At 39.6% G+C, this 288,358-nt stretch overlaps 2 protein-coding genes and 1 long non-coding RNA gene across 5 annotated transcripts; 1 reads left to right on the top strand and 2 right to left on the bottom strand.

Annotated features, from left to right (window-relative positions):
• Positions 1-110,241: 110,241 nt before the first annotated feature.
• DHRSX (dehydrogenase/reductase X-linked) lies at positions 110,242-275,327 on the bottom strand. 2 transcript variants are annotated; one of them, XM_063392440.1, is made up of 8 exons: positions 275,194-275,305; positions 274,523-274,576; positions 237,407-237,514; positions 224,659-224,727; positions 171,025-171,126; positions 157,389-157,596; positions 140,711-140,918; positions 110,242-111,026 (listed from the first exon to the last, which is right to left on the bottom strand). In XM_063392440.1, the coding sequence occupies exons 1-8, from the start codon at positions 275,303-275,305 to the stop codon at positions 110,829-110,831; spliced, it is 1,059 nt and encodes a 352-aa protein (XP_063248510.1). In that variant the 3' UTR covers positions 110,242-110,828. The 2 variants fall into 2 exon arrangements, with proteins under 2 accessions (XP_063248510.1, XP_063248509.1); XM_063392439.1 differs by lacking the exon at positions 274,523-274,576 and having other exon boundaries at positions 275,194-275,327.
• LOC134548652 (uncharacterized) lies at positions 175,998-177,313 on the top strand. Its single transcript, XR_010079850.1, has 2 exons — positions 175,998-176,250; positions 176,422-177,313. It is a non-coding gene; the product is annotated as an uncharacterized LOC134548652 (long non-coding RNA).
• ZBED1 (zinc finger BED-type containing 1) lies at positions 266,060-275,331 on the bottom strand. 2 transcript variants are annotated; one of them, XM_063392437.1, is made up of 2 exons: positions 275,194-275,331; positions 266,060-268,325 (listed from the first exon to the last, which is right to left on the bottom strand). In XM_063392437.1, the coding sequence occupies exon 2, from the start codon at positions 268,272-268,274 to the stop codon at positions 266,187-266,189; it is 2,088 nt and encodes a 695-aa protein (XP_063248507.1). In that variant the 5' UTR covers positions 268,275-268,325; positions 275,194-275,331; the 3' UTR covers positions 266,060-266,186. The 2 variants fall into 2 exon arrangements, with proteins under 2 accessions (XP_063248507.1, XP_063248508.1); XM_063392438.1 differs by lacking the exon at positions 275,194-275,331 and adding an exon at positions 274,523-275,187.
• Between the last annotated feature and the right edge of the window lie 13,027 nt (positions 275,332-288,358).

Below are 288,358 nucleotides of genomic sequence, written 5' to 3'. Positions count from 1 at the left end.
CTGAAAAAAATGAGGGTGAAAAATGAGGGTGCTTACTGCGTTCACATGCTCTGTGCATTCCCAAGAAGATCCTCCTTCCCCAGAAATCCACGTACACACGTGCTATGTGCATGATTACTTAAAGTTGTCAGGGTTTAGGCCTACTATAACAGAAAGACAACCAGCTTAAAAACTTCTTAAAAATAGCAAACATTGGTACATCCCAAAATATAAAGTATAAATGGAGAGAGTGAACAACATAACCTCTCAAAGATCCTTTCCTACTGGTAAGTGCAAAGACTTTTACTGGACAGCTCCAAGAATTTCAAAAAAATTCCTCATTAATAAAGCTGTCCCTGCAGAGGAGTGCCATGATTTACCAGCTGAACATCATGAGGCAGAAGAAATTTTGTGAGGATGGTGACGTTTTCTGTGAGTTCTGCACTTTTTCCCATGTGAATCTCTCTTACATCCTTGGTCTATCACCATCACTTCATGACCTTAGAGAAATGAGCTGCCCTTAAGCTCTGTGGGAGGAGGAGTGGAAACCAAATGACCCAAAGCTTGCTGGAAAAGATCCCTCCTTGCTTCTCTCCTGAGCATTTGCTGTGGGACACAGCCAGAACACCCACAGCTCATGGGCTGCCTTGAGGCTGGGGCAGCCCAGGCTGGTGGTACCCTCAGCTCAGCAGCTGCCCCCAAAGCAGCCTCCAGAGCTTTTCCATGGGGTCTGGTGAGTGCTGGCAGTGCTTGCTGCTGCTGATTGGCACACAGGCAGACACATCTTTAAAGTTAGGCAGTGGGAAGAAGAAGAAGAAAAGAAGTTTTGGAAGCATTGCCCAGCAATATGGAAAATAATATGTAAGCCAAATAACAGTTTTGAGTGTAAGAGTGCTAAAAAAGAACTATCCTTCAATTTTATGGCCTTAACACATAAATCAGAATGTGGGAGATAAACATTCTTACCACACACCAAGCGGCAGACACAGCATTTTTAAAGAGAAAATTGAAAGCTTGGGTAAAATATAAAATGTTACTCAAATTAAAATATCTATTAATTACCCTATTTCAATGGCAAGATATTTCAAACAGTTCCTTCTAGAAACTCTCAAAAGTAACAGGGGATTGTTTCAGGTACTTGACTGTTTATAAAACAGATTTATAGGGATATCTTTTATATTATTTCTCTTATGCGTGTGGTGAATAGCTTTTTCTCCTTTGATTTTATAGCCTTATATTAATATCTTCTTGCTTTTTATTGATTTCATTCTCAGAGTTTAATTTGCCTGAGAGGATTTATAGTGTGATTCTCATACAGGTATTGTATCTTATCTATCATAGCTAGTACTGGGTTTAATGCTGTGAATTATAATTTTCACTTGATACATAAAGATGTACTTGATATATTTTAAAATATTGTTTCCTTATTGCTACAATTGCATAACTTCTTGGAGAGAACTGTTGCTTTACATCATTAAATTTCCTTCTGCTTATTGCTCATCTCTACTAAATGAAATTCATTCACAAACAAAGCAATGTTTAGTTGTTGTTTCACTCTTATTAATTTGTTAATGACCCCTAGGGATGCCTGTTTCATCTATGCAAAAGGAATTCAACTATGTGGTGTTTTCCTAAAGGCCATAATTATTTAATTAAAGCTTAGAAGATAAACCTAAAAGTTACAAAATCTACGCATAAGTTGGTTTCTCATTGCAGAAAAAATATGACCTTTAAAGAACACTTTTCTGAAAAACAAAAACTTTGAGCAGAATAAAAAGGAAATGACATGTTAATTTTGGTGTATTAGGAAAATGCAGATTGGAGCTAACAAGAAAGGCTCCCACGTGGACATATGTAAGAGTGTGAGAAGCTACGTTTTTGGGCCACCAGTTCTGAAGAAAACAGCTGACTACATTTTGGACCACGATTCAGGTCTAACACCTTCTAAAATAGGAGGATTTTCTCCCAGAATTGAAGATAAAATATTCTGTCCTGAAAACCTTAATTTTCTTCCAGAATAACTTTTCAGTTTGATTCTCTTTTGTTTGGCTCTTCATCGTATTTGGATTACTTTTCATTCAATTTCCCTATGACTACAACATCCTCTGCAGGTTTCCTCACTTGTGGTTTTCAAAAGGTGAAAGAAATTAAACTGAAATTCATATCCTACTGAAGAATTTTCACTTGAAGTCAGAATAAACATATATCCTTCTAATGTATATATAAATCCAAGAACAAGAAAGTGTTGGGTTCCAGAGTGCATATAATGCTAAAATGCTATTTGACAGAGTCCATTTTCAGAGTAGAAACACACTTAATCTTAAAAGATATCATGACACATTAATGATTTGCTTACAGATTCCTGGTAGTTTTAATAGTCTTCATGGAACCTCTTGAGCAGACATTAATTTTCAACGGTCCCTGTATGATTTTGACAGCGTTTTAACTATTGAGATTGAGAAACAGTTTTATCCATGGATACTTTCTGTCTGAGAAGACATTTCTTCTGAAAGGCTCCACACACTAATTATGTCATTAAAATATTAAGGAATAAGAGCTCACAGCTGAGTTTGACTTGAAGTCCTCAGGAGTATTACAGCCCTTACAAATTCTAAACAGTTATGTTACACCTAATTTTATAATGATCGTTTAGAGAAAATTTAACAAATCTGCATGGTTTTATATATGTTTCTTGTTCTCTATTTTGCTAAAAAAATAATACTGATGTTTTCTGAATATGATTACTGGCTGGAGTATCAGTATTTCCCTAGTTCTCTATGCACAGTATTGGAGATTTCACGTTTTCCAAGCAGAAGGGTAGTGCTGTACCATTTCTGCTGTAAAGGAGCAAAAAGGAAATAATTTAATTATGTGCCTCACACTGTCTTGAGACAAATTTCCCTTAGAGTTTGGCCATAAGACAAATGAATTAAATGGTTTCTTGTGGGGGATTTTTGAATTTTTTTCTTTTCTTTAATTTTTTTTCCTGATTTACCGTCGCTTTATCCCAATATATTGCCTTTGAGACCTGATAAAAGAGAATCTCTCATTTTTCTGGTATGAACTATCCATATACAAGCACTGATTTCAGTGGACATTCATTTTATGCTATTATTGAGGAACAGCATTTCAGTCTTTCTGTTCTTCACAAACCTTTTGTCTGATCTGTATAACAAATGTTTTCACATGATCAGGATTTAAATGCTCCCACAATTTCAGTGTTAGCTCTTCTACAAGCTGTTTTCTTAATTGGATTCATTTTCCCACATAATTCACTCGAAACTGCAATTTATTTAAATCATGGACTGACTGGACAGCTAGGGGTAGTAATTCAGACAGTTTGAGGTTTTTCTGTCTAATATTCATTTCAGTATTTGCCAAATTCCTTTTTTCTAAGTATATATTTAAAACCCTTTCATTTACTGATTTACTTTTGGCTTCCTATAAGGATTCATACTGCTCTAGCTGCCTTAATCAATAATTCATTATGCCCTGGAGTAGAATCTTTTTTTTTTCCCTTTGGCTTCAGTATGTTGCAATTACAAAACCAAAATGAAATAAGTAAAAGGCAAATTTATAGACCCAGATGTATTAATTGATATTAAATTGTATTTTATTGAAACTGTTCCCATCTGATGTTGAATATTCCTGCAGAAGTTAAAATGGCCATACTTTTTAAATACATACTTCTGTCATCCCTTTTGAGGCAGATTTGGCACACAGCAGAACTGCAATTTGGCTACTGTAGTTGGAGGAGTTCATGTGCAGTTTAGGGATTCTTTTTGATATGAGGGATCCTTTGTGATGTCCATGTGACTGAAAATTTTCTTTGGAATAAAATATAGGTTTGTTTACTTCACCCATTTGATGGCCCTACTGCAGCAAAAGACTGCAGAACATTGCAGTTTCCTATGAACTATCAAACTGCAGGAAAGGTGAGTGATTCTCTGCCCATATGGCATCATGCTTAAGTAAGGACCTCTCAAGCCTGATTTTTAGGGCTTGGGCAGGCACACAGCAGATTACTCAGTAAGTCTAGCCATGTGTCTCACCTGACAAAGGTTATGTATGTCAGAGCACCTGAGGGCAGCAAGAAGAAACAGAACAAAAGGAAAACAGCTGTGTGGAAAACAAAGAGTCCTTTATTTGGAGAAGAAAAACCATGAGAAAGAGGATTAACAGACTCTATGCAACTATAGGGTTCAGAGAGCAAACAATACTTAAAAGCAGTGATAATGTAAGTTTTCCTGTGTAGCCTGACATAGGCATGCAAATACACATTGCCAAAGAGCAGTGTGCCATGGAGATCTAGGGAGCCTTGTGGGTAGGGAAGGGACAGAGATGAAAGCTGGAAGCCTTGCTGAAGGACTTCAACCACCTGCTAACACACTTTCCATTGTGCAATAGGACAGGGATTGTGTCCCACTCATCCCACACTATCACTGCTGCAGGAGCATGCCGGATCAGACCGGATTTCTTCTACTGATTTTGTAAGAGAGAATCATGCTTTAAAGTTCCTCCTTGGCAGGCACAACATCAATCATCCAGCAGGTTGTTTGTCTACTCTTCACTGCTGAGACATTGAGAGGGATTCATCAAGTATTAATAAGGCCTCTAGGTTGCTTGCCGTGAGCTATAAAACTGCAGCCAGTAATTCCATGCTTTGAAAAGAATATAGCTCTCTGTTTCAATATATGTTAAAGGTGCTCTTTGAAATAATCAAAAGCAGAAATATGGGATATGGTCAAATCCTTACAAACAGTAGCTCTTTATGCTATCCCTCAATTACTTTGTTGAAACATTTTCATGTCTACCCATGATTACACCTCTACACAGATGTGCCAGACAGAACAGGCTTGCCAGTGAAATCACATCCAAGAGAACTGTGAATTGGTGAGAAGCAGCTTTTGAAAACCACTGCCCAGTGGAAAAAAAAATACTTTATCCATGCATAATAGATGTGGTTTATCATACTTCATACAGTGACACTCTGAAAATAGAGGCTCTTTGAGCTTATTAAGTCATTCAATAGACCATCAAAAGACATTAAAAATCCTAGTGACTTCTGATAAATAGACTTGCGAAACAAGCTCTAATTCAAAGCCCTGTGTGTGAGCATAATGTGTGCATGTTCATGTGTCTGTTCACATATCACAGCATGGACGAAGAGAGCATGACTGAACAAAAAGCACAGATGCACGAATGTTTCAAATGCTGGGGAGTAAAAGAAGGGCAGAGGTAGTTCCTGTTTATATTGAGTACAATGTGTAGGTTAGAAATCTGATTCTGGGATCAGAGCCATGTGGTGCTCTGGGGAAAAATATATGTATTAGTATTCTCTTTCTCTAACATTGTTCAGAGCTTCCAGTCTCATTCCATTTGCACAAAATAAAAATGAAGGCATATTAAGCAAAACATTCTTAGGTTTGCTCTATTAATTTTCTTACTCACAGTAAACCTTCTTATCTCAGTGAAATTGTTGTTCAGGCAAACTGCCCTTGAGGAGTGTATCAGCCTTCAGAGGGATGCACAGAAGGTAGATGAAGTTCTATTTTCCTATGGCTAAGTGATGCAATAGCTGCTCCTGCATATTGCCAAAAAACTAGTGTAGCCAACATAGAAGGTTTTAAGCCAGCATCAGAGAGAAGGATAGACTCAGTAGCAATATTTAGCGTGCTTTATATTTAACCGTGATTAGTTTAATGTTCATATAATTTGATTAAATCTCAGACTGCTTATGTCTTCTTTAAGTACTCTAGTAGCATTAATTTTGAAACAGTCACCAGAAGGAGAGTTATCGAAGAACATGGGCAAATACTTCTCTCCCTAGAATCCAATCACTGTTATGAATATACTATCATTGTAAAAGCGGTATGAGAGGAACTGTGATAAAAAGAGAACACTTTGAGGCTGATCAGTAAAATGAAAACAGCTTACCTATTGAAAAGAATGTAATGATTCAACCCAAATTGCATATCTGGACTTTATTTTCTGTTACTGACTTGCTATTGGGGAGAAAAATGAAGAAGGGTTTTATCTTCCTATTTGTATGGTTCACAGACAATAAGCTACAGTCAAGAAATCACTAAATAATGTAATAAAATGTTATTTTATTCTGAAATTCTCTATGAATTGCATTAATGCTGATTTATTACAATAAACCAGCATTAATGCAATTCATAGAGAATTTCAGAGTTCTATTATACAAGCATGACTATGGGTAAGATATTAGTTATTCATCACGTTTTATGGCCCTTTATGCGATTAAATGACAAGAGTATTCTAAAGGTCAAATGTGAGATGTAAGAGGCAAAAAAAAGCCAAGCATTTTCTCGTTGTTGAACATTTTGTTTGTGCTGTGCTTAAGTTGCCCTAAGGATTTCTTTCTGTCCTTAGAAAGTCAACAAGCAAACAATTTGAAAATGATTAATATTGATTTTACAGAATACGCCACAGTTCTGCTGGAATTCTTCTGTCTGCAGCAGGAAGTTATGTTTGTTGTTTGGAAGAGAGGACAATTAATACAGTGGAAGGAACAATGTGCAGAAAGTACTGTATGTCCCTGAGGCTTATGCTGATGCCTCTCACTGCACCTTGTGCAGGGCCAGTTTGGCTGCAGCAGTACAGATACCTGACTTTGTGTTTCACAAATGCAGAATGCCCTGGATACCCTCCCAACGGATCTCTTGTAAGGAGAGGGTGTTAGCTGAGGGTTGGTCTCTTCCATATCTAGGGCAGGAAGTGCGAAACTGAATCAATGGATGTCCTCTTTCCGTAACTCCCTTCTGGGGAAGCCCTAGCTCAGACTTGTACTGGCTCAGCTGCCACTGCCAACAAGTGCCAGTTCCCTACATGCAAAGCCAGGACCCACGGGAGAACTGAGTAGCAATAAGAGAGAACCAGGGCTGCAAATAGCTTGCTGCTCTTGTAGTAGCCCAAGGGATGCCAGCAATCAGGATTTATTGTATGGATACAAAGTCTCTGCATGCTCATGGGTTCTGGCGTATTTTACAACAGGCTTCACCTGCCCCAGTCCTTGTAGCTTAGAAGCATTGAAGGAAACCAGAAAATCCTGATGGAGCTTCCCACAAGTTTGTTTTATTTTTTGCTTAGAAATACTAATTGGCCAGTCAACAGCCTAAAGTTTAGTTGTCTTATTTGTTTTTCCATGAAAAAGGCTGTCTTTCAAAGATAGACCATTTTTTATAGCTTAATTTAAGGAAGATTTAGTTCCAGTTGTAAGGTTTCATAGGAGCTCCTTCATATCCCTTGGGGAGCAGGTTTTTGCTAGCATACCAACATCCATCAGTTATATATGTCAGGAGGAAGGAAAGGATGTCAAACCAGTGATCAGTCAAAGCAAATAGAATAATCCACCAGCTCAACACAAAAGCCTTTTCTACGGAAATCTATTTTATCTGTGGGTTTTCCCAATGAAACTGTAAATTTACACAACCTTTGCATTGGAAAACAGCTCAAGAAGTAACATTTTAGACAAGGTCATTGCAATTTTATACTGACTATACAAAAATCCTTTTTCTAAAGAAACTATCCATTTTTCTTGGCTGCTTTCTGTCCATTTTTGGTCTGTTTCCTTCAAATAAGGTATATAAAAGATAATAGCAATTATAACATATTTAAATATAGTAATTCAAAGAATTGATGTTTTCACAGGTGTACTTTCACCAGCAAACACCTTTTGAACTGTGTTTAAAATACTGCAAGTGGAGGTCAGCATTCGCTGGTTAAAAACAAAGCTGCTTCCATCCAGTGACAATTTCCTGTTTCATACATACTTTATTTTGGGAAAGGCAAAGCAAAAAATTTGCCACTTGATTCTTCCTCTCATACTCTGATCGGAAGGGTAACACAACCAGTGAGTTAATTGCTAATTTGAACAGGAATAGAGAGTCAGGCTATGTCATGTTTTGCCTCCTTTCTGTCACATTCATACAAACCTTTCCTTTCTAATTAATTAACTTGCATTATTATTTAGCACCATTAATTTCTACAAGACATTACCAGTGTTTTAAAGTATGTCATATTAAAATATTCAAGATAATTAAGGAAGTCTGTTATTCCAAATACTTATCGACTGCTTTCAAAGAGAAGACACAAGCTCTTCTAAAATGTTAATTCATGAAGACGCTAAATTTGGTATCAACAAGGTATTTGATTTCTGCCCAAAGAACTATTTCTTTGTCAAACCAACAGTACTATCAGCTTGAATCTGGCAATATCTAAAATATCAGAGCACTTCAGGAGTATTTCTGAGGACTGATGTACTGTATTTTTATTTGTGATAAATTAGGGGTTAAACCCCCTTGAGTAATATCACAATTTTAATATTTTTTGCCTGTGTTGTTAAAATCAGATGATAGTATTACCCACTTGTGTCCAAGTTATCTTTAAGACCAAATCTTGAATCTTAGGAGGCCAGGATTGAAGTTGCTATCCGTTTTTGGTTTTATGGGTGACAGTACAGGAAGTATGGGACCATAGTTATGAAAAAGATGTATGAGCAGCAGTTCACTCTGATGACACTTCATTCTTCAGCCAGGGACTTGAGTGGAAATGGGACCACCAAACACACTGCAAAAGGATTTACAAGCAGCATTTGTCCATCTCTGAGCAGGGTTGCTGGACAGAATGACCTACTGTGGTCCCTTCCAGCACTACCCATTCTGTGATTCTGGGATTCTGTTACTCTGTGATCTCTGTTCATGGAACATGTACATTTCTAACAGGAAATTTATAAATAGAATATGTCAACACTCCAATACACAATTTCTCCTCCACTACACATTGCTTTTTGCTTCACTAGGCTGACTGTCAGCTGCAGACATTCTCCATGCTGAGAGCACAAGGCAAATGCCCTCAGTGTATCTAAGATCTTCTTTAAGCAGAATTGTGTACAACGTAATGTCACAAACAGCTGTTTCTTCCAATGTGTCCATCAGCTGAGAACAGTCAGGATGGGCAGACCTCAGCTGTGCCAGGCACCCATGGAAACTGAGGAAAAATGACACCCAGCTGTCATTCACATAAACAGAGCTTTCTATTCCCTTCACTGGTTCTTTCACCAGTACAACTTCTTCCTTGGGACTTTGCGTCACTTCCTCAGGTCTTCTAGGCTTTCATGATGTGCTGAATCAAGCGCCTAACAAGAGACTGACAAAAGGAATGGGATATGTCTCATTAAACTCAGTTATTTCCTCAGAAAACCTCTATAATGTGCAACTTAGTCAAAGACAAAACATCTGGTCTAAATCCACACAAAATTATCCATTTTTGCCCCAAGATGTGCTGCTGACTGAGGCATAGACACAAAAGCAAAGTCACTGACTGTAGCTGACCAAAGATTTAGGCTTCTGCAGATGCTGTGCAAGTCCTGTGCCTCATTTTTAAGCAGAAACTTTCTTGAGTTTTTGTGGAAGACGGAGTACCCACTGAATATAAGAACATTGGGAATACCCCACAAATCTTACCTGTTACCAGCAGTGATCTTGTCAGGTCTGATACCTTTCCAAATTTTGGGGAGGAAGGCAGAGGTGCAGGTTGTGATCTCACATTCTTTCTGGCTGGAGGAAGCTTCCTTCTCACATAGCAAGCACGATAGTATGAATAAGTAGCTTCAAAGTGATTTTTCCATTTATCCAGCAGATTATTCAGCCTTCCACTCTGCCTAACAAAAGGGTCATTCAGCTTGATAAAAGCTACAGAAATTATGTTTGGCTTTCAGATGGCATTTCAAGTTGAACACAATCTTTGCTGAGAAATGAATTGACAGTATTATAAACTTTAAGCCAGATGACCTTTCTTTTCTTTCTTAATAAGCATCTCCGATGACACTAACTCTGTGGGAGATTCTTATTTGCAATGGCAGCTGCAAAAATCATCTCATGTATGATTTTTGATAGGTCTACTGAGCACTTGTTAGTACAGGTGATCTGAAATAGCATTGTTTAGAAATTAAAAGAAACTGAAAATTCAGACTTGGTGAATGTCAGAAGGCAGGCAACTACCTGACATTTTGACTCTAACATGATCGCTCTAATAAAAACCTACCAAAATATTGAGATTGGGCAAACATTTCTAACAGCAGACAATTATTGTACCAGTTTTTCCGTCTATTCATTAATTAAAGTCAGTCGATCACCAATCTCTTGTGTTGACCAATAGCAGTTCAAATACAACTGTTCAGTTTGGTGCCAATTCTATTGATCAGACTTGAGGTAATGGAAGAATAATTATTGTATCACTGGGAATTAGGGTTGCAAACAACTGCTGTCTCTATCTACTGTTTTTCTTGTCAGATTTCGCCAGTGTAACTGGCTAGATGCCCAATTCACTTTCTACATGCATATTAGAATAATCCAAATTAATGATGACTGATCTTTCAAGGTATCGTTAATACTAACTGCCAGTGGATGGCAAAATAGATCACAGTCTGTATTGCTTGCCTGAATTTAATAAAAATAGAAAGACATACCATAGGAATGTGAACTGACCCTGGCTGGTCTGAAATAAAATGTTGATGAATACTGTACACTGCAAGTAAATAGGCCAACTACATATTCAGCAAGGCTGAAATATCATTTTGGCATAGAGAGAGAGTAGAGCAGCCAAGCTGTACTGAAGCAGACTGCTGAAGTGGTTCTCTTCATAACCAGTAGATTTATTTTGTTATCAGATGAGTTAGTTTGAATAGGTGTTGATAAAAACTGACTCTTAAAGTGGCAAAAACAAATCTCTCTTGAAAGACCCTAAGTGACAGACTAAGATGATTAATATACCTACAGCATGTTAAAAGTAAAGTTCAAATATAAGGCAATTTAGGCACTGAGAAAAGTAGCATCCAGTTGGAAACTGTGAACATCAAGTTTGGGTGCATTTTCACATCATGCATTTATTTTGTGCTCACACATAAGCTAGTCAGTCGATATTGTCTTCCACCTCTTTATAAACTTTTAAAAGGAGTCTGTAAATCTAGAATTCATAACTTTATTGTATTCATCTTATATAAAAACTTAAGTATTTTCTCAGGCAGATCATCATTTCTATGCCAGGATATGTCTGTTCTAGCTTTATTTTTAAAGAAAGGTAGACACCAGCGTGTGTTCTGATGAAAGGCAGCACAAATCCCAGTTTTATATTTTGAAACCAATATGCTTTTGCCAGAATGTTATGTTCTCAAGGTCATCTTGACCATCATGACCCCAGAAACAGATCAAAACTTCTGGCCATTTTGGCTACAGGAATAACATTTGGGTGGTAGTGGTGTTTAACTGACACATCACCACAATATGACCACATCAGTCATATCCTGAGGGCTGGAATCATCACATTAATTTTTTTTTTTTCAGATTGAAATAGTTACTGTCTTCAAAGTGATTTATTTTACCTGTAGCACTATTTTGTTCACATACCAACATAAGCAGTCAGAGATGAACGAGACATTATGATCTTGAAATCATACATCCAGTAGAAAACTAGGGGTTGCAGAACTGGAGATACTGTGAACATAACAACTTTTACTTGCAACTAAATATTAGTCCTGGAACACAGAGTATTAACCACCTTGCTGTGAATGACTCTTTTCAGGAATTCAACACCATTTTAGAACAATATCAAAGTAGGAGCTGTGATAACGAGAGACCAAGGCAAAGAGAAAATATTCCTCTTCCTCACTGCAAAGACTCAGCATTGTGCAAAATATAGCTATTTTGGCAATAGTACTTATTAAGTGCTTGGTATTTTATTTTTATGGGACTTTTATATGCAACTGATATTTAATTCATTAAAATAAAATCCAACTGAAAAGAAATAACTTTTTACTCTTGATCCAGCTCTACAAAGTAACATAATTGTTCTAGCTATAAAGATGCTCTATAAAATGCCAGCTACACAATCCGAAATTAAATGATTAATTGGAACTGAATAGATGGAAAAGGGCCCTTTCTAGACTCTCAGTTTTCAAGAATTTAAATTTTTCAACTGAGTGAAATGTTCAGTGCTTGTGTCCATTTCTTTCTAGTTAAAGTCCTTTGGGAAAAGTATAGTGTGGAACACTGTAAAATAGTTTCCTTGCATTTGGAAAAATATTAATTCCTGGTTTAGTACTTCTCTAATATGTTTTTTATTTTGATTTAAAATTCCATTAGTCCATCAAATACAATACTGGTCAACTGCTTTTGTTTAACTTGAAACTATCCTTTTCCTGAGAAGACATTAATATACCTTATCTTGTATCTGTATGTTTTCACCCTGTTTCAGGGTTTCTTTATTTATCTTTAATATTTTGTAGCTACAAATGATAATCTGCCTTTTGTTATTTCTAGCAATGTAATAATTCACGATGTTTGTGTTGTTTTTTTTTCTAAATTTCTAGGCTATGTCTCAACAAAATGAATGCAGTTAATAAAATGATCTCCTGCTTTTTTGTTTGGGAACGGCACATATTTTTTAATGTTCATCATACTTCTTGTTTCTTAAAGAAAAGTTATCCTTTTGACACTTTTGGATTCCAGATCATATTCTCCTTCCCTAAACTTCTCTGCATTCATATGCACAGCTAGTTAAGAAAGTCCTCCAGATCTGATCATGTGAAGCAAATGAGGTAAGTGTAAATTTAATATCTGTAATAATTTTCTGTCAATAGAGGTCTAAATGGAGAGTGTCAAAAAGCCTTCTTTCTCCACCAGATCATTTAGCCCATCCCTCCACCTTCCATCTCTTTAGGCCCCAGGGTCTGTGCTTGGACTGTGACTTCTTTGAACACCCGTAAAGTTCTATGCAGCCAGAATTGGGGCTCTCTTCGGTTTCACTCCAGCCTATCTTTCTGTACCAGATCTACCTCATGTCTTTGCTTCATGATCCAAAGAGAGCCTTTGCCTATTTTCTGAACTTTGGCTCAGACCTCTGCTCCACTTCTGCCAGCGCTTAACATCTTGTAAAACCATTGCCTTTTTCTGAGTGCTCAATTTAAAAGCCTTCTTGTACAAAAGTAATGTAGTTTAGTGGAATCATAACCATGAATCTATGAGGTTTTCTTGCTTGTCTATCTACATTGATTTCTAGAAATGTATTATAAACATGCCTGGCTCACCTTTGTTAGGTTTATTTTGCACGTTGTACCTCCAAGAAAAGAAATAGATTTAATTTATTTATTCATATATGTGTAATTTAAATATGCTTACATAGGATGGCTCCACTGAGCCACTACAGATCTCATTGGCAGTGCTATCACCATCCTTCTGAGATATGAATATTTTATATCTTTTAATCACAAATTGCCTTGAGAATTTTTTTTTTCATAACTGTAGTTCTTGCCAAACCTAGTGAAAAGCCAGCAAATAGAAATGCAGTATGTATCTGTGATATCTAATCTGCAGCAAAATTGCTCAAAGAAACATTCCAAAGCAATGGAAATTTATTGTTTTAAACCTATTCCTATTATTTTAAATCTAACATCTGGACAAGTACCTAATAAAATAACACAAAATAACTTATTTTTCCCAATTTTTTAAATTATAATCTGTATAGTGCTGAACCACTTCAGCCTCTCTGATGAGAATCTAAATGAGTCCACCTAAGAAGGAGGATGATACTTTTTGCATTACCAATATGCACAAACAATTTAACACTTTTATTTAAAAATCTATAAGTTATTGCCCCAGGCTATTTCATCTTTACCTAGCACAGTAAATGAAGAGGTAATTCATGTTTTCAGGTGGTACTGTGGTATTAAGGAGAAATTAACTTTATGCAGATTTGAAAGAAGATATACAACAATATTTTGGGAAAAGAAAATTTAGTGTTTGTGAAATATTCAGCTATGTCCATAACCAGTGATTTGGCAGTGTTCCTGTGGCAGTTCTCCTTCCCTGATAATAGCGAGTATTCCCTACAGCTGGGAAATCACACGGAAGAATGAAGGGACATCTTGGCCCTTAAGCCTTCTTGGTGAGCCCACCCTTAAGATGCCTGATGTTGTAGTGTTCCAGTAATACGGGTATCATCTGCCTGCTCACTGGGGTTTGGAGAGAGCCCACTAACTTCTCTTTACAAGCTTCTGAACACCTCCTCACAGCAACACTCTTCAGTCCAGCCTTTTTGAGCCAGACAGGGCTTGGAGATGTGTGCAAGCAGGGGGCAGGTCAAATCCACGGGAACCACCAGGTTGGTTGTTAACACATCCTCAATGGTGCTGTGCAAAGCTCACTGAAGACCTGCCTCTATTCCTCACAGGCTGAGAGTTCAAAAAATTTAACATATTAACTGATACAAAATTCTCTTTCTTTGCCAGTTCACCCCAGAAAAGCATCCACTCTTTTGATGCCAGTATTTTCACCAATGACTTCACTTATCCAGTATTAATTTTGGGAGGAAGATGGTTAAGACTCTCATACTATCTGGAAAACAATTTTAGGCATATGGTTTATTTTAATGCTGAGAAGCGGCAGAAATTATATTGTTGCTATTAATTTAACTCTTCTGATGAAAATGAATACTTTTTATCTCACATTTAGTTGTCTCTGCCTCTCCTCCCTCCCTGAGGTGTCACTGTTAGAATCACAGGAGCATTGGCACCAGCTGGCTGCTGCTACCTTTGGCTACCTCCTTCTCACGGCTGGTTTGTGTGAGATGCTCCCAGTAACATTCCCTAGGATCTGATTTGCCAGATCTCATACAGCACATAAACCTTGCTATAGCACCCAGTAGGGTGTTACTAGCAGCACTGTAGCTCACAGTGTTTTGCAGAGTGCATAAGATGATTAAAATTGTAAATTTATCCAATTGTAAAATTGGATAAATGCTCTCTTTTTGTAGTTATTCCCAGAGAAGGCTGAATGAAGAAGTTAGAGCTTTCATTTGGGAAGATCTTGGCAAGTAATTTTTTCCACATTCCTGTTCATAGGAATTCTTCACATTCCTGTCATATTTTAACTTGCTTTAAAATTCTTTAAATACATTTAGAAATAAATGCCTTCATAAGCAAAAAATTAAATAAACACATCTAATAGATTTCAAACTGAGATAAAGACTACTCCTGCTCTTACTGAAGTCCCTGAGGACAGTGTGAGACAGGTATTTCACAGTCTAAAAGGCACAGTAAGACTTGACAATGATCTTGTGGTAATACAGAACACTAATCTGAGACACAAGAGTCTGTGAAGTGTATCTGCAGTAAATTGTGAATGAAAAGGTAAGGCATGGACAAGTATATCCATTAAGATTTAACAGAATTATTATTAGCATTAGGAGCTGTTAGCTTAGTGAAATTGTTATTAGTTTTACCACCCAAATACAGTATCTCTGCAGGAATTACGCAAAGCAATGCTACTGGAATCTCTGAGCAGCAATGGATTAATTACCAAAGTAATTCTTCTTCCTCCCGCCCAATAATCAGACTTCCTTGTCAGTGTCATTAGAGACAGTATTAGTCTTGTAACTTCATCATCCCTAATTGACAGAAAAGGGCAAGCAGAGTAAGATGGTGCTGTGACATCAGGTATTCCATCACAATCCACAGGGACACGTAGTACATCCTTGCTTGTGGTTCAAAAGGAGAATAAAGCATTTGAGCTTCTAGCCTGGCCACTGTTCACTCTGACTTTTCTTTTTCCTGGGGTTCTGCCATTGGCACAGACAGCCACCAGTATGTTGGCTCAATGAGTCACCCCAGCAGTTAAAAGACCTCATTTTGACACCACTTTGCTGGCCACCCTAAGGGTGGAACAAAGCTGCCCTTGCCCCTGCTGACAGCCTTGCTTGCTGTTCTTGCTCTCCCATCCACCCCAAGGCAAGCTGCCCCATCTGGGTCACCTGCCCCTCCAGATGTCCTGTCCATCCCCACGGACAGCAACGCCAGTCCTAGACCACAGCCTGACCTCTGGGGAGGTGTTCCTGGACCTTTAGAACAGTCCTTTCTCAAATGTTGACTTTAAAGAAAATTTAGCTATTTAAGTGTTGAATTAAAGACATTTTCTTACAGATTAGATTTAACTAAATTTGTCATTTACACTCAATGAGAGTTCAGTATTTAGATCAAGCCTTCACTTAGCGAAAAAAAAAAATTGGAATATCCAAGTCCGATATGTCATCTCCTTCTGATTAAAGAAAATGCAGAAAAGTTAAACCATACTTAAACTGTTTATAATTCCTATGGAATAATTTGACTTTTATTACTACTTCTCCATTAATTATTAGTTTTTTATTAGCTAATGACCTAGACATCAGGTTTAATTATGTTTGTCATCCATACCTGTCATACTTACAATGTATTAGTGCATAATGTATCTAACAGGCATGCATGCTTGAAGGAACAGTGAAAAATCTGTTTCAATTATTCTCCATATTTGTGTTTGAATATCACTCCATACAGGATCTGGCAGGCATGCAGTAAATTTCCCTCAGAATGGTCTAGTATGTGGTGTATTTTGGATTTGTGAATGAAACAGTATTGATAACACAGGGATGACTTTTTTTCCCTATGTTTTTTCCTTTTATTTTCTTTTTTGCTTTTTGCTTTTTTTCTTTTTTTTTCCTTTTTTTTTTTTTTTTTTTTCCTGGTGAGGCAGTCCTGTGTGATACAAAGCTTTAAAAAAGAAGAATGAAATTTGTCTGGGGTAATGAAGTCCTTGGAAATGTTTTGGTTTAGAGGTCTGTGTTTGAAGAGGAGAATGAGGACCCTCATCCCAGACTCTCAACATCTGACTTTCAAGATGAATATTCAAATCTATATATTGATATCTAACTCCTAGTCAGAGTTCCCCAATAGCATCCCATAATAAACAGCCAATAAGTGTTACAAACGTTTCTTAAGGACAAACATCTATGCCTGTTTAAAGACTAAAGTCAAATAATGCAGAGTGTTCCTGAATGATCACCCATGTCCTCATAATCCTTCCACATGGAAATTTTCTGTAAGGTCAGACCTGTTTACAACTGTGGTGGTCACAATGGTCCCATTCAGTATTTACCTATCACGCCTCCTGATAATTGGACCTTGGCTGAAATATGCTTAATCCTAACAATAGTAAGAATTTAAATAAAATCATTTAATTATAAAGTATTTTCTTCAAGAATACCTTAGGGCTCAAGACTTTTCCCCCCACAGAAGTTGAAATCACTTGGGTGTTAAAATTGTGTTGTTAAAATCACTTCACTCCAATTTCATTATGGAGAAGAAATGGCTGAAACAGATGGTCACTCTCTAAGAGGATTAATCTTCATTTATAAGTGAGTCAGCAATCTAAATGCCTAGTAAAATAAATCTGTATATATTAAACATTTTTTTAGGGAAAAGACAAACAGTATTTTGCACATAATGAAAAATACAAACTTGTTGAATCGGTGTTCTGAGTACAACACATAGAACCCAAAGAATCAGAAAGGGCAATACCATATGCACTTCTGATATCAACAACATATAAAATAAAAACTCTGCCCAGAAACATCTTTGTTCATTTTCTAGTATTTCACGTTTTATACTCGATAAATCTACTTCTGGAGTTAAAATGAGTTTTGCATAATTATTTTTGGCATTCTTTTTATTCTTATGAGGTCTAGTACTCAAAAACTAAGATTTATTATATTATTGAATATTTTTGTGGGTGTTAAGCTTTATGGCTATGCAAATAATCTTTTGCTATTTTTTAATGCAAATGACATACAACCAGTTTTAGTTGCAGGCAAGTTTGTTATGTTTAATTAGCCATCAGACTTAGAATGGATTATTAAGAGTTATAAATGGTTAATGCTCAGGTTCATTACATTGATTTTAGAAATAAATTATGTTTCTAGACCTGGAGGCCTAACCAGAGAGACTTGGCTTCATCACTGATTTCCCAATTTTGATTGATCTTTTGATGTAAAACCAGAGGGTACTGCCTGTCTAGATCACTTGAAGGATGTTAGTGGCCCATGTGCAGAAGAGACTTTCTCAATGTAGATGATAGGGAAGGAGAGCTCCCCTGATACATCCTTTTTCACCACGACAGCATCAGGTACATATCTATGAGGGATTAAGTAGAAACTGAAAGGTCTGTAACCTCACCTGACAACCTCATCCCCTGACAAGTGAATGCAGGAGATCCTCCCCCAGCAATGGCATCCAACAGTGGTACTCTTTCCTGTTCACTGACATAGGATGGACTTCTACAATCTAAAAACGTCCTATAGACAGAGCTTGCCTGCCTTGCTGTGCAGCAGTGAACCATGATTTGGGGTGGTGCAAGGTGAAAGCTTTGTTTTAAATAAGTTTTAAATAATGAGCAGAGAGACAGAAGTGCTGCAGTAAAATGTTACTTCTCCTGTGAGAAACTTGGACATTTCTCAATTGATCCTGGGTTATAAGGCAATCTAAATATTTCACAAGTCTCCTTAGATCCTCTGGAAAATGCATGCAATTAGCTTTTAAGTACCTGAAACAATAATACATAATCATAATACATGATTAATAGTTGGTAATTATTGTCTTCTTCCATAAGATATATTTTCAACATCCCTTAATCCTAATTAATTTTTAGTTGGAATACAGATGCTTAATAGATGCCAAGTACTGGATCTGTTCCACATTTTTCACAGTGTAGAATATATTGCACATGGCAAAAATACAGTTTCTTTAAATCCCTGGGCCAAGAAACTACAGGAAATGGGAAAACCCAAGGCTTTTAGAAGGCAGCTTAAATTACTCTGGACACCAGGGAAAAGCAAGCACTGTAGAAAGACTGTTGTCATAGGAAAACACAAGTTAGGACATAGTGGCTAGTCACTGGTGACAGGATTTGATGTGATTTCTTAATTCTAGCTGAATAATTATCATGCTGACAACTCTTTGAAGGGAGAAGATTGGGGCTAAGAGGCACATTGGTAAAATGGCCCTGGAAAATGGAGAGACTGATAGCTGAAGCACTGTCAAAGAAGCTATGTAAAATAGGAAGGGGCCATTTTACCTATTTTACCCTTATTGAAAAGTTAGAAGTGGCAAGGGAACAAGCTATTAGGGGACACAGGTGCTTAACATTCATCTGGAGCAGAGATTGCTGTTACATGAATCATAGGAGACTATGCTTTTTCTCCTAGAAAGCAACCAGGAGACTATCACACTGTGACTGTCAGTAGGAAAATTCCCACCTTTTATTCTCTCTTCCCCTTCCCTGTCCCTGGGATATCATCCTTATCCATCCCAAGAAATAGAAGGGTGGCAGTAAAAGACAGTATTCATTGGCACTTATTTGTTGAGGGGCTTAAGATCTTTTCCATAGCATATTGCACCTGAGTATAAATTTCATGCATTTCAGGGGTGTCTGAAACTTGGATGCTCAGAGTGATGTTTACATAAAGAGATTTTCTTGTCAGACTAATGATTTATTTCTAGGTAAACTCAGGTTTCAGGAGTTGTTTCTCTAGGGTGGATGTTGGGAGCACTCCCAGCACCTGCAAGCACAGACTAGATGCCAAGGCTATGACAGGGCAAGATCAAGCTAGCCTCATCCCTTCTCAGCCCACTCCTTTCTTAAAATGAGGAAGAAAACCTGGGCACTATACACCTCCCATCAGATCAAGGCACCAGAACTGGTGTTGTTTGGGTAATACAAGGCATTGGAAACTTCGCAGTTTACTAACGCCTCTCCTGCATGCCAGCAAATGAATATGATGCTTACCAGGTGTAAAGGTGACCACACCATGGAAAGCACCCCGCAGTGACAGCCTCTTCTGAGGAGCACATAGATAGCTAGAAACTGTAGCACTGCAAGCAAGGGACCACCATGCATCCCCTCTTCCCCACCAGGCAAATGGGATTTATGCTATGTATGCTCTGCAGATTGGAAAAGCTATCTTACATTTCTGGGGACATTGGATGGGGTTGGCAAAATGAAAGCAACTAGAAAGATGAAGGAGCTAAAGTTTTTAATTGTTCTCTGTCTCTCACGTTCTCTTCCTTTAAGATGAGGTCAGCATTGGCTGTTGTGTGACATGAGTGCAATCCAGACACAGTTCTTGAGCTCAAATATGGCCTGAAAAAATCATTTGTGTGGTGAACACCTGGTTCAATAAGTGCTGGATTCAAAGCCAAGGACCATCACGGCTGGCAACAGTTTCAGTGTCAGTCATATTTTCTAAGACCCAAAGACACAAAGTCCTGGACTAAAAAGAACATAATAAAAAATACTTCTAGGTGTTGTGGTTGATGTGCAAGGCTTGAAGATGTGAAATAAGAGATTCCTAAAGACTCTAAAGCTAGAATGTGGAGTAAAAGTATGTTGCTAATATTTTTTGAAAAGGATGAGAAAGGGAATTAGTTGAGAATTGAAAAAAAAAACGGGATAGGCAACCTGGTCACACTATAAGATATTTCATTGTCACTTACAGTGTTTCTGGGAAGTGAGAAAAGCCATTAAATGCCATGACAGGACTTTGTTGGGCATATGAGTAATTTTATTTTCCTGTAAGAGGAAACATTCAACATGCAAAGATTGAAACTTGAAATTTTAATTTTCATCCTGAAAGTAATTAGGCAGCAAGCAATAAAACTCTATCTCACTTAAACTTTCCTCTTCTTCTGTTTTTCAGTCCTCTCTTCTCTTCTGAGAAAATTTTAGCTCTGAAAGCCACCCAGCTACCTCCTGTCTTTCTTGGATTTCATTGCTCAACAATCAGTGTTGCTGCACTGCAGCAGAGGTCAGCGCTGAAAGGAGAAGGATTATTTGAAATGTCCTGTTATCTATGACAGTTTATTAATCATTGTGTGTGATTGATCGCATGGGCTTTGCATTTACACAATCTTTGAAACTATGATTCACAACAATTCTAAGTATACTTCTACAGAGCTCTAACTCAGCCCTTTGTTCCCTTCCCTATTTTTGTGCAGTTAATTGTTCTTACCCAAGTTCATGGCCTGATATTTGCCCATAATAAACAACATCTTTTCCTTTTTTTACATCATTTCCTTGTGCATTAGGATTCCATTAACTCTATTCCCAATTCACAATTATGCTATCAGCTTATTGTTGTCTTCAAATATAATCGAAACATTTTCTATTTGATCATCTGGGTCATTGAAAATAACATCTGATAATACCACTCCCTTGGGGCTTACTTTTGTAGAACATTACTCAGTCCTTTTCAGGATGTACCTGAACTACAGATTATGAATTCACAAATAGAATTTTCCCATGACTTCAGATTTTTTTTTCCCTCATCCGACTATTCCTTATCTTGGCTACTGGACCTCTATAAAACATAGTGTTAAAGTCTTATATAAGCCAAGGTATATGGCATGTATTGCTTCTTCTCTCTGCTACCTTGAGTATTGGGAAACTGATTTGATTTGATATGGTGTATTTTTATAAACTTCATTCTATTACTACTCTCTATTCTTCCTTCTAGCTACTTAAAAGTAGTCTGTTTGTCATATTGGTTTTGGTAGGAACTACCAGGAGCTGTAGGCTTCTGTATAATTATTTCTGGTGCCTGGTACCTGGCAGCAGGCATGTGAGCATATCTAGCAGTGATGGCAGTGGAGCCCAAGTTTCCCAAGCTTAGATGTGCACAGTTAAAGCAATATTGTTACCATTAAAGCAAGCTGTACTGGTTAGCAGTGTGCATTCAACCACATTCTGGACATAAAGTCTTAGAAACATTAAGGTCGGAAAAGACCTGTAGGATGATTGAGTCCAACCTTTGATCCAACACCACATCAATGAAACCATAGCACTAAGTGCCATGTCCAGTTGTTTCTTGAACACTTCCAGGGATGATGACTCCACATCCTCTCTAGGCAGTTCATTCCAATGCCTAACCAATTTTTTGGTGAAAAAATTCCTCCTGATATCCAAACTTAACCTCCTCTGGTGCAGCTTGGGGCCACTTCTTCTGGTCCAGTCCCTAGTTTTGTGGAGAGAAAACTGACACTCATCATACTACGATCATGTGGTTGTACAGAGCACTAAGGTTTCCACTGAGTATCTTTTATTCCAGGCTAAAGAATCCCAGATCCTTCATAGGACTTATGACTTGTGCTCCAGATCCTTCACCAGCGCTGCTGCCCTTCTCTGGACTCACTCCAGCACCTCAGTGTCTTTCTTGTAGTGAGGGCTCAGAGGTGACCACAGGACCTGACATGCAGTTTCACCAGTGCTGAGTACACGGTGACGATCCCTGCCCTGGTCCTGCTGGCTGCACCATTGCTGGTACAGGCCAGGATGCCATTGGCCTTCTTGGCCACCTGAGAACACCCTGGCTCATGTTCAGCTGCTGTCAACCATCACTCCTAGGTCTTTTTCCACCAGGCAGCTTTCCAGCCACGTTGCCTCCAGCCTGTAGTGCCACATGGGGTTGTTGCGACCCAAGTGCAAGACCTCTTACTTTGCTTTAGTAAACCTCATACCATTATCCCCAGCCCATTGATCCAGCCTGTCCAATCCCTCTACACAGCCTGCCTAACCTCCAGCAGACCTGCACTCCTGCCCAACTTAGTTTCATCTGCAAATTGATTGAGGGTGCATTCAATCCCCTTGTGTTTGCATCAACAAAGGTTTTACTGTAGGGAGAAATACAGCAATATAAAAAAGAACAAGCAACTCACACCTAATATCTCATTCTGTTGTGTTCAAATGAAAACTTCAGTCTTTGAGAATGAACCTGTGCTGGTTCTCTGCCCTCATCTGTGCTCTGCATTTGTTCTAGGCAGCCTGCCCCTCCAGTGACTGATGGTTATTGCCATTCCACTACAAATTCAAGCTCTTTAAAAATTAAATGGCAACACCTTCTAAGCCTGTCACTAACAATTGTTTCTGTTACAAACTATTCTCTCACCTCATATGGTGTATATGGATTGAATAGCCTTAAGATTTAGCCCTGCTGTTCATTTTCCTTTCTAAATTTCTACATGTAGTAAAGTGTGTTGCAATATTTTTCAAACTAAGTACTAGCATGCTTATTCAGAAGTACAAAACTTATACAATTCTGTTTCAGCAAATCTTGTAAGATGAAGGCTGTAGTAAAACTAAAAGAAACTATTGATCCAGAAGTATTCTCTATTCACTGCAAAGTAGGAACAACAAATTTGATAATGAGATTGTAAAAAAAAGTGCATCTTTGTTTCAGCAGTCTGGAATAAGATTTTAAAAGGATTGAATTCTTTCTTTCTTAATACTGAGTTTATCTCTGATGCCAAGGGCAGTCGTTATCATGTGCACAGAAAATATCATTCTTAAAAATGGGATTTCCTCTCTTCTGACTGCTTAGTGACCAAGACTACTGTTCTTTAAAAAGAGATATTACTTTTGTTATTTTTAATGCTAGCTTTTCTGTGTAATTTATTATTTGAAGCAGTAATATTTCTCAAAACAGAGATTTCTTCCCATGTTCATGGTTCTGTTGAGTTTTTAACTATACCTTGCTTGGTGTAATTTTTATATTTTCTCCTATAGATACAGAACATTTTTATTTATGCATAGGACTACAGGTTATAGAAATATTTTCTGACTAAAGTTAAAAATTACAAGCTATGTTATTCTCTATCTCTGCATCAACTGTAAGGAGGAAATAAAGTCATTTTCAATCTTTAATAATGTTTGAAAAGTGCACTCTACTGTGTCAATTTATGCCATGGGAGCTGACAGTCTACATCCCAACTCAGCCTTTATGTCTTATGATATCCACAAGCAACTGCGTCAAGGCTTACTGCATGTATGACTTAATTAATTAATTAATATATTTTTCAAGTAGTTTCAGATGCAGAAAAGATATTTCTGTATTTTTGATGCTACCAAATATAGGTTTTAAAATATTGATTATTCTGAATGTTGCAAAATAGGAAGCTAGGATTTTGGTACTGAGAAATTAGTTTGTTGGTTTAATACAAATATATTTTCTAAAGCATTAGGAACATTGAGAAAATAATTTCCAAGGAATTTCATATTGTATACAATAGAATTACATATATGGCTTGTCCAGAAATTCAGTGTACAGATTCAAGCTATTTTTCATACAAAATGTGAGAACAATATAGCTGTATTTACATGGTGATATAGGAATGAATACTTATAGCTATCACTACTTAGTTACTGGGTTTGTTTTTTTGTATATGACTCAAAATAGAAAATGATGTGACATTGTACTGTCTTGATAAGGCTTGTCACAGTTTTAGAATACATTAGTTGCTCTTTAATAATTTCAAAAAGATGTTAGGAAGTTGCCTGGGAGACAAGAGATAAGATGTACACATCTAAGGAAAACTGTCTTCTCAGCAGCCTTCATTATGGCTATGTCTTGGCCAGCCAAAACATTGTTTAGTTCTACTGTTTTTGCTGCTCCTGCAGCTTTTCTTGTTGCTATAAGATGACATGACAAGCTTATTCTTCCTAAGACCTTCAGGAATAAATTATCTACAGAAGTAGAGAATATTCCACTGCAAAAAGGAGAGGAAGCCATTTCTGTTTATCTTCCTCAGTCAGGCCAGTTCTGCAACATATAAGCATCCACTTGTCATTAATATTAGAGCCTCTTTATAGCAAATTGGTTATTCCAATTGCAGCTGTTGCCACTGGCCCATACATGGCTTTGGTGGTTCAAAGACTTGCAAGGGAATTTCCAGTTTCTTGTTCGCCCCCAGATGTTGTGAAGGACCAACAAAACAAAACAGAACAACAAAAACCACTATAGCACTGAGGTAAGAAATCATCTGTCTGAGCTGATAGTGAAGATTAGTTCTTACCTTGGCATAGTACAAAAATCACTGGAAAGAACAACAGGCAGGAGAGGAGCCCAGGAGATACCCTCCTGCCATGTGCAGAGCACACACCTGGACATAGACAGTTGTAATGTTGCTCTCAGCATGAAAGCCATCACGGATCAGGCCCAAAAAACCTCATCAGCTGCCACCGGTGTGTCTACATGGAGGACCGAAACAGCTTTCCCTCTACTGTGGCCCAAGCTGATAAAAAAGGGCACCTCCAGTCAAGCCATAAGAGAATGGTGCTGTGCTTAGGCTTCTCACTGGCATTTGGCCAGGCAGAGCTAAACTTGTTCTGTGTAAATGCACCCTTCCTACTCAGCTGGCACTGCCTCTAAATGCTGCTCAGTGCAGCATGGAACCCAGTCGAGCTCTGAGTGTTCAGTATCCTAGTGAGGGCTTCAAAATACATTCAGTATCAGGCTTGGAAGATAAGCAATAATTACCACTGTTGGGACAGGGAGACAGTCTTTCTAACTGCTAATGAAGTATTTACATATTTACAATTTTGTTTTGGCAGCTTCCCTGGATTGCTGACAATGCTCTCCATTTTCCATTGTACCTCTGTTGTAGTCAAGGTAGTTTTTCTTGTTATAGGTGGCTAAAATGACATACCTGCGTCCACTGTGGGGAGAAAGATTTTTTTTCTCAGGGACAATTGTACAAAAACTATCTTCCTGTTTAAAAATGAGCCTGGTCCCTTGCACAGTCCATGAACAGAATACCGCACTCTTGTAACTGAGTGCAGATGCATGGGCACAAGACAAATCTTGTTCTGCTGCATTTACTGTGCAGGTGAGTTCATTGCTATGTCCTTCAATACTCTTTAATGCAATATTACAACTACATTTGACTATAGAAAATAGTGCCCAAAGTACAGTAAAGCAAACCAAGGGAACATGCAGGAAGATGAAGATGTTGAAAAAAAAGTTGTCTCTGCAACCTCAGAGCAAGAGCTCTCAGAGGTGTCCACGTAGCTGCCCTGCAGGCAGCCTTTTGCCTGGGTCAGAGCAGCATGTGGAGCAATGCCATGACACAGGCACTCAATGGCAATGAACTCTGCCATTTCCTTAATCTGACTGTCAGGTCAGAGATATGCACAGGATATGAATTATTTATAAGCACCCTTGTTGCAGTCCTTTAGGTTCAAACAGCTGGGTAGAAAAAGGGTCCATTATATGACAGCACAGAGGTTCCCCACAGACACTTTCTCAAGTTTGAGATGGATTAGAGTGATCCAGATGTGATTGAAAATCTTACTCAGATGTGTTTTCATAAACATTTAGAGACTTCTGCCTGGTACTGTGTCCATTTGGTTCAGTTGTGTGCACTACTCCATTAAGACAGTCCCAAAAAGGAGTACAGCAAAACCTTAGGGCTTCCTGCTGTTTTCAGTTTGGCTGCCAGTGGTTTCAGCACTCTGTCTGCATGTAAAAATCTCATTCTGGACCCAGGAAACAATGGCATCATGTTTTTCCCTGCTTTCTCATTTTTCCTCTCTAGGCAGCAGTGCCAGCAAGTGTTCCTAGGACAAAACCCAGGCATAGCTGGTTCTCTGCCTGAGGGTCTGTCACCCCAAGCGGGGTCTCTCTCCCAGTGCCACTGTGAGAGGCTCCCCTGGTAGTCCCACAAGCAGTCATATGTTGGCACCAGGGCAGCCACTGGGATGCTCAGAGGGTCAGGATGCCTTGCCAGCTTAGAGAAAAGTCATGCTAAGTCTTTGGAACTTGTGCGAAGTTTTCTTCAGTACGATAAGTTATTGTCCATTTCTGGAGAGAAGCTCACTCCATGGATCTACACAGTTATAAAGTGGAAATCTGCTCTACTTAGGGGAGAAGCAATGTATATCTGCATTTATTCTGTAAACAGACAGTTCCATTTCCTTACTAAATCCAAAAGAATAGATGGATAATTCTTTGTTTCTTTCATGTTGCTATAATAGGCTTCAGCACGGACTGATTTTCATAAAAACCAAAATGTTATACTACTCATATTCATTGCTGAAAGTATATTTGCATAATTTCAGTGAGCATTATTATTGTCAAGGCCTAGAGTTTGTGCTCTTTATCTGCTTAGTACTAATTTGTGTGTGTGCAAGAAATATAACATTGTCTCCCATATTTCATCTTCAAATCTACACAGGAACATGCATTCCTGCAAGTAAATGAACATCAAGTGGCTAAATATTCAGTTACAGACTTTCAAGGTCTGAAAGACAAATCAGAAGATAGTTGTAGGTTGCAAGAACAAAAAAATGTGATTCTCAGTAATGTAGTTATTAAATAGAAAAATGGACTGATTTGCAGAATATCATTAGGAGGGTTCTAAGAAACCTCTTCACTAGGTTTCTTTCTTTACAAAATGTTCTGGACTATGCTATTTAGAACAAAATAGGTACTGTAGAGGTGAGTGTTGTACCTGTCATTCAGAAAATAGACAAAACGTGAATGTATTGGATTTTGTGCAAGGGAACAATGAATAATTACAGTTAATGTAAATCATTTACATTAACTGAAACAGAAGTTCAGTTTTGTTTGCTGTCATAATCACAAAGGTTTCAATGGATTTATGATAATTTTGACCTGAAAAGGTTCTGCTTCATTATTCTAACTGCAGAGAGTGATCATCTGAGTTTTCTTTTAATATCTTATACTTGAGGTTAAAATCTGAAGAAGAAGGCCTGGTTTGCCTCTTTGGCCTACTTCTCCCTTACAGTTTCTGCTTTTGCATTTTTAAAGCCTCTTTTATAGAAGGAAAAGGAAGGAAAAGGTATGGTGGTGATAGCCAGAGACGAGTGAGGTTGCAGAGAGTGCCACAGCCTTTTGAGGCATCCTGGGATTTACATGGCTCTATGGGTTGAAGACTACAACTGAAAGAAAGCATGAATCTGCAGACAATCTAAGATTTTTTTTTTCCATGTCTCGTCATCTTGTGGGGGGACACAATCTGGTCAACTGAAAGAATTTTTGTTTTACTATCACCTACTCAATTAATGTTTAAATAACATTTCCCCACCAAAATGTAACCCATGAAATTTAAGGAATGATAACTTATCTGGGTCATATTCTTTACAGCTGAGACCAGTAATGCATATACCTAGTAAAAACCACAGGTTTTACATAAGATGTCACTTCATACAATTCAATACACAGAATGGGAACTAGATAAACAAAAAAGCAAAACAACTGAAGAAGAAGTAACAACAGCAGAGGTTATAATTTAATGTTAGTGTTTTGATTGATTTCTGTCCTTATATTTGAGTTGTATATAACCAGACTTCAGACTGCCTCTGCCTTGGGCTGTCCTTTCTGCTTGAACTTTGCATTTCCCATTAGCCTTGTCCCTTGGTGGATTCCTTTCTCCCCTTCAGAGGGACAAGCCAAAGCAAAGCTCCACTGGTTCCTTCTGACTTTTTCCCTGCAAATGCAGGGTATACCCACAATGAGCCAGGCAGGATTAGCCTTGGTAAAGCATGAGCTGCTCCTACAGTCATCAAGGCAGAGGCTCTGCTGGTCACTCCAGGCTGGAGATGGCATCCACACAGACACCTGCATACACACTCAGGGGATGTGAGTTCTTTACACACATGTGAGATTCACAAATGGCATTCGACATTCAAACCACTGGATTTTTAAGATTTATAATTGACACTGAAACGAGGCCTTCTACTTCCTCATTAAGTTGTTTTGATGAGCCTGTAGTGTCAGAAATACTTTGTGGCATTAAACTTAATGAAAGCTCAGTTTAAAAAAGAGGAATGGAAGAGAACTTTCCTGACATTTGTGCTGAAAATAGATAATGTTGCTATCTCACACTAAAGCAACCTAATTGTTTGTGTGGGGACCTTCATTTAGAGGACTAATTTGCAAGTCACATGGGACTGTTTGATCTCTTCATGTGCAGAATGGTAGAGCTCTGTTAATTTGAAGCAGAGACAATCACATAATGAATTTACCCATCAGGAAAACAGAGGTCATTGAGCAAGTGTGCCCAGAGCTGTTAGTGCCAGGGAATGACCTCTCATATCTGATTTTACACTTTAATAACTGATGGCACAGCTCTCTGAAATTACATCTTTTTCCAGCAAACTTAAAGAGAAAGCACTCTAAAAGTGATCATTTTGACAGAAGCATAGAGTAAGAATAGAGCTGCTTCTTGCCAATGCAGCTTCCATTAGTCTCTCAAAACTTTGACATAACCAAAGGACACTGCTTGTCCTGATCTTTGTCATCTAGTCTCTATTTCCAGAACCATTTACAAAAATCAGACTGGACCTATATGCAGCTAGGCTCTAGCTGTGATAACTGACCACCTTGGATTTCCACCTTGGTTTCTCTTTTCACTTAATCTATTTTAAATCTGATGATACAGTCTGCTGACCGGGTGCTACAATTTTAATGTCATACAGGTTAGTTTTTAGAAAAGAGTAATTTTGCAAGTTCAGAGTAGTGCCAGTCCCTTCTCAGAGGTGGGAAAGTATGTTCCTCCTCAGAGAAATAATGTTTTCACGCAATGCTATGAACTATTATGCAATAAAATAAGCAGGTGAAATATCAACGCGACAGAGAGTATACACAGAGAAAGCATGAATTAGCAGTTTAAATAGTGCAGGGGATGTTTCCAGACACTGAAAGGAGTCCTTCCCCTGCTCCAGCAGTGGGTCCTTCCATGGGCTTCTGTAACCTGAGTCCACCCCACAGGCAGCAGTCCTTCATGAACTTTTTCAGGGGGTGCTGTCCTTCAGGAACAGCCTGCTCCAGAGTGGGTACCTCACAGGGTCATGGGTCATACCAGGACACCTGCTCCAGCATGGGCTCCTCTCTCCATGAGTCCACAGATCACTGCCAGGAGTCTTCTCCAGCACAAGTTTCCCATGGATTCACACCCCTCTTTCAGAAATCCACCTGTCCTGGTGTGGGTCTCCTCCACGACCTGCAGGTGACCTCTGCATCCCTGTGCTCCTCCATGAGCTGCAGAGGCACAGCTGCTCCACCATGGCTGCACCAGAGGCTGAAGGGGAATCTCACCTCTGCTGCCTGGAGCACCCCCAGCCCTTCCTTCTCCACTGAACTTTGTGTCTGCAGAGTGGTTCCCCTCACACATTCTCACTCCTCTTTTCTCTGAGAGCAATTACATCTTATCAATAACTTTTTTTCCTTCTTAAATGTGTTATCACAGAGGCATTACTATGATTCCTGATGGGGTAGGCCTTGACCAGCAGCAGGTCCATCATGGAGCCAGATGGCATTGGCTCTGCTGGATGTGGGGCAAGCTCTGGGAGCTTCTCACAGCGGCCACCTCTGTAGTCCCCCCGCCCCCACCTCCACTACCAAAACCAGGCCATGAAAACCCAAAACAGGATGTCTGCCCATTGATTTGCCAGAGAGAGAAATAGATTTAGGGAGGATTTCTTCTGGGCCTTGTTTTGACAAACAGAGACACTGGACCCTTTCAACCCTCTTCCTATGAGCATGTCTACTGTCTCCTGCTGCTTGGCCACCGCAGGCCTGGCCCATGCTGCAGAGACACTCTGGCTCTGTTCTGTGAGGTGAAATGTGGGTCCAAGTATCAGAAAACTGCCTGAGCTTTTAAGTTTGTACTTGTAACCCTAACTAGTAGCCGTAGATCACCATTCCCTACGCACTCATGTGCACATTCCTGAGGAAATGTGCATTCCTCTTTTCAAGAGAAAAGCTATGAAAGACAAAGGTAAATCTATGAAAATCTATGAAAGAGGAAGATTTATGTCTTTATACACAGGACAAGGGCTGAATTTTTTTTTTTTTTAATGTGGGTCTAAGAAGGTAGGGTTTGGTAAAAGATGACAGGAACTCAGGCCTCTACTCTCCTCAGTATTTTCTGTCATGTCATTAAGATTTTCTTCTTTGAGAGAGCTCTACACAGATAGTGACAACAATAGAAATGGAAAAAGAGCAAAATTATATCCTTTTAACTTCCTTTTAGTAAAAAGTGCAGTAAAGGTCCATCAATGGCCTTAGCCTACTCTTTGTGATCTCAGTTTTGAGATGTCTTGAAAATGCTCCTTTCACATGTTTTACAGAGTGTGTCAGAGGTCTGGTAAGATGAGGCTTCTGTGAGATATACCATTCACATAAAAATGACAGATTTCAGTCACAAGATGCTATCAGCAGCTTGGGAGATAGTGAAATGAAACTCTTCAGAAAGCAGACTGCACAGAGCAGTTCTGCTGAAGGATAACAGCGCCACAGGACGACCTCACACATCTGATTCCCTGCCAGTGAAGGCAGATGGGGCTGTGTGGTGTGCTGTAGGCACTAGGTTACTTCCCTTGAGTGATCAAATACAAGGGCTGAAACAATCACTGAGGCAGAGAATTGTACAATGCTGCCCCTCCTATCCACACAGCTTCTATTGAGCATCTATGAAGAAGTGATCGAGGGGAAACAGAAATATAGCAATGGAGGTAGTGGTGCAGACTTCTTTTGCAAAGTCTTTTCAGACCAGCAGATTAAAGTCAAATGTGAACCCTGTTATTATTAACAATACTATTTGGCAAACAAATGTATTACAACATTTCAAACAACGAAATTTAGAGTATTTGCAACTTTTAAATAGAAAAACCCCACCCAAGAGACAGGTACAGAGCTGTCCCTTTCTTGCAGCTGTCCCTTTCATGTAACACTGGGAAATGCTTCAGATGTTTGCTTAAAGCATGATTAACTCTGTTGTTTTTTGCATTTTCACTTCACATTTTAAAATCATCTTTGAAAGTAAATGATGTCATGGCTGTACCAGCTGGAGAATGGCACAAACAAAGTGTACTGGAACAGGACTGACAGACTGTAGGGCAGCTCTAATTAATAAATGGCTTGCCTTGCCAGGCACAAAGCAGTTGGGTATTGACCCAATGAAGAAATGGAGCTTTTGCATGAGTAATATAATACTAAATAAAGCAGTGTATGCATGTTTTGAGAAAGTACCTAGCAGGGGGTTGTATGCAGAAGAGAACAGTGTTGGGGTTTTGTTTCTTTGTTTACTGCTTCTTCCTTTTGTGCTTTGCTGTGCTCTTTTCAGTCTGGAAGGGTGGTCAACAGGAAGCTATTCTTCTGCATCAGCAAAGGACTCTACCACAGCCCTCATTCCTCTAGTGCCTTCGCTCTCTGTAGAGACCATTTGGGAGCACTGAGAAAGTAAAAAAATCTTGCAGCAGGTTACAGTCATTTCCTGGAGTAATAGACATTCTTCAGAGTATGATTTCTCATTAGATATATCTATTTTTGATGACTCTGTGCAGGTCTCTGTTAAAGTGAATTGTCAACTGTCAGCATATATTTTATTCCATTCTCTGTGTGTTTGTTCTTTTCTATACCTGTAGAAACCTGCAGGAAGTCATTATATAAGGTGATATTTATGAAGTGCGTTTTCTGTCTCTTCCACCCACATTTCTTTATTTGTTGTTGAAATCTCTCTGGGCATCACAAAGCTGAACAAACTCCTGTTGTAGCCCTGTGGGCCTTTTAAGCTCCATATGGATCTTTAAGCTCCGTACAGATGGTGCATACATCAAAACTTTAACTTTGGCCTGCTGTGCTTGCAAAGTCTTCTGGTAAGGCTGTGTTTGTCTTGGGCTTCCCCCAAAGTTGTATACCCACACCTCTCAAATAGACCAGTGGCTTGGCAATACTCCTTTCTGTCTCTCAGTCTAGGCTGGTTTGGATGTTGCTTGTTCTAGGAGACACAACAGTGGATATAAATTGATGTAAACATTAGAGAGAGATTTTTAATACTAAATGTGCTGTTCAAACAGAGAACAGACAAAATCATCATAATAATCGTCATGGTCATCGTCATCATCTGTAAATTGAACTTGGTCTCTTCTTATTCATAACTAAATATTCTTTGGAGTTTTATCACTCATTTTCCTGATGCTCTTGTGCTGAGCTTTCTCAGCATTCTCACTTCTTGGCTTAGAAGTGTTTTTTCCTCCTATAGCCAGCATTCTTTGTCAGATGCAGCAATTCATTAATCAGTTCCATTGCATGTGGAAAAGGACTGCTTTTCTTTCAAATACATCTTATTGTTCGAGAGAGAGAAGTATTTGCTTCCTTTGTTTCTCATTTTCTTCCAGTATTAGAAGATCTGGTAAAGCTGGTTTCTGTCAGGACACAAACCAGTATCAAAACCAGACCAAAAGTCATTTACAGTGAACAGCGTGTTTTCCTATTCTGGAGCTTCTTCATGCGTCACTTTTTTCTTTTTTTTCTCCAGGCCTAGTAGTGATTTATTTCAAATTGAACTTCTGAGTTACATATGAAACTTATAATCATGAATTGATAAAAGATCCTTTTAAAAAATTAATAACAAACAAAAAAAACTAAACAAACCTGAAGAAACAATATTTCTTCTAAATAAACTTAACATAGGCCTACAAAACACTCTTCTCTAACACTATGTTGAGGTCAAAATTTAATAGTCAACTCTACTACCTCTTCTCACATAAGCAGAATTGCTTGGGCAATAAAATTCAAGTCAGGATCATGGTTTTAGAGATGGCACTTGTCTCATTATCTGCTGTTGTTTGCAGCCTATGCACACACACATGTGAGCTATATGGTCACCCCTAAGTACTTCTTAGAGCAATTTACGTATCCATTGCACATACCTACCTAGATATCATCTTCTGTAGGTGCCTCCATTCCTACCTTGAATGCAGTGACTCTAGGGAGTGTCTCAGGAACCTCACCTCACATCTCTATTGCTGTGCCTTGTAATTTCAAGGTCATGTAGACAAAAATATCTGGGTTTATGCATCTTGGCGATTACACTGGAATCATTATCAAGGACACTTTTGCTTCCACAATTGCAGCAATGGAATTACATTTCTGCAGAAAAATTTGGCTCTGCTAAATGAGATAGTGGCTTTCCACCTTCAAGGTGTTATCAATATCCATATCTTATTTTCTTTGTGCACAAATAAAAAAAGGATTTTATCAGTTCTCCCCTCAAACTCATCTCAGATTTCAACAGCTCTGCTGTGTTTTTTCCAGTTCATGCACCAGCACTTCTGGAAGTTCTTAGACAGCAAATGGGATTGCAAATGGAATCCTTAAAGACAATGGCAAGATAACAGTTACATAGGTATAAGATCTGTTTTAATTTACAGAGTATGCATTAAATCACAAGAATATTAGTCAGAATTGGGCACATCAGTTCAGAAGAACAAGAAAATAAAAATAGAAAAGAAATACAATAAGAAACAAAAAATAAATAAGAATATAAAAATAAAACCTAGACACAGAAAAAAAATATAATGTCCAAGACTTACAGTTTTGCTTTACTATTCTACTTTTAAACACAAATATTTAGAAGTTATTTCCATATATATTTAACATTGAATATGTGTTTATTTTTTCCTGTAAGAAATATAGAAATAGGATTTTTTTTCTCAGATTTCTTACAAAAGCACTATACTGACTTGATCTGACTTGATCAAGGACATACCTATTACTGAGCCTCTCAGGCATGTGTTGAATGCTCTATTAGTACCAGGAAATGGCGCAAATCTTACAATTAGGATGCCAAAGATATTAACTTAATACCTAAATTTAGCACAAAAAAAAGCCATTTGCAAAAGCTTTTATCCACTAGGAAAAAAGTGCCAAACATTGAGAAAAAAGAAACAGTGTAACACTTTTGCAAATTTCTCATAATAAGTTTGTCATTCCAAAGAACCATTGTTGTCATGGAGTCTGTTTTTGTGCCCTGTTTCCCAAGGATCCTGGTTTTAGGTTTGTTATGAAGAGAACACTGCTGAGGAGAATCACTATTAACAAACTGGTATGACAATTTCTATTACTGTAACACTTTAAGCAGCACAGTTGCCTGTCTCAAACATTCTCAAGGCCACGGAAGGACTTTGCCATGAGATAAGCACAGAATGGAGCAACAGGATGGTGCTAACCCAAGGCCTGGTGGAGGCAAGATCTGGTTAGCTCATCCTGGTTAACACATCCTGACAAAAATTCCCACAGTGGCAAACGGTGCAAAGAAGAAACTACTTATGTGCATGTCACTGGTCAAACAAAGATCACCTCAAGTTATGGGACAGATGGCATCTGTGACCACCAATGACCACCAAAGCCTCCCTGAATACGTCTCTGTGGACTGTAAGAGAAGCCACCACTTCTTGTGGGAACTTGAGATAAGAATAGGTGGTACTATTTTCCAGGTGTTATCTCAGACTGTGGGGGAGGTTAACAAAGCTTGGGGAGAAGAATCTATCACTGATAATGGATGCAGAATGCAGAATTTATGGACTACAAGGAAAGCCAACTCTCTGCTGAAATCATGTCAAATTACCAAAAGGTAATTCTGGCAGGAGATCATGATGACGGACTCACAGCCCATGAACCCAAGAAACCCACAGACTCAAAAGAAGAGAAAGACTGAACATCTAGACTAATGAGCATTAGAAGTGAGGGAATTATTTAACCAACAGTATAACAGAACTATATATCCAATGAGCTTTATATGTATAAGTAGTGAAAAATTTTGAACTACAGTGCAACTTCCCATGACTGAGAAGCCCAGCGTAAAAAAGGAGCAAGGGGGTGCCTCTGGATCCATATGTGGTGACCATCTTGTTTTGTCTCTCTGTCTCTCCACTCTTGGCTATTTCTTGTCAATCTTTTTCTCTTGTCTATTTCTTTCTATGTCTCTGCCTCACATTCACTGTTAAATAAAATCTGTATTATTGACTTTGGCATATAATCTTGCTTGAACCTTAATTCTGACATAGGCATCTTTCACAAATCAGATCTTAACAATTACACAAATTATTTGTTGCCTATTTCCATCACAAACCTTGTGGTAGATTTCTAATGTGAGTAGGTGTTATCTCCTGCCAGGCTAGATCTGCTAGGAGAGCCTTGCATCTAGCAGAAGGTACTGTGGTAGAATAGGAACTGTTGCTGCGGGAGACCTGATGTCCAAACTATATGCATTTCAAGAGCTGTTTTCTTTGGATTAACTCTAACAAGGACCAGTTTGGCCCTGGTATCTTGAATACCAACTGAAGAGTGCTTTGGAGTCCTGTTTGGTTTTAGTTTCACCTGAGAATCAGAGCCTAAGTACTATGAATAGTTTCTGGACAAGAACCAAGGTGCAATAGACAGAGAAGTTACAAAATGGGCTTCCAAACCTCAATTCCAGCCTGAATGGAAACAATAATGCGGGTTCACCAAGCAAGCATTATACATTAACACTAACAGCAGGTCTCCTCAAACTCCTTCTATAGTAAATTGAGTAAGCTGGAAGTTAGAAGTGCTCTTGAGCATTAATTCTGGCTGTACCAGTAGAGGTGTCTCCTCTATAGGAGCTATGACTGCAGGGAGAGTACTGAACTGGAATTGACACCTATGGGAGTAACCACAGAGTTAAAAATAAATCAGCATTTGGCTGTTTTGCTGGATCAATTTTGGTTACACTATCATAGTTGCTAAAAAAGGATTTTTCAAAGCCATGTGCTTCATGAAAGAACACTGCAACCCCAGTTTCTCTTGGGCTCACAGGAGGCACCGCTGCATTGTGTCCCAGAGGTTTCCAGGCTGGGCTGGTGTCTAGGCTGGACCAGTTCCCAGCATAATCAAGCCCACCTTTGTCCAGTCTGTATGGATTCAGATATTATGCTCAAATTTGGAGCAGGTGAAGGAGATGAAGATGTCTTACTTTCTTTTCTTATGCACTCAGAAGATCCCTTGTGACTGATTCAGGACTTAGAACTGTTGTAACTCCACTGATGAGAAAAAACAGCTGCTCATTGAAACCCAAATCTTCCAGGATCAATATCCTGGTTTACAGTGTTTCCTTGATAAATCTGAAAATAAGAATTTCATTAAGCTTAGCTAATATTATCTAGATGATCATAATGCATAGTAATGTACACTAGAAGGCATTTACATGCAGTCTTTTGATCTATATAATGATGTTTATCCTGTTGAAAGAAGAGAATTTCTGTTTTCTGAACCGAGATCCTATTGAATTTCTGTTGGTCCATGAAAAAATTAGAATTTCAACTTCTGTTTAAATTTAGAAAGGAAACACAGTTCTGAACAGATTTCCCATGAGAACAAAATTCACTTCTCAATCCATTTCTAGGCCATAATTCTTTGCTTTTCACTTCCTTGCCAATCATGCTCTATTGTGGCTAGCTCTGGTGAGTGCTTACAGAGTGTGCTGAATCCTTCCTCTGTTTTTTATCTATATCTCACCTCTATTTCTTTATCTGTACTCTGTATGAATGTAGGTTCATCCTGCAGCCTTTGAAGGTAACAGTAAGAGATCAGGAGGAGCAAAGCTAAGGTCTAAGGCTTACAGCACTTCAAACAGTAGCTCGTGAGCTGATTGATTCATCCTCAGACTACCCCTTGTCTTCAAGGACACTCAATTTAGGGGCAGCTTTCCTCCTGTGTACTATCAGTGGCAGGATCGTGGCCGTAGGCATTCTACCACTGCTTTGAGCAGAGAAATGTCTCCCTGCATTTGTCTGAAAAGTGACAGTAAAACCCAAGGATGTTATGGCAATGAAATAATAAATATTCAATTTTAACCAGAATGCACATTTTGCATACTTTCTCCTCCAAATTCAGTACACATTTTCAAATGCATTATATGCAGCCAAGTTCAAAATTTTAGAACATGCCCTTGAGAAATGTCTGCTAATGGTGTACTATATCTCAGTAAAATTTACTCACAGAAACATACATCATAAAGCTGCTGTGTTCCTTAATAAGGAATGTACATGTAGAACAAGTTTTAATGCATTGCTTTTACACCATTGATTTATTTTGTTCTAATATTTTGCAATATTGATCCAACTGGTTTGAGAATGCTGAAAACTTCTGCATTATGCCATGCTTATTTATATCTCCATCTTATATAAATTCACAGTTTATTTTAAAATTATCAATAAAAATAAGTGATCAGCATCTAATTCTTTTTTTTTTTTTTAATAATGATTAGGTGTGTAATTTATTTGTACCAGGATCATATGCACCTACCAACACTGCTTTTTTGCTCTCTTTATGGATTATTTATAGCCAACCAATTTAGTAGGGATTAAATTATTAGAACAGGAAAAAAAAATGAAGGTTTTCATTCCTGGACTGAAGCCACACTAATTTTCAGATCAGGAGTACGAGAAGAAAGAGGATTTGGGGTGTTCAATCAGGCATGCAGATGCAAGGATGCATCATGTCCTTTCATTTGTCTTACCCTGCAAAACAACTGTTTCTTAATCTCCTCGTGGTAAAATCTTCATCTAACAGCCCGTCTGCAAACTAGAAAGCATGTTCTTTGAAGGAAATCCTTCCTTCAGTAATGAAGAAGTCTGACAGAACAGACACATAAATGTTCCTGTAATTATCCCATGTAAAAAAATATTGTCCTCTATAAATATATTGTTATTTGAACAGGTGAAAATGACTAGTAGATTTTCAGCATATTGGAAGACTAAGTTGTTGGTGGCATTTTTCTCATGACAAACAGGTATAAAATATGCTATCTGCATTAGCAGTCTAATGTTCCAACATCTAAGCCTAAATCAAAAATTTAAATCATGGAAATATCTCCCTCCGATTAGATTTATAAATGCCAGAATCCAAACAATGTCCGCTGATCTGCTGGAGATTGGAAAGCTCCAGCAGAAACATGAAGTTGAAAATGCTCACTGTGTTACTCAGAGAGCTGGAAATGAGAAAGTGATTTAGAGTGATGAAAGATGTGAATGTTTGCATTCAACTCTGTGGCTGTTAACCACTGTGACGCTGCATACTCTGGTGACCTTACTCCTTGGAGGAAGCCCCACTCAGTTTAGCAGCAGTACAGCAGTAACAAGTGCTGAAACTTTCTTTTTTTTCTCATGAAGACAGGTATTCTAGGTGATTTTGTTAGTACAAATTCTCTGCTTACTGAGAATCTAGATTTTCTTGTTCTGAATTGCCCTCTGGATGAAGCTGTTTCTCTCCATCAGCTGTGCTGGCCAGGGAGACAAGGTTTGCAAATTTGAAATAGTTTTTTAATTGAGTTCATAAGAAGCTTCACTTTCTAATTATTTTTCCCTGGTTTCGTTTAGCAGATGATATCTTGTGGGATACATTCTTAGTTTCTACTTCAGCCTTATAAGCAGTGGACTCCAAATAGGATCTACACTGCTAGAAATACCTCATGCAGCTGTTCCCTCATAATATCTATGCACTTAATTGTCTCTAGGCAGTATTATCTAAGAGGAAGTGTGACTAGAGATGAGAAAATAATATTTTAGGGATGATCCAGTAAATTCTGCTCTTAATTTTCAAATTAATTAACTTTGACCATCTGACTCTACTTTCATGTTTTGTATATGAATATTCTAAAACCCAGGAAAGCTGATTGAAAATAAGAAAGAAATTCAGAAATTTTTCAAAATATAGAAGAAATTTACTATCATATTTTAACTAAGTATATTCACTCTAGAAATTGAAGTCTATAAGGTGTATTTAATCATTAACATAAAGGTGTGACATAATCGATGGAGCCAAGCAGCATATTTCAAACCAAATGGTCTTTGGGGCAAAGTTCATCTCACTTGTCTATGACCATGGAAAATTCAGACATGAAAGTCAGATCAAAAGGACTCTCTTTAGTTGCACTAGTCAATATGGAGGAGTAACAGCTCCAGAGGACAGTAACAACTCCTCCTCACTGCTGTAGACAGACATCTGTATGAGAAGAAGATGAGTTTCTAGACAGAGGTTGCAGTAACTAGTTCACTTTCAGAAGTTTTAAAAACCTAAGTGAAGGTGTGACCAGTGGATAACTTCCAGCAGTGCACACCCATGAGTCCTGAAAGCTGTAATCTGCTGATGATGAGAGCCAGCAAGCAACAGCTCCAAGAGGGGATCTTATCTCATCCACAGATAATGGAAAATGCAATACAAGAGACAGAGAAGATTATGATAAAATTATAAAGTAAGGCACTCAAGATTCAGAACAATGGGAATATCATTACAAATTATTTAAATAATACCCTTTATTCACATGAACCTCAGGGAGGATGAAAGTACTCACCCTACAAAGAAGGTATATTCTTATCTTAAAGTGTAGAAACACAGGTAGGGTGTAGCTGATGAAGATAAGGCTGCAAAACTGATCTTTATCACTAAAAATCTCATTTTCCACTGTGTGTTTCAGATAATAACCTTGGTGGGAACTATCAACTGTTCTTAGATTGTAAGTAGAATGGTCTGGGGCAACGTGACGGCAAAATGCTTTGTAAGATGTTTCTTTGGGAACATTTACTATTTAGATGAACAGAAACTTAACATTTACTTGATTAGGTGCTCTTTTCTAGGAATATTTGATCTGTAAACAATGTAGTACATGGCAATGCTCCCATAAACCATTCCCAGTGATATCCTTGGCCACGCATTAATTGATTAAATGAATCTTCAACAGAATTTCATCTACTTTTCCACCTAAATTTTCATGGTTTGTGGCTAACTACCCATTCATATATGGAATTTTCTAACCTGTCATTAATCCTGTCAAAATAAATTTTATGAAAATGCTATCAAAACTAAAAGTTTTGTGAAGAGTAGAATAGAATGGAATAGAGTTCGAGAACAAGTATTACGAGAAGGGCTTCATGGAGCTGGAGCTGGTTAGCATGAAGAAGGTTCAGGAAAAACCTTATTCTCTACAAATACGTGAAAGAGGGTTGAAACGAGGTGGGGGAGGGTTTTTCTCCCAGGCAATGAGTGACAAGGTGAGAAGAAATGTCTTTAACTTGTGCCAGGGGAGATTTAGATTGGATATTAGGGAAAATTTCTTCACTGAAGTGGTGGTCAGGCACTGGAAACAGTTTCCTAGGGGAGTCATGGAGCCACCATCCTTGGAAGTGTACAAAAATCAGGTGGATGTGGCATTTGGGGGCACACATTTAGTTTAGTGGAGAACACAGTAGTACTGGGTTAAGGGTCAAAAGCAATGATTTTAGAGGTCTTTTCCAATCTTAACTTTTCTATGATTCTATCATTGTTCTAATTTTATTTATAAATACCATGTTGTCTTCCTCCTCCCCTACCAAAAAAAAAAAAAAAAAAGAAGAAGGAAAAAAAGTTTTAAAAAAGTTTAATAGTTTTCTTGTGCAGAATGGAAACTTTTGCAGAGGCATAGATTTAATCACAAAGTAGCAAATGGTCCCTGAGCTGTCCTTAGTGTGAAACCAGTGTGGTAGGATGGGACACTTGCAGATCTGGATCCTTATATAAAAAGTGGGTGCCCTAAGGTCCTGTGTTTTCAGGAATGCTGAGCAGGTTACAGCCTACTTTTTAATGCTCTTCCAGTCACCCTTTCCTGCTTTACTTTCAGTGCTGGAGATGCTTCAAATAAAACACTGATTTGTTATTTTAACTTTTGGTAATTGCTCACATTTGTGTATTTCACATGCCTTCCTTAAGCAATACTTATTGTGATTCTTTTCCACACTAGAGAGGATTACTCTAGATTGTATTCAGAACCTGGAAATAACACACAGGCAGAGTTGATAATGTATTGCTGGTTGGGACTTGTGTTGTCCTTAATATTAGCAGACAATGGGCAGAAAGCCTAAAAACTCCTCCCAGCTTTGCTGCCTGTTACTTTACTGAATAAAAATAACCAGTCATTTGTCAAAAGTAAAGTGATTGTTTTTCTGACATTATCTCATGCAATGCAGTTGTTTTTCTTTTATCAGAAAGTATGAAACCAGGTGTAACCCTTCAGGATCTAACCCCACAGCTTTTGCATCTGCTGCCATCAGGTGTGACAGTGATCAGTAACAGATGTTTCATGTATAAAGTCCACAAAATGGATGCTTTATTAGGTCACAAGGAAAATGCTTTCAACAATTCCTACTGACTGGTATTTGTTAATGCCTGAAGCATAATTATAACATCATTCTTTAGGGTTTTGGTTTGGTTTTCAATGTTCTTGAGCATTCAGCTTTTTTCCCTGTCAGATACACACAGTGTCTCAGTCTATGTATCATTCTCTATTGCTTGTGTGAGTTTTTTCATTATTATGAAAGATGAAAAGCTTACTTATAAAAGTTTATGGCAATACTTTAGCTACCAGAATCTTATTCTAAAGGTAGGATGTATACCACTGGCACAACCTTTTGTGTCTGGAAGCTGGGAGCCATAAAACATGACAATCTGCTGCAGGGATATACTAAGTATAATACCTAAAATGTGCTTCAGGCTAGTTGTTCACAGGACACTTCTCTCTGGATATGTAGATCCTGCCTTTTTTCTTCTATTTTTCTCCCTTTCTGGATAGTATGCACCCAAGGAAATGCCTGGAGAAATCCCTGGGCCTGTATGGAGGGTCAGGCTTGCAGCCACCCTTGTTGTTTGGGCAGAAGTTCTGAAAGGAATGGTAATCCTTTCCTATACACAGACAATGGCCAGTGTCACCCTCTTTGGACAATCATATAATTTCACTAGATGTTAATTCTGGCCAGTTCAGTCAGAATTATGTGACCTCACCAAGTTCAAGCCCCAGACAAATCTCTGTGTTAATTCTTGCCCACTTTCACCCTGTTGTGGCCATCCTGGGGTGCCATCTCTGACAGCCTTACTGACATGGAGAATCTCCTCACTGCCCAGTCCTCTCTCCTGGCAGCAAAGCAATTTGGATACATAATAAATACCACAATGAATCATCTAGTTAAATCTGTCTGTAGGGTGTTACAAATGGATGTGGGGGTTTACGCAAGTCCTTGCCTTTTGCTCAGGCCTCTGGCAGCAGGTAGTTGCTTTATTGTGACAGCCAGCACCCCAAAACACACTCTCATTCACAAGTTCTTTAATAATGGTTGATTCAGTCTATTGTAGAATTAATTATTTATTCAATAGACATAAAACTAACAGACATAAGACAAAACTAATACTACACAGGAATAAGGACAAAAAGAGACTACTAGCAGATAGTATGCAGCGAGAGGTCAAAGATACCTATTAATGTTACAGCTAGTGAAGAAATGATATAACTTAGGACACAATTGTTGGTGGAGCACACATTGAGATCCTTTCCCTCAGTTCCCTGGGAAGTAACCATGGAACTTGCATCCTGGCTCGGGGCAGAGGTCTCTCACACCTTCAGGGTGTGTGTAGGTTTCTGCTTCTGTGATAACTCATGTGTCTTTTATAGTTGGTAAAACAGTATCTCTCAGTCAAGAATATGTCCTTTGTCTCTTCCCACATCTTGTTCCCAGAGCAAGATGCTGATTTTTAGCTGAGGTCTGAGCCCTTTTGGTGCCAGAGATGACCTCTTTCTGGACCTTTCAGCCTGGGTTATCTCTTTAAGAACCAACTATCTCGTGGTAGGGGGGACAGCAGGGGAGACATCCTGCCACATAGGGACAGGCTGAAAACAAACTGGTCTATTAGTTTTAATCTTTTCAGAAAAATGAGTATAACAATCATGAGTGATATAGCATATACAGTGGTAACACATACTGCAATGTTTACTGCTAAACTCTGAGATTTCAAAAGAACTCTTTTTCCATTGAAAACTTAGGGTCTTCATTGCAAGCAATGAAAATTGCACGCCAATTGTACAAATATTTCCTGTCATCACTGCAAGAGAGTTTTTACATAGTTTTCATTGAAGGAACAGAGCAGAAATATCATTTGAAATTTCATAGCCATTAATCTCCATTATTTTGTTAATATGCTGTGCCATTGCCACATCTCCAATCAACCAAAAAATAATACTGAATAGTTATAAGAGGATCAGCACATTCCAAAATAATTGTTTGACCAGCTCTGAAGTGTCTCTTTCATATAGAGTCTTTACATTAATGACTGGGCTTAATTAGGCTGGTTAAAAGTCAGAAAGAAGAAATTCGTTCTCAGCATAATAAACTGCTAATTACTAACTGCAAGGAAAAGGTTATGGATAAAGAGGACTTTGCTATTAAGGCACATAGCAGAACAACTTCCATTCCTTTCACATTTCCTGCATCTGCTAAAAACAATTGCAAAACTCTTTTCAAGGCTTATTGGTCTTTCTTTCCCTACACTACTCTGAGATGAAGAAGCAGCTTTAATGCAAACAATGCCATTTCCATTTTATAGAGGGTGTAGAGGTATTTTAAGGAACATTGTCAAGACATTGAAGACAGACTCTTAGAATTTCTTTCTTTTTTTTTTTTTTTTTTTTTTTTTTTTTTTTTTTTTTTTTTTTATTCAGAAACCAAGCAGCAGACTCTTCAAAAACTCCTGTAGGAATGATATTTGCAAGCACTATTTGGGAAGCAGTTTTCCATTCAAAATACTGAAGTTTGGGTCTAGAGAATGTCAAAGTAATCACAATAGTGAGTGACATTGTAATACAGTTTTTAAACAAAGGTAACAGCTACCTAAGGAATCTTTGATTATTAGTTTTTTTCTTCTTAAGTCGAATTAGTTTCTATTCACACCACCGTACAGAGCTGTGCTCCATGACAGTCATCCCTGTCCTTGTGCACATGAGCATTACCCATGTTTGTTTGTGTGCCAGCAAGGCACTGACATGGCCTTCCTCTCCCTGTGTGGTAACTCAGGCTGGAAGAGGCCTCAGGAGGTGTCTAGTGTGGTTGGATCCTAACATTCTGCTTTACTACATTTAACTGGAGCAGTGGTTTACAGGTCAGTATCTCAGTTCACCACCTGATTCTTATCTGAAATTGTCAGAGGGACAGAGATGGAAAATCCTTCAGTTCCGGAAATTGACATGATTTAAATACCTCTTCTCCAGAAGCTAATTCCACCTTTTTGCCTTTATTAAATGCACTATTTTATTTGAGATATAGTTGTTCTTCCAGCTGTCGTATTTGTTTCGCTATTACAGTAAAAAAAGCAGAGGAAAAAAAGTAAAAGAATTGCAACTATTTGTGTTCTCACTGAGCCACAACATAAAGGAAAATCAGGATATAAACTCCATTAGCAGATTGCAGACTTTATCGGTTTATCTGCAACACACAGTGTTAAAAATATACTCTGTTACAAAATGTCTGTGGTTTTGCTGCTGAAAGCAATAACTGGCAATGCCTATGATGAAATGTGTCTAAAATGAATGGGAACTGATATGCTATTACTTTCCAGGTATTTCTGTTGACCATAGCATCCTAGTACTGCTTTCCCTAAGATAGCGCATTCTTGCTGGCAGTGAAGCATGTCAGGAAGACAGCCTTGCTGCCCACTTACTTTCACTTTCTTGGTCTTCAATCTTAATGTTGAAAACCCTACCTTATGGGAATGACAAAGGCTTTAGAAGTATGATAAACAGGTAGAGAAATGCATAATTAAAAAGCATTTTGAGTTTTGTGCAGAATCCACTTGGCAAGTAGGCAAATGTTTGATAGCTAGTTAGAGGCCTATGCAGGATATCAGCATCAAAGAAGGCAGAAAACAATCTGTTATGTCTAAATTCCAACAGCCACCTACTCACTTTACACACTTCAAACCCAAACAAATAGCATGTCTGTAAAGTCACACTGCAGTGGGTTGTAACTCGAATCATCCATCAAAACTTCATTTAATGGTAAAACAACTTCATATATTGTATACCTGCAGTATTCCTCAGGAATCCATGTCTTTACCACTGAGATGGCCAGATGATGAGGATGAGCTCCTTTACAGCAGGAGTTCAGCCCTCAGTCTGCAGGTGTCTGTACTATGATAATCAAGACTTCCTCGTTACATCCCTGCCATAGCTACTGCACAGAACTTTTTTACTAAGAATCAGAACCACTTTCAGCCACCAGGGGAAAGGTGGCAACACGAAGAGCTGATAATTCCTGGTCCCATCAGAGCCACAAAGGTTCATCAGGCACCTCTCAACTTCCAGCAAAGTGGAAGCTGCTGTCAACTTGCCTTGGCTGATACTAGGACAATGTACTTAAGTTAAACTTTCTGCTTGAAAAGAACTACAAATAAATTGTTTTGGATATAGAGACACACACATGTATATATATATATGTGCATATGAACATGTGAATATTCACAAGTAAAGATTGTACAGGTTCATTTTGCACATAAGTAAAAGCCATCTTTCTTTCTCCCTCTAGATAAATATGCATTTAAGAGGGAATTTACTTTAATGTTTATTTCTTCATAGCTCTGTTTAATTTAATGTAATATTCTTTAAAGAATGAATCCCATGAAGAGTTACCTTTTAATACAGAGTTTACTTATAAAATCTAACATTAAGGTTAAAATTCAGGTTATGTTTTTCTCACAAGGTATTGAAAATTTGGGGATCTCTTACAGGGTGATTCACTTTAGACCCAAGGCCTTTCCTGGGACACCTGCCAGGTGTAATGCATCTGAAGCTGTGGTGAAAAACATTGAGACAGCATCTCCTGAAAGCTGTTAGAAAGGCAGCTTCTTCTAGTCAAACTTCAAGCAGGAAACATGGACTTCCCTTGGAAAAAGCTAACATTTTGATGGGTTCAAAATACCTTTAGAATATATATGGTGTTTTTGAAGCACTGAAATAGCTCTTCCCTCACTCTGAGACTCACTCCATAGGGTCATGAATTTGAAGCGTTTTGTATTCAGAGCCCAGGCAGTGGTTCTTTCTGGGGTGTTAGAGCATGGTCTTGGTGTGAAAATCCTCTGCTGACCACCACTGCAGTATGAATATTGTAATTCTCCCACAGAAGTGAGATACTCCCAAGGATTCTGTTTGAAGAAGCAAACAGCTGCTGTGGGGTCCAGGGCAGACATCTCAACTTTTCAGAGGAGCACCAGGGAGAAAACATCACATTTTGATGACAGTTTAGAAGATGATGAAAGACCCTTATTTCTTTCTTAGCAATGGAAGATGCTGGATCATACAGACTTGCCAGATAGCCTCTGTCTCTGCTGTCTGGTGACTGATGAATTGCTGGATGTTATTCCTTGTCCACTCACTGCCCAGGTCCGCATCCAGCTCTGTGTCACTCACCGTCTCAGCTCCAAAGGTTGTCTGCTGCTGTGTGCCTTGACTGGTTTATGAGAGTTACACAGTCACACCAGCCAGTCTGCTCTCCACACGGCCGCCTTCTTCCTTGTGGCTCTGTCCATCTCTTCCTGCAAATGTTTTACCTCATTAAAATGTGAGACATTATAGGTTGTCAAGTACAGGTCACGCCATGTACCGAAGGATCATGAGCAGGAAAATGGGAACAGACATCAGGAGGATATAAATAAAAACAGACAAATAGGTACATGTCAGAAAAATTACCAGGTATGCCAAACATCCCCATCTTCAAGAAGTACAATATCAAATTCACAAAGGTTATGTTTGCAGTCCAGATCCCACTGAGATTAACAATGAATTCCAATTCACCGAAGCAAAAATTGATTTAATTTTTGAAGACGGATATTTTGTTTCTGCTTCAGCAGAAGTTCAGGCAATCTTTGTTCTAGATAGTTGTTCTCAAGTATGTTTTTTCAGCGTGAAAAATTATTTTTTTGAAAGTGCATAAAATGTTTCTTAAGTCAACAGCTCAAGTACCTCTAATCTGAAAAATTACTGTAAAAGTAATATAATATCCCTTCCTCCTCTCCTTTACTTTATTTCTGATATCAGTACAGTTAATGATTAAAAGAAAAGAATACTTTAGAAATGAGGGAGTTTACTACAGCCAGTGAAAATGTGTCCTCATGAAGTATGATCAACAAAAGCAAAATCCACTTTGCAGTTCAAGGAGTAATTGTAAGTTCTATTTATTTTTTCAAACTAGTGTTTTCTTTAACCTGTGTACAAGTAAATTTCCTATTGCTTCTTCTCCAGAAGGTTTTACTTATAAACGTAGTAAAAAAACCCAAACAAAATCACCAACAAAGATACAGAACTAATCTCTGAAAAAAAAACAACCAACTATGCAATTTATTGTTATCAGTTGCTTTCTGTTTATCTCTTGCCTTCTGTAGAAATGAGCATAATCTTGAAAGGAAAGAACCATCCTAAAATTTTCATCAATGGATGAAATTGTTTTAGCTCCCTTTTCTATATTAGACTTCATTTTTCGTAAATGGAAGAAAGTCATTTCACATCACATCAAGGGCACAGTGTTAGCTGCATATCATTCCTCCACAATGTTTTCACATAAAAATGGAGACTCAGATGTTCCTCAGTGAGAGTGGAACAACAGCAGCCAGAAATTCTATTTAATGTACTGCTCAGTGATAATTACACACAAGTATACTCTGCTCCCTTCTTCCAGATTCAACAGACAGATGCTGTCGTAAAAGTTATTGACTGTGTAAAGATCACATTGTGGCCAGGTATAGATTACTTCAGTTCAGAAATGCAGTAACTTGAACTGTTTCAGGTGCCATTAACCTTCCTATTCCCATTATGGAAAGCAAGAAAATTTATGAAAACAACCCCAAGCTTATGCAACTATAGGCAATGTAGTTATATAATTTGAAGTGTAACACAGAGTACATTCTGGTGCTTTGAAAGGCTCAGAGGCCTGAATCAATGCCATAAATCAGAGCAATAAATTCTGGTACAGAAAAAAGATTTCTGCTTAAGTTCTAGTAAAACTTGGAATTTAATTGTCAATATAGGTCTAATGTGTGGGCTGCAAACCCTACTGCCTCTATAACACAATGATATCCTGACAACAGTGGGCACTTTTACTTAACATGACATATTATTTTTCTGTAACCAGAGAGACCAAAATCATCTGATGAAATAGTATTATTCATGGTGACTTTATAGTACAAATATTTCATGGTATGTACCCCCGTGCATTCCATGCATTATAGATGGTTTTGCTGTTAATCAACAAATTCTCTGTTTGTCAGAGAAGTCAGAATTGACATATGATAGAAAATCATGGGAGCTCTTTTATTAGACACAGCTTAGTGTGTCAGAAATTGTTTCTGTTCCCAAAGAGACCAGTGAATTGTCAAAAGCAATCGTGGATGTTCCAGAGAGCCTATCATCCAGGGAAAATTATGTACAGCACTTACTGGCTGCAAAAGAGTTGTATATTTTTGCTGCCCCCAAGACGATTGAAACCATGGAAAATCAGTTTCACAAGAGCCATGGTGGGCTGCACGTTAAACAACAACAACAAAAATCTGCCCTTGTATCTTCCAAATATTATAAACTGTTTCCCTTTTACATTTTCCAGTTCCATTTCTAACGTACTCAAAATAAAATATGAAAAAGGGTTAGGCCAAGAAAATGACATCCAGCCCTTATCCTTCAGCTTGCCTGGAAGAGCTAGAAACATATTAGCAGCATAAAAAATATCAATAATAATTATCTAACAATGTTGACATGCTCAGAAATACTTCCTCATAATGCTCTTCCAGTCTCTACAATCTGTGGCTCAGAGACCTCCTGGGCAGGGATAAAGTCTTTGCCTTTGGGAGTCATTAATGCAGTTTCTGCACCCTTGATTTGTCCAGCTGTCTCTTGACGTCATGCAAACTTTTAACTCCACCACGTCCAGTTGAAAAATTCATTGTGCAAGATGTGAAAAATAGTCTATTTTTTTATTGATGTTTTAAATGTGAATTTTATTGCTTTCATTACATCCCCCTTGTACTGACAAAAACAGGGAAAATCCATTCCCTGTTAACAGTGATGTCTGCCAGCATGTTACCTGTTCCTCTCCATTTCCCACCTGGTGAGCTCTTACATTTAGTCATTCTTCATTTATAACATCATTTACCTCTTTTGGCCCTTGTCATTGCCTTCAGTGGATCTTTCCTGCTTCTACTTTACTTTACTCTCCATGTAAGTGTTCAAGATGCAAGCACCCTGTAAAGTGTGTTTATACTGAGCCATGAGACTGCTGCTGTTCTGCTGCTTCTCCTTTCATCATGCTTCCCAGCACTTGTTGTACCTTCTGAAAACTGCTCCCTGCTGACCTGGTTGTTGTGAGACTCTCGCAGCAGCCCCAGACCTCTGGCCTGGGGGACAGCTGCTTCCCTAGAGGAGCCAGAGGCTAGAGCTGTGTTGGTACTCAGGCAAGGATCTGGGGACTTGCATCAAGAAAAACTCAGGATTTAGAACTTGGTTGAAGACTCATGTTCAGTGGTGGGACCAACTTTTCCATCATATGATTTACTCTGGAGGAAGACATGAACTATATTTTTTGAAGATCTTGGTCATGTCAGTAAATTGCTCCCATCTTTACTAGCACATTAAGACTGACAGCAATCTAACCTACATGGCAATGCTGTCCCAGACTCGCTGCTGTAGTTTTAAATTTAAGTGTTTTGCATTGGAGACATGTTTTGTGTTCTATACCTTAGTTATACTAGTTGAAGTGCTGTTGAGCACAGTGTGATGCTTATCATTTTAATCATATTAAACCCCATTAAGGAACTAAACTGTGTGCAGTTATTGTGGGCTTTTTATCTCTTAGGTTTGGTTTCCCCACCCCCTTTAGGAGGATGAAAGGTTTTAATGAAGCATCCTGTGCAGAGAGCACTGGAATCTAGCAGCACGCTGCTGCTCCTTTTCAGAGCAAGAGCTATGAGGTAATCTCGTTGTTTGGGCTTTTTTCTCTTTCAGTTGAGGAAATACATTCATAGAGTTTATTATCTGCTTGCAGGACTCCTGGTCATGCACAAGAACTGTCATGTAGTGTGAGGATCTAATCAAATTCCCTTTAGAAAGCATTTAAAGTTCTGAAGAACAGACATGCAGGACCGGTTGTGAGCTGAAATTAAGAAAGAAGGTGCACAAATGAAACATACTGGAGCCATGTTTCATTTAATCATGGCATTATAGTTTATTATGCATTTCGACATCATAATTTCTATTTGATAGATTATCATTGCTGTGTTCTCTAACAAAAATTAAAAAAAAGGAATGGCAGATTTTGGTCCATTTTTCTTTTGCCATTGGGCTTTGACTTGATCAAGAGTGATATGAAAGCACAGGTTTGGCAGAAGGGGACTGAGTTTTGCTTTATTACCTTGATATTATTTGAGATATGGAGATCATACAAATTTGAAAGAACTGACTTCAGGGATTGAATGAGGAATCCACAAAAGTAACAATTATTCTCATGGACTGTTGGGGAAAGTCTTAAACATGTACAAAAGAAAAAAAACAGCAAAGAGAGAAATTTGCTTTGCTGTTGCCTATAGTTTCAAGAATACTTGAATTTTTTGAATGCCACATGTTAGGCTCTTTGCTTGGCTCAGATGCTTTGCTTCAGAGCTCTGATGGAGACATCTAAACAGAAACATGGCGGTGTTCTAAAAAGGTATGTAAATCCATCCGTGACCAAATAGAACTTGTTGCTGTTTCCAAAACAGACAGGCTTTGTCAGGCTTTCATATTTCTAGCTTTTTTTTTTTTTGCTTCTTCACATGCCTTTGGCTTTAATTTTTTATATATTTGACCATGGGCAGGAAGGTATTGAAATTCCACCCCTGGGGGTGGGACTATCAGCAGTCAGACCCAGAATTAGCTATGGAAAATGGGTTTGACACTATCAATCACTTGGTACCATTCACTCACCTGCTGGATGAAAACAGCAAAGATCAAGCAAGATTTTGGCTCAGTGTGTAAGCATGATATAAATTAACTACTAATTTGAAAAAAAAAAATAGCAAAAGTGTTGCCATTGCAAATCAAAAAATGCATCAGATCAGTGTTCTGGTTTCAGTTTCTACAGCAGTTTTAGGGAAAAATTCAGGTGGAATAAAACCTGATAGCTTTCTTGACAGCTGTAACTATCTATTTTGACAGTGAATAAAATTACTGTTCATTTAAATCTGAATTTTGGTTGAAATGTATATGAATATGAGCAACCTGGCACAGCAGGAAAACATAACAGTAAATGATCAGGGAGAGTTTGATGCACTTTCCACAGGAAATCAAAATTACTATTTTACTTTGCTGTCACCTTAAAATGCCTCTCTTTCCTGTGGCAATTCTTTTTCTCTTTCAGAAAGGCTTAATAATTATCCATCCAAGGTAGTAGAAGATTTTTCAATAGTTTTAAAAACTAGAGCACCTTAATTTCTCCATGACTGTCATTATGAAAATGGGGCACTTATGAAACTGGGGCACCTGGTTACCTTACCAAAGATATATACTGAAAATAATAATGTTAAAAGCAGATAGACAATCTAAATGAATCACATTTTTATAAAACTAAAACTATTCCTGTGTAAGTAGGAATGGAATTTGGAGAGTTAGTATGTATATGTTTGCATTCATCCTGTCTGGGGACACACAGCTTGGGTGCTTCCACAAGGCCATGGGCAGAAAGCAGACAGGCATTTGCAGATGGCACAGTGTCCACTTCTGAGTGAGAAGATCTGATGCTGTGCCACCTGGGACAGCATGGCAGCCTCTTCACCATTGGAACCACAATCTCGTGACACACCTCAGCAGCAGGGCTGGATCAAGGAGCTCTTCCCCTGACCCCTCTCATCCCCACTTCTCAGTCCTTCTCTGGACAGCCCTGTGAACCATACTCAAGTCACATCTCAGTGAGGGGTTTCTGGGGACCATCTCGGTGATGTCTGGGCTGACTAGAAACATTTCTGTGCGCAGACCAGGTCACCAAGGAAGGTTCTCATCCTGGCTGCACCAGGAGCTGCACAAGAGGAGCCGTGGGGCAGCCCCATCAGACAGGCTCATGCAGCAGGCTGAAGGACTCCAGCTTGAGGGAACACACTGGCTGCTTGATGGGGCTCGCCCTGAGCAAGGACATCCTGCTCTACCAGGCACTGAGACTAAAACCCATCTGAGCTATGCCAGGGCCTCTGTGGAAATAGCAGCCCAGGGATGCAAGGGAGAGTAAAAAATAGCTACTTCTGAAGAACAGACACAAAATAGTCTGTACTGGCTTTTTCTCCAGTGTGTCAAAGAGACAGAGTGAAGGCAAAGGGATCTGAAGGAATCTGCATAAGTAAAGTGTATGCACACCTAATTTATTAGAAACCTGAACTGTTATGGGAGTCCTCAATAAATATGCAGTTTGAAATCTGTCTGCAGTGCTGTGCTGTTCATCAGCCAGGCAGGGGATATCACTATTTATTCAACTGCCTGAGTGGAGAGGGCCACTTTGGGGATAAAAAGCTTTTTCACCTTAGAAATATAAAGGAAAAGAGCGTGGAAAATTATTCAGTAGCAGAGGAAAGTTCCCAAAGCACACCGAGTAGTTTTGAGGAAGGGGAGATTAATATATTATCTGTATATCTGTAGATGCCTTTATACATTTCTGTTGTAGCTATAAAGAGCTTACTACATTTACAGCATTATAGATAGATTGTCTGTGCTGTGTTACGCCTGCATGTTCCCCTGATAAAGCTATGTTGTAAATGGCACTGACACAAGTCACTTTCCCAGAAAATAATGTGCTTGGTTATAAAAGCAACTTGGGGTTCCCAGGTTATGCCAGAAAACTGAAAAGGCTGGCTAGGATTGGATTTGAGGACTCTTGTGGCCTCATTTCTTGTTTCCTTCAGTAGGTTTTTGTACTGACTCCAGAGCAGGACAAATGGTGTAGATGCATGAGGAAGAGAAGGAGCAGAACAAACCTGCCTCTCTGGATATGTGAGGCAGCTGTAGAGCACAACATTCATTTTCTTACACTTTTAGGACATGCCTGCATAGTAGTATGAAAGCTGAGCACAGCTGCTGGTGGTCTTGAGTAAAATTCAAGCTCCTCTGAACTATGCATCATAGTTTTCACACAGGCACTTCAAGTGTCAGTTTGAAATCCACAATCCCAAGTGCTCCAGATTTTTTTAATGGTACTGAATCACTTTGCAGTCTGTCTTTATTTATGAATACAATGCATTTTCTTTAAGAACTTCATTGTGATCCACAAATTATTACTGAGATAGTTACTCCTATCTTATGAGACATTTAAAAAAAATTAGTCTTTACTTTCTACCATATTTGAAGAACTTTTTATTTCAGCATTTATATCTTCTACAAGGTAAAAACAAAACTTAAATGGGAGAGGGGAAAAAAAGCAATTACTGCTTTCTTGTATATGTCACAGTTTGGGGTTCTTACCAGGGAACTGAAGTACTCTTGGTGTATGAGCTCTACTCTTGCCTTTGCTCTGGTAGAACATTTGGCATCACCAATGAAACTGGTATCTAGTGTACACACTGTTAAGAAAAGTTGCCATCTCAAAGCTGAATTCAGAAATATTCCTTACAGCCTGATTATGGAGGGGTTTTGTTGTTTGTTTAATTTAAGGTCAAAGTACAGAACGAACCAGAGTGGCTTTAACCTATATGTTTCAATATCACTGTAGCATGACATTTTTACATAAACCAGTGTCTGTGGTGGGACATTGCAACAGAGAATCAATCATGCACATGTTTGTGAAAACAAAGCTCTGTTTCACAACTACTTATTTACTTTTATTCAGTATGTAGTGCTAAGAATAAGTGTGTTGCAAGAGTAGTTGTTCTCTGATAGTTACAAAAAACCACAACCTTTAGTGCTGTAACTTATTAACTTTGATTTTCAGACTGTCTGTAAGGGTTAATAAGGTCCATTTTCTGTCACTGTTTATCAGTGTTTGCTGGCAGAGCTTGGCACTTGAAATTAGGAGCAGTGAATATTAATTCAGGAGCTACTTACAGCTGTTTGTACCTTGACTTTGACAGTGCCCATTTTAGAGGGCAGAAACAGTCTTTTTCTCCCTCCTTATTTTTGCAGTTGGCTACCACATTTGCAAGATCCACATTAATTTAGATCTCCAAAACAGAATCAATTTTGCATGCTTTGACATGAGAAAATTTATCTCATTGCCTTTTGTCTGACCCTGCTTTTATTTTAGTTCTTATTTAAATTCACACAGAGTCTTTATCACAAAGGTTATCCTAACATTAATCTTTTGTATTTGTCACTGGAACAACTTGTTCTTGTCTATTGTATGAATATAGCCCTCAGATCTCCTTGAAGATCTCCTTCTACAACATAGTCCTTAACAAGAGAAAATAACTATTTCAGTAGTGTTCCTTTTAAAAAAGTAATTACACACCCCCCGCAAAAAAAAACAAAACAAAAAACAAAAAAACAAAACAAAACAAAAAAAACCCACAACAAAACAAAACAAAACAAAAAAAACCAAAAAAAAAAACCAGAAGAAATCATTATCATTCAACAAAGATGAGATCACAGCCATGAATAGCTTAAGAAAGAGACAGAACAAGCCTTGCTAAATCTGCAGAGAGTTATGATGAATAAAACTTGTAGGATCCTGGTATATTTTCCAAATATGGTGGCTAGTGCAGTGTAGAAAATAACACCATAAAGGCTGTAGGCTGTCCCATGTTAATGGCAGCTAATAAAAAGAAATCTCCAAAGAACAGATCTCCTGTTGAGGTTGTGGATGAGAAGGAACTTCACTTAACAACAATCAATGCAGTAATTCAAAAACTATATATCAGTTTTTATTAAACCTTAGAATCAATGTAAAAGAAGAAATATTACCTATTGCACATTGCTGAAACTGGTCAATGAGGATAGACGGTATCTTCAAAGATACTGAAAAATACTGAAGAATCTTTTTTCTATTCAGTGAATATATATAATAGTTAAGTGCTGAATGAAAAGGTAGAAGCCGAGATGGCCATTTCCATGCTACAGCCTTTACTGTTAAAGTGCTCAGGTTTTCAGACAATTCATTCTGTGCCAAGTCACCTTGAAGCCTGGAAAAAACATGTCCAGAGGAAATAGGGGAACCTGCCTTCCAGAGGTAATGTTTTCTCTCCGTCGACTGTAGAGGGAGCCTAGAAACTAACGTTGACTTGGTGACTGACCGGCATAGAAAGGTGCAGGTTGAGGTGCAATCCCTGTGACTGTGTTTGCAGCCATGCACCACTGCAAACAGTCAGAGCTGGATCCATGCTCAAATGGAAGAGAGCACCTATGACTTCGTGCATCTTTTCTTCCTTCCTGTGTCTTTAATAGTGTTATTCAGCAAACATCCATCTTCACGTTTGTTTTTACTGTCATTGTATGAACATTATCTTCCAGGCAACTCCTAAATGATTCTGCTTAGCTAGGATTTTCTTAACAAGAAAAAATGAAAAGATACATAGGCTCTTAGAGGCCTGGTATTAAGAGTAGGTAAAGAAATTTGTAATATAAACACAAGATTTCTTGTCCCTTTTCACTTTTGAAAACAAACAAGGAAAATAAGTACTTTTTTGTTTTAATGTGTACCTACCTTTCCTCTATTATTGTGTATTTTGAATTATGATTTTTTGTTCAAAAATATTCCTGTGTCCTGCCTGCAAAATATCATGCAAGTATAAAAATATAATAGCAGACATTAGTCTTGCAGATGTGTTCATCAAAACACACAGAAAATGAGATTTATCCTTCATGCTGTGCACTTGATAGCTGCTTTAAAAAAAAGGCATTCATCTGTATCAGAACATGCTAGCAGACTACACACTTTGATGTATTTTACTGCTTAAAATTGCTTCTTAACCTTCTGACATTCCACTGTTTGGATCTAACATGGCACAAGAAAGGAACCAGGCAACAGTGATTAACAGATCCTATCAAGGCTGTTATTATGAGCCACTCTTTCAGAATGTGAAAGATGGTCACCCAAGGTGCCTATCACCAAGGTGCCATCACCAAACTTTTGCTTAAGAAGGATGGGGTGGAACTGATTCATTCCCATTGTTTCAAAATTTCTTCCACTCCAGAATGGAAAAAAAAAAAAAAAAGCTTCTGGAAATTCCCTGTAAATTCTACAATTATTTCTGAGCTAGTAAGCAACATGTCATTTTGTGAGGTGAAAAAAAATGTTTCAGTTTCTCACCAGGTCCAGAGGGAAAAATCACCTCTGGCGTTTTTTCAGGGTGTGTCTCTTTATTGCTCATATTGCTCCACCCTGACTTCTCCCCTAAATGAAACTCCTGCTGCAGGCTTCTGTAGGTCTCAGAGCAGCTACTTCAGGCAGTACAGCCTGATGTCTTGTGCAACCAGGACACTAGTCTAGCCTACAACAGCCTTCAAAAATAAAGCATTAGTGATTAAGAGTATTTTCAGCTTTAAATGCAGGAAACAAAATATGTACACACATCCAAGCTGGCAGAGTTTCTCCCTTCTCTGTCTCACCACCCCTAGGACTCATTCTCTCCCTGCACCAGCTATCACCCTCCTAGTAAAGCACCCAGAGGTCTTTGGTTTGAAGGTTTGGTCACAGTGTTTGCCTGCACCCTGTTCCCCTTGGCTGGCAGTGGCTCAGGAGTCAGTGCCCAGCTGTGGACTGTCAGTGTTTTCTCCCAGACCCATGTCCTGTCTGTTTCCAGGCAGGTGTATCTACACAGGTACGAGAACACTCAGGTCAGCACGGAACTTCCACTCTCCTGGCCTGGAGAAGGCAGGAACCACATCTAATGCCAAGCAGACCTTAACATAAGGAAAACACTGCCTGCACTGCTCTATTCTTCACAGCTGGCATGTGTTTTAACAATAGTGTTATTTTAATAATAATAAAAAAAAATGCTTTCAAAGGATGATTCTTCAATATGTAATCTTTTACCAGAGTTGGCTTTTCATCAAAGCACATCAGATTTTCATAATTTAATCTTAAAAAACAAGAACAAAACTTAAACCAATGGCCACGACAGAACCAAAGACCCACTAAAGAACCAAAATAAACCACACTCTCTGAAAATTTCAGAATAGACCTTCCCTTGTAATGTCATGCTGGAAGATGGGAAGGGCCACATTCTGCTTCTGAACCCTTTATCAGGGCAAACTGTGGGATATTTCATGGCCTATGCCCATGGCATATCTGGATGCATAATGGGTAATGGGGAAGCAGGGAAGGACCGTGTGCTTTCACAGCACTGGGAAAGCATTCTGAAATCACAGATCCTCTAAAAACTGCTGGGCATTTACCCACTGACCATTCCAACAAATGCAGTGATACTGAACTAGAAATATAACTCTATTTTTTGGTATTATGAGAAAGGAAAATCCAAGGTCTTTTTTACTTCGAACATCTAGACTTGGCCTTTTCCAGGAAATTACCTGCAAAAAAATTGATTGAAGAAACTTTAATATGAACAGACATCCAGTTGTATGCATCTACTACCCCCCAGTGAGACTGCCAAGCAGTTCAGAGGATCATGCCCATAGGATCCCATTGAGAACCTACCTTGACCTTGTCTTTCTCCATCCTATTCTCACCCCTAGAAAAAAGTTGCTTATCCATCCCAACCTTCATAATTCCAAGTAAGAGAAATGCACTTGGTTTCAGCCATAGTTGCAGCAACTCTTTGAAGGATACTTGCTCTGGGCTCTAGCCTCTGATACTATTTTTTACCCCAAGAGTTTGCACATTCTGGTTTGCAGTGCATTCAGGCAGGATAATATAGTACAGATCAAGGTAAAGGAAGTCAGACAACCTTTATTATACAGAGACACATACTGGAAAAAGAAAAACAGTGGTTCAGAGGTAAGAAAATCTGTGCAGTGCCTAGAAATCAGTCATGCCATGATTAAATCATAGTTCTAATATTATGTATATTTATTTTCAAATAAATTCATATTGGAACCTTGGTCCTTTTGCATGTACTATTGGAAAGACCTTGAAAGAATTTTGTTTTTCAGTCCTCATCACTCTTAATTGCTGTCTTTTCAGGGCAGTACACAAAGTCACCAGTCACCTTTCAAAGGTTTGATAGGTATATCTTATCACATCAGTTAAATCAATGCAAGAAAACTCTTGGTTAGGAAACCTGCAACCAAGTCCAGTAGCAGGACAGCAGTTAATTCTTCCCTGCCTCTGGCCTTATGTTCACCTTTAACAATCAGCCCAGTAATAAACCAATTGAGCATAAAATATTTATAAAGGCAAAAACAAGAACAGAGGAAGAAGTGAAAACCAACCATCAGAAAATTGTGCTGGCATTTTACTCTTCACAGCGATTTTCATCTAGAAGATTGCTCAGTCACCCTTACAGCACAGGCACTGCAGCATTGCATAATGCAAAGCTGGCTGTAGGGTGACTTCTAGTGCTCCCTGTCTGTGCTCTGCTCCACTCTTTCTGTGCACCACAGGAAACAGGACTGTATTTGCTTTATAACGAATGCTGTTCAGCTGTTTAAAGGAGAAGTGGCAATCTCAGCCTTTATTGCTTCCCCTGTTAAGTAAGGCATATCTTTGACTCTGCTGCAGTTTGTACCATGGCTCAGCTTAGGCAGCCCTTTTAGAGTCAGGGAGAGGATGCAGAGGGTGTTTTGGCAGCAGGCTTGAGCATCTCCTGCTCAAGTGGATGCTACACTATGAAGTCCTGCAGCTGGAGAAGAATAACCAGGACAGTGTGGTCCTGACAGCTGTGCAGAGACTGGTCACAAGGAAGAGAACACCAGCTACTGTCCACTTGCAGCAGCTTTTGTGATATACATTAACACATAACACATATTTTGTGATGTCTAGGACATCCAGTGCCAAGGCAAGTGTTCATGAACAACGCCAGGTATGTGCAACATAGCAGCTGGTTAGGGGTGGATAGGCCATTTGGATCGCAGGGTGGAGAGCTTAACTAACTTGCAGGAAATTTATCTACACTTTAGATGTAAAGTTGTGTCAAAACAGTCCTCTTCACTGGAATCTTTTAAACCACCTAATAAGATGCTCTGAATTTTGGCCAGAACTTGTTCTGAAACAGGCCTGAGGGCCAGGGAATGGGAAAGGAGGCTTGCATCCAGAAATCAGGAGCTTGAAAACAGAATTAGTTATTTTTAATCATCATGATCATTATAGCTTTTCTTTTTGAGACATCCGTGAGAGAGATAATTTATACTGGATAACTTTCTAGTTGTTTCTGGAAATGGAGGCATCATATGTCAGAGCTGGTTTTCTGATAAATTTCTGCTTTGGCTGACTTTTTCAAAGTTTCTGCTTCGCATTTGTTGGGGTTTTTTTGTGTGATGAACTGAAACTTAGTTACACTACATTCAGGAACTGAGCACTATATTGGTATTTACTGAAGATCAGTCTTGGCCACAAATATTACTTTTCTTAGATATAAAATATAAAAGAGAACTGCACAGATATATCTGCTTTCAGGGATGCAAGCTGTCTCTCAATATGAAAAAAACCTACATGACCATTCTCCACTCCCCCAGATGATTCTGCAATTTGTACTTTAGGTTGTGAACAGCTGCACTGTTATTGCCTCCCTTTCCCCACTTTTCCTACTACTGATGATACAAGAGGTTTTACTTAACAGAAAATTAAGTGTTTGCAATTAAGTTCCTCAGAAGTACTAATGACACCAGTAGTCCTTGAGCATGTGCTTAAGTACCTGGCTGATTGTTTAAAAATTGGTAAAATAGGTACTACAAGCCGAATTTTCTCCATTTCTTAGTTTTACGAGGCAATCTGGTCTATTCCTCATTCTGTCAAACAAAATGTGGTGCAATACCAGAGATGGAATCTGCCTGCAAGCAAAAATAGCAATGAAAGCTACAGTGCTCCCCCAGAGCACCAAGGGAAAGGTTCAGTCCAAAGCATCTGGGCTTAGTATTGCAAAAATTAAAAGAACAACAAGACAAGATCTTTTTAAATGTAAGTTTAGATTGTGCTTTAGAACACTGTATCAGTACCTGTGGTATTATGTAATGCTACAGCATCTTCCCTAACTTAATTCAGCACAAATCCTCATGTGATGTATCCCATTTTAATCAAAAGGTTAGAACAACATTTTAGCTCCCATTTTCCAAGATGAACTGGGAAAAAAATGAGTAGGCACAATATTCTGGCTAATCCCAGAGAGGTTTGTGGTTTTTTGGGGGTTTTTTGGGTTTTTTTTTCCAATTTGTTAATGTTTTCAGATACAGGTTTCTCATCTCTGTAAGGGTGAAATAAAAGGAATTTGAGGAGGAGTTAAGAGATAAAAGATCCAGGGACTAAACATATTATGTGGTACTAATGGCTGGCAGCTAGCTGTGCCAGCTCAGATCTGGTATAATTTGAAGGATATGGCAAGGATAGGCCTTTTCAGTCTTTTCACAGTGTTGATGCTTTTTTCTTAAATTTTGGGACAATTTCTTGCTCTCTGTGCTGAGAAAGTAGGTTCCATTTTCAACATCAAGTATTAAAGTATTACCTTTTCATTATTTTCTATCCATAAAGAAAAATCATCTTCAGATTTTTCAGAGCACAATAACTATAATTCTCTGATCTAGCAGATGAGTTAGACCTTCCTGAAACCTGGGAAATTTCACTTTAGACAGATGAGGTGCTGAATTTCCTTTCTCTGCTGAGAATCTTTTGACAGCACTAATCCCCAGCTGCAACAGTAAATACATTGAGCTTTAAAGATGACTAAATTAGATACAAATCCACAGGGGATTTCCTATTACCTTCATAAATGTAAGTATTTCCTGCTGATTAAATGCCCTGTAAACATTCTTAGACAGTTGCTCATGCAGGTTGATTGTACAGTAGGACTAAATAAAAACACCTACTTAGCTCAATAAGATATTCTGGAAGCATTTTTAAAGTAGTAAGAGGCTAGAAGAGGAGGCTAAAAGTAAAGGCTGGAAGAACTACCACAATTTTAGCACTGAGAGGAAAAGAACAGCTGGGTATTGTTGAAGAGCTGTGCATCTGTCTTGTTCATGCTTCCACCATCCAACAGTGCTGTAGCTCAAGTTATCTCTATCTTATCCACACTCCAACCAGATATTTGTACCTAGATAATGGGGTAGAATAGGACTATCATTCAATTTCTGCACAAGTTAAATGAATGGGAGAAATGTAGTAAATCATTCCATCCAAGGTACATAGAAATAGATTAATTTGAACAGATATGTGTAAAAATGAACATATATTTTTATGTGGAATCACTGTCACATTTTATTTTACCATCAAATTTTCCTACAAAATTTAAAATGGAATTACTTGTCACTTAAATCCTTACAGATGTAATGGGAGTATTTCTGTTTCTCTTCAGTTTTAAGTGTCTGTTATGAGGCATCTAGGTGGGCTTTTTAGTTATGCAAAAATAACCAAACATGACAATGTTTTTGAAAATGAAGTCTATAGCAAATATTTTACATACAGCACATATCATTTATGCTCATATTGGTTTTGGAGTTTGCTTTTGATGGCGTTTTTTGTTTGGTTGATTTTTTTGGTTTTGTTTGATTTGGAGTTTTTTGGTTGGTTGGTTTGTTTCGTTTTTTTGGGTTTTTTTCTGGTTGGCTGGTTTTGGCTTTTTGAGGAATATCAGTGATGACACAGCAATACTAATACTAAAACAAATTTAGGAGTTTAACATATAATTTTTGCTAGAAAAGACATATTTGGGAGATGAGTAGATCAAACAGTAATGAGTCATCTCCCACATGAGTGGAGCACAAAGTTCCGCTTGACAGTATTCCCAAGTTTCCTTCTCTGACGTGTTCCCATTGAAACACAAAGAGTACCCAAGGGACAGATGGATAAATATTCCCTGAGCTCAGAACCATTCTGCATCTTCTGCTGAGCCCACGGAATCCAAAAGTCAGTCTCACTAAGCAGAAAGAGATCATTCTCCCCTGCCTCCTCCTAGCAGAAATCTTTGATATTGATCTCAAATGCGGATAATTTTTCAGGAGAATCATACGATTTTGAAATCCTCTTCAAGTTCCTAGCCTGAGATAATAAGCAGTGGGATGATGCAGCTCAAATTGCCTTTTTCTGGTCTTTCTTCTTCAGCATCTATATTCTTCTTGTCCTCAAAGTACCCTCAGGGTGCTATCCTTTGAGACTTTAGCTAAATATTTGTATAGACGAGGGCACTTTGTTCTTTTATGATTCATGAAAGTGTACTGGCCCATTAGCATCAGCAGGAATAGAATCCACTTTTCCTTCCATTTAAATAAATCTCTTGCATCTGTATGACTCCATCAGTCTGACAGTCTTAACGCTGATGTACCTCCCTTTAAGTACATACCAAATCAAAGCCAAAGGACAAAACGTCCAGTAAACAGGGAACTCTGTAATTCTTTTAACTGAAGAAAAGAAAATGAAACAGTGTGAGATTACATAAGGTGTTGACATATTTAGACTTCTGTAAGGCACCTAATATTTAGACTTCTGTAAGCCACCTAAAATGTTAGAGTGCACTAAATCATTTAGGAGAATGAATTATATAAAAGAAGTATGTTTTTCATTCAAAGGATGATTGGTATGTCTCTATCTGTAATCATAAGGAGTAAATCACTTTAAAGGGACATTTTAAAAAATTAGATCCTTCTAGTCTTCAGAATACAACTTTAAAATAAGTTTCTTGTATTATTATACAACTTTCTGATATTCAAAGACTGAGAAAATTGGAACTGTAAGGAGAACATGGTTAGGGGGTATACTAACTTGCTCAGCAAACTGAAAATTTCAGCACCATCTGAAGTGTACTACTAAAGCCAAGAAAAGGAATGAGACTGTAGGACAGGACTGTAGGACAGACTGTAGGACTGTAGGACAGAACAACAGCTGCTAGCCTGGGGAAAAAAAATTACTCTGAAAAAAACCCAGAGGTAAATATTTACATGAATATAATTTTTCATGGAATTTTGTGATCAAGAGATCAACATGATAAAGTGAGTGTATGCATCAACTGTTGAACTGTGTTGGGACACTGTAAGCAGAATTCAGCTGCCTAAACAGGTGTTTAGTGTCATATGAAGGCTGTTCATTTCCCAAATCACAAGACCAGTGCAAAATTATGGCAAAGGACCTACCAGAGATGAATACCCATCTGGATTAGCAAACAGAAGTTAAGCAAGAGGCTATCTAAATTTTCACTAGACACGTATGATTGGGCAAACAAACCCTACCTCTGTTACCACAGGATTTTAATACCTGTTAACTACTGACTACCAGCAGTTAACAGATACTAAAATACTACTAAAGTAGTACCAGGATATGGTACTGTGCTCTACTTTCAGCATCTTATTGTGATGGCTGCAGGAAACTCATCAAATATTTTGAGACTTAAAGAAAAATACAACAGACCATAGGCTAGAGTTTCCATATGGGAAATGGTTCCCTATATAAAACATGAAATTTTGCTAACTACCACTAGCAAAAAATGAAATAGGATTTTTCACACAGATGTCAAGGGTTATAGCCTGGGGGAGGACAAAAGGTTTTGTTAGTTTTCACTTACTACTGGAAGGTGACAATTACATTTGAAGGCTTCTCTAAAAGAGCAGCTCTAGTTCAAACAAAATATTAAGTTTTGGTCCTCATGATGGATGTGGATTGGGTTTTTAATCTGAGTTCATGAACTGGCTTCACTATACATTACAAGAAAAGCAAATTATAGACCTGGGTTCAAGTTGGTAGTGACCTTGAGAAGGGGAAGAAATGGGTCAACCAGAATCTCATGCTGTTGAACAAAGGGAAAAGCAAAGCCCTTCAAATTCAGATGAATAGCCTCATGTACCAGTGCGGGCTGGGGACCCAGCAGCAGAAAAGAGGCTTTGCAGAAAAGGTGCTGAGGATTCTGGTGGACAGCAAGTCAACCTGTGCCAGTGATGTGCCCTCAGGACAAACAAGGCCAAGGCCAACAGCTTTCTGGTCTGAGGTAGGAGCAGTGTTGCCAACAGGTCTCATGACTGGAGAGACACACCTGGAAGGTCCAGTTCTGGGCAGCCCAATGCAGCAGTAGTGGGGAGATATGGACATACTGGAGTAAGTGGAATGGAGAGCCACAATGGTATTAAAGGAATTAGCACATGTATAGAAGCCCAGAGACCTGCCACACACAGAAGAAATGCATGGCTTGGTTTCAGTTGCTTGACTGAACTTTAGGTCGATTTAAATTAACCCTAAAGTTAGACTTTGAAAACACAGAAATGAGATTAGAGACTAGCCAAATGCTTAAGCATGTTCCTACAATTCCTTTTACATTTTTTTGAGAATTGTTTGAAAAAGATATATGAATGGAGGGGTGAGGGGGGTCACAAGCTTTTCTCAGTTGGTCTGCTAGTAACAATTTTGACCTTTCTTTCATAACAGAAATTTCAGAAGATAAAAGGAAAGAACCAGTTGTTGGAAAACTCCAACAAATGTGAAGCATTTCAGAGAGTAGAAGCTATTTTTGGATAGTCCTTTTTATAGACTGATTGAATTATTCTTAGCACAGAGCTAGATTTTCTGGTTTACATAAACAATGATTCATTGTTTTGTGATTTGCTGTTCTGGTTGGCTGAATTGAATACTGTTTAGTGGCCAGTCATTTTGAAACTACTTTATACTATACACAGGTGAATTAAAGGTGAACTTAATTCACACATGACAAGAGGAAATGTTGATGACATACTTGATCAACTGACTTCTTGAGCAATTTACAGAACATGACTACATGAATAAATACAACAGGCTAGCAGGAAGAAAAATGGGTAAGGAACCAGCCTGCCCATCACCATCAGGTATCTAACTTGCACCTAGCATTTTCCAGTCTGGTGTTGCAGTCTCTTCCAGTCTTTATCTGCTTGTGAAGAGGTGACTGGAGGCTTCCAGAGGGATAAATGGACTGATGTAGATGCCTCTACTGAGGAGCTGAGACATTCAGAGATGCTTATTTCCCACTTCTGCCAAAGGAACTCAAGCATTTCAGGGGATTCCTTCCATCTGAGCTCAAAATTTTTGCTCCTGCTATGTGCCTAAGCAACATAATGTTTTGTTGACGCTTTATCACCATGGAGTGGATGAGATATTCAAAGTCCTGTTCTGTCCTATGAAATAGCCTTTAAACTTAATTTTTTGAAAATTTTTTGGCAATTACTCATCCAGTAAAGTAGCAACTCTGGCCTTCCAAAAACCTTTTTGTCCAGTGTGAAAGTACAGTACTCAACTAGTCCATACTTCCCAAGATGTCTCTGCTGTAACCTCCAGCAGATTCTCAGCTCGCTTACACAGCCTCCACTATTGCCATCCTTGCACACTGAGAACTGGATTCAAGCTGCAAAACCTTTTCAAAGAATCACAGAATCATTAGGTTGGATGAGACCTCCAGGATCATCAAGTCTAACCCAACCCTAACCTCAACTAAACTATGGCACCAAGTGCCACACCTAGTCTTTTCTTAAACACATCCAGAGATGGTGAATCCATCACCTCCCCAGATAGACCATGCCAATACCTTATTACCTTTCTGTAAAAAATTTTTCCTAATATCCAGCCTATTTTTGCATCATCAATGATAGGATCAGTCTCGTACTACTCACTTAAGACAAATATTAATTAACTGTTTGGAGGTGAAACTCCCAAACTTTGGTAATTCTAGTTGCAAGTCATTGGTTATGCAGGAGAGATATATGCTCATTGTGCCTGGACACAGTTGTTTAATTTAAAATTAACAATCTGCTCAGTCAGGGGAAAGATATTTTCATTGGTACTTTTTGAGAAAGGGAGGGAGAACATAAAATCACTGAGATGTTTCACATGTCAGGAGGAGAAGAGAGCTGCATTATGAATGAAGCAATGCAATCAACCCAGCTGTCCTTTCCCCATCAGCTTCAGCCTCTGTCATATAAATTAGGGATGACCAACTGTTTGGATAAAATAAAAATATCCGAAAAAATGTCATTATATTTTAGATTACATAATTCAGAAATTTGAGGATATAGAGTCTTTGATTTAGATTGATTGTTTTAGTTCTGTGAGTTTTCTTCAGGTTCTATGATCTGTGAGAAGTGTATTTTTAGACCTTCAAGCTATAGGGTGTCCTCACCTAGATAAGAATGCATCAACAATATATATGTACTTACCAGATTATTCTGTGGTTTATCCTTTGTATTGTGAAAATTGTGGGAAGAGAAGAGACTAAAGTTAAGGGAGGGAAACCTGAAAAAGGAAGAATTTTGAAGACATATTCATGTATTTTATGGGTTTTTTCCACTCCCTTGAAAATTGTGCCCATCCCTGAAATAATGGGAAGAGATGTACTGTGAAATAGGGTTTGCTGCTATCCTTGGTCTCTGCCTTTGACAGAAAGTCTTGGTTTCATTGACATGGGATTGTCAACTTTCTGCATTTTAAGGGAAGGATTCTCTATATAAAGCTTTCAAATTTGAAAAATGCCAAGGAAGTAGAAAGTGTCAAAGGTGTTAAATTGAGTTCACGGGGTTCATTATTTCAGTAATATATTATATTGAATATAAACTGAAGCTGTGAATAAATTTTATGCACACACATGGTCTTCACATACCTTATCCTCTCATAAAATGACCTTTTTTACAGAAGATAATACTGGTTGCCACTATAGTTTATACAGTTCCACCATTTTTGTTTAGGAGAAGGCTGAAAACCCTTTATTTTTTAATATATTTTGCTTTTACACTCAGCAATTAAGGTGAAATATTTCCACAACCACTATGGGAAAAGATTAGATGTATAATTAGGCTGTTATCTCCTATTTCATAGTTCTCTGAAAAAAAAGAACTGATAGGCATAGAGGGTTAATGTTAACCCTGGCCAACAAATAAACACCAACTAACAACTCACTCACTCTCCTTTACAGGCGTTGGGGACGCAACTAGAAATGCCAAAGCAAAAGTCCCTTGAAGTCTGAGGTAAAGACAGTTGAAGTGAAGCAAATGGGAGAAAAAAAAAAACCCCATAAGGTGCAAAGACCGTCACTCATTGCCTCCTAATGCCAGAGCAATGCTCAGTCAAGCTACCTTGGAAAATCTAGTCCCCCTGCCCAGATTTTACTGTTTCTACAGTTTAACCCAGTTGTTACACATCCCACGTGGTATGGAATATCCCTTTAGCCAGTTTGGATCAGGTGTCCTGGCTGTACCCCACTTCAGATTCTTGCCAGACTGCTTGCTGGCAGGATAGAGTGAGAAAAAGAGAACCTAGACACTGAATAAGCATTGATCAGAAACAGTTAAAACATCCATGTGTCATCAACACTCTTTTGGTCCCAAATTCAGAGGAGCACTACATGAGCTACTAAGGAGAAAGTTAGCTCCATTCCAGCCACTTGTCTAAATTGATACCTGAGTCACACCCATATTTCTTTACATGTTAAAGCATTCAAAACAAGTATATGTTTCCCTTTCACATGTTAAATCATTCAAAACAAGTACAAAATCAGATTGCAGTGTAGAGTGAAAATGGGTTTAGTGTGTTTGATCACCTCCACTTGCATCAACCAGTTAAGCTCCAATGCTACCTGTTATTTACCCAGACTTGACTTTCTTTTTCATGGTGTTGTACATGTTTTTCTAATAACAGAAGATTACTTTTCATGTTCTCTCTGCCATTCCAGTTGTCAGGCATATCATACGGGTCACAACTGCAGCAGCTAGAAACAGAGCCTCTTCCATAAAGAGGCACAGACAGCCCTCTTATTTTCAAGGTTATGTCTATGACAGAACTTAGAAGATAAATTGCAGCTTGCAGAGACTCTTAAACTTGCCAACCTGGGTCTTGACAACAGTGAAGCCAAGATACCAAGAAGCCAAGGACAGACCATAGGACATATCAAGATCCCAAAACAAATATTTATGCAATCTGTATCAAACTAACTCAAATATCTGTACAACTCAAAATGTTTAAGTGTAGTAGTTTTTTTGTACAGTAGAGAATAAGAAAGCCATTCTAGCTGATGCCCTGTCATAGCTCTTCTACATGGGATGCTGAAATCGTGGATAGATGTAAAAGAAATTAGTTCTGTATGAATGGAAAAATTCTTAACTGAGGTATATAGATAATCAAGGTGTTTGGAGTTTCAGCTAGGAAAAATCCAGGAGCATAAAGGATCTAAGAAGACAATTTCAAGATGTTGTACTCAATGGATATCTCCAAAACCTTGAAATCGAGAACAGGAATGGTAGGATATGTAATGGTGTGGATTAAGATATAAAAGAGTGTGCTTACAATAGATCCTGTTCTGAAATCCAATATCAAAGGTCCAGAGAACCCAATTACCTTTCCAGTATTTTCAGTAATTATTTCTGAGAATTTTCCCAAACAAAACAGGCACTGCATTAGCCTGTTACAATGAGAATAATTTCATTTTATAGAGTTCACTAAAAGGCTTTTAATCCAGAGCATACATACTGGAACAGCCATCAGTAGCACAGGAAACCGATGTGGTCATTGCATATTTTGATCTAAGGGATGCCCATGAAACTCCACTGCTAATACAAATTTTAATTTCCACTAGCCTATGTTGCTGAAACAGTTGGAAATCTCTGGAAGAGTTGATCAGGCTCCTTCTGTGATCAGTGGACATGGCAGGCATGCCCAGAGCTGGTGCATACCTCCAGATACGTCCAGTAGAATTAGCAGGGACTCCACAGGTTCATTTGGACTACATGCGATAGGCTAGATGTCTTCACTGTGTGCCAAGTTCCTATTAACCTTAGTCTGCAACATAACCAATCACATCAAAGACACTGATTTTCCCAGGACACAGGACATCAGTGACATAAAAAAACCAAAAAATTACTCTCCCTGACCTGAGCCTTGGCTGGTAGGGATCTCAGGCCAGGCAGTACACAGAATATTAGACATTTCTGAGGGACAGCTGGACTTCAGATACCTGAAACAAAAAAAATGAAATTTCAGTGTTACATGTAAAATAATATAACAGTAAATGAAGAACTTCTTGTTCTATTTTATTTCTTTTTTTTTTTTCTGCAGTTCAGGGAGAGGTTTTTTGCGTTTCTTGCCTTGTTACAAAAGGTATTGTAGTGAAGGTGTTTTTCAAATCTGTTTTGTTTCTTGTCAGCTCCTTTTGGAACTAACAACAATGTCTTTGATTCTAGCATGACTCACATCTAAATTTTAAAACATATTTTGATTTATAGACAATGAATGAAATAATTCTATATACTGCAAGTTTCACAGAACTTTTCTTAAGACAGAAGATTTTCTTGGAAAAAAAAAAAACAACCCAGCTCTAATTCACTGAGCATTCAAAGGATATTGTTGGCACAAACTATGACAAAAACCCAACTCCATTACAGTCCTGCTCAACAAATCAGGCTGGTTTTCTCCATGCTCTACAGAAAAGAATCTGAGCAGTCACCTAAATGTTGACACAAAATTTCTTTGGAAATCTCAGACACGCAAGTAGCAATTGGTATATATACTATACTAAATGTTTCCTGTCTGTAGATAACTTAATGAGGTTTGTTCAAGATTTGTAAAGCCGAAAGGCCAATCAAAGCATACATTAGTGAGAAGTTTCTACAGCTTTCTGTGTCAGTTATGCTGAAATTGTTGTGAAACTCAAGGGAGTAAATTGGCTCAGGCATGAACCTGCAGCTTACCCTGAAATTCTTCGTCTTTCTTCTCCCCCATGGCCATCCAAGACAGCACAGGGATAGAAGCAGGTGCCAAAGCCTGTTATTTGCTGATTGTACAGGGACAAGGAAATGTGTGTGTGTGCCTGTGGTCGGTGACTTTTCTGAGCTGCCTGTTTTGTCATTCAACAGTGAACAGTCTAAGGGTAAGGACACAAAAAGCATGGGTTGCCAGGCTTCTTTGGCAGAACTCCCATTTGGAGCAGCAGCAGAGAAGGACTCTGAAGACAAGGTTTTGAAGCTCACATCCTAGGAAAGTGGATGTAGATTACTGACTCCTCTCCCGAATTTCTCTGTAGTCTTGGTAGTATTCAACACCAACTATATGAAAATGTACCTCTTAGATACAGTCCCTGAGACTTTGCATGTAGAATCACTAGAATCTGGACTGATTTGATGTCGTACACAATGTCAACAACTTACACATCATACTGCAAACATCCAGTGTTAGATTAGGTTTTCCTCTCTAGACTGTGTGAAAAAGAGGCTTCTTCAAAACCTTCCCTCAGCCAGTATAATTGGATGGCCTGAATCTTCCTACAACTGCTCTCTGTATCTAAGAAAGGAGGGTTGTTTAGATGCCTAAAATAGGGAGTTTAAGTATGATTTCTACCTACAAAAAATATCAAGCAGAAACACTTACTTGGCTTCCATCCTCGTTCAGTGAAGATCCATTCAGTTCTTTCCAGCCATTTTCCATCTGTGACCCTTGCTCTTAACATTCAAGGATTTTTCTCTAAGTGCTTAGCACTAAAGCACAATTGCAAAGAAAACTCATATATCACATTTAAGTCACGTGGAACACAAGACATATTTTCCTGATGCTCTACAGCTTATGTGCAATTGAAAAACATCCTGCTCTTTTTTATTGGTAATATTATGTAGAGCAGAGAAAATGAGGACATACTATAATAAGTCCAGAAATAAAGCATCTGTCTTAAAGCTTATCTATTTCTTCAATATATGATTTAAATACACTATTCTCTAGTCTTTGCTTAAATAATTTCATGTGAATGACTTCAAGCCTCTCTTTAATTCTAGTTGTCTTCAGCTGATTGCTGTATGGCTGTGTGCATAGTTCTGGTGAAATCCTTTTCACACATACAACAAAAGGGAATTTGCCCTGGTTCTTTTGACTTTTTACCAAAACAATTCTAATTTCATTTTTTGTCATTCAAAATAAGGAAACATTCTCCGTCTGTGAAACCAGACACATTTTGCTTTTAGGAATTTGCAAAAGGCTACATCTGAACAATTTTAGTGGGGACTATTAGCAAAGCATCACAAAGGATGTGTTGAAACAGCGGTTTAACCTTTTTGAGAATGGGATGCTGTTGCTAAGGCTCCCAGCACAATAGAACCTTTCTCGTTGTGTTCCCTTGCTGTTATCAACATTTAAATCTCAAAGAAAAACTGTTAATTCTGCAGTATGTTGTTGTGGGATTCCAAATAACCCAGAAGGATTTTAAACCAACATGCATGAGACTACTGTAGAGGTAACAATAGTAATTGTACTAAAAAATGTTGATGTTTTCAGTATGATAAACACTTTTGAATACAGTTACCCTTAGTCATAAAAAAAAAATAGAAAAGCATGTGTGGTTTTAAGAGACAGTATAATAAAATTGTAATGTCCTTATTTTTCAGTTTTATATTTCACTGTCATTCCCTCCTCTTTGTATTCATATTCCTGGTTCCATTTTTCATGCCCAGTTATGAGCCTAGTTATATGTACATATGTGTTTAAGCATCTAGTTATTTCTATACATTCCTAAATCACCCTGTTTGCTGGAACAAAATGAGCCCGGTGCAGAACAGCAGACATTCGTGTAAATGGCTGGCATCTTCAGCCTAGGTGTGAAATCCTCTGTGGAGTATGACCTTCTTTGTAGGAATCTGAAGCCTCCAAGTGCCAATGTAGGGGGTGCCAAATGAGTTACAAAATGTTTCCAGTAATATCGTTAAGGAGTGATCAGCTAAACCTTTGAACATGATTGTCATAAAATGTTTCACCAATCAATATTTGCAAGTTCAGGTGCTAAACTGCAATTAGAGGCTAAAGACCAGGACTCAAGTGGCACCTGGTGACTGTGACGTGCCCTGTGCCCAGCCGTGGCTATCAGCTGCCAGTCTGTGCTTCTTCAAAAAGCTGGGGGATCTGGGGGCAGAAAAGGAAAAGGTTGTTGAGTGACCAAAACATCACAAAGTGTTTGGCTGGTGTAGTGTAGGATTGAATTGCCAGTAATGCTTGGCAGCTTTATGGTCACAGGAGAAATGTGAGTGAACGCACAATAAAAGGAAAACAAGTGCCTCTGAGGTATTTTGTTTAGGTATTTCTGGAATGCTTTCTATTTGTATTCTACAATTAAGAAGAACTGGAGTTGAAATGTGAACTAATACCACAAAATGAACATCCTCGGGTTCTGCAGTATAAATATGAGCACACACCTGGACACTACTACTGCTGGCTAAAACCCTTTTTTTTCAGCTCAGGATTCTAAAAATAGGGGAAATTTCAAAATTATTTAAGTATTTCTTTCCTAAAAGGAGCCCTAAACGATTCTAACCACAAAAGAGCTACAGGCAAGTGTGAAGTTGTTGGTAGGATAAAAGGAGCAATTTTCTCTGAGCAGTAAAAGCTTCTTCCTCTTTTTAGCTGTCTCTGTCACTTAACCCATTCTCCCTGGAACACTGCCCCTGCCACTTGCCCTGCCTGCCAGGTTAGTGGTCATAAGATAATGAGCACTAATGAGTTTCTGCACTGAATGCTATGACTTGGCCGAGGTTAAATATTACAAGCAGCCACTTGAATAATGAATGATAAAGAGCATGAAGGCAACCTGTTGTTAGCACTTAGGCCTTTGAATGTCTGAAGTTGCTTGTTATTAGTTCTGACATTTAGCACAGGTATAGCACAGCCAGCAGAAATCAGCAGTGAAAGTGGAGAAAGTTGTTTCAATATGCAAGCCATTACATGCTTTGAAAACTTCTGTTTGCAGATTTTTTTTTCCTGATAATGTTATTTAGCTAAATTGTCTGTTTTGACTATTTAAGCATATAGACTTGTGGGAGGAGCACTTCAAAATGAACTTGTCAGGGCTATTTTTGTTCTACTCCCCTTCAGGAACAGCTGTGATATTTTTGGATGCAGTATGGAAAATAACATAACTAACAAAAGTGAGTTGTCATGAGCAGAACACAGTGATTTTATAGTTTGATACAAAAATTCTGTTTAGGTTGATTCAAAGTTATTTTAAAATTCTAGTCAGACTCTCAAAATAGTTTTGAAGAAACAAAATTATATATAAAACTAAGAAAGAAATCATCTTGATATGTTCTGAAAAAAAGTATCTCAAAAAAAATTTCAATGCTATTACAATAAACCTGAAGGAAAAATGGAAGAAGAAATAGTAGATATTTATTTGTCAAAGAAGAAACTGAAAAGTCATTTAAAATGTTAGAATCCTTGCATGAGAAGTGAGAGGTTTTCATTTCAGTTCATGCTTCCTTTGCTATTAAATGTTTAATGAGAAATTTTAAACCTGCAGCAGAAGAGAATAAAACACAGATTCTGTAACACAAAATCTCATACAGTCCAAAAATGAAGGTGTTCAAGAATGAATGTAGTATAAAACTAAGTTTTTGGGGTTTTAGAAGTGTTCTTAGTTAAATATTTTGCCTATCCACACTGTTTTGATTTGATAACCTTATTGACAAAATTGTTTGAAGCCAATTTGGGAAAAAATATTTAGAAATTCTTTTTGAGTATCAACCAAAAGCCAACCATGATCACAGCCATAGCTTGTGAGTGTCAAATATTCTTAACAGGGAAGGAATTCTTTTTAATTCCACCAAGGAAGAAGCAGAACTAACTCTTAGAAGAAACAGGATATTTTTAAATCCAAGTGTCTGCCATGTAAATATATCGCTGTTTACCAGAACCAATGAAAATTTGATTTCTTTGGTTTTCTGAAAGTCCTTGAGCATGGGAAAAAAACCCCAGGGGATATATTATACATTATTATACATAAATGAAATGTTTCCTGCTGGCATGCACAGCACTAGAATAGATTCACCCCTTTATTATACCACTTCTGAGTGTTGGCTTGGGGATGGGTGGAGGGTGGGAGTGGATGTGATTGGTTGGTTTTATTAACAGTGGGCTTTGTCATATTATCTTGGAGTTTTTTCCTCATAACCATTCAAATGATTAATTCATCAGAATTAATCTTTATCATCAGAATCATATGAATTTGTAATCATTTCAATTAGACAATTTTGGACAAAAAAAATATTTTCAATGAACTTTGCTTTATTTGCATGGTGTGTTTTTGGGTAGGGGTGGTTAATTGATTGCCATTTCTCCAGGTGAAAATATTGGTTCTATTAGCTTGGAAGTTTGGTAGAGGGTCTTCAGTTTACTTTTGTGTCAATCCATGTTTGTCATCAAAGTCTGACTGATGTCCAAGCCTACCTGCTGTGTTTAATCTCTGCCTTCTCAATGTTTGTCTGTGGTATTTTGGACCTTTTTAATTCTCTGTATCTCATTTGCATTGAAGAAAGTGTTTCTGTATGTCTTGGTCTCTCTCTTCTGTTTTACTAAAAAAACCATCGTTTCTTATTATCCATAAATTAAATATTTCACATCCATAGCCCGAATATAAGGTGGTATTTATATACTATCACCACTTCTGAGTTATGAATATATTAATTGGCTTCACATCTTACTTTTGTTGTCACTTTGTACACTAGAGGGAAAGAGTTAGCTTGAAGTGTTTCCATAATATAGCTATTTAAGTTTCCCAAACTATTATCTAATACATCTATTACCATAATTATATAGTGTTAATGACAGCCATATTTCTTTCTGGACAGAGGATTATTGTTATTACTGCAACATTTTCTAGTATGATCTTGGCTTGTAGTGGAAAGAAGTAATGACAGTGCAGAAAAGGGCCAAAGTTGGTTGGCCCTTGGTTCTTTGAATGTATGCCAAGGAAAATAAATTCATTACCTTTCTTTAGCAGGTAATCTTACTGGTGCTGAGTGGGACATAGAATGAATTGTTCCTCTACCATGCACTAACATCTCAGGTGAAAGAAACTTAAATGGAGTAACCTCAAATATAGACTTATCTCAAGAACCAGAATCCAGAGATTTAGCTCTTTTGCTTATTTTCAGTGTGAGAGATATAGATGAAATAGATGTTCACCTGCCTTACACAACCTCTGCCATTCAAATGCTGATTTGGACATTTGTTTGAGAACTTGATTTGTTGCATGTCTGCCCAGGCTGCTTCTGATTGGGAGATAACACTGCTCTTAAAAGAGGTTTAGCTCAACACTAAAAGTCGTATTGTTAACTGACTTTGTCATCAATTTATTCTTTTTATGGCTAACTGATATTTCTGAGTGAAAACATCAGAGAAATCTGGTATCATACATGATTCCCTGGACAAGACCAGTAAAGACACTTAACAGTTTCCTTGTTCTCTTTAACCACTCTGGTAGGTTGAAACAAATGACACTGATTCCCATCATCTTCCTTGATTTGTATGGGTGACAAACTCATTTACTTTTGTGAATATATTTCAGATGTGTAATTCAGCTGACTTCCAGCAGTTCTCACCTTCCTCAGTCTCAGGTGATAAACATCTGGTAATTAAATCTGTCATTGAGGGCATAACTTTCTGTATTTAGACATATCTACAGTCATAATAAAGAGATCCTTGATCCACGTATATATTTAACACTCAGGGGTTTTCAGTGGTTCATCAAATTGTCTCAGAAGAAGTATTTTAACATCCTTTCCTACATTCTCTCCGACTTCTAATCTGCTACTGAACTTTCATTCATCTGAGCCCTCTTCAGCCAGGTTTTAATACTACAGTGATTCAGAAGTGTCACTTCACTTTTCTTCTCTTCAATTTCTCATTTTTAAGTCATCCACGTCACAGCCCAGTATCCCTGACACCTGCATGGTGTCAATCCTTCAAGATAAACTCTTTACCCGATTGCATACCTGTTACTGGAAGTCAGATCTTTTTCATCATAACCAACTCATGTTGTTTGTTTTTAGTTCTTGTTGCTATGCACTTAGATTCCTCTCTTAGGAATGAATGAATTCCAGGAATATAACTTCAATCTTCTTTTTGCACATTTTAACCTAGTGTAGAAAATCTTGACCCACTCCAGTGTGAGTTCCTGTCCTGATAGCAAGAACACTCAGTAGAGTCCTCCCTGATATTTTAAAGAACCCTAACTCAATCCTACTTTTCAGTTCTTGTTTTCTTTACATCAGCTCCTGTGATATGATTTTAATATTACTTTTCATAATTAGGGCTTTTTCCTGGTTTTCTCTACACCTGCTACCAAGTTCTGATTTTCTCCACACCGGCTACCAAGGACTGCTTGGCTCTCCATTCCCCTTTCTTTTGTGCAGTAAATGTGTTGTCTTCTCATTGTCCAACTTATCTTCTGTTCCCACCTCTTCTTTTTCTTCTTCTGTGAAGCAGACCTCTTCTCCAGCTCTGAGTTCTCTCTTTTCCTGTGTTTCCAGGTTCTCTTTCCTGTTCTGGAGTTTGCCCTATATTTCTGCTATGCAGCAGGTTTGCTGAACATAAACATGCCCAAGATCTACAGCTCAAGCATATTGTCACATATTACATCTTCCCACTCTTGGACATCCTCAGATCCTGAAGTCTGTCACCACCTATGCCACTTATTCCTCTTCATTTTACTGAGTTCCAGATCATAATTCTATAGCCAAAATCAATACGTGTATTTGTATACTGATGGCAGAAAAAGGGGAGGAAATTATATCACCAAAGCTATCAATAAAGTAATTCTGCAGACTTGGTCTTTACTGAGAGACTTCTTTTCATGACAAAGTCTTTGTCAAGCTCATGAATTCACATTAAGTTCTGGAGTCTTGAAACAGTTTGAATAATTATAGCACAAATGCATAAGTTTTAGCTTTAATTTCTAGTGTAGGGTAATTTATATTTCTTTAAGGGAGAGGGGTTAAAAGAGAACTCTGTTATATATTTTTTTCTCCTGTTTCATTTTTTCTTTTTTTTTTCATGATGTAGAAAAGCTAGTATCAGGTTAAGATCTGTGCAGCTATAAACCTTTGCCACTGGCAGGAATCTAGCAGTCACAAATGATTAGTTCTTTCTGTGAGTGGTTCAAGGTTAATTTTAGCCTCCTAAACTGTCTCCTGCCAGATCTGATAAGTTTTCTGCTTTAGCTCCAGCTGTCTGGTCCCTGATGGGATTTGGCTACAAGGAGGATGGCATTATCAGCCCATTAACTATCACTAGCAGGAAAACTGTGATGCTGATGAATATTGATCACCTGTTCCACGGGGTTATCAGATGATGCTGAGTGAACTTGACGCTTGGTTGTTTCTGTGGGCAGCTTTTATTTTTTTACTGGCTGATGGCACTTCTCTCCCTGGTTCTGCCTGTGGAGGAGAGAGCAGCACAGAGGGCATCACTGTTTTTGCCATCAACAGGTTTTGTTTGACTGCAGGAAGGGATTGGAGGGAGCACTTTGTCCCCTCTCTGTCTCCTTTTTCACACAGACTTGAAAACATTTTTGTTAGTAAAGCAGGCAAAGACCCAGGTGGTTAGAAAGGATTCTGAATGGGCTTGCAATCACTGGAGGGATCTGTGTGGTGCTCTCTAAACTGAGGATGGTTTCCACCACTGTGGTGACTCAGCTGTGTCTAGGGTGAGTAGCTGCATTTCTAATGAAGCTGTGCCAGGGGAGGTTTAGGTTATTAGAAAAATGTTCCTCACCCAGGGGGTGGTTGGGCACTGGAACAGGCTCCCCAGGGCAGTGGTCACAGCACCAGCCTGGCAGAGCTCAAGAAGCATCTGGACAATGCTCTTGGGCACAGGGTGTGATTCTTGGGGCTGTCCTGTGCAGGGCCAGGAGCTGAATTTGATGATCTTTATGGATCCCTTCCAACTCAGGATATTCTATGATTCTAAAAAGATATGGCAGGACTACCCAATAGGAGAGCAGATTCCTGTGGACACTTAAAATCAGAGGGTGTGCTTGGTTGTTTTTCAGAGCAGACAATTATGAAAAAAAAAAGAGTCTGGATACTGCCAATATTTTCTTCCTAACCAGAGTAATATTTCTTAGAGTTCTGGAGGCCAAACATCACTTGGGAGTTTTTTTCTAAATCAGTTTGGAAAAACTAAATGTTTTATTACTTTTCAAGGCACAGCAGCACAAATCCTGGGATTAGAATCAAGAACAATGCATTATTTATTAATACATAAAATATCCTGTCAACTATTAAATTCATTATTTGATAAAAATTCCTTACTTTGGATATTACTTCCCCTTTTATTTTATTGCTCTAGCAGTCACAATTCATTCAATAGATGGGGGGTGATGGGAACAAATCATGGTTAAAATATTAAGAAAAAAGTAATGAAAAAATATTTCCTAGGAATAAGCAGTGCCTTGGAATAAAGATTAAAAAAGTGACTTAACATTATCTGATCAAAAAGAGTGAAGAAAAAAACTAAAAGAGATGGTCTAAAATTTTCTCAGTCTTTTGGGTTTTTTTTTGTTAAATCTTGCTCCAGTGCCTGGTAGGAGAGGAGTAGACTTTCTGTTCAAGATAACGGCATCTCCTTTTAATTCTAAATTAAATGTTCAACAGATTTTTAAAAATCTTTAAAATAACTGTTGCAATTTAGTTCGATAGTTTTAGGGAACATTAGAATAAAGTTGCATTGTTTTCTTTTTCCTGATGCTTCTTTATACAAGCATCTAAGAGATATTGTCTTCATGTACAAGCATGATTTCTGAACATATAAAATTCTAGTAGCAATCAGCATTGCCTTAACTTTTTTTTCAGCTTAATCAGTAAAATGGGTATCAGTTTTAGCATGGGAACATCCATATATGAATAGTGGAGGAAAAGGAGTTTATAGTGTCTGAAATGGAGATGGTTTAAGTGTTGCACTCTTATTTTGGAAAAAAAAATCTGAAAAAAACCTTTCCTAATTTAGAAAGGGGAAAAAAATGTCATGGCCTTCAGCAGATGGAAGCTTAGGAAAGATTACAAGCTCCAGCTGCTGCCAACTGGCTGTGACCTGTAGGCAAGGCTTCCCCAGTATCATAGCAAAATCTTGGCCTCCCCAAAGCTCTGCATTTTGAGAAAGAAGCCTGCCCATTGAATTGTGCCTCTGCTCTGCTCCAAACACATCACAACCAACACATTTCTACCACTACATTTGTTTCAACACATCAGCCCATTTTATAAATATTTGGGTTTCTGTGAGAAAATGTTTTGTCAAGAGACTCAGGTACTTCAGTATTTAAACTCAGCAGCATCAGAATGCAGGATGGTAGATGAGAAATTGGATGGGAAGAGAAAAAAAAGGACAGAAAACAGAGTGACATAAGGGTCTGTTGTGGTTTGTGTTTTGTTGTTGGTTTTTTTTTAAGTTAGAGATCAATAACACTGAGATGGTCTTGATTACTCAGTGGAAACAGTTTGAGGAAAACACAGAAATGTGTATTTAAATGCTCAGCCACCAGTTACAAATGTGTTCCTCTTGATGGCAGATTATTTTCACACCTATAAATTTGCTAACACTATTTAGTTGGATCTCCCAGATGTTTGGCCTTTATTGGCAAAAAACAACCAAACAACATAACCCTGCAACAAACCAAATGGAAACCACCATGGAATCAACTAGCACAAAAATACTTGAAGGATAAAATAATTCAAAACCAATTTTTTTGTGATTTCCATCCAAACTCCTGTTCTATGCTATCTGCAATGTTTTGTTGGTGTTGGTGATGGTTCCCCACGCCTCCACCCCACCTCAGCTGGGATATCTGCAAGATGTAGTTGTGACCCCTAAACCTTGAAAATCACAAAAAAATATATTTTTTGATCAAGTATCACCTGTCATAAGACGAAGAAATTAGGAAAATATCAAGGAATTATATTTTTAGCAGTAATGTAATAGAAGAAATCAAATCTTCCTTGCATTTCTTCATTTTTGACAGTTAATTTCTGATTGTATACTGCAGTAACTCCACCAGGATCCTGTCAAGCTCCATAGTGCCTTTGTAGAGCTTACATATCTGTGTTCCTGTGTGAGCTTCAAAAAAGTCAGTCTTTCCAGGACTGCTAAATGATAGCAAAGCTTAATTCAGGTAATACTTCCCTTTTTATGCTAGGAATTGCATCAGAAATTGCATCAGAAACCAATCCACCATGAACATGGGGTTTTACCTTCACAAAGCATATTTGGAGTCCCAGAGGAAAAACAAACAAATAAATTAGGGATCCTTGCTGAGTGGTTAAGGCTGGACACAGGATGTGCTTGCAGACCCCACACATTTGAAGGTATATATATTTGACCATAAAGGATTGACTGCTAGCAGTTCTCAGGAGGAGGAGCTGAGCACCCAATACGCCATTGTCACAGCAGTGAGGTTCTGTATCACCTCAGGAGATGTGCTGTGACACCCATGGATTGTTCAAGAAAAACTCCACAAGCAAAGAAGGAAAGAAACAAGAAAAACCAACACAGACACACACAAACGTGCTCTCACTCTTATTCTTGCTTCACATTATTTTCCCCTCTGTCTCAGACCATGGCAGAACAAATGCTGGCACATGGATGCAGTCAATATTTTCTGCAGGTTCTTAGAAACTCTCTGAGGACATCGCTCAAGTCCAATAGACCAGAACAACCTCTGGAGGTGACTGAGTTCTCTATGCAGCAGGGGAACACTAAACGACAGAGACTTGAGCTGTCTCTAGAGAAATGCAAAGGTGTCTTCCACACCTCATTAACTGTGTGACTGTGACAGATAAGGGACCTCAGTTAGGGACCTAAACAATGGGGCAGAAGCCTCTCCCATCCACTGATTTTTCATTGCTCATCTTAAAGAGAAAATAAGAGCTGTCACTGTTCTGTTGGTTTCTCTAATAGAACAGAATACAATTTCTCTTTGCCTGACAGTACACATTCAAGTGTATTTCTGTGCAAAAAAAAAGGGAATTGTGGCTCCCATGAAAGTATTCATATCTTCCAGAGTGACTTACACTAATCTGGCCTTGGTGCAGCTTCCAGCTGAGGAGAAACTCAGCCATTCTGGAACAGCATCCACCTATGGCATAATTCAGTTGCAATAACTGCTTTGAATTCATAATTTGTTTAAATATGATTTAGCTTTTAAGTGCAAAGAAGCAGTAATGTACATGCAGTCAAGGATAAAAAAACCACAAACAAATTCCAGAGAAATATGACAGTATAAAAACCTCACAATAACCACACTTGTGGATGTCACCCTGCTTTGGAAAACTCAGGAAAAGTGCTTGATCACAAGTTTGGTTTTGAGCAAAAGCTTCTCGAGCCTTTTGAATTCTGTGTTTGGAAGCTTTGAAGTTGTTTCATCCTCTCATGGTGAGCCTTGTAGGGAATGGATGTGCATACTGTCTTTCTGGCCTTTGAATCTTCTTAAATCTTATATATGTTTAATGTTTTTTAAAAGCCACCAGAAGCCTATTAAACACAATAGCTCAAGGTATAGCTATAGAATATATACTTCAATGGGGCATTACACATCAAAAGACTGACAGAGCAGGACTATGAAAACACTGATAATGGGACAAGTAAAATACAGTTATAATTAAGACTGTGTTACTGTGTGATCACAAAAGTCCTTGTTCAGCAGGCAAAAAGAGTATGTGGTGATGTAAATGTGATGATTGTAAGTAAAAGGCTCAGACATCCAGCAGCATCAATCCATTCATAACCTCTTGTAATGTTTTCTAGAACTTGCAGAATTAGCCCCCTTTCCTGGTTCTGATTAATCATCTGTTCTGGCTCTGCTAGGGGAGGACATCTTTGAAATAAGACACCACCTCTCAAACATGCATACTGATGTTACAGTGCAGAAAAAGGCAGCTGCACACTTCTTGAGGCTGTTGTTGTGTTATCTGTTGTGCTCAGCTTGCCTTTGGTGGTGGCTTAGCTCAGCACAAACAGGTTTGCCCGTACATCGGGGATCAAAGAGACAAGCGAAATGGGCAAGGGGTCATGGGCATGTCACTCATTAATTTCTTTTATTGATCTTGATATAGTAAAGAGATGCTGATTTTGGAGTTGGATATTCTGCCTATTTAATGGCAGACAGTGTTTCCTATCCCTCTCTGTCCTCTGCCTGTTATTAGCTCCTTTCCCTTTACTGTGAATATTTGCAGCATTTGTTTTAATTTGGATGTGGTGGCTGGCACTCCAGTGGGGAAGAAGCTGCTTAGGAGCTAGTTATTGCACATAATTCTCTGCCTCTTGGTTTGGTGGGGATTATTCAGCATAGGACTGATTATGCAGAGAAGAACATTTCTGAGCTGCTGAAATAAAAGCTACTCTTCACAATGTATTAGAGAGGTGGAAGCTTAAAGGGGAATGCTTAAAACTGTCTCTTCTGAGAAATTAGGAAAGATCAAAGACAAAATAACTCTTAATAGTATAAAAAACTTTGGCAAACTGGCACAGAAAGATAGACCTCTAGAAACCAGTTCATACTTTAGAAAGGTATTGATAGAAATCACTGACAAATTACTGTGCCCTTAAAAGTTCTGAGAGTCTAGGAAAGAGAGCAATTCCGCTGCTCCACATATGGTGCCATCAGCACCTTGCACCCACCAGTTTCCTTACCTCAAGTAAGTGCCCTAACCATTTGTCACAGTTACCAGACGTCCATTCTGCCCTGAGGAATCCTTCTGAAAACATTTAATTGCAACCATATGTTCCCATCAGAAGCTTGAACAAGCCAGCATTTCCTTTCCTTGTCATCAAAGCTTTATCACCCATCTCTAATTGCCAAATCTATCATAAGGGGCTGTAGAGACAACTAAAGGAGTGTATTGATCATCTGCAATTAATCCTTTGCCTCAAAACTGATTGCAGGTACTGATACTCTGGCCACAGCTGCTGTGAGTCCTTCCTACTCAATGCAAGGCTGATGGGCAAGCTCTGGTGTGGTCAGGGATTGGGAAGAGGTGGGGGAGGACACCTGTAAAAGCAAAGTTACACAAGGCACTTGCCCAGGGACTGGCTAGACTTTTTTTGTCCAAGGGTATGTCACCCACATTTGTTGTTTCTTTAGAAAAGTTGAACTAAGGCAAAAAGGTACCAAAAAAAAAAATTCTGACAAATTACTGAAATAGCATAGTTTAGCTGGCAGCTCGAGCATAGCTGCCTGATGAGCTGTTGTGAGCACAGAGCTGGAAAACATCACAGAGCCAGCCTTAGAGAAGGCTGAGGACAGTGACAGCTGAAGGTTTGGGAACAAGATGCACAGGAATGCTTATTTGCTATGAAGGAATTTCTGCTTCTGCTCAGAAAACTAACTTCAAATGGTGAGGTTATTTTGTTCATCAGGTCCTATTGCAATTATTTCTTCACCCAAATTTGTTTAATTTCTACAGAAAGCAGATGAATATGTTTTGTCTTGTTCATTAGATTTGTCCTGAATGATCTAATATTATGCTTACAATAATTGAAATAAAAATTATCAATTGATTTTATAACCTCATTTCTGACCATTAGTGGCACCTGCTTTTCACAGCTGTGTGTATTTGTGATAGCTACCCTTATTAAGGCCCCTGGCTATAGCTGTGCTTTCAGGCTGTACTTCCATCTGCTTAATTCATTTCTCAGACTTTCAAACTGTCACATCTTAATAATCTACTAAACCCCATAAAACCTGTGCATTGCTTACATCTGTAACCACACACTTTTCCCTCTGCATTAACCATGATCTGCTTGCAACACCAATAAGGGAAACCTTTGTCAAATGGTAATTCACTGATGAAACGTCTGATGCTCACAAAAGGAATAAACACAGATTCACAGAATATGCCAAGTTGAAGGAGACCCACAAAGATCATCAAGTCCAACTGCTGGCTGGCCCTGCACGGCACCATCCTCAAGGGTCACACCATGTGTCTGAGAGCACTGTCCACATGTTTCCTGAACTCTGTCAGCTTTGGTGCTGTGATCACTTCCCTGAGAAGCCTGTTCCAGTGCCCAGCCACCCTCTGGGTCAAGAATCTTTCCCTAAAATGTAGCCTAAACTTCCCTTGGCACAACTTCAGGTCATTCCCTGGATCCTGTCAGTGGTCACCACAGAGAAGTGATCAGTGCCTGCCCCTCGTCCTCCCCTCATGAGGAAATTATAGACTATTAAAAGAAAACTACAGTATCTGCAACAATTAAAATGTTAGAAAACTTTAGTTGTGTATAACATCTTTCAGAGGGTGGTGTTAGATTTACTAATACCAGTATTTTAGAGATTGAACAATGCTTTGATAGGAGTTGAATGTCACCTGCTTCAACAGGGGTAAATAACTTCATAAAGGAAACAATGTACCTGTTTTAAGGGCTCCAAGATCTTCTCTTATCCTGTTGCAGTTTGCTTTGGAGTCAGATATTTTTACCAGGATAAGATACTGCTGGGCTAATCCTCAGCTGGGCTGCATCGAAAGCATTGTGGCCAGCACAGCAAGGGAGGGGGTAACCCTTTTCTCTCATGAAAGGTGACTCATGGAGTCATGCTGCCTGGAGTGCTGCATCCGGCTCTTATGTTGGGGCCCCCAGCATCAGAAGGACACAGAGCTGCTGGAGTGAGTCCAGAGAAAGGTCACAAAGATGATCAGAGGGCTGGAGCACCTCTCATATGAAGTCAGGTTGAGAGCACTGGTATTGTACAGACTGGGTGAGAGAAGGCTTTGAGGAGAATTTAGAGCAACCTTTGGTAGGTTTAGGTGAGATATTAGGAGGAAATTCTTTACTATCAGGGCAGTGAGGCCACAGCAATATGTTGCCCAAAGGAAATGCAGATGCCACATCCCTGGAAGTGCCCAAAACCAGGCTGGATGTGGCTTTGAGCATCCTGGGCTGGTGAAAGGTGTCCCCACCCATGGAAGAGGGCTTGGAACTAGATGAACTTTAAGGACCCTTCCAACCCACACCAATTTATGATTCTGTTATAAGATTCAGTCTGGTAGGTAATGAAAAACCACAGTTACAACCTGCCAGCTGTCTGACCGTCAGAGCTTTAGCATTTCAGTTGAGGGAAGTTTTGAGAGGAAACTTGCATATGGACACTGAAGTCACTTTGCAGAGTCTTCTGCCATGCAAAGGGAAAAAATAAACATCCCTGTGACACATTTACTAAGATGTAATTTTGAGTAGTATGGCCTCAGCTTTGGAAAAATATTTGATACAATAGATAACGAAGATTTCACACCCCCATGGTCTGGGCTCCAAATGTTGCTGTGATAAATGGGAAGGATGAGAATTTTCAGGAGGTTTAACTAAGGAAGAATGCCCTAAAATGAATATGATTAATATGGGAAAGTAAACCCGGGTCATGGAAATTATTTATTGGCAAGGCTGTGAAGATTCAGACAGATACCTTCAGGGCATATATGAAATGACAAATCACAAGTATCATGGAAGACCTACACTTGTTCTTTTTAAACTTGAATTTTGGCACTGCAGAAATGAGAGAGCAAGCATCAGTATTTCTGCTGATTTCATAGAATTTAACTTAAATAACTATAACATGTTTTCCTTATCTTCATAGCTCCCTTCTCCAAGTGAATAACTATAAAATGATGAAATTTTTATTTGGCCGCTAATAAGAAAATAGAAATTCTAACTGAGAAAATGGAAAAGAAGATTAATTAATCCTTGTCCACTTATAGGGGAAACAGAATACATAAAATTACCTGTCATCTGATATGTAAGTATAGAATAATGCTAAGACTTAATGTATGTCTTATCTCACCATGAACTTGTCACTTGTCACAGAAGGTCTCTAGGGGAATCAAAAGGATGGGACAAAAGCTGAAAGGGAGCTGCTTTGCACCAGGGACTTAAAAATTGCCTTCATTAAACATGCATTTTTTAGCACTATGCACATGAGAGCAGAAGCACCAAACCAACTAGCAATAAACTCTCTAAAGCTTTCTCACTTGCTCCTATCTGTAGGTTTTTCATTGCCCAGGTATACAAGGGCATGTCTGCTGACCCAAACTAGTCAAAGGGATATTCCACACCATAGACTGTCATACTCACAATACAAACTAGGGGGAGTTGGTTAGGAGCTGCCAATCACTGCTCAAGGACAGGCTGGCATTGGTCAGCAGGTAGAGAGGACTTGTTTTTCTCAGGTTTCATTCCTCTCTCTTTTTGTTGTCTGTTTTGTTACAATTATATTACTACTAGTACAAGTTAGAAGAAATAACATTTTCATTTTATCTCAATGATTAAACTTTTTTTATCTCAACCTATGGGTTTACTTTTTCCCCCAATTCTTCTTTCCATCCCACCATGGAGGCATGGCAGAACATGTGTGTGAGAGAGGAGCTGCATAGTGTTTAGTTGCCACCAGGCTTAAAGCATTCCATCAATGACACTTCCAATGATTTGATATGAGTGAAGACAATGTTCCATGCTATTTGATTGCAAAATAAAAAAAAAAATTAAATATCAAATGCATTTTAAAATTCCTGGTTTTAATTTTTTTGGCACTAGTGTAGTAATGCAGTTAAAACTAAAGGAGAATAACACATCAGATTTGAGGTCTGAGAAGTACTTTTTGTGAGCTCTCCATTATGCCCTCTAGGATTCTTGCTTTGCAGAGCAACAGCAGTGAGAACAGAGGATATGACTTGTTAGATGCAAAATTTCCATTTAAAATTAAAGTAATGTCAGTACTGACTAAGTTGTTCCTGGAATTTATATACATTTCCCAACCCAACTGACAATAACTTCAGCCCTGTTATGCTTCTATGATCTTTCCTTCATTAAAATGTGTAAATAAATGATGTGGTAAATTATCTCATGTCTAACTCTTGTCTTGTTAGTAATCTAGAGGGAGATGAAGTTCTTAGAACAGGGCAGGAAAGACAGAAAAGACAAGATGATTAACTTATCTTCAATTTCACTAACAACATCATTTTTTAAAATAGATGTTTACTCTTTAAAACATGTTTTTCTAATTGCAGAGGAGTGATCCTTTTATGAAAATAATCTTTTACCTTGAAGTGGTAAAGAAAAACACCCCCTAATAGAGGTTCCCATAATTTGAAATTAACCCTGAAGGAGTTCTCCGGAGCCATTACAGAAGGCAAAGGATGGTTTTTTTCACCTGATTATTTGTATTCTGAATAAAAATAAAAATCCTCCATTGCAACTCTTTTAATAAAAAATATAATTATTATTTATCCATTCCTAATGCAGATGATTGTTGTTGCCAATAGGCAGATAAAATGAAGCACTTTGTCCCAAAGAGTTTATAATTCATGTTTGCATACAATGGATGGGAGAGGGATAAGTAAAATGGAAGAATAATGGCTACAGAAAAAGGTCCCTGCAGGCCTTTTGGTTTATTTTGCATATGTCAAGGTAATATGACAAATAAACACACATCTGTGTTTGCATGTTTTATGAAGCACTCATAGCATGAAATTCTAGTTATGGTCCAACTAAAGCTGTGAGAAGCTGCACCCTGCGTTTGTGGGCAAAGGACCCACAGTCAGAGGGGAGAAGCCATGAAAGAGTGGCAAGAAAAAGCCAGTGGTAAAAAAGCATAAAGTTGATGGGGAGGAGGAAGGGGAGGAGGTGGGAACAGGAATGCATCCCAGGAGCTGATATCACAGGACAGGGAAGCCTCATTCCTGCCATGTGAATTCCCCAATGGCAGTCCCCTTCCTGCTGTTGTAGGGAATGGTCTCACATTCCTCAGGCTTCCCAAGAGCCCAGAGCTGTCTAATGTTGACAGTGCAACAAACTGGTGATGCTGAGCTCAGATGTGCCAAGGTGCTTTACAGAAAAGGATCTCTTGGAGCAATTGTTAAAGGTTCTTTCAGAAAAAAAGGAATAAATACGTTCTATATCTATCAATAAAATGCCAATTAAATAATATAATAATGGTCAAGTCACACACAGAGCACTCAATACAATTCAGTCATCTTCTTTGATGACTGAAAAATGGAAAAAAATATTCCTTCTGGCAAACCAAATGAAAAAGTGAATATTAAATACCAGCATCTTTCCTCTATAACTGCACAGGCTTGTTTCTTTAATGAGGAATCCCTCTGCTCTCTTGTGAAAGAGAGTTCATGAGAGCCAGGAAGACAGACTTCATTTCAGAAAAATACTCTTGTATCAGTGGAAAGGATGATTATGCATACAAATCCTGGGAAAAATTTAAAAAAAAGAAAAAAAAAAAAAAAAAAAAAGACAAGAACAACAAAAAACCTTCCTGGCCATGTTGCCTACAAGAGCAGACATCTGCCTTTGCATTTGAAAATGACCAAGTAGTGCCAGTTGGCATTATAGGTTGGCAAAATGTGCACAAGTAGGGCACAGGCTCAGAGTGGCTATTAGTCCATTGAAAATGTAATAAAAAATCTGTGCATATGGGTGGTTTAAAGATATTTAAACATGATGATTAAATGTAAAATGACTGTAGTTTAAGAGTCTGTCTCAGTGGACATATTTAGTCTTGTAAAAATTCCAGGGCAACCAGGCTGCTTCCTTAACTGTAGTTGTAGCTGGTTGTGCAGACAGCTGGGGGAGGTTTGGACAGGCAACGTGGGATTGCACATGCAACCCAGGATTGCACAGGCAGCTGAGCATCAGACCAGGGGAATGGTGCAAAGGGAAAAGGTGATTTAGACTTTCTGTGCCCAGCAGGGAAACAAGAAATAAATGCCTCTTCTCCTGGGCAAGGAAGGAGGTCTAGAAGCCCTTGCCTGCCTATGACAATATCATAGCTTCCAACAGGGTCTGAGCAAGCAGATTCGTGATTGCTCACCAGGAGCAGAGGGAAGGGATACATGTCTCTCCTGGACATTGGTGCTTCCTTGCCATGCTGATGTGGACATCTTTGAGGAACTGTGTGTTTGTGACCTCTACTGCTCATCAGTCTGTTTGAATACAGGTCTGGGAGAAGGGTCTTGAGAGAAGAAAGGGCCCTGGGTGGCATCTAGCTGACCCTGTGAAAGTCTGGATAAGGACAATGACAAACATGGTTGCTTCTCACTCAGGAGTCTAGCAATGACACCATCTGACCAGGACACACAGCTCTCCAGCTTCCCACATCCCCAAAGTGGATGGTATCCCAGAGGGTCAAGGCAGCTTCTTTTCCATATTTTTGGGCAGCCATGGGATTGTACTTAAGAGATGGCAGAAAGCTGCAGAAGTGAAATATTCCATTGCCTTCAGTTTCCATCACCCCTGTTACATGCTTTCCCTCCTGTGTTCCTGTTAGACATCTCAGCTTGTTTTCATGGTTCACAGGGAATGCAGCTGCTGTGCTGTGCTTTGCTGGGAGCACTAAACCAGCCCCCAAAGGGATGTCCAGCAGCACATCCTCAAGAGATGACCTTCTTTGCACACCTGAACAGAGGCACCTTCTTTTCCTGACTGTGTGATGCAATACAGAGCAGAAACACATCCTTGCCCCACAGAATAGGTCCTAGAAGGCAAAGGGCTCTCTGCAGTTTGCAACCACCCAGAACACTGCAGTCTCTCACTGGGCAGCAGAGGCTTCTGCATCACGTGAAATACAGTAGCACCATCTCTATGAGGGGTATGGGAGCAATTTACTCCATTATCTAGCTTATTCTCTTAATGCTAAATTAATTTATTTTACTGATTTTGGTGGCAAAAAATGCAGAAAACAGTACAACAGTACTTTATAGTTAGACTGTAATCTTGTGCTTTTCTCCAAGTGCTGCAGCCTGTTTCTGAGATGCTGAATAATTTCTGCTTTCAGAGGCCTGGAATTATTTTTCAAGACATAAATCAAAATGTTTTTCTCTTTTAGCCTTTCTTCTGTCTAATATTTTTCAATTTTACACAAGTTCTTGTAAAATAATTTATAAAGCTTCTTAATCTGAACCAGCCCTGCAAAACCATTTTGGATGTTGGATATATTAAAGCACATTAAAACATAAAACACTGTTAGAAGTGCCCATCAAGGAGCTGATAGAGATGTTTAGCTGTTGTGCATAGTATTGATTCCACTGAAAACTGTAAAGCTGCTGATTTATATAAAATTAGTAGAGCAACTAAAATGGAAAACTGAATTTACATGGGGATGTCATAGTTATGGAATAAGTGACTGCTGTAAACACCTGAAGAGTGAAAGAACATTCCCAGATCATGTCAGGTATAGCAAATGTTAATTCAGAGGCATTGTCAAAGGATATTTCACTCCTGTAAGTGCATTTGAAACACAGGTTATTTTAAAAAGATACCTTTTTAAAAATAATATATAATTTATTTTTGTTGCTGTTTTTAAAAAACTCAAATTTTAAACACATATTTGTCTTCAAGTATTTTCCTTTATTCTTTGTTAATTCTTTAGTCTCTTTGAAGAGAATAGGATTTGGACTTCGATGATGCCTGTGGATCCTTCCAGCTAAGGATATGCTATGATTCTTCAAAAATGCAAAATTCAAAGTCTGAAACACGTAAAAGCAGGAAAAATCACAAAAGGGTAATTTGAAAAAACTATTAAAAAAAAAAAAAAAGGACATACAAAATCTCTACCTTCTTTCACTGAACTAAAAGTGGAGAAAACCCCCCACTTTTTGGATGGAAAAAAATAAAGTGTTTTAAAAAAGAATTAAGGGAATTAAAATGTTCATTTCAGAGATTTCATTTTTTTTCAATTTTTAGGAAGACCATTTTTTGCTTTTCTTTATTTTTCCTATTCAAATAGTGTAAGATGCAGATTTTTTTAAAACTAGTTTCACTACTTTGTGCTGTAATGGTAAGCCCTGGCACAGGCAGATAATCAGAGCCCTATTCAGTCAGGCGCTGCATTCATTGGGACAAAGTTGCTTAATTTGTAAATCTGACAGTAAAATAAGTTGGGTTTTTTCAGATTGGATAGAAAGGATACAAGAAGGACAAAACATGAGTCTTTTGACAGACTCCTGGTGCACAGTTCAAGGGAAATCCTTTCACTGGCAAATCAAATCATTTAACATCAATCCAATTTAGATTCTGTTGAATATTAAGAGTAAATAGTCACTTGGAGGCAAAGAAATTCCTTCATATGAAACATTTACACTTAAAAAACAAAAAGTAAATTATTGTCCATCCTGTCTGTTTCTAGAAATTAATTCATATAATGTTGCACCAGTTTGCTTGAAATGGGAGGTTCTGGTTTTAAGTGACATTGTGATACTTGCAAATGGGTGGTGGCTCTGTCACCATTACTGACCTTATCCAAAAAAGTCCAAAAAACCCTCAAACTTCTCTGTAATAAGTTTTTATCTTATTTTATAAATGTTTAAGGAATCTAATGGCCATAAAGAACGTGTGGTTCTTAGCCAAGTCTGTCTGTCTGAATAGACTGTTGGCATTAGCATTTTCTGGACATTCTGTCTACTGGCTGGCATTGAATTGAATTTTAGTTCTAATCATTATTCAGTTAATGAAAGAGGGAGGTTGTTGTTTGGGTCTTTTTCCTCTTCTAAGGCCCCTGTAGAAATTAAATCTGCTGTTGTGCATAGATCATCATAAGGTATATTCCTAACTTTGTATTGACCTCTACCCCTCTCCTACTCTCTTCTGAGGATTAGCATAAAGTTTCATTGATGCATTGGCTTTCTTCTGACCTTTTCCATAGGGACAACCTTCCTGAATAAAACCTTTGAAAATACAAGCAGAATTGGTTTCATTTCAGGGATTAATGACAATTCTAAAAAGACCAATAATAAATTCTTCTAGGTTGCTTAACTGCACTAGAGCGTATCTGAACCACTGACTCACTCCACACTACCACTTTCTGCTGAATAATTTTATATGAAAGTCATTTTAAATGTGATCTACAATATCCCAAAGTACCCCAGGCTCATCTGCTTTTATATTATAAACATCCTGTTTCTTGAAGACAACATAGTTATGCAACTTCTGAACAAGGATGGAAAAAAGGTTAAGGCAAACAAACTGCAAATACAGCTCTTGTGTCACTGGAGGAAACCTTACACAGAACAGGTAGACCTGATCATGCCAAATGCAAGGCACTTATTTACATGCATAAGGACTAAAATTTGGCAGTGGTAGAAATTGGAAGTGCCATCATCTCTTTCAAAATCTGCCTTTAATATGCAGTATTCTCTAAATAGAAGATATTAACATGTTTCTAGCCTCAAGAAAATTATAAAGAGGAATTTGGGTATTCACTGCAAATTATTTCCTGACACTGCAAAGGTCTAGGATTTTTTTGGCACCAAAGTACTGCTGTGCTACCCTGTGATTTGCCTTTCCCCCTTGGTAATTCATAGTGACAGACTTTTAAACAGAATTACATCCCCCTAAGCAGTTTCCCGTTCTCTGGTAATGGGCAGGACAGCACAAACAATAAGGAAACATGACTGGAATACAGACATGGCTGTCCTTGTTTGGCATCCATACAGAGATAGGTGTTCAGCTTTTTTTCCAACAATGAAAGAGCCCCTGTGCCCTCCACGCATTTTATTTCTGAGGCAGAATCAGTGTGTTTGGGAACATAGATGAAGAGGGAAAAAGTTTAGAAAAGAAGCCCTGAAGAGACCACTGTTTCTCAAAGGCTGAAGGCTGTTATTGTCATGAGTTCAGACCTTTAAGGCAGCTCAACTCTTTCATTTCTATTGTTGCTATGCCAGAATGCTCTCACTGGGGACATGAATTTTATCCAGTCTCCTCATCCCTTACGTGTGTGCTATGAGTTCATAACTGAGAGGCAATATAGCAATACACCTTTTTAAAGAGCTTCAGAATAGAATATATTACTGCCACACAAGGTTATAAGAGAACAAAAAGCCTTTTTGAGCATTAATCTTTCTGTGGGGAAAGAGGGAACCATTGTCTTTTAAGCAAAGAATAGTTAACATAGCCTGGAATGTGCCATAGTTATCTTCCTCCAAAATCAGTATGTCTATAGGGAAGATAACTGCATATTTTAATGTCATTTACACATACAAACACTTTTCATGGCTTTAAGAAGGAAAAAAGAAGGATAAGCATACAGATATCTAGAACTCCCTGTGGGGCAATCACAGACATTTACTGTTCAAGAACCATATGTGTTTTGTGCTATTTTGTATGTATTTTCCCCATCTTTTACATACCATAAAAACATAACATCACAGTAATTGATTATGAACTGATATGGCATCATCCACTTCCATCTACTTCCGTGATAGGATTTACTGTTATAAATTGATAAGACAGGTCTGACTCTAGCCTTAAACCTTTTTTCTACTTCCTCATCTAGAATGAAACAGTTTTTCTGTGATGCCAGCCAACTATCTGAGACAGCAGTGAACACTGCAAGAGGGAATTCATAATTAGCCTCTGTGGCTCTATTGCCAGCAACCTTTTAATCATCAGAGATACTTTCTGAAGAAATTGGGTTTTGCCCTTGTTGCAGAAGAGGAAGGATCTGATTCTGCTCATAAAATTTATAAGATTCTATGTCATTAATTTACTTTACTTTTTCTTACAATTTTTCCATCCTGCAGCACAAGATTCAAATGTGGGCTTGCTTATGTTCACACACACACACCCCCCCTATGAATTGCATTGCAATGGTATGGAAAGGTCATATATGGAAGAAAGGAGTAGGATGAGATCAGCTGGCACTGAAGCACTTTCCATGAGGAAAAAATTAACAGAAATCTCTCAGGTGGAGCTTTGGTTTTGGTTGGAAAACTGGAAGCCAGACTCCCAGGCCCCAGTCTGATCAAACACCCTGATGCCTCTTGGTCAGTTTTGAGGCCCTTGGTCCTCCAAAGCTGAACCTAGGCCTCTGAATAAGTTTCTGTTATGGTTAAAATTTGGTCCCTTACAAAGGGAACTAAAAGGGAAGGTTTGTTTGAGTCAGGAGCTGTCTAATTGTTTGCATTAATGAAACTTTGAGCCTCATTTTTCAGGTACCTTATTCAGCTCTACATTGAGATGTCTCTATTACAGATGTGCAGCCCTGAAGACAGTCATAAATGTTAGCTCTGTTATACTTTATGTAAAAAGGGTGAAAAAGGCACACTGCTACATTTCTGTGGTGATTGAAGAGCAAGGCTAAATTTTTTTTTTTTAAATCCTGGAGTCCTTAGATCCTGGACACCACTGTCTCACCTAGACTACAGGTTAGGTAGGACAGATCTCCTGTCATATGAGTAACACAAAGTTTAAGAGCCATGGACTGTATTTTGACTGGTTTTAGCATAATTTTCCCCTCCTTGCTCCAGACTTAATGGCGAGTTGAAGATCAGTGGATCCCACGACGTGTTTTACCTGGCTCACAGAACCCCTCTCCTCCCCTCGAAAAGGACAAAGTTTGCCATCAGGGTATTCTGCAGAGACATTTGGACTTCAAAGTCTTGGTGAGCCCTTCCAGGTGGAAAGGATCTCTACAAGACACCTGGTCCAATGCTCTGCTCAAAGCAGAGTGAATTCTGGCTCAAGAAAACCTAGTTTGGCTTTGTCAATCCCAGGCTAAGGTATCTCCAAGCCTCTCTGAGCACTCTGGTATCTCTCTGAAAACCACCCAGTTCCTGGGCCTGTTGAGTTACACCAGTTCTGCTCTGAGCCTGTGCCTGCCTCCTTGGAAGGGAAATTCATCCAGCCTAAAAGCTCGACCTCGGAAGGCTTCAGTCTGCCACAAAGAAATAGGTGCTTTTAAACGTGAAGTGTGTGCCACTTTTCTCCTCTCATTACTGAGCTTGCAGCCTATTTAGCTCCTCACAGAAAAGCTCCTTTCCCAGGTTCAGGGGTTTCAACCTAAGCCAAACGAGAAGAAAACACCAAGCTTGCTTAAGAGCAGAATGTGGGCAGAAACATAATTAAAACTAGCTGAGGAAATTTGAAGCTATTTTGGTGAAGCAAATTGGTAGCAAACTGGAAGAGAGGATCTCAGGATTGCAATTTCAAACTAGAATTGAAATTTGAGAAAAAGACCCAACTAAGCCAGCACTGAGCTTTAGGTTTTTTTACCATTTTTAGTTAAATGTCTGTTAGTAACTGAAGCTTCACTTTTTCTTTCAGTTTCAGAAGCACAGATAGAAAGAATGATTGCTTCACTTATCTGTTTCAGATTTTATGCTAAGATCAGGGCAGTAATTTAAAAGTGCATGAAGCAAACAACATGTGAAGATTTGCTTCCAAAACAAACAGGACATCAGGAATAATTAGAGCTTTTCACTCTTTTGCAATAAAATTTTGATAAGCAAAAGGTGTTGCTCTCCAGGCAGCAATGTCTGAAGCAGCCTTTCAAGACAAACAGAAGGTTTCTTTTTGTTTTCTCTATTGTCTTCAAAGTGCTTAGCTGGCATTATATTATCTTTTCTTCTTCAGCTGCCTTCTCCACAGTCTGTTTTACCCCTGGCAATTTACTTTTTCCTTCACAGATTGCATCATTCATATTTCTTTATCTCACACTTTCATAGAAATATCTGTCCAACTCTTGTTTTGTTCCTTAGCCAGCATGCTTATTTTCTGTTTTTGTTTTCTGCTCTGCCTTTTCCCCACTTTCCTATTCCAATTTACCCGTGGTGAGCTCCAGTTACCTAACACAGGCAGACAAGATCTCCCCCTGGGGAACTGCAAAGACTCCTCTCAGTCTCCACTAACTCTGTGGTGAGCAATGGAGTTACTGGAGTTCAGAGGCTAGTGTCTCTAAGACCTGGAATTTAGAGGCAAGCTGGTTGAGAGGAACTAATATTTCTTGTCATACAGACTTTTTGATGTTTAATCCCTTCATTCTACTATTTTTCACTTGTATCCTCTGGCTTTCTCCGGATTTTTTTCCTCCAACAGTTCCTACATTCCTTTTAAAACAGCAAAGCCCCTCTCAAACTTGCATTGGTTTGAAGAGCTCACATCTGAACATAATACCTTCTTTCTTTGAAGCGTTTATGTTTCAGAGCTTCATCTCTGGCCCTGCAGCAGTACTGGACACCACAGGAGAGCAAAGTCTCTGAACTCTGCTACAGTTCCCAAACTGGAAAAGTAACTTGGATTCAGTAAGAGCATCTCCTGGTCTTTCTGCATTCACATATAATTCAGCTACATAAGAGAACCCTTTAAGTAAAAATGTTGCTCTATTTTTCCTTCTCTCAAATGCCATCCATCTATTTTGCCTACTGTTAGGAATGACCCAAAATCTCTTGTATTTTTGATTTGCTAATTGCATTTTTGAGCTGCTAATCTCTACCCTTTATGCCCACAGACATGGGGTTTTTTCCTACTTCCACTCATAGCAAAAGTTTAAAAGTCAAAGGCTGTGCCAAAAAGTTATAATCTCATCTGAACTCCTATGATCTATGCTGACAAGCAATCATCACTCACCACCCTCATCCTTGCATACCTGCAGAAGATGAGCAGGACACCAGGAGGGCCCTGCCAGCCCCAGCTTTCCAGAGTCCCTGCTGGCAGCACAGTGTGCTCAGTGCTATCTGCACCTCATCAGCCATATCTGAGAACAAAATACCAAGAAAATAATCCACTTGGGAAGTATGGGAGGGGAAGAGGCATTTTTATATAAAATTAGCTAACAAAACTTCTTAGAACTGTATGACTGAAGTCAGTGGGAAAGCTAAAGTAGTTTAACCACAGGATATTTCCCCATTTCTAGGAATAAAAAGCACCAGGCTTTCACAACATTACATAGGTCTTCTGGGGACCTTCTAGTCCCAAAAGAAACACCTATGATGTGGTCAGAATGTGTCAAAACCCGTACTATATAGACATGGATTTAAAGCACTCAAAACTAGGAAGTGAATTCAAGAGTAGCTAAACCCAAATTTTGCCAGACCGTATTCCCTACTTTCATTACCTCCCTCTCCTCCTGCCCTGAGAAGGCAAATTCAGACACAACATAACTGTTTATGGGTTGGTTACAGGTATGAGGGCTGAAAAAGCACCAAAGAGAAAGACTAGAGTCTCTGGTCAAGACCCTTGTTGTAACATGCTAGAGAGCAAGTTCCCTTGGAAAGAGAGGAATCTCCAAAGTAGAAGTAGGGGATTCCTCTGTTCCCTCACTTGGATGCTGAGCTACAGCACAAGCTTCTAATGCGGTTTAAAGCCAGTGTCTTTATTACTTTCTGAATTACATTTCTAATAGAGGCCTTGTTAATTTCTCCTTTCTGTTGCAATTCTAAGCAGTACAAGAAATTTTTGCTAGTGGAAGGCTTGCCTGGGGCAGTCATTCCTAAAGTTCCTTCATGAGTAACCAACATTCACCAGAATGCAAACTGCACTCCCGAAAGTGTGATGTTAAATATGTCAAAGAATTGAGGTTTGCAAGAAGACACTCATGTCATCAATCTCAGGTACACTGCAGTGTGTTTAGCCACCTCTGCTCTAATGGGGCTCCAGGTATAAAAATATTTAAATTTCTTTATTAAAGAAATTCTCTTTATTCTTTCTTTCCCTAATCCTGTTAAAACTATTCCTGGGACAAAACTCTAGATTACAAGAAAATTCCTACTGCTGTTCAGTTTTATTTATCCTTTACTGATTTATTGGTTTTTGTGCCACCATCCCTGTCTTCTAGTTTAAATATTCCTTTTCCCCATGGTGTTTACAGATGAGAGCTAGAGTTTCTCTACAGAGAAACAGGCACTGGGCTGCGTCAAAGAGACACTCCTGTACCCCATGCAGCTGGGATGTGTTTAGACACCCACCATCTGGGTCATCTACCTGACACAGATACTGTTTGTAATTATCTGTATTCTTTTGGAGGAAAGAGGGAAAGAGAACACACAGAGAAAGAATGTAGTGTCCATCCCTTGCAACAGTTTGGCTTTTGTTTCAATTTCATATTTTTTCCAGGGATGTTTCTTTTGGGTTTGATTGTTCCTTGTGTGTCCTGCAGTTCCTTTTCGTGTTCTGAGGAGGATTTTAGTGCCCTGGGCAGGCAGATTCCCTTCAGCCCTCTACCAGACACTGCCCCATGCTGCTTTCCTGCCACTGAGCAAAATGTCTCAGATCTGGCTGTTCTAGCACTATGCTCCAGTGAAAACAAACCAACCAACCAAACAACCAAAACATCTTAAATAGGACAGGGATGAACATCATAATATCAAAATATCTCACCAAAGATATTCCTGCTCAGGATTTGCCTAAATTTAGGAGCAGTCTAACTCATTAGAAGCCTCCCTGTCTCACCAGGGATTCCTTCAGGCTAGAAGAAGGAAATCTGCTAATGTGCTTGACAAGGACCTTCTCCATCTTGACGGTTGTTGCTTCTACATGAACTCTTTTACCCAGGAATTAGGCAGATCCATGCTTAAATCTTTTGCAGTCTGAACTATATTCTGAGCTCTCCTAAGTTTCTGTTGTGAGGTTTGGATCCCCACATCAGGCACTGGGACTGTTTTGTTCATAAATTACCAAGCTCACCACCTTTTCAGTGCTAGGGGAGTTAGTTCCTCCTCTTTCCTCTCTCTTCCAATTAATCTCCCTCTTTCCAGGAGCACGGCACAAACAGCAAAGCATTAGCTGCTCTGGGCAGGTGGGCTCCTCTTTCACAGCCAGTGCTGAAGTTCTGCCAGGCTGAAGAACAACACAAATACAGGAGACAAGCAAAGCAGTAACTTTGAAGCTCTGCAGCCTCCTGAACATGCACTCACCTGTGGCAGGGAGGTGCCAGCCCTGCTGCTTCCTGTTGTCTGGAGCATCATCTCAGCCCACATTTATTTTAAGCTTGTGTTTACTTTCATTTTTACTAAGAGAATTCGCACACTACTTTACCTACATCTCATCCCACCAGACTCACCATTTTTTTCTAGCACCTACAGAGCAGTTTTCTTAGTTTTTGTTTCATCTCCAGCAACATTCACACCACTTGAATCTATAAAAACTTGTCCTGTTCCTTGGTTTCCTCTGCACAACTATCTCCATTTCCTGAGACTGACAGCTCTTGTTTCCTTTTACCAAGAAGATTTCTTCAGGCCCATAGCTGTCAGTAAAGCTTTTTCATTGATTAACATAATGAAGTTAAACTGAGAAGAATTAGTCTCAAGATCAGTAATTGTATTTTTTTAAGACCCATAGAAGGCTTTATGAGCTGCAAGCCTGACTGTTTCTCCCCACAGCCATACCAGCTGGTCTGGAGAAAAATGTGTACTTCATCTCAGTCCTGTTTGTGAGCCCAACAACTGTAGTGCAGGCTCATCTCAAGTGCACAATTTTTAACTGTGTTTCAAAACTTGATGAGCATTTTTGGGGAGGTGGATGGAAGAGATGGCAAGAGGCAGCTATTATTTTGCCTGGCAGAGGGAAGGTGGAAAGCAGGCCAGCTGCAGGTAGTCAGGGTGGAAAGCTGCTGCTGTGCCATTTTAGAATTGGCAATTTGCAATTGGGAGAGACATTTTTTCTCTCCTCCCAGCTGGAGGCTCTTGGCAATGTGGTCATGTTTTTAGAAACCAAACAAATCAATCTTTCTTAGTTTTCCCCAGAGTTTTGGATTTTACCTCATGAGATTTGATCTAAAGCTTTTTATTGCATCTGACTAACAAAAGATTTATTAAAAATGAAAGAGGACACAAGAAAAATGGGAGGAAGTACAAGTGTTCATCTGTATTCAGAAAAACAACTGCTTTGAATATATGAAAACCAAGTGGTTCTGAATTTATTTTCCATTCATGAAATAAACTATTTCATGCTGGCATATAGTTACCACTCCAGTTTAAGTCTCTGTAAAGAAGTGGAGGGGTTTGAGTTGTTTTGTAGTACTGTATATAAAAACTCTGCCTCTTGTCTTTAGCAAACTTTAATGTATGGTTTGAAATTATATGACTATTTGTTCAGCAATAGAGCATTAGTTTTAATTTTCTATTTTTAAAATATATTTTTAAATTATTTTTCTCTGGAGATTATGCAGACAATGATTTTCTGACTGAAACAGATTGAACTAAACGGCTTAAAGTTTAAACTTATCTTTTGCTTAGCATTGGTGTTTATGAAAAAAAAATACAAACCTTTCAAATATGGAGACCATGTGTCTTGGTCTTTATTTCAGAGAAAAATAAGCCTTCTAACTCCTACTGTGTATTATACCTACTGAGGTGTGATTTCAAACCCTTTTTGTTACCTGTTCCACATTCGTAGCTCAACATGCTGTGGCACCAAGTCAGTAAAGCACATGCCCAAATATGAGCATATGCCTAAAAGGAATTTACTAATTTGAATATGCTCAAGCACATGCTTTTATACTAATGTGCTTTGCAAATGCAATGTCCCAAAACATAAACTCTCAGGGCAATTAGGTCATGTAGGTTTATGGAACTTCATGGAAAGGAAAAAATTACAAATTCAGTCTAACCTATTCCCCAGATCTTTTCACCGGCTTTACCAGAATGCAGGATAGAAAGGTATTTGTAGGATCAAAGTGTTAATAAAACTACTTTGCAGATATTCAATTTCAAAAGCTGTTGTTTAGATTACTGTGATGATGTCTACAGACCTCATAGCCTTTGAAAAAAGAATTGAATGATTCTGCATGAATTTGTCACTAAATTAAGAGGTTAATCTTTCAAAAAAGAGCAACACCCAGCATTTGACCTTTTCAGCTGTACTGAAAACAGCAGCCACTTTGTATTACCAGCTGTGGTGAAACAAAGGTAAAGAAGCATAGAAGCTGACTCATTTTAAGATGTCATACCCTTAGCATATGGGTCCAAAGTTCCCAATTGCTCTTACCCTGAGAGCTACTCTTCAAAAACATAATCAAAACCAAGAATAGAATCACAGAATCACTAAGGTTGGATCAGACCTCCAAGTTAATCCAACCACAAAACTAACACTGCCAACTCCACCACTAAACCATGTTTCTGTGTGCCACATCTACAAGCCTTTTAAATATCTCCAGGAATGATGACACAGCCTGGGTAGCCTGTTCCAATGTTTGACAATTCTTTCCATTAAGAATTTTTTTTTCTGATATCCAAGATAGAAAATTCCCAGTGAACACATCAGGTATATGAAGCTCTCAGTCTGATTAAGATTTGGAAAACTGCCCTTTAATTTTGGTCTGTTCCAGTGGAAGCAAATTGCTACTAATTTCCTTCTCCTGTTTTCAAGCAGACATCAGACATGAAACAAGTGGAGGCAGAGGAGATGAAAAATCAAGCATGTATATTGTATCCTCTTTTCTGGATCTTCATGAACCCCAGTAGTGTCATGTAGAAGAAAAATTTCTGTGCAATGAATCCTCTCCTGCAGTTTAAGTCATCTAGTCATCATTGTCAAAAGGAAAATCTCATCTAAGTACAACTGCTAAAGATACAGAATTTAATTTTCAGAGCAGAATGAATGACATACCTTTCACTAAAGACCTTTTCCCTGAGCTTATTGAAGAAATAACTTAATTGCAAAATTCTGCACCATCTCAATAAAATATGAGAAACGCAGTCCTACTTATCCAGATCACTTCAAACTTGAGTAAAATTTGGAATATTGAGTATTTTAAGATTTTAATATCAGCATTGCCTTTTCAATGTTTTCTAAATTAAACCTTTGGATTAGACATCTTCCATTTGCCAAAAGAAATCATTCAGAACCTGTGTTCTGCAGGAAATGCCTGCATCTTGGGTTTTTGTTCAGGCACAGGATGAGAATTGTACTTATCAGTATTTCAAACAATGAGCTGGTGGTGAAATGGTTTCTGCTCTACAAGAAGATGGGTGATAATTGCAGCAGTGATTGCATATAGAGTAAACGTGGTATGAAATGTGGTTTAGAGTTCCATAAAACAGATGGCAATGCTTCTCCTCATAATAAGCAGAGAAGCTGTGAATTTGCAGCTTGAATTCAGTGTCCAGACCCAGCAGGGCAATGGGAGTTACAATACTGCAATCACAGCTGCTCTGCCAAGTGACTGTGTAGAACAAAACTTGTTTCCATCAACTCTGGGAGAAGCCCCCCACCTTTACAGAGGGCCATAAACAGAAGTCACATATGAGAGAAAGACAGAGGTTAGAAAAAAAAGATTAATACTAAATTATAAAAAAGAAAAGTCTCTGAGAGCCTAATCTGGTTTTCTAAATCACTGTTAGAGCCAATGTGTGTAGCCAAGTTGCTGAAGCTCCAGCACCGTGCTGAAGTACTGTGTAATTGCTGAGGGATCTCTTTGCTTCAGAGGTGCAGAGCAATATGCATTTATCCTGCTAGTTCTGTCTGGGATGAGAAAGAGACATCTTCTGGGGTATTCTGTCACAGTGATAAATAACAGAAATAATTTCTAAAACAAAGGCAATTACTGATGTGGTGAAATTTGTTATGCTCCGGATAACGCAAGCCAAGGCTCACTGTTTTTTTCTGTGACTTCAGCTGCTGAGCTAGGGCATGTTTTCATGATGTCAGTGACTGACTCTCAATCCCTGTTGCATCTCCTGACTCAACAGCTCCAGAATTTTCCCAAGCACTCTTTAGTGCAGACTTAGGGCTTTAATTGTGGAAATAAATCACAATAAATGAAGCATTTAGAGTTCTATTAGATCATGCATCTTGAAACAAATCAAGTGGGCTGTATTTACAGGATAAGGCTTTATGTGTCTGAAAAAAGGCTTTTAGAATCTCCAAATGTGAGTTCCTGTATGATGCTTCAGGGAAGGAGGTCCATACGGTCTTGGGACATAGGAACAGAAAAAATGAGCTGACTAGTGAGGTTATATTGCCAGTGTATATCAAAATGAGCTGCTAAAATCTCAAAAGCAGGAGGAAAGTTGAAAAATCAGACAAGATTCACAAAGAGATAAGAAGGTGGTTTCAAGATGTAAAACATGACTTCCAATGAAAGACTCAAAGAACTTGATCAAAATAGTTTATCAAAAATATGCCAAGAGATGCCTTCTTCACTGCCTGTCCAGCTCCACCAGGATCAGAACATCGGTTCTTCAGCCCAGCAGATAGAAGTGTAACTACATCAAATAGCTTGGAGCTGAAAAGCTACTCTGATTCAAAAATGAAATGAAGCTCAATTTTTTAAACTGAAAACATTCTGTAGCTGGAAAGAACATATCTAAGGTGCTCTGTTTCACTGGAAAATTTTAAACTTGGGTTGAAAACCATCTAGAAGAGATGATCCAACCAGTTCGAATCAGGGTTAGATAACCTTTGTTGTGCAGAAGATCAAACTTACTGTAAATTAGCTATGCTGCCTTTTGAGCTTAGGAATTCAGAAAGGGGCGGGGGGTGGGGGGAAGGGGATAAGGGGATGGAAGAGTTAGGGCAAGACAAAAAAACCCCAAAAAACCCCAAAAAAACCCAACCCCCTCCCCCCCCAAAAAAACCCCACAAAAAACCTAAAAAAACCCAAAAAAAAAAAACCAACCAGAAAAGAAAAAAAAAAAATCTTTGTTCTCAGGCAGTTCAAGTGCATGGAGTCAACAAGACCTCATACAAGTCCAAGAGGAGTGATTGAGGTAGCTGGGATTGTTTAGCCTGGAGAAGAGGAGGCTCAGGGGTGAACTTATCACTCTCTAGAATCACCTGAAAGGAGGGGGAAGCCAGGCAGGGGTCAGCCTCTTCTGCCAGGGAACCAGAGATAGAACAAGAGGGCACAGCCTCAAGCTGTGCCAGGGGAGGGTTAGGTTGAACTGGAAACAAGTTCTTCACAGAAAGGGTGCTTAGATATTGGAACTGGCTGCTAGGGAAGGCGGTGCAGTCACTGTCCCTGGAGGTGTTTAAGAAAAGAGTGGACGTGGCACTCAGTGCTGTGTTCTAATTGACAGGGTGATGTTGGGTTATAGGTTGGACTCAATGATCTCAAAGGTCTTTTCCAACCTAATTGATTCTGTATTTCTATGATTCTACAATGTACAGGTACTGGACATTTACCTTAGGCTACTAGTCTGTTTTCCCTCTCGGGACAGGCAGAGGGATGGCGTCATGACTCATTTGCCACTCAAACAGCAGTCAGAAGAATTGTCCCATGGGAGTATTATACCCACTGACCACAGATGGAGCCTAACTCACAGCCTTAGACTTTTAGATGATTTTAAGTGAGATAAATACTACTCTCTCTTCTCAATACACCATATCAGTGGAATTTCTAGGTTGCACATTTTTAGAGTAATTTCTTTGAGACAGAGAGGGTTTTAATATATTAAAATAATATAGTAGAAGCATAAAACATCTTTCACTCCAGAGATAATGTTCTGAGACATTATCCAATTTCAATCATACAAGGTGTTTATAGCTACTTCTGCTATTTAGTTATGTGTCTTTGTGCAGTGATTCTGGGATGTCTCATTAACTTCAGCAGAGCTGTGCAATGTAAAGAGAAAAGTTCTGTGCAAATGTTTTACATTAACTTTCTTGAGCATGGTTTTACTTTCCTTGTAAAGAACTGACATTGCCTTCAATGAGATTTTCCCTGCAGGAAAAAAAAAAGAGCAGTATTTGGCCCTTAGCTATCCTGTGCATCTTAAAAGGAATTTATTTTTTTCCTTCAGTATTGTTAAAAAAGCCTCAGATACAGCACACATCTTCAATACATGCAGATCAATGTAGACTAAATAATCAGTTCCATAAACGTGGGCTAGCTGAAATAAATTTTGTCTCTAGTTTCCAAACAGGGAAGATAAGTGATATATTAAATTGATTTGCTTGTTTGCAAACGGTGATGTTACTTGAGCTAATTTTGAGAGTTCAGGCAATGCCAAGATAGAGAGGAAGGAGATGTTTGTTATTTGAAAAGGACAAAGCTGCTCACCATCTTAATGTGTCTTATATTCTGACTGTGAAGAGGTGACCAGGTTTGATAGCACTCAAAAAGTGCCATAGGCTCTTTGTTGGCTCTTTTTTAACTTCTTCTTTTCTGAGATTAGGAAATCTTGTACTTTAAGGTGATTGGTTTCAATCTACACAGTTTGTCTAAATAAATGAGTCGGTGCTATATTTTGGCTCTTCTTGATTGCCTGTGTGAAAGGAATTCTTGGCTAAGGTCAGTTTCCAAAGGGAGAGAAGCCAACAAGGTTTGATGGGCACAGTATGGAAGCCTGTCCATACTTTCCAATATGTATTTGGAAGCAGCACTCTTGGCCAGTGATCTGTTTTCTTCCTGTTACCTTCCTTCAGTGTTGCCATAGTAGATTGCCAAAGCACAGTACATTTTTTTAAAAAAAAGGAATAAAATTGCCTTCAAAGAATTCTTTGTGGCTTACCCATTTTTTCCTGGCTGATGCACAGTGTATGTTTTGCACTGACTTCCTCAGTTATTGCAGATGGGTCAATATACTCAGCCTTCACCCTCTTAAAATCATGGGAGTTGTCTTATCTCTGGCAGATTTCATGTCAGCTTCACTGGAATCTGTTTTTTGTCTTTCCATGGTGGCAGCTGAAGCAGAAACCATGTCATAGAACAAGCAAAGGCAGCCTAACACCAGAACTGAACAAGAGCTTGTATGTAGAAAATTTATTTATGATCAGCATTTAAATATCTGCCATGTATTGTTATATTTAGAGTTAACACTACTGTGCATCTGGAAGAGGCAGCAGCAAACCTGATGTTAAATAACAAAATCCTTTGTTTCTACAGTATCAATTCTCACTGTGTACTAAAGTAATTGACAGTTATGTAAAGAGTCAACTATGAAGTCTAAATATAAAATATCATTTTGGAAGTGTGGCCATGGCTCCATATCTAGCTCTTACAGTTAGTATTGAACTGGAAGCAAGAATGTGGCTCCTTTGTAATGTCCAAATAACTGTGTGTGTTCACACACATATTATAGGACTTTACAAATAGTTTCCCCATAGCTGACAAATAAAATAGCCAATTATTGAGGATTTTTTTTTCTAAGAACTTTAGAGCGCTTTTGTCAGAAAGTTATTTCCTGTACAACTTCATTGTTTAAATAACATTGCCTTATCAAATTCCCAGACAACTGCATTCATTCTCATAAGATCCATTCACTCCTGTAAGATCTATATTTATTTGAACTACCCTTCATAACAGGGGTCATCTTTCCTTGGTCCTTTTTTAGAGAATCTTTTTTTTTTTTTTTTTTACTTTAAAAATTGTAATCCTTTTTGAAGAGGAAAAAAAGTTTGTTTGACATGGATTCACTCTGCAACCAAAGGCAGTAGGTGCAGATCACCTTGGTACTTCATGGGTGCTTCTGTTTATCTCTGACTTGAACTGGACAATAGATTTTGTGTGCCTTTTTGTGCCAAGATAGAGGGACTTCGATTTCTGAACTAAATAATAGCCTGGGAGGAGTACTGGCAGGGAAATATCCATTTTAGAAGTTGTGAGCAATGGGTCACTCTCATGCTAATCAAAATTAGTGCTGCCATTGTGGACGTGAGGGAGAATGTAAGTACGACTTCACTGCCACTGACCTACTTTTCTTAGGAGCCTACCTGGCCTATTTGCCAGGTGTCATTTCAGAGGCACCTTTTAATTATCCTCAGATATCAGATGTACATGTTCTGATATGAAGTCACCCTCAGAGAGGATCTGCTTTCATGTTGGAAGGTTAATTTGTTTACCTTCAATTTACCATTACTGGAGTTTGTTTAGCCTTTCTTTGCAAGGTTAAAGAGGTCTCAGGTATTTTTTTCTATACCTGTGTACCTGATACAAAGCCAACTCTCAGCCAGGTATTCAGTGAAGTGAAATACAGCCTTGCTCAGGTCTCTGGAAATCCCATGACCTTACAATGTGAAATTAAATCAGCTCTAACCATTTATCTGTGCGAAAGTAAATCATTGTCATCTTTTTACATGTTTAATTTTTTTTTCTCTAGATAGATAAGAATTATTTTGGATTTTTGCAGCAGTATCACGAGTGATTATTCTCATTCACACTGGGAGTACTTTGTAACAATACTGGGGTTTGCTCCAGATAAGTTCATGTGCTTATATGACATTGCAAAGCTGACACAGTTTTCTGCTTTTAGCTCCTGAGATAACAGTTTTGCAGCTAGCTCAACCGTATTTTCATGAACTGCAATGCTCTGGAAATCCCTGGCTTTAGGATACTTTTTTTCCCCCTCACTTATCCACATCAGGATTCTTGGTTCTCACAAACTATGTTTTCAGTGTTTAAAACAGATTGGACAGAGACAGTTAATAAATTGGTTCAGATTACACTGGAAGTGTGACTAGCTGTCTTTACTGTTTGCTAATTCACTAATCCCTACACCACTTGAAACTGGTTGTGCAAATATTGTGGAGCTTTGAGAGAGTTAAAACTGACGGTAATCTCATCCCATCTAGTCTGAGTAATCCTGGACACGCTTTTAGCAGCAAGGATGTTCCATGGGAATGCTATGGCAACATCAAAATGTTGGCTGTCTAGCAGGCTTACTGCATCCTGTGCATGATCCGTGAATAAACAGAGGAATTTAGTTCCCGGAGTGTCAGTCTGGCACATTTCACAAGCACTACATTCACTTACCAAAAAAATGTCAGCCAGTCATACAGAGAAAGTGGTATAGTGACTGAGTGATAAATCTCTTGCTGCTAACCCTTGTAGATACTAACTCCAAAAAGCTAAAAATAGATCACACATGGCTTAATTCAGACAGGAAATATGCTCTCCCTCAATTTGTTTATTATTTTTGTTCCCAGACACTTTTTTTTTTTTTTTCAGTGCATCTTTTTCCTAGACTCTGGACACATGAGCACACGTACTTTCACTTAGATGTGATCTTCCTCTGAACCAAAGGCTGGAGATAAGGTCACTTGGAGTGAAGTACCAAGTTTGAGCTAAAAAGCCCAAAAGGGATATTAGTCCAGGGTTCAGTGCATAGGAACATGTTCCTATTGTTTCTAGTCTGCTGCAAATGAGAGCACAACACTGTGTTTGCACTTGGTTCTGTCATGCAGTGATTTCCACCTTCTCAAAATGCATATAAGCTTTACGCCTACCTATGAGTCTCTTTTCTGTGTATGTTGAAAAAAGGAAATGTGAGGACAAGGAACAGTGTGGCCAGCAGGAGCAGGGAGGTCATTCTTCCCCTGTACTTGGCACTGGTGAGGCCTCACCACGAGTGCTGTGTCCAGCTCTCGCCCCTCAGTTTAGGAAGGACATTGAGTGCTGTGTCCAGCTCTGGCCCCTCAGTTCAGGAAGGACATTGAGTGCTGTGTCCAGCTCTGGCCCCTCAGTTCAGGAAGGACATTGAGTGCTGTGTCCAGCTCTGGCCCCTCAGTTTAGGAAGGACATTGAGTGCTGTGTCCAGCTCTGACCCCTCAGTTTAGGAAGGACATTGAGTGCTGTGTCCAGCTCTGACCCCTCAGTTTAGGAAGGACACTGAGACGCTTGAGCGCATCCGGAGGAGGCAACGAGACTGGAGAGGGGCTGGGAACACAAACCCTGTGAGGAACAACTGAGGGAGCTGGGGGTGTTTAGCCTGGAGGAAAGGAGGTTCAGAGGTGACCTTATCACTGTCTACAACTCCCTGAAAGGTGGCTGTGGTCAGGTGGGGGTTGCTCTCTTTCTCCAGACAGCAGCTGACAGAATGAGAGGACACAGTCTTCAGCTGCGCCAAGGGAAACCTAGGTTGGATATTCGGAAAAAGTTTCTTATAGAAAGGGTGATAAAGTACTGGAATGGTCTGTCTGGGGAGGTGGTGGAGTCACCATCCTTGGATGTGTTTAAAGAAAGATTGGATGTGGCACTCAGTGCCATGGTTTAGTTGAGGTGTTAGGGCATGGGTTGGACTTGATGATCTTGAAGGTCTCCTCTAGCCTAGTCATTCTCTGACTATATTTGTGAATACATTTATAGGATTATGTGGCCGTTTTAAATGGCCCCTAAAATCAAAAAGATGGGAGTAGGGTAGACTTACTCCATTAACAATAAGGTCTCAAGCTCCCTAGACACAGATCTCATGCTTGGAAAGACTCACTGAGAAGAGATCAAAGAATGCTTTGGATCAGAATGGTCCAAACCACAGAATGGTTTGGATCAGAATGGACCTTAAAGACCATCTGTTTCCAATTCCCCTGCCATGGGCAGGGACATCTTCCACTAGACAAAGCTTCATCCAACCTGATCTTGAATACTTCCAGGGATGGGACATCCACAGATAGTGTGGGCAACTTGTTCCAGCGCTTCACCACTCTGACAGGGAGGTATTTCTTCCTATGTCTAATCTAAATCTTCTTCAGTTTGGAGCTGTTACCACTCATTCTATCACTACACTGCCCAAGCCCATCCCCATCTTTCCTGTATGCCCCTATAAGTACCCTAGGGCTGCTGTAAGGTTTGCCCAGACACTTCCAGATGTTTTTGTGAGACTTACAATCTTGACTGAAACTGTCCAGGGAAGTTTCTTTGCAAATTATTCTCAAGGTTTACCACCATTTCCATTAAAATATTTCTATCTTCAATCCAGTTATTTATCTTCTAGTTATTTGAGCTTGTATAAAATCAGGCTATCTTTATACCGCCCAATGTCTGTTTTAATTTTTACTCCGTGAATGTGAACATCATTCTTAAGATTCTCTTTGGTAGACATAGGTAGAGTTTCCTGAAATGTGCACAACTGAAGTGTGTTCAAAACTGAGCATTTGAACCGACTGCTATCCCACTGAGGGGGAAAACCCTAGTGTTTGCTGAAAATAGTTTCATAAAATAGATCAGCTCCACACTCAAAGACAGTAAAATAAAATTAAAACAGCTGCTAGCACATTTCAGGACAGATATACACAACTAAAGGGAAAATACCCTGTTGCTCCTATTTAAGTCAGTGGAGTAGGCAGGGGCACTCTTAAAAATGGCAAAAACACAGTTTAGGGAGGATGCATTGTACATCTCCAGAAAGAGGAAAAAGTGGGCTAGCATTAATTGCTGTCTCTTCCAAACCACAAACTCTAGTTCTGAAATTAATATGAACTAGGATCACAATCAACAAAAGGAGGTGATTCTTCATGCAACAGTACATGAGTGACTCTCCTTGTAAAAGAAAATGAATGAAACTGCAGATGTGACATTACAGTGGTGCAGGAGAAAAGGGGACAAGTAATCTTAGTCCACTGACAAGACAATAGGCTGATTGCATCCTCTACTAAAGCCATTGTTGCCATTATGATGTTTGATTCTTTCTTCACCTTTATAGGAGAGATGAACTTAAGCTGGAAACAAGGGAATTCAGTATCCTGTTTGAAGAAGACCTTATTTATTTACATTTTCTTGTTGTTCTGACCTTCAGTTAATACCTCTGGATAAAAGCTGACATATAAAACTAACCTTAAGACAGAAACAACATCATGAACATGAATGCCAAATTTCTGCATTAGAACAAGCTGATGAAAGTGTCTTAAAGATTAATGAAGCTTAAGGAAATGAAGCTGCAACTTTTAAAACTGATTTGAAAGAGTAACTTATATGTACAAAGGTGGTTTAAGTTCAAAACCTCCCCCCACAACATACTCAAGCATTAATTTTGTTGAACAAAACAATGAAAACTCATCTCTGCACATGTTTAAAGATTGTATTTTAATCACGGACTGAAACAGAATGATTTACAAAACTGATGGTTAGATTTAAAACCAACCACTACACCTTTCTGTGGGAATATTTCCCCCATACCCTAGCAGATTAGGGATTCAAGTGAAGAACAGAGCTGTTCACGTTTGCCTTTGGAATTGAACAGTGATTGCCAGGATGATGACTCATGCTGCAAGGATTCACCTAAGATGCCTTTCAATGCATTTCATTTACCCAGCTGAAAGCGGCTTCTTCTAGGGAAGCCTGCTGGCTTCATCAGAAATCCCAACCATCTTGCAGCTTTCTGTCCAGAGCCTTCTCTGCAGCTCCTCATCATATGCTAGGTCAGCCGACTTTGTCCTTTCCTCATTGTACAGGTAGCAGCCACCAGCTCCTTCCATCTCGGGTGATACTGCTGCATAGATGGTTGTAGATGCTCCCTCCTCTGGGGTCTGCAGAAACAAAAAAAAAAACAAATTCAAGTGAGGCAGGTACAGCAGAAGAATCGTATTACCACCATAGGGCCTTATCAGTGGCAAACATCTTCCCTAATTTTACTTTACACTTCTGGTCCTTATGCAAACCCAAAGCTTGTAAGAATAAGAAAGCCACTTATTCAACTGGCAGAGTCCATTTCTTCAACAGTGCTATTTTAAGACAGCTTCAAGCCAGAATAGATATATGGAAAACTCCAGTCTATGTTTTCAAAGGTTAGTCAGATGGAGCATACAAAATAATTCATTTAGCTTTCACAGTTAGAGCTAATAAACCCAAAAGCAAGCACAAATATTAAAATCTTAGTTTAATTATTCATTTTGCAAGGATGAAAGGGTCTGTGCTCTGCCTTAAGAAGATGAAGGGTATGTTGTACATGCAATGGGTTCATTGTAACAACAATGTGACATGAGCAAAGGATCATGGAAACCATGACAGCAAATTAAAATTCTGCAGTTCAGTCCAAGCAGGCAGGTAAATTGAGGGAACCACATTTTAGACACAGTATAGTTATCAGGGTTCTGCTCCATCATAAAGCAAAACAGTGAACGATCTATAATGTCTGATATACCATGAGTATTAAATGAAAATTAATAAGTGAATAGCTTAGAGTGATAACTCCTTTCATCCTGAGTATATGCAAAAATTTTACATTCTGCATTCAGAAGGATCACACAGCTACCACTGAAATTATTTCCATGGCATTTTTATTCAAATTAAAGGACATATTTAAAACACAATGTTTGATATGTTTTGCCTTTATCAATAATATAATTATGATCAGTGCCTGCTAGATAATAATGTACCATTTTGCACTCCTTGCAGTCATTATGTGAGGCATTAACAGTACTGATGCTGCTCAGAGCTTTGTCTGCAGCACCTGACAGGATGTCTTTTCCTGAAGAACTCACTTGATGACTGAGACAGTAGTGAATAGGTTACTCAGTGCCTTATAAAACTAATAAATCTAAGTAACTGGAAGTTTTTGTTAAGATTGTGGTTTTTTTAGAAAATGATTGTACTATGATATTCTGTCTAAAATGACTTAAAAATGCTCATTTACCTTGGTTCAGTACTTTACTACTACTTCACCCTTCTTCATCCTAAGGAAAATAGTGCTATTCATACTTACTACATTATATAAATAACATAAAGGGCTTGCACAGTTCTTTTCTCACAGAGTGGTTAATATAATGATCAGCTATGAACAGCAGTATAAAATATCTTGATATTGTAAAGTAGAAGAACAATGATGAATACAAGCATTCATATTTTATACAACTTATTTTGGATGACAGAGAAAAAAAACAGAAGTTTTTTTTACATATTCATGTGATCTACTTAAAAAAAAATAGTGACACAGATAAACAATTGCTTCATGTGATGGTTCACTGGACTTTATGTTCCTGAGTTTAACAGCTCTCCAGCACAAACAGGCATAAATGTCAATATCATGACTCCCATATCTTAATGACAACAGCTCAACACTAAAATGCTTTAGTAAAATTGTCTGTAGGTGGAATTTGTGTGATTATGTTCTTATGAGCAGGGCTCTCTACAGCCTCAGAGTCTGGTCTGTATGGATACTGTTACAGCATCAGAAATACCACCCTGCCTCTGCTGATTCAATGGTAAGGTTCTCCTGGGATATGCAGAATTTTTCAAGATTTTTACTTTTGATGATATGCCAGTTAAGTTCCCCAGAGGAGATCCATACCAAGAGCATGGTCAAACACTGGAGCTGCTTTCCTAGAGAGGTGGTTGGTGTCCCAAGCCTGTCAGTGGCATTTGAACAATGCCTTCAAGGTTGTGCTTTATCATGTCATCAGTCATGAATTGGTCACTGCTGCTGTAGGTTCCTTTCAACTGAAACAGTCTATTCTATTCTCTGCTTCTCAAAAGAATATAAAATATTTTAAATAAAGGTTATGCATTAGTTGAGAGTCCTTATACACCCACACTGTCACTTATAAGCACAATAGCAATGAACATCCATTAAAGTCAACTTGTGTAACTTTTCATATGATTTACTTTGCTCTTCCCATCCACCATATGTAATATACTGAGTTGAAAGTTCTGTGCAAAACTCTTATTTAGCTTCTACCACCTGTTGCTAGGAGCAATTATTTAAACATACAAGGAAATAACCCAGCTACACTATATTTTGGAATTAGCCATCACATGAAGTGTTCAAGGCCAGATTGGATGAAGCTCTGAGTAGCCTGGTCCAGTGGAAGATCTCTCGTCCCATGGCAGGGGGGGTTGGAACTAGATAGTCTTTAAAGTGTCTTTCAACCCAAGCCATTCTAGGATTCTAGATATTATGAAAATGTGATAAGGAAAACAAATTTTTCAGTGCAACAGAGAGTGAGTTGCTTGTGTATGACTAATGAATTTTCTTGTTCCATCTTCTGAGTGCTTTAATTAATGATGAAAGTTTTAATTTTCCCTTCCCTTATAATCTCTTCATTGTTTTGGCACATTTTCTGTTTCAATGAAAGTAAAAATGAAACCCTGCACCAGGAGTGCCTTGACCTTCCTGCTGGATGATTGACTTATTTGTTTTGAGAGGCTGGAAGTAAAGCAAATGTTGCAATTCCTTCTCTGGATCATGTTCATGCCTACTATGGTAGCAATTACACATGCACACACACAGCCGAGACTCTTTCTGGGAAAGTGTTGGGCCTACTACACACTCAAAAATTAACTGCAGCAAACAAAACAACACAGACACATGCAGAAATCCTGTCTGTGCACAGTGCCTGGGGACCTCTTGGGAAGGATGAAGCTGGCAACAGGCAGCAACCAGTGGAGCAATTAATGTGTATCTGGACAAGGAGCAGGATGAATTGTTCCAGCAGTGGCAGACTCACTCCTGGTTGCCAACTTTCCTTTGAAGAGCTTTCCCATAGTTTTTCTTTGACCACATGATAGGCCATCAAAAGATGTGGAGGAACCACAAAGGCTTTGGAAACGAAAACAGCCATAAACAGGAGACTACTGTGAGAGCAACACATTTGACCCACCCTTTGATGCCAGTGGCTTTCAAGGAAGAGAGCACCCAATAAAGGACTAGAGAAATCACCATCCTGTAGACAAATATAAATTTATATTAACGTATTGATGTTTCTCATGATACTCTACACAAACATACAATGAAAAAACCCAACTACACTATATTAAGGAATTAGCCACCCCTGGAAGTGTTCAAGGCAGGTTGGATGAAGCTCTGAGTAGCCTGGTCTAGTGAAAAATGTCTCTTTCCACAGCAAGGGGTTGGAACTAGACTGACTTTAAAGTCTCTTCCATGGAGTATTATACCAAGAATTCCAGGTAGACAGGAAATAATAAGAAGTATAATTCAAATCACACAGGAGCATTCTCTACACATTGCCAGTGCAAAAAAAGCGTTAATAAAAAGTAAAACAATAATATTCATATATACAGAATCAGTAGTGTTTTGTTTATTGATTGACTGAACTTGTCCTAAGAGAAGAGAGGCCTATAAATTGCACAATGATTCTTCACTTTTTAATTCCTAGCTTATTGTTGCTGAATTTTTTTTTAAAATTGGATTTTTGTTTACAAACTATTATTAGTATCCAAGGAACGGTAATTAATGCCTTTGTAATATACAAGTAAAATTGATTTCTGCTTAACTTCTTCCTAATGAAATTCTGAACCCTTTGCTTGCTATAGTATTGATCAAAGCTTTTACTTTCTTTTTCAACTAACTACACGTTTTTCTTCAATATTAAATAAAGATCTGATTGAAAGTACTCATCTTTGCTCATTAGATGTATAAGTTGTGGAAGAAAAGATAAAAAGTGACCAGCTTATTTAAGCAAAATATAGCCAGTATACATAAAACAACATTATTTTGGCACGATCTATTCTCAAAGAAAAAGCCTTTTTATTCCATTTCTTTTTCTCAAATATTCATCAATTATAACTCATCAACAAATAAATGGAATGTTTTGTTCTAGAAAAACTGGGGCAAGTGCTAAGAGGGTTTGTATTTTAGTATTGCATTTTTAGGACTTGGTAGTTCATGCATTTTGATTAATGCAATTTTAAGGGGCATATAACTTTGTCCATACTAGGTGCTAATTCTTGCAAAATATGTTAGCTGACAACAATCAGTTCCTACAACCATGTTGCCATGAAATGTGACCTCTTTTCCATTTGTCTAAAACAGGAGTAACAGCTTAGCTCTAGAAATTATGTGTCTGCATCAGTTATACATGATGGCTTTGTGGTGCTTTCCATGGCAATCCCTGTACTCATCCACTTACACCTTCACCTGAATTCATAGATCAGAGTCCTGAGTAGACAGTGTGTTATGTCCATCAGAAAACTGGACAGGAAAAAAAATTAATAAACTCCTATTATTTCTTCTCTGAAATCCCTTCCTTTTCTCAGTGCCACTTGCAGCAACTATCAGCAAACAGTGACAACTGTTCTATGTGTCTCAAACACTGTGACAGTTAGCTTGAATGGACAGCACGCATGTGCTTCTATTTGTACTGGCTAAAAGAGTTTGCCATATGATTGAAGGAACAGCAGTGATACAAACAATAGTCTCAGGGAACTTATTACTTTGAAAAAGCTTCTGCTCATCTCACTCAATCAGAAAATTGTACTTGATTTGTATATCATGAATTCAGGATTCTGCCACCTCAAGAGATGATAGGAGAGAAGTTTAGGCACAGAGAACAGAGAACAGCTGGCAGAATCACTCACTGACATCACAGTTGAGTTTTGAGAGACATGAGCAAGGGGTCAAACGGAGAGATGTTCACACAGGACTGCCTGGTAAGCTGGAAGATCACTTAATGCTAGAAAAAACATGCTAATAACTTTATCCCTATAATTTGTGCTGCAAAATACATGAAGTATTGATGGAATAACCCTCATCAGCAACATTAGGTAGACCCTCATCAAAAGTGGGCTTATAACCCCGCTCCTAGCTCATGTGCCATTCATTAAATCATACACTCTTCAGTTCAGGTGGGAAATCTACTCATGAGCTGATGAGTTAAATAAGCTTGCTGATGCTTTTTGGTTTGGTTTTATTTTTGCCACAGATATTCAGGGTGTTTGCTCTGTGGCTTTGCTTTTTCAAATGAGTGAGTTCCATCGGGCTGTTCCTGCAGTGGGTAACAAATTCCCTGGTTCCAGCCAGGAAAAGGCAGAAAGCGCTGAACAGGCCATCTTCTGAGCATCAGTACTCAGCCACTTTTGACTGTGTTCCTTCACCTTTCTCAATGATAGTTATTTTGGTAATATTTTTAAATGCTGGTATATTACTGACTTCTGTACTGAAAATCTTTGTATATGCAGTTTTCCTCTTTTTCTGTCTTCCTTCAGGAAAGACAATGATCATTTGTGATACCTCAGCAGTATATGCATATACATTATAGGGACTAGCAAAAACAAAGAGAACATGAAATTACTGTTAATTGGTACAGCTAAGTCTTTCATCTTCTTGGTGGCAGCTGGTGGAGGGGTGACACCCAGTCACCCTCAATGCACTGCTTGACTCTCAAGAACAAAGGCAAACACAGAACATGAAATAGTTTGAAATATTTCAGAAACAGAATCACTGGGATTGTGTTCCCATGAATATTAAAGCAAACAAGTTTGTGAGAAGCAAATTACCTGTGTTCTAGGGTGCACTGATTACTATGATCTGTGAACCACTGAATCATTTCAAAGCCAGAGGTCTTGGGAAGGCACCAGGTTACTTTCTGGTGCAAGAGTCCAAGGTGAAATAACAACAGCTGCTGCAGAGCCATAGCCTCCAGGTGAAGACAAGGGGACTACGCGTGTTCGGTGTGCATTGTGTAACTTGCACTGTCTAGACCTCCTAATGTGATTGTTGCTTTGAAAATTCCAGACAAAAAGTGCAATACTGAGTATGAAAACAAAGGCTAGAAAGGAAACCATGATGCAGGTGTATGGACGTGTTCAGCCACCACTGATCAATAAGGCTGCAGCAGCTGACTTTATGTCCTGGTGAGACCTGTGGCCAGGACCAACCGTCAGGACCCCAGGAAGACAAAGCTGCCGGAGAAATGTGGCAGCACAGCTTTTCAGCAATCTCTGCCTTCACTCAAAAGCCCTGGTTTCCATCTGCACTCTCTCTTTCCTTCTATTCTTTCATACGTAGCTTGCTATTATGCTATTTCTATCCAATTTCCACCTTGATAATAGACTAGAAAGAGATATTTTATTTAATATAGTTCTCCCTAGGTACCCAGCCAGCACCACCAAATAAATTTCTCCTCAATCCTCAACTCGTGGCAATAAGAATTCTTTAATAAATTCACTCCATAATAAAATTCTTCAGATTTTGTCTTTGAAAGAAATAGCGGAAATGGCTCAGTTAAAGTGTGAAGGCTTTCTCCTGGCAATTTTGTGGCCATAGAGAAATAATTTCTTAATCAAAGATATAAAAATATAATAAAAGATGAAACTTTGATGAATTAGGAACACAAAACAGTTTTCACAACAAAAATGCATCAAAATTTGGAAGGAAAGGAGCTTTATAATCTGAATAATTCATGACTATTCGGGGAAAAAGAGAAGTTTTCTTCTTCTTGAGCACAAGATATTGAAAGAACAGAAGAAGAGACAGCTGGCAAACAGACACAGAGAGTATTAAATCCCAAATCTCCGTTTCTTTTGAAAGCAAATTTTCTTAAAAAAATTAAGGGACACAGAGAGATTGGGAAGTCCCATCTTCACATCAGCCCCTGCATAGGTGGCTGGAATGCCTGTAGGTAAGGCAGACTACAGGAACTGTCCCCAAAAGACTGTCAGGGTCAGCCTGCTGCCCAGGGAACCCCAGAAGCAGGCACATGCCCAGGTCTGAACGCCTCATTTCCCAGGAATCTTTTGACAGATTTGGCAGTAGGAGGTTTTAATTGGGCTTGTTGTAGAGATATGCCTTCTGAGAAATCTGTTTTGCTGAAAATTGGCCAAGTAGCTCTGCTCTGAAGCCATGGGGTGAGTCTTGTTGCAGATTCAAAACATGAGCAAAGTTATACTGAGGAAAGCAGCTGCCATGACTCTGAACCCTCTTCTTCTAAATCAAGTATTTCAGGCTAAGCAGGTGTGCTGCCCTTGACTGAGGTAGAGCTAATTCTCTTCTTCTTTCTGTGGCTGGTATAGGGCTGTGGTTTAGATTTGTGCTGAACACAGAGTTGATAATAAAGAGATATTTCTGTTATTGCTGAGCAGGGATTACACAGAGACAAGGCCTTTTCTGGTTTTTATGGCCATGCTGGCGAGGAACTTGGGCATGTATGGGAGGCTGGGAGGAGTCACAGGTGGGACAGGTGATCCCAAGTGACCAAAGAGGTATTCCAAACAATATGGCATCATGTTCAGGATAGAAAAGGTGGGGGGGGGGAAGATGAGGGGATATTTGGAGTGACAGCACTAGCCTTCCCAAGTCACCATCATGTATGAGGGGGCCCTGCTCTCCTGGAGATGGCTGTCTGCCCATCGGAAACAGAGAATCTGTTCCTTGTTTTCCTTTGGCTATGTGCATGGGTTTTGCTTTCCCTGTTCTCTTTATCTCAACCCATGAGTTTTATACCTCTTACTCCTTCTATTCTCTCTCCAATTCCACTCGTTAGGAGTGAGCTGCTGCATGGGGTTTGGTTGCTGGCTGTTGTTAAACCATAACAACAGGACATCATGGGCCATGTCAAATAACATGAGATATTTGTGTTCTCAGGCAGCTGAAGGAAGCTCCTCTTGGCTGGCCAGTGTTCTGGGCTGCACTGAAGAAAACTCCATTGATTTCAAGGAGCAGCTCCAACAGTGAACTTACTTGTAGGTATTATAAATAAGAGTATATATAAATATTGCAAATAATGATATATAAATAAAATAATAAAATTATATTTGTGTCTTGATTTCAAACTCAATGTCTCTCAGGTTAGAATTGCAGTGTAACATTGGTGATGTGAGCAGGACTGTTTGTGGATCCATACTTTGCCTTTTCTAAGATATTGAATAGAGCACCAAAAGAACAATGTTCACTTTTAAGCAATTTTGAAGTAGAAAAAAAGAACCCAACTTTACATGACAGAATTTAAACAAGGACTTGTAGCTTTGGGTCAAAGTCATTAATCATGGCTGAGTCCTTTATTCATTTTGTCAAGTGCAATGAGGAATACTACTTTGCCTGGAGGCTGATCCCTGAGCTTGCTCTGCAGCAGACAGCGATGTCTTCAAAGTCAGAACTGAGATATTGCTGCAGCCACTGAAATCACATTACACTTGTTACCTCGCTCAGCTCGGTAACCGTATGCAAAATTTGACAGATAGGAGCCTGCTGCCCCAGACATTGCACAAACATCCAACCAGAGACACTCACATGCTGGAACATCCAGTCTCTAGGAAATAAAACAGGCAATGATAGGCAGAGAGAGCTGAGGAAGTACATGTACTTCACAAAATACTGAAGCCTCTTCTGGGAGCATAACACTCTGTCTGGTTAATGAGTTCTCTGGAAACCAGCTGACATCCTGCAACACATTGCTGAGGGTGCCTGAGTTAAATCACTGAGAATGGTCCTGGATATCCTCACATAATCTGGAATTTCCTGCAACACTTCTATTCAGAGACCCACAAGAGATTTATTGAAGCAAATGAGCAGGTTAGAAGAGATGAGGAAAGAATGAGTCTCCAAAATCCTAATCCTGATGCCTCTTGCGCTAAGCTGCAGCTCCTGTGTTTGTAAAGGAAAACACACCATTTATTTCCTTACTTTCAGCCTAAATTTTCAATGTATTATCATACACGAGTACATGGATCAGCCTTAGTTTCTTGAATTCTTTCATAGGAGATAGATTTTGGCAAGCAAAACAAGACAGCAAAGCACACGGGAGTATTTTTGTTTGAAGTGGTAGCTGCATTTTTAGCGGACCCAGAGAATAGGAGACACAACAAGGCTCAAGGTGCTGAAGATGATGCTCCTGAGTGCATTTACCTCTGAACAATTTACTACCTGCCTGCTTATGCAAAGTAAAATATCTTTGCTGACTTTTGGTGAAAACATAAGACTTCAGGAATAATACATAGGGCAACTTCTGACTTACAGCCCCCTACCATCATCTCTACTTTTTTAAGTACTTTCATATTTGACAAATCACGTATCTTGTTTTCCTTTGTTAGAAAATAGAAACTGACAAATGTCCCACTTTACAACTTTCTTACAATGACTGTTATTAATTTTTAATTATTACAAAAACTCAGGAGGGGCATGGAATAAATATTTAAAAGAAAACCACAATATAGAAAGCCTTTATGAACTATGATGAGATCAAAAAGCAAAAAGGTCGTACAGAACGCAGACAAAATGAAATAAACCAAAATTACATGAGCCAGCAGCTATTTCACAGCCTCTTCTGTTTTAAATTGCTACAACCCTGTTTTACACCCCAAAGAGCAGCAGGACTATTTCCAGCTGTGGGCACAGCCAGGTGGAGGTGGGCTGGGAGAGGGTGGCTGCTGGCCTTGGTTTCCTGCCTTTCCTGCTGGAAGCACCTCCTGAAAACAGACAGTGGAGGTGTGAAAGTGCAAATCCTTTCCTGGATCACCAGGTAAGGTCAACAAAGAACACTTCTTCCCTGGGTCTTAGGCAGGCCATAGGCCTGCACTGGCAAAGATGAGGACCAGAACCAGTGAGGTGCACAAACTAACTCAAAATGACCACAGGGTGCTACATTTGTGCATTAGTAGCACACAGGATCAAAATATGTCTGGGAAGATGGGAGAGATGAAAGCAAAAGTACACTACCCCCCAAATTTCTTAGCTCTGCATTGCAGTGGCAGCTAGCTGGGCTGTAACATGTTCTGCTGATGAGTCTGCTCCACACAGAGCTCCTGCATGAAAAGATCTTCACTGTGCAGTGCTAATCCTCACCCTGGGTCTCAGCCTTGTCTCCTTGTCTCTGAGCTGCTGGGAAGAAAGAAGTTTAAAGCAGGTCACCAAATAACATTGTTGCAGTTCAAGCCCAGCTGGCAATTAAGCCACTTACTCCCCTCCCATCTCCCAGAGGGATGTAGAACAGAGTCAGAAAATGGTAAAATCCACAATTTCTCACTGCCCACGGACTGAGGCCCCCTGAGCAGCAATCAATGGCTCCTGGCCTACTCTCCCCAGTTTATACACTGAGCATGATGTTCCGTGATATGGAATATCTCTTAGGCCCGTTTGGCTCAGCTGTCCTGGCCATGCTACCTCACAGTTTCTTGTGCATCTTCTCACTGGAGAGCATAGCAAACTGAAAAGTCCTCTGCTTAGCAAAAGCACCCCTTAGTGACAGCTACATCAGTGTGTTATCAGCATTATTCTCATTTTGAATCCAACACTGTACCAGCTGCTAAGAAGAAAATTAATTCTATCTCAGCCCAAACCAGAGCAACCATTTAGCACTGTCCACGTCCCAGCTGCTCTGAGTTTCTGGTTTTCATAGAGTTATTTGGCTTAAATTATAGTTTCTCCAAATTCCCCAGGCTGAGAGGAGAAAGTCCAAACTGGAAGACAGATAAATGTAGTGGGGACAGAAGGAATCTTACTCTTTCCAGTTGCTGGCAATTTCATCATTTAATCTTGAATGATAAACCAAAAAGATATAAACAAGAGGATTAATTTACATCTGTCCCTAGTAACATAGCATAAAGATGGAAAACAAGAAGACCAGACTTATTTTCTATAGTTATTTTGGTGGAAGTCTAAAATTAGGCTAGAGTGGCTCAGATTTTCTAATCATATCTTTTTAACAGATAGTTAGTTCAAATAACTAATTACAGATTTTAAATCCTCAATTTTGCCCAACAAGTTCAGGGCTTTTCGGTTTAAGTAATAAAACCCTTGAAAAATTACAGTTCTTATTTAATTAAACTCTTATCAGGATGCAGATGGTAAAAATAAATAATTTTTTTAAAAGTCATCTTTTAAAAGGAACTACTATTTCCCATTTTCTATCACAATGCTATCAGATTGCTAGTCAGGAAATAACAGATAGATTTTGAAACCATACTATTATGGAGATGTCTATATGGTTTATCCTTTGTTACTCAAGAGAAGTTCTAACTCTAAAGGCAAAGGCTACATTCAGTTGCAAATTGACATATCTGAATGCTTATTAACCCACCAGAATCAACTAGTTTTTAACAAAACAACTAAAAATGCAAATGTAAAGGATGGCTGAATCTGATTATTCAAATCAAGTTTTTTGTTGTGTAGACTGAAAGTGAATTTAAGATCTGTGACTTAAATCCTTTTGTTTAAATCAATCAACCCCAGGGCTCTTCACTATCTGCAAAGGAATCTATTGATGGCTTAAATTCAGAAGAAACCCAAAGAACATTTACAACTTTAGACAGGCAAAGAGTGCCATTGATTTCAATGAGATTAGTCTCTAAAACTATGGCAGAAAAGATTTGAGGCATCGTATCTTTAACTGCAGAACTCATTAGACAGAGAGAAAACACTCAGACGCTCAGTCACACAGGATTCCCAAGGTTGAAACGGAAGCAAAAAACTTTCATCTTTACAACAGTTACTCAAGAGTTTAAGGTCATCACATTTAATCAGCTAAATGGTCTGAAAGGAGGGCAGGCTGGTACTCATAATGCAGAGGGGGTATAAGCCTATGGAGAGGTGATGTAGCTATTCATTTGCAGGGGCTCTAAAGGAAAAAAAGTGTCAGGTCTTGCCAGTGAAACAGATGAGGGAAAGCATGAAATGGCATATACATAAAATTGTTAACTACTTGTGAGTAAAAAGAGCCAGATCTACCCTTCACTGAAGTTGTCAAATTTAATACTTAGGCTTATTTCTAAGGGTTTTCTGTAAACCTTCGTTAAGGTAGCTGACGTAGTAAAAAAAAATGTGTATCCGTTGCAAAAGCCAGGATTGGATTTGGTGACAGATGTAGTACTTATCATGTTCCTGTTTCATTTTCTGGGTGACAGAAGTCACAGCAGAGGTGCCACATTGCTGTACAGGTTACATGGCATACACCGTTCCTGTGTGAATGACTGTCCTGGTTTTTGTTGGGGGAAGAATTGGTTCAAATTCCAAAAATGAGATCCATAGTGAACAATCAAATCTCATTAACTGAAACAGGACAATGAAAACCTGGAAAGGAGAAAACCATTTCACACCAAGCACCTTTCCCCAGTAAGCTATTAAAAAAAAAAAAAAAAAGTTGTGAGGTGTGAATGTTAAAAATCATTAAAAATCCCAACAATCTTCCTGAAAGTTTTCTTGTTCCTTTTATTTCATCTTCAAGTAGCTCCTGTCTCAGCAGAGTTTCTGACTGGGGTTTTGATACTGGACTAATTCAGGGCTTAGGTAGCCATGGCCCAGAGGCTTGCTCTTGCAGAGCTATTGATAGACAAGATAAAAAAGAGAGAATTAACCTTTTCATTCAGCTCCCCAGGAGAGTCCCTGTTGCACTGGAATTCAGACGGCTTTCTTGACATAAAGGTTAGAGCAGTTGTTTAGAATAAGAAACAAATACTGTGAGGCTTTGTGGTTTGATGAATACATTTTACTGATTCATCCAGTGCTGAAATAATTCACTTTATTTAGGAAGGTCAATATTGAACTATACTCTTTGGTAGTGTCATTTTGCTACACACATCCTTTGGCCCTGATAGTTCAATCAATGAGCCCCGCTCAGCCCCCCTCCCTCGCTCACTTGAGGTGATACACTGCAAGCAGCAAAGCTCCAGATGATTAAACTTCTGCTTCCCAGGAAAGATTCCAGCTGAATTAATGCAGAACTGTGCTAAGGTTTAAGCAACTGCTTTTAACTGGGAAAAGCACAGGCTGAGGTGTGAGCAGAGCTGGAACACCAGTGCCGGCTGCTATCCCAGCCCTCCCCTCTGCCTCTCCTGCCTGCACTGCCGCTTGCTTAAAATTCTGCTCTTCACCTGCACGTCTGCAGAGCTCTGCACCTGCCTATTGTTATTTAACATGTACTTCACAGCGGAATTGAATTGTTCCAATCAAGATTAGGTTCTGGTTTTTTATGTGGTATGCAAAGCATGTCTGCAGACAAAACTTTCATCCATTTCTCCACCTGCCTTTTCATTGTGCCCCACAACAATCTCACTGACAGCCTAGGTGCTTTTCCATTCCCTTTTCTTCATGAATTCCTGAATGCCCCTTGCCAGGCTCTCACTTCAAGCTCGCTGAGTGTGGCTGCTGCCTCAGTATGCCACTTGCTCCTCTGGCTCAGATCCCTTTCTGCAGTCCAGAGGCCATGTGGAGGAGGAAGGGGCTCAGGATAGGGGGGTTTCCCAGTGCAGCACTGACACTCGCCCTCCTCGGATCACCCATCCATGTCACTGAGCCCCTTCAGAAACCAAAAAGGGGTAAAAAGCAGTCTTCAAAGCATGAGTTCTTGGGATAGATGGTATTTACAATCTGTGGTGCAAGCCAAGGAGCGAGCCCAAGCCTTATTGCAGTAGAAAAAGGAGAGGAAAATACCAGGTGAAACCAATACACTGACCCAGCCAAACCTGACAATGCAGGAGAAATGTTGGGTCCACAAGCAGTGTCAAACCCCAAGAGCAGGTCAGACAACAAGGCTCCTCGTAGAAGCAGAAGAGTGGTGTGACAGGATGCTGCACTGCTGGGCATGGGGCTGCAGTGAAGGATTGTCCCTGGCCACCAGCATCAGCCACAATCCCTACTGCTGCTTGGCCCTTGCCAGGGCATGGGACACTCCTGCAGCTGGGGGGACAAGGTGTAAACCCCCTTTACTTTACAAACCTGATGAGCTGATGTGGCTGTAAGGCTGCCGCAGTCAAAAAGCAAGGGTTTCCAAGCAGTGCAATTTTTATACAAAAATAATCTAAATGGTTGGGTTTTATCAATTGCATAAACTCCTTATTGTCCAAAACATAACTGACCTTTGCTTTTAAATCTCTGTTCAATAAAAAATGATTCCAACTGACTGTGAACTTTTCAAAGTCTGTAACATGGTTCAGGGAAAAATACATTTAATTTCCCTAATAGCTGCTGACAGTCTGTGAAACAAATAGTTTTAATTATTTTCTCCTTGGTGAATTTCAGCTCTCATCATTTAATCAAAAAGTAGCACACTACCAACAATTGAGATTAAATGGAGAGACATACAGTAGGGAAAATAGGAAATTACATTAGCACTAAACAGTGACAAATATGTCCTTCTTATTGCACTCTTGTCCTGATACAGCAGAACATTTAGAATGTCTTGATTGAAAAAACCCTTAAAAGCCCAAATGACCCCTTTAGACTTTTCCCATTTATCCTGAGACTTATGACTACTGAAAATGTCAATGTGGTCTCTGCAGTTTTTAAAAAATTACATATATATTTTAAAGACTCCTTTCACTTGTTGATGAACAATGTACAGATCTCACACATTGGTGTAAAAAAAGTGTTACTCATTTTTTTACTGGCACTAATGATGCATGAAAATAGCTACAGAGCTAATCAATAGGTAATGACTGTATTTCAGGAGTAATGCTCTGTTCAGAGGAAAAAAATGACTGCAATTCACAAACAATTATTGACATCATGAAGCACATGAATCAATGCCCACTGGAGATCTGCACGTTATTTAAAATTTCTTCAGCAATATTTGTCTTTGTTCTTAGTCTCAGTGTAATTTTTCCTGCCTGTTACACTGTGAGTATATTAAAGGTTAGTGTGAATATATTGATGACACTAGAATAAAATGTAAAAGCTAGACATCTGATGGATAAGTCCAACTACTAGCAGTGCCATGACTATTGCCAGAGCACTGTAGCCATGGGATTCCATGCAAAGCTCTTTCTTGCATAAGGCATTTTTGTCGCAGAATGATCAAGACTTCACCTCTTAAAGGTCCACTACAACTCTGCTTGAATTCAATTTTTTTTAAGTCTTCCCCACTGCTTTTTCTGTCTGCCATGGTTTACTGCTGAGAGCAAGTGGAAGGACATGAGGTGGCCAGAGCTGGAGGTGGTGTGCCTGAGGGCTTACTGAAGTGTACCAAGGAGACAGATTTATCACTGGGAACCAATGGATTCCTATTGGCCTAATGCTCTAAATATAGCTGTTTGCCTTGTTTTTATTGCTATCTCTGTGTAGAGCAAGGGAAAATCATGAAACAGTCCAAGGTACAAGTCTGAATTCTCATTTGTTAACACGGGAGTGAACAGCACATCTGTTCTTCACTTGCATAAGCAAATATCTGAGATGTACAGGGCAGTGAAGATGGCTCTCACATTCTTCTTTTTGATTCACATGTGGCTTGAGACATGGCTGGTTTACAGCCTGATACTCCTTTACTTGAGGTTTTAACTGCAAATCCAGATCAAACATCTGGTTCTTGCTTAGAAAATGGATTGAAACAACATCATGCCTGCCTTCACAGCATAGCCACTTGAACATCTGACAACTGTTATCAGTAACACCTGATAGGAGGGACAGATTTTCAAAAGAATAAATGCCCAGCTGTGACTAGAAACATATTTGTGTGCCTTGCTACAGTTCTGCATAAGAAAACAGCAATAATTTTTAATTACTAACGTAATAAAATGAGGAAAAGCAAATTGGCTCTTGAAAAATCAGGGAGATTCCTCTCCTAGTCTAAATTAATCTTATGAAGAATTTACGAATATTTTCAGATGACCACAGCAGAACAAAAGCACACCAAACAACAAACATAACCACAAAGAGAAACCCAGAGAGAAAATAGAACTAAGGTACACATCTTTACACAACATGTTTCTCTAATGGAAAATAGGCACCTGAGCCAAGTATGCTCTTTAACTCCTTCTCTGAAAATACAAGCTCATTTCCAAAGGCCTCACTCAGAGTAATTTTTTTTCCTTTTATTTAGGCAAGTAGGAGAAATAATAAAATAAGGTTGAAAATTGTCTCAGCATACACCTCATTTGCAAGTAGAGGAGAGCTGCTCAATCTCGTAAATCTTACTTTTGTGTTGAAAAGGAAATAAAATCTAGACAATACTCTGGCTGGAGCTAACTGCTGCTACATTAAAGTACAAATTTAACTATTTCAAAACTATAAACAATGAAGTAGGCTCAATGAAATGGAGATGAGAACATATCCCAGAATATATTCACATAACTTAAAAATAAACATTAAAAATGTATTTATGGGGTGACGAGCAGGAGAGGAGCTGCTCTTCCAAAGCTCTGAGCATAGAGCCTTGCTGGCTCCTGGTTTTCCAGTTTAATTTAGAGAAAAGGTTACAATCATCGATCTCATTCCATGAGTTGTCAGAAAAGCCAGCCCTACGCATTTCATCATTAAGAAGCCCCACAGAAGAGGTGTTTTAAACATTTGCAATGGAGGTTAACTAACCACTTGCCAGCTGCTCTGTAGCTCTGCCCTTTCTTCTAATTCAAAAGTATATTATCTGGAGGACAATTGCAGATGTTCTCATGCATAATCTACAGTGACAAACAGCAGGTCAAATTAAAAGGATCTTGCAGTCTCCCAAAATATTCAGCACTTTGCACTTGGTTAGGGTTATTTATCTATCCTTCCTAAAAATTCTTAGGTGTACTGCAGATGAGTAAGGTTAAGAGTGGAAGAATATTATTGAAAACTACTTAGTAATATCTGTTTATCTTGTAAACCTACAGCAGGTTGCACTTTGATTTGTATATGATTAAAAAGGAAATTGCATTTTATTAATATAATTTTGTATATTAAAATCTTCCATACTTGAAAGTAAGTAATATTTTACATGAAAATCATCTAATCTCCAAAAATTTAAACAAAGGGACTCCAAAACATGAGAGGTACTCCAGTCTCCTGAATTTTAGGTACATCTATTTTCCTGTGTTAAAGGCACTAAGTAACCATATTAATACTTGCCAAATTCTATTTATAAATCGCTACTGTCATCCAAAGTTTTACAGAAATACAAGCTGAAAGTGAAAACATGTAAAAACACAAAATGAAAGTACATGCACTTGCTTAACAAAACACCCTTCCATCTACCACACGTAAAAATAAAGAATTTTTTATGCAAGAAAGATGCTTCTATGAAGAAATACCTGCTAGTACAAATGACCCAGCAATGTGGTGTTTACCAGAGAAACTATGGAGTGTTTAATAATTTCTTGAAGTGGAAAAGACACATGCATCTCAGTGACATGATTCATTGACAGATATTTCCACCACAAATATAACAGAAACCCTACAGGCTGCTGACAGCAATGAAAGGTGAATGAGAGATTACTGAAATACTGCTAAATTGCGGGTATCTTGAGACCTATGTTTCAGTTCACCACACCATTTAGTTCTTGACAGTTCAAATTTTCTGTATAATCCAAAGGATTTATTTTGAAATCTACACAGTCATTCATATCACAGGAAAAACTCTTACTCAGTCTTTTGGAGCACTGACACATTTTAGCTCTCACAACAGATCCATGGCCAGTAGTCTGAAGCAAGTCTATTGCTCTGATTTGAAAAACCTACCCAAGATAAATCAAGCACTCAGTTTTGACCTCCCTATAATATCACATCACAGTTTAAATTAAAAAGGCCACAAAATCAGAAAACAAACCAAAAAAAAAGGAAAAAAGCTTTAAAAAAATTAAAACATGTAGTGTAATTTCTCTATAAGAAAATAATGGCAGGGAGAAGTGAAAGAACCAATTCAGGTCAAGGAGGAAAAGAGGAAAATCATCACAAAAGAGGAATGTAATAACTTTCCTTCCCTTAGAAAAGGCCTGAACAAACTCTGCTCTGGACACTTTAGAAATTGAAATCTCTGCCTTTCTATCTCCTGATAGTCTGCTCTGACCACTCAGTTGGATTCAACTCCACAGCTGACTTCCAGCAGGACTACAAGGTTGCCCAACATTAGTCATCTTGAAGGTACTTTAGATGCAAACCAGACATTTGGGAAGACCTCAGACAATGGCCTTGAGCTGTCAGTGGAAACAGGGGAGGCCGTGGTCTCTCATTCAAGGGTCACACTGTGGCCCATGGCCATGGCTGCCCAGCCTCTCTGCTGAGGGGTCTCTTGAGCAGTGACCAAATTGTGAGAAGCCCTGCGGTAAGAGATCAGCCACATGGCCGTGTCAGTGATCTCTACAGCTCCATTTGCAATTTATCTTGGCTACTTTATTTTTTAAGAGCATGCACAGATATTTTGACCAGGACAACAAAAGATCTCATTTTCACTGAAGGCTCTTCAGGCTGATCCATATCTGTCATCTTCCCTTTTTGTCCAGTAACCAAAAGCAAGGATTAGACTGTTGGACAGTTCAACACAGCTCATCAGCAAACTGGAAGAACTACTGTCAAGAAAGGCAAGGATGGAGGTGACTGACAGAAACAGCACATTTTCTCCCAAGCTTTTCCTAAAGAAGAATTTCTTAGGTACTCAACAAGTTCAAAATCAAAATGAACATTTCTTGGAAAATCTTCACTTTTGTACTCTTATACTGGATTCCTTTTTTTCTTTCAGCATGGGAGCAAACCAAGTAAACCTGGGGAAAAAAAAAAAAAAAAAAAAAAAAAAAAAAAAAAAAAGGATTCTAAATACAAAAAGAATTCAGAAGCAACAATCCATCTTGGGACACCTCTGATCTAATTTTGCAGATAACCTATCAGCTGATCTTCTTCTCCAAAACCTGTTTAAACTCCATCATAAAAACAACACTGTTCTTACAGCTGCTACATTGTGGAAGTCATTCCCAGAGTATGACTCCAAAGATTAGAGATAAGTTTCTTGTTTTTTCTTATTTCTTTTTCAGTTTCTCAAAGTAAATACATTTCCAGTCACTTTAATTTATTCTTGTCTTAACTGTTTCCCTAAAAGCATTCTTATTCCTGTTTGATTAGAGACTATTGCTAGATATCATGATATAAATTGACAATAAAAAGAAAAAAAAATGCCCAGAGCTTCTACAGAGTCAATATGAAACTAGCCCAAAAAGGTGTGTTGTCTTTATGGTAAGAGTGACAGCACTGGTTCCAACCTTGCGCAGGATGGTACCTGCTAACATCTACAAAGCCTAATGACTCTAATACTACAAATTCTTTTTTTATTTCCAGCCAGGAGAGCATGTGACAGATTGTACATCAAATGTACAAGAGCTGCTTCTGAGCACTGGAAGTACTTTATAATTCCCTTGGGTCCTCTGAGTAAACCACTGTGTAGTGACCTGGAGATGACAATTCCAGATACCTGAGTACAAACACATTTCATATTTTATCACTTTTTCAAAAAGCTGGAAATACTGACACCAGCAATGACACCTGCCTTTAACCTAGAACTATAACAAGTGGGTTGAAACTTTCACGGGAGAAACTGTATAGCCAAGATATTGGGTAATGGCTATATTTTGCAGTGAAAATAGTGCTTGAGGCTTGCATTACAATGAGGAGAAAAAACCCACAAAAATGAAAACTGAGCATTACGTGTATATAAAATAAGATTAACAGGGTAATTAAAAACAAAACAAAACAACCACACAAAAACAAAACCAAACAAACAAAAACAAACACAACAACAAAAAAAAACCAACCTAATGCAAAATGCCCTGCTTCCTGTCTTCCAGATCTTCTGGAATGGATTTCAAGCAACATCAGCTGAACATAGTAATATTAACATTTGAAGTACTCGCTACCTCTGGAGATTTGCAGGCCCTCTAAAGCGATTAGGGTTCAGTGTATCTGTGCCAGCCTTAATCCACTTCCCGAGGTAACAGGCATATAAAATAGGACACATGTGCCACAAACCTAAAGCAGGCAAGAAAAATAAAAGGCCAGCCCCAGATCAAGGAGAACCTCTAAGGAGCAGGATCAGACATGTCTTACATGCTTTACAAAAGAACAGTACTCCAGACAGAGGATATGAAATCAAATCAGATAATCCTTGGTAGAAGAATATGCAGCAGGATTTGGACCTTTTATGTTCAGATCTTATTTACTTCTTTATCAGGTTCAGCTACACTTGCATAAAGCCACTGATGAAGTACCACAGACTTCATGATGATGGAAGTCATCATTTCATGTGTAAAGGAAAATGGGGACCTAAGTTCTTGTAACCGCTTGTGATGCTTATGATAACTGAACTCCTCTCTGAAAAATAACCAGGCTACATTCACAGCTTGGGCAGTCATAAAAACAGCCTTTGTAACTGGCCAATCTACAGCCCTGACAGAAAAAACAAGTATACTGCCCCATAGTGTCTATACTGCATAATTTTTAGAATCAAAAACTTTGGTTTGGAAGGGGTCTTAAAGATCACCTAGATCACAAATTTCATGGGCTAGGATACCTTCTATTATCCCAGGCTGCTCAGAGTGCAGTTCAGCCTGGCCTTGAACACTTCCAGGGATGAGGCATCCACAACTTCTCTGAGCAACCTGTTCCAGCACGTCACCTCCCTCACAGTAAAGATTTTTTTCTGAATCTAATCTAAATGTAGTCTTTCAGTTTGAAGCCATTTCCCCTTGTCTTGTCACAAAAAAATGTCTCTTTCTTGTAAGCTCGCTTCAGATACTGGAAGGCCACAGTTAGGTCACCACAAAGTTTTCTCTTTTCAGGCTGAATTATCCTAATTCTCTTTGCCTTTCCTTGTAGGAGACATGCTCCATCCATTTAATCTTCTTGGTGTCCCTCCTCTGAACTCACTCCAATAGCTCAATGCACTTCCTGTGCTGGGGAGCCCAGAGCTGGATGCAGCACTTCAGGTGGGAGGCACCCAAATATACTCACAGTCTGTACAAGTTTATTTTCAACACTCTGAGCTCCAAAAACAACAAGACAGCTTTTCTCTTTCTACACTTTTAATCATCTTAGCATAGTATATGACAAGTGACAGACTGTGGAAGACTGAATTTTGCATCTTAAGTTTGCAGGCAACAATACTGAATAAGCCTTTTCCTGAGACACAGCCAGCCTCAGCACACTGCTGCTGGCTGCAGGGATGTGCCACGGCTGGGCTCGTGCTCACAGCAAAGCCTGGGAAAACAGGCCTGCCAGGCACACAGCACCAACTCTGGCCCCTGGTACTCATCCAAAAAGTAAAATATTGATAAGATAGTAAGTTAAGCTTGTAAGTTTGTGGTGGCTAGCTCCAAGACTTGGTGAGCAATTAAGTGACCAATTCAGTTTTTCAGACTGTGCCTGAGCCTAGGACCAGCAGCAGCACCTCCTTCCTATTCTAGTGACATAAAAGTAGGTCAGGAGGATGAGGCCAAATAAATACCACTATAAATCCCATCTCTGATAAGCTGTCCAAGTTCATTCTTGTTTTATTGCACATTGCTCTGGTTTCATCCAAATCCTCTTCTGCATATGTTCTGTATTTCCTGCAGAGAGCCTAGTCTGTGGCAACGTAACCCCTGTGGTTACTTCCCCTTTCCCCAGTACCGAGATGGCATAACACAGAAGCAGCCATTTGCCTTGAAGAGACTCATAGACACAATTTAAACAGAATGTTTAAATATGTAATAATGTACAAAAACCACTAGCTCTTCAGAGATTTTATTAATGATATGTTTGTGCCACATCTAGGATCAGGTTCCTTCTACAAAAAATGGGGACTAGAGGCACTAAACCAAAGTCCCTTGTGTTTGTCTGTTAAAATCCACCAAATCCCAATCCCATTTAGCTCAGAACATAATGAGAACAAAAAGCACCATGTGAATCTCGTAGTATCTCAGTAGCCTTTCTAAAATGCAACACAGAAGTTTGTGGTTTGCAATCATAATCGTTATTTTCATTACTAAAGCCAGAGCTACTCATGACTTCTGAATTGAAAGTTTTCACAATTTACAAATTGGGTGGCCGATGATCCTGTTATATTAAAAAAATATGTTTAGTGTTTCCAGTTTGTCCTCAAATAGTATAGTAGATGGTGCTTGCTTCCCATGGTTCTCTCTTGCTACTAACAAGTAGCAAGAGTATTATAAATACACACAGGGAGGACACATAACTACCCATGTAAATGCATGGCGATATCTGCCTGATAAACCATGGAGGCACACCATGAATTAGTAAACACTTATGAGAAACACATTTCATAAGTAACTGGGATTTCCTCACCCAGGGCTTCTGTAGTGAAGGCACACAATAGATTATAAACATATATGAGAAATACATTTCATAATTAACTCTGATTTCCTCATCTGTAGCTGCCTACGAGCACATTTCCCACTTATACGGGAAATAGTCTAACACCTGAGAGCTGCTCCTTGCAAAACCAGCTTGATAGCGGATTACTTGTGTCCCAGATCTAAGAACAAACCTTCACAGTTCCTATTCTCTCCTGTCCACATGCAAAACTTTACCATCTTCAGTTCATTAAAAAAAAAAAAAAAAGAAAAAAACAAACAAACAAACAAAAACCAAAAAAACAAACAAACAAAAAAAACCCCAAAAAAAACCCCAAAAAACCAAAACCAAAAACAAAACCAAAAAAAACCTTAGAAAATTAACAGCGTACCTTTGGAAAGGATTGATCTTAACCAATTTCATACCTTTATATAGTAAAGACATCTAGCTGAGCTGACCAGAGGACTCTTTTGTCATTCACAGGGATAAACTGGCACTTGAAAAACTTAATTCAGCTGTCCAGCTGTAGATATTTATCTTAGGATAAGAAAGGTCCTGTAGTGGCAGTGACCATGAGGAAATCACATCTTTGATGTTGGCATTTATATTGCAGACATTTATGAACCAGGAGATCTGTCAGAGGTGACTTTCAGGCATAGATACCTTAGATCTCTAGAAAAGGGGATGTTTTCAGCTTCTTGGTAGAACCTGACATTTCATGTCAACCTTTGAAAACTCAAGGAAACCCCCCAAAATTGTGTCTGTGTTGTTCATGGAAGAATTTCCTTACATTGCACTGAAAGGTTTTTCAGTCTCCTTCAATTACTGGTAATGTACAGACTGTCATATTCATAAAGGGGGAAAGGAAGGCCTGTAGATCTCCAAAATCTCCTAAAATTATTTTTCTCTGTAGTGAGTAGGGTCTTTAGGTGGTGGGGTTCTGCAATACAAACTTTATCAGCATTTTTCTGTAAGGGACATACAACTCACAAATAGCAAAGCAGTGAGGAATCTAAATAGACCATATATATATATATATATATATGATTATGTAAAAATATATGAATATATATATGAAATATACCTGAATATGCTCTCCCCACCACCTACTCCTCTGCATCTTTTGATTTTAATTACAAACTTCTGCTCACCCATAAGCTCATTTGGAGGATATTCCAAGGGAGGCCAGTGATCTTTCTCTTTAATGTTGTTTCACAACTAATTCACATGGAAGACAGAAACTGCCTACAATTCCGGCTCCTACCCTTGCAGAATGGGGCATCTCATTGGGGCTGGAGTTTTCTCCTCTCTCTTTTGCTCTTTCACTGAGAGATAAACCAAGAAAGATTAGTATCCTGCTGCCGTGGGTTCAAGTTTCCACATAGTGTTACACTACTTGACCAGAAGAAAACAGAATTTTAAGCATATGATGATTGACTTAGTACTTCTCTGATGCATGAGGAAGAATCACAATAGTGTGATGCTATAACCCATCATTTAAAAGATTATGCTAATGGTCTAGTGGAAATTTCAAGATTCTCTAATTCCCCAATCTTTCAGCTTCTTTTTTGAGACCTTTACATCAGAGGCATCGAGGAGACCTTCTTTTAAACTGAATCAGTCCAGAGCCCCTGATGTGTGTTTGATCCACAGCAAAATTATCCTCCTTTTTTGTGTTTTCTCCATTTTCAACCAGTCTGACTGGGAATAGATTACCACATAAAGGCATTAATCAAATACTTAGGAAAGTACTGCAAGGAATAGGTTGATGGATGGAAAACGTCTTTCCTAACTAACTCTGTGGTTTCTGAATATGAAACCAGTTACAGATTACAGGATGATAGGTGCTGATGTGCTAACACTGGTTAGGCTCATATATTTTCACAATTTCTTAACTGTTTACTTACTCTCATCCCAATACAGCAATGGAGGGACTATTTTTCTCACTCTTTTGAATGCAAATTTAAATGCTTTCGCATAAAATGAAATAATCTTCCTGGGCTATCAGGTTAAATCAGCAATCCTCTACCACACCAGAGTTAAGGATAAAACCTTTCTTACACAGTAAGACACACAGTTTCTGACATTTCAGTTGCTTACCAGTCCAAAACAATTTCACATAGGGCAAGCATGGGTTTTCACATAGTGCACAGTGTAGCTTTAACCTGTTTTTCTTTAGACCATTTCCTGGGCTAAAAAAGGGTGAATCCTGCAGGCAATATTAGACACGGAGACAAAATTGTCCTGTGAACACTTCTGAAAGATGGAAGACAATCTTCCCATTTCACACTGTCAGAAGGAGAGAAAACAAAAAACAAAGGGATGCTTCTTTTCTTTTAACTAAACAACTAAACTTCAGGACAGGATGTGAGATATACCTCTGTGCACACTACTTCATTTACCCAGTGCTTGCTCCATGGCTGTGTTTCAGCCTGTTCCAACTGGCACTCTTCAAGAGGAAGGTTGGGTGTGGTTTGGGGGATAAATCACACCAGCAGCTGCTCCAAATAAGTTATAAACAAGAACTTCAACATCCTTGACTCCCTGTGATGCACTGACAGAATCCCACCCATTTTGTGCCGTCCTGTTCAGAAACCATACACTCCTTTGTGTGCCATACACTGAGGCAAGCAACTCAAATCCTTCATTTTCCTGCCATCAAAACACTCTGTCACAACTCTCAACATGTCTCTTCAAACAAATATTTTAACCACTTAGACCTTAGAAAACATGCAGAAAAACAGTGACATCTTGAGAAGCACAGAGTCACAAGTTCAGTGAAAACCAGGGTCCAGTACTATTTATGTGTGCACTGAGGGCCAGCCTGCCTTGGAGGGGTCTGATCTGACTTTGAACAGACACACAGGGCTCTGTGTTCAGGAGGATCTGTGCTCAGCAGTTACAACAAATAAAGCAGCCAAGCTCCATCCACATACCTCAAAGCAGGCAGGACCTGGATACTTAACCAAGTCCAGGGGTTCACATGCAAGAAAAAAAACCCAGATCACCAGGATTTGGGAGCTTAATAATAGATTAAGCTAGATTCACTAGCCTTCTCAGGCCAGTCCCTCCATCCTTCCGCCTGGAACCATTCTATGGCTGTACGAATAATACAATACTTAATAGATGGAAAAAAGACACCTATGGCTCTGAAAGCTTAAATCTCTGTACCAATGTGTACAAAAATGGTATCTGTTGAAAGAACAGTGTTACTGGATTGAAGTAGACAGCTTTCTTCTCTGTGTTTTTGACCAGAAAAACCTTTTGTAAAAATTAACTGCAAATGATAGGTTTCTGCAAGTTTTCATTTTGTGAGAAAAGCCCAGATTAGCTTTATGCGAGGATCACACACACTCATGCACAGAAGATGTTGGTGCTGATGAATTGCTGCTTTCAGCTGTAGGATTTAATTACTCTCATTCTCTACAGCTGGTGTTATTGTGTGGTGATGTGTTTGTCTTCTGACACCTGGGGGCTAGGATGAAATAAATTTACTATATTCACAGTGCCAAAGGGACAGTTTCAATAAGAAATGCTGCAATAAGACCTGCATGACTATGTCCTCTGGCATGAATGATGAATCCAGGTTCTTTAGATCTTGTTTTCTAGATATGCTTACAGACTGGAAGTATTTTTTAAAAAATGTTATAGGAAAATTACACTAATGTTAAGCCTATCTTGACCAGTTGAAGGAAATTAATTAGTTTATATTAGCTGATGTCTATCTAGCCTGTGCTTCTGAAGCCTTTCCCTTCATTTTTACATGCTGGCAGGGTCACCAATCCTACTCATTTTCAGTTTGTCAGTCAATAATCACTTATGTGGCTCTATGTCTTTGGAACTGACAGCTGAGACAGGATCTGATGCAAAGCCTGACTTCCACAATGCCTTCCTAAATACCAATCTGAGCCGGCTGAAAGGACCAAATACTCAATACCTGCTAATGACATGTTCACCAAGCTTGTCATAAACAAGGTTTTGGGGAACTTTACAACACGGCTATCTGTCAAATGTCTCTACTTTGATACCATAATGGAGTCACACGAAGCAGAACTGTCCCTGTTATCGGACATTAATGAGAGTCAACTTTTTTGTTTTGCTCTAAGGCATTTTAATTGTATCACAAGCAGAGACCATCTGGCTTAAGAATGAATATTCAGTATCTGCTTCAGATATACATGGGAGGGAAATGGTACTTCCTGGTTTCCAGCTTGCATGCTAGCCAATAAAGCTGGTGTGTTGCACACTTAGCTAAATTGCAATTTGATGCTCATTGAATGACTTTTTAGGTTATTATTAGCTCATTAATTAGTTAGTGTTTAATAGTTTGGACTTATCACTTCAAAAAAAAAAAGATGAATTTATGTTAAAAATTACTAAGGGATAACATACTTCACTGCATTCTGCAGAGGACTGTGTCAGCTCATCAGGCTTTATTTACCGAGAAGTCCTAGGGATAGAAGTTTTTTGTTGTTGTTGTTGTTGTTTTTTGGTTTTTTGTTTGTTTGTTTGTTTGTTTGTTTGTTTTTTTGAGGAATAAACATAATTTCTTTCTTCTGTGACAGGTGCAGTCCATGTTTATGAAAAATACAGAGGAAACATTTGCAAAGTGCAAATTTAGAGTATCACAGCACACTTTAACTTTTCTAAGAAAGAATCCAGCTGAGAAAGAATGAAACCATCACTTCTAAAGGGCAGGCATCAATTTCACAAATTTTATGACTGTCACCAGAACCTTTAGTTTGGCCTATCTTATTTCTACAGGAATGTCTCTCACTGCAACTTGTGGGGGGAAAAACACCGAACTGATTTGGCTAAGTCTTTTCTGAGCCATGTACAAAGTCTAGAAGGTAATGTTTTGCAGTTTTAAGAAAATCAAGCTGTTAATATTTTGAGTAAATTATGCATATGTATCATGGCCTATTTACAACACTGTAGGTCTATTTGTTTAAGTACCTAAATATCTTGAGGCAGCCCCAAGGCAGATAGCCCTGTCTGCCACACTGAGCTGCCTCAAACATGAGGAGCCCAGCTAAGGTGGGGGCCAGGCTGCAGTCCCTAAGAGGTATTTGATTTGAACATAAGTGGAACCAGTGCTGGCAGGAATGCATTGAAAAGCAGTGGGGGCTCTGCCATTTTTATTTTGGAATTAAGTCAAACAACATGTTGACTCTCTCCCAAGGGAATATGATGTGATGTGATGCATTTCCTCACAGAAGCTCTCTGGGTTGCTGGCTCTCAAGAGTGCCATGTTGCAGTGAGTACATGTTTAGAATCCACTCTGGAATACCTCAGGGCAACAATAGTTAGTTAGGTCAGTATGATTAGAGAGCTATCACCACATTTTCACTGGATTACTGCCATAATCCTAGAAGGAAGACTCATATAAGTGCTGGGGAACAAAATTCCAGGGGAGAAAAAATCCATACTACCAACTATGAGCTAATATTATCAGACAACTGAATTTTCTTGTACTTTCTTACTTTTCTTGGGAGAAATTTACTCTAATGCACAAGACTAACACAAAACTCACACAGGCTTGAATGGTGAACACTACAGCCCTCAGTAGAGCACTATTTTAATAGAGCACTATTAAAATTTCCAGTCAGGCTTTCAGTGTGAGCTTGCTGTATAGCTAAACATCTCCTCGTGATGCCAAACAGAGCACTCCTCTGGGATGAAGTGCTCCTGAGCACATAGCTATATCCTAATCAATAAGCAAAGAGCAGAAGTTGGAGCTGTGCCTCAGAGGTGTAAGGGAGGATGGGAAAAGAGAAAGTAAGAAATTCCCTCTCCTCTGACTTTTGGAAAAAACACACTGAGTGTTAGACAAAAAAGTGAAAATCTCAACCTCGATAACTGAAGCATTCAGATCTCCAAACCTGAGGTAATTCTGATTCAGAAAGCAATTGATACATTTGCTTTTCAGGCAGTACAGGCATGGCTCTTCCAAACAGTTCAGTATGTCTCTCTGTCACCTACTTCAAGGCAGAATTTCTTTTGAGCAGTATCTCATCCAAAGAAGAAGGAAGTGATCAGGAACTATCACTGTCAGGACTGTCAGGGTTGTAAGAATGGGAATCCCTCTTGTGATAAATCATTTTAAATGTTCAATGACATCCAATTCAGTGTCTAAAAATCACCAGTATAACACAAAAATGTCTCCTGGGCTCATCAATAAAACTGGGTGGGATTGACTGCTATAAACAACAAGAGATTTGAAACTCACTCTCAGACACAAGAATTTGGTCAGAATTTTGTCTCTCCAGAGGAAATTCTAAGCATAACATAAAAATCTACATGAAAATTTTATATTAGCAGGGTGAAGTAAGTCCAATGAAAAAACATCACCATCCAAGACTTATATTTGAAATGGCAATCACAAGAGGTAAAACAAGTTTAATGTACATGGTTTGGCAAAGCTGCAGTCTGCTTCTTTAAGAATGCATTACTGATAATGAGGATTCTTATTACAATTTGACTGCAATATTCAAGGTGTGCTCAGAATATACTGTTTTTTTAAATATGGATTTATTTGTTTGCATCTTATTTTACAGTCACTCTTCCAGCCTCCAGTTCATTTCTAAAATGAAAGCAACTGATATTTCCATATCAAAGTTTAAAATTAATTTGCTTTGTGGGACATGCTCCTTGATGTAAAATACTTCATTTTAATTAGGACATTTAATTTTCTCTAATGGAATCAGGTTCCATTTACTTAATCCAAAACTACTTTCTGAAAGAGCTATAAGCAGTACACTTTCTCAGCACAAGCCCTGCAAAGGACTGTGTGCATGAGGAGATTGCACCTACACAGCTAAACTGATTTCAGCTTAATCTACTTAAACCCCTGCAAAACATTAGCCATAACTAAGTCTGCCCCATTTCTGGATCAGTTTTATGAAACAACTTTTTTGTTTTCTAGTGCAGACCAGGACTGGATAACAAAAAATCAAGTACCATTACCAGTATGTGTTAGAATGGAAAACTTAATTAAAAATTGTCCCACCTCCCTGAGCACGTGTGTCTGGACCCCACATCCTGGAGCACAGCCACCTCCCACTGCCACTTTTGTACAATTTCCTTCTTCCCTTTGCCCTCCTCTCTGTAACATATTGCGTACGTGTAGACCATGCCAGATCACGTCTGCTTCTCTTTAAGAGAATGTACAAGTCATTTCTGATGAACACTTTGCATATTCTGGCTCCATGTTAGGATGATGTCCTGCCCCGTGCACGCACAGAAGCACATGGATAGATGAGGGCAGAGATAACCAGTGCATAGGCACAGACTGTGAAAGGCATTCCCTTTCCCTACTGTGACAGCTTGCTCCCTCCATTTAAAATAAATGTTTGTTTGCTGGAAAGCCTGTCTTTATTGATTTTGTACATCTCATCAGCACAGAGAAATGCAACAAATACCATACACTATTATGAACTCTGAAACACCTTCAGCTCCAGGCCGACTGCAGCTTTCACAATGCAAGGGCACAGCAACAAAATTATTTTAAAAATGGAATACCTTGAAAAATAGCCAGGCTGTCATCCATTTGACCACTTTCACAACCCAAAAGACATGCTTGTAGAGCTCAGTATTCACTACTCCAGGGTCTACTACATTAGCAGTCACATGGCTTCCATTTGCAGTCAGAAGATGCTGTAGTCGATAGGTAAATAACACAAGGGCAAGTTTGCTTTGGGCATAGGCTCCATGGGGTGAATACGAACATCTGTACACAGGAGAGAAAAAAAGAGGGAGATGCATGTAAAAATAACCAGAAGGAGAACAGAATTGCACAAACATCAAATGTACCACATTTTGCAATACCCAGATATACACTGAGTCGTCAGAAGAAACAGCTTATCACTGGCAGGCGTGTTGTTTACTCAAGTTCTGGTGATTATTCCATCAGACACCAAGTCTTATTTATAGCAGGGAAAAACATTAAAATAAAATTACACAATACCTGCCAGAATCTCTCTGTCAAACTCTTTAAACTAGAAATGCTGAGGCATCAATCTCTGGGCATCCCCTAGAAGCCCTCAAATTTCTCTCCCCTCTTTTGTTCTGCTCTTTCCAAACATACACACCCTATTCCCACCTATTAAACCCATGATTGATCATACTGCTTCTCATTGCTATTATAATTTTTACTGCCTCAGTACCTACTAGTTGAAGGCTCCTGTATTGGGAACAGTACAGATGAATGAGGCATTCATTGCAGCTGCCCTGGTCACACACCAGATTGTGCACAGCTGAGAGATTGATAAAATATGGGGCAAGGAGAGCAGCTGCAAGTGTAACCACAGTTTACACAGTTAACAGGTCCTATACAGCCTTTAAAGCACAGATGGCTGGCAGGGTCTGTGCCAAAGAGGTATCACAAAGGCATACAAATTCCAGCAGTTACAGCAAAACATTACCTGTTGAGACTACTGTGATGACTCTCTCATCTGGATGTCAAATGTGCCTTTCTTTCAAATCAAGCTTTCTAGGAACTGCTGATTTGGGTTTCATTGCACGCAGGCAGTGGGGTTTTTTTGGTTGGTTGGTTTTTGGTGGGTTGTTTTTGGTTTTTGGTTTTTTTTAATAAGCAGGCAAGTTTCAGTCAAATTAGCAGGTATGTCACTTGAAATCCACTTCCTGACTGGGCCCTCAGCATCACTTCCACAATTTCCTATGCCATAACAATTCACTCCTCTAATTACTCCAGCCTCTCATCTAACCTTTTTTTTTTTTTTTTTTTTTTTTTTTTTTTTTTTTTTTTTTTTTTTTTTGCTTAGCAGAACCAAAAATAAATGGTGGCATTACAGACAGCTCATAGGCAAAGCAGGCAGGAGCCTAAAGCAACAGTCTCCTGGGAACAGAGAAACTACACCAGTCCCCATCTATTTTGCTTCTGCTAAAGCCTGGGGAAGTGATGCTGAATGCTGCAGCTGCTGCCCAGGTGGACTCAGGCGTTAGGGTCCATGCAGCAGCAGAACATTAACCTGCTGGTGAAAGGTGATAGAGGGGCACCCACCCAAGAACAGAACTCTCTTTCTTAGTTCTTTCTTTTACCCTAGATGTTGTCCTATCTCTGTGGTGGCCACAGCTACAGCTCCATCATCTACACCTTTACCCTAAGTGCAAGAAATGCCCAGACTAGGGATGCTCTTACTCTGCTGGAAAGCCTGCCTGCGATTTCTGTGGCTGTGACTACCTGCAAGTTTTTTATTTTGAATGAATAGTAAACATGTGAGTTCATTTTATCTTATTCTTGTTGAATATCTCATTTATAATATCCTGTGCACTTCATCACAGAAAGCCCTGTATGTTAAGAATCAGGCTGACTCTTTTCAGAAGTATAAGGCTACTGAAACAATTTAACTGTCCATGTTATCTGAAAGAACTCAAAAACTTGGAGACACCACAGCAAATAGTACAGCTTAGCCACAGGAAGTAAAAGGCAACAATACTGAACCTCCAGTGTATCTCTTTTTATTTTTCCATCTATTTTCTTGCAGAAGCAAATCACAAGTAGTCTAGAAAAGCATGATATAAGCTGAGAACCAAAAAGGACAGCTGATCATAGGTAGCCCTTGCCCCAACCAACGGCCTCAGCTGGATAACATACCTTCATTGTCATGAAGAGATCACCTGCACCTTTGGGCAAATGGGCTATTTAAAGAGTAAAGAACAATCACTGCATGAATATAAAAGTCACTTGGCATTAGTCAGGAAATTGCAGTTACATTTTAAATTCAGTAACGTCCATGCTCTGATCTGAGACGCTCAAAATGTCACCTTATGCTTCATGCATATTCCAATCCCTTTAACTTGCAGAACCAGATCCTCAGCTGCTGCAAGCTTCTCCTGTGCACAGGCATGTGGGGCAGAGCTCACACCACCCATGGGAAGCAGCACTCATCCCAAGCCGCCTCCGGCAGCCAGCTGGCAGCTAACCCTGGCACTCCTCCACCAGCGCCACCGTTCCCCCACTGAGCGCGAGCTGGGGCACGGGACAGGCCTCCAGAGCCGAGCTGGAGTGATCCTGTCTGGCAAGTGGCTCGCAGGGAAGCAGAGCTGGGGAATACTCTGATTTGTTCTGCCTGGGTCTAGTCTGGCTTTCAGTAACCTCCAGATGCCAGGCAGCAGGATGCTGAACGCTCCCCATGACTCCCCATTCCCACATTTTGTGTGAGTACTCTTTTGACTTACCTTGTGGCAATGAAGCACAAACTACAAGGGCCGGATCCTCCAAAGCCTTGCATTTTGCATAGATATGTATGTCAGAGAAACACGAGTGCTGAGAAGATATAAAAGCTACCCAATCAATGAGGAAGCCTTTTATATCACAGTGCAGAGATGCAAATGATCTGCAAGGCAGCCAGGAATCAGACTTCAATAACATAATATAGATATGAAGATTATAAAATTGGATACACAGAGCAATAACTTTTGGCAGAGCCCCTGCAATAATTACCTTCTCTCATCCCAATTTCTGCGTGTGTGCTTTTTGCTTTCCAGGAATCTGACATCAATGGACTACATCAGACAGAGGAACAACATGACACAGAATTGATGAGGATTGTTGAACAATGGTTTTGTTTGTCAGACCCCATTTTGCTTGAATCATGTTGTTTAAATGCCACATTGAAAAAATAAATCAACACAGGTTATTTGACTTCCTTACATCCAGTGTTGACTTTCTGTATCAGAAAAATAGGACCACAGTGGCACCTGTACTTGCACCACTATTGTCTCCTATGCACACACATATAGAATCACAGAAGGGTGTGGGTTGGAAGTTTAAAGACCACCTAATCCCACAACCCTACCATATGAAAAGACATCTTTCCACTTGCTGTGATTGCTCAAAGTCCCATACAACCTGGCTTTGAATGGATGGGATATCCACACTGTCTCTGGACAACTCATTCCTGTGCCCCACCACCCTCATCTTAAAAATCTTTCCTTTGTGCAATCTAAATCTACTCTCTTTTAGTTTAAAACCACAAAATGTATGATTTTACGCATGGAATTATCTGGCTTTAAAGCATATGCATCTTAATCTGGCCTCTCTCAGCACTTTATGCTCTGTATGTAATTTTTTTACAATGAATAGAAGTATAATTGCATACTAAGTAAAATAATATTGACATTATGCATGTCTACTTTTTCTGAAGGTTCTAAAATCTTTCTGAAATCAAAGTGCATACAAGAGACAAACCATCCAAGCAGAACACAGCTTACCAGCAAACTGTGCTAGCAGAGCAGTGCACACGAGGCGCCTGTGACTTTGGACCTTTGCTGCTTTGAGTACACAGGGTATTGATGCTTCACAGCCAGGCAAGCAGACTCTTAAGCAGAGAAACTCTGCCTCCTAACTAGGCAACCAGCCAGGCAGAGGACTGGAAGCTCCCAGTGGTGGGTGCTGGTCAGTCAGCTAGAGAGCTGAACTGGTGTTCAATGCCCAGGGATACATCCTAATAAATACTGCCCACCCAGCTTGGGCCATGCCAGACAGCAAGGGCTGTGATATGGCAAGACTATACACACTCAGTAGCTAGGAAGAGTGGAGCAAGGACTTGGTGGGAAGAAGTTCAGTGGGAAAGCACAGCATGCCTGGCATCAGTAGCTTGGAGAAGTTCATGTTCACTCCCTTGTTTGAGTGCAGCATGCTGTGGACAACTCCTTCTACCACAGAAAACAGTGGCATCCTCCAGGGGATGCTCCTCCATAGCATTTTGCTGAGTCAGTGCTGATAAAACAATCACAAACTCACTAAATAAAAAATACAGGAGGAGTAAAGGCAGGTAGAATTTAATTTGCGGCTTTGAAATCTGTCCAAGAGAGCACAAATACACAAGACCTTCTTCTTCCTTTGAAAATAATGTTTTATGGATTCTATACTGATGAATAAATGATCAGGATAAAGCAGGTTCTGCATTTTGTGTCAAATTAATTTTTAGCAGAAGTTCTTACTTCTGGCTTAAGATTTTTTGCAATATAAGCTATAGGTTTGACTTACTATTACAAAAATTAGAGGAGAGAAAAGAAGGGGATTTTTTTGAATTTTTGCAAGAACAAAATAAGTATGTATTCCATTATGGAGTGAGTGCCTTAAGGCTTGCTGATTTGGGGTTGGTTTTTTTTCCTTTCTCCTTCTTTTTCATTTTCTTTTTTCTTCCTTTCCACCAGAAGCTGATTAGCTGATTTTAACACTTATCTCCATGGTGCTGTCTCCAGCAGCAGCCTCCCTATGGAATGTATTTTCAAAAAGTAATGAGGAGCCAAACTTCAAACTGAAGCCTGCAGTGGCTAATTAGGTGTTTAAATATGGACTCAGCTGCTATCCCAGTTTGAAAACTGGGATAGCAGTTCAGCGCCTCTCTTGGCAGTCGTACTTGTTTCTCCTCAGGTTTGCTTTAGTTGGTCTGTTTTCTACAGTGGACCCCCATTTATGCCCAATGATTCCGTATTTAGTAAAGAGCACTAAGGGAGGTGAGGGTACCCACTGACTAACAGGGGAAAGTGCTGCTTGGCACAGACCACTCCCTCCACCCTCCTGTGTGCGGGGCTCTCTCGCTGCTCTCAGCTTTTTCGCTCTCATGGAGGGCTCCTTTGGCACTGTGCACACACGTGACAGACATTATGGACTCACTGACAGCACCCTCTACCCCACCACATCGTGCTTCAGCAAAAGGCTCAGAGGACCTGTGGCCATCCTGACTGGCACACAGATCAGTTTAACACAGCCAGTGCTGGCCCTGAAGCTTTCCTGATGTGAACCTTTCACCATTGTGTTGCACATCATCCTCCTTTCACCTGTCACCCTGCACCCCAATTTCCAGTGTGTTAATTTGCCTGGAGGGCAGAGTGCACCAAGATCAAACTGCAAAAAACCCAGCTGCTGTGTGCTCCATTAAAAGACAAGTGATGCAAAACGTGGCTGACATGCTGGGCTTTTTAATGAAAGGCCACACAAAATTTCAATATATGCCTTAGGATGAATCAGGGAATTAAGCAAAACATAGGCTTGCTGTATTAAAATGACTAAAGCTTCCTAATGATTTATGTATTAATCTTGCAATACATCATCACCATTGCTTAGTCAAGACTATAAAAGTCTATTATTAAACACTCATGAAGCTTTCACAGTCTTAAATTTTCTTTCTTCAGGGAATGCAGCATAAGATTTTTCAAGTTTTGATAAATTTTGCAGCTTATTTTGAAGCAGCTAGAGAAATACATTGGAAAATAAGCATGTCTTTACCAGTTATCACAAGCAGTTTCTTTCGCTTCTCTTATGATAAAGCTTGAGTCCTAAATATTGTTTATAAGATTAAAGCAGGCTTCCTGGCAGTACTACATATATTTCTCCTGTGAACACATTTTCTGAGTTTCATTAATTGTTATTTTCTCTCAATAAAAACCAACCAACCAACCAAACAAACAAACAAATAAAGACAAGGAGAAAAGACCAAATTGGAGAAATGAGAATAAACATATTACAACTGACAACCAGTACTTTACCAATTGAAAGAAAAAGGCATATGTATTAGTAAAACAAAGCTCAAATCTAAGGTATTAAATTCTCTGCTTTTGAGATGTTGCAGTTATGTTTTGTACAGGAGCTGTCCTGTTACTATAGGCTATTGCACAGTCACTCATCTCATGTACATGACTGGGCACTTTGTGTGCTCCTGAGCAATATCTCATGTACTTCTTCATGCACATTTCTTTCATATATGTGAGGTGCAACCTTAAAAACCAAATTGTGTCAGTATACACATAATAGTTAAGGTGGCTGAAGCATAAACCTTGAGTGGATAAGGAATGCAGCATTAGGGACTCCTGAAGAGCCCTCATGACCCTGTGATGAACTTGTTCAAAAGGAAGGCTACCCTACCAACACATGAAATTAGTGGTTCTACACAAGGTAAAAACCAAATCCTTCATGTCCTAATTTGTGGTATGGGGGTTACTTAAGCAGTCATAGGCCAGTGGCAGAGCAAAACATCTTGCCTTTCATTCCTCTTCCTACAGCAAGGTCTTCAGTTCCACATGTCACTCACACACAGCTCTGGACAAACCCAGGCTTTGTCTGGCATCTTTCAACTGTAGTAAAGTAACATTTTTGTTCCTAAAACTAGAGTATAAGGGTAAAAGCCCAGAGTTGGGAAATGCTTGCTCTAACAGATGAAATATTGGTAATGGTCTCAGTAACTGGTATTTCAGCAGATCCTGCTTTGTGCTTAACCCACAATGCAGTAGGAGCCACAATCTGGAAGCTGGGTGGTGTTTTGGTTTTCGTTTCTCTTTTAAAACCATGCTTCCCAGCTTCCAGCTCTTCACTGTATAAATACATAACATTCAGTGACTAGCCCCTTCTAATAGCCTTTAGAAAATGCAGGGGGAACAAAAATTAACTTACTGTCTCTTGAGGACTACGTTTAATAAAGAAACATAGAATGTCTTCATTTTAAAATCATTTATGAAAGGCAAAATAAGCCAGGGCTTGTCATCCTGGGTGTTACTGTCATCTAGGTGGAATCAGAGCATCATTTTTCAATTGGCTGATCCCTACTTCTAATGGCAGGAGGTAAGATGCCAAGAGCTACTCTGCTCTACTGAGAGCTGCTGTGTGCAGCTTAGTTGCTGTGTGCTCAGCTGCTGTGTGCTCAGCATAGCTCTCAAATGCATGGAATCAAAGGCTGATCTTCTCAAAATCTCACCAGAATCAGCACCTTTAAAGAAGTAAATTTTTTTCTCTTTGTGTACAGTTGGTGTTAATTTCATATGTTTTGGATTATTTTAAATATCAATGTTAAATTCAAGTTATAATTACTGTAATTCCATTCTTCCAGGAAATATATGTCTTTATTTAGAATGGTATAAATTGCCTCTTTTCTACAGTCAGGGGAATTGATGCAGTGTCAAGTACATGCTAACTGTTGAAGTGGTATTTGAGCATAATAGTATCCCTTCATTCAATTAAAAATCTCCATTAAACAAATGAATTAGTAAATATATAACAGGAAGCAAGGGTTTGCATATTGCTTTACCCAAGAAAAAGATTATGGCTTCAAGATCTACATTCTGTGTCCTCATGATCCCTTTGAGGGATGGGGAAGTAACACGGACACATATCTTTTCATATTATCTCTTGGATAATCTGGATCTCAGGTTATTGAAGATTGTTACACATCTTGTAAGATTATCTATGGAATTATAAATGGGGGGAGGTACTCTCCACCCACTTGTGGAAAGCTTCCTACCTCTCCTGCAAAAGAACTTTTAAGCTGAAGGAAGTAATGGTTTATGGTTTCTTGGCTTCTGCCACAACGCTCACAGGACCACAAAAGCCCCAGCAATAACTTGAATAATCCAAAATATTCTTAAAAAGCATTTTGAAACAGGTGTAGACTTTTGCAGATTACCTGCAAGTTCTGAGCTTTTCATTGTGGGACTCAAATGGAGCTGTAGGGTCTGAACAAGCATAATGAGGTGCTGCCAGTTCAAACCCAGTGCAGTGCACCTACGGAGGCTGGCAGATTTACAGTAGACTGTGTTGGTGTACATGCAAAGATAATTTAAGGTTTAATTGTGGTGGGCTCAACCCACTGCACAGCCTTGGATTTAAGGAGGGGCTGAATATGTTCTGCTAGACCAAATATTCATCACATTGAAGGACTTGTCTGTCTTACTGGAGGAAATGTGCCTGCAAAATCCTTCTTCCTCTGAGATATCTATAACTACTGTGCAGAAAATGCTATGCCATCAATCTTTGTTTACAGAAATAACATAAGATTAGCAAGTCTGGCACAACATACTTTTGAAAATCAGGTTCTGTTCGTTGAAACAATTTAACAAACACTGCTTTTTAGATGTTTTCTTATATACTGAGAACTTGAACATCACAGCTTCAATCTGCATGATGAAAGTGACTAACTTCTAGTATATCAGTTAAGGCAAGGAACAAACTCATAAAAAAGACAGCTATTTCTTAAAAGCCATCACAAGAAGCCTTCTCCTCAGCTAGAAGATCTTCCTAGGTTAAAGAAGAAATACAGCTGAACACCAACCAGAGGAATTAAAATGTGGAAGTTTTCTGCATCCATGAAATGACTCACAGTCCAGATACAGCATGAAAGACTTTTGTTCTTGTGAGACTGTACATCAACAACATCACTCATCCCCTGTCAGAAATCAGGTGGGATGTAAATCAGATTTAAATATGAAAGGGGCATGTGAAGAGGGAGGGTCTTATCTGAGGAACATAAAAATGCCAACTTTTGCAAAACACAAAAATCTACAGGAAAGGAGTAAGATACACAGCAGTCCACAGCCAGCATTGCAAAGTGGTTATTTCTAAGTACCAAAAAAAAAAAAAAAAGAACAACCAGTGTCAGCAATCAGTTTCTGTACTATTTGGCCTTAGAGCTGAGTTTTGGGGTTCACTTTATAATTTTCCCAACAGTGTGTCACCCTGGAATACTGTAAACAGGGACCTGTAATGGAAAACCAAGCATTTCATAAGAAGGGGCATGGCATGGCACGGGACCAGAATGCTTAAGATCTCTTACACTTGCAGACATGCCAGAACCTAGTGAAATCTGGCAGGTTTAGCTTTCCAGGAAATGGCAAGAAGTTTCATGTCCTGAAAAACCAACAGCATCACTGAGCTGCCCTGCCCCAGCCCTCACTGAAAGAAGAATGTGAAGAAATTGCTGCTTTGACAGATTGATTGATTGATTGATTGATTTCTTTTGTGGCAATTCAGGTACTAAACATCCCCACCACTCCTTTAATATCACTGTTAAAAGCTCTTGACCTTCCCCTAAAGCTACTGTGAGCCACAGTATTCCTCAGTCTCTGTTGCTCCTGGGAAGCTGAGATTTTGCTGTGTACAGCCCCTCTCCACCTCCCATGGCAAGAAAGGCTGGGCTACCACAGCTCCCAACACATAATGAGAACAGAAGAAATGGGCCAACAAAGCTACAACTGTATGAGGTATTCTGGCAGTATTAAAACTCCTTGGGGCTAAAAGATTTTACGTTTACAGAGATTCATTTTACTTAGAAAGCATAGTTTTCACAATTTTTTTTTTTTAATCAAGAGCTTGATTTAATCAAAATACCAGTTTTTCTTCACGGGTTTAAGTTTCAGCTGCTTGATCTGCTTTTGAACAGATGAAGCTCTCCTTCTCTGGACAAAGAGGTTTTGAATGAGAAATAGAGAAAAGGTTAAGAGTCAACAAATCACAGATGCAGAAATCTGCCTTCAGCTCCCTGCACAATAGCTCATAATCCTTAGTTCATGTGGCAAGACCTGGAATGCATGGCTATGAAGAAACAGAAGCAACAGCAGGGCTGAACCTGGAGGGGGTTTCTGGAAGGTGAGCTGAAAATTTTGATCATTTCTCTTAACACATTATTCCAGGGATTTACAGGCATGTGCACCAGCCTTCCCCAGCTATCCTAGGCAGCCCAAAGGACAACTCCTCTGACAGGACACTGTGAGGATTGTGGTTGTTAAAGCAACTGAGAGAAATGCTTAAAACATTTGAATAATCACCCAGAATGTGAACTCCAAAGCTTTTAAGGTTCATTCAGCCATAATGAGTCTTTTTGCTAACAAAAAGTTGTTAAACTAACCTTCCCTTCTCAAGGGGAACAAGCTCTCTCTCCACTCCCAGTTCTCTTTCGCCCTCTCTGTCACATGAATGCAATACATTAACTTTCAAATTATCGTAGAACTATCTTGCCTCTCTGGAAAACAGCACATCTGTGAGAGCTACTGTCCTGAATGCCACGCAGAGCTGGCTTCTCCCAGCCAGCCCACGGTGCAGGGACAGTCTGGGCATCAGGAGCACCCGTATCTCACATACTAACCAGCATGCTGCCATTTTGAACTAGTTCAGAAACACCATGTCCTATCAAACCAATTACCATTATTAACAATCCTTTGTTAAGAAATCAATTCCTTTAGAGCAAAAAGGATTTTAACATTGTGACAACAAAGGAGCTACACTTAATATCCCCCAATACATGTTAGTCTGACATTATCTTTGTGGTATCAGTGTTACACTCTCTTATTGTTTTGCAGAAGTCAATCAACCCTAAAAGCATTTTGATTAGACAGAACAAAAATACATTGATAAATTAAAATGATCACTTTCTTGAGTTGACATCCTGACTTAAATTATTTATTTCTTTGTTATTTGTTGCAGGAAGAGAGAAGAATGGATAAAACACTTGATGCATTTGAGATAGAACTCTGTCTTTTGAATTGATGAATTGGTCTGCTGATACAGTAGCCCATTTATTTTTTTTAAATTAACTTATAGAATTTGAGATCTGTGCCTTCCCCAGTACACCCATTTTCCAGGCTAGTCAATTTTTCCAATTAATGCTAATTGCTGCAAACACAAGGGATCATTTTGCAAAGCAGCAAATGCTTTTGCATTTATACAGAAAGTATTTGGCAAAGAGGGACTTATGTGTGTGCAGTAAGCATTTAAATACTTATCATCTAACTCTATACAGGAAAACTTGATAACCTGCTGCAGGAAAGACATGTCTAAATTATTACAGCACTGTACTGCAGTTGGCATTTGGTCCTGTCAAGGCAACGTGATTTATCTTGCAAATAGAACCAGAATATGAAATAGAAGACATTGTGGAGGAGCTGCTTAAACAGCAGAACTGAAAGAAAACCATATATTCCATGAGTTAAATAAAACCTATGATAATATGTATCTATCTAACAATATAGAACAATCTTTTATGATCACAATTTTTGTATTTTTCACACCATTTTATTGAACAACAGTCTAGTGAAACAGCTCTTTGTGTGTTATTATGAAAGACTTCTGTACTGACTAAATTGGATGTACAAAAAAGGAGTAATAATGAAAATCTCTCCTACTTATTTTTACAAAATTTCCTTTATTATATAAAAAAAATAGAAAAATACCCAACAGCACTATGGTACTACTATGCTACATCAGCTTCATGTTTGTTTTTGCTTGAATTTCAGATGTTATACTTCTAGATCTTCCAGTCAGAGAGAATTAAGAAACTTTAAGAGACAAATCAATCATGAAAAGGCACTGAAGAAATTATTTGGATATTTAAAAAATAGAGGCCTTTCCTCAGAAAAAAATGTTGACTCATCAAACCATTATTAGTAAAAAACCCCTATTCTACACAAATGTCCAGCTTAAAAAAATGATTTGAAACTGATGGAGATAATTGAAAGGGATGGCTTAGAAATTAAAGGTTGGGAGTTTCAGTTTTATTGTCATACTTCAAAATCAGAATGCCAATGTACTCATAGGGATAATTAGAAATAAATTTAAAAAAAGATTTGTAGAACAGGGAAATCAAGTGTTTTCATTCCAAAAATGGATACATATTTTCCAAAAGTGATTCAAGATCTTAACTCTTAGTTGCTGTTCATAGAAAATATTTTCCAAAACTTCAGTAATGCTGATGGAAAAAACCCCAAATTTCTGCCCAAATTTATTACAACTTTTTTAACCAACAAACATCACATACATGGAAGAAGAGAAGATGAAGGACACTCCTCATCCAAGAACAGGAGGACTACAGACACTTTGCTGGACAGATTTTCTCATCAGTACCTAATACTTCCTGTTACAGTTCCTTATGAACTGCCTAACATAGGAGATAAACTGGAGCTGCCTGGTCTCTTCAGAATCTTCCCAGGTCTAGGGCAGAGCTGTTTATCCTATTTTACACCAGCTAGGACACACATGTGGCAGCTGGGAATTTTGCAATTCTTTTCATTTAACTTCTATTGTCTCTGACATGATTCATGCACTGGGGCTACAGGGAAAAATACAGAAATTATATCTAATATATCATACTCAGCTTGGAGAGTTTCAAAAATAATCAGCTCCTTCTGCAGTTGGAGAGCAGAGGAAAGGGAGCAGAAAAGTGTGACTAACTGTTCTTGAATATACAAGAGATGTGAACCAGAAAGGAGCTGTGTTACTGTGGCTGGGGAGTTCATAGATCCGTGATTCACAGCATTACAGGGCCCATTTGGTATGCAAAAAGAGAGGATGATGAAAGGAATAGTTAGTCATGGAGAAAAAGCTAGACAGAACACACAAAGATGCTAACCCCTGGGAAAGGAGCATATTCAAGTGTGATCCACAGCCTGGGAAAGAAACTACGGTCTTCTTTTCTTTATTTTCCTAAAAATACCTTCTTACTTTGGTAGGTAGAGCACTCAAAGGAGTATCCTACACCTCAGCCTGAAAGAGCACTGTGAACTCCAGTGCACTGCTCAAGCCTATCTCAACCCAAGTGGATGGTACATTATTGTTCAAGTCTTTGCTAGAACCAGACAGCCATATTCTCTCATGACCATACTTTTTTTCTCCTCTCAGCTTAGAAAGCATTATTTGAGGCAGGCAAAAGAGGAAAGAAGGCCATGCAAGCTGTGCTGCTGGAGCACAGTGTACTACCCTCTGCATGTAGCTGCTGAAATCACCACAGTGGAAATGCTTGTGGATAGGTTGTGTTTCTCTTAACTTTCACCTCCTGAAAACAGTCGTGTTCAAAGTAGGGATGAAGGGGAATGATTTGCCTTAGGGGTCCCCTTGTCGACTCATGTGATTGCTGTTGGAAATGGTCTGGATCTAAGAGACCACAAAGGCGTTTGATGTTCTTCATATATATCCTTCAGCAAAAGAATGGGAGAACACTCAGTGCTCTTGTGCGTGTGCGTCTGCATTTTCAATAACACACATGAAACAAGCTGTGCCCTGCCTGTTTGGAACAAGCTCTGTCCTGCCTTGCTGTACCCATACCATGCCTCTTCCACTGGTGTGTGTGTGAGTGAAGAGGAGGGGCAGAAATGGGGAGAAATGGCATTCATATGGAAGAGATAGGAGAGGGGCTAGGGGGAAAAGACAGGAAGAAAAATGGACAGGAGGAGATAAACTGGTGGGGAGAAATAAGACAATCTCAAAAAAAGGAAAAAAAAAAGGAAAAAAATTTATGAAAAGAAAAAACATGATATAGGGAGGGAAAAGCCAATTCAAGCAAAAAAAGTTCAAAAGACAGATGAAGAAGCAAGTAAGCATGAAGAACGAGACAATAAAGGAAGGAAAATAATGTAAAATACAAAAATACAAAATTAAATGAACCACCTACTGAAAAGAGCTAACCAGAGCAACATGGGATAAATCATGAAACGTGATTTATCAGAGCAACATGATAAATCATGGTTGGCAAGATGGCAGGACACAAATCAAAGAGGAAACATGGAGGACAGTAGCACAAGCTTTGTTTAAGACTGTTCATGGGACAGGCCTTCCAACAATTATTTGTTATCCAGTTGCCCTGCGGTTACTGACATGGATGATGTCTGGTTTCAGAGCAGATCTCTCAGCAGCAAATATAACCAATGAGGAGAAATGGACACAAATGTGACTGCCAAATCCTTCTCCCACCCAGAGTCTCCTGGGTGGGAGAAGGATTCCATAGAAAAGTCTGTGGTAAAGCAGAGAACTGAACCTCAGTTTACTGTCTCCTTTAAGTCAAGACAAGCCTTCAGCCTTTCCTTCTCTGCCATGCTTGATGGATGAACCCCTGCTCCAGCACTGTCACTCACCTCTAGTCAGGACACTAGCCCAAATAGCATCTAGGAATAATGAGACAAGAGTACAGTAAACAATCCAGCCTGCTGCCAGCAGTAATTTCCCCAGCACAGAGTACAAGCCCCCTTTCTCCACTAATGACTCCAGATGGTTTTGCTGCTTTCCTGCTAGGTTATGACTACCAGCCAATCTGGGAACATACACCCAAGTCATAAAATGAATTATGGCCAACTGCTGCAATTTAAAATAAAGAAAAGAAAAAAAAATAGAAAATTTTAGAATGACTTCCCATTAAAGCAGCAAAAATGAGACATGGCATCACCAGGAAACTGTTTGCCATGGGTGTCTTTACCACATCCATTAAAGCTCTTGAATGTTGCTCTGAATCACAAGGCATCTCCAGGGCCCTGTGGAGCAGACAATGCCTGGGTATGACACCCCCCACCAGTCCTCCTGCTAAACCCCCTGCTCACACTTTAGGGACACACTCAAACACACAAATGATCTCACAGGTTTTTGCAGCACTATTTATTTATGGTGATATCAAACTATTCACCTGACTGGGGCCTTTTTGGCAGTTAGGCTAAAAAAAAATACCCAGGAGCATCTTTTTACACCTGAACCAAGGAAAGGTTTGGACCTGAATTTACAGCCCACTCTGGGTTTCAACAGTGTGCATATATATGTGCAGGCAGCATGGCTGTCCCTGAGTGATTCAGAGCATCTGTGTGGGAATGAGCAGGCAAAATCAGTCAGAGTCTGTCATCCTTTATGGCCCTTCTTACATCAATAATGTTGAAATGTAAAGGACACAAAAGCTGCAGGTAAATCTCACTGGTATATTATTATTTTTATGTCAGACTGGTCATGTTCTTGCTCAACTATAACTTACCAAAATCAAACATTTCTGGTTCATTTAAAACATGAGTTAATAATGATAAATCAAAGATAGGGATGATCCTAAATTAAAGAGGCACGGTACAAGGCCTTGCTATAATCAAGGAAACTACTGTTATCTAGAGACACAGAAGAGTCACATTTAATTCTGCATTCCCACTTTAGCCCAAAGAAATACTAATCCCCTTAGCCCACTTGCATGGTGCCATCCAGCACATGCCCATCAGAAACAATGAATACATAATATTAAGTCAAGAGTAAGGGTAATTTCCTGTGGTTGCTTTACAAGCAAGAGATTAAATTGTGACTACCCTGTAGAGGCTTAAACAATGGCTTGTAATAAAACCGATGCCATCATATGTAATCAGAAGTTTGACATGCCTAATGCAGCATTCATATGTGAAAAGTCTATAGTGGAAACAACCCAGCCCTTTAATTTCAGTCTTTGTTCGGAAATGAAACCTTGGGCCAGGTACTTCTGATCACCTGCTGAAGTCCCTGCCAAGGGATGGAGACAGATTTTCATGGAGATGACACTGGAGTCAGACTGGCTCCATGCAGGCAGGCAGGCAGAAGCTCTCTGGAGCCCAGGAGAAGGCTTGAGCCTGTTAGTAAGCACGTAACTGGCGTGCATGACTGCATGGGGAAATGCTGACATTTATCTGTTATCCTGCCCATTCCTCTGCCAACTAAACCACTCCACACTGTTCCTGCATGATACCAGAGACATTTACCGCGTCATTTGATGTCTTCCTAATGTAACAAATATCCCACAGACCCTCATCCGCAGATTTCCTACACGACAGCAGGAGGTCAGAAGCCATCCATGCACCTAAACCCATTTTACTGGATTAAAAACCCAGGGCAGCCACAATCTGGATCTCAGCAAGCTCTTGGGGAAGCACAGGGGGTGACACAGACACGACCAGAGTGTAGCGTTGGCAGTGAATCGGCAGGCTGATGTGTGAGAGGGCAAGGACCAGAGGAGGGGACAGGGACAGGCAGGGTGACACAGCCTGGAGGTGGCTGGGGGAAGCTGGAGCAGGGCTGTGAGGGAAGCCACGGAGAGGCTGGGATGCCAGCAGCACTGCAGGACAAGGAAGGCCAGAGGCAGAGGGAGCTGCAGGCAGGAAGGGGCGGCAGGAGGCACAGCGCCGGCACAGCGGCCCGGCAGCCGGGCGGGAAGGGCGGTGGCAGCAGCATCCCTGCTCGGCGGGCAGGCAGCAGCAGCTACGGGCGGTGTCTGGGCTCGCCTGAGGGCAGCGGCTCTGAGCACGCATCCTCCTGGGGACCACGCCTGGCAGCATCCGCACAAGCCATTCCCAAACATCCCGGTGTTAGGGAGCGTCTCCCTGATGAGACGGTGGCGAGTCCAGGCGCTGCGAGCACCATCAGCATCACCGCAGTATAAGCGCCAGAAAGCAAAGTGAGGTTTTCAAAGTCCAGAATAAAAGATGCCGTTCAGAGCTCATAAATTATTTGTACCTTTGGGTCGGGGCTGCAAGCTTTGATCAAATATTAAATATATTAAGCAAGTGCTTGAAAACCACCATAAATTGTATTAAAAAAAATTAAAAGGCAACAAAACCCCACCTCATTCAGTAGTCAGTAAAAATTGTCTTGTAGTTTAATCTGCACACGATTACTACAGACCAGTGAATAGCAAAAACTGATCGGTACCTGCTTTGTAAGTCGTTTAGGTGCAATTTGCCTACATAATGGGTGGCTGATGAGACAGTGATGATCCTAGCGCTGTGACTGTGCGTTCCTGATTGCTTCAGCGTATCCAAGAGGAGGTTAGTCAACAGGAAGTGTCCCAAGTAGTTCAAGCCGAAGTGCTCCTCAAACCCATCCTCTGTCTTCCTTTCAGGGACCAGCATCACCCCAGCTGGAGGAAAAAGTAGAGGTAAAACCTGTTGATTTATTTCAGAGGAGCAGCAAGCTAGAGGGAGGATGAATCTCCTGTTGCAGAGGGTAAACACAGCATTTAGAGCAGTGAGTGACTGGTGATGGTATGTAAAGTCAAAAATGATTGATTCCTGACAAGAAAAATGTTTAAACCCCCACTTTGGTTTCTTTATCCAGATAATGTGCTGATTGACTCTCTCTCTCCCTCCCTGCAGGACTGTGAGTTCATCTGTGAAAAGTGTTTTGAGGAGGCGGGAGCTGGGTAATCCCAACATCATTCCCTCCATCAAAGCTCTGAGCAGTGGAGACAAGACCAGGCTAAGCAGCAGACCTGCTCTCCCAGACCTTTTTTCCTGGATCCTGGCTGGAGTTTAAAGCTCTGGTGAGCCTACGTCTGAAATCTGCAACTTCTGTCTCACTGGTGTGGGTGAGAACAGACGTAGCAAATTTACCCAATATATCTTAATTACCACGCTTACAAGCAGCTGCATATTGAAATTAGGTTTTCAATGCTTATTTTGGCAATATTTTTGCATAAATTTCCACAAACCACAATTTTCAAACTCAGTATCTAAAATAAGTATCCACATCCCCAACATGCAATGTTGATTTCAGCATCTTGCAGAGAATTCTGTGCTCATGCATAAATTATATCATGTATTGAGGCTGAGTGAGGGATAGTTACCCTGCTCAGTTATAGCATAGACTTGAATGCTATAAATTATTCTTATTTTATTAAAATTTAATTACTGTACAAGTAGACATGACCTTTGTCATTTAAATGTAGATGGACATAACTCATGGAGAATCCTGTTATAGGATGTTTCTCTCTAACACCCATAAATATAGTACAGCAGAAAGGCCACCTCTGCACACAGGACATGAGAGAGTGTCAGCTTAATCCTCGTGCTACTTCATGTGCCCACTAAAAAGCCTTTAACAACCCATTTCCTGGTGTCAGCCTGACCTGATGATTGTACATTAAATGACCATTTTAAATTGCACATGCTGTGCATCTACATCATTGCTTTTGGGGTTTCTGCCACCTGACAGTCCTGCTTTGTTGCTGTCTCTTGGGCCGAAGGAGAGATATTTTGGGAATCTTTTTTAGCATGGCAAACACCCATAGGGATTCACCTGTGGCTTCTTACTGCTTAACAGAGCAACTGGAGAAGCAGTGGGAGGGGAAGAAACTCAAGACCACAGAGAAAACAAAAGGTTTGGGTGGAACACAGCACACCTGCAAAGGGAGAACATAAGACTGAACATGAGCGATGCTGACTGGTGGTACAGTGAAAGAAACACAACACAAATTATATGATGAGGCTCCATAAAAGCTGGTTAGCATCTCCTTATGTCATTTACTGCTGTAAACTGTGTATAATCACATCTGTAATAGTGGCTGGGACTGAGAACTGACGTGAAGGTTGTGGACAGATGCAAATGCGAGACAAGCCCAGCTGTGACTTTTTCTTGTTTTCTGGGAAGAAGGAAAGGATGGGAATGGCTCAGGGATGGAACAAACCCCAAGCTCCCAGACAAAGTCTCAGCCTACTGCAGTACAAGTTTTAGCACAGACAGAACTCCGCATGAGCTGTTGGAGGGCAGATGGAAACACTGCTGCGTCTCTGAGCACCAGGACTAGTACAAGGAAATGATTTGCATATCTCTGAGGCCATCCTGCCCTCCAAAGCTCTGACACTTGGAAAAGGGGAAAGGAAGCAGTTTGCCAGAGTTCTGTTTGCAGCAACACTGGTAAAATACAAGCCCAAGAAAGGCAGCCAGTATAAAAGAGCCCCAGCACAGCAAGGCTGATCTGCATGCCAAATCCTACTTCTGCATCTGCTGGGATTGCTGCAGGGCTCGATGTAGGACCCCTCCATGCACAGACACATTTCTGTCAGTTGAGTCAGATAGAGGGATGGAGAAATTTGTCCTGAGAGAAGTGTGTTAGACAGCTGCTACAGCCGTTCAGCTTTGCATCATGACCAGCAGGCAAACACAGGGAGGCTGCCATTGCTCACATTAGCCCCGAGGATGCCTCTGCCATAGCAGCTTCACCCTCGACCTCCAGAGAGGCACAGGATTTCAACAACACATAGAGGCTTTGCCCTCCACCCCAATTAGTCTCCACCATCTGTGCTGTACATCCTGGAAGCAAAGAAACAGATCTGAACTCACATCAGGAGAGAGAAAAAATTTTCATTTACGCAATGCACAACAGTAAAGATACACACTCCCCATATTCTTTTGCTCATTCTTCAAGAGAATCCCCTGAGCAGAAATCCTGGTCAAGTCCTTAAGCAGGTACAATCAGCTCTGCCTGCATCTGATGCTATTACAATTCCCTTTATGTCTTCAAGTGTTGCTCAAATAATGTTAAGCCAAAACAGCTTTGAAAGACTTTTTTTTTTGTTTTTTTAAAGGCTCTCATCTTTCAGGTAGTTCATACCAAGGCTGTCAAAAAAATCTTGTCCAGTAGTCTGAGGGCAGTTTCTCTCATTGGAGGAAAAGCCATTTTTAATTCACTAAAACTGAACATACAGAGAAATACCCAAGAGGCAACTGAACCTGTCTCCTTCCTTAACGAAAGGGAAAACCTTGTAAGTGTAGCAGCAAGCTCTCTTTTCTAAATTATTAACTACCTAACATTTAGTAGATACTATAAGTGGCATGCTATTGATTTTCTCTTGTCCAGAAACATCATCAACTTTCTTAAGAGTCTCAAAATGAAAGCTGGTTCTACATTTAATTCTTTGAATTAATCCAAGACTACTTGAAACATTAACAAATGCCTTATCTTTTCATTGTAAACTTAGAATGATTGTACTTATTCTTCCAGTATAGAATCCAAATAACTCTATATCTTTCTGATTTTAATTATCAATAGTCACCCTTATAAATTTTTCAGAGTGTATGTGAAATTTGAAGTGGAAGCGCACAAAAAATTAATGTCAAGCAGCTCAGTTTTGATACAACCTTCTTATACGTTTTTCCCTGTGATTTAGCTGGATTGTCTCTAGAAGATTCAGTTTTAAAATATCACTGATAACATCATGGCATAAGAAAATGAACTAATAAGTAAACTGAACATGAGCTTCTACTTTGTCATTGATTAGCTGTTGCTGAAATATTCTGGCAAAAGACTGATAGCATGGGAACAAAAAACTCACTAAACAAAACATGGATATGTGATCTTGCAGAGGTAGAAATAAATTAAAATAAGGAAAATATTTTCTGCAAAACTATGCTGAACAACTGTTCTTACAGTAATACATTCCAGTGTGTTGCAGTTCTGCATTTATTGTAATATGTTCAAATTATACACGTTTTAATTAGCTTTAATGAATAACAAAAAAACTTCTTGTTTAATTCTATGACTAGGCAAAAATCATATTTCTCACTCAAAGAATGAATATACTTCAAGAGAGCTGTCTTTTTAAGCAGGAATTTATGATGATTTTTTATAAAAGTTTGTAATGAAACTCTTGGTTTCTGATCCATCTTATATAATTTAAAGAACAAAATGGATCTGACACTGCATGCAGCATAACAAAAAATTGTATGATAGTTTTAAATATTATAGGTCAGATATACCCCATTTTTATTGAATTATACAGGAGAATTTGTGCTATGCCTGCTCATACCGCAGATGATGACAAATATTGCTCTCCCATACCTCCCACTGCAAAGACATCCTTCATCTCCAGTATAAAATGTATTTTAAGAGCTGTAAAAATATTTCACAAGTATTTCAATTATCTGGATTTATTTACAGCGAGCTACTTCAAGGTTTTTTAAGTCATTTCTCTCAAACTCACTACAAAATAAAAATTTAAAATTTCATTTTCCCATACGGAACAGAATGTCAGCCTTCCCAGCCAGGCTCACAGAAGAGGGTTTGGAGGCAGATCCCCCGGACACAAGTTCTTACATCTCCAGACAGCCAAAGGCTGGGCAGATCATTTAATAGGTCAGCCACAAACACTTACACATAACACCCTCTCAGCAGAAGGTGAACCTTTATAATCACATTCACCCAGTTCTTGCTATTTACAAGGAAGAGATACATACTGTACCAAAAATGTTCCCAAGGGGAAAAATCAGGCGACAGTTACTTCCAGTAAAGCACAAAGCCCTTCCTCCCTGCAGGCTTTGGACTGTCTTAGCTGATGCTTTTGGCAGCATTTCCAACCCCACGAGGAGCAACCCACCCCACTTCACAGAACGTCAGAACTGCTCCTGTCCTGCACACCCATGCAACAAAACACCTCTGGGTGTATCTACATGTACAATAGCATAGCCCACTTCTCACCCGAGCAGAAGAACCCCACAGCAGCATGCCCTGGCTAGGCTGCCTGTACCAGATTGCTTGTTCCGCCTTCTTCAGTTGGGCTATGCAATCCCAGAGTACGCCTGCCCTGCCAGCCTCTCCTGGCTAGTGAGCAACGGGAACATGCAATGCCTTATTGTAAGGATTGCCCCCAAAAGTGCTTACTGGAGGCACAACTGTGCCCACACGACTGCTTCTCACAGGTACTGCTCCTTCCTGCCTTGTCTGGGCTGAAGAGCAGTGAACTTGCAGCACTTCTGTAAAAGCTGTGGCATGGCTGCTTACTAAGCCACAACCCCAACACAGAGTCCAGTGCTACAGGTGTGCCACATGCCTACTGGTGTCCCAGGAAAGTGTTCTGGGTCTCAACAGGACAACACACAGAAGCCAGATTAACAGTGTATGAGAACTGAAAAGGTAAAAATCCCAGCAGTTTAGAAGAAAAACACAAAAATGCTGATGAATCTTGGTGCAGCTTTCCAATGTTATTGTCTTACACCCTGTCTCAACAGAAGGAGCTTAGACTCTTGCATTTCCTAATGTCTTTTGGAGCTTTTTATATGAGTGTATGCAAGTTTCCAAAGCCAAATGGGAGGAAAATGAAGCAAAGCAAGAACTTTTTCCCCATGGCATAACAATGAAACCTGGATGATACATAGACCACACCAATGCATTTGACCCTTGGGGAGATGCAAAGACACCTGTTGGTCTGTCTGGCCTCAGTGCTGGAACAATGTCCTTTGAACCTTGTGGACAAAAGGACATGGACCATTCCTGGAAGGTACTGGCCACTGTGAAAACAGATTTGATAAAGGACAAAGACTGATCCTAGGGTTGTGGAGAAGAACCATCTCCAGAGGATTAGGTCTCTCCTACGTCCCAGAACATCTTCTCCATAGGAGTCTGCCTGAGCCTCCGTTCCAGCACTGAACAAGCTCCTGTGAGCTCTCACCTCCTGCTCTCTTCCCCCAAGATGCTCTGCACCACCCTTTGCTTTTTCTGATTACCTTTCCTGAGAACTTCCCCAACTCCCTGTGCTGGGCAAAATGCATGGCCATGATGAACCAATGACAGTGTTCTACTTCCCAGCCTCCCCTCCTCCCTTACCCCATAATCCAGTGATCCCATGCTGATCTTATCAAGGAACAACCTGTGTTAAGGAAGGAGGGGAGAGGTTCAGCCCCAGACACGTATATCAGCTCCATCTACCTCTCCGCTTCCCTGTGAATGGTGAGGTCCTTCTCCCTAATTCTCTTACCCAGCCACTGTAGCTCCTTTGTCTCAGTCCCACATCACTCTGCACCCTGCAGGCATCTGCCTGTCACACACCTGCCTCACCCTCCCCTCGCTGCTGAGCCTTGTTTCCTGCTGCAGCCATGATCCGTGGCTCCGAGGCTCATCCCAGCTTCTCCATCCCCACTTCAGGCTCAACCAGCTGTGACTAAATTACAAGTTTCTTTGTACAAGTTACAACAAAGTGGATGATCAAGCAGAAGAGATGTCCCAATCCTTCTCCACCAGGATAAATAATTCCCATCTCTGTTAAATACCAGTAAACTTGCAAGTAAGAGATCAGTCAAGAATGCCCTCATGGAGAAAAGATTCAATCACATAGTACCCAACAGAGACGCCAGTCCTCAAGGTTAAGGACTTGATCCTTGTGAATTATATGGTGTCTTAGCACTTCCAACCTCTGACTGAGGTTGTGAATGCTTAGACACCATAAAATTCATAAAGATTCACATTCCTTCCACATAATTCACATAATTCTCCTATAGTTCAGACATACCTAATGACTCTCTTCATCCTCACTACCCACCCCAGCTCTACCTCAGTACTTGCTCTCTTACTAATTGTCTGATATTTAACAAAAATATATGGTATGTTCATAGGTTAATTCTCTAGAAAAGTCTTTTAATCAGAATATTAAAATGTTTTGCGGTCAAGGTTTTTGCCATCCTGATGGTTCCCAACTAACTATCCTGTTCCTCCCACCCATCAACTCTTCACAGTCTATTATTCATGGGACAGAAGCTTGTCACAGAGATCATGGACTCATGATCAGAGACTGAGGCCATCATTCTGGACAGTGGAGAGACTGGAGGAGCCTGAAGGGAGACCCAGTGCCTATCTGCACCAAGCTCAGAGGCAGCCAGGAAGAGCAGATGGGACATTGGTGCATTTGCCTGCACGCTGCACCTCCCACCACAGCTCAGGGCTGTGATTCGGGCAGAAAGACCTGCTCAGGCTCAACTGGGGACATGCTTGGTACAGGCAAAATATTCTATGAGGAATGTACAAAAAGTGGCTTACAAAGGGCAGTGCTTAGTAGGCTTCTGACTTGACCCATCAGGGGGATGTTCCATATGTGGCAAAAGATGCAGCCACTAACACAAAGGCAAGATCTTGTCTACATTCAATTCCACACCCTGTGATAAGACCCAGCCTTTATGAAAAACCTTGCCATCATTTTGACATTAAAAAAACCCTAAGATGTTTGTATTAGCATTGCTGGAAACAGATAAATTGTTTTATCTGGCATTACAGAATAAAATAAAGAAAAAAAATTGCCTAAGGCAAATACTTGGCATGGAAACTCTTAGCCCAGACACTAAAAGTTTGGCTAAGTAGTAAGGAACTGAAAACTGAATAATGTCTACTGCTGATGCTCCCAGACCCACCTATAATGTTCACAAGGGAGAAGTGCACTATATTAGCTGTGCCAAATAAGATAAATGTGTCTTTCCAGAAAAAACAAGATAAAGCACATGTCTTTCATAGTTTCTCAGTAAGTTAAAGAAAAGAAAATGAAAAAATGCAGACAATCCACATCCAAGGACTGTGAGAACAACAACCAAATCTTGGTAGGTTCAGAACATAACCAAACCAGCTGCAGTACCTCCCTAAGAACAGATTCACATTCTTAATCAATGTCACATCACTACACATGAACACAGCACAAGCCAGTTCATTGGAAAATGTGTCAGTTAAAAAAAAAAAATAAATACATTTCATAACCAAGGATTTGATTTTACCCTAGAATAAACCAGAGCATTTCTAATTAGGTCTGGTTCAAAAAACCCCCTTTGTTTCCTAAAAAATATTTGCAGTAACTGTTTGGTTATTTGAGCTGGCACAATGATGAGTTAGCCCACTCACAATCAGAAAATAGGAAAGTCAGTCACAGCTTTCTAATTCAATAGGATATTCTCTCAGAAGTAAAATATTTTGGTTTGCAGTTTGTATATAAAATATTTTTACCTAAAAACTATGAAAGGATTAAGTAAAAATAAAACATAGTTCACTCCTGCCTTTCAGAAAAGCCAATGGCAAATGTTCCACACACTTAAGTAGAACTGGTTGGGTTTCCTAATCCATCAATAGCTGAATTTTGTATCTGTCTTCCACTGATAAAATGTTCAAATTCAAGACATAAAAGCATATGAGTCAAAAACCTGCAGCATGTGGAGCCTGAGATATTTCCCCTTTCACAAAGTGTTTGATATCAGAGACAGAGAAAAAAGCTTTGGAAATAATCAGAAAGACAAAGATAATATCAAACAAAAGTCAGGATTTTCATGAATGAAATCCTTACTCTTTGAAAGCCAGAAGAGTCTAAGGTTACCCCCCTAACTTAGTAGTTCTTCCAATAAAAAATAAACTTTTTATAGGAAATCTGACATCTTATAAGATACATATAATTCTGGCAGACAAAAGTGCTATTCAAGTATAATAAAATTTCTGTCTGATGACTGCTAAAAGTCCATATGCCAGATAAATGTGGGCATTGCACAACCCTCATTTGCTCTGAAAGAGACAGGCTGGATACTGTCAGCAGTGTCATGGTGCTCTGACACATGTGCCCAGACAAGTTACTCTCAACACCTAAGGCACCTAGTACCTGTGAAGAGCAGTGTGTGAGCAGCCAGCCTCCCCACAGTCAGCTCTTTTGAGAGATGAACTCTTCTGAAAAATCTGAGAAGGTGGCACCTGTCATGCACTGAACTTCATAAAAAGATATGGCTCTGAGAGTTTCCTCTAATTTTAGAACATGTTAATACTGCATGTTAAGGGCCTTATGAATCTTCCAGGTTTTCCCAGCATACATGGAAGATCCATTGTAAGCCAATCTCTCCACCACCTCAAATTAACTCTTCCAGGTAAAACCGTCTTCCAAAGGCCCAGCTCTTCTACGATATCTAGTACTTATCATCCATTACATTACAGGCAAACGCTATTTGCTCTTCTGCTCATCCCCTTCTCCCTTTGTCCTTATCCCTCTATACCTTTTCCATCATAGATTTGTTTGGGTATTGCTCTAATTCGTCTTTGAGGATGGATAAAGATGGAACGTGATGTTTTAAGCAAGACACTGGAAGAACTTTAATGAGATATCATATCCTGAGTTCACCACAGTTTTCCCATGTGGCTGGAGGGGAAGCATTAATTTCAGTGAAATCCAAGTATCACTGGAGTAACAGCAATCCTCACTAGCTTTCCCTCAAGGCCTTCTGCAGTGAATTTCCACATCTCTGAGGTTTCTTTCCTTTTCATCAGAACAGTCAGTGTAGCCTGCAGCTGCTACAGGCAAGGGAGCTGGCTCCCCTAATCCAGTGGGACAGGATGTTTTCACAGATCCCACTGTGATAATTTCAAACAATTTAACTATTAGTAAATTCAGCTTATAAATACGACCTGTGAGAAGGTAAGTATGTATAGAATTGTTTGTATTTGATACATGCCCTTGTTCCCAGCCCTCAACTTTCACTCTCCTTATGAAAATCTGATCCTGCAAATACTCAAAAGCAAGAATAATTTAATATATGATCAACCAAGAGCATCCATGGAACTATTCAAAGGACTCCTGGCAAAGGATTATGGCTGACCTGCACAGGGCTGGATTTTGTGTGGTAACACAAGGAAATATATATATTTCACATACTCAGCTTTTAATGGGCTCTAGGAACTGAAGAGGTAAGCTTATACAGACTTACTCATTCTATCAAGAGTCTGATAATTTCTCAGATGATCCACAAAATACCGAATATGACCATCTGAATTAGCTAGCAGTTCAGGAATATTGATTTTAAATTGGCTTAGATAGGCTTCAACCTGAAATATATTAACTGTAATCTGTCTGGAATAGGCTAAATATGACATCTCTACGTTGGCATTTCATTGTTAATGAGCTGGATGGTGCATGTTTGGCATCCAGAGGTATTCTGGTGTCACTAAATATCTAGTGATTTTTGTGTTGACTCTGTTGGTTTTAAGATCATTAAGTACTGTAAACAACATACAAGCAAAAACATTAATTACAATGTGGTGAGAAACAATTCTAGCACACAGAAAAAATGACTGCCTTCAAGGTTAGAAAAAAAAATCTCTGGCATGAAACAGTGACTACAGGTCATGGAATTTTACAAAGTGTTTTAGTATCTGCCCCTTTTTCAACCACAAGAAGACAGCAGACTTTCTAATGCATTTTAACAGCAATGCCATTTTTAGGAATGTATTAAATAATTAACACTAGCGTACATGCTGTAATTTGCTAAATGCTTTTCAGCTGCACAAAGACACAGTTCTTTCCAAAACAAAACTAAAAATTAGCACCCAATTGCTAATTAGCAGACTAGAAGACACATTCTTCTGACCTTCTGTCAGATTAAGCTTTCTGCACTGCTTGTGCTGCATCCCTTTCTGTGGCTCACAGTTCAACCATTTAGCTTACTTCTTGTTTTCCACAGAAAATGAATTTGTTTTCCATGTCATAGCATTTTTCTCTTTTTAGCACTAACACATTACATTAAAAAAAGTTTATACAATACTCTATTTGCATTTTTAATATGTTTTGTTTATTTTAAAAACCAAGAGCTGAGTATGCATATTACTGATGCAGAAAGCACAGTAATGGAAAAACAGGCCTTTATTCGTCAGCTGAAATAATGTGTGCATTCAACCAAATTTTTCCTTTTAAATTAGGAATTAGAAAGTTAAATGTACATGCTAAAATAAGCTATAACAGAGAGGAGGTGACTAGTGCACTAATCTCCATTTAGTTGGATACCTAAACCTTCACATGATTATTGTGGGACCTGGATGTTCAGCTCTAGGAGAATACTTTGAAACTCAGGATTTTAGTATTAATTTAATTTCCAACTAAATCCTTGAGGTAGGTAAGGGATAGAGAGCAAGTGAAGAGACATTTTTTTTAAAAATCACCAGTGACCTTAAAATTGCTGAATTTCATAACAATCTTAGGTTGGACATGTAGTATTGATTACTTATTTAGTACAGTAATTCACATGAAATACCTTGTCTTTAATAGTATTTCATAGCTGGCATTCTTGTAAAATAGCTGGCACTTTGATCAAGTCATCTTCAAATGTTTGGCTTTTTGGCAGGTTTACACAAGTCCTCAACAAATATCATCTTCACATACATACAGGATACATATCCGTGGAGATAATATGTGGAAAGGTCACTGACAATATACACACAATTATATAAGTCAATTTAAAAGATTTAGATTTAAGCAATTAAATAATACTAGTATGAAGTGCAGAAATTTCAGTGTAGCAGTGCTTGCATTTTTACATTAATGGTGACAGAAGAGCACAGCCCAGACAATAAAATGGTTGGTCCTATGAAGACAGAAACAAAAACTAGCTTGCTGATTGTTCCAGAAGGTGTGGGACATACACAAAATCTGATTTTCAAAACTTATGGGAATGACAGTGGAACAGGCAACTGTGATGAGTTTTTTGAGAGAGTAGTGCTTCCAGCTCTGCAGTCCATGGGGGACTGAATCATCCTCCTTAGACCATTGAAACAAAAACAACAACAACATACCAAAAAAAAAAAAAAAAAAAAAAAAAAAAAAAAAAAAAAAAAAAAAAAAAAAAAAAGAGAGAGAGAGAGAGAGAGAAAGAGAAAAGGAGGAAAGAGGAAGGGAAGGCAAAAAAGAAAAGCCAACCAGATAGCACAAATGTCAGCACTTGTTTTGATTGTGCTCAGTACTGGTGGTTTTTACATCAGGCCATTTCTCTTCTATTAGGTATGTTCATTTTCATCTTATGTAGCAAGGAAACATTTGGGCTTTCACTATGAAAAAAAAGTTACTAGTGAAAGTGGGCTTTCACTAGTAACAAAATGAAATGCTACACATTATTTACAAAAGTAAATAAAAAGGACTATTAAAAAAAAGTGGGAAAGACCATTCAAAAGTAGAGTCATTGTCAGACAATGGCCTCATTCTATGGGATGTTTTACCTGTGCTTTGGATGTGATTCTGTTAAGACAAAAAAAAATGACTTGGACCATTCTTTTCATTGTAGATTCTAAAAGAATTTTCTCAAACAACAGATTTCTCTTGCCAACAGTATTTGGTGAAAAAGTGTAAGTGAAATCAAAAGGCTTTCTTTCAAGTCACAAATACATAGACTGAAGCAGGCAAATTTTAGTCTCAATCTCCTTTCTTAAAAAAGTTTTGGGCTTACACTCTTTGGTCTTGTAACATACTAGGAACATTAGGAGAACCATTTTCATCCAACTTGGTTTCTTGGATAAGAAGACACATTTAATTTTCGTCCAACCCAATTCAGCAGCAGCTAGGGCAGAAAAAATCCTGTGTTCCAGAGGGCTTCCCAGTTGCTTCAAGCTCATCATTTTTTCCCCCAACTGGCCTCCAAGCCCCTGGTGACAATGCTGGCTTTGGTCATGCTGAAAACTAGTGCAAGGCAGGTGATGTCTGATGAGTACATAGATTTAAAAACTCTTTTCCCCACAAAATGCTGTTTTTTCAAATAGTATTGTTCTCATCTGTGTAACAGTTTTTACTTTGTATGTTTAAAAGTAAATCTGGAAAGACTCTGTAACAAGGCTTAAATATCCACTAATTAACTATAACTGTAACTAGGCTTAAGTATCCACCTCTAATTATTGCATGATTAAAATAATAATGGTAGGAGTTTTTGACTAATCAAAGAAAAATGAACTCTTAACTGAACATTTCACCAATGTTTCATATCAATCAGCAAATAAAAAACACTTGAATTTTTATTACAGTATTGCTTGTGTTACTGAGAGCACTTTCAGGCATCAATGAGTATAACAAACCCATTTATTTGCAGCATGTTTGCTCTCACTAGGATTGAAGTGTGCACAGGAAAACAGAAAATGTTCTCTGGGATGCCTTAATAAAAACATATGTAAATAGTTGGGAAAACAAAAACAGCAGCATATAACAGCAGCACACGTCTAAAAGAAGCCTGAATTTTTGCTGGCAGGTTTTTCCCCTAGTTAAATAGACAGGTGAAAATTCCCCTTTAGGACAGTGCATGCAAAGCATGCATGGTTTCTGGAAGAAAACTATTGTACAGGCTGGCTTCCAAAAATACTGTAACTATAATACAGAATTAGTTAGCAAGTATGTGAATAACAAAAGCTTAAATCCCTAAGAATAATGAGATTCATTTGATAATCGTATGAATGCAAGATAAATATTGGCCTTTTAATTTGTGCTGTGACCATTGAGGATGCAGTTTTATGAACAGCTTTCCAATGGCACTTGGATCTATGCAGGGACTTCTCTAAGGTTGCTGGATAATTTGCCAGATTATATTTCAAGTGGATTAAACCCCCAGCCCAGTTCATCAGCCACCCACAGTAAACAAGGGCTTATACAGGGGAAAAACACAAGGGGAGAGAAAGTAAATAAAGGTGAAAAGACAGATTTTCTACTGGCTTAAAGTACAGCTTCTCTTTCCTTTCTTTTTTTTTCTTAGAGATGCTCAGATTCTTGGATAACTGCATTCTTTTCAGTGCTGGAGAGTTAAAAAATCACAGCAAAGGAACCAGACTTTCAATAACAACATGAGCAGGTGCAGCAGGTCAGGCTGCTCACCTGACAATCCCTCAAAAACATGCAATTAAACTCTAGGAAGACACACCAGTTCATGCAGCCTTATGGTAACCTGCTGTATGGTTCAGAAAATCCATCTGAAATGTGAAGCGATAGACCTCCATTTGTCACATCTTCCCCTGCAGATATGTGCAGAAAAAAGCAGAACTCACCATTATTCACCAGGACATGGAGTGGACAATTCTTTGCTCTAAACTGCCGCACAAATTGCCGTATAGACTTCATGGAAGCCAAATCACAGTATAAAAACTCCACTGGGAGAGAAGAGGAGATAAAAACAGAGTTAAGTCAGTTGCAATGATATAAACACACATAGACATCAACAAGGATTTCTGTAATAAAGTCACTAGTAAAGTAAAAGTTTTAAAAAGAAAAGGGACTTTTCAAATTCATGGGTGAAGCTGGTCTCAGGTTCTGTTTTTTTCTTCTTCCTCCCTTTGTTTCTATTTTTGAACTGTTGATCCTTCACAGAGTGAATATGGGGAAAGTGGCTGTCAGGGGTGAAGAAGGGCATCACATGAAGCAAACATGCACCAGCCCTACTGTTCTTACCACTGTTACCATTTAGGAAGAGGAGGTACAGTGTTGTAGCACTGAGATGATCAGGACATGGCAGCAGGAAATCAAATGGGGAGAGGAGAAGGCACACCAGACACTGCAAGGTTTCCCTGTGTTTCTGATCCAAATAGGCTGCCCTTTGTTTTTTTTCCCAGATTATCTGCTCAGTACCAGTGGTTGTAATAGTTTATAAACAAAGCTTCATTGCAGTGGGAGATGAGCAGCAGCACACCCTGAATACAGCAACTCCATTAATCACTAAAAGCAAAGAGAGCATCATAAGTAATGCTGTAGCTCCTGTGGGCACCCAGGGACATTTGGTGTCCAGGTCACCTAGGAGCAACAACCAGCCACGAAAATTCCATTTAAATGTGGGTAAGAGTCCTGCTGACCCTTGGCTTTGGCAATGGCAGTGTGAATTGAGAGGAACATACCTCACACGAATATTGTGGTGGCATCCTGCCTAGGCTGCTGATGTCAGTCAAAGGGCAGGGTGGCAGGGGCAGGGGCTGGCAATCAGCACCAATGAGATTGCTCAAGAGCAAGGGTGTCAGTGTCTCAAAATATATTTGACACCAGTATGTCTTCATTTCCAAGAAAACGCATATCAAACAAGCATCCTTTTGTCCAAAGCATTACTCAGACATTGACATGTGCTAGAATGCCCCAAAATTAATTCATCAAAACAAAAAATATTATTTAAATCCCCCAGCAGCTTTAAACCCATCAGATCTTAAAATTCTCCTGCTGCAGTTATCCAGCTTTCAACCCCAGGCTCTCACAGCATTGCCTCATCAATTGCCTTGCCTGCATGAAGCTATGACCAGAGTTATGAAGTGAAAAGAAGCAGTGCCCCCTGCCAACAGCAGTAGCTGTCCCCACACAAACAATACAGATTCTTTCCAAGCTCTGCAAAATGGAAAAAGAAAGAAAATTATGACCTTGCCCAACTGTTTCAGCCTTTAAAAAAGTATACACTGCATGCCAGGCTTTTAGCTTGTTTCATGATTAGCTATGTTTTAAGGAAGAAAATATGATGCTCTACAACAGATATTCGTCTCTCCTCTGGTTTCCTACTTCTCACGGTGGGAACCCAAGTCAGCCAACTGCTGTCAACTCCACCCTGCCAAGACACTAGGATTCTGAGGTGGATTTTCTTGAACATCCTCCATAAAGTGAATTTTCCAAAGGAGAGCAAAAGGTGTTTCCATTTGAGAAAGTCAAACAATACTGAGCGACCTTCTAGGCCCATCAGAGAGAAAGGCAAAGGCTGTACAAAGCATCTCCCCTTGTTCACTGTGTCCTTGCAGGGTGAACCCTTAATGCCCTGGTTTGTTTCAATGAGCTCCCAGATTTCCCTGCCTGTGGCAGCCTCTGCAGTGATGCCCAGTCTCCAGGATGGTTTTGGCCACCACATCAAAGGACTGGAGTTTCAGAGGCTCACCGTATTTCCCCCCCCTCTTCTGCCCTCCCTCCTCGTGCCCCCAGGGCTGCTGCCCTTGGCTCCGCAGGAAGGAGCCACCCCGTTCCTTGCACATGGGTTCCCCCATCTCTTCTTATGGAAGAATCAGCCTTTGAAAGAAGGGGAAATTAAAGAGATACAGTTCTTCAAAAAATGCCTTTGTGATAGGAGGATTAAACTATTGCATAAGTAGGCTCCAGTGCAGGCTGTAGTAAGAGATCTTTCCTCTTACTCTCTTCCCTGGACCATCGGTGAAGTTTATCCCGTCCTTACCAAGGCTCTGAGCTATAATGCCTCTTTATACCATGTCAGTACAGTAAGAGATTAGGAAGGCCTGCAGGCACAACAACAAAATAATTAAAAAAAGATATTCACAACTGTTATTTAATTCCTTTCCAAGAGAACAGTTTCTTTCGTTCCCTTAGTATAAGGCTTTAATAATCCTTATATATTTGGAATCTAGGTAGTATTAGTTCTCTGAAATTGTCTTAATGAATGTATACAAAATATTCAGGGGCCTTTTCCATTAAAAACAAACAAAAAAAACAGACAAATGACCAACCAACCAACCAAGAATGCTTATATTCCAGTTACAAGATAGTGTAAATACACTTTTCAAAGTGGCTCTAAAGTAATACCATTTCAACAACACTGTCCCATGAATAGAAGTGGACAATTTCTTGATCTCTCTGCAGACCTTTAGGTGCTCAGCAATTTTCTTTAATTTCTCTGAAGCCCTGCACCTGGAGACGGTAAGGAAATGTAGAAGTTATTAACCTCTGTCAATGAGGAGAGTTGCTCAGGCCATTCCTCCTGTGGCCTAGCTGCTGTATAAAACCACATGAATGGCACTGTAATTGCTCAGATATCCAAAACCTGATCATAATTTATCAAAAATTAGTACAACAATGAGTGCAGTGAAGACCTAGATGAAGCTTTATGCTGACTCTGCTGTTATTCTACTTCATTAGGCAGCTCATCAAGCAAAGAGATTAGGGTAAGCATGATCTGCCTCTTACGAGGCAGTCACACTGCCAGTGGAGGAGTCACTTTCAATACAAAAGTATTTATCGTGGTACAGGAGGCATTAGGCCTTCATTAGCTGTGGTATTTTGTGGCACAGTGAAGGCTCCAACCACTTCTTCATCAGCAGTATGGACTCTGACAACCTTTTTGACTCTATTGCCACTACATATGCAAGAGAAGCAGACCTCTGAGGACATCCACTAAGCTAAATCTTAATCTCTTCCCTTATCTGACCTTGCATTACCAACATGGACAGTGGTTAGATAATGTGTGCCAAGAGAGTGCTTTTTAGCCTGACCAACAGAGTCTCATCCCTCCTGATAATTAACTTTTTGCTGCAGCTGTCTGATCTCCCCTCCCTTAATTTTGCAGTTCTGCACAACAAATGCTGTCCTCCATTGTGACTGTACAGTGCCCAGACTAATGGCACACTAGGCCAAGGCTATCATTACTAAACTTATTTACTTGCTTACTGGGGAAGCACGCCATCATATCCAGTACCTCTAAAGCACCTGCCATCAAAAGGCCGGAACGTGCTTCGGGAAGGGAAACAAACAGACAAATCAATCCCCAGACTTTTCTTTCTGCTCACAGGGCGGAACACCAATGGTCAGAGTGCTTGTTGGTGCTCATTCCTGGCTCTTTGCCAGGGATTTGCTGGCGCAGCACTGCGCTGGCCGAGGCGCCGCTCCCCTCAAGAAACTGTCAAAATGTGGCTCCAAGCCGTGCACTGGCCCAGAGGCAGGGCTCTGAGCAGAAACTCAGTTTCTTCTTCATCCCATGGTGATTTTTCAAATCAGTGTACTGAAGAATTGCAAATTTAGAAGCTAAGAACAATGGTAAGGTTTTTAGAATATTTTGAAGCACACACAAATAAACTTAGCACAACGATTTTTTAAATGCCTTAGCTAATAAAGAACAGTATTTAATAATGAGAGCAAATGACCAGACTGGATTGTGAACTAGGAATGTAACTTGAATTACTTCATGGAAACAAGAATGTCAATGTTTTTCCATATAGGATAGGTATGAGCAAAAAGATGTCCATTAACAGCAAAAAACCTGAAACATGTAAAAATTCTTGTATTTTTACCACAATAGTGGCCTTTCTGCTTTAGAGTTCAATAGTCTAATAAGTTTTCAAAACTACCTAGTGATTTTTCATTTTCTGTATGCTATTAGGTACAAAAATGGAGAGTAGAAGCTCCATACAGAATAAGCTACGTACAGAATATCTGCAGCTAATGCTACTGAAATATTCAAATTTCTAACTCTACCCCATTTTATCTCTTCTTTTCCTGTACTAGTTGCTTTCAGATACTTCTGTAGTGACAGACGTGCCCATATTTCTTTCTTCTACTGGATGTGTCCCATGTTCTTATCTAAATAATTTTTCCAATGAAAGCAAGTACATCCATAATTGTCAGACACTGGCTAAAATTTTCACTCTTAAACATATTTTTCTATTCTTTTATTGTAATTTGATGGCTCAGTTGTCAGAGAGTTATTAGCTTATGAAATACAGAAGGAGCAAAATCTCCCAAAAGACAGCCAGAGTTACTTATGCTATTAACCACATATGAATAGATATGTATATGATGGTGCTACAATTGCTGCTTTCCCTAATTGCTTTCTTTCAAACATGTATCTGCCTGGTGCAGCAACTTTTCAGCCTCAGGGAAGTCAGCACAGTGTTTTCTGTCTGCGCCTCACAAGGCCCCATAGAGACCCCACAAAGCCACACTGCCTACCACGTGTGACACCACTGAGCACATGTACTGTGCAGTACCTGCTCTTGCATTTTACACCCCCTGCTAGATGGGTCATGGTAACTAAAATGAGAGAGCCTGAATGACTGGTCTCTGGTAGCTCCCTGAGAGCTTTCTGGAACCCTGAGCCCCACAGAATCCAGGAGGAGGCCCAGCATTAGGAGGGCCTGACACAGCCCTTGAGTGCTCACACTCCCCTGAGCTTCCCCTTCAGGGCCAACTTCCCCATTTCTGTCCACCTGCTTCTTCACACAATTATCACACATTTCTTCACATCCAGAGCTCTCCTCCTTGTTTTCCACATGTCGTGGTTTGAAGGGAAGTGAGTTTTTTTGGAAGTAGTGGTCAAACCAATTAGTCTTTAGATCTGAATATTGGCACCTTTGTTGGCCACTAAGAGGTGGACACGCCTCTGAGGACACGAGGGGTTAAAAGCCGGATTTCCCAGCAGGACTCCTTCTTTCCTGCTCTGCTTTCGGAGAGGGAGCGTCTTCTCCTCTCCCCTGTCCGGGCCTGGCTAGGCCGGGTGGGGGAGGGGAGCAAGGTGGGCCTGGCTTAGCAAGGTGGGCCTCGGGGTGGGGAACAGAGGGAGCTGGAGTGGAGCTGGTCCAGCTTCCATCTAGAATGGAGGGGTGGAGGGAGAACTTTGGAGGTGCCTTCCGTCCCCCTCCCTGTCCCATCCCGTTCCCCCCCCCTTTCCCCCCTCCGGTCCCGTCTCTCTCCTCCCCCCACAGAGAGAAGGTGCCGAGCTGGAGCTGCTTGTGAGAGCTGCAGTGTCTGCGATCGCCTGTGCCTGACCTTGGTGGTGGGAGATAAAGCTTTTAACTCTTTCTAAGGCAGAAGAGAGTTACCCCTGGACGCTGAATTCTCATAGTTGGTGGTTTTAGAAGAGAGAGGACAGCCTGGGACCGAGAGGGTAATGTGAGATGGAAAGAAGCCCCTTCGATTGCCGGAATGAAGAGGAGTGGCTTATGAGGCTGGACTTTTCTTGCATAATGATAGCCATAGACGGACCCTGGACCCTCCTGACTATAAATAAGACTGTGTTTGGGTGGATGTTTTTGGCTCAAACCCAGAGACGTTCTGGCCTGCTTCTTGGAGCCCCCGGCCCCAGGGGTAAATGGGGGGGAACCTGAGTCCCGAAATGAGAAGATGGCTGGTTTTTGGTACTTGGCCAAAACATCCTTAAAAAGAGCCCTGTTGCAGTGCAGGTCCATGGACGGCAGTGAGAGTGCCGGACATGGAAAGGAGGGTGTCACCCTGGCAGACCCTTCCAGGCAGTGCCATGGGTGACGTGGGAACGCGGGATGGTGGACCTGTGTTTCCTGTGGGGAGGGGTCTGTGGTGCGAGAGAGACTCCTCTCGTCCTGGATGGAATGTGGATTGTCTGAATTTTAAAGGATGATGATTTGGATTAGGAACCCAGGGTTGTGGAGGGATTAAGCAAGTAGATGAAGGTAATGTGCTGGAGACAACTGAGTGAGCATGTATGGAATGGAAATTGGGGGGGAGGAGAAGCAGTGTTTTGGGAGGTTTTTTCTTCTGCTTTTGGGTGGTTGGGTTTTTCTTTCCTTTTCTATTGTCCATTGTTATGTAATATAATAAATTGTCTGTCTGTTTCAAGAAGTAGGCCTGCTCTGCTCTGTTCTTGACCACATCTCACAGGAGTTCATTAGGTAAAATATACCCTCATGGGTGCATTGGCATTTTGTCAAATGTCAACCCATGACACCACACCAGCACGGTTGACTGTGACTGCACATTTCCTCTGTGTCTGTATCACAGGGCATAAAAAGCATGAAATGGGAATTTCAGTCTGGTATGGAAGGAAAATTCAGAAGCAAAAAAGAATGGACAGATATTTCAGTGAATGATCAAAGACTCTAACTTCTAAGATGTTTACTGATCATCTGTACAGAAGAAAATGCAATGTTTTGATTCCCTCAAATACTACACCACTTAGGCTTGGTTTAGATCAGACTAAGATGAGATAAGGCTACCTACCAACTTCCCTGTCTCTCTTAAAATACCAACACCAACTCCCACTTTTTTGGCATTCAGCTCTAACTCACCATGTTGAAATTTTTATGGGCAGTTACAGCTCTGCTTAAGCAGAACTCATAAGTCAAAGTCTACTCGTTTTTAGTACTTATGCCACAGCAGTTTTTCATTATGCTTTCAATGTCTTTGTGTTAAAAACACATGCAGAAGATACATTCTAAGGAAAGCTGCAATCTGCCCAGAACTGCAGGCAGCTGAGGACTACAGAAAGGATTGCTTTGCCTGTTCTTACTTGCCACCCTCTATCCAGTGTCTGAAGATAGCTGAAGGAAGAGTTACTTTTTCAGCAAGGAACAAGGAATGCTCCCTAAACGAGATAATAAAAAATGGTGTTCAGTAGTCTGGTATTCATGTTCAAAAAAGCATCTCACAGGTACATTGCATTCTGACTTCTGTATCTCCATGGTTGGTTGTACTTTGGCATCTGCACAGCAGCAAGAAGAAATGCTCTTCTGCTCATAAACAACTGAGCATGATTCTGAGAATCTGGACAGTGCCACAGAGGTGTTCGTCAGAAAGGACCCTGAATGAGTCAAAACTCTACCATCTGCTAGATGCTGCACTGCAGAGCTAGGAAAACTCTGTCAGCAAGGTGGCAGGTGAAAATGAAGTGGAGCAAATCTCAGGAAAGAAAGAGCATGAGCTGTGAGGAGACATAAAGCAGTACTGACTGGAGTCTACTTGCCTTTTTTCATCACATTGTCCTTGCTGTGAGTGGAAAATGCAAAAGCGGTCCTACACTGCTAAAACAAACTTGTGGTTTATCATTCTGCCAGCTGGGTATGTGCAGCAGCACACAAAATCCCCATCTACAAAACATAACTCCCAATAACAGAATTTTCCTACACTGTCTGGGACTCACACAAGGGCTGTGATGCAAGTTCTGCTCAGACATGCATGGTGACAGAACACTGCGTGCTATTCAGGATCATAAAATGCTTACTTTAAAAGGACTTCTCAGTAAACAAAACCAAACAAAATCCTTCAGGTAAATAAGGCATGTACCAACCAGCTGCATATTGAGCACAATGAGAGGCAGCCAACAAAAATGCAGCAAGCACAGTGTCTCCTGATTATGCCACTCTCCTGCCTTCATGCACTTGATGACCTCTCTGGCCTCTACACCACGAGCACTATATAATCCCCTCCATTCTGTATTAGCAGCCAAGATTCACAGGGGTAAAACATTAACTGATTAACACACAGAAAATCCTAGTATGTGCAATCCTATCCATGACACTGATCAACACTTAATTCCAGTTGTGGTTATGGTGACAATTTGCAGAATTTTGCCTCCTAGTCCGACAAATTATTATAAACATGTGACCTTGGGCCATTGCCTGCTGGGTATTTTATACTTTCTCCCCATACTGTTCTCTGTCTTTTATTAGCCTGAATAATTTTGTGGCCCTATATCAGACCACTGATCTTTCACAGATTATTAACAGAAATAATAAAGCAAGGGTAACTTTAGAGCAGACTTACTGTTCAAGCTGATGTTTGTGATATACCACTGAAGAAGAAGACAAATGGAAGACATCCATCTGGCAAAGTGTGTGAGTGCAATGGCACAGATCAAAATAGTGAGCATATTTAAAGATGTACTGTTTGAGTATTTTTTATGTTAAAAGATACACTCACAATTTAAGGCACCCTGGTTTGTCTACAGCCTTTCAGCAGACAAGCAAGAGTACCTAAATTCAGCTGCTTCTTCTTCGAGTCATCCATTCAAGCACCTCTAACTTTAAAGGCAATATAAAGAGATAAACTTCCTGTGCCTAATGTCAGCCTTTGTAAACAGCCTCTGTGTGTCATCCTCTGGCCAGTCCAGGGAAACAAGACCTCTGCATCAGTGTTAACAACATAAAGAGAAATCACATAACACAAGTATTAGAAATTCATGCGTGTTTTGTTTTGTTTTTTGTGAAAGTGTGAACTTTTTCTGCTCAAAGAGCTACTATAAAATAAAGGCACATTGTGGTGCCATTTCTTAACCATAGAGATTCACCCCTTGTACTAAGAGAAATAGGGGGAAACATTTTCAGCTAGGAGCTGTATTCTTTCTCAGAGGTGGAAGAGTAAAATATAAAAAGGAATTCACTTTCAGAAACTTAACAGTCTGCCTTTGCTACTTCCAGCTTCCCCAAGAGAAGTGTGTATGCTAGTAAAGTGTTCCTTTATGTCCTTTACTTGTTACATTCAAGAAACACTCCAGTAGCTCTTGTGTACTGCTTAATCAAAATGGACAACATTTAAGGAAAATAACAATGTTCCAGTTCCATCACTACCAGCAGCTCCCCTTACTGCTAAAATGTCAGCTCATCACAGGAGAGACCCCTGATCAGCTTCACAAAGCACCTTGCCAGAGTATGGGGACCTAACAGCAGTGCAAAAGGGAGGGAGATCATCTAAAGCAACACAAATGCCCAAGTGTGACTCTACTGGTGGCAGCACCAGGTGGGATGTAATTCAGATGTGTTATCGTTTTAGCACAATTCATACAGGCATGGCATGCTCTGGGTTTTCCAAACATGTAAGCAGCATTTTGCTGTATATTATCTGACATTTTCTGTTCAGTGGGGCCAGAGTTTTAAAAGAAATAAGCTCCCATCAGCCTGTGAGAAAAGTACCCTTGGGAAGTGATGGCAGCAATGGGATCTGCAACCAGCTTGCAGGGGAAGAAAGGTTATCTCATCTTCCTGTGAGTAAAATTTCCTCCAGATTATTCACTGGGGAGGCTTAGCTTTTTTTAGAATAGCAAATATACAATAATAGATGCATATAAAATACATGTGCTTCCTCCTCATGAGTTCAGGTGCTCATCACCCATGTTTCTAACTGTAGAGAGACAAAGTCCTCTGATATCCTCCCCTGTTGCTATGGGAAGACTTTGTTTTCACCTCTCTGAAGAACTGTTTTGGGAACCCCTTCTGTCACCATTTTGACTACCTATGGGTGTGCCTCACATAAGTTGAAGGGAAATATGACTTTGACTCTTCATAGGACCATTTAGAGTTGGGAAGAAATGGTGGCAAAATGCCAGGGCCACATTTATTTCAATCTGAGCTTGATATTCAGAAAAAAAAAAGCGTCACAATGAAAATGCTTCTCATATCTGTTTCTGAGGATTGAGGAAGGCAGACTTCCTCCTGTTAACAGCTAGACATACTTTCTTCCCTCTAGAACAATCAAAACCAAAAGGACAGGGCCAGGTAAAATTCCTCTGCTTCACAGGGACAGAAGAACTCACAATGAGCTTCTGAAGATTCATCATTTATGGACAGAAGAGAAGATGGTATTCTAAAATACCTTCTTTATTCTTATTACCCTAATTGCAGGGGGATTGGACTGCATGATCTTCAAGAGTCCCTTCCAACCCAAAATATTCTATGATTCTGAATATTTTAGGTGTATTATCCTCTTGCTCCCCAGTGAACAGATTTTTGTATCAAATTTCACTGCTGTATTTTGTGAATTGTAGATATGTTGGGGGTTTGTATTCTTTTTTTTTTCTTCTCAGGTGACATTTACTCCTTGGAATGGCTTAACTCTACACTGTGACTTCTATCTCATTTAAAACCTAAAAATATATGACACATATGCAATGCACACAACACAGTGTCCTCTACTGACACTCTCTGTCAGGACTGAAACTCAGGTGAAGAGCTTTTTGGATGTAATACAGAGTCAAGCTGTTAATGAAGATAAAAGTCAGCAAGGTTTATACAAGATGACAAAAGGAGAATGTACTTCAGAGTAAGCTCTGTTTCCAGTTTCTCAGCTCTGGATTTGCACATTCCCAATGCATCTTGGGTTGCATAGCTTCAAAGTTAAATTATCAAATCACTTGTATGATTTGATGATCAAGGACACATACAAGCATATGAAAGAGAGATGGCAAAAAAAAAAGGGCTGGAGACCTTTTGCTGGTAGTCTTCTCCTTTGGAATATTTTATTAGATGAGTATCCTGACTAAAACAAGCACCAGCACTCATCTTGAGCTGTTTCTGTCTCAACTTGCAGATTTTTTTTTTCTATATGAACGGCTTACTTTTCACAAGAAATTTAAATGTATTTATTTATTCAAAATGTTTTCTCTAAGGTAGCCAAAGCCTACCAAATTCAATTCAGTTTCAAATTAGATACCTTGCTTGTACCTGTACACCCCTAAATCTTGCTTCCCTCTGCCTCCGTAATTTATTTAACTTTTAGTGTGAAAGAAGCCCTCACATTCCCACTGCATACATTTTGGAGGAAGAATCAACATGAGCTTCAGTGAAAAACAGGCTGTTCAGAAAATGAGGGGTTTGTTAAAACAGGGCCTTAGTTACAGACACTCATAGAGCCATAATGTTTGTAGAACTGACTTTTTGTTTTAGTTGCTACAATAACAAACCTCCAAATCCAATAAGTCTGCTTTTGGACTGAAATGGCTTAGTGCTGATGATACTCCAGTTCCCACAGTAGCCCAGGACTGAGCTGGGCCACTTGGTCATTGTTGGTGCAGGTCTGGCTTCTGTCGTGGAAGTAATTGACAAGAGATATGAACTGACTTGTAACCTTCAGTCTCGTAATTTTTACCTGTCATTCTAGATTTAAGTATCAAATGTTTCAGTCAAAATTCAGAATGCAACCAGCATGTCCTAGTCTTTCATGCAGGAGTTTCTTTCTATAAACCAATATCAAGTATGTACTTGGAGATGTGAAATAAATCACTTCTGGTAGGACGTTTGTTAGTCTCTCTAGATAGTTCATAGATAATAGCAAATTTTGATTCCTGGCCAGACTTTAATAACAGAGAATCATAATGTGATGGCAAAACAGATCTCCCATTGGCTACATTTCCTGAAAAGAAGATACATTTTTTGAGAACATTTGCTTACCTTTTCAAAACCACAAAAATAAAAGCCTCTGGTGTGAGGAAGCTTGTTTGTAATAAGCTTTGGTATTACCACAAAAACACCTCAGCAAATATTCTGCTTCTGTGAGGTAAGACAGAGAGGCTGATAATGTCTCTGCTTTGTAGTACTTCAAGGATAGAAACCTTGCAGAGTCAAAGAAAATTTAAAAAAAGGGAATAATATTTCCAAGCTTCAGGCTAGAACAACTTTGAGTTGTCCAAAATACAACACCTAGACATGAGAACTATCCATAAAACATACTTCGACAAAGACTACCTTCCTCTTCCCCAGAGGATTTCTGCTTTTCCTTCTCATGTCAATCCTAGTGCTAATGAGGCAGGCTTGAGGGGCTCTCAGTTCCAGCTCCAATCCACTTTTTTTTCTTTTTTTTTTTTCTCTTTATTTGGAGATACTCTTTACATGGATAATCAAGTCACAGCTTGCCTGTGGCAGCAGAGGTAGCACATGTGGCAGAGGAGGCAACAGGAGCAGGTAGCAGGGGTGGAGGGGCTGCAAAAAGCCAGGGCTACCCCTTCAGATTCAGGGCCAGGATACTCACAGCTCACCTGGTTTCACCCAGTGGTGTGGCTGCTCTCCCCTCACATCCTTGCCCCACTTCATTCCACCCACACAGGACTGCTGGTGCAGCTGCTTCTCCTGGTTCATGCCAACCCATTCCTGGGAGCTTACCTGGGTTATGGTAAGGGAATATCAATGCCCTTGCACAGAAATGGTGTTGTCCTTTCTCACTCCTCCAAGAATCAAGATACACAGGCTTACTTTTTCCTTTTCTTCAGATCTGACACAAGACAGTTTCTCTTTCATGCTTAAGCAAGTTTAGGTCTGTAGAGGGCTTCTAAGATATGATTCATCTGACCTGTTTCACAAATCTAGTTTAAGATGTGATGAATCATGTCTTACAACTATTTATTCCTCTCTACAGACTGCAAAAGGAGCTTGGGGACACTGACTCAGATTAAAGTCTCTGCATTATGAACTTTTAAAAGTTAGGTGACTTGAATCCTAGTGTTCCATTTCAACTACTAATGAACAAACAGAAAAGATGTGAAAAAATCAGAGAAACAGGGATGTGTGTGGATGACTCAGTGTTATTCACCGTACTCAAGATTCGGAAAAAAAAAAGAGAGTGAGAACTTCCAGAAGAATCTTGCCAAAGGCTCATAGATAGCTGTAAAAAAGAAAATTTGCGTTGGAAAAAGATAAGAAGTCTTTCAGGGACTGTTTAAATTCTTCCCTTATTGTGAATGCATTTGAAATAACTGTGACTTCTCAACAGAAAATTTGAGATACTGTTGCATGCTCTAATTGACAAACACATCCTGAGAGTCAAAGATGGTAAAGAGAATTGTAGTGGCTGGTTTTGGTGAAATTGTGTATATATATGCATGAAACTGAGACTGAGCTTAAGCAAACTGCAAGACAACATAATTTTTACAGTAATGACACTATGGCTATGCATCCCAGGTGAGAACTGGCAGCTTTGCTGCTACTCTATAAATCACACACCTCTCACAGCTGCTAATCTGCTGCAGAGATCTTTCAGGTTAGCAAAGTGACAGGAAAAAGAAGTGCAGAAGAATAAAATGCTAAGAATAGAACCAGTCTCTTGATTGCTGCTTCACAGGCTGCCCTGTACCCTGGGTCCCACCTTCTGTCTCTTTTCACTTCTATACAAAGTATTTCTTATTATTTTTAGGATATAAAAAAGGCTTCGGGGTTGTGTTTTGTTTTGTTTTTTTTTTTTCTTTGCGATGGATTCATCTTTAGGAAACTTTCGATCTCTCCCCTCACCTCACCCTGTTTTGTTGTTTTGTCATTCTTCTCATCTCACCTCCTTTGCTGGTCGTCCAGAACTTTTAACATGATCACTCTAATGTGGTGTTCCTAGTCAGTGATGGGGCTTTAAAGCAATTATCTTTTATAGCACTTCACTGCTAATGCTGACCTGGAATTTCAGGCAGTGTCAGCCAGAGTCACTGAGCAAGGAGCCATAGGGTTCTTCTCCTCCATCTCAATATTCAGTGCTTCTGGTATTTTCATTCTTCTTGAAGGCAAACTGATTTTTGGACATCTGTATAATTCTTGCTGTCAGGAATATGCAGCCTGTGTATTCAGTATTGGCTCATGCTGATAAGTATTTTCATTAGACATTTTGTGAAAATTCTTCTTTTCCTTAGAGAAATATAACCCTGGGAAGGCTGTGTAACAGCTCAAAAAAGTATATTCAGGAACTATTTAGGAAAAAAAGAGTTACTTTTAACCACCCATAGCCCCTTTCAGGAAAAACAAAGCAAACTATCTTTTCTAAAGGTGCATTTTGGGGGAGGTACCAGGTGAACAAAAAGGGGATATTTAAGCCTTTCCTCTACTCAAAAATTCACCTTGTGCATGATAGTCTTTTTCCACTGCCCTTTACACCAGCTTTAGGGAAAGAACTACCTGTACAGGTAAGCCTTCATGTTCCCTTTCAGTCTCTGGACTTTACGGAGATACTTCTGATTTTTAAAAGAAGGTGGTGAGATTGTTCTCCAGATCTGAATTTCTCACCTTCAGAAGGCACATGAGGCATGGATCAATGTGTCAGTCGTACTACAGTGAAGGCAGCCAAGCTTGCTGAATTAGTGAAAAGAGATGTACAGCACAGTTAAATACATAAGAAGTGCATGAATCTATTTCTATCCACACTTGTTCTCTCTTTAGCAGGGAGGAGATCAGCATCAGAATCGTCTGTCTTTTAGAAGGCAAAAGTCACAGCACTGTTTTTTCCTTTGGTGCACACCCTTCAGGGAAAAGCCCTTAAGAGAGGTGAGGGAGAAAATGGATTCTCATTAGTCTGCTTACTCCCCAGTATAACTCAATACATTTAAAATGTATTTTCCCCCATTCTCTAACCTAAGACAAATAAACACAGAAAAAGCAAATCTCTTTTAAATTTTGCATCCTCTGCAGGGAATTAATAATGTATGAAATTATTCTTCCTACGCTTTCTGATGTATTATTGGCATATACTTAATGAAAAAGCTTGAAATTCTCCTCACCATAGCCTGCTATTTTTAATTCAGTGAAAACTGTGATCCTGACACTGTGAAGAAGGGAATTAGAGATCTGCACCTGGCAGGATACTGGATCTGAGAACATAAAGGTTTTGGATTTCTGCATATTGATAAACTAGCATTTTTGAGGAAGATAACCCCACATATTGGGAAAAAAAAAGATAACAACTTTTATTCATTTGAGCTTCAGAGTCTAGCAGACAACCTTTAACAGCAGGTCTGGATCTGAATGGTACTGTTTGAATACATTTTGAATTGCTGCAGAGCTCCTGATTAATAGTGCTGCAAGATCAAAAGTCTGTGATGCAAAGTTTTAGTGTTGCAAGTCATAACATATAAAACCCACACTGCCTGCTTTTAGCAGATTCTCACCCACCAAAGTGCCTCCATAAGCCTGTATTCATGGTTCAGCTTTACATCTGTAAAAGGCTGTGTGGAGCATTGTACAACCCACCCTGGTTCTAGGAAGGGTGGTGGGTCTCCTTCCTGCCCTCCCCCTCCTACCAGGAAAGGGCAGGGCAGGTGAGCTGATGCCCACCTGGGAAAACATGTCAGCTCTGCCAGGGAAAAATGGGAGTGGGGCTGCTGTGGGACTTGGAGCAACCACCCAGCCCTGGTGTCACTTGTGCCTCCTCTGGTTACTTCATAGGAGTGACACAGATTCCCTCAGCTGCTATTTTGGGGGCCAAAGTAAATTTGGTTAGCCATGTATAAGGCTCTGAAACAGCACATTTCTAATAGGTAGGTAGAGTGCTAATTTAATGGTAAATTATATATTTGGGTTAGCAGCTTGGCTGCTTTGTTGTTTGGTTCTTTCAGACAACTTGGATGCCGGCCATCAGCTCTCTGTGATTTATCTCTGTTTAATTTTTTCCACTTTTTCAGACCTTTGGCTGTTGGTAATTCAATTTCTGGCAACTGTAGACCTTCACTCCCTATTGTAAGTTACACCCCAAGGCAGACATACTGCCATCTGCACTGCAATGGTGGTGGTAGCTAGTGCATGCAGAGAGGCAAGTGTCCAGATGCCACTTGGGCTCTGAAACAGCTTTAATATACAAATGACTGTTTGGATTACAGATATTGTCTAAATCCAAACATGAGCCCCTCAAAAATATTAGGGTACTCTCCCAAGGGATCTCTCCACTCTGTAATCCACTTTCACATTTTGCTTGTCCCAACGCTTTCATGGATGAGAAAAACTAAGTATTTTCCTTTGCTCAGCCTCTAAAATCATCAAAGGAGGAACTAATCCTCATCCAGTCATCCTTCATACACACTCACTTCACTTCCCACATCTTCCCTGATCCTTTCCTCCCAATCTCTATGCTCTCCAGAAAAAAAAATCTTCTTTTGGGAGGTTTGTGCTTACACCAAAACATCAGCTGCTGCTTTCTTGAGAAATATATTTTGTTTTCAGCTACTGGCAGCAGCTCTCTACAGGTGGCAGGCATGGAGTAGTGCCACAAGGTGCTGCTGCACTTATGCAGGTAGACATCATCCCCTGTCCAGCAAGCCTGAAAATGATACCAGTCTTGGTCTTAATTAAAGTGCAATGATTATATTATAGGCATAAATTACCTCAAAATCTTTCTAAAAAGCTCAAAAATACATCACCTACTGTGAGGTGGGAAGACAATTCAGGAATGCCCAGATCAGCACCTGTATATCTCACCTTTCTGACCTCCTGCAGGACACAGGGCCTGACCCCACACACACTCAGTCCTGAGTCAAACATATAATTTCTCAATGAGCTGTGGCACAGCTTGATGAGCTACTAGCAAGAACAAGGATGCTGCTACTTCTCCAGGAGCTGGTTATCCTAAAACGTAGTAAGCTATGGTTACATCTTCCTGTCCTCTGATGAGAAAGGGGGACTACAGTGGTTATCCTGCACGATAACCAAGGGGGTGGAGAGTTGCTCACGGCACCACTGGAGAATTCCTTTGTTTCTTTTTATGTCTCCTTGGATAAATACTTAAATGTATGAACTGCAGGTTTATTGGCACCTCCTAAGCAGGGATCCACCTGATATTATCCAGGCAGTGTTTCAGCTGTCTCTACCTAAAAGCTTCAGTATCTGTCTGATAATGTAACTTTAAACTTTCTGGACTTCACAGTGAGAATGTGAACATTTCATTTGCTCCTTGTTGATAGGCACAGCTATCTATAATCCACATGCAAACAGCCTGTGTGGGCGACAGCCCACCATACTCAACCTTCATTTTTGTTTTTGGGCTACCTTCCCAAAGAGAATAGGTGAAGTGGAAAGATGTCAGGCTCTTTAACACCCATCCTCTGATAAACTGTTCTGAAAGGCATGACAAAAAAGGTAAATCGATCCTGAGTGTTTCCTATTTAAAAAAAAAAAGCTCCATTCTTATTCTTTAGACATCTTTGCTGTTGGCTCAGAAAAGTTAATGAAAAAGGAAGGGAAGCCCAAGCCAGAGAGAACAGAGAACAATTTAAAGGCACTTGGGGAACATGGAATTAAATTCTGCTGGAGGGCAATATTCACTTTCCACATAATTTTGTTTTTGTGAAATAAAAGACTTGTTACAGCTTGGCAGTGCTTTTTAAGAGATCTAAATTTCTAACAGAAAACAAACCCTCTAAGATGCTTGACTTGCATTGTTCCAAATTATTACATTCTTTAGCTCTAGTCAAGATGGTTTTGATATTTTAATATCTGCTGTATTAACATAAGCAAAAGTTGCATTGTGTCTGCATAAGATGGGACTCAAAGCAATGATTTTATACTCCTTTGATGTAGTTTTCAAACCAGTTACATGGTTTTCAAACATGTATCAAAAAACCTGTGAAAGTAATTTGTACCTCAGCAAAGATTTTCAAAAAATGAGGAAATTAGGAAAAAAAGTTTTAAAAAGATACTTTACTCAATATCACTCTATTTACAGAAGCAGCAGCTAAAGCACCAAATTTATCACTTCGGTATTTTAAGAAGACTTTCAAACATTCAGAAAGTGAAGCACAGACTGCAGAGCATTAAAAGACATGGCTCTACAAAAGACACCAGTCATGAAAAACCTCAACCTAAGTATTCAGGTGAGCCAGCAAAGATTAACGTGCAATATGGTTTATACACTTGAAACATCACAAGATTAGAAGAACCATAGAAAGAGGTGAGATTGTTTTCTACAAACAGCGAGGATCCTGTAGGGCCTTGCTGCAGTTCCAGTTTAGTGGGATCCCTTTGAAGCCGAAGGATAAGCTATCCTGTGCGAGAACATCAAAGCAGTCAAATAATGACACACTGGTGTGGCAAATGCCATGGCTTTCCCTTATCTGTTCACAGCTCTGCATTTCTGCAGGGCAATGTGGAGAGCATACCAATGTGCACAGGGATGGCCCGACAGATATGAACGCTCCTCCATGATGGTAACAGATGGTACAATTATCAGATTCACAACAAAGCACGGAGCTGAAAAATTACCAATTCAGCGTTCATATCACATTACCCAACCTACCTGAAAAGAATGCAGTGGGAAAAGCTGTTATGAAATTTGAAAAAGCTTAAAAAAAATCATCAGACTATGCAAAAGACAAGTTCCTAACCTATGAGCCGTTTCCTGGCCACTTATCACATTTATTCCAGCAGTCTGTGTCCTCGAGCTGTTAAAATGTGACATTAGCGGGAAAAGGTATTCGGTGCTATCTGAATGTTTGAGAGCTACTTGAATCCAAGATTTCAAACAGCTTTGTAAGCAAAAGTGACAGTGTTTATCAGAAAGGATAAAATATAGGAAAATAATTATATACACTTGTAGTTAATTATTTCACTATTGAAATGCAAAAATCGATCTGTGAAAAATAATTGTTAAGAGCTCTTAAGAGTGAAAATACAATGGCAATATTCTAAATTAATTTAACAGTTGAATTACTTTAATTAGTGATAAATTGTTTATTGCAAGTTTCTTTAATCACCTTCTATTTACACATGGGAGCCCAATCTTGGTTGAGTTATAGAAATCGCTGTAATAATAAACAATGCAAGATATTATCTAATCCTTATGGGTTTGTGTTTGTTTGTGGAAAAGACAGCAAAAGGATTGGAAGACTTATTTTTATTTTATTTTATTAAGTTATGTGCAAGCCACCTATTTGAATTTAAAGTTAGGGAGCATGGAATGAGCAGACCTTTTCAAATCATGGCCATATCTACATATGTCCTATGTCATATCCCATCAAAAACACATCAACTTCTACTTGAAATACATCTTGTCTTGCAGCATTATGAGATGCCTAAGTCATAATTTCACTTATCCTGCTGATGGGAAAAGGGCTTCTAACCTAACCTTCATGGCTAGTTTACACCTCATTGGTTTTGTAAATTGCCTTTTACTATGAATGTGCTTCTGCTGGTTTCATTTGTCCTAGTGACATATCCATGAGCAGTAAGAGCATCTTCTCTCACATTTAATTATGTCTGGACAAAACCAGGCAAGTTCACTTAGTCCTTTCCCGTTAGAAAAGGCTCTTTACCTCAGAAAAACATGAAAACAAACTGTTTTCCTCCATTTCAGTTTGAGTTCACTTTACTGAACTTGAAGAACAGGACAGTACTTTGTATTTTAGATGGAATGCAATGTAAGTTGACTATTTCCTAATTTCCTTTGGGTATACACCACCAAATAAATAAATCTTAGGATCATTTGTCTTCTCCACAGGTACATGAAAGCCTAAACTGCCACAGACATGGCTTCTCTTTGTCACCTTTAGTCATCCTCATGACACTGAACACACAGACATCCTCCTTTTACTCAGCTATTTTTAACAGATGAGCTTTGAGTTTACAGCTAAAATCTTACTTTATGTTACAGCTCCGGGAAGACTTGTGATACCAGACAGACAAAAAATCATCTCGGTATTAATATATTGCAGCTTATTAGCACAGCATACTTCTGCTGAATTTCATTGCACCATACAGAGCTTCATTTGAGATGATTAAAATTTAATACCAAGACATTCAAGTAAGCTATGCTGGAAAATCTGCCATTAAAATTCGTTTAAGTTTCATCACACCAATCCATGGAAAAATCAACTATGACAGGCGCAGGAAAGTTCACATTTAAATAATGCTCTTTATACCCATACAGAGCACATAGAAAAAGTCAGCACCAAATATCAAAGTAACTTTTTAACATGCTGCTTCTTCTTTGCTTGCTCTTTGGGGGTGTATGGGAAGCAAAATGGGAGAGCAGAACAGAGGACAGTGCTTCAAGGTAAAGGTTTCTGATCTCTTTGAATGCAAAAACAGCAGCTAAAACATGCCCAGAATGCAAACGAAAATGAAGTCTGTTTCCACAACATATAATAAGCTATAGTAATGTGATTAATAAAACAGCAAGAGTCACTTTGGCTTGAATTTTTTTGGAAGGAGATGAATTAAACAGCAAAATTTGGAACAACTTATTTTCTGAAACATGTCCGGTGACCATGAGGAACTGTTAGAAAAGATAAGCATGAAGATGGTTGGATTTTTTTTTTTCCTCTGGACTTGTGGCAAAAGAGGTTTCTTTGGTGATGTTTTTGGTTTTGTTGTTATTGCTGTTGTTTTGGGTTTTGGTTGGCTGTTTTGGGGAGGCAAATGCTTGTTTGTGGGGTTTTCTCCTGTTTTTTTAATGGTAATAATTTATTTTAAAACTTGTTTCTAGTTTTATCAATAGTACTTAGCTCTTGGAGGGCTGAGTCTCACTTTTTGACTTGCATTCTAGTCAGGGGAATCGAAGTTCTCCCAACACTGTCCCAAGTCACAACCAGCAGACCTGCAGCTACTTTGGCCTGAATGAGTGCCTGGCAAGCAAACTCCAGTTCTGGAACTACATAGCCATAAGAATAAATTTTACTTTCCTGACTGCAAGCTTCTTTAGTATTTTTGATTGTTCCCTCACTCCTGTTTGATAAGCCGTATTAACACAAACTATATTGATTTTTACATATTTTTAGTACTTCCTTTGTACATTGTACATTGTACAGTGTTATTGTACATTGCCCTACTAACATGTATGTTCTATCCTGATTTTCATTAATACATCATATCTCTTTTATGACTTTTTTTTCTAGTCATATCCCTCTTTACCATACTCATAGTTATAAGGGGAGAGGGAATCAGTGATTCAAAGCTCCTTTTCATTATTCCTTCATATTCTGCACCTGCCACAGAAAGAATTGTTTTTCCCCAGTGTACAGATAGCTCTTGCACGTGTGCTCTGTGCAAGCTGTGGTAGGGAGTTGAAATCCATCTGCTCAGGAGTAATCGCTATATCCAAACCAACAACCTGCTATCTTGTCTCCTGCTTCCTGCACCTACCTGTGGGGTCCGATGTCCCTCTTTTGGCCCAAGTCTCTGCCTTGTTACTTAAATTTACACCTTGCTGTGCACTCCTTCTCCAGCATGGGCCAGACCTGGGGGATCCCAGGGCCATCAGTGGGACATCAAAGGGGTCATCACTGTTCCATCAGACCTGTGACAGGGGCCAGGACAGACAGGCTTGCTCTAACCCTACCCCCTCAAAGCTTGTGAATCCAACCCTGACATCTCACAGGATTCACTACACACCAGGGCTGTCACTTGTGAACATATTCTTACTGTGGCCCGATGCATATGGATTAGAAAATGCACGGCATATTTAAGCACATGAACAGCAAGTAGGTTGCGTGGGATCTTTGTTTTCTATCTTTCCCTTAATGAAATTCCATTATGCTGGAGAGAATTTTAATGAAATGCATGCAGGAAACAGCAGAAATTTTTTCAAAATTAGATTTAATTATACATTAACTGCGAGTCTTGTATGCAGTGACCTGATACAGTACTTAACGTGTTTATCATTAGAAATTCAATGATAAAAACAACCAAAAAATGCTTTTGGTCCCTCTAACAAAAGCATAATTAAACTGGCTTATTAATGGATAGAAAGTCAGAAGGATACAGGAATGTGATTATCTGCCTAGTGGATGAGAATAAACAAGTATGACGAGAAAACAGAAATGTTTCTATTTTCACTTTATCGGATGATATTTTTTAGCAGTTATATAGAATATGAGTACTAAGAAAGCAAATTACTCCCCCAGTGTTACATCTGTCAGAGGTATCTCAAAGAGTGGTAGTTGGAGATGTTTTGGGATGCTCCTGTTTGCTGCAAAAGTCTCTGTCCAGATATAATAACCATCCATGAGAGACTGCATTCTTTGTGCATTCTAACTCTTCCATGATGCTGAAAAATGAAACTGATTTACTAGCTTATCTATTCCAGGTTTTGTTCTTTTTCTTAGAATCCACTGACCCATGTAACTATTTTCTTATTCACCTCATAACAGTTTTCTCTGAGAGTTGGTGAGCTCATTGATTTATATTTCAGAACCAGAAACCCCTCTTTCAGAAAGGAAAACTATTTTTATCTGACTAGACAAGATGAAAAATTAATGTCTTGCAATTTTTATTTCATTTATTTTGTTTTATCAACCTTGTTATTAAACCTGATTTCTCTTTTGACCTTCTCTGCCTTTAGCTGAGGGACATACATCCAATGATACCCTCCCTGTTCAAATTTTCAATCTAATTCTAGTCTTCACAGGAGACCACATATTATAAAACCAATGCTGTAACCATCCAAAATGTTGTATTACAACTAGCTGTTTTTAAAGCTCTCCCTAAAATATTCTTAGTTGCTTTTGTTGTGCCTTTTATTTTCACTGCTGCTAACAGCCCTTTAGTTCTAGTACCTTTTGCATTTTTTCTCTTAAAATTTATGACAACGGACTGTGCTATTCCAAGGCAAATCTACACGGTCAGGCAGAAACTCAACACAGATTTTTTGCCTGGGGTGTAAACTGGCAGGATGCAACCTGGCTCTGGTCTGGAATTTGATGTAGATTTGTGCATAAGCAAATACACTTGGCCAATACTTGGATAACACCTAATTTTCCCTTTAAGGCACTTTCTCCAGTTCTTCAGTTATTGCCTTGATTCACCCTTATACTTTCCCTAGTTTTTCCAATACCTTATACATGTATGTATGTACACACATATATATTTTGTTGTACCAAGTCTGATTTTTGGACTACCATTTCAGGGACTTAAAGAGCTTGTTCTTCCTTTGATTTTGCACAGATCTACACAGAGTAAGCGTTCTTGATTTCCTTAATCTTAGAGTCTTATTTTTTTTATCCACTGTTGGTTTAGGGTGGTTTTCCTTTTTTTTTTTCCTAGAATAAAAGAGTTTGATCCATACAATTATCAGGAGCACACAGAAAATGAGTTAAGGCAAATTCTTGACTTGCCTACTTTTGTGAGGCCTATGGGTTATCCCAATTTATTAAGGTTAACAGTGAAATTACTCTAATGCAAAGCAAGTAATTTAACAGGTATGTAATTTGAGGGGGGGGAGGTAATTGTTTCTTTTCCAGGCCAAACTGTAATTCTGTCAATTTGGGCCACCTCACTCTGCCATCAGAAACCAACCACTTCCAATGAAACATCAGCAGAGAACATTTTCTAGCCAGCATTTTGCATCAACACTGTTCATGCAGCTGAGAAGCAGCTGGCCAGATTTTAACTGAGTTTTCCAAGCAATGGACCTCAGCATGGGATCAAGCACAAAGAATATATGAAGCAACTGAAAAGGAGAGGAGGTGACAGACATTCAAATGGTAAACGAAGCAGCAGTAGCTGCTGTGGGCAGGTGTCTCAGAGATCTGCAGTGAATTTCAGTCTGGAATGCCTGGATGGTACCTCCTTCACACCTGGCCTCCTGAGGTTACAAACAATCCTGCTGGAATGTTTCTCCCCCGTGGTGGTTCCCACACCTGTACCAAGGATGCCAGCTGCACGCTGGGGCTCCAGCACCCACAGCTCTGCTCTGCACTGTGCTGCCACTGGGCTGCACCCCGTGGTGCCTGTGGGGCAAGCACCCTGCTCCTGCTGCAAAGAGCCCTGGCTCCTTGTGTCAGCACCTACCAAACCTGCCCACAGTCTCCTTCGCCCTTAGGACACCCAAACCGTGGAAGACTGAGGGAGGCTGCAGTGCAATTCAAACCCAACACGGTGCTGTGATGAAACAGCGCAAGAAACTCATCTTCTAGGAAAACAGATTCTCATTAGATGAAAAATACACAGAAACAACTACAAAAAATATGTCGGAGTTGTACTGCAGGGATTCAGTATCATTTGCCTCATACTCATTACTGAAATTAGTTCGCAAGACTTGCCATGATATGCTAAAAGGATACAGATGTAATACTTTAAGCTGTTGTAAAGAATTCCAAACATGACAATCAGAACAGTTCTCTTTATATACAATTAGAACATTTGTTTGCTTGTTCATCACAAAATTAGGTGATAGAAGCAACCAGGAGCTGGGAAAGCAGCCAAGCAATAAAATTGATTGATTGCCCAAACACATAAAAATCATATCCACAGCTTTCAAACATTCTCTCAAAAGCAGAAAATCAGCTCTTCAACATTACCAAACAACCTGCTTAGACAGGATAGCAAACCTGCTGTTATACAGAAGACAAAGTTTGTCTGTGAGATGTAGCTTACACAATTGCTGGTTGCTCAAAATAGTGTGCACCTCCATAAGTCTGTCTCTGTTCAAACTAATTACCAGAAATTATCCAGAATTGTCAATTTTCTTTATTCTTTAATCACATCAGACATACAGTTGTGTGTTGAGGGAAAACACAGCAGTCACATCACCTATGTTTTTTCCAAAAACATGCATTCATTTTATTTTTCAACTGTTTCTTTCATAAGGCTACAGATCACTTCCCCACAGCACTTCAGTTTTCTTTGGTTCATACATTACAATCAAAGTGGATCATTCCTTACAACCAAAGGATCCAGATTTCAAATTATATCCATTTCTCCTGGACTGCCACATCATTCATTCAAAGTCATCATTATCCAAAACAAGTATTAAACAAGCATTTAGAGTACAAATGGGATATAAATCGCAGAAATGGAAGCAATTTTAGTTCACTCACAAGTAGATTTTTCAGTGAAAGGCTGGTATATGCAACCTCTAGTTGTCATCAGAAGAATAAGAAGAACTATTCAAAACTGGTCAAATAATTCAACTAAAAGTATTTTTATTAAGCAAATTAACTGCTTTTTCATTGAAGGAAATCCAAATGAGAAATCTGAATTTAGCCTTGGAGAAGGTGCTGAATACAACTCTCTGTGTTGTAGTCAAAGTCATCTCAAAAACTGTTTCTGATCCTCCCTGACTGAATCAAGGCCACAGTTGTGCATTCAAAATTCACATTGGTTTCTGTTTTTATTACGTGTGACAGCTTTAGTCAATATGAAGGATCAGAATTCATGGCACAGAGCATTCAGAAGGATTCAGTGTCTTGCCCTGGCAGAAACTGTTGAAAATCCAAGCCTTTTCAGGCTCTGATCAAGGGGAAAAAAATACTGCTGACAGGTCCAAAAACTTGTTAAAATACTTTTCACAGGCGAAATTGCTTATGAGACAAAAATCAAACAAATATATGGCAATAAATATCTTCAAAGACTTTTGTAAGTATTAACTAACAAAAATTAATTTCACTAAAACTTCTACTTGACTCTTAAGTGGTTGGTTAAAACAGCCAAACAAACCTACCTGCATGCTTAAACTAGAGCTTCTGAAACAGATTTGATCCACATGAATTACTATAAATAATAAAGCATCATGGATTTTACCTACATGTATTGAATGGACATTACTCAGCAATCTCTGAACTGTAATAGTTGCAATAGTCCTTTTGGTTTTTAAATTGTGGTTCAGTTTTCCATATCATTGTAATTACTGCAGCTGCACTGTTGCCAGCAAAATCCTAGACTCTAAGCTCTTGGCTATGACAGCACATCTAAGTAATCACCATGGAATACTAGGCTAAACTCAAACAGGTTTCTTTTTATGAGCTATATACATGAGCAAAAGCTAGAGCATGTTTAAACAAAGCAAATCAATTCAAGTTAAGCCTCCCTACTTAATAGATTCACACAGCTTATTAAGAAGAGCAAACATGCCTTAATGAAGGACACCCATCTTCTAAATGAAAGAAATGAGGCCTTGGTTGTGCTATCCAGGCAGGGCAGGGCATAGCCCCAGTTTCAGGATGTCTCAGTGCTCATAGAATCAAATCCATTATGAAATGAGTTTACCGTGGACTTTTCACTCCTCTGCCCATTGCTTGTTGTCCTACTTTGCTACCTAGCAGAGCTGTCTTGATTAGCTGATGACTCTTAATTGGGTTTGTCACCTTTTGCAGAATAGCAGGAGTCATGGCTAAAGTGACTTCTTTTTCACCTGGGATTTCCAAATGACAGGACAGCTTCTTCCTCTTTCCCTTCTCGAAAATCCCTAAGTACTTCAGAAACTTGTAAGGTGTAAACAAATACTGGCTCTAAAGAAATATTTAGAGTAAAATGCTTAGTCAGTGGAAACTACCACCATCATTTCCTATAATGAAAACTCTTCCTTTCACATACTTTATTCCAGCCCTAGTAAAACTTGAAGAACTTGTCAATGTAAGTTGGTAGGCAATTGTGTCATCCTTGGACTGTGACACCTCAGATGCTACAAGCTTTTTCCACTGACTTGTCCATTATAGGAAACAACTGTAATGGCTCTAATTTGTGAGGCAACCATTGCCATGCTAGGGCCTGTGAGTGAGGAATGACACACTACAAACATTCTTTTTAAAAGGTACTCAGACACACAGATTTAGAGGCAACAGTTCCAAATCAAGAATTACAAAATTCTTGTTTGGAACAGTTCCAAACCAATGATCCTTAGATTATACCATACTTGGGTAGGAAGGTAGTCAGAGTATTACAGATTACATCTTTGAGAAAACACAGTTCATCTCATTTTCCCTGTATTTTGCCCCAGTAGTTGTAAGTATGGACAGCATAGGCAATAGAAGTGAGAAAAAAAAAAAGCTATTATTTTAATTTGCAGCACTTAGCAACTCCTTAACCACGGTGAATTTGTCCAGATAAGTGACTAGAATGAATTAGAAGGCTCAAAAGCTCCAAAACAGGAACTGAGAATCTCCTATCAGAGGCACTGGACATAGGTCCATGGTTCATGTACACAGACACACATCACATTCATAAATTACCTGCTTAGTTCATTATGTAAATTTTTACAACTAATTACAAAATACATGCTAAGGAGTGCTTCATATTCCAAAGGATTTTGATGACTATGAAGATAATTAAATACAGAATTGGTGACTGTATTAATAATTTAATAAAAATTTAAAAAGGAAAACACAGGAAAATGAAAACAATTACTTTAAAACACTGTGACATCATGCAAAATTAGTTCAGAATTTCAGATAGAAAATCCAGTTTGCTTAGAGGTTTTCCTGTTTATCATATTTTTAAAACTGTTTATCTGACATCATCATTTACTATGCTCAGTACATCTTGCAGTCATTGCTATTATCGATCTGGTTGCATCACCTCTCTGACCAAACAACCTGAAAATACATGGTTATTTATGAAGAGAACTCATATGGATAAAATGCTAATGTAAGTGGTGTTGAATGGCATTAGAAAGCTCACCAACACTACTGAAGACATTAAATTAGCATTCTTCTACAACATTAAGACTCCGTCACAGAATACAGCTCAGAGTATATGCCTTTCTCTATCTTTTATCCAAATTAATGCCTGGCTTTGCCTTGTTTTGTGGCTTTATACCAATGGAGAATTATGATGGAGCACTCAGTTGCTGCTCAGGTATTATTGCTCACAGGAGTCTCAAACTCCACTACCCAGTCAAAATATACATCAAATAAATAATGTGGTATATGCCACACGAATGTCTGGTTGTCATGAACAGAAATATTTTAATACTTTGTTTTCTTCTCCCCTCATCAGCCAGGAGATTCTCTCATGAGCTGCAGATAATTGTAGTTTTGTGGTTAGAGCAGTATTTCCTCATTATCTACTGCATATAATACATGCATAGGACCTGAAAAGAGAACTTTTCATACACAAGGATATGAATTCTGCAACAAGCTGCAGAGATGGCAAGTATTAGCCAAGGCACAAACCCAAGTTCAACCTGTTTTATTGAAACAGAGACATATCACACCATGGTACCCCAAAAACCTACAATTCAAGCATTTAAACACAGTTGTTAACACTTAACAAGAAGAAGCCTGCTTTTTCTTGATATATGTTTTCCTCTAGGCCTCTGACTTCAAGAAGATTAGAGCAGAAAAGTAGCTTTCTCCTCACTGACAGAAGTGTACATGGATAAGCTCAATGCCATCTTGACATGTTTCTCTTGGCTGTTTTTTTTTTCCTGTCTTGACTTATATTTCTTCTTCAGACAGGGAATTCTATGTAATTGCCTTTATGATTCTGTGCAATAGTGGGACCATTAAAGAAATACAGGTTCCTAGGCCAAAGGGATACATTTCCAGATATTTCATGCAAAACTTCATCTTCCTTCCTGCGAAAATATGAAAGCTGCAGTATCAGTCTATCTTACATGTTTCCAAGGTGGGATCTCCTCTACAATTCTATCTGTAGTGAGATTTTTCAGAAGAATTATTTCAGTATACTACAGTTAATGTAGTATAACTGCATTCTGAACTGCAAATCCCACATACCTGGCATACTGAAATTTTTCATGGCATAATTCAAGCTCTCACTAAAAAAATTATGTGTTACAACGATGCTTTATGGTGTGAAAAAAGAAACCACAAAAACAAACAAACCAAACAAAAGCCCTAACTGAAAAGCTCTACATTATAAATTTTCGTTCTTTTATAAATTTTCACTGACATCAGGTGATCTACCTTCTTTGTACTGAGTATCCATGAATAAGCTGAGAAGTAGCCTGCTTGATCAGATGTATTTACAAAGCAAATCTCCAACTATTTCAGCAGTCCTGCAGTGATGCATGTGGAGTTGATATTCTTTGTGCTGAAGTCAAAGATACATTCACATCAGCGGGAGGCTTTAGAGAAACAAAATGAAAAAAGGAAGGATAATGATCAAGACCGTTGAAGTCCCAGGGGAAGTTGTGCACATTGACCCAGATTAAGGCTAACATACTAAGGTAACATACCATGATGTAACAAACTAGGGCTTATAGGAGGGGGAGATCAAGCAGGCAGATGGAAGAACAGATAACTGAAGGGAATTATCAGAAGAATTTACATCACAAAAGCTGAAAATAGAGGCAAATATGGCCAGTGACTTGAGAAAAAAAAATGGTGATGGTCAGCAATTTAGATTAGCTTAAAGAACAATAAGGCATAAGACTTGGAGATGAAATGATTGATATCTTAAGCAGGGGAAAAAGACAAAAGGAAAAAAAGAAGAACAGCAAGAGAAGTTTCTGTATTTCTAAGCAGAATACTTCTTACTTCCTTAGGTGTTGCATGAAGCTTCTAGAATACTTGCAATTTTTGTAGATTATATTTTGTTTGGCTAGGAAGGTAGCCAAATCAGAAACAGTCTAACACACATACACACACAAAAAAGATAGAAAAAAGAGATAATTTGAAAAAGCTTCTGCAGTAAAGCCTCTTGCTGAAAGACATGAAACAGAAAATAGGAAAACATTTAGCAGATAATGTTTCTGCAAGTTTACAATAGCCTGTTTCAGAGCAGTGAGGATACTTTGCCATTCTATCACATCAGTCAGTCTGTGAGACTGAGAATGAGCAATCTCACCAACTGGAAACACAACAAAGGACCAGCAGGAACTTTACTGACAACAACAGAAGATTAAAGGGGATGAACAATTGCATTGAGTGTCTGTTTCAGAATTGCAACTGGAGAAGGAATACTGCTGGGGAAAAAGAGACCAGAGGAAAACAGAAGGATTCTATTCTGGACTAGCAAGGACAAAGATCAAGAATCACTCAGACTAATCTCCTATTAGGGAGCCCCAGGACAGGTCTACTGTGCATAGTTTCATCGAAAGGAAGCTTCAACACTGATCAATACATAGCATTTCCTTTAGGAAGGGAGAATAAAAATATCTTTGAGCTAGGGGCAAAAGCGTTAATAACTTCAGTGAGAATGACATATATTGACACCCAGCTTGCCATGCACTTTGGAGAGCTGTAAATATGAGAGGTCTCCAGGAAGATGAAAATTGTGACTAGCAATTGTGGAAGCAGCAAGATGAACTAGAGTTATGCAGAAGTAGCCACAGGAAGCCACATAGGTGTAGGCTGTAGGATACTCCACTCAAAAGTAATGCACAAGACATAAATCAGTGACTATAAAGAAGAGACATATACACTATCTTTAGATTTAAAATAAATGACTGTGGAATTGACTTCATTGGTGCCGCAAATTCTGTTGGCTTATAGCCACTTTTGCATGGCACTTCTGCATCTTCCCAGAGCTCTGAGCTGGGTTCTGCATTGTGTCTGCAAGCAAAATCAATAATTTCTGAAAGGTGCAATGGGATGGGTTCTCATGTATCTACAGCAACCACCTTCATTTTAGCTGCAGGTAATGTTTAGAGAAAACGAATGTGAGATAAAATAGAGCGTGGAAGTGATTAGATCATGTAGAGAAGGTATATTTGCCCCACTTGGTGAAATCTATTTTCTGGATTTTGCCCAAAAGGGAAAAAAAATGGTGGCTTAGTCAATAAAAATTTCTGTTTCTAGAACAAACTGTTTTGAGTTCATTAATATCCTTGACAGTAATGTAAAGGGAAATTATTAGAAAATTATATTTGAAATATTACCTTGAAGTTTTAAGAATATGTTTCAATAATCTGAGATGCAATAATTCTGCTCTCTAGGTATTATTGACTCAGAATAAGGATACTAAATTTTAATCAGAATTTTACTTCTCTTTTAAACTATACTACTTTTACAAAACATACACTGTAGTTTAAAGGAAAACCATAAATTTGTTATGATTGCATTAATGTCAGGCAGATTACAACACATTAAAAAAAGGATTTAGTTAAAAGCAATGTACAGCAAAACTATTAAAGAAAATTCACCAGCACAAATGATCTTAAAATATATAGTGAGGTAACTCTTCTTTGCAGATAATACAGCATATTGTGTATTTATACTTTTACTGACATTTTTCTCTTATTTCTGCTTATCTCATCTGTTGAAATCTGGAGCTCTGTTCTGTCACGCACATTGAATCAATCTACTCACATTGACATAACAAAGAGAAAAGTACCAAAAGTACTATTCAATTCAAAGTACTGTCCAATTTGAACACTGGGTACATAATTTTCAAGAACGATCAGACTTCCTGAATTAATGTTTCTCTTTTCATTTTCATACAACAGTGCTATTGTCACTAATGCAGAGTATTGAAGGACATAGTCAATCCTAATCTAATAGAGTATTAGGAATATTGGATATTTGTTAACTGAATCATTTAGTTATGTAAAAGGAATAATGCACAGATAGGCCATCCTTTGGATCCACAGACCCTGTACACAATACATGCAAGATTTTTGCAAGGCTGAATTTCCAGGCTCTGTGTATTACCAGAATAAAAGAAGGAAAAATAGAAGCTAGAGGCATTTGAAAAGCCTGACAGCTCAGAGAAATCATCTGCATACTATCTATATGACACAGCTAGAATAAGTCCAGGAGTGTTCACCCAGCTGCAGCCTAAGGGATCTGTCAAGCAGCCAGCTGCTGCTGCTATTTGACATCTGGGATCTGTAGCTGGCATTCAAAAGGAAAAAAAAAGAAAAAAAAAAAAAGAAGGGGGGTAAATAACTGAAGAGTTATGTGAGGTTAACAACAACGAAAACAAAATTTATTTAGATATTTCTAAAGAAAGAAGTAAATTTTTTTGCTGAGGATGGAGCCTACTTGCACTGCATGCATACAGTGCACAAATGAAAGGTCAGATAACTGGGAAATGAGTGAAATGAGTGTAATACAATGAAATTTTTAGAGAAACACACTCATACTGCTAAAAGCAGCACCGTATGCCCATATTTGACCAGCAGTTTTGTTACTTGCAGCTCCACTTGCAAAGATTACCACAGCTAATTCACGTGGTTGGGGTGAGAACTCCGGGTTAAGTCTGACTCGGTGGTCTCAAGCATTATGCCAAGGGTATCCAATTCTCCACACAGAGGAAACCTCTGCCTGATTTCCCCTGCCTGCTTAACAGTGCTTACTGGGCATAGAGAGAAGTTGAAATCAGTGAAGTGACTTTCCTGAGAATCAGCACAGCTGGGGAAGAAGAAACCATCCTGCCAAAGAAATGTCCCTTTCACAAAAGCCTGGATCCTCCTAGCACACCAGGGACCAGGTGCACAGCATCTCTGGGATAATGCAGATGTGCATGTTCCAGGTTTCAGTGTTTTGCAAATCTCTATGAAAGACAATAAAACTGTCAATTAGTACTTCCAGATTACTGCACAAGCTGCAGACAGCTGCTCTGTCTGCGGCCTGAGCACTTCATCAAAGGTTACTCTCTGTATCTGAAGAGCTTCTCATCCTCATATGACTCCTTCTTCCTCCCATGACTGAGAGCACTTGATAGACACATGATTCAGATATGCCTACATGAACTCCCAAAAGCTTTACTAAGTGTAATTTTACAGAAGCAAATTGCCTGCTTCTCTGAGCTGGATCAGCAATGTTTCCCCCTGTCAACCCGCAATGCTAGCGAAGCTTTGAACTGCTGCAGTGACTCTCTGAGAGAGAGACCTTGCTGGCAAAGACCACGGGTGGAAAAAAAAGACTTCCGTGCCCCTGCACGTGTTTCTGTGGCAGTTTCTATATTTACATCTTTAGGGAACTAACTCTGGGCCAGATTTTGTCACTCCTGTTCACAGTGAAGAGTATCTCACTGCACAAATAGTCCCAAGGGAATGTACTGAGGCAATCTGGATCATGTTGAAGAGCTCTTTCCACTGCGAGAGGTTTATTTTTCTGTCTGCCTCAAAGATGGCTTCAGCTGAACTATTTGTAGCATTCATGGCGGTGGCAGCCTGCGACCTTTCCATGGGAAGGAACATGTCTGCCAAGGGTCCTCTGCTCATGGAAGGGGCAGATGACACTGCTTTGAGCTTAGAGCATGAAATAGGGAATGAGGAAGGTGAGGCGTATCTGCATTACTCTACGCACAGGCACCTCACCAGCAAGTACAGACACAGCACTGTGCAAATCTCTGCAGAACACACAAAAACATTCCAGACAATGAAGACTTGGTCTTAGCTGTTGGCATCAGTCAACTTGCAGCATTCTGCTAGCCTGGAAATTACATTTTTGGAAGCTACAGAACTGACAGCTGTATCTAAAGTGTCTAGATGTTGATACTGGGTACATGTACCAGAAGTGTGCCTCTGTACGAGGTTTGGATGCTGGAGCTGTGGCCATCAGACCAGCAGCCCTTCACAGAGGACAGAGCTTCTTCCTGAGGCAGTAAGGAAAATCCCACTGCACAAAGCAAAATGCACAAACATCCATAAGATATTCACAGATAACAGGTAGATGAATAGATCAACCACAAAAGTAACTCCTAATACTTTTGTATTTTCCTTTCAGCATAGCTACATTTCTCTGAAATCTTACATAGCAAAGTACCTCATTAATGAATAGCCACTATTTGGCAGAACTAGAAGGCAGTTTGGATGCCCAGAGATTTTACTGTGTCTCTAGCTTAAACAACAAGACAGACAGAGGAACTGAAATAGGGAAAAATATCAGTTGTTCGTGCACGGCCTTAAGGCAGAACCATCAAATCAAATTTTGGAGCCTCAATGCAAATTTTTACTCACAGATCATGTACCCTGGCACATTTACACCAATCAACATCATACAGAAAAGTTTCACCATTGGCTCAATTCAGAACACCCATGGGGAGCTAGAACTGTTCACTAGAAACACAGAGCATTATATAAAAATGCGCTGTGTAATTCCAGGATATTACGGAAAAAAATCCCTGAACACAGTGATGTATTCCTGTTACAAAGATTCAGAACTGGCTAAGCTATTGAAAAATTCTAATGAGTCCTTATCTAAACTATTTACTCCATAAATGCCACAAATTATTTCATGACCTTTACTGTTTCATTAAGTGATCCAAGTTTCCCCCGGCCCCCAAAGTAAAATCAAAACTAGAGAAAGAACAAACTCTTAGCATTGCAAAGTTTAAGCCTTCCCTTCTGTACCTGTGATCAATAATGCTCATGCTCTGGCTGTGTTTAGGTTGGGCCCAAGTCCTGGCTGACACATATTGAGTCTGCACAAATTTCACTCAGGTTGAAGGCTAAGGGAGTGGGTGAGGGCTGGCATGCAACACACAGAAACTTTAGAAAAAGAAAACTCTTTGGGTTCAGGGGTGCTAAAAAATCTGCCAGTTTGGATTTGGGTGAGGGCAGGGGGGTGGGTGATAAACATAACCTTGGACCAGGTTGTGGCTTTTCCCTTGTGGGTCCTCAAACACTCCAGCCCAATAGGCTAAATGGATCAAGACAGAAGATCAATGTCCTAAAAAGCATAAGGAGGGGGAGTTAAGCAGATTTCCTTTTGTTAAGGGTTACCCACTTCAAATAGCATTATTGGACTGAGGCCAGCTACCCTAGTATACATCTCTTTTGAGTTTGTCTGGAACTGGTAGATGTATTATTTGTAAAATTATTCTTCCTTATCTCATATGAAAAAAAATATCAATTTTCCTACAAAGAGACACAAATTGTTTTGTAGCAGATTGAAATACTTATATATATATATCTTCCTGGGAGCCTTTAATCTGTTCTTTCACTAATTCCAACACCTGTCCTCCCTGTAAAGGATTGAAATGTGCACGGCAACAAAGATTCAGAAACAAAGCAGGCAATCGGTTAGCTAGAGTTGCCTAGATGTCAGCTGCCTAGCTCCATCTAGCCACTTAAGCTGCCGTCCTTAAAAGAGATGTCTAAGGTGTAGAAAATCACCTTTCAGATCTGCCAGTCTCTCTCCTGTTAGTAGAAGTTTTGGTAAAGAGTTTGAAGGGCTCAACCAGTTCTCAAATGACTGAGGCTGGTGAGGAGTTCTGTAGTGCCAGGGAACACAGGACCGAGTTCAAGCTCCCAAAATCATCCTCGCCAGCAGCACCAAGTGTTGGTTTCTTTATTTCTTCATGGCCTGCCAAAGGGCACTGCAGTTCCCCAGGACCAGTTCAGTGAGTTTTGTCCTACCATCAACTGCAGTAAACGTACGTGAGCCACAGCGACACAGCAGAGCTGCTCTTCACACAGTGGCTGCTGCTGAAACTGAGCAGGAGGAGGGCTTGTCCAGCCCACCAGTCACTGCTCCCTCCCACAGCACTTCCCGTCAGCTCCCAGGCACTGGTGGTTTAGACATGCTTACTGCCCAAGCTATGGCTTGGAGAAACTTCAGCAAGTGAGAAGACCACAAGTTACTCAACACAGTCAACAAAGGCTTTCTCTGGCACTGAGTTGAAGCAATAGCATAGATGAGGTTAGACAGACTGACCATAGCATGCCCAACATTAGCTATGCCAAAAGACTGTTTCTAAAGGGGATATCATGCTGAGCAATGAAAGGCCTTGCTTCTTTCATGGAATAAAGGATGCAGACAAAGTATGCCAGAGCTTCTTCCTCACAAAGGCATCTGTTGCTATGTGAATGTGGAAAGAGATACATGCTCACTGTCTCCTGACATCTTCAGAAAACAAACAAACAAACAAACAAACAAAAAAACCTAAAACCCATATCTGGAAGAACTTGTTCGTACCAGATGAGGTCTTTACACCAGATGAAACTGAGGTTTTGATTCAGCAGGCTGCATGAGATGCCTCATACAAACCTCTAGGATATATATCTCCCTCTAAACCCACATTGCTAGCTCTTGAAATCTCCAACTCATAATGGTGAAATATGATTTTATCCCTTGATCACCTTGATCAGAAATTCAAGAATCTCAATATTTCATACAACATACAATCACCATATTCTATCCCACCCCCTGTGGAATATTTAAAGAAACACCTATGTCCCTAATGGTTTTGACTTGATGACCACTTCCAATTCAATTTGGTGGAAGCATGTTCCCTAGTTATCCAGAACTGAATAGCTTTCCATAGTTTCCCAATTTCCTCTCTTGAAAAACAAAGGTGACAGTTGGCACTGATATGTGCCACTGTCTTACCCTGACATGGGATGCAGATGCCACCAGCCAGAAGCACTTTCTTGGTCGTTTGGTTTACACATAGCTCTTCAGGAACAATTGGGAGCAGATTATATTTCTCAGCCTCAGAAAGCCATGTGGCTATATCACCCAAAATCATGACATGAGTAGGTACTACATAACAGGCACCTTAACTGAGCCTATTACAGTCGAAACATTCCTAAATAAGTCCAAGGCTCTTTGATCTTGGAAATGAAAGAACAACACGATTCAGAAATATGTTAGGCACTTCAAAAAGCTAAACTTAGGCCTGGCAACAGCAGGCAATTTTTTTTAATAGTGGTAACTAATAAGCACTTCATACTACACATGAATGTATTCTTCCTAAGTCGCATCAGATGTAGTCTTGGGGCCTCTTTCCTTTTCCATAAAGATCTAAGAAAAGGTCTGCTGACCATCTTAATTTACATCCCACTGGATTCAACTTTTTCAATACATTGCATGATATTTTTTCTTAAATAACCTTGAGACATTAGTTTGCTTACAGCATTAATTTATTATTAAACTATTTCACTGACACAACTGCATTTTTTTTTTCTTGTGCTTTGCTGGTGTCCATGTTTTCCCTCCTGCACAGCAAAAACAGCTAAACCCCCACTTCTGTCTATTTTAAAATCTCCAAGCTTCTGCCTGATCTGTCACAACTGCACACTTTGAAAGGCTCTACTCAGAAACTGCATTTGAGTTAAAAACCAAACCATTATTTAGGTATTTTCCTGTGTTATTAGAGCAAGAATACATAAGGACATAGAAGTCTTAAAGCATTCTAAGGCCTTTTATTTTCCATTTCCTCCAGACCCCTTCCCATCAGTCTTTCTGCAACTTTGAAGGCAACAAGGCAGGGAAGAATACGTTTTATGGGGCAATGTTTTTATGGGATCTTCATGAAAACACTGTACCTTTGTTCTGGACCTCTGCTATAAAGAGTTGGTCAAATATGGCAAAGATGATTAATATGCTGCAACATCTTAGGCAGGGAATCTTATCCTGCAGGTGGATCAAGGAGCCCAGGTGTTTGGAAAGCTGTCCCCTTTCTCCTCCAAGGATTCCAAAATCACATACTGTTTTTGGACCTTTTTCAAACCACCACTGTTAAAACACCTGGGCTCTCTCAGTTCCTTCTGCTAGATATTGCCATGGGGGAGTATTACATAGTCCTCATGTGTGCCTTGATATAACTCACAAAAATAAGTGATCAATAGCAATGTGAGAGCCAGGTATTCTCAATTAAGATCATATCAGCTAATAAAATAGGTTTTTTTTCTTTTATGTCTGCCAATTCTTAATTAAAACAGGTAAACACAGAAGTGCTAAAATTGAATTTGCAAAGGCTGAAATCCCCAAAGACAAGCTGTTATTGACATGTTACAGAAGAAACAAAATATTACTTCCTTTATGAGTTTTCATTTTTGGCTTACATAAGAAAAGATTAATATCTAGCCAAAATAAGTCTCAATTTATAACTCTCTCTATACTCACATAGTGAAATGAAGCTTTTAGATCTTCACTGTAATGATAAATAGCACATTAAAAAAAGAAAGTCCAAAGAACAAAGCATACTCATTAATTCAGAGGCTGAGATGACTGTAATGAAAAAGTCCAACATTTGCTCATTCTTTAAGAACCATTCCTGTATCTCATCCACATTGCTTTGCTTCCTGAGACTTTCACAAAATAAGTCAGGATACTGAAATGACCATTTAGTCAGCAATTTATACCACTCTTGAAACTGAATATGGAGATTCAATACCAACCGCTATTTGTTTATTGTGTTAAAAAACGTGAAGGATCTGTATGTATCCAGTTAATGTGTCTGATATAGCCAGCAGCTCTCCAGTTGCAGTTGACTTCATAGGCATCCCTGAGCTATTGCTAACTCTTCCACCATTATTATTGCATCCCTAGGCTTGGACCTGTTTCTTGAAACTTCTTGTGAGATAAAAGTCCTCTACGCCATGAAAGAGCAACTCAAAGCTCTTACATTTATCTAATCGTGTGTCTTCATGCTAGTACCTGCATCCTTTTCAGTTCAATATATCTAGGTTAAAGGCGCTTCTCACAGTATCCACAGAAACCTCTACAGAGCCTTCTGATGTTCTTGCCGGCAGCTCACGGTTCCCTGACTCCTTCTCTTAATCCAACAAAAAGGAAAAAAAGCCTCCACATTTATCCAGCTTTTTCCTACATATTTCCTCGCTACATTCACTTAAAATTAGCTCCACTTTCCAGACCAAGGTTTCCAATCAGTCTACACACTGATCTTCCAGTGCTTCCAGCACTTCCAGTGCTCCGTCTCTAACCCCTTGCTCTTCCATCCGCTCAGTAAGCTTGACACCCACACACTGAGGTAGGTAATATACACGAGAACTCTTGAATAAAATACCCTTTCCAAGGATGCCACACAGTTTGCATCCTAGCGTGCTACCCTCTTGGTGCCTTCAGCTCCTTGCTTTTGCAACCTGCAAACTTCATTCTTCAGTTCCACAGAGCTTGGTACAACTGTTATTATAAGATAGAGTTGATTTGAGGCAAAGGCACTGGCTATTTCCAAATCATGTTTGTTTTATTTGAGCATTTGCTGTTCTGTACACACATCACTTGGAAAACTACCAACTAAACAAACAAAAAGCCCACCCCAGGTTTTCAGTGTCGGGTTTGCTTGGATCCCAGGGAGAGCCTTTCCCTGTGCACCTGACTCTGAGGCTGACTGATGTTCCTGTTCACCAGGAGCAGTCACTGCCCCTGCCTGCTGCCAGCTCTGAGCACTCTTCAGAGAAACCAAGTGGTTCTTGTGCTTCATACCCAAACAAGTGCTAGGTGCCAGGTGTTAGGAATTTTCTGTAAAGCAGGCTGAATAGACAGGTGGTGAAAGTTGCTGACAACACACAAATATTTAGCTTAACAGAAGCTTGGGAGGCTCATTAGGAACTTCCTGAAAGATGGAGCAAAAGTGCACAATTAGGCAACATTTTACAGGGGAATGATTGCAGATATGTGCAAGGTGTTGCTCCTGAGCAGAGAAAAATAAACACTGTTCTGGAGGAGTGTGACCTCCTCAGAATAAGAAGCTCATTAAAGGAAGGACTGTAAAATGCCTGCAACAGTGTGTGTATGGCAGGCAGGGGTGTATAGCACAGAGCAACTAAGATCTTTGATTCACTAGCATGAATAAAAGAAAACAGCAGTTACAGAGGCTATTTTTGGCTTGATTTCACCCTTAATAAAGAAAAGCCTGGTTCAGCCTCCTTGCACTGAAACTGCAAGCTGTTGGGAACGCACAAGAATCCAGCTGCTTGTCAGGCCATGTGTAGACAAAAGGTGACTGAAACCAGCTAACAGCCAACATTTACAGGCTACTCTCCCTGCAAATTAGTCCCGTGCTATGCAGTGTTTTCTAAGCACTCAGACTGATTAGCATATATGAACTCTGGCATATACAGAAATCACACCACTATTCATCACTGTACAGACTAAATAAGGGTTTAGAAGCCTTCCGAGTAATCCTTGCAATTAACTGTAAATTCATTGGAAACAAAAATACTACAAGGCACGCATTTTAAAATGTGTAGCTGAATTACAGTTCTTACTGACTGAAGAAATAGAGAAATTTAGTTTGTGGGTCTCTTAGTAGCAAGTGTGTACATGGGTGGGAATAGCAGCTGCCTGCACACTTATTATGATGCAGATTTGAAGAGCCATGAGACTCACCTCCCAGAACAAATTTATGGCCAACCTAGGTTCAAAATTCTGGCCTTCCTGAAGTATCTCTGAGTAACTGTACAGATGAATTGATGGAATTGTTACTTCCCCAATAAATCTGAGGCAAGCTTCTAATTAAGGCAGTACATTTGAAATGGTGAGGTAGAATCTCTGATTAGGTGAAAGTCAATTGTAAATTTACCATTGTTTTCAAAAAGACATGGAATTGCAGCCTTAAACCCCATTATTTAGAAGGCTATAAAACTCCCGCCACAAGGGTTGGAAATATGTGGATGTAACAATCAAGTAGCTTTGTGAGTTATGTTTATTGAATGTAATCATACAAACTGTCCACTACAGAATGCTTGATAGTTCTTCTTAGTCCTGCATAAATGACAAGCTCTTTTCTGACCATAATATTATATCTATTTTCCTTTAATGTTCACTTTTTAAGGAGGTAAGGAGTTACTTGGCCCCTAGCAGGGAAGGATACAGGTCCACTTAAAAGGGAAAAAAAAAGTCAAGAAAGGAAAAGTAACATTAATGGGGTTTTTTTTCTCACTCTATCTTCCTAAAGCTCCAGTGTGGCTTCACAGGTTTCTACCTGGTTGCTGTTCATGTCCAGAATGAACATAAAGCCACTAAAACAGCTTCCCAGATTTTATTAATGCTTAAGAATCAGGTCAATATATGTCAATAGAAGCACTTCAAATGCAACTGCCACAAAAAAGAGAGGGAAGAATGAACAGAGCTTCTGACCTCAGTAGTGGTGATCTGTAATGCTCTTTCAGCCTCTGTTGTACAAAACAAATAGAGAAGTGTGAGCCTCCAATCCCCGGACTGTAGGAGGAAGCTCTGTGCCTCCGTGCCATGGAGGGAGGCTTTGGATGTCCTTCCTCAGAGCAAAACTCAGGGGCTTTGCTTGCTAACCTAAAGAAGGAGAAAATGTTTATCTGTGCAAGGGATGACCAAAAAGCTCCCATATCAAAGGCAAAAGAGATCCACACTGACAAGGAATTGGTTGGGGGCAGTGATGAAAATACATAGATGGATAAGTAGAGGTTAAGTTCCTGCCTTTAAATTTCTATGTCTGCCCACTGATATCTATTTCTGCCTTGTCTTTGGCAGCCAAGCTAAGAGTTTGTAGTTCTGAGACATAAAAAAATGGAAGCCAGAAATATTTAGAAATTCATACAGGACTTGAGAAGGAAGGTTTGGGAAAAGGACAGAGGGAATGGAGATGCCAGGGAAACATTGAGATGAAGAAGGCAGGAACAAAAGAAGAGAAGAAAACCCATTAATAGCTATTTCATCCCCTTCAGAGAAAATTAGCTTAATGATTCAGTCACTCTTTTCTGCTCTTCAGTTGAATAAAAGTGGAAGTTATCTTTCAGGCTTTTCCCAAGGCTAGCATGATACCTCTTCCTAGGACAAAAACACCCACTGGACATAACATGTCACTCTAACTTTGTCTTTTTTAATTTGACAGCTTTGAAACTAATTTAACATAATAGTTGCCAGAGAAAAGATATCATGCAATCCATATCATTCATGTGTACTCTTCCAATCCTATATAAAATCAAGGTGTTTTTCCTGTTTGGTCAGTAGGTTTATGCCTCCATCTCAGAAGCCAGCTAGACAAACTAAAAAATGTTAGCATAATGGATGAAATATGGAGAATAGCAAATCACATAGTTCCATTTAAAAATCTGCAATTTTTCTGACTTTACAAGCACCTTTAATCTGGGATTATTTTTAAAATTGAAAATGAAAAAGCACAATAAAGCTACAGGTTGTTCCCATTGTTATTTAATGCTGGCTTACAGTATGCAAACCACAGAATGCAAAGCAACTCCTATGAGTACACGAGTACCACCTTAAACATAATATGATATGCGTTACAGCCAGATGTGTTACAAAGTTGTATTTTCCATTCCGTTTTTTTTTTTTTAAGAAAGATGGAGAAAGAGAGATAGAGTGGGGAAAGGAGAGAAAAAGTGGGGAAGAGAGAAAAGGAAAAGGGTGACAGAGACAAAGATGGAAATACAAATGTGCCAGGAATGCTGAACACTTTGAAAGATCTTCAAAGACAAGGAAAGTTAAGTATACAGAATGGAAAGGAAAACACACAATTTTCCTTGATGGAGCATTAGGGGGGGAATATGCAAGCTGAGGGCTAAAATAAAGCCTGTACCCTCACACATCCTGCCTGGGGGTTAAACAAGCCTTGTGTGCACTGTGCTAGCCCAGCTCACCCTCGCTGGCAGGTACAGCTGTGAAAGCTGTGTCACTGTGGACCTGGACATGACTCTCTGAGAGTTTCTCTAATATATTCATGTAATACATATGATTTCCAACGATGAAATCCTGAACTATGGAGTGACTCCAATTCATTATTCAGGGACCATCTACTCAAAAATCTGCTTAGCATAAATGCTAAATAAACAGTCAGCCCCTGCACATAATATTTTCTGGATATGATCTTATGCTCCTTCAAGTTTATGTGGCAGCAACTTCTTTCTCTCTGTCTTCACATACTTCTTCTCCTTGTCTACACCTTGTGTTTTCTCCTTAGTCTCTCTTTTCTCACAGCCTTTAGTATCTCTGTTTTTTAAGCTTTTTAACATGCATGTTAGTGTCTTAACTGTCTATTTTGGATTAAATTTAAAACTAAATTAAAAAAAATATGACCAATTGAAAAGAAAATAGAACATGAAATGTGGAATTCATGTCATGGTCTTTTTTTTTTCTCCTATCATTCTGTTATCTGTTTTCCTTTTTTCACCCATTTTCTCTCATTTTATGTGTCTGATTCAGTTGCTCTTTGAACACACTGGTATATATTCCTTTTTATAGCATCCACTGCAGTAGATGCCTGATTTTTATTTAACTCAAAGACTAAGCTATATTAAAAAATATTATCAGAAATGAATCTGCAAAATCCAAAATTAATCTGCAGAAAAAGATAAATTATTTTTTAAAAAGTTTTAAAAATAAAAAGGGCCAGTAAAAAAATCTATTTTTCAAGTAAAAGAATTATTTATTGCTAGTAGCATAAACTTATACAATCCCTCTGAGACTGAATACTCCTTATATCATCAGTGACATATAATCTCACCTGGTGCTAAAAAGGAACTGAAGGAAAAACATCACTAATTTTCAGCACAAGAAGATAGTGTGTTTTAAAAGTTGCTGCAATGGCAGCTTGTGGAAAGGGACCTTGAAGCCAGGCAGCTGGGAAAGCACCACCTAGGGCCACTCCTCCTCAAGCTGCAGAGAGCAGACTGAGGCAGGGACCCACAGCCACTGCTTCCTTTCACCACACAACTGTCCCCCCATGAATCACCAAGCTGCACTGGACCCAGAGTCCCCAGAGCACAGCTCCTTACTGTAGGCTGAAGGAAATTAATTAAATCCTCTGTTCTGTCCTCATTTTGCTGCCTTACAGATCCCTAAAATTGGGGCTGGCAGGTAGCACTTTTCCAGCTGAAATGAAGGATTAGCCATTTTGTATCCAGCTTCTGAAAAATAACCCCGTACAGAAACACTTTGGAAGCACAAAAGAGCGGCTTTCTTTCAAAACATTATCTTCAGAAAATACAGTTAAATTACATTTAAGAGACTAAGGATATAGGTGCTAAGTTTTCACACAGTCTAAGAATGGTATTTCTGGACTATCCTCGAGAAATTACCTTTGGCACCAGCAAAAGTGAGTTCTTTGTCATCTAAACACACACACACAGACACACACGGACACACGGACACACACACACACACAAAAAACCCCAAAAAACAAAAACAAACAACAACAACAAAAAAAAAACAACAAAAAGAACAACAAAAAACCCCCCACACAAACCAAACAACAACAACAACCAATTTAAAAAAACACACAAAACCCCACCCCCACCCACAAACAAACAAACACCCAAAAAACCCAAAACCCTACTAAGATCTCTATCTCAGACTCCTCTAAAGACTGTGCACATACTGCACAAGGCTGAGATGCCAGGCTCTGCCCCAGACTTCTGCCAGCACCCTGGGCCCAATGCTCACACACAAATGCCAACATGGCCCTAAATGCTCCACTTTTGATTGCACTGAGATGAAGAAAAAGTTAATTGGATATGGGAACACTGCAACAAATTGTTCTCTTTTGCAAGCAAAGGCAAACATAGCATTTTGTCCTGCTGGGTGGAAACACATAAGTACTGCTTTCTGACTAGCATGTTTCTAGAGGTTCAAGCAAATGAAAAACAAACAAACAAACAAACAAACAATATTCTGTCTCTTCTGTCTGTACGACTGAAAGGCTGAAAGGCCGCCTGGAGAGGCAAATGCAACATAGTTATGTATCATTGGTGGTTGTCAAGGTAACTACAGGATTATGATTCCAGACGAAAAAGTTTTTTCATATATCTTCTAATATAGCAGTCTTCTTCCAGCCACTTGAGATCATCTTAACTGGGGAAAGAGTCTAAGACTCACAAGAGAACTGCTCAGTATATCAGTCTTGTTCTATCCCAAATAAGCACATTTTTTGACATAGCCCTCTATTATCTATAGCTGGTGTTTCACAGTATGGGCCTTCATGGCACTGGAGAGGTGCTTTGTCTTCTACTTTTCAGAAACAGTCTTGAAGGAAATCCATTTGAAGACTTCACTTAATCAGGGAAAGAAAAATTAAATTCTGCATCAGTTCAAAGAAAAAAAACCCCAAAAAACCCAAAACAAATAGACTGATGGAAAGAGGGTTCAGACTCACACAAAAGTGTTTTCCACAGATGTTTCCATAGGATGCATTTTGTAGCAATTTTTAAACAAAATCTTTTTTCAAACAAACTTTGGCAAAATTTTCTTTTAAAAAAACCCAAATCATTTATAGTGTGCATTTGCAAATCAACACAAAGCATTGATAAGCAGAAGTTTATTAATTCAAGAAGGTTTTAAGGACTAGATTCTAAAACAAAGATTGTCTTTTATAGTACAGCAGTCTAGGACATAAGAAACACAGTTGGGATGAAAAGCCTTTGATCTGGATGGGGCTGAACACAAACTGCCTCTTTTCAAGTTAATCCCTTCTACAGAGATTCTGCACTTTCTCTGTGTTATTTTCGTAGATATGAGGGTAGAAGTGTTTCTGTCTCTCTTTTGCCAATAAATATTCTCATTCAAACAGACATATCTCTTGGAAAAATGTCTTCATAAAAAGTTGTTCCAGTTAGGGCCATGGACTGACTTTCAAGTGTTGAATATAAGCTAGGAGAAAGCCTGCAATGTTTCAGGTTGGAAAATTAACTTGTTACAAATCTCTTATCCAGAAGTCCCCAGCTGCCATGACAAAGTTTCGAAAAGGAGAAATTGCTCCTTTTTTTTATATTATTTTCCTTCCTTTTATTTTCTCTCTCATATACCATCAAATTAAAGAGACAGAAGTACAGGCATTGTATCATTTTAATGAGATCCATGTTCTAGGAAGCTTAGTTGTTGTAAATTACTTCTTAAAAAAAGCTCAAGTGAGCATAAGTGAGATTGGAGTAAAATGAGAGGAAACACAGAACAACAGCAAATCTTGCCCAAAGCCATGGAGATCTCTCTCCAACCACAGGCCCATGTTTTTTATGCTTGGGAGCTAAAACATTGGCAAGGATTATTTTTCAACTAGGTCAAAATAAGTGTTGGAGAGATGATTTGATTTATTTTGTCTCCTCAAGTCACATCAGTTGTGAAGAGCTACTCCTGCCAAGCAGCCTGAAGTCAACAGAAATCTTGGTAAGAGAAATCAGTGGCAGATATAATGTTAAAATTAAATAAGGAATGAAATACAGCTGAGCATTGTCTTGGGGATATTAATCAGGTGGTGGTAACAGTTCACATCACCTTGTCCACAAACAGTGCCTCAATATATGAAATATATGAAATATATGAGAAATCCAACCTGGGATGTGATTTTTAGGCATGTAATCATTCTCATGTTAGATGTTTGGCTTAATTGAAGAGTCTATAAGTATCTTTAGGAATATTTCTTTTTCTTCTTACAAGCAAGATTTTCCAGCACCAGGTATCAGAAAAGACCATTAAAAAATGCTGGCATTAAACACTCTCTGCAAGACTTTAGGCTAAGAAGGGTTTCGAAGTGTACATGAGCATGATAATTTAGTCAGATGATGAAAATGTGTCAGACATGACATGCATCATGTAATCTTGAACACATTAAATTTGAAACCTACATTTTAAAGCTTAAGTCTTTAAAAAAACCTATGCCCTGCACAAAAAATGAAAAAAAAAAAAAAACCAACAAACAAAAACCAAGAACAAAACAAAACCCAATCAAAAAAAGCACACAAAATCCACCCAAAGAAAAAACCCACCCAAACAACAGCAACAAAAACAACAATGACAGCAAGGAAAAAAATCAAAACACCAAAAGAAACAAGAGTGGAAGCTGCTTCAGAGTCATTCTTGTTCTAAACATCAGCATTCCTGTACTTCTTCCCTTTGTTTCCACAGAATGTTTTTTTAGTTGCACAGATGTGATGTTTTTACTCTGCTAGGAAGTCCTTTTCAAATACCTGCTCCCCAAGACTGCATTATGGTCAAAGTATTGCTATTCTTATCACTATATGCACCTAAGAGTCTTAATATTGGCACTGTATGAACACTGATACAGTTTCTGGGAGGCCCTGAAGTCCTGGAACCTGTGTATGCTACCTCAGTACCTGTACTCAGGTCTGGACACACAAAGCAGACAGGGTTTCATGTGGGTTAGGCAGCTAAAATTTGCTAGACTTACAGAGTTCTAGGGTGGCTGAGGCTGGAAGGAGATTGTCCCTGCTCATACTGGGCCACCTGGAGGTGGTTGCCCAGGACTGTGTTCAGATGACTTTTGAATATCTCTCAAGATGGAGAATGTACAAACTCACCGGGCAACCTGTGCCGATACCCAAAAGCTCTTATGCTAAAGCATAAAAAAAAAAATTCTATTTTTAAATGGAATTTCTTGCATTGTAGGTTGTTTCCATTGCCTCTGGTCCTGTCTGGGGCACTGGGCACTGCTGGGGAGACCCTGGCCCACAACTCATTTAAGAACTGGGACATTTATGCAGAGCTTCAATCCCTTGCCTATTGAAAAAATAGTCCTTGAAGCACAAATTAAGCACGGGCACACTGGCATTGGTCCTTCAGAGGTGCAGAGGCTCCTCTCTAGCCGTGGTTCCTCTGGAGCTTTGCCATAGTGCTGCAAGGATGGAGCTGACAAGGACAGACCAGCACTGCCTGCACATTCAGGTCAACCAGCATCTGTTGTTTGATGTGCAGCTCATACCTGGGAGGTTGCTCACACAGCATAAAGCTCTGCTTATTCCACGTTTACTTCAGCCCACAAGTTCTCCATGCTCTTGGCAGCTGGATCCAGAAGCCAATGGCATTTCCACAGAAAATATTCTACTTGTTATAAGCAAATTAGCTTCTAAATCCCTACATATAACCCACAGCAGATAGGCCTAACGTAGTTCTCGGAAGAGAAATATGAAAGTATTCCAGACAGAAAACAAATTGCTTTTTTCTTGGCTTTGTCTTTCAATATATGCTGGCAATTTTCTCGAAAACAGACAAGGTCTGGAAATAGCTCACACAACCTGCCTGCGACTACTGCTCAAGATGGAAAAAATAATGACATATTAAAGGAGGTGACAAACCCAGGAGCACCTTTATTCAGTCACTGCACAACATCACGACTCTACAAGTACCTACAAGAGGATCAAAATCCTGTAAAAGTCTGAAATGGGGGCTTTTTCCAACCTTGAAGAGGCAATTTTAATTTGAAACTCCCTTCCTCCAGATTGCCTTCAGTAGGGCAGCACAATCAGCAAAATTCTAACCTCAGAGCTTTGGTGCCATTAGTCACACAAAGCTCTGGTGATTTACAGTCAGAAAATCATTTCAAGTCATCTGACGAGAGTTTGTTATTCTGCCTACAGCTACACCTGTGCACTTCTTTGTCTCTAAGTTTCAATTAGAGATAATTTAAATAAGAGAAAATAATGTTTCTTAGTGGCAGAGCCTGTTAATGAAATGTGTTTCACATTTCCAATGGAAATTGGAATTCAGGAAACCAACAGGCAGAGCTTGTGCCTGCATTATGAATACATTTCACATTTGAAAGGCTTTATCTCCATCTCAGTATCCAGATATGCAACTCATCCTCAGCTATGTGAACCATATTGCTCTTAATTTCTGATTTGCCACACTGTTAACATGACCAGCCAATTTCCAAAGCGTTTTAAGAAACCCCAAAAACAGGGAGTTCTCTATTGTTTTAAGTATCTGTAAGAACTGAGAGGGAAAGTCTTGTATCATGTTACACTGGAAGTCAAAAGGAGAACAAGAAAAGACATAAGTAAACAGGCTTAATGAATTTAACCATGGTTTTGCATCAAAGAATTATGTAAAACAAAAAGAAAAGCAGGACAATTGATTTGAAAACGTTTCACCTAAGGGATTTTTCAGAGGGCTCTGGAGACACCTTTCTGTGGATTAAAATTTTCCCTGCTTAATATGAAGCAAAAAGTCACCAGCTTTATTGGATAAGGGACATAAGTGCTATGAACACAGAGAAAAAGTATTAGATCACGCATTACTTTCTTGGTCTCCAGAAAGGAGTCTTCCATCCCTTATGCATGGAGAGGATCCAGTCACAAGCTTAGATTAGGTTTAACACATCCAATATTTTTCAAAATTGAAATGTTTTCATATGGCTTGAATATACCTGACATAATGTCAGATGAGGCTATGGAAAGAAAAGAAATCTTAATGTTTAGTCAAGGTTCTCATACCTGTCATCAAGGTATGAGACAGGTATGACAAAGCAGAAAAACTGTGCAGTCCACACAGGGTCCTGCAAAGTGGCATATACTGTCAGACAGAGATTTCTCTATTCCCATATCATCACCTTGGCCTTCAAGATGTCTTCATAGGCCTGATGTTCAGCTGTACACCTCTAACTGAGGGCAGTCATTGACCTGCCAAAGCCAAGAACTGCACCAGCATGAGAAAAGAAACCATGCAGATGGAAACTGCCCTGTTATTGTCAGGAAGCGCTTTAAACCAAACCTGCAGGTCTTTCAGCAGGATGTGGTAGAAGAGACAAAGTAGCCACATGAGGTCTAGCCACAAGCCCAGGATGTTATGCTTTTACAACTCAAAACTACACCAAAAAAAAAAAAAAAACACAAACAAACAAACAAACAACAACAATAAAAACCCAGGTGACACAAGCAAGCATAAAATCACAATTCATGGATGTTTACGCACACTTGTAGAAGACATGTCTCAAATACAAATATTTTCCACTGTGTTTGACTGGTTGGATGACACTTCCATAATGACATCTTTGACATGCCACACAAAAGAAAAAGTCCTGGCAGACATTCTTGCACATATTAACAAGGCATCAGTCCTTGCTGAACTGAACTTTTTGCTGAAGACAACTGCAGCTGACATGCTGGGAATACCACCACCAAGTTTAGAAGTTTGTGAATTTGGGAAATCAGCAGATGACTTCCTCTAGCCTGCAGGGAAAGCTAACAACAAACTTTTGGGTACAGAGCAGAAAAAGCTGGACTGCTCTGTTAAAAATGTTACCTGACATAGGGATCATATTGGTGGAGCAACCACCCACGAGTTATTCTGTAGTTACACGTGGTACCTATTGGCTATTAGCCCTTCTTTTTTCACATCAATTCTTCAATCTCAGATCTCTAACAAAAAGGAAAAATTCCTTATTTATTAGCAAGTCATACTACAAAAGGGAGCAAGAGACCTTGTCATTTCCTTATTCCCTGGTTGAGCCACATGTAGCATAAACATCTCTAGAGAAAGCTCTGGGAAAAAGCCAGGCTTGTTAAATGTACGCGAATTGTTTCTAAGACAATTCATCCTACTATTTGGCCCACGCTGTCTTGATGTGGGTCAGACTGTAAATGACACAATTTGGTTGCCACTGTGCAAACCTCTGCATTCCTCTGACTCTGAGGGAGAAAGTCTCTTCTTCCTTTCTTGCCTGACTTCAAATGGAAGTATCATGAACGCTGTGAATTTAGCTTGAAGTTTTATAATTGTGGTTTTATTTGAATTGCCACAAAATGTTGGGTGAGATTAAATGCAGCCTTCTCCTTTTGAAGAGGTCTACACTTAATATGACTTTTACACCCTCTTTTCTCACTAAATGTTAATTTTTTTCTCCTTTGACTCTAGTTGCAACTCCAGCTCCTACATTTCCATCGTGAGAGCCTTCCCTTGGTGCTGTGCTATGTGATATTTATGCATAAAGTTCTGCTAATTGCTGATTCCATTGGCATTCATGAACCTTTGCTGGAATGAATGAAGCTTTCATTCATGTTTATATATGAATTTCCAACATTTGTATGTTTTTAATCATCAGGCTAAAACCAGCTTTCATTTGCAGAGACATAAGCTGAGGGTAACTGAGTCAGGAGATAGAACTCTGTATGTAAATGGAGAGATTTTCTTCCAGCATCATTGAGTAGTGAGTTTACCACAGAAACCTCCCACTTCTGCACCTCAGTGAGGTTTGTTCATGACTGATAACTATGGTTATGGCTGCATTAACAAGCAGTTTGGATCAACAGAAGTCCATTTCTGGGTCTCATTTGGTGCTGGGCACCTGCCATAGGCGCTTGCTGCAGGTCTGTGGAAGGCTTAGTTCAGATAAACTCTTATGTTTGCTCCCATGCAGTAATACTCTGTTACTGCTGCAACTCACCTCTCAGGCTAGTCCTGCCCAAAGGGAATCCTGGCCAGGACCTGCAGAGCCCTTCCTAATAGGAACCTGTGCTCAGCAAGCAGCCAAGAGCTGAGGGTTGCCTGAAAAGCACCCAACTGATCTAACTCAGGAACACACTAGCACAGACACACCCTATGTGCAAATTATAGAGACTTATCCCATTAGAATACCTCTGTGGCAATCCCGAGCCATCAACAATTTTCCCAGCCATATAATTGCTACTATTAACAGCACAAGTTCCCAATTTAACAAATGGAAGCGAGACAAACGTCCACATCATCCTGGCTTCTCCAGCTTTATGATTCAGGATGTATCAATGTGTTGCCCTTGGTCTTTTGGAAATAGTGTCCATGTGAGAATTTTAATGACAATGCAGCACTACTTCTGGCCTGTTTTGGATATCTCAGGGTTGTGATTTCTTTATCATGGATGAGGTTCTGATGGTTAAGCTAACTGGATCTATCATGCCCCAAGGACTTGTAGCTTATTTACTTCCACTCAACTGCCCATGTACATCCTCCCTCTTTAGGCTGTATAATAGGTTACCCAAAACAGAGACCCAAAACCAAGGAGGACAGTTAAACAGCCTGCAATCAGCAGGAGGAGGAACCAAGAAGGTTTCTGATGCAGCACCAGGGGAGAGGATGGGTGGAAGGAAGAGGTGAAGTGTTAAATTGCTTAGATTTTCTGAGTCCTTTAGCATCACTGCTTTGCAGGCAAATGGCTGCAACTGCTTTCCTCACCAGTACTCTACTCTCTTTTGGCCTTCAGCATGGGAAATCAGGCTTCCTGACTCCCTGTATTTAGAAGTTTTGTCCATCCTTTTTTCATGTCTTGCCACGATTTTATAAAAAAAAATCCCATCACCTGCATGCATAGCCTTTTTATTACTATCCTTTATCCTCCTCTGCAACTGTAAGCACATTATTGCTCATCAGCTGCTTCATAGGAATTACTTATGCACATGCTTTGAATCTCACTTGTCCCAGAAATAAGTACAGATTACGTCAAGTAAAACTACTTACCCTTAGATATCAGACAGAGCCCCAGACAGACAGTGGGCCAAGACAGAGAAGGATGACAGTGCCTTAAAAACATTGTAATTACCTGCATTCAATAAGCCTGGCATTTTCCCAGAGCTGTCTCTGGGGATGTTTGTGCTATGTATGGCTCAGCCAGGCAACAAGGAGAGCACAAGGTCTTTTGCTCCCATTTGCTGTCTAACCTGATTAAAAACAAGGAGATTTTCTTTGTTCTAAGAGATCTGAGGTCTGGATAACAAACTGATGGCATCCACTCATGTTGTTTGTCCATAGTAGCTTATATTGTCCCAATCCACGACTACACTGTCTGCCCAACAATGCCATTTTGAGTAGTTCTCCTTCAAGAGTCTGATGTTCCTGATGGGACCAGTTTCTATTAAGTAGTGTTTTCATATGGACCATGAAAAATGCTCAAAGAAAAAGCAGGGGAAAAGGGGGAAGACAACCAATAATGTTTTCATGCAGTGACTAAACATATCTTGAACTGCAGCTTTTGAAAAGATGATACTCTTGCACAGCCCTGGTCACAGTCTCTACACATACATCCTATTAAAAGCAAAGTGCAAATTCATTGGTAAACAGTAACACAGGAGTGGAACTCAGTTCTGCACAAGACTTTTGTACAGGACATTGCACCTGTAAATACAAATTTTTCTCAGTCAGTGAGAAACTCTGAAAAGACAATCTCTTCCAATTTATTTTTAGGCCAAACTTGTCGGAGCCTGAGATTACTTAAGCCTCAGTAAAAATAATTACAATATGGAACAACTTCAGTCAACTTTAAACACACTTTCAGCTTCCTCAAACTGACATGTGTATCTTAACAGTTTATAACTGAGGGCTATAACTGACTTTACTTAGAAAAATCAAGAAAGACTGCAGTGCTAGAAAACCCTGTGATCACACAGAAGGGAGAAAATAAGATGGACCCTGGTTTACTCAGCTTCATGCAAGTCACATGACATAATTACTTTCAACTGGTTTTGGTCTCTGTACAGAAACTTCCAGCAAAAGATTTTAATGATGTCATAATTACTTTTTTCCTTTCATGATCCTTCTCACTATGCCTTAATTTTAACTAGCATACATGTATCCTGAGGCTATAAGGGATGCACATTTATTTAAGTCAAAAGATAAATCTTAATGAAAGGGTTTTTAACACAGTAATGAACATGTTTTTTGATCATCATAACAGTAATTATTAGGGGCATAAAACCAGAATCAGATCTCAGAAGCCACAAAGATCCTAAATAGGTTGGACTAGCAAAGCTGCCGTATTATTTGGCAAGAAATGATACATCAAAGCTGCAGCAATGAAACATCATGCACCATTAGGAACTACACCCAGTGACACCCAGGGACAAAAATATGAGCTGCACTAATCTCCACCATAAACTGTAAATTACAATCACAGAGCAGGTGCTGTGGAATATGCCTTTTCTCTTCGTTATCAAGCTATGCTGTCCTTATACCTCCACAAACATAATAGATCCTCACATAAAGAAAATAAGAAAAGAACCACAAAAAAGTAGAAATGTAATTTTGATATGAAACTTCCTTTATCTTTAAGAAAATAGTTTTACTTTGCAAAGTATTATAACCTCTTAACATGTGTCCAATAAGCCAATCAAGCAGCCTTCATCTTTCAGAAAACCTATTAGCTCCTAAAACAAGCAAAGAAAAAGAGCACACACTCTTATCTGCTGTCATCCTCCCCTCTGCAAAAATTACTGGTATTCTGGATTTTTTTCCCATCTATTACAACATACACGTATGCAGGCAGACTGTAACTTGCAGGTAGCCCTTTTGCAATGACAAACAGCAAAGTCAAACAAGGCTGAAAACATTTTTTAAAAAATATCCCATGCATTTTACCCCTGAATCAGATTTATTTCAGGAATTCGGTTCATGGAACCACAGAATCATTTGGGTTAAAAGGGACCTTAAAGAGCACCTAGTTCCAAACCTCCTGCCATGGGCAGGGACATTTTCCACTAGACCAGGTTGCTCAGAGCTCCATCCAACCTGGCCTTGAACACTAACAGGGAGCAGGTATCTACAGCTGCTCTGGGCTACCTGTTCCAGTGCGTCAAATTTAAAAAACAAAAAGCTTAGCAATACACAGAGGGACCTCATATCAAAGGAAATGACAGCAGAAAGAGAGGGAAAGTAGTTTCTTATAGGAAAGGATGTAATATGGTACCTTTTCCAGTCAAAGTTTCTTCTTTTATTTTCCTCACCGCTTCTTGGCCATCACTTTCACTGTTTCCAGCTGTTAAAGGATAGAAAATGAAAAATTAGCAATGCAATCAATTGAAGGATTGTCACTGTGAAGTGCCAAGCACAGTGTAAAACCAGTATGAAGTTTTCAGTGGAAAGGTGTGCTTCCTGACTGTCAGGCAGCAGAGGCCTTTGAAGAGGGCTGCACAAATGCACTGTGATGCACACAAGTTCTGCTGGATTATCTCATTTATTCATATAAAATAGGACTATCTACGGGACCTGCAGACTTGAGGTTTGAGTCTGTGAGACAAGTGAATTGTATCACACCCAGCTTCTGCAAAAACCTCACTATAGGTTAGAGCAGATTTCTCCTTGCTCTTTTTCCAAAATGAAGACTTCCACAGTTGTAGGAAAGTCCTGACTACCCTGCCTCAAATGTTCATGAGAGGATTTATAAGTGCTAACATAAAATGTGATTAAGCACCACATAAATGTCTTTTGTGCCATGCAGCTTAGGTGAGTGGTTACTAATTGTCTGACATTCGTTTGGCAATTTTTTTATAACACATCAAACGAAAAAACATGAGCACAAGAGATACAGGAATTGTTAACATGAGTAAATTTTTTAAATTACCATTCAATTTATCCATCCACAAATATTTTCCATAGCATGAAAAATCAAAATACCTATTGATTATTATCTAAACTGGATAAAAATACTGATATCTCTTATGAACTTCATGAAGTTGCCTTCTTCTTTTCTTCATTATATAAAATTCTGCCAAAGTTTCTATACACATCTTTTTCTTGTGCCAGTCTACAAGTATCCTGTTCTCTCTTTCACAGCACCATAGAATAAGGCAAAGTTGGAAGAGACCTCAGGAGGTATCTGTTTCAGCCCCCTGTTCAAATTAGCTGGCACATGCTTGTATTTACTCTAAGGTGCATTCCTTTGAGAATGGAGTTTTAGCTGTGCTTCTGCAGTAAAAAAGGATTTGAAACACATCTTTGTTTTCATGATATGCAAGAAAACTCAACATTTTCATAAATTTAGCCAAAATTAATACATTTAGCATTCCAGATACTGGAGAGAAAAGAATTCTTACATAACATCTAGCTTCACACAGTTGCAACTGTTGTCTATAAATTCCATTAAGTATGGAATTGTATTGCTCAGACGAGGAAGGGAGGAAGGGAGGAAGGGAGGAAGGAAGGAAGGCAGGAAGGAAGGCAGGAAGGAAGGCAGGAAGGAAGGCAGGAAGGCAGGAAGGCAGGAAGGAAGGCAGGAAGGCAGGAAGGCAGGAAGGCAGGAAGGCAGGAAGGAAGGAAGGAAGGAAGGAAGGAAGGAAGGAAGGAAGGAAGGAAGGAAGGAAGGAAGGAAGGAAGGCAGGAAGGCAGGAAGGCAGGAAGGCAGGAAGGCAGGAAGGCAGGAAGGCAGGAAGGCAGGAAGGCAGGAAGGCAGGAAGGCAGGAAGGAAGGAAGGAAGGAAGGCAGGAAGGCAGGAAGGAAGGAAGGAAGGAAGGAAGGAAGGAAGGAAGGAAGGAAGGAAGGAAGGAAGGAAGGAAGGAAGGAAGGAAGGAAGGAAGGAAGGAAGGAAGGAAGGAAGGAAGGAAGGAAGGAAGGAAGGAAGGAAGGAAGGAAGGAAGGAAGGAAGGAAGGAAGGAAGGAAGGAAGGAAGGAAGGAAGGAAGGAAGGAAGGAAGGAAGGAAGGAAGGAAGGAAGGAAGGAAGGAAGGAAGGAAGGAAGGAAGGAAGGAAGGAAGGAAAAACCCAAAACAGCAAAGCAGATACTTGCAGTATTTTCTTCTTGCTGTTTTTCTCCCTTTAAAACCATCCAGCCTTGTAGAGAAGAAAAACATTCAGTTTGATGCTAATTTCCAGATATAGATGCAGCATCAACAAACAAACCCTCCAGTGAAAATGCCATTTCTGGGGAAATTTGTGCACAGGGTTTATGGGCAACAGATCAATTTTCCTTACTGTTTCACCTCAAGTAATGTACTAGAGTAGGATTTCAAACTCAATGTGTTGTCATTAGGTTGGATAGTGATATGGCTAGAAATAAAAATACTTTTGAGCCAATTCTGTGAAGATCTTATTTGATTCCTCTTTTGCTCATGCTCTTCATGAGCACCTCTCATGAAGAGATCAGGCTTACTAAAGCCTCCAGTGTCTTGATTTAACTCTCAGCGTGTTAATTTAATTTGTTCTTTTAAAAGAGCTTGTGTTCACAACAAATTTTAATTTGCTTTATTTTGCTGTTATATAAATGGTTATTCATTAAAGCTCAGTGCCTTCCAAATGAGCTCATTTTATTCATATTTGCATATTTTTCTCTCTAGACCACTGGGAAAAAAATTATTTTGCTAAATAGTCACTTTAGATATCTGTTTCCAGTCTGATTCAACAGAGTTTGAAAACCAGATGCTAAAGGCTGGGGCATTGCAAAATTGAAAGAGCCTCAGTGAAGACTGCCATAGTAATAGAGGTTTTTGAAATCCTGCTTTCAAAGAAAATCCTGTAAGAAAGCAAAAAGACACTGAACAAATGACCAAAATCTTTACAAAAACTTCAAAGACACTTAGATCAGAAGGATACCATGAGACTGGGAGGCTAATCTAGGCTTCTGAGTTAGGTTAAGGAGATCAGCACCCTCTTGCCAAGGGCAGCTGGGAGAGGAAAGGGACACTGGACTTTTGCACAGCTTCCCTTCTAGTATGTCCTTCTGGGATCTTCTAAGCAAAGAGAGTGGTAGGCATCAAAAAGATCCATTTCCTTTTAAGTGCTATATTAATTATTCAATATTTTTTTTAAAAAAAAAGCTTTTTAAGCCACCAAGCTAACACAGTCAGCTTTGGGTTAGGAAAAATCAAAACTAATCTGCATCTTCTTGATGAAGTTGGGTCACAAAGGGGCACAATCTTCAAGTGCACTAAAGAGGTGTACAGCATCCTAAACTCAGGAGCAGGATGGTTTACTAGATGAGGGTCAATTTCTTACTGCTGTCAGCTGGTTTAAATCCTCAGTATCATATTTGTCATGATTTTTTAAAATTTTTCTTGATACACAAAATAATCCTCTGGATCGATATTTTTTCAGTGATTCACCATAATTTCCATATGTTCCATGTACCAGAATTTATCCATTTTAAGTGTTATAGCATCTGTAGCATGAGATCTGCCTACTCTGAATTCAAGTGATTTGAAGGGAAGGGTAAGAAAGGGAAGAGAGATCATGTATTTTATGCAGTGAGGGAATCTTTAAAAAAGCTTTGAGAAAGAGGGATTCATTGTCTTGGGAGCTTAGATCATCAAAGTACGCAAACCCATAATAATCTTGCTTTTCATGCTAAAGTGTCTGCTGGGAACTCAAAATAGATATAGTTGTCTCAAGAACTGTTTATGCAAGCTGTTCAGTGCCTTACCTGATTTTTTTTTTTCATTTAGTCCACACAGAATAGGAAAAAATTTGGGTTTGACTTATTCAATAATGTTGACTAAAATCAATTCTAAAAAAACCCCTAATAATATAATAATAAATTCATTCTAAACAGATTTATCTGTATAAAATCAGGTACCATTTCAATGGCATAAAAATTAAAATTCTTCATAAAAGACTGAAAAAAATGAAAATATATTTAAATACAACTTTTAGTCAAATAAATTTACTCATCTCCTCCACAGTCACTTATACAAATATCACAAGTCAAAGCAAGTTGATAAAAAGCCACCAGAGAAGTACATATTAAAATTCTTATCAGCACCAATAGGCTTTGGATCTTATCCTAAATGTCAGGCTCTGTCATCTTAACATCACTTAAGTCACTTAAGCAGATCATAACTGAAAGTTATTTCAGGGATTTCAACAGAATTATCACAGAGATTGCTCAGTCTGAACAAGGCTGAAAAAAGCACCCATAGAAAGGCCCATAGAAACCCAGCATGGACTAAAAACACATTATCACTATTTAAGGGGTTCTGATACATGTATATGCATTTTTTATACCATATTTTTAATTACTTTGTTCAAAAGAGTAATTGCCACTCACACACTGAATTTATGTACAAGACTTATCCTGATAAAGAAAGCTTTTCCAAATGGTGTTTTGCACAACCAAGAATTTGCAACCTTGATGTTTCAAGGAATTGTACTTCAGGGCATTATAAAGAAATTTAAAATAGTCTGGGATCAACAATAGAGCCTGTAAAGCTTAAAGTTGCCTGGAGAGAATAAACCCACAAATCCAAAAAGCCATTGCTTACCTAAGTTTGTCAAGGGAAAAATTTTCTCACTTTCAGTAAGATAGCACAAGATGAAGACAAATAAAAACTTTTAGAGATGAACACCAAGAATATTCAAGGCAACCAGCATGTGGTGTCCAGAGAAAGACCTGAGCCCTCCAGCTTGGAGCCTGAGCCACCTTGTGCACAAGTCCCCCCTCAGGCTGAGATAAACCTCGAGCAGGGAGCCCCAGGGGGAGGGCAGGAGTGAGAGCTGCCCAGGGCAGGGCAGCCGCGCTGGCACGTCCCCTCCCAGCTCCCCCCACACACCCCAGCCATGGGCAGGTGTGACCCCCTCCTTCACCAGCACCCAGGGAGCCCGAGATAAACGCTCATCCCTTGGCTTATGGAGCCATAATTACATACCAGTTAGTCCCTGAAACAACAGAAAACTTTCCAGGGGGTGCAGCATGCCCATGGCCCTGCCCTCTCCCCACCGCTGACTTCAAGCAGCCCAAGTTCAGAAGTGGTGCCCATAAACTCTTACTTACATGTGCACTACCAGGAAAAGCTTGGTGGCACAGTCATCAATTCTGTATAAGAGTATACCATCTGATCAAGGAATTGCAAAGTATAATAGCTAGATGTCTTTGTGCAACAGGATATAAAAGTTTCCAAATGGAAATTTGAATCAATATGCCTCCTCAGAGTAGCATAATCCTCATTATGATTGAAGGGGAACTGATTTCTTTGAAGCCCCAGCCTGAAGACAGGGCTTGTGTGGGCACCCAATCCCTCAAGAGAAAAACAAAATCCTATCAGCTGGTGTTAGGAAGATTATGATTTTATGAGTGTGCACAACAAATAGTATATGCTAAAAGAGAGGAATGACTGCCCCCAAAATCTCCAAGGATGAGAAATTTGAACACAATACGTGAGCAGGTTTTTTAAGGAATTTATAAAATCTTCAATAAAAGGAATACATATCTTGGATCTCATCTGTAAAGCATTTAAGGCATGGATTTCAATAAAGTTAGGTATAAGGATGTGATCAGCTATAAAAATTAAGTTGTGAATGTGATACAAACTTCCTTGTGTCTAGAGATATCACACATTTCTTGTCATCAAGTTTATAATACAGCAGTCACTATTAAATATATGCCTTTTTTACATGAAAGGTGAAAACATTATTTTAAGTGTTCCTTTGAGAAAAGAAGCAAAAAAATGAGCAAGGGAAAGAATGTTGATTTGCAAAGAGAAAAAAAAGTCATTGTTGTTGCCTTAGGTTTCAGCTACCCATCTGTTCCAACAAGAGGTTAAGAATGACCCTGTTTATCAAACCTAAGCTATATCTAGACAAGTGCCCTCTTTCCAACAATAACCTGTAGAGATGCTTAAGGAAAAGACATGACAGCAATAAGTCCAGGAGTGTTTTTTTCCAATACACCCTCCCAGAAGCAAGAAGTTTCAGAGATTTCCTGAATCACAAGTCACACGTGGCCTCTCAATGAACGTGGCCTGCACTACTTCACCTAAATGCACTTTTAGTTCCTTCAAGCGCTTGTCAGCCAAAGAGTTCTGGGACAGTAGGCCCCGTGATTTAATGACACACTTAATTACATTCAAAAGGTTGTACTTCGGGAGCTAGTTTGTTGTATTTTTTATTTTGTTGGACGTTCTCTACTTTGTGTACATTAAGACAGGGACTGACCACTTCTCATTCACTTTCTACACCAGTCATAACTGTATGATACCACACCTCAGTCATCTGTTTGGAAGCAGAAGGAACTTTGTTCTGTGCCCCACCTCGTACAAAGCCATCCTGTACTCCTAACCATCACTCTCTCATTTTTTCCAGTTCAACCAGACTCCTTTTGAGTATGAACAACAGGATGAACCAATGGTTTTTATAAAGGAAGAGGGACGCTTTCTGTCCTGTTTTCATTATCTTTCCTGCTAAGTAATATAATTTTATATGCCTTTATGACTGGCACAAAATATTGATGATGTTGAACATGGAGCTTTCAACAGTAAATCACAATATTTATTTAACTCATTGGGTAGCAGTTAATTTAGGTCTTACTCTTGTAAATACATAGGTGTGGCTGTTTTTTCTCATATTCTGTATTTGCATTTACTAACACTCTGTATTTATCCATCTCTTCATAACAAAGTCATTCACTATTGGGAGATTTTTTTCCATTCTTCATAGTAGTTAAGATTTCACAAGGAATCTTTGGACACCACCCTGTCCCACCCTATGCTACAATAGGTGGCCCAGGACCATGTCCAGTCAGATCTCAGGTATTTCCAGGGATAGAGACTCCTCAACCTCTCTCGGCAGCCTGTGCCAGTGTTTGACCACCCATAATGTAAAAAACAGCAAAGAAACCACCCCAAAACAAAACAAAATATTTTTTTTCTCATTAGGTACTTAAACACTGGAAAAGATCCCCTTAACCCTTTTCTCTTCTTCAGGCTGAATACACCTCTCTCAGCCTCTCCTTACATGTCAGAAATCCAAATCCTTTAATTATCAATAGTCAAATAATTTTGAATATACTAACCACATTTAAACAAAATGCATCATCTCACACTTTACACTGTATTCTGTATCTATCTTTTATAAATGTACTGAGCATCTGTCTATGGGACCATGAATATCTTTGCTCCAGCTCAAAGCTGATAAATTATTTCTCAATATTGTTTTCTGCCTCTAACTATAACTAAAGTACAAGAGATCTTTCTCTCATCTCAAGATGAGCCACCCACTTTAAATATTTTGGCATGAATCTTAACAAAAGCTTTTGAAAACCAGGATTAAATTAATTCACACAGTTGTTGAATATTTCAAAGCATTAAGCATAAATGCTTAATGAATAAATTAAGCAAACGCCTAGAAAAAAATGCACTAACTCTTCCAAAATTCATTAACACATATTTATCTCTATATTTTTTTAAATGCCTGACTTATTTTTCAATATAACAAACACACTTACTGGCCTATGCACAATGTTCTTCCCAAAACTGCCCAGCACCTGTATTTGTCCACCTTACACTTTGCCTTTACCAAGGATGATTTAAGGTTCTGTGCAGCAGATACTAGTCCAGAAATACTTTTATGCATCTGCTGGATTTTGGTTTTAATCACAGTGGCCTGTTTAACACTGTTTTAATTTCTTTTTGATGTATAGTACTGTATTTATACCAAGTGTGTAACAATCTCCATACTATTTTAAGCTCTGTATCTTTTCAGCTGCTCATTTTATATGATTCAGAGACAGTGAACAGATTGAAGAGTCCAAGCCCATTTGGTTGCTCCTCATAAGGATGTCTTCCCATCCCCCCGACAAAACTTGTTTTCCTCTGAACCTTTTAAAACCATTTTGAAATAGGCAGACCAGAAGACAACATAGTATTTAAGATTCTAGCCCACAAAGGATTCATACAGTTGAATCAGCTCATATTGTCTATTGAGTTTGTTCATTTTCTAACAATTTCTGATATTTGTTTTGATTTTTGCTCCTTATTGAGCACCACTGAGTTTCATAGAATGATCTATTTTGACCCTGAGATCTATTTCCAAAGTGATGATGGTCAACACAGAATCTATAAAGTCTTTTTCTGGCATTAAGAATTTTCCCCATGTCCTCTACTCCATATTTATCTACATTGAACTGCACATGCCTTTTAACACTCAGCTTCTTATGGTCTTCCTGCAATTCTTCATAAATCCCTGGTCTTTATCAACAAACTGAATAGTTGATACAATCAAAGGACTTGTCACTTCATTATGTGCTCCTCCTATAAAATTATTTGTTAAAACAGGCACAGGCATGACAGTCTTCCAACAGAAATTAGGGACTGAAGTGTTTGACAAAGTTCATACATATTTGGAAGACTGTGTGTGGCTGTGTGCACATGTATGGTGCATAAGTAACAGTACTGTTAACAGAGTTTTTCATAACCCTGATTGCAGTGCACTGATATGATAGAACCTGAACTGAAGTACAATTATAAAGCAATCTGCATGCATTTCCTTTATGCTCATATAGAAAAAAGAAATCATCACCCAGTTTTTATAGGTTGGGAAAATTTTGACACTTCCTGACTAACTCTGGAATCCACTGGGGCCTCAAAAAACCTGGCTGAAATTAGGAAGATAAATACTTTTCAAAAAAAAACCATTATAACTCAAGCATCTCATAGATCTATGTGTATTTAAAAACGACTATTAAAGTAACCCATGGAAATTTTCAGCAATTGAAATTAAACTGTCTTTGAAAATTAACAGTTGCACCATCTTGATTGGATTTAATTATCCAGCTAAAGTCACTTTGTAGTATTATAGAATATAAGAATTGTCTGATTCATGGTGCAGAGAATCCAGCTTGAAAATTGGAAACTAATGGGAACGAAAGAGGTGACAGAAATATCTCTTGCTTGGTCTCTTGCAGGGTGTTCTGAGGTCACACAGAAGTGCTGAATTTGGTGATGGAAGTACATTTATTTATGTCAAAATTGCAGGGCTCAAGCCAAAATTGCAGAGCTCAAATAAGTCACCTGAATATATATACATAATATATAAATATAATGAGATGGCTTCCTTCAAAGTGTGAGCCTGTCTTAGAAACCTGTGACACTGATATACTCAGACACTAAAGATTGATCACATTGTCCTGAACGTGGTGTTTTATACCAAGCAGCATACACATAACACTGTAAAAGTACAAATCTTTCGATTTTCATGCACTATTTTGAGATAGAATTATCAAAACTTCTGTATTAGATATTATCTCACATTAACTCAGCCTTCTTTTATTAATGTACCAAGGGAAAAAAAAAAAAAAGAAAAAAAAGAGAAAAAATCAAACTGAGGCTCTCCTTTTATGAGTCAACAATTTTAACATGCTCATACAGAATCCTCATAAAATTAAAGAGCTGTGAACAAGGATGGAAGGAATATGAATAGTTTATGGTTTTTTATTAGTCTAAATTGAGACTCACAAAACTGTGGCAAACACCTTGAACCAGAGGTGAACTGGGTTTTATGTCCTGGGCTGGCGGACGTCATAGAAATGCCCAGGATATCCTGATTTCCAATGTCTGCATTGTGAAGAGCCTATTTATTTGTAAGTGTACACAAAACACTACCTTCAATATCAGTCACTGCTGAATACAATGTGTCATTTACCTTCTCTCTCTGAAAATGAAAGTGCAAGTTTATTTATCAACTAGTAAATCACACAGGAGGGAACAGGAGCTCCCTGTGTGGCTTGATTCCGAAGATTCATCACTGCCATCAGTTTTCCCTACCAGGGGTTTGCTGTCTGCCATGAGATTTTCCTGAAGTAAAAGCCCCGCTGACTGTGAGTAAAGCTACCAGGAAAAGCAGCCTGGCAGAAAGCTTCAATGAAATCTATCAAACAAACACACAGAAAATTACTGACATCATTTCAGTGTTCGTCAAAACCTCTTTCCCAGGGAGAGGCTGAGGGCAGGCCAAGCAGCACCTGCAGAGGGAAACATCAGTGGGGGAATGGAGTCTTGTGCACCAGTGTTGGGACTGGAAAGAAAGAAGGTTTAAAAGAACTATGAAACCACTTGCTGTCAAGGCTCTGAATGAACACACTGCCTTTTCATACAGTGCCTACTCACGTTCCACAAGGTAACATGCTTTCTACTTATTTGCTTTCCTCATTCTATTGGTGGGATGGATTTAAAAGTAGGTTTCTTCAAATATTTACTCCTCTAAAATGTCAAACTGAATCAAAATCACATCCATCACAAATGGTGAATCATTTTTCGCATCAGACATTCAGGCTTGACTCATTTGCCTGCTGCAGGGATATCATCCTTTATTGCTACAGTTCCTATAATGGGAAACAAGCATTCAGTGATTGAGCATGATTGACTGCAAGCTACATGTGAGTCTCTTTTGCAAGCCTAAATTCACTTAACATCTACACCTTTTTCACAGAAGTTCATGTCTATATACAAACATAGGGTGAAAACATTTCTAGAGGTGAACGCTTGAGCACACTTGCTGTCTTATTTGAGCCTTGTGTGGCCTGAAGCAGAATGTGCTAATGCATGCCAACGTGCCAGTAGATATTTCAAACATACTCTGGACACTTGGGCCCAACAGATATGAGCAAGGATGGAAGGTCATTGCATTTAATGTGCTTTTGAGACTGTTAGGATCTTACAGCTGGAAAAGCACCTGGGACTATCCATTCTACTGACAGAGCTGCTTTGTTCTGAAGAATTTCACAGGCAAAAAGAGAGTTGTGACTCACAGGACTCAGTGTTTAGGTCAGAGTTTGCTTGGAAGAAATGAATCAGCTGTAAGACTTACTCATCAAATGCTTCCTATAATTAATTTCATTAATTTACATTTGTAGGGATTCGTAATGCAAATAGTAAGATTGTTACAATTGTACAGTGAATGGAAGTGTGTGTGTTTGTAAGCACAAAAAAAAAAGAGCCAAGTGTTAAGAGAATGCCCTTTATTGACAAACAAAAGACATGTTTAGAGGAAACTGCTCCTGTGTTGTGCATATCAAGGCCACAGCACAGAAGACCGCCAGCAGACGACCATGCACTCTGCCCTCAGGAGGACAACATCTCCAGGTTACAGCACAATACCCATACCATTATTTTTCCTGTTAGCCCAGCCTAAAAATAGGCTATAGACAGAGCCTGTATATATTGACAACAAGAAAAAATGCACTGAGAGCTGCTGAGCAATCTACAAGATCACAGGATGGCAGTGGTTGGAAGGGAGCTCTGTCCAACCCCCTTGCTAACACAGTTTCACCTAGAACAAGTAACACAGGTCACATTCAGACAAATTGTTAATATGTGCAGAGAAGGAGACTGCACAACCACTGTGGCAGATCTGACCATAAACTAGCCTGTCCTTTCTGATCAAGAAGAACCACAGAGACAGGATAAAGACTCAGGGTGCTTATGAGAGTACAGATGTGAGTGTGAGTGAATGAGATTTATGAGGGAGTGATTGTGAGTTGAAAAAATTCAGCTTAGAGATTCTGCACCTAAACCTCACCTCCCTATTCCCAAAGCTCTCACACTGAATTTTGTTACATGGAATACCCTAAACTTTAAGCTATACAAAATAAATCTTAAAAAAAAAAAGAATGTTCTGTGCTTCCATAACCCTATGCAAAGAGAAGAAAATTACCTTTTTTGTTTTCCCATTGAGTACATTTTTGCCATCCACCTTAAAGATGAAAAGCTATTTTAGTTAAATATTAGTGCTGTCATCATTAGCCATGTCTAGCTACATTAGCAACATCTAGAATTTAGCTACATAAAGCAGCATCTACTTGCATTTTGCAGACACTTGGGTTTGACACATTTTTTAAAATATGCATGAGTAAGTGGTATTCCACATTACACCTGTATGATTCCAGGACAACTCCATTAATGTTACTGACTGCACTACACTAAAAGTACATGGCTACTATGCTCTCATCCATTGTTTGGAGTGGGTTTGATATGAGTACAAAACCTTAGAGAGAGCAAATTCTGCATAAAAGTTGAACAAAATGGCATCACCAGCTTGACAGTGCACAGTGAAACAGCAATCTTCAGTGCCTCTGTGGAATAAAAGTCACAGTGGTTTAGGTAAAAATCTAGTTAAGGAAAGATGAAGTGAGAAAATGTAGCATTTTAGACATATAAATATTCATTATGCCACATTCTGATTTAGGAGAAATATTAGTGCATAAATATATATAGGTAGTAGAGAAATCTTTAAACAATTGGAAGTCTCCCAAATAGTGTCTGTGGTAGAAAGAAAAAAATATGCACACAGGACAGTTTTTGAGTTCATAGAGAAATTCACCTAACTTTAAATGTCTCACTCTAACAAAGTCACATTATCAACTCTTTATTGTCAATGGAGAAAAACAGGCACCTCCAGAAGGTGAATTGCCCAGTCCATCTCAGACTGACAGGACTGAATCTCTAGGTATTTATTTCCTTGTCTTGCCTACAGAGGCCTTTTACAGTGACAAACTGAGAAGTAAATGTGCATTTTTTATATGGATGAAGTTATAAAGGTTTCCTCTGTCCTTACAACACAAAACATCCCCCACTAAACACTGTAATATTCCTTCAAGTCTTTAATTTGTTTTCCTCTTAATAAACATGTACACCCTAATGCTGATGCATAATCCATCCCCTGTAACAAAGAACTAAAACATTTTTGTAATACTCATATTTTTAAGCTTTTTTATTGTTTGCCTCTTATCTAAGGTAGTATAGCTCTTCTAAGTCCTACAGAAAAAAATCCCATCCATTATTTTTTTAAGATCTTGGAAAGCAAAACATAAATCAATCTTTATTTGTACTAAATGCTAACAAAACATTCTCCTACATTCCCCTGACATATCCTTACTTATGTTGAAAAGAAAATACACCTTAAAAGAAAAAAAAAAAACTTCATGAAAAAGAAAGTATATTAAGCAAATAATGACTTTACCTATTATCACATGCATGCCAAGTCTTGCCAAATGCCTCACAGTTTGGTAACCAATTCCTTTAGTGCCTCCAGTCACTATAGCAACCTTTCCATTTTGTGTAGGGAAAACTATATGAGAAAAAAGAAACAACACAAGGTTAGTTCACAATAGTAACACAATTAAAAAGTTAAGATGCATTTTAAAGAGTGTACATTTAACAGACCGCTCAAGCCAGGCCAGTAAACAATCTCAGGAGCAAACTCTGTATGGAAATAAAAACTATGGAACATCCACCATTATTTACTGCACCATAATTTTCCAGAATTAACAGTTCATGAAAGACTGAGGTTGACGACACGAAAGGCGAACACCCACTTGAGATATTTTCTCATTTCTATTTGCATGCATTTCATCATCCTGCAGTCATCTGACCTTTAAAATTTCCACCATAACTTTGTTCCTGAGCAGGGTGGCAGCAGTTATGTCAGCTCAGAGGTGGCTTACTCTACGTGTATAGGGTAAAAAATTCAACTGGCAGCATGATACCCTGAAAATTTCTTGAATGACAAAAGACTGGCCTCTGTCAGTAACACAGAGGAAAGATCTCAGTCAAAGGTGAAAATTTCTTGAATGACAAAAGACTGGCCTCTGTCAGTAACACAGAGGAAAGATCTCAGTCAAAGGTGAACCATCAAAAGTACACCAGCTGCATACCCAAGCACTCCACCTTCTGAAAATCACAAGGCCCTGAGCCCCAAAGGAAGGAGGAAGATATTTTCTTGCATAAAAGCCCTCAGCTGCTTTTCCCACCTACACCAGCCCTCTCCCACAGATGCCAGCATCCCCGATACCCACTGTGCTCCTTGACCCACACACAGCCTGGCAGGCAGGGAGAGCCCAAAACTCCCTCTGCTAGAGGGGTGGCTTAGACACAGCCTGTGTCTCCTGCACCCCCAGGAAGCCCTCAGCTTGCCAAGGGAGCCAAGGAGCACCTGGGATGGCCCTTGCAGAGCAGCTGCCATTCCAGCTACAAGCTCCCTCACAAGGTGCAGGGTGCCCAGCACAGCTGCAGGGTGCCCAGCACAGCTGCAGGTTCCATAGCACAGCTGCAGGCTGCACAGCACAGCTGCAGGTTCCACAGCACAGCTGCAGTTTGCACAGCACAGCTGCAGTTTGCACAGCACAGCTGCAGGCTGCACAGCACAGCTGCAGGCTGCACAGCACAGCTGCAGTTTGCACAGCACAGCTGCAGGCTGCACAGCACAGCTGCAGGTTCCACAGCACAGCTGCAGTTTGCACAGCACAGCTGCAGGTTGCACAGCACAGCTGCAGGTTGCACCATGGAGGGAGTCCTGCAGCCAAAGCAGAGCAAAGGCATTGCAATTTAACTCCTTGGGAAAGGCGTGAATTAGATCTCATATCAACTACAATTGTTTAGGGTGGAGAATGCATCACGTGAAGTACCATATGGCTCTTAGGGGACCAAGGTGAATTTCTAATTTGCTGTGGAGTAGAAGCTGTGTATTTGCACAGGAAAAATGGTATTGAATACTTAGTTTTGCTGTCGTGCAGTGTCTGTAGGCAATGCTATAGATAACAAATGTTAAAAAGATGTCAACTTTCATTTATCAAAGGACTTTCTATTTTGATTTCTATGTTTTTAGGGGATTGCTTTGTTGTACAACACCAACTCATATTTTACCTAGTTATGAAACACAGGACTAGCACTGATACAAGCTTCTTTCTTCACAGCAACTTCAAAAAGGATCCACATTTCACCTTTTCTGAAACACAGTTCTGTCCATCGTGATTCAACATGAATTTCTGTTCTCTTCAGGTAACAACTTGGTTCTTCCCATCAAAGAAGATCAGGAATTGTTTGCAGTTCTTTGAAAGTCAACTCCAATTACAGTGATATGCATGCACATAGGTGTCCTGACATATATAATTCAAGCTAAATAAAGCTTCCCCAGGAGCTTTCTTAAGGGGTCTCAACTTGGTTATAAGCAGCCTTGCAATTTCCAAAAATACTTCTAACCATAAACTCTAAACAAAATGCCCACAGGTCCAAATCTCCTCAAGAGAAAATGCATTCTTTTGGGCCTGAGTACCTTCTCCTCCTCGTCTGTCTCCCCATGCCTCCCTTGCTTCCTGGCCTCTCACCACACTGCTGACCTGACATTTGGATTTCACATGTTGCATACAGGTGCTCTCACTCATTTCCATTACTGCACCACTATACTTACCTATGGAATAAGAAGTGACCTTTTAATGAAAAATTTACTTAGAAGAAAATTAATGAAAGAAAAGGAGAAAAAAGAAGTCAGGACTGGGAAAGGGGCAATGACAGAAAGTGAAAATGGAAAGTCAGAAGGGCAAAGCGGTAACAGGTATTGCTGTGATGAAGTGGTTCTTAGCAGAGGACATGATTTAGCAGACGAAAGAAGATGTCCAGTCCTATCCTGTCCATGAAAAGCAAAAGGACATTTTTTTGGTCCTAATGGCCACTTAAAGACTCCACTGTAAAAATGCATTCTGTGAGATCCTATATTACAGAGCTGTTTAAAACAGGCCTGCTTGTAGCAGTAGCTCCAAGGACCTAGGAAAGCAGAAAGGGAGGGAGAAACGAGGGCTGCAGACACACAGATAGGTGCTCATTATCTGTTTTATTTCCAAGAGGTACAGTACACAGCTTCCACATAGCATGGTTTTGAATAGACACAACACTGCATGGCACTGCAACTCAGTCTATCCACTCACTTTAGTCAAAATGGGAAATTCAAAGAGAAAAACTGAAACATTAGGGGAGAGGGACAGGAAGAAAAAAACCTCCTCAATTAATACTTAATTATTAATAATTTTATGTACAGTTTCCATCAATTCAGATATTTTAATGTAAAATGAATATCCATTTAAATGAGACACAGCTAGTATTTATGCCAACAAAAGTGGTCAAGATCAAATACAGGCTCTGTGTGTGAGCCAGGGGTAACCCCAGTGAAAGGCAATTTGTTAATGACCTGTTCTCTCTAGAACCCCAATCTCATGTGGAGTTTCCAGTATACTCAACTTCCAGCGTTAGAACACCATTCCCGTGATGAAACCCAGCATGAAATTTTCAAAGCAGACCTGGGCTCAGCCTGGTTTTCAGCAGATACTGGTTTATTTTGTGTGAGAGGTTGAGCTGAGTGCAGCTGGAGGCAGTGGAGACCCACCAGCTTTGCAATGCCCAGAGAGGTTCCCTCCGGCATTTCTTGCATCTCATTTAAACCACCCCAGTTCTCTCTCCCTCTGCTCATGGTAAGGACATAGATACTCATCTCAAGTTCAGAGGCATAATGCCAGTGATATCTCCGTGGGACATGAGAAAGGTACAGCCCTGTGCTAACGAAATCCCCTGCCAAGCAGTAGCTGCTAATTTCCCTTTGTGTTCAAAGAAACCAGCCTGCAGTCCTTAGGTGCTCCTACATCACACCAGTGTCTGAGAGAAGCTTCTCTCAAGCTGCAGGTTCTGCCTGCATTCCAACGTATTTGGATGACTTAAGCCTGTTTACTTTGGTAGTGGATCACCCTAAAACAGAAAAATAAGGCAGATTTATTATGTCCTGATGTGAAGCTATTGAAAAATTATTCTTTTCCTTTTAAATATACTTTCCTTAATCAGAAATAAATTCCATGTACTGAGATATCCTCACACAAATTCAATACTACAAAGAATGTAAGGCAATTCTGTAATTTTAAAAAATACTAATTTTCAAGGGACTCTAAAACAGGGCTGTCAGGATTCCCCTGCACCTGCCAAGACTACAGAGAAATAAGACAGTCTGCAGACCCATATCAATGACCAGTTCCTGCCAGCAAAATCTCATCTCTGGAGCAGAAAAGTGTAGCCAAATTGAAGTAGCCAAATCAAAATAAAAGCAATAAACTTTCTCTTTTTTTTCAGAAATACACCATGTGAACATGGACAATGCAAACCTCAGAAAAGCCTCCCTTGAGAGTAGCTTGCTTTGGTATTCTGAAACCTTTACAGCACATTGTGCTTGAGGCCCAAGGAAAAAAGAAGAAAAAAGCATTAGAAGTTTATTTAAAGCAAATTGCATCGAATTTTTATGAAGTCTCCTAACTTATTACTCCAGCATCTGCATTGTGGCAGGTTTTGTGTCATATGGACAATAAAATAGAATATCTTTATATTAATTTCCTCACTAACCTTCTTTTTAAAAGGTGGAATTTAGATTGTCTGAATCAGTCACCAGTGCTATCAGGCAAGACTTGAGCACAGCTGAAGGCATCCAAAAAGTTGGTCGTTGTCCACATGGGAGGTGCCATGCTGGGACGTGTCTGCACCTCCTGAACTGGCCACGCAGTTCAGTTTGTGCTGTGGTGGTAGTTGTGCTGGAGAGATCCCTACAGACAAATCCCAGCAGTTCCTTTTTCATTCCTCCTATAACTAAATAATTTACATGCAAATATTAGGCCTAAAGACAACTGGCAGAAACACAGATGGAAAAAATAAAAGGAAAAGAACCAACAATGAATATTTAGTTTCATGTCTGAATAACAAGATGCAAGTTTGAAGCCATTCCTGTAGAGCAACACTGAGTGAGAAAAAGAGGGCAAACTGTAATTTCCAGTCCTTCTCTAACACCACAGGACAAGGCAAAATCAAGTTCTTCTAGATGGATTAAAGAAATCATATAGCTCAGTGAACCACAGAACTATTGAGTATTTTTTCCTATTGCAAAATATTCTAACTCTTTTTCTCTGATTTATACTGTGGCAATGTTGAGATTATAGCTATTAAGCAGATGTAGAAAAATAATTCATTTTCCACTCTGAGAGACCATCAGTAAACTGTTGGGGAACCCATGCAGCTTTTAGCAACAGCCTTTTTTGTGTGCATTACAGAAACATCTCCATAAAATTCTGGTTTGGCAGAAACCAGGCAAACAAGGTCTGGATCCAAACGTCATTCCAAGACTATCCTAACAGAAGACAATTTAGATACTCAAATCCTGACAGATAAGCCAGACAAACTGTGTGTGCCTCAAGCCTGTCCTAAGCCTGTGCAGATGACTTTTCAAATGCAAATTGTCTTCCCAAATTTGCACACCAAAATCTTTTCTGCTGCTGCTGCTTCCAATCACTTTCCTAATGAACATCAATATGCAATCAGGATGGAAGGCCTTCAAGGCTGGAAACCAGGTAGGTGGCAACCAGCCTGACTAGTCCTTCTGCAAGAAGGCATCCTGCTGGTTTCAGCAGCTGGGGCCATCAGGCCTTCTGCTGCTGAATGACTGCCGTGCTCACATGCAGATCCACACGGCCAACAGGCCCAGCATGCCCCCTCCAATGGCTGGAGGCATGGGGTAAGGGAGGCTTATCTGTCCAGGGACAGCATCTGTTTCCAAACACAACTGGAGTTCTGCATCAGAAAGGGGACAAGCCTCCCGGCTTTTGTTAAAAATCATGAGGAAATTGAGGTATCGGAGAGAGGCTGGAGTTACTCATGGGAAGAGAAAGGTGTTGAAGAACCAGAACAGCAGGAGAAACCAAAGCATGGAGATGCATCCCTTGCCCTACAAACTCATAGGTATCTCAAAGTGCTATTAATGGAACAGCAGCAGTCAGATGGCTGTAAGAATTGCAGCAGCCAGGGGAAGACCTAATTTAATAAGGCTCCCACACAGCCACTGACAGGGAATATGACTGGTAAGAACTGCTCCCAAAGCCACAGCAAAACCCTGGCACACATAAGACTAAGTTTCTTGTTTAACCAATGTGCAAGACACACACAGAGCCTGAAATGCTGCATGCCAACGAAACAACAAACAACTCACTCTTAAAAAGTCTGGAAACTCACAGAAGTTCCAGCCGTGTATTTCAGGGGAATGCATGCACAGCCTGTGCCCCACAAAGTGGACTTTTCCACAACACAGCAGAGCTCCCACATAGCAGCAGCAATTTGCCTGGGCTGCCTGAACACCTGGGAACCAACCAGTGCTGTAACTCCAGCCAAGGCACCACGTACCCAGAAAGCCTGGACAAATGGCTAAATTGCAGCAAGGCAGAAAATGACACAAAAGCAGAGCAGTTGGCAGATACACCAACTAGAGAAGCAGAGTGCTCAACCAGCTAAGGAGATAATGTGTATACTCATCCCCTCCTGACATTGTCAACACGGCACCAAGTGACATTTCTTCAGTTAGCAGAAAACATCTGCTGAGCCAGACTAATGATTTTTTTTTTAATTCCAATGAAAACAACTTAAAAAAAAACCCCAACAACAGAACTTAAGGCTGCTCTAAATTTATAACATTTGTTCAGCTTTTTGATAAGCATGCCAGCTTGCTTATAGGGATGAAGTGATAACATTTGCAGGCAAGATGACAAGCCCTTCACAGAAGGCTGAGATACAAGCTCCCAAAATCCATTACAGGACTTGTTACTAGATATCTCATTTACCACATGTGAAACTCATTCTACAAACCAGCAGAACGGTTCATTTTCCTCTTGTTTTTTCAACTCATGAACACTCTGTGAAGCCTGGGGCAACAGGTATTATTAGAGTCCAATATCACAATTTTGGAGAATGAGTATCCACAGCAAGACTTAACTCTAGTAAAAAAAGCCCCCACATATTAGAAAAAAAGTAAGATAAACTGGTACAGTTGTAAGATGAAACTCATGATGCCAGCATTACAGTCCTGAAAGAAATACTTTTTGCTAAAGAAAAACAACAATACCCTAAATAAGGCAGCTGTTCAGAGCAAAAGTTTTTGGCACTCAAAAATACAAGACCTGTAGAAAGAGATCTCTCTAGCAACATTGGGAAGGGGAGTGAAAAGCTACACTAAAAATTACATATGCATCACACACCTATCTGCATTTCTTCTAGTGATTCTTGGAAAGACAGCATAAATGCAGATAAAGGAAGAAGTGTATGTGGAAAGCAGGGTGTGGAAGGGGAAGCAGAAGGAAGTGTTAGACTTTCAAATAAGACACAGGAAAAATGTTTTTTGGACAAGATGAGGTAATTTTCAAGTGTTTCATTCTCCTTTCCCCTCTCTTCACCTTTCCCCCATCTCCAGGCATTTAGGTGAAAGAGATACAGCTCTAAGCAATTTAATACACCTGAATCATAAATCTCTGCATGATGATATTGTCCTCAAAGTCAAAAGAGGACCCCAGTGAGGACACTGGCACTGCTACTTAATGATGCAAATCAACCATGGTTTGGTGGGGTATATCAAGGCACTGATCCACATACTGCTAGAAAAATAAGCTACATCTATTGCCAAAGTAATAAAAAAAAAAAATTTCCTCTCCACTTGCACAAGTATTTTCAGTGCCCTGTTTTCCAGAGAATACAATTGGTGTGTTTGCAAGTGAAGAAGTCCTGCCTGGTTACAAGAGCCAAAGGAAAATGCATTTTTACACTTCTTTTGACTGGACTCTGAGTGCTTTTGTTTTATTTGTCAGACAGGATGCTCAGTAATGTCAGTCCAGGACTCTGGGATGCTGCTAGACTTGGAAGAAGGGCTGCATAAAGAAAAAGATAGTTGGAGTTTTCAAAAATGATATAGATGGTAATTTTCCAAACTGATTTCTGCTGTCTTCACTCTGTCTGTGAAGAACCTCTTCCTCCAGTAAACCCCATGTAGACCTTCTGCACCAGGATCATTGATCATACACATGTATGTTGCCACCTCTTCCCCTAGAAAGAGGAGGATGAGAACGGAGAAAAATTAAGAGGACTTTTAATTTTGGAATTTTTCTTGATATTTCTGAATTGCCTTTCTCTCAGACAATGGGAAATAAGGCTGCATTGAAAAATGGTTTGATGAAGGATATATCTGAGCTTTTTACAATACAAGCTCAGGCTGATTTTGACAGAGATATTAGGAAATTTGATCCCAACAAATACAGAGCTGCCCTAAAGTAAAAAAAAAAAAAGCAAAAGTAGATGAGAGGGTGCAGTTCCCAAGTTGTGAATCTCACTTCTGGCCATGTTTGCCATTCCTGAGTACTTTGTTCCTTTTGCCAAAATTCATCTGAAGATAAGATATTTGATTTTTTTTTTATGAGTGCCAAATAGATAGATTGAATACATACAAATTATATAAACCAGTCAGATGGAAAATACCTCAGTGCAGCATTAAAATCTGCTAAAAATTAATCAGGAATCCAAATTTGCCCACAATCTGCTCTTGGGAGTAAAGTTCCCGACCAAATGTGTAGGAAAAGGAGAGCACTTGATCCCTGTGAGGGGCATGGGGTGATAGAGACGGAATCAAGAGATGGAAAAGTTGCCTTACATCTACAAACACAAATTATATTAATGAAATTATGGCTCTGCAAGCTCCCAACAGTCATCAAGCTATTTCTGCCATCACACACTAGTCCTTGTCTTACATATTCTTGCTATTCCTGACTTAAGCCCATTTGTTGGTTGGTTGGTTGGTTTTTCTGGAGAAACACTAGTCTTAAACATTATTTCAGATAAAGGCTGACAATTTGACAAACTTGTCCAAAAATATCTGGCACCTGACTACCCACTGGCCTTACACCACACATGGCATGTTTTCTCACTGTGCAATCATTTTGTGTTGGGACAGATGCCAACTAGGGACTTGGATGAGGCCTTTGCTTGGAAGGGAGGGCTCTGCTGCCATGGGGCTGGACAGGAGAGGCATGGGGGACTGCGCTGTCCCTGACAAGGCACGGCACTAGCTCAGCTCAGCAGCAGTGATCCATGTGTGAGGAGTCCCAGCCTCAGCCATGAAAGGCACTTCACAGAAATATAACGTTGGGTTTTGTGAAATAAGGGCAGAATGATTGTTGCAATAATATGAAGAAATCCCACAAATTCCTTACACTATACTGAACAGACACAGCCTGCATATGAAAGATTACTGGATTTGTTAAAAATACCAATAATGGAAACACAATGCTAGTTTCAAGAAGAAACTAATCTTCCCTACATATGCATATCTTTAAAGGCTCCATTTACCCATATCATTTTGACATGGGAAAATACTATCACAAGGATAGAGAAGGAGGTTTTTCCATTTGTATTCTCTGCTCTGCTTATCTTTCATTCCTTTTATATATTTACCTATTGAGTCTTGCTCTTTGGCTTTCTTCTCTTTCACTCCAGTCACACTAAAGATAGGGAAGTTATATACAGGTGTATCTTTAAATCAAGAAAAAGCATCTGAATATATTTTGAACAGATTTACTGATGCTTACTCCCATACTCTCTCCCTCTGGGCAAATGTAATTCTGCAATACCTTGGGCAATGTCATTTTATGTAAAACTTCCCAATGCTCTTCAAGTCATGTCATCATGTAATTATACTTTTTTCCTGTTGTGAAATGAGAGATGAAAAAGAGGAGCTTATCCCAGGAGATTTAAATAGTGGTAATGGAAATAGCTCTGCATACTCTAGTAGCTACAGAATGCATTTTCCCATCCTGCAAAAGTTTGAGACATTAGAATTACTTTTTCATTCTCTACCAGGAACTGAAGATTGTCTAGGCTCCAAGATTTCTCAAACAGCTAATGAGTAGATGCAGCTGCATCTGACAATGCCTTACATCCCTCAGGATGTAAAAAATCATTTCAAGTCCTTGCTCTTAGACATACTCCAAGCATACAAAAGCCTTCCCAAGTGCAATTCCCTATTTCCAAGTGCTATATCCCTACAGAGAAAGTTTCATTTTAACCAAACATTTGACATTTAAAGACGTTTTTTCCGTTCACTAAAGACCCAAATAAATGTAGTATTTTTCCAAATCATGTTCAGAAATCCAGCAACTAAAAATTTCCCTGAGATACCTGCAATTTATTATCATACAAAATGTTAAAGAAGAAGCCATAAATAACAAACAAAATGAAATGTGAGTGATCTCAGAAAAGGTCTTCCCTTGGAAAAACCGCATCCCATATATCTCAAAAAACTTGCAGCTATCTGCAAGAAATGTGGCACAGAATTCCTAAGGTTTTAAAATATTATGTCTGTGAAAAATTAGCATTTGGGTTATAGTTTTGACCAAAAACCATGGTAATGGCAGTGAGTTTGAAATGCTGAAGAAAATATGAATCAGCAAAGCATGATGCTACTGTCACTCCATTACAGACTGAGTAAATGTCATGACTGACTGCAGAGCAGAAACCTCATTTCAGAAAACAGTAAATGATGGTTACTTCACAACAAAGAGAGATAGGAAAAGGAAAAGGAAAAGGAAAAGGAAAAGGAAAAGGAAAAGGAAAAGGAAAAGGAAAAAAGGAGAAAAAAGACACAATAAAAAGAAAAGTAAAAGGAAAAGAAAAGGAAAAGAAAAAAGAAGGAAGGAGGAGGAGAAGGAAAAGGAGAAGAAAGAAAGAAAATCAAGACAAGAAAGAAGATCAAGAGAAAAAACAGAAGAGAGAGAAGAAAGAGAAGAAAGAGAAGAAAGAGAAGAAAGAGAAGAAAGAAGAAAGAGAAGAAAGAGAAGAAGGAAAAGAAGGAGAAGGAGAAGAAGGAGAAGAAGAAAAGAACAGCTGCTATTCTTGACTTAATCCCAAATACTGCAGAAATGAATGTAAGCAAGCAAGTCCCCACACCTTTATGGAAGAAAGATTCCATCATAAACCTTCAAGTCTGGAGAACACTTGAAGTGCCCAAAGCTCAGAAAATGTGGAAGGTCAGCTATTCAGCATCTGCTGAAACTCAGAATGCTGAAACCCAGCATTCTGCTGGAGAAACTGCCTGCTCACGCTAGGCCAGAGTGTGCTGGTGAATGGAGCTACATCCAGCTGGTGGCTGGTAATAAGTGAGGTTCCCCAGGGCTCAGTACTGGCATCAGTCCTGTTTAACATCTTTATCAATGGCCTGGATGAAGTGATCGAGTGCACCTTCAGCCAGTTTTTAGATGACACCAAGCTGGGCAGGGGTGTCGAACTGATGGAGGGCAGAAAGGCTCTACACTAGGAGAGCTTGACCAGCTGGATTGATGGACCACGGCAAAAGGTATGAGACTCAATAAGGCCAGCTGCTAGGTCCTGAATTTGGCTCACAACAACTCCATGCAGTGCTACAGGCTGGGGGCAGAGTGGCTGGAAAGCTGCTTAGCAGAAAAAACCTGAGGGTCCTGGTTGACAGCAGCTGAGCAGGAGCCAGTGTGTGCCCAGGTGGCCAAGAAGGCCAATGGCATCCTGGCCTGTACCAGCAATGGCACAGCCAGCAGGACCAGGGCAGGGACTGTGCCCCTGTGCTCAGCACTGCTGAGGACACAGCTTGAATCCTGTGCTCAGTTCTGAGCCCCTCATGACAAGAAAGACACTGGGGCTGGAGCATGTCCAGGGAAGGGCAATGGAGCTGATGGAGGGTCTTGAAACAAGCCTTATGAGGAGCGGCTGAGGCGGCTGGGGGTGTTATCCTGGAGAAAAGGAGGCTCAGGAGTGACATTATTGCTTTCTATAACTACCTGAAAGGCATTTTAGCCAGGAGAGGGTAGATCTTTTCTCCCATGTAATAAGTGACAGGACAAGACGAAATGGCCTTAAGCTGTGCCAGAAGAGGTTTAGATTGGATATTGGGAAAAAATTTCTTCCCTGGACTTGGCAGTGTGGATTAACTGTTGGAATTTTCCTAAATGATTCCATGATTCTATGATTCATCAGCACTTTCATATGCAGAAGCAAAGAGTGATCTCATTACTTATGGTCAGACTGGAAAGACTGATCTACTTATGGCCAAACTGGAAATCCAAACCAAAAGCAAAATATTACTACCTGCATTTTAGCATCTCACCAGAGGAATTAAAAAGACAACAGAAAACAACTTATACTTTGCACTATGACCTATACCTTTCAAAAGACAAAATATTTTAATTTTTATTTTTGCAACAGTATTGACAGTATTATCATATTCCTAGAGAGTACAGGATGTATAGTATTACAGTCCTCAATATCATCTTTACATCTTTTAAGAAGCTTTTACTGTTTGTGAATTCCAACATCTCTTATTCTGACCACATGCTATTAACAGATTGACTTAATCATTCCATCTTGCTCACACACAGGTGGAGAGATACAGCTGGGCAACCAATACATTGGGAAAGTCGATTCTTTATATATTCCCTTACTGTATTATATTATGTTCTGAGAATGTGAGGGGTGTCTGTGTGAAGAAAAAAAAACCACATTGCAAAGATCATTAAGAGTAGTTTAAACTGCATCTCCTCTCTTCCCAGAGACAGAAATGTAATTTCCATATCCCAATCAAGCTTAAGAGCATCCAGCTGAAGGTCACATTCAGCTCTGCCTCTTCCAGCCAACAAAAATGCTCTGCTGCCACTCAAACAGTCCCCTCTGCTTCCCATGGCTTCAGGGTGACAGTATTTCCATCAAATAAGTAAGCAGAAGTCACGAGTTGGTATACAGAATCTAAAAAGTAATTGAAAGTTTCTGGAGTAGTTCAATTCAAACCACTGCAATCACTTGTGAACTGAAGTGCTTGTTATCATATACAAAGCTCTAGTAATTAGAATCAGGAAGAGAGGTACAAGGTGATTAGAGAATATTGGGAAAAATCCAGTTGACAGGAAACATAGCACATAAACCAATCAGTACTAAAAATTTCCCTGAGATACCTGCAATTTATTATCATACAAAATGTTAAAAAGCACATTTCCATATTATTAAAAATTTTTGAAGCGACTAATGATCAGAAGCCATTACAGCATTGACATTAATGTGAGATTAACCTCAGATGCTACTGACTTAATAAAAACACGGGAAATTGCCTCAACGTTCCTTTCTCTCCCTCTCTGACCTGTGTCAAACCCACTCTGCCACATGTGCCTTGTCACATCCTTCAAACCCCCTCTGGCCAGCACATTTATTTCTTCATCTGGCCACACCTGGTGAAGAGTCAGGGCAGTGCCAGAAGCTGTCTGGATTGTCCCTCCTAGAGGTGCCTGCCTGTCCCTCGGTGTAGGGCCCAAAGCAGTGGCCCCAAGGAAAGCGAGGCTCTCGTGGCCTGTGTGGAGGCAGAACAAGCCAGTGAGGTGAGTGTCCACATCTGCACAGCCCAGAGGGGCTGCCCCTGCACAGCAGTGCCCGAGCTTGATGGCCCAGCTGCACCAGGCTGCCCAGCCTCTGCTGCCACATGCCACCTTCCCAGGGCCATCGCCCAACCTCCAGCAGCAAAAGTCCATGATGGAAAAGAACTTTGTGGGTTTTTTCTGTTTATGACTTCTTTTAAAAGATAGTTTACTGAAGGTTCCTGAGCCTCTGCATGGAGCTCAATTTCATACTCAAAATTACTTAAAAATCAGTTCTAACTTGGAATGAGAAAGTACAAAGAGCATGCAAGACTTCAAGACAGCTGCAATATTTTTGTTCCAAATATGGAATTTTATTCATTTTTTTCTTTTTTGACAACACAAGCAGGTCAGGGGTTTCATATGGAGTATGAATGTGCAACTACAGAAAGGTCTAGACTACACGACATAAAATTTCCTACTTCTCTCATAACAGTCCTTTACTTGGAAAAAACTGATTTCTTTTCAGAATCCTCTTTCTCAATGCATGCTAGAATGATCTCAAACTCATGGATTTTCTTTCAATTTTTATCTTTCATGTTCCTCATAAAATATGCACTGAAGTTTTCACAGGAAAACAACTACTTTGCAATAAAGACAGCTAATTGTTTTGAAAGATTTTTTTTTAATTAGATGTTTTTATTCTTCAGTGAAAAACTTAATTTTGAATGAAATTTTATAGCCCATTAATCTAGTGCAGGTTCACAAAATTTAGGGAATTAGTTAACTTAGAAGAACGGCTACTGTGTATGCTCTACAATTGCTCTTCATTGAAATTGTCAAAGATTTTTAATATGAAGTTACCACACAGATTAAAAGCTGTTAAAGTATGTCTCCATTTAAGAAGCCCTCATTCCAGTGTCATTATCTGCTATTAATATTTCAATTAGAGAGCGTCACATGCTCCTCTGAAGAAATGCGCAACTACTCACAAAACAAGTCCCATTATTGATAATGCTCCAGGAGTATGACACAAATATCCCACATTTAATTACCTTCTATAAATATCTTGCAAAAATTTTAAGATATTAGCTCCTTTCACGTAGAAATATGCATTTGTGTTGACAAACACCTTCCAACCATTCTGCGTCTAAGAAGGGAGGTGACAGCTACAGGAATTATGCTAGCCCTTCTCCAGAGCCACCTTACAACCTCACTCTTCAACCAGGTGTTCAAACAGGCTGATACATTACAGTGCATCTTGTCAGTCCTGCTCAGGACATCAGCCAGAACTACCAGCAATTTTCAGGCTTCAGTGGTAGGATGAACAGGCTTCATGCCTGCTTGTTTTTCCACCTGACCAGAGGATTTAGCTCAAATATTATGGCTCTGCAACAGACAATTTGGTGTGAAATATTTCTCAAGGCATAACCCCTTTCTCCTTTCTGAGAATAAAAAAAACCCAACAAAACACTTCAATTACTATAACAGATCTTACAGTCCTATTTTCATAATGCCAAGCTGTTAATCCATTTCCAGTAAAGCTGATACCTGGAGCTACCTCTCAAAGGATGGACCTTGTCTAGCCAGGTAACAGGACCAGATAAAATGGCCTGACATTTTGCCAGGGGAAGTTTAAATTACATGTTAGGAATATTGCATTGTGCATGTAGGAATACATATTACATATCAGTTTCTTCACTGAAATGGTGAATGCATTGAACAGGATGCCCAGAGAAGTGTTCAAAAAACATGAGGATGTGGCACTCAGAGACATGGTTTGCTGGTGAATATGGTGGTGCTGCATTAATGTTTGGACTTGATGATCTTGTAGGTCTCTTCCAACCTAAATTATCCTATGATTCCAAGCCAATAAACAGCACTTCTGTTCCACCTCACACTAAACAGCAAAAAGTTATAGCTGTGTTTAATTTCTGTTGGGTGTTAAATAATTAAAATAATTTGAATGAAGCTTTCTTTCCAAGAAGCATAAAGGAATTTTGCAATTTAAACATATCAAGGGGAGGGAAAAAAAAAAAAAAAAAAAAAAAAGAGCTTGAGGAAAATAAAAGCCCAAGAGCTTGCACTGGCTTGTTTGGCAGCTCTCTGCTGTTTCCAGTACTTTTCTCTCTAGGCCTTTTTCCATAAATATACAAGGCACTTTAAACACATGTGTTACACTGTGCACTGACTTCTAGGTGATTTGAAGGATATGATCCTCAAATGCAATTTCTAAAATGCAATTTCTATTCCACACTCCAGCCTTATATCTCCATCAGCCCCCTGTAGCACACAGTGTAAACAGCCAGTCCACTCACACTCGGTTCTCTGGTGAGGCTTTGCCACCAGTTAGCACCTCTCCCAGGAAAAAATGCTGGTGATACAGAATGTAAAAGGTGAACAGTTCCTTGCAAGAAGAAAAAGATGAGCCCCTGCCAACTCTGCAACTACTGCCAACCAGCAGCTACTTCAGACCTTGCGTCAGCATTTCTTTTGATATGGCACTTGAAGCTTTGCAACTATCCATACAGAAAGTGTATGTATCCATACAGAAAGTGCTGAGGGTCACACCACCTTCATCTCAGCCACAGTACTACTTCCCTGCCAAGGCATTCTAAGACATGGCCAACATGTCTGTGTCCTCATGCAGTCTGTGACCAGTGCTGCTGTCCCAGCAAAAGCCCAAACCCTGCTACAGGCAGTTACCAGCATTCCCTGTTTCACTTGGGGAAACAGAAAGCATTATCTAACTGAATAAGATGTTCTGCAAGTGCTGCACTGCTAATTTTGTGGTAACTTTACAGGGGAGGGCTTTGCCCAGCATGGAGTACACCAGCACAGCCAGCCCCATGCAGATTTATTCCAGGGGGGAGAGAAGTGTTCAAGTTAAAAAACAGTCGTTGCAGTCAAACCTGAGGCACATGGGAGCACTTTCAGAACAGAGGGACATCCAGAACAACTCCCCAGGATGATGTCACCTACACTCCTTCCACAGCAGTGACATTTCTCTAGGGAGCATGGGCACTTTGCCAGCCCTTTATTTACTCAGCCCTTTTTGTACTTGCAAGTATCAGGGACTGGGAAGGAAGAAGAGATCTCAGTATCTCCCCTTCCAAGCCACCATGGGCTAAGCCAGAGGACCATGCTGCAAAGCCATTTTGACACAGACCCTGATGCCTTTGCAAGGAATCAGTGATGCGTGCAGAGAGGCTGCTGGCAGAACAGCCATACACGATGCCCACTGAGCCACCCAGCCTCAGTCCCTGTCCCCACAGCCCTCAGCAAAACCACAGCCAGACCGAACTTGCAAAGATGACTTTGTTCTTTACAGCAAAGGGTGGCAGCTTGGAAGAATATGGACTGAAAAAAATTGTATTACATTGCTAAATTGCAATAATTTTCTGTATACATATGTGGATATGTATACATTTTTTCTTCTTTAGGGAAGAAAACAAATACTTTGATAACTGGATTAGAAGACTGGGAAAACAATCATGGTTTTCACTTGTGCCTCACTAGAATACTTTATGACTAGTATTAATTAGTAAATATTGAGAAAAAAATAAATCACTCTAAAAATTGATATGAAAGAGATGGACAGAAGATACAGTTAATAGCAGAAATCCCAATAAAGGTCATTATATTAGAGCATAAACTAATAAGTCCATATGCCACTGCAGTACAACCTTAACAGGGCCATGCTCAAGCTGAAATCCAGGCCTCAACATTGCCCATCTATTTTGTTGTCTTACATCCTCTTTCTTGTATCTTCAAATATCCCTTTCCTTCTTGGAGTGCTACATGACTACACATAATGTCTTTAATACATTGACTCCACAAAAGGAACCCATGAGGACCACAGGAAGAATACATGCCTACAACCCAGTGCAAAGAACTCACCTGCTAGGCACTACTAATGGCAGCGTTTGCAGCTCTTGACACTTGCTTCTGACTCAAATTAGTTGCTCTTCAAATATCTGTACTATATAATTAGGAAGTACAGCATCATCGAGAGAACATGGATTTTGCATTTCTTGACCTTTTTCCTAGTAATTTTCAGCAGACTATTTAATGTTAAAATGATACACCTTGACATGTGGTGATTCCATTTAGGAATGCACAAGTGAAAGTGGCATATATAGGCAGTGGTATTAATTAGCATGAAAACACTCCAGCCAGCAGACTAGGTGATATCTGGATGACTTTATTCATTAACAAGATTTTATTTTGGAAAAATATGTCCAAGAAGTCCTTGTACCTCAGCTATAAGAAGCGTTTCACAGCACAAATGTCCCATTTCCAGTTACTGAGGTTATAACCAATAGCCAGAAAGACAAATACTGCTCTGCAGACACTCTGTTTACTGGGATGCATTCAGTAAAATTTGCAAGGTCATCACTGTGTCAGTCCTGGTCTGCAGAAAGTGTAGGGCCAGTAACATTTTGTTTAAGTCTTTTCATTTTGTGCAATTCTTAGACTGTTGCAGACTTTATAAGACATTTGCAGTGATACCACTGAACTTTTTTTTAAAGAATGAGGTCTGACTCCAACTCCTCTGTAATTTCCTTAGTCAGGACTGGTTGACATGCTTGTTAAAAATTACTGTTATACAGAACTATCTGTTTCTGTTTTAAAAATAACCTTCCTAGAACAGAGTACACCTTGTGGGTTGGCTTTGTAAGGAACACGGCCTTGGGGCCCTAATCAGCAGTTTCAGTACAAATGGCTAACACGGAGCATCCCGACTCCTGCTGCAGCACATCACACCTGGGCAGCTGGAGCTGGCAAACCAACCCTTGCCTGCAGCATAGCAGATTAAAAACTTAATCCCAAATTCACTGAACACTCATAGGGTTCATTAACTTCCGTCCCTGGTTTGTACACAAGAGAAACACCAGCATGAGATGTGAGGTAAGGACATGGCAGAGCTTTGCTTTGATTTGGTGTGACTTCCTTTCCTCACCCCAGTGAAGTTCACATCAGTTCACATCTGCACTCAGTGAAGAGCTTACCAGGTGTTTACTTACATCAGCCAGCTTACCAATGTGTCAATAAGAAAAAAATTACTTACATCAACCATATGACCAGTGTTACCAATGTGTCAACAAGAAAAACAAAACTTACATCAACCGCGTTACCAGTGTTACCAATGTGTCAAGGAAAAAAAAAAAAAGTTTCAACTGTTCCCTTGATCTCCTTCTTCAGAAATAAGTTCAATGCATTTTTTTTTTGGTCCAATTTTCCTTTTCTTCTTTACCTCTCCAGGATAACTTAAAATATTGAGCAAGGTTAGCAATCACGGTTAGGCATTCCCTCACACAGCAAATGTCCATGTCCCAGAATGTACATTCTGACAGAAAACAGGCACACAAAAAAAAGCAGAAGTGTATCAGAGCCAAGCACTCTGACTAAGCTTAATATATCTCAGAGGATGTAGGGTAGGATGGGGGATGTCATTTTCTTGCCCAGTGAATGTTCTGTGAAGTATCACAGCTCTCCTGGCACAGCAGAAATACAAGGAAATGAAAACAAATGTCATTATTGTATTACAAAACTATTTCACTTTCTTTTTCCTTAAAAGCAATCCTGACGTGAAGCAAAACTCGCCTGCTTTTTTGACTATCTGCTTTGGGAGCCACAGTTCTCAAATATTTTCTTTCCTTGCTGGCAATTTGCCCACTTGAAACTTGCTACATTCCACCACATCTGCAGCTTTAATGCAGTAATTCATGCAGTATGATAAAGCCACAAACACCAAATCACTGTCTCTAATGACATCTGTAATTTAGAAACTTTGAGGATGAAATGCTTGAAACTGGCAGGCGACAGCTTCTGCAAACACCAAGAGAGGACTGCATGTGTGTGTATATGTAACATTTTTACTCTTAACTGCAGGAATATTGATCCCTGCTCTGTCTGTAAGGCAAGGAACATAATCTTAGTGACAATGGATATTGAAGTATTTCCTAAGAATGCATTTGTTCAATGCATTAAATGTTTTACCACAACTGAGTTGAATCAAGAATCACACATCAGTGCCCATGGAACTTCAACACTACTCCAGCACTACGCAAGGGAGCTCCAAGTAAAGCATTTGTGGAGGGCCAGTACCTACTTGGTCCAAGAAAACTGACTTACTACTTAGCTGCTACAAAAATATCTCTAAAAATAACATCATGCGGTTTATGACTACTTCTACCTGCCTTCTGGCCATGCAAAATGTTAGAAGGCTGCTTCAGCACTCACTAAACCAAACAAGACTTCTAGTTGTGCAATTTGTCCTACACAGGCAGTCTCATGATGGAGTCCACACAAGGTCCTAAGTGACTCAGGACCTTCATCCACCCAGCTACCCTGTCAGTAAAGCTCTTACATTCCTCAGCTGAGTTTCTACAACCTTCAGTGCCTTCCTCTGAAGTGTGGCTGAGTGGAATTTGGTTAAAAACTCTTTTTATGATGTAAAGGAATAATTACATTTTCTAGCTCATTTTCTTGAGTTGCAGCATCTCACCATTAGCACTAGAGATGCTAAAGCTAACAGAGTTTGCTCCATCACCGAAACAAGATCTTATGCCAAATAGCCCCAAAACTGCAGAGATTAAGAGACTGCAGAAGTTCAAATTTGCACAACCAGCCATTGTCTGGCAGAGTGCTGCCTTGAAGATCACATATGCTTTGCAAAGACAACATCTGCCCATTGTTAGACTTAAATGCACAGACGGAATCCATCACTTGGCTCTGAAATCTATCACTGATTCAGCTGCATGAGCAAAAAGCAAACACCCAACCTTCCACCAACAATAGTGTACCCCCACTTGCCTCTTTCCTTTGTTCTACATGAACAAAGGAGCGTAAGTTCCTGTTTGCTGAAGAAGGAAGATCCATGCAATAGAAATGCTTATTCACACTTGCTGAAACTGTTGATGTTATGCTTGTTATGACTAAATCATCGAAATTGAAAGATCTCACAAGCAGAATAATGACTAAGTAAAAGAGGGTTCTTCTTTCACTTGTACCCTCACTGAAATACCATGGGTCTGATTCCATATTGCTACGACACACAAAATGGTAAGGTAAGGGCACAAAATGAGGTGCTTACATTTAAGCTTTTTACTCAAAATTTTACGTAAAAATGTAAATATTTACACTTCACATTTTCCAATATTTGGGCAAAATGCGATTACAATTGCCTCTTTCAACAACAGAATAATTAAGCCTTCCAGATTATGGATTGTGGGGCCAAATATTTCTCTTACTTTTCAAGTTCACATACATTTGGAACCTGAAGTATTCTGATATTTTTAGACATCCAATTCTATGGATACTAACCTTTGAAGCACAATGGAAGACAAAATGGACACATGTAAAAGAAAAAGTTGTGGTTTGCAATTACAGCCCATCCCAAAATATCATTATTTAAAAGATATTAAGAGAAACACTTGTGATGCCAGCATTTTTAGAGGGTCTGACGGCAGAGCATGCAAATTGGATTGCTTTTGGAGATAAGGTCCCTAAATCTGTATTTAGACACCTAAATCAAGGAGTTGGTGCGTAGACTCTGCAGATTCCATTTAAGGCTACATTTTGTATAATTTTAATCTTAGCCTAATGTGGGACTGACATGCAGAATAACAAGACGGAGGCAAGAGGTCTGCGGTGAAAAGCTAATCCCCAAAAAGAGGATGAGCCTCTTTATTTCTTTCATTTTTATACATTTGTGGGTCTGGTTGTGGATTAGCTGCTGGGGTTACTACCCCTGCACCCCACTGGCCAGACCAGCTGTCAACCAACATTATTTTCAGGCTAGAAATATGTAAACAAAGGACAGTGAACAGAAACAAGAAGGTTTGTTTATGTTCCAAGGTGTGAGAACCTGAAAAACTGCTCCTAATATTGTGCAGAAACTAAAGAACTGACTCCGTCTTACGTACAACGCATAAGGCTTAGAAAAACTCAGAAAAACCAGGGTGACAGCCTAAATATAAAATGAATGAATCATTTTGTAGTCCTGGTGTTTGCAAACTTATCATCCAGCAGAGTCACATTCTGCACAGTCTTCCTCCAGGGGTGGCCAATCAGCCCAGGGAAGAAGCAGAATCACAGCAAAAGCCCTGGCCCATCCACTTCCTCCAGGCATGTGCAGACCAGAAAGCAGCCCCAGCAACACAAAAACACAGGGAAAACACTCTGGAGGAATCTGTTTTTCCCTCTGCGGAGCACAGCAACTTTCCTAAACAGCCTAGAGAAAAAGGCAGAAGTGCAGCCAACAGATCAACTCTGCGGACGGAGCTGATCCCCTCACTGCAGGGAAGAGCTGTCTCTGGGATAAAAGAAGAATGTTATCTTCCATCAGTTCCAGCATACATTGCCAAAAAAGGCACAAAAAGCATATTGCAATGGTCTTAACAATTGACAAATAGTTTCATGTATTATCTCTGAATTTATCTCTCCAAAAAGAACTGTGAAATCTTTTGTTCACAGAAATTGTGAACATTGATGAAGGGTAGGTGGGGTGCTGTGGGCAGAGCATGTGCAAGGTGGTTTGTCTGCAAGACTACAGCAGAACTTGTTCATGTGAGCACTTTGGGCCCACTTGGGCATTGAGTCATACCTTCAGCTACAACATGCACAAGGCTGTGCTTTTCTCACTTCATTTCTGAGCAGGTAGGTACACAGGAATCTCTGAGCAGCAATGCCAGTCTCACATTAGCAACACCATGGGGTAAATGCCGTGTTATCCTCAACCCACTGCTCCTGCAAACCAGGCAGCAAATCATGAACAGTGCAGGTGAACTTCTGCCTGCATTCACCAATGCTTGAAAACATGCAGGTCACATTCTCCTATTCTTACACTTGGAATACAAGAGGCACACATCAAATAAGACAGCAAAGAGCAGCACCAACATACTTGCTGCCTGCACAGGAAATAAAATGGGGCTTAGAGTGAAGGACTAGAAGAGATACATGCTCCCCTCATCCACAAGACTGGCTTTCTCACCACAGCACTCACTCCCTTGGGACCAGGCAGATTTATGATCAGTGGGAAGTTCTTGGACTGCATGTGAATGTTTATCCATGTAGATCAATGTGTCAAAATATCATCCAGAAACAGTCCTTTCAGCCCACACTCCCACAGGCTGGAGGCCAGGTCAGAGTAAGAGCTTCAATCTCCCTTCTTCTCCAATACCTCATTAATGAGAACTCCTCCCTGGCCATTTGGGAGTGCAGTTCTTTGAAGTTAACAGAGCTCATTGCCAGCAGCATGTGAACACCAAAATGTGTGTAAAACAATTGTTTTACAGAGTTCTAAAATGTCAGACTACAGGAAGGTTAGTTATTTAGCATTTTTTAAATGCTATCAGGATTTTGGACAGGAGTTGGAGACTCTTGACAAAATTTCAGCATTTTCCCTAGATGGATGCACTTCCTATCTGTTCCCATAAGTAAAGCAATTGCATTTTCATATTTGTTATTAAATTCCTTCTGTTCATGTAAATTCTGCTGTGTGCTCAAGAAACTTTTATTTGGTGCCAAACCACTGAGTGCATCCCAGAGCACAAACTCACACCAAATTCCACTATCACCCATAACACAGAACTGTGCATTGCTTGCAAAAGCGCTTTATTTTTCTCTCACACCCACATCAGAAGGTCATGTTTGAGAAGATGAAGTTTCCCCTTGGAGACTGCATTCACAACATGGGACGGGATGTTTCTGGCATGAGCTCTCCTGATGCTGAGTTGCCATCTTGTTATGACTGCAAATTCCTATCACTGTAAACCTCACTGATGACTCATGAGGAAAAAAGCAAACAAAAAAGCAAACAAAAAAGCAAAAAGAAAGGGAGAATGAAACCCTTTCAAGTGCAGTATCTGTAAAGACACAGTGATACACAAAATATTTCAAATTTAAAAGCAAAGCACTATCCACTGGAGAAAGAAAAAAGGAATTTTTCATTCCTAACTGCAAGCATTTGGGGACAATGAACAGACAGAATATTGTATGTAATCAAAGAAACTGCCTTTTAAAAAATTACCTTATTCTGCATTGTATGGGGAAGCGCTGCTGAACATGACATCATGCACATGCAACTATAGACAAATAGTCATATTTTCAGTGAATTAAGCAAAACAAATGGATTCATTTTCTACAGATATATCTAAATTATGAGGCTATCACAAGCATTTATGGATGCATTTCAATGATCTTCTGCATAAGCGTGTTAAAATAAAGACAACATTTCTCACTTACTTCAAATGAAACTATCCCCTCCTGTCTCATACTTACAAGCAGGACTGCCCTACTGCTTCTGATAGCTGAATCTTGGTGTACCTCTAGTCATTGCCTTTATTCCAGGAAAACCACGGTAAATGTTACCCCCAAAATACCTATCAAAAAAGGAACTGAAGCTTTACTGTCTATGTAAAATATTTATTTCAATGTCACAGAATGCTCTTTTCTGTGTCAGTATTAAACATGTAACTGAATAATCACAAAATTTCCCAGGCACAGCTTCAGCCTAGAGCACAAACAAGTATCTTGTCCATTTTTACCTTAAACCCCTATCTAAGGAGAGTGGCACAGATACTGTTTCTTCCTTGACATGCCTATTATGCCTTTGACTCTGAGTGTACCTTCCTAGCTGTGCTGAGCTCAATTCCCCAGCATATTCCCTAGACAGGCACTTTTGGTCCAGTTGAGCCATGTATCCCAGTGTACATCACTGTGGGGAGAAGAATCATCGGTTCTGCCTTTTCATACCGTGGCACAGGTGCTGCAGCCTCCAAGGATTGGAATAAGAATCTAGTTTAAACTTTTTTTAAACTGAATTTTATCTGATCTCAAAAAAGTCTCTAAGAGAAGAGAAAAGAAGCTGGAATTCTCCTCCTACTGCTTCCACCCAGCATTCTGCCCAGGCAGGGCCAGGGAGAGAAGAGACGGGACAGAGGATTTGGCAAACTCAAGTCATTGGAAATAAGTAACTGAGATGCAAAGAAACCAGCATATGTGTGCAGCAGGTAGTAGTCCTTTCAAAATCTCTGAAAAAGAGTTATGTCTGATCACCATTTCAAAGCACTGCAGATGGCAAGAATCATTTTTGTGATCTTTTGGCAGCAAGAGAAATCAATACCGCTCAGTGTGGACATGTCAGCAGAAATGCTCAAAAATCTTAATATTTTAACAATTCTACGTTCTGAGGGACTCTTATTTGAAAATAGTTGCTGCAATAGCCTTTGAATTTTTAAAAACATATAAATCCAATGGTGTTTTTAAAACACAAGGTAAGCTCAAAGACAGTGGTGTTTTTAATTTTTTCCATTTTCTTCATGCTAAACTCAATTCCCTCAATTTTAACCCAGCTGCAGGGGCACTGAAAGGGACTGCAAAAACAGTAAAAATATATTGAATTGATTTTTATTGTTCAGTCTAAAGGAAATTACTTTGTAGTTAAAAGCAACAGCATTATAAACTGCAACTGCAGAGATGTTTTGAAATTACAGTTTAAATAGTATCATTAAGGTGTGCTTTACTGATGTGCTCTTAAGGCAGACATAAAATGAAGCTTTATCTTTAAACTCTCTCTACAGCACCAAATTTGCTTACTAAAAAAGCAAAACCGATTTCCATAATTTCCCTATGTCCCCTAAAAATGTTTTGAATTTAGAAGAACATGAATTTGGATGAGGTAAGGGAAGACAGACCATATAGTCTGATCCAAAGGAAAGAAAAAGCCACAAAACTCAAGAGACCATGAGAGTCCTTCCGGCAGAGCTAAAAAGACAGTCTAGACTAGATAACGCCATGAGAACCAGGATTACCAGATCTTCAGAAGGATACTCGGAAATGGAGACTACCAAAAGAAGGATGGTGTACAGAGACTAAAATGTAATTTTTTAGCATGAAGTTTCCTTACCCCAGTTGTCATGTAATATGTAAAATATACCACTTCTGTGTTCATATCCATGCACTTCCCCTCCTTCAGAAATGATGTCCTCAGGCAGCCCCTTCTTCTTAAGCTTACACATGAAAACAACAAAAATCAAGGACTATATGTCACTTTTAAGTCTTCATAAGTCCTATAAAATATTACAAATAACCAATTTGTGTTTCTTCTGCTTTTAATATTCCTGCCTGCTTACAAATGCTACTGTAAAGCTCATTGCACATCATGACGTTGGTTAAAGAAAATGCTTGAAATTGATCTAATAGACTGCTGCAATAGAAACTTAAAACAATACACCCTTTCCGTAAATAATACAGAATTTTATTGCCCTCCTTTAAACCAAAGCACTTCAGACTTTTTTTGCTGGAAAAAAAATCACCTTTTCAACTTCAGCATGGTTCAGGCTTTTCTCTTTGTCTTCACATAATCCCTGATGGCAGAGAGAGGTGAAATTTGTGCAAGGGTTGGTCAGAAACACAACTCCCTATAGTTATATTGTAACCCCAAGAAACCTCACCTAGTCCACTGATTGTTAATCATGAATTGGCAACACCTAATTGGTGACAAGAGCAATTCTTCTTTCGACACAGATTACATACTTCGAGAGCCTGTTCAAAATTCACTTTTTTAGCATGAAAGTACTCAAAAGCTCAAGTTCGTTCCTCTATTGCCCCTCCGAAAAGATGTTTCAGCTGTACTGAAGAGAAAATGAAACGTTAGGCTGTGGATTCAAAGTAGCTGTCAAGAAACACAAACATAAAGTAGACTTAATAGTGTTATTAAGATATGTGTTCTGGGCCATCCTTTGGCAGAAATACCACGGTTAGCTCAAGTTGTAGCAATATTTAAAACAGTTCTGCAATTTTCCTTCTCCACCAACTAAACAACAGAAAATCTTGTCAATAAAAAACACCACACATATTTAAGCAAGAGAAACCATCTAAACTTCCAACATTTTTCATCCTCATTTTTTTAATCCAAAAGATTTGTACAGCATTTTTAAAAAATAACTTACAGGATCGAAAGGAAAATAAATGCATAGCTTTAAATTCTTAGAATACAACCTCCCCCTGTTGCGGAAGAGTTCAAAGTCATAAAGTGCTGCAGATATGACCACACATCAGACAAATAATCTAGTAACTAACTTATTTTTCTGGTTTATTTAACAATATTCCAGGCTTAGAACATTAAATAAAAAAATCTCACAGACAATGGGTAAGACTAACAGTGGTTTTGCGTCTTTTTTTTTTTTTCTTTTTCTTCTCCTTTTTTTAAAAGAATTCTGAGACACATCAATTGAACCGACTACAATTTTATTTTGGATACCAAAAAATAAAAAGAAGCTGGAAGGAAGAGAGTAGTGCATTGCACTGATCTCAGTAAAACTGCTTGTAAGCGTCACTGTTTATGTTCAGCCCTGGGAGGATGAAGACGGATACAATGCTGGCAGCAGGGGAAGGCCAAGTGCTGACCAGGAGTGCTCTAGGCTTTGCCTTGATTGTGAGGGCACAGCTTTAAATTATGCTCATGTAAGACAAGATCCACACACCTCACACCAGCATTTGTGCAGGTCCTGGATGGAGGCCCTGCAGTGGTGGTAACAGCTGCTGCAAGTGATGACCATAAAAACCAAGAGCTCTTCCTGGCAGACTGCGGGGATGTCACAGGGTGTCACAGGTTCACGTATCTCGCTCCCTTCCATACTTTGATTTTGTTACCCTCAAAGATAGCCTACATACTTGTGGGATTTTAGGCCAAGCCTGTGTTTTGCACCTTGGGAAAACATATACACCTCTTCAGTGGTCATGGAGAGTAGCAACATTCAACAGGATGCACAGTGTGTGTACTTCGTACAGGTGCAAATCAGTTTTCAGGGGGCTGGAAAGTGAAACCCCAGGCTTACTAACAGCCAAACACAGGCCACACCACCTGCTAACTGCATTTTTCCCAGGCTTAAACATTTTTGCTTATGTAGTTGTAATTACTTACTTCACTGTTCCTTCAGCCTAACCTCTGTCTTTCCTCCTCACTCGCCCATCCCTTCCCATAACCTACAAAGAACACAGAGGTCTCAATCTTCCAAAACTATTAAATTAAACCATAAACAAACTGTTTGGCAACAGATTCAATTCCATTGCCATTCTCATTTTTGTATGTTCCTGCTGTCTGTGCCCCTTTTACAACCCATTGTCCACAGGTGCCATCAGGATGAAAAAACCCCAACTTTCTTCCACCAGAGGAGTAACAGACAGATATTGCTTAACATAGTTGTAGAACTAACACCGAGGTGGGGGGGTGAGACAACAGTAACAGAAATAAAACCCCAAGCAAACCTTGATTGTAACTGAAAAATGCCAAGAGTCCTCCACTGCATCTAAGAAAAAAAAAAAGTGGTGCACCCAACTTTGTGTCTAGCGTGAACTCTGATCACGTTTATGACTGCAGTACTTCATAAGAGATTGGAGGGGGTCTCAGGTTGGTTTCCTTTCTTTTTTCTTGTTAGCCAACTTCTCAAAAGGGCTTAAAACACTTATGTGTGGCGACACAAACGGAGCAGTTACAATACACAACTAATCCAAAACAGTACTCAGACATTAGACTGGACAGGACTGAAGTCCACTCTACAAACTGAATCAAAAAGCGACAGGTGAAAAAAGTTTTTAAGTGCTAACATAACAAAAAACAATTTTAAAGATTCACTACATACATGTGGGGAAATGGAGGGGTCCCCTAACTTAAATATATTTACATAATATTAAAGCTTTTTATTTTGCTTTTCTTGCCAACAAAATTTTCTAGCTACCCTGGGCAAAGACCCCCTTAAATGAAGAGGTTGAGGATTTTATAAAATAGACAAACTGTTAGACCCATGGCCTGTAGACATCTCCCTGCCCTCTCCTTCCCTCTTTCCCTCCCTCCCTCCCTTTCCACGGCATCGGCACAAGGCAAAGGTAACACAACACTGCCTCGACCCCACACTTGGTTCCCACTTTGCAAAAGCACAAGAGACTACAATCAGGGCTTGCTCAGACACAAAGCAAAACAAACAAAAAAACATTTTTGCCATTTAGCTGCAGTTAAATGGCAAAACTGGACTAACGTGGACACAGCAATACCAGCTTAAGTGTTTATGCCATTTACACTGCACTGGAAAGGAAAATAAATTATCCTGGTATAAATGCATCCACACTACAGCCTATGCCAGCACAGTATCAGTTAAAATAATAACACATCAGTCCCCTAACCAACAAAATTATACCAGCTGAACTTTTCTAGCATAGACCAGACCTAAGACATGAGGTAGTGAAAATCAGGCTCAAGATCTTTTTTCATTCCATAGACACAATATATTCTAAAAATATTCACTGTTTAGATCTATGGATTTTAAAAACATTTTAAAATCCAAAATTTAAAGCTAGCATCCTGAGTCACACAGGATTTACAAATGGCATAAATTTTAAAAATTTCTTCAAGGTCCTAACTCAGGAAAATAATTTTATGATAGAAAGCAAATAAGCACGTGTTTGTCTCCCACTGAAACAAGTGGAAAGGAAGCACATGGATAAGTGCTTTCTGAAATCTGGGCCACAGTTAGAAACCACGGTCTTTGTAGAATTTATTTCCTCATTCATTTCAGTGCTGTTTGATCACTAGTCATTCATGTTTTAAGACAGTGAGAAAAACACAGACAGTGGAAGCTAAATCAAGTTTGTTACAACTGTTCAATATTTACAGCATTCATAGCATAAAACAGAAGAATTTTTGGTAACTTAAGACAAATACCTCTTTTCTTTGTCATTAAATGTACCGCAGCAGTCCTGTTAAACAAACCCACTGTCTCGAATATTAAAGAAATTGTTGTTTATGTTTACCGAGTCATTTAAATTAAAAATCTGTTCCTGTTCCAAACCCCACTCTCCTTCATCTTCGTCCTCTGGTTCTGCCTCAGACCCATTGCGACTGTTTTCATACAAAAAGATCTGCTCATCCACGTGAGCTGGGGCTAACCGGTTTCTCTTTGCACTCACAACATTAGCAGAAGAACCAAAGAGGCGTTCAGGGAAGACCCTTGTGGCCAGAATACACCAGTATTTTTGAAGAACCTTTGGTAAAACTGGAAACAGTGCTAGTCTGTCAGACCACCACTTCAATGGGTCCTCATTCAAACCCAGGACCTTTTGTGACTTGAAGTTGCTCAACTCCTCAACGATTTGAGCGTGCCATTCCTCCTGGTCTTCTACGCCTCCCGTCTGGCAAAAGATCTCTGCTAGCATGTTGTTGATGACACTGGTAGGAGGAGGAGTAGAGGAGATGATGATTTTTTTCATAGGGGGCTCTTCTGAAACAGTGAAGAATTTCTCCTCAGTTCTAAAGCTATTTTCTTTTACTTTTTCCAGCAGGCTTTTTGCTTCTTCCACCACTCTGTTTTCCACCTGCTGCCTCTCAAAGGCTGAAAGAAAAGGCAGTTTCTTGTAGCGGGGATCCAAGAAAGTTGCAACATTGAGAAACATGTCTATCTCAGGTGTGTGCTGGTAGGTGGTTGACAACTCTTTAGCAATCACCTCCTTTGCCATGCTGATTTCTTTCAAATCGTTCTCTTTGATGTTCAGAGTGGTATTAAGAAGCATGTGGAGAAGTGGCTTCACCATACTTATTGTCGGGTACTTTGAAGCAGACATCATCTCTGCAACCTGCTTGAAAGGCTGGAGCAGCTCCACTAGCCCTTCGATTGTATTCCACTCACTGGATTCCAGCATGAGGTGGTGGTTGTTGCTGTCCTCCACGAGAACGGCCGCAATGACAAACTGCTGCTCCTTGAGGCGCTGCAGCATAGCGAGCGTGCTTCCCCACCAGGAAACACGGTCGCTTACCAGCATGCAGTGGAGGATATTCTGCTGCTTCTGCTTTTCGCTCAGCATGTACATCGCAACCGTAGACTGCTGAAAATACTCCACCAGCTTTCGGCACCTGGCAAGGAGGTTGCAGAGTTTGGGGAGCTGAAAAGCTTGTTGTATTCCTGCATTAAAAGTGTGGCCCAAACAAGGCATCTGTACAGGAATATCTAGGAGAGAGCAAGCTTTTACAATGTCTTTACTGTAATCTGTTGTAGCACCAAAGACTTTTGTATTGATCCCCCACTCGATGAATGTTTCATAAAGGACTCGTGTAATGGTCTCTGCAGTGTTATCCTCCGGTACTTCAAACGTTTTCAAACACCGCGAGTTCACAGCCAGGCAGTTGGCAGGACTGCTGCTGAGAAAGTGAACTGCCACAGTTACATACGACCTGTTCTGGTTTTCACTCCTCCACATGTCTGTGGATATGCCACACCACAGAACCTCAGTGAGCTCTTTCAGCACAATTTCTCTAATAGCACTGTACTTTTCAGGAATTGCTTTTGTACAGAAGTATTTCCGGCTTGGAAGTTCATACCTGGGGTCCGCTGTTCTCAAGAGGGCCTTGAAGGTAGGTTCATCAACGATGGAGGCTGGATACATGCCCTCACAAATTAAGCTGATGACTGCAGATGTCAGTTCCTGATGTTTTTTGTTTTCGTAGTTCTGGTAGGTCTTCATGATGAGGCTATCTTGAACAACCTGCTGCGATGACTCTGGCTTTATTTTTGAAAATGCTGTGGCAAAGGCTTCCCTCATTTGCTCAGTGTTACTTTTCACAAACTCACAGAATTCATCGGGGTGATTTTTCTCAAGGTGGTAGGAAAGGTTGGACGTGTTTCCTGAATAGGCAATCTGTGCCATGCAAATACGGCAGTAGATCTTCTTCCACTGTAATATGCATCCTTCCGCATTCGTATCAAACCCAAAGTACTTCCACACTTTACTCTTTGCTCTTGGGTGAGCCACTAACTTTAGGTCTGATGGGGAACCTTCTAAACTTTTATTCTCCATTGCTTCTTGGCCACCGTCCCACCTTTTGATCCTTCACTCATTAATGAGTACCTGATAAAGGCAGTAAGATAAAGATACAATGAGAAAGCACAAGTTTGACCACACTCAACTATGTGAAATCATTCTCTGAATGTATCAAGAAACCTACTTATTAACTATATTTGCACATTTAAAGATGAAATTTGCAGGAGGTGTGACCTACAAGAAGTCCACTGAATTGTCAGAAATTAAAAGGGGTTTTAATATAGCCCACTCTTCCATGAAACTGAGCTAGAAGACCTGAGTAAACCTTCTTTCTGGAATTTTCTAATTCTGCATAGTGAAAGCATAACCACCACCACAGACTGGATAAATTACTGTCACAAAAACTGGTCATCTGTTACAGCATTTTTCTGCCTCTTAAGTTAGATTTAGACCAACATCCTCTTGCCTAAGAACTATTGAACTTTGCTGTTAACATTTATTTCAATTGAAACCTGATACTGAAGGAGCAAAGGTTTTCTTGTTTGTTTATTTTGAAAGAAGTTTTGTTAGCTTGATCTAACTGTTCCAGCTTTTGCTTTAAAAAATTAATAAAAAATCTGTGATGTAAATTATGGCAATAATCTTCTCCTCTCAAATGTAAAGATGTTTTCTGACTAAAATAAAACAAAAAGGAACTTGAACCTACATGTAGATCAACAATACATGTCTGACACCTATCCTGTCCTTCTCTTTCTGAAATCAAAGTCATCTCCTGAAGTACTAGCTCACAGTCATGGTTCCTGGAATAACAGTGGATTATAATTACAGGAAAAGCAGACTAATAAATGTTATTATCCACATCAGCTGGAAAATCATTTTGCTGCACTTTCTTCAAAAGGCTACAGAAGTTGGGAGGGGATGACACTAGAGATGAGTGTGGTGATATAGCAAGACTTGGCAATCTTGATATCTGCACAGGAAAACGCTTCTTGTGCAGTCACATGCAAGTGCTACTTGAGGCCTATAGTGCCTTTGTGAACAGTGCTGGCAGCTGGCACCCACCAGAACTGATCTCACTATACCAAAAAACCAAGTCACAGCACAGCACGATTACACCCTGACACTTTTCTATTTCTTCCACACCACCGTGACAGCAACAGGCCCTTTTCCAGGGCCTTGGCCACCACTGGGAAGAAGGAAGACGTTAGTTAGACATGGATGCAGTCTCTTTTACAAAAATCCGGAGAAAGAGAACAGGAGAGGAGCATGAGGAGCATCAGACTGAGAACAATGGCATTGCTGCTTCTCTGCTCCTCGGGAGCTGCACTTGTGTCCAAGCCCAGAAATCCTCAGGTAGTTAGACTGGCTGGTTAGGGCAGGAAGAAAAAATCTGATTTTTTCACATTGCTGCAAGGGAATATTAAAAAAAAAAAAAAAAAAAAAAAAAAAAAGTGTACAAGCTTCTCTAGGGTGCTTTCTGCTGTTGGTGAACATTTGTAAGAAAAGAGTTTTCTCTCTGAACTACAGCTGGTATTTGGTGACATTTTCTGAATGTCTTGAATGGAAAACCAAAGACAGGTTAACCAATACTAAACACATTTATCTAAACACAGTTGTTGGTTTAGAAGCAGAATGACAGATGCAGGGCAAGCAATTTTACTGGATTTGTTCTGAAGATTTACTTCTGGGTGTAGACACTTTGCATTTTTTTCCTGAGGGAGGGGCAATGTTCTGCCTACTAGCATGCCTTCTACTGTGATTCATTCAGTGCCTTTAAGTTGCCAGGATAAACTATTGATTCAACATGGTAATGCTGCCTTATTCCAAACATGTGTATATCAACAGTACCAAGGTATGCAATCCCAAAACTGATGATTTTGAAAGACCAAGTGGTGTAATGTGTAATGAGGTAACCCTGCCATGCCATCAGATAGTACACTGACGTATCATATCGATACATATTATCATAGGTTTTAGATTCCTCCCTTTCAGTCCAGAACATGGTGTCTGGAAAAAGCACAGAGGCACATGGCATTTCATTAAATCTTACAGTTTCCTCTGCAGTTACCTGGCAATTCCTGAAAGTAAGGAGGAAGGCACTGCAATAAAAAAGTTGATGCATCTTTAATATTTAAAATTAGTTTGACACACCTTGGATCATAAAAAGCTCATCACCAACTGACAAAGTAGAACTTATTTCAGAGTATGGGAGTGTTACAGACTCACCCCACTCTTCATTCTTATGTATGTCACAGCTTTGCCTTCATTATGTGATGTATCAGGCACTTTCAGTAGTGGCCCAGAGTAGCACTGCCACAGCTAAGGATACGCAAGTATAATAAGCCTTTAGTAACAGCTCAAATATAAACTGCTCATCATCCCTGCCTCTCTCCGAGTGTTATACAGCATAACTGGCATTACAAACACAAACCAAAAACCCCACACCTCTCATTTTACTCCAAGAAGTACACTTTTCGATTTGCAGTGAAACAGTGTTCATAGCCTACTCCTGGCAAAATCAACAGCAACCCTGAATTCCCACCCACAAGAGAGCACCTTCGGAGAATTCCCTTTCCTCTTCCATGCAGCGGGCCAACACCACCAGCCAGTACTGGGACTGAGGCTTCTAAGAACCTGCAGAGAGGATCTTCTGCTGGCTTTGCAGTGAACTCTGCTGTCACAGGAGGAGGAATAGTCCAGACTTTCTGGCCCTAGAACCCTATCCCTGCTGTTCTTGGGGCAGGCTGTGCTGTCTCCTCACACCTCTCAGACTCCTTGTCTCATTCTGCTAACACAAACCCATGACTTCCCTCTCCAGGGCAGGTCTTGGGCCAAAATATTAATGTTAGTAATGATTTGTGTCATGGAGGGCAGCCATGCTACCCTTGCAGGCAGGGCTCAGTTTCTCCACTGGTGAAGAAAATTGGTTCAAAACCTGCACAACAGTCACTTGGATTGTGAAACCGAGCACGGGGATGTGAGGAAACGGGGGTGTGCAGACACAACCTTAGCTCTGCCTCCCCGTGTGTGCATGCACAGCAATGGCACCCTGTGGGTATCCTTGTCCCACAGCCTTTGCCTCAGTCAGCAGAGGGGCAACCACAAAGCAAGAGATTCTTCATTCTGAAACTAACTTAATAACTTTTTTAGGGACATGCGTGGGGAGAGGGTTTAACTGCTTGACATAACTGCATTTCTGCCTGCCATCAATCCTTCCTACCTGGTGACTTCTCTATCCACCTCTGGATGATTTAAAACCTGGAGCTCACATAGCTTAGAGCAGGAAGTACTCTCACGACGCTTTACTCTTATAAAGTAAGAACCCTCAAAATATGAATCAAAATTAAGAGATGCATGATCCTAAATCAACCTTTCACAATTAACTGTAAAAAAACTTGCTACAAATGAAGATACTGAGAAACTAAAAATTGAGGAAATTAAAAAATGTATGAAATTTCAATCACTTTTAAGAAGAACAGGAGTCATCTTTAAGGTCTCCTTAACTTAATCTACATAACCACTTTCTCCAGATACAGTTTCCTACATGTTACAGTTTCCAAATTTAACTACCAAGACTTCAAAAGTACTACATAACATTCAGGATTTAGGTTTCCTCTACCAAATTTCAATAAACATCTACAGTAGAGGAAAAATGCAGGAGGAAGATGCCAAATAAATTCCTTGAGAAGCTTTTAATTATATGAACCATTTTTCTTATCAGTAGGATGACTTTTGATGATCACATTTGCACTGGTAATATCCTGGTGTCACAATTTATATTAGTTTATCTTATCAATCCACTGATTAGATTTGTGTTTTTAAAAAGTTGTTTTAATAAAGAACTTTGGTCATGCAATGCTTTTTTTCCTCCCTCCAATTAAGTAAGATTAAGACTGTAAAGAAGTCCAAGCAGTAATTTCTAAGAAAAGTATTAATAATTTAAACCACTAAACACTAAAACTACATATTAGCAATTATACTGTTTATGCGATTATTACTTGTAGAAATATTTTCAAGTTTAACTTAAGTTCCCCTTTATTTCTGCACTTTCCTCTATGTTGATTTTAGCTAGCAAAACAGCTACTGACTGCACACCCTGTTTGTAATCTCAGCTCTACATTTTCCTTCCCTGAGCTTCAGGATCAGAATTTCAGGTCACCTTCTCTACTCTCTGTTGAGGTAGGGGACATTCACTTGAATGGAGAACGTCACTATTTGCTCAGTTTGCAGCTCAAAACAACTACCAAGTTTTTGCACTGAACCTAGATTTCAGAGCCCAAACTCTTTTCCCCCAAAAGAAGTCTTGAATTCCATCTATAAAAATCAGATGAACTCCAGTAGGATAAGAAAGGACACATGGGTCACTTTTCAAAGAACATGTGCCAAGAGCATGCAACTCAACTCAGGATAATGAAAAATAAAAGTGAAACTGGTTTTGTTTACTTGGATTAAAATCCTCAACACTTCTTCATAACAAGGATAAGAACGCAAGCTTTTCTTGGAATATTCAGAGGCAGAAGGGCTGCACTGAGACCAGAACCTTTCATCCATCCACAGAGTTAAAGGACAAGCCAGCAGATATCTATTTTAAATCTTCCAAGCGAGATCTGCAGCACTGCTGCACAGAGAGTGGGAAGTCTGACATGGAAACTAGGGTCAAGGAAGCCAGGATCAGAGGAATGGCTATCTCTACCTCCCTATGCTGTCTTTCCCAGCTCCTCTTTGCCACTCCAAGCTCTCCCCAGGAAGGCACCCTGACAATAAAATGCCTATACCTGTCAGAGTTACGGACACCCCCTTGAAGAGATTCAGAATATTTTAAACATACACACCTTTCTAGATTACCCTCTGAAAATGGTACTCGGGGTTTTCCTACAGGAACTGCAGTTTACTGATCCAAGCTTCTTCTACTAACACTTTTGGTTTTTGTTGCACTGACATCACTATTTTGAAGTTATTATGGAAACAAGGTTCATCTGGGTAAAAAGGTTCCAGTTGTTAGGGTGAATCATTTCTTTAAGCAATGGCTGGACACAGCAAGTGACAGCAAGGCAGCAGGTATCTGCCAAGAGGGAACTGCGTGCAAACAACTAGCTGAGGAGGAAACCACTTGTCCATGGAAAAAACATCCCGGTTAGGGCTCAAAGAAAACTTTTCACATGTGTCAAATCTGCCTTGGTCCCACATAGGCAAGTGACATTTCCTAGGCTGGATCTTCATTGCCTTCCTCTGGCCTTTCCAAATTAAACTCTTTCTTCTTTCAACAGCAGCAAAGAGCACAGTGCAACAAAACACTGGGTCACATTTTCGTCATGCTGTTTCTCTGTGGTTCGAAAAAAGATTTGGAAAGTGTTACACACCCTAGGCAAAATACCCAAATTTCCTCTGCCAAGAAACGCTAATGCTAGAAAAATGCTCAGATGACTTCAAACCAAATGCACATCTGCCCTTTTTGTCACCAGGGTCCTCTCATTTATTTGAGGGTTTTGTTTATTTGAGGCCTTTTGAGAATGAGAAAGGGAATCCCAGCAGAAGAATCAGGAATGAATAAAAAGTACACAAAACTCTACCCAAGGATGCGACGTATGACAAGATGAACAAATAAGCTCCTATTGTGTGGTGTATTTGTTCCATCTCCTTCCTAGTACTTCAGATATTCTCTATACTAATATTCTCATCTGCTTGAATTCCTTACTGAAACACTAGGCCCTGTCAATATTACGTTTTTTACTGTTCCTCTGGTTTAAACTATCGACAGGGCCACAAAGGCTCACTTGCTGATAAGGAGAGAAAGTTAAAGGCATAGACATCAATGCAGCTGTACGGTCAGCTCTGATGATAACCTACACATCTGCCCAAACTCATAACTTTGCTCTAAGTTTATAAACTCAGAAACATTTTAGTCTTCAAGAGTAATGTGAGCAGATCGTTGTTTTTCTGACAAACTCGAAGTTTCCCCTAAGTCAGCATTTAACACGCTGCTGATCCAAATCAGGAAAGCGCAAAAACCTAACTTCTCAAGCCAACTAATCTCAAGTCCCTTAGAGAAGAAACTACAAGTGCCACTCACTTGTCAGCTTAAAGGCTGTCAGCGAGTGTCAGTCGGTATCAAATACTAAGCTTTTGGAGCATAGGTACGTTCCCCTCCCGGAGCAGCCGGGACAGGGAGGCCGAAAGCGGTGGTCCCGGCCGCCCCGGTGGGATGGGGGCACAGCGGGTGGCGGCAGGAGGAGCGCCGGGACCGGGGGAGCCTGCCCGCCGCTGCCCGCCTTCCAAGCACCTACCTGGGCTGAGGGAGGGAGCGCCCGCGCGGCTCTGAGCCGAGGTCTCAGGAGACACTGTCAGAAAGCCAAAGGGAGGAAGAGGAGAAGCGGGGACCCCCGGCCCACGGAACCCCACGCCGCCTCTCGAGGCCGCAAGTCAGGCCGGCGCGCAGCCAGGCGCCCGTCCCGGGCCCGGCCCCCCGCCCCGCCCCGCGTCCGGGGCGGCCGCGGCCCGGGGGCCGGACGGGGCGGTGGGGCCGGGGCCTGGCGCCCGGAGCGAGGGCGGGGTGCGGCGGGGGCGGGGAGGGCGCCCTGCCAGTCGCAGCCCCCCGGGGCCGCTGCCCTCGGGCGACGCGGCGGGTACTGCTCGGCCGGCGAAGGGGAGCAGGGGAGCAGTCCGGCGGCGGCGCCCGTGCCGGTGCCTCAGCCCCTGCCCCGCTGCGGGGATGCGGCACAGCCCGGGCGCCCCGCGCTACAGCCAAGGTCGCGGCTGCCCTGCCCTGTTCTCCCCTTCCCTTCCCTGTCCGGCCGCTCCCGGCTGGGCCGCGCGGTCTCGGCCCCAGGGCCCCGGAACTACCGCCTGCCCGTGGCGGGTGGGGGGAGGCGCGGCAAACTTTCCCCCTTCCGCGGCGGGGACTGCCATCCCCCGGCCCGGAGCCGCCCCGCCCCGCGGCGCCGGCTGCGGTGCTCACCTGGGGCCGGGGCGCAGCGCGGCTGGAAGCGGCGGCGCAGCTGGTGCAGGATGACGCGGAGGCCGATGCAGTACACCCGGAGCAAGGGCACCAGCGCAGACAATAGCGACATGGCCGCCTCCCGCCCGGCGGCGGCAGCGGGCTCGGGGCGCGGCAGGGAAGGCACTGGGCGAGCAGGCGGCCGGCGCGGTGTTTCGGCCGGGCCGGGCCGGGCCGGGCCGGGGGCGCGGCGCGGCCCCCACCCACCCACGGAACGGAAAGCGCCGCCGCTGTCACAGCAGCGCCCGGGCTCGCCGCGGCTCCCGCCCTTCTGGGCATGTGCGGTGGCGGGGGAAGGGAAGGGGCGGCGGCGGCGGGCGGACCGGCCTCGGCGGCGACAGCAGCGACGGCGCGGCGGCCCAACCCCGCCGGGACGCCCGAGCAGCTGGACAGGGGGACGGCGAGGGGCGGCGTGCGCGGCGCTGCAGCGCGGGGGCGGCGGTGGCGGTGTGACAGCCCGCCCGGTGAGGCGCCGGGGTTGGGGCGCTGAGACTCCTGCTTCCAGGTCGGTGACAGCTACAAGCAGGCAGTGCCTTGGCGGAGTGAGGCACACGGCGTTGCTTCAGGATCCCGCGGCTGAAAGCGCCATCGGGTTGTGTCACCATTTCCCTTCACTCTGGCACTAATGAGGGGCTGCTGCGGGCTCCCACGGCATCGCTGGGTCTGGCCACAGCCCCTCTCACCTCGGCCATCCCTCAGGCTCACTCCTCTCGAGGTCTCAGTTGCAGGTACCGATTTCTCCAAATGTAGCTCAGTGTACGGCGCCTTCCTACCTCTGGAGCCGCGACCTGTCTGAGGAATACATTCTTTACAATGATAACCGGTATATCGCGTGGTATATCTCGAAAGTTTCGTGTTGTCAGTTTTCAATCCTCAGCCTTAGTTTGAGTACTTAGTCTGAATAGTCGGGACAAGAAAGCGTGTCCTGTCTACCAGTTCTTCGTAGGTGTCTGATTTCGACTACAGGAAATAGAGCCTAGTCCTGATGCCGTGGTTTTCATCCACAGAACCGGTGGGTTCATTTTTCAAAAATGCAGTTGAGCCTCAGTATCGATACAAACCAAAACCCAGTCATTGCACAATAGGAGACGTTGGCCCATATACTCAGTTTCAAATCTTTAGGTAACGTTCTGTCTCTGAGAAAGACGGGAAGCCATACAAAGTTCTGGGAGTGTATTTGAAATGTAATCTCCTAGCCTTTTAAAGAAAAACACTCCATACTTCCTAAAAAACAATACCATTAACATTTTTTTCTGTGTCAGATTACATTGCTCAGCAGAATTGACTTCATGTCTTCTCTCAGAAATACACATAAAGTAAAAGCATACTGTATAGTTGCTCCAGGACAAAACCAACCATTTAATTTTATGGATCTCTGGTGATTTTTTTTTTATTAACACATAGAACTAGGCAAACATAAATGATAGACATCAATGAGGGATTCATTCTTAATGTATATTTTTTGCAACCATGCATGGAGTTAAGTAGAAAGAGCAACACATAAAACAACATGAAAGGAGAAACACATTGACTAAAGGTGAATTATTCTTTCAACTTATCTCAGTAAAAATCAAATCTTGACTCTTTTATGTTGCTTTACATCCTTTTCTCAGAACTACACCATTAATGAAAGCCCTTTCAACATTAAACTGTGAAACTTGCCTACAGTGTATTTACACAATCTGTATGTAAATAAACCATACTTTCTCAGGTTTTCTAGTATAATAAAATCAATTGATGCATATTCAAGTTATTGTAATAAATACTCCTCTGTCTTTTTTCCGACAATGCTTTCCAAGGAATTAGACTAAGTGAGGGAAAACTGATGAGTTAACATTACAGTTTTACTGGACCCACTACTTTTTCCCAGCATGTTACAATGATTTTCGGGCCTCCATTGTTCATGAGTACAGCGTCACATAAAAGACAAGGATTTCTTTTTCCCAACAATATATTAAATTATATTTTTCTAAAGGCTTATGGGCATGGAGGAGGAATGAAAGTAATTACAAAAGGCTGTAGTCTTTGATTCTTTTCAAATAGTCTTCTAATACATCCTCATTTTAATCAATAGTTTCTTTTCTTTGGTTTTCAACAGCTTGAATATTCTTATTGACAGACACTTTGTTTTTTTCTTACAATCATTTACTGCAAAGCCTCAAGTATTCAGGCTGGAATCTCATCCTTCTACTTTAGATACCTCACTGAGACATTATTACCTCAATGAAATTTTACGTGTCTTAGCCCTGGAAGGGACAAAAGGAGCAATTAATTCCTCAGCTTTGCTATATGGGCAGAGGACCCAGAGAGAGGCACTTCTGAAGACCTGCAGAAAATGACAGCTTTCTTTGAGGCACTTAGAGTGCCTCCTTCTTTCCACTGCCTGCAAGTGAACTCACAGTGCCAGTGGGCAAAGCCAGCCCGCAGCTAGCACTGTTATCCTCTTGGAAATTCATCTGAAACACTCCTAACACTCCATCAACACAGGATCCAGCCTCTCTATCCCTACTGCAGGACTGACGTTAATGAGATCACAGTGCTTCCACCCACATTTTGCATAAAGATGCAAAAACTTGTAAGAAAGGAAGTGGGTGATGTTTTTAGACTCTAATTAAGCCCTGAGCTCCAACTTCCCAGCAGAATGGCATAATCAGCAACCATCAGTAGTGTGGATGGTAGGTGTTGCAGCTGAGCGCCTGTGCAGCCTGGAACACACGAGGCACAGGGCCGCATCAGAGAAGACAAAAGCAAACCCAAGGCTGGCCTAGCAGTCCAGATGCTCTCTGGCACAGGGTGGAGAGTTACAAGGTTATGCTTTGTTTTTCTTGTCTCTTGTATGACACATCTTTTCCACATGTGACTTTGTTCCTCTTGTTGATTTTTTTTCTCTTGAGATGAGAACTGGAGCCAACAACTCCTCATATCCACACGCAGTAGGAGAGGTTGATGCTTTCTGCCCAAGCATGGTGTAATAGTTTGGGTAGTCTTGTAAGATGTCAGTGACACATCAGTCCCTCTCTAATGGTAAAATGTACACTTGCAATCCTGTGCTTAGCCCAAGTCATGCTCTCAGCCTTATGCACCTATGTGGAAACTGATGGTCCATGTCAGAAAAAGCCAGACATAATTCTGACTGCTGCTAATTTTTCATGCTTCTAAAAGGGATTTAAATGCCTGTCTCCCTAAGCTGGATTGTATTGGGACTTGAGGCAAGAGATAAATGCCTATCTTCCCAGAACAGGATCTCCTTAACATGTGTGGGTGAATATAGTTAAATGCCTGAGGAGCTTTCAGGTTCAGTAGGGAGTTGCTCACAGTAATAGGGAGTGCTGGGAAACAGTCAGTTGGGATTGCATCTGGAATTCATGGTAGGGGTTTTTGCACATGCAGACAATTTTGCCAGGCTGCATTTTTTGTGGAATTTTTTTGACATACATCTTTTTTTTTTTTCTTCCTCTATGCAAGAAGGGTAATTTTAGGAACCCTCAAACAAGACATCATCTTGCCTAATATTGGGCACTTGAGCATAGCAGGATTATGTGGAGCAGTAAGCTCTTAGGCAGCCTTTGTAGTAGCTTGGGGAGGGTCAGTTACTCAGAAGAGGAGAGAAACTTTGCCAAAGGGAGCGATGTCTGCAAGCTACACAGTAGAAAGTCCCGGGCACTGAGTGCAGGCTCCTCTGCTGTGGGCAGTCATCTGATGGGACATACTGTTCTTCAATAACACTGGGGAAGGTAGACAGTAAATTCTCCTATGACCAACCTTCCATGTAACAGAACCATGCTACAGCATTTTCCCATGAAGGGAGATGGCTTTTGGTCCCTCGCAGCCTTTTTCAGATTCACTTTACAAAAAAATGGTCTCACTAGGAAAAAAAATTACCTTTGCCAGTATGGTTATAAGGAGGTGATACCTAGGAACACAGCAAAGAAAAGAAATCTGAGGACTTTTTAGCCTAGCATTTAAGTTCATGTGAATGAGGCAACAGTGTTCAAATCCATATTCCCTGAAGAGTCTACACTTTTTAGACTAGAGAAGAACAGGATGAAATATGGACTTCTAAGTGCAGTAGAGACTTGGAATAGGGACAATTTCCCTCTTCCACAAAATGCTCAAACCACTCAGCTATTATGCAAGGAGCATAGTGTGCTTATTGCTCCTGCTGAGTTGTTTTTGTTGTTGGTTGTTTTTTTTTTTAATCAGCCATCTCTGCAGCAACTGTTGTATTTGTGCCTTTAAGTATTCAGTGTATGTCACACTTTCAGGATCTATCTGGGCTGGAAAGCCTGGAGCATGAGTAGTTTGGTCTGGCTTTGCATTCCTCTTCCTTCATACACTTTCTCCATATCAGGTAAATTCTGAGCATCCTCCCTACAGCTGGGTCAAGATTCAGAGGCCCAGGAGTCATAAGAAGGTATGCAGAAAAAAAGCAATTACAAAAATAAAAATAATTTTTTAATCTTCTCTGAACGTGTTTACCCACAAAACTTACACAGAGACACAAATATAAAGCAGGGGATCTGCTAACAAAAATACACAAGCTTTTGTTAAAAACTTCTATCATAAAACACTTAAAAATACTACATATTGAGCTACTACTAAAATACTACAGGATTGAGCAGGGGTATTAACAGGCTTCAAACTGTACATGCTGACTTGGCTGAAAGAAGAACAAGTCATATGGAAATTCTAGATGCAACCAGCATTATTTCAGTGGGAAATCAGTTCTTACATAATTCCTGGATTTATTGGAAAATGTCTGTAAGTAGATTAACTGATTGATTAACATATATGAAGTTTCAAAAGTCATTTGACAAAATCCTGCACACAAGGGATGATAAAGACTCAAGGAATAAGAACCAGCATATTTGTGAAACAGAAGAATAGAAACAAAACCCCACAGAGAGTGAAATAAAGGGATTGATTTTCATCAGAAATTATGCCCACTGTAGTAATGGCTTTGTTGACGGTTGGTTCATTTGTGTTAAAAAATATCTAGTGTAAATAACTGCCATGTGATTATTTCAGTGTTTGTATGGGGATGTCTGCTATTCCCTATGCAACACTGCCCAACCCATAGATAAGAGTATTTTGTTAGGGTTCAGCAAATGGACAGGAAGATTATTATGGTCCAAAGCAAGAGTTTTCCATGACACCCCGGTCCTCCATGTGTCTTTGATCTCTTCCTTAGCAATACTGTAAGATAAACACATCTTTAATCAGAAGTGGGGCTAGTACATTTTCTAATATGAAGGAAATAATAAAGCAGAATCACCCCTCAAAAACTGGGCATCATGAGTTGATCTGCACCTCTATTTTTGTTGCATCTGCTTGCAAGAATACTTGAGTGCCACATAAAATAATATTGCACAAGTAAAGATTTGTGGGGAGAATGTAGCAGACCAGCTTTCAGGTACATGTAATCCTGCCCATCCCCTTATCCAAATGGGACTATGACAACACCACTACTGGTGGTATTGAAGATTTGTAAGCACTGGTCTCACATTTGTGCTGTTTGTGGGCACCTCCCTGAAGACTACACCCACTGCTGTTGCAGCTGGCCAGTCAGCTTCAGGAAGCAGTGGGATTGAATCCTTTGAGGACATGAGAGTCTTGGTTTTGGGCATGTCAGCTATAGATAAGCAGGGTGTTCTCACACTGATGATGGATGGGTGATCAGGTCAAGGAAGCTGAGAGATGGAGTTTGAATGTCAAGATCTTCCAAGTTGGACAGAATTGGCCAAAGTGGCAAGGATTGTGCCCCAAGCATGTGCATATGAGGTTGGGGCTGTGACTGATGTTTTAGAAAATCACTGGAGGCACCTGCTGCTGCCAGAAGAGGGCGATTCTTACCTGTTATGAGCTTTTCATACAGCTTGAAGTGACCTGTCTTTGCTGCCCGGTCTGTCTGTTTGTGCCTCACATCAGTACGAAGATACTTTTCCACATGTATTCCTGTTTCAACAATTGACTCCTTAGACTGGGTTCCTACATGTTGTCTTTAGGACACATACTTCTTTTGCACTTGGCTCTTTGGGAGCAGGTTCTGACCTCAGTGCTTCCCCAAGCATGGGAAGAGCATCTCTTATTTTTGATGGTGTTTTTAAAGACTGTCTGGGGTGTTTCCAGCTGCCTGTCTCTAAGATTGTGGCATATGAGAGAACAAATGCAATGATGGGTAAAGAGATGTGTAGAACAAGCTGGAGGGAAGATCGGGGCAAAACATGATGCAAAGGAAGACATGCAGATGACAGAAGACAGGAACTGTGAGAAAGCTAGAGGTTGATTCACTTTGGTTTAACTTTGCTAAAAAATATTCCAGGTCACTGCTAACCTAGATCATGTCATGCAGTGGGAAGGATGAAGATGGGCAACCTTCTGGTCTGTAGGATGAGGATATTTGGAAGTAATTGGAGCTGAAAAGCCTGATGCAGTAAACTCATCTATCTTGTGGAAGCATTGGGGTGAGGCCAGCTAACCCCGGGCAGAAGTGTGCTGAGAGGTGGACCACAAACAGGAGGGTTGCAATGGTGACCTGAGCTGGGATGTGTATGGTGCCCAGTGTTATCTTTCTCCCTTCTATATCAAATATACTGGGGGGATTGCTGAGAGTGGGAAATGGTCTGGCAGTTCTTTAAGCCCATTTTACTCTTCCTTTTATCTATTCCCTCTGGCACAGATGCTTCGTGTTACTTTGTCTGTGGGTCCTGTCTCCTTAATCTTCCTAGACACTTTATTACTGCCACAGCTTGTTCCTCTAACCCCTTCAGCAATCTCTGTTACTTCTCTTTGTCCTGGGACAGCCGATGCTCTCTCCCATTTTTCCCAATTCCATCTCACTTTACTTTCTAATCACCCAGACAAACCTGTCTCTCTATCTGCCTACAATCACTGGATTCTCTGTTCTCTTGATCACACCTGCCTGTCAGTTGTCCAAAAAGATTACGTATGCCTTGAATTTTCCACTTACTTTAATAAATGAACGATTGCAGTGTTATATAACTTGTTTATGTTCTGCTTGTGGACTCCTGATTTGGATTTTGGCTATTCTATAGCATTACACTAATTCACCAAGCACAAGAGAACTGTGTGAAAAGCTCACATGGCCAAGAAATTAACAGATCCAACATTATAAATTCAAATGGAAAAGTTAAACAAAAGAGTATGTAAGCCTTGCTATTCTTGAGGACAAATTCACATATGGCATAGACAAGGTAAGAGGAGACATCTGATGTCTGAGGAGACATTCTCTTTACTTGTCCTTGGGATGATCCAAGCCTCTGAAAACACTGAGCTTTATTTTTCATCCTTCATCTCATTTTTGTTAGTGTAAAAGCAAATCATAATGTGATCAATGCCAAACTGCCTTAAGAACAACCGCAGAGAAGATTCAGCAGGGTTCACACCTCACACTTTCTCTAATATTTGTCTGTAAGGAAGTGCTGAATGTTCCAGAATTGTAGTTTGACCCCTAGAATGTATGCCCTAGAAATTATCAAAGAAAATTTATTCTGCTTATAAAAATAATTTAAAGGATGGAAAAAGCCAAGGGCTGATCCTGGTAGCTGTTAAGAACATACTTTCAGTTTTGATTGATCACTGGAACATGCTCCCCAGAGAAGTAGTCAAGGCACCAAGCCTGCCAGAGTTCAGGGAGCATCTGGACAGTGCTCTTAGTCACATGGTTTATTTTTGGGCAGTCCTGCAAGGAGCAGGGAGGTGGAATCAATAATCCTTTCAGGCCCTTCCAACTTGAAATATTCTATGATTCTATGTCTGATTCCAATTTTACATATGATATTAGTCTTCGTATTTTTTAGAGGTCATAAACTATTTCAATTATACGTAATCCATTACTTATGATAATTTAATTTTAAGGTCTATTAAGGAGGCAGTTTGATTCAACATCATCATTACATCCCAGTCTGCTGAGATAGTACAGAATGAAACATCGGCCATTTTTTAAAATCTATCACTAGATATTCTCAAATATGTAACAGTCTTCTGGCTTTCTTGAGAACTGAAATTGCTCAAGTCTGATAGATGAAATTCAGATTCCCGTGAGGTACAGTGGTTAGAAATGATGCATTTCAGATTCTGGATTAGTCTTGGCTTCATATTACTTTCTAATCTGCTGTTGCTGATTCAGTAATATCAGCCATTTACATTCAATATTTATTGACAATAAGCCTAACCTAAAGGGCTCAGTTATTGCTGCTTGTATATATGTTAAATTCCTAGTGTCTGAGTTTGGGGGGTTTTGTGTGTTTTTGTATGTCTAAGAGCATGTGTTTAAGTACCAGTATTGTATTATGAAGTGACATAGGTATTTTACATGCATAAGAAGCTTTTAAAACAGATTTATAACAAGTATTTTTCATCAAGTAAAAGGCCTTAATCCAAACCAACCAACAATTAAAGAGATGACTTGCAATATTTAAACCCATTTCTTAAAGCTAGGCTATTTGTTTTCTAGAAACTTGCAAAAATACCATCACCCAGTAAGAACTGTCACTCTAACTGTTAATTGATAAGTATAGGATAAGCTGCTTTAGCAATACAGAACATTTTATTCCATAATCCCATCTAGAAGATGTTTTCCTACCCCCTGACTTAACTTCAAAGCGGATTTATCTAAAGTCTAGATTACTAAAATGCATTTAGACTACTTCAGTAATAAAAAGGGAAGTATATACATATATATACATATAATACATATATATACATATATACACATATATATATCCATATATACAATGTATATGCACATTTATGTACAGAGAGAAGAATAACATTTTCAAATTGTATGAAGCCTGTGGAAGGGGAATGGCATTTCCTGCACCCAGGAGTGAACAGAGAAGTGTTTAAAGATACTGATTTATGCTGTTACTTCTTTCCTCAGAAGACTAGGGATTTTTGTATACAAATCACACTACAGCATTGTTACTACTTTGAATAAAGGAGTTATATTGGTCACTAGCTTCAAAAAATCTAGCGATGGAGTCCAAATTCTCCTGGTAACCATATAGTCAAGTTGCAAGCCCCAGCAAACAAGTTTTTATCCATCAAAAGTATAAATCCAGAAGCCTTTACTACTGTTTCAGATTAAAGAACAAGCTACCAAAACCATATATTATGTACAGGATGAGTGGTTTTATGCTCACAGTTTCACTAGCTGGGTTTCTAATTGCAAAACTAGGGGGTTTCCTGCAACTTGCATGTTGGGTCTTGCACCCATTTCACTTCTGGCCAGGCTACCTTTTATTGGAGTTTTGCCTCTTAATTATGAGACTATTAACAGCCAATTCACTGTGTTTAAGTTGGAGGGGGTTTGTGTGTTTTGTTGTTGGGGTTTTTTTGTTGTTGTTGTTGTGGTTTTTTTGTTGTTGTTGTTGCTGTTGCTGTTGTTGTTGTTGTTTTCCGTGAGGAAAAGCCAAGATACAAACTACATTTTGAACCAAAGCTTCCCTTGGTTTTTGTTTGTCACGATATCGATTACACCCTTGTTTTGCATTATCTTGCAACCAACTGTTTACAGTATGTCATTAATAGCAATCAAGGATTTGATTCTGTCTTTCTTGCTGTTGTTGAATTAATAGGGAGAGTATGAAGTGAAAGAGAACTTTAATCCTTCATCAAAATACAGTTTGTTTACAGAAAAGTGCACAAATTTGCCTGTAATCAGACCCAAAGAAAGGACCTCTTTTTTTACTTGTAGGTTAATTTTTTTTCTCTATTTATTTTTTCTCTATTAATTATTAACAGCAGTTCCTGCTGCTAATCAAAAAGTTAGTTTAAATCACGATGTTACAAAAAAGAATTTACTCAGTTTCAGAAATGCCTATGGAAGAATTCATGATCTGTAGTTCAGGGACAGATAAGAGGTGTTGATATAAAGAGTATTTCATATATTTTTAGAGCAAAACTGCAAGTGTAAACTAGGCAGAGATTAAAGGATGAGTAATAAGTGAACCACCAACAAGGGATGTTCTTGTTAAGGCCTGCACAGAATCAGCTAGTCATGCCAGGCTGCTGTCTACCCTATTTTGAACTGCAAGGTCATATGAAAATACGGATGACAACAGATGACAACTAGATGTTTTCCTAAAATTCTGCTCCTGGGCTCTCTTGGCTGTCTCCAGCAATGGTGCACCTCATTACAGCCATGCAGCCCTGGCTTTAGAGGGTGAAATCTCTTCATGTGCTGGGAGTGATGAGATCGGTACCGCCGATGGAGACAAGCCAGGATAGCTAATGCTGCAAAATGCCTTTGAGAGCATCTGTCCTCTCATCAGCACACACCACTGCTCTCCATCTGTGCCATTCTCCATATTCTGGGACTGCATCACCCCTTCACCAATTAGGCCATTATGCTGCTAAGGACAATTTGTAAGTAATATTTTTGGTGCACTTTCTTTTTTCCAATTAGATGCGTCTGGCACTTAAAAGAAAAAGAGAGAGTGAGAAAAGAAAGAAAGGTATTTGCAATGAGTTCTTGAAACAGTTTAAATAGAAGGCTTGGTCTCAACTTTTCCTCTTTAATTATCTGCTTCAGCTACTTGGAATTTTCAGGGCTGTTTGATCCCTGTAATAACTTGTGTGATTTATAGTTATAATGATTTATTCCTGGTGGGGGGGAAACCGTGCTGATTACTTCTCTCTTGTTTTTGCTGTGTCATTCCCTATGCTCACAGTATGTATTGCAAGACATTTTCTAAAATGACAAAAAAAAATCAGTATAATTTTCTCAAAGCAAACACTTGATGTACACATTGATACATAAGCTGCTAACTATATCACAGGTGAAAATAAACACACCTGTTGAGTGTATGTATAGATGCTTCAGGGTTTTTTCCCAGAAAAAAAAAGAAAGTGATTTTCCATATATTCGGAATCAGATGTGTTCCCTGCTATTTTCTTGCTTACACAGACCAACCTACTACAATCTATTATCCTTGGGCTTTTTACTACACGCTATACTGATAGTTTCAATGGTTTTCCCTAAATAACTTCAAGCCATTTTTCTGATAATTGCACTGGATGATGGGCCTACTTGGTACACATACTTAAGCATGGTTGTTGGTTGGGTTTTTTTTCCCTCCCAGACCAACCAGTTTACATTTATACAAACTACAATGATTCCAGCAGAAAAGCAAAACAACTGGATATAGTTCTATGGGTTTGGTTTGTGTTCTTTGAATGAAATTCATTCATACCTTTGGAGAGGGACAAGAAGTACATAATTTTGAGTGCTCAGGAGGTGATTTTTGGTGCATTCAGGCCTCCTGCACAAAAGGGAACTTTGCTCTTCTTTCAGTATTAGCATTGTCCCTGTAAATAGAAATCAGATTACCTTCAATTACGTTTACTATGCATCAGTGGCACACTACTCACTTCAGGTTTTTTCTGCATTTAGGGGAGGAGAATGTTTCACCACCCAGAAGACACATTTCTTGATAAGTTGTAGCCACCAGTCAAAAAACAACATAAATAATAAGTGACTAAAAACCACACACATTTGAAGTGAGGAATGATTTTATCACCTCTGTCCAGTGTCTCCAGAAATTATCATTGGTGATGATAGGAAATATTTGTGTCAGGGGAAAACAAACAAGCAGGTAGAGATGGTGCACACCAGCTCTATGCTCTGCTGCACATTAACTCATTTTCTTGTCTAGGAATCACTCCACAGATTGACCAGTTTTATTTACCAGCCCTCCTAGGCAGAGTTTGGAGATGAGAAAAAAGTGTGTTACATTTATTTATTATATTGCTTTCTTGCTTCAGTCCATTCTCTACAAAGCTTCTGTTTATTTTTCTTTTTTGCCTTGTACCTGCACTTGAAGCTTGGGGCTGCTGCTTCTGACCTCCCTACAGAGAAACCCAAGCCCATGCTCTCGTGTCTCACTGTTGTGATTCTTCTGAGGAGCTGCCTGTGAAGGGAAGAGGGTCACTTCCAGAATACCAAGCACTCCCAATTGCCACCCAGCTCCAGCAGTCTTGGAAGCACAAGAAATCCTCCTGTATTTTGTGATACTTAGTGGATTGGCAAAATCTTAGGTTTTGCCTATTTTTCAGTGTCCTTTTTTATTTACCTATGGAATAAACCAGTTGAAAATATTCAAACTAAGAAATAAGACCTACTTATTGTGTGCCTAGAAAGAAATATATCTGCTCAGATCAGTGACAATTACATGACAAAACCCCTATGGCCTACTTAGTAGAGTCAGCAAACAAACACTGGTTTCCAAACACAGATTTCTTTTTTTTTTTTTTCCCATCTGATAATCTGCCAGCTCCTCAAGCACATTTCTTCACCTCCCAATATTTTGAAAGGCATGGTCACTGTCTCCTGCATCTTTAGCACCCACCAATTCCAATCAAAATATCAGCAATGAAGATGGATATCCTGTCAGGCATCACTTCATCTCCTAGTAGAGCAAGGAAGGCAAAGCCAGAATCATAAATCAATTTCTTTCAAGGGTATAGTCAAGTGACATGAGAAGTTAAAGGTTTAAAATGAAGTTTCAACTTCACCTGTCACTTTCTCTGTCACAGAATGATAAAACTCCAGTGGATACAGTCCAGCTCAAGGAAGGAAAGAGAGGCTGCGTGGTCTTATGGCCCATATTGCCAACTATCTCCAGGCCTAGTAATAGTTGTGATCCTTGGAAATTTCAATGAAATTCTATGTTTCTATGGCGAGGAAAAGCCAGTTTGCAGCTGTTAGTATGTTTTCAACAGTTATATAAATTCCTTAGGCTAAGAATTTTCTCTGATAATGCATGAAGGGCAAGAATCAAAGCCCAACAAGTCCATGGATTGCATCTCAGTAGGCTTCGATTCTCTTTGGACATGACACCCAACTGCAAAATGGAAGGGCAGAGCTGCACAGAATATTCAAGAACTGTAGAAAGGAGGATGAGGAGGGAGGGCTGGCTGGAAATACAAAGCATTTTTTCAGGTCTGTAAAAACAGATGACAAACAGAAGATAAAACAACAGCCAGAAATACCTTCCAACACAAAATATTTGTCTCCATCAATCCTAACAAAAAGGCCTTGTTTCTCTCCAGTAGTCTCTTTGAGCAAGCCAGGAACGAATCCTTCATCTTCTAAATACTTGGG

Source organism: Prinia subflava, chromosome 3, assembly GCF_021018805.1.
Source record: "Prinia subflava isolate CZ2003 ecotype Zambia chromosome 3, Cam_Psub_1.2, whole genome shotgun sequence".
In the NCBI taxonomy this organism is placed as follows: domain Eukaryota; kingdom Metazoa; phylum Chordata; class Aves; order Passeriformes; family Cisticolidae; genus Prinia; species Prinia subflava.
This window is presented reverse-complemented; position numbering and strand designations above follow the sequence as displayed.

Coding starts and splice junctions, on each gene's coding strand:
- ZBED1 (XM_063392437.1), bottom strand. CDS start 268,274: ATGGAGAATAAAAGTTTAGAAGGTTCCCCATCAGACCTAAAGTTAGTG.
- DHRSX (XM_063392440.1), bottom strand. CDS start 275,305: ATGTCGCTATTGTCTGCGCTGGTGCCCTTGCTCCGGGTGTACTGCATC. Junction 237,515..274,522: donor CGCTCCCTCCCTCAGCCCAG/GTAGGTGCTTGG, acceptor TTTCTCATATAG/TTTTCCCTACACAAAATGGA. Junction 171,127..224,658: donor AGAAACTTTGACTGGAAAAG/GTACCATATTAC, acceptor CTTCTCTCCCAG/TGGAGTTTTTATACTGTGAT.